This window comes from Passer domesticus, chromosome 4 (genome assembly GCF_036417665.1).
Source record: "Passer domesticus isolate bPasDom1 chromosome 4, bPasDom1.hap1, whole genome shotgun sequence".
Taxonomy (NCBI): domain Eukaryota; kingdom Metazoa; phylum Chordata; class Aves; order Passeriformes; family Passeridae; genus Passer; species Passer domesticus.
Window position 1 is genome coordinate 43,655,988 of NC_087477.1, and position 288,358 is coordinate 43,944,345.

Here is a 288,358-nt window from a genome sequence, read left to right on the forward strand (position 1 = left end):
GGAGCCTCAATTTTTCCCCCATGTCAAGGGGAAGGAATGCAAGGTTTGACAGCAAGAGAAAGAGAAGGCTGGGTGCCGGCTATAGGAATAGTATTTATAGAATCCCAGAATAGTTTGGGTTGGAAGGGCCTGTAAGAGGTCTTGTAGTTCAATCCTTCCCTGCCATGGGCAGAGATATCTTCAGCTAGATCAGGTTGCTCAGAGCCTCGCCCAGCCAATAAACAGTATTTGATCTTTGTGCTCATGATGGGGATGGGGTTGGAGCACTCAGCTGTCACCCAGTGCAGGTGCTCCTGCCAGCACAAGGAAGTGGCTGCAGCAGGTAAGGCAGCAACCGGTCTGCCCCTTTCACTGGAGTCTGCTTAAAGCAGTGATGAAATGGGAATCTGGGGCAGTGAGTTTCACCTTAGTTAAGGCTGTCTGCCGCTGATCCCTTGTGTTTGCTGGTGGAGATATGCCCTTACCCACCTGCTTGCAGTAGGGGTCAGATGAGAGCTGCTACTGTGATGCCTTGGGAATCCACAGCCAGGTGTAAGGATGAGAAGGAGGAGCAGGACTCTCCAGCATGGCCTCCCCATTTCAGCGTAGCTGTAACAGGAAAACTGCCCCCTGAAGGGCTGGTGAAGTACCGGAGCTACAGCTGGCTGTAATACCAAAGTGTGTTTTGTGGGACCACTGCCAATCGTGCTCCTTTTCCCCAGCTGCAGTTAGTGTAAAAGATGGTTTCAGGTTGCTTGCCTAGCTCTAGATTGGCATCAAATAGCTCAGCTTTGCAAACTGCATTTGCTGTTCATGATGTGTTTATTGGACCCGATTGTTATTCTGCCAGAGACTAAGGTAACCTATGGAAATATATCCTAATTTCTCCCTTCCTCACCACAGAAGCACCCTGTGAGGGTAGCTGTCATTATTTCTGACCTTAATACCATGCTAGGAAGAGGAGTAACTCCTGGAAAATGGCAGGATGTATTCGTTCTGTTTCCATTATTTTCACTCTGCTCCCTGGCCATTACAGATCATCATCAGGGACATGGGGCTGGCAGTGGCCGTCAGCAGGAGCAGGAACCACTTCATCCAAGTATCTCCCACAGCTGTGAAAGCTGCAGAAGGGCATTGTGTAGCTCTTTTTCCTTCCAGAGTGGAGTCCCTGTTCTGTGTGAATTATGAGCACAATTGTCAGTGCTCTGAGCACCGGCAAGGGAAGCTGCTGATAAATGAGGTGCAGTAGCAGCAGCTGCAAAATCGCTGTCCTGCTGGCTGGGGAAAGGCAAAGTCATCAGAGAATTAAGATGAACTGCTAAGCATATTTTGCACTCAGAAGGCAGTTCCATAGGAATTAAAAGGAAAACACTGCCATATAGAAGTTTTTCCAACTTCTGCTGGAGCTACAGCTGTTGCTCTTCAGGCCTAGTATTCCTTCATGCAATGAACTCTCCCCACACAGCTTCTTCAAATAGGATCAAAAGGGTCAGCTGGAAAAATCTATAAAGAGGTGGAACAATTCAAAGAAGAATGCAGAGGCATAGAGCAATGACTGCTTGGAAATCAAGGTCAAATCTTGCCTTAATAGCTGAGTACACCCAGGAGTTCAGATGTCTTAAATCAGCCCCTAATGATCATGGCTGGGTAGAAGACAAGAAGCCACATGTCTTTTTAAACTGCTGTCTTGTGCATGGAAATGTGGCTGTGTGCCACCAACAGAGAGTAAGAAAATGCTGTCTTCCTCTTTCAAAGCTTTTCTTTTTGCTCTCATGAGATTGAGATTTTACACTAGCCATCCTATAAAAAAGAAGTCAGTAGGGAACACTAAAGTATTAGTAACCACTTGAGCTGTGCTGTGTTGGCATATTGGAGTGCTTGACCACTGGTACTTGGTCATCCTGTCGATGTAGAAAAAAATTATATTGGCGATATCAATGTCAAATTTGTATTTCAAACTTCTACTTCAGTGTGACTTTTCTCAGTTATTTTGGTCACATTTCTACAGTTAAAGACTTGTGACTGTTGATACCTTTTGCAGTGTATTATTTCAGTTATATGTGAAGTGTAGCAAATCTTTAATTTCTGTGATTTACTTTGCAGCTAGCTTCCCTCACCCAAGGGAACTGGAAGCTACTAAAACCGTGCCTTTTAACCAGCAGAAGGAATAGAGCTGCCTTCTGCCTTTCACTTCTGCTGGCATGCAATGCTTTCTGGTGCAGTAAAAATGCAATTTAAAATTACCTGTAGACCAGCTACACAGATGAACTTTGAAACACTACAGCTTTGAAGTGAAAGCAGTTTTTACCATAGGTCTTGACACTGCCATCCTCAGAAATGGCATAAAGAACCTGGCAGAAATCTGTTTTGCTGAGCAGCTGACTTCTTTCTGGTCAACATAAAGTAGACCTAAGTAGAGCTTTAAGACTAATTCTCTGTGCATTTCTCACTTGAGGTCATGAGCAGAACGTGAACCCTCAGGCTCTGAAATCAAAAGATGGATCTTTTCTAAACCAGCCCTTCTGAGGAGCCAGCCACAGCCTCTGTGCAGGTAGGATACAGTTTTCTCCCATGAGTCGAGTTGGTGTCTGCAGGGCTGCAGCAGAGCTCTAGGCTTAGGCTTGGCCTTTCTGCCTCAGATCTAGTACCTGGCCTGCAGCATTTTCTTTTCCCCCCAAATAAATCCCCCTTTCTTGCATGGGCAGCAGTGCTCTCTTGGCACAGGGGAAGGCAGACAAGTGCAGGCCAGCGGGTGGTGACTGTCAGGGACACGTGAACAGAGATTTACTCCTTTAACTTGACAGGTCTAGGCTCTTTCACCATCTCTGTCTGCCCAGGGATTGTGAAACCTCTTAGCACACTGCAAAATGCCTCAACCATAGTAATTTCTCTTCCCCAAAGGTATAATGAGGTGAAAAGCTGGCCCCTCAGCCGGTGGTTCAGTACAGCCTCCACGTACAGAGTATGTGGCTGATTCATTTCTCTTTCACAAGACTGCCCGTGCTGTAGTACAAAACAGTGTTATTCCCAGGGGCTGGGCTCGCTGAGGTTAAATATGTGCCTTCCTTTATCAAACTGTTTTCTGCAATTTCTGCACATTTCACAAGAGAGTTGAGTTACTGGTGAGTAAAATTTACAACCAGAAACCTCAGGCCCTTTAGAAAACCAAAGAAGAGTTGGAAGGAACTACGTGTGTTTCAAAAATTAATTTTTAGGTGTTCTGACATGCAAGTGTAACCAATGATGATGACAATGACTCTTTTTTTTTAAAATAAACTCTTTGCAGCTGAAAAATGTGATCATTCCAAGAAAACAAGACAGCTTAACCTGCAGAAAAGCTTAACCTGCCGCCAGCAGTTTGGCTGTTCCATAAACTCCCTTGGCTAACAGGCTGTATTTGTGCTGTCTTACTCTGTGACAAATGTGCTTGGTGCCACAGTGATGTCACAAGCCTGAGCCAATGGTGCTTATGGCTTCCAGCTGGGCTGCTGAGTGCTAGGAATACCACAAGCCAAGCAGATCCCAGGTTTGGTGGAAGCAGCGTCCAAAACCTACCTCATTTCTAATGCCTCCTGTCCCAAATCCATTATTAGTCAGGGAAACGTTGACCTTTTCTGCTGTACCTCAAGCACAGCAGCCTTCTGGTCATTTTTCTGAGCTGACTGCTGCAGTTGGCTCACCTCAGGTAGACTTTCTTTAGGGACTCAGATATAGTTGGTGTTCACTATTGCAGTTGAAGTCTGTGTTACTGGAGAAGGTCTGATGTGACACTGGCTAGGAGCTAGGGGCCAAATTCTGGAGGAATTCTTGTTCTGATGAGAGGAGAAACCCCAGGGAGATGTTTAATCACTGTAGATTGAGTGATACTAATGGTGAAGGTTTTTATCCTTTGTGTTAACATTGACATGTTGTGCTGTGCAAAGTGCACTGATCAAGTTACTCTGTTGTCTGACTGGCCAGAATTCTCTCTTTGCTAACCCTCCTCTGTCTATGGTATTTTTTCCCTCATGTTCATTTTGGCATATCTGATATTACATGGCCATTTTTCCCAGGCAGGTACCTGGCCATGTTTGTCAAGTTTTTGGAAGGTCACAAACAGATTAGTTACCTCTTTCCATTTACCCTCTCAGAAGGGAAACTGCTGAGACAAGATCTTTCAGGAATGTAAATGACTCCCTTTGTCTATGCTACAAATGAAGAAACAGAGATAAATGTCACCCATGGGAGGCTCCTTTAGAGACTTTTCATGTCCAGCACTATCATTTTGGTTCATGTATTCCAAGCCAACGTTTTCATACCTGAATTAGGAAATTATGGATTTAACTGACTAATGCATGCATGTATTTTCAACAAATCACTTGTGTGTTAGAGGTTCATCTGCAGTGCAAGGTTTGGGGATCACTGGAGTGCTTCTTCCTGATCTGGAGACTGGACTGGAAGGCAGCAGGGGACTGACAGTAAAACCTTGTTTTTCAGGCTGCTTGATGTGAAGAGGGCAGCGTGCCCTGTGACCTGGCTGTGACAGGGTGTGCAGGGGAGCAGAGCTCAGCGTGGGTGTTTGCATGCACGAGTTTTCAAGAATTATGTCTCTTCCCTTGGGGAGAATGCTCTTTGCTCACCTTTTTCACCTCAGAGGGAATAATTACCAATGTTTGTGGGTTTTCTTTGTTTGAGGTAGGTAATATGCAAACCATGGTGGCACATCCAGGCTGCACTTTCAGAAAAATTTGCTTGAATTTAATGTTGATGAAAATCTAATGTTCCAACTTTGAGTCAATGCATCATGTGTCAGGCTTTCAGCAGCATTAAGTTGCCAATACCTATAATAAAATCCTTATCCATCTGGCTATCCTTAGCCATAAAAAACAACAGAAAAATCTCAGCTACCATCCAACTCTAAACCTGTTTTCTTACTGAACCAATCTGGTTGTATCATATGCCATTTAAAAGCTCGTATCAATAACAGAGGCATAATCACTTCTTTTGTTTGAATATTTTTCCACTTAGTGCTTTTCTCTCAAAATTTGCCTTGAGAAAGAGAGCATCTATTATGATTTTTCCCAAGTTGCATGGATAATTGATGTTTAAGATGTTCATAAGCAAAAAAAAAAGGCAGAAAAAATAAAAAGCCTGTATGTAACTGATAGGACAAAGACTTTGTATCCACATATCCACACAACATTTGTTCTGTAAGGGGACCAGAATTTCTAGGTTGACAACTCTGTTGATTGTTTGCACTCCTCTTGTACTTTGCCTAGCACTCCAATCTAATTGTCTTTTAATGCTGCTACAGTAGAGATATTTTATTACATTGAAAACAAAAATTAAAAATAAGGTTTTAAAGAAAGCAGCATTTAAAGGCAGAATATGAGGCGAATGAGAAAAAAAATTTTTCCTTGTTGGGTTTTGTAGCTGTTAGCTACACAGAAGAGACATGTTGAGGCTCAAGAGATGTCTCTTCATTGCCAAATTCTGAAACAAAGTGAGAGAAGACTGATTAGAAACCTCTTCAGTTCTCATTTCTACCTCTCCAGCTTCTGCCTTGCCGCCTTTTTCTTCATCCTCTGCTCCTGCTTTTGGTTTTGGGCTCTTCTACTCTCATCTTTTTCCATGATGGTCACCTTCTCTCACTTAGTATTGTTTTCACACCTTCTCATCCTCAGACCTGTTCTGTCTTTTGCCTGTTCAAAGGATGTGGAGCACATACAGAACTGGGGATATTCACTGAACTTAGGTGACAAATTCTTATAGATTGCTTCTGAGCATGATGAACCACGTGTCCCAAGCTGTAGGGCTTGGTCAGTTGGAAACTCTAAAAGCACAACCACCCTGTGATGGCACACTCAAGGAATTTCAGGTGTCCTTGATGGAGTTACTAGGTGTGGCAGCTGGCAAAACCCATTCCTTCTACTTGTTTTTTGTAATACAGAGAAAGAAGCATACTTTCACATGCCCCAGTTTCTGAGATAAAAATGATCCATTAAAGGTGAATATTTAAAAAATCAGACTACCCATGCATCAAATTTAATGGAGGGTTTTTTTTGAAAACATACACATTTTTTAAAAATAGTTCCTTTAAAAGTGATCATAATTACAGGTGCTTCTTAGTAGTAATATTGAAATACAGAAACCTGACTTCTTTTAAATATCATGCAGAACAAAAAAAACCCAGAAGAATTAATATCACAGGCAGTACTGTATTTCTCCCCATCTACCTGGACTGATGAGAATTCTTTTTCTTTTTTTTTTTTTTTGCTTGGACAACATTTTAAAAAGACAAAAAATTCAGCCAATACAATCAGCAAAATTCTTCCCCTTCATTAACTAAGTGCCCAAGAGACAAATGGACAAAAATGTAGGTTCCTGTATTCAAGGGGAGGTAGCAGATTAAATGATGCAATAAATTTACACCTGGGCTAAAAGCAAATTTTCTCATAGCATAGAAGTCACCCTTCAGATAGACTGGAATCTTTAAGAGTACAGGCTAAAATGATGGGGAATAGCTCTTTAGAGCCATGGGCGAGATCATGCAGAAGTGGTGTATATCTATGGTGATGTTCTTCTCTCTGTCACTGGGCTCCAGGGGCTGCAGTCATTCAGGTGGGGAGGAGCAACTCCCTGAAATGCTGGGTTGTCTTTAAGTATTTGAAGTTTAGTATGGACTAGCTGGCTTCCAACTAAATGCCATGGAATGTTGTGCACAATTAGGTAAACTGCTAAAAGTCATAATTGCAATGATCATTGTTTTTCCCAAGGAGACTCCTAACAGTACATTTCCCATATGTTATCCACTTTAGGGGACTGTATGTCTTATTTCACATGTGCCTCGTTTTAAATATTCAGTACTATGTATTTTTAATTTATAGCCAAATATTTCAGCATCTGAGAAGGTAGGTAAATACCATTTGCCTCATTTTTGTAGCCAAGGCAGCTGGGGAATGGAGAAGTCAAAGGTTTGTTATATGATATATTGGCATTTAAGCAAATGACTAGCAGTCTCCTCAAAACTGAAAGCATGACCTTTTGTGAAATGGCATTCTTTTATTGAACAAATGTGTTTTTAATGTATTCTGTTATAGCTGCTTGCTGTTGTGATTATACAAAATTGAATTGCCTTTTGCAATAGTGAAAACTACAGTGAGAACAAAGGGACTGACCTGGTTTTGACTCTTTATTCTCTTTTGCGAATCTGCAAATGCATTTGTTATAGCCTGTGCAAATCAGTTGCTGCAAACATTAAATCTCAACTTCTATGGTTTTGCTATGGGGCAGCCTCTAAGTCATGAGTTGGTTTACAGGAGAAATGAGAGAGACTTCAGCTGCAACATTCTTAATGGTTTTTGTTTGTTTTTTTTAAAGTAGAAACATTTAGTTAAGCCAAGTAAATCCCTACCATTTACTTGCAATTTTAACTCAAATGACAAACCTGCAGTTGCTGAGAACAGGTTATGTGGGTTCCTTGCGAAACCCCTTCATGAGAGAGACAACATCCTCTTTCCCTCAGCTGAGGGCTGAGAAAACAGCAGGTCAAATTTCTGCTTGTACCAAAGCCCCAATTCTTGGTAGTCCTGCAGCAAGCACAGAGTCAGCAATTGTAATTCCTGACATTTCTAACTTGGAGGAGGGGACTGAGAAGGGTAGATGAAATCTGTCTACTTTAGACAAAAATGTTCTTTGCTGAGAATGTATCTGCAGAGGGCACAGGCAAGAAGATAATTTTGGTAGTTCATTGCTTGAAACACAAATATTTTCTGTTTATGTGTTGAACAGAAAACCTTAAAGCTTGAATGAGTGTGCAGCTGAGAGCGTGGAGATAGGAAAACTTAACTTCTTTGGCCACAACACTGTGTACAGTGAGACGTGACAGCTGTGAGCTGGAACTGCCACCTTCATCTCTGAAGGTGTCCTTGTTCTGAGCCATTTTGCTGCTGCTGTCTTGAATAGATAAAGCTGAGTACACAGGCAGAGCCCAGAAGAATATCCCACTAACCTTATCACTAGCCTTGCTTATATCTGTGGAGAGAGAATTTGCTGAGAAAGTACATGGCCTCTTCATTACAAAGAACTGTGAGGTGTTAATTGAGAAATTCATTATTCCTTTTTGTCTTAAAGAAAAATGCCAAGGAAAAGATGCATTCAAATTGGAAAGGGAAAAGCTGTCATTAGGAACTTCTGGATTAAGAATTTGGGATAGGCTATTCTATTAATACATATGGAGGGAAATAGGCAGCCAGGTAGACCCAGCAGGTCTTTGACCTTGAGATCTACTTAGCACATGCTTGGGTTGGTGGTTCCTGGATCTGTTTATGAGGATGTATCTTCAGAACATGTCTGGCTTTTATAGATCCTTCCTCTTCCAGAATAACTCACACCCCATCCAGGGAGTATCTCTGTTGTATGCAACTGTAAATGACCTCTGCATAGGGAGGTAACAGGGATGCAGTTTGGCAGCTTTGTGTGTCTGATCCATGGTGATTCTGAAACTGAACTTCATTTGTTTTGTTGCCTTCTTATGTTTATGTCTAAATTAAACACTGGGGGGTGATAAGAAGGGTCGTCTAGTGGTTAAATGTATTCAAGTGTCAATATAGAACGAGGAACTTCTGTCTCCGCCACATATATGGCCAAGGACAAATATATCTGTGTCTCAGAGTTTTCCCAACCATAAGATCAGGATGAAAGCCTTCTCTGGGTTACTGAATCACTTGAATGCTTTGATTCCCAACAGAAAGAGATAGAGAAAAAATTAAAAAGTATTTCCAAATTGATTCTAAAAATAAATAGCCCCTAATTATTCTGCCACTGGGTCTTCTCCACTTTGTCAGAGCAGTTCTGGTTCTCAGTGGACAGAGGAAGCCCTGCACATCACACAAGATATACGGAGTCGAACAAGAGTCAATCTCCAGCTTTCTCTGACTACTCCAGTGAGCATTACAGTGTTAATGGTGAACAGCAGAGAAATGACATGTTTACTCATTTTGATTTCATTTGCTGTAATGGGAAATAATTCTCCTGAAGTCAATGGGATCACAGCGGTGTAAGAGCTGTATGAATTTCTCTGCCCTCAGGCTAATGACAAAAATTGTATATGGCCATACCATAGCAAACACATATAGGAAAGGCCTCAGAGCAGGGTAAAATTCTGTAAATGAAATAAAAGCAATGAATTTAGCAGATGAACATTGTAGAAGTAAGAGCCTGAGGAAGTCTTGCTGTTTGACTGGTATACAGAGCTCTCCCCAATATTTTGCCTTTCCACCCCAGCACAGAGCTTCAGCTCTTCTAGAATCAAGCTTCCCTTACCAGCCACTATCTGCTGGCCAAAAAGGTTCACAATAAAGCAAAAGTGTTCAATCCCCATAAAAGATAGATGCACAGGAGAGGTAGTTGGAAAAGGGCAGCTGTTGTCTTTCTGGCTGCTCCAAGTTCATGCTTAGTGTTGGAAAGCAGAACAAAAGGAAAAAAGATGAAGGAGGCTGAGGAATTGAGGGGACACAACCTGTTGCTGTAGCAGAGGGTAACACCTTTGTATGGCAAACTCCAAGCATGAGGTACAGCCATGGCCTGTGACATTCCCCTCCCTGCAGCCACAGCCCTGCATGGTGACATCCCACTGTGCATCCTCGCTCTGATGCTGGCCCTGGTGCCACAGAGGCTGCAGGTGGGTAGGGAACCAAAAAGGAAGGGGGAATGGGAGGTAGGAGACCAAAGAGCAGTTCAGAAACACAGGCGTTCATATTAAGTATTAAATGGGGAAAATAGTGCTGCTTTTCGGCTTCAAGAAAGTGATATTGACCATTATTCCTTAAGAAAGAACAAAGGCAATTAACCTGGCCTTGGGACAATGTCAAGGCAGGTATTCAGGGAAAGTGGGATGGGAGGGTGCAGAAGCCACAGGTCACTGGGGGAAGCCAGGACAGTGCTGGTGTCAGGCAAGTAGTGAAGGACAGGGAGGGCAGAGGAGCAGAGAGCAGTAAGGAGATCATGAAGAACTGTACGTGGCAGGTGTGGGACAAACTAGGAGATCAGGCCCAGACAGCGTGGATCCATGAAATGCAGGTCCTAACTGATCAGGCTGATCTTCTTCTGAGGCAAGGTAGCCCATCTGGCGGATAAGGGGAAGGCTGTGGATGTAGTCTACCTGAACTTTGACACAGTTTCCACAGCATTTTACTGGAGAAACTGGCTGCTCATGGCTTGGATAGGTGCGGTCTTTGTTGGGTAAGGAACGGGACGTCCATCTGGATGGTTGGGCCCAGAGAGAGGTGGTGGATGGAGTTCCATCCAGCTGGCAAAGGCTTACAGGTGGTGTTCCCTAGGGATCAGTACTGGGGCCAGCCCTGTGTAGTGTCTTCATCGATGACAAAGGATTGAGAGTACCCTCAGTCAGTTCAGAGATGACACCAAGTTGGGTAGGAGTGTTCATCTGCTAGAGGGTTGGAATGCTCTGTAAAGGGATCTGGACAGGCTGGATTGATGGGCCAAGGCCAATTTTATGAGGTTCAACAAGGTGAAGGGCTGGGTCTTGCCCTTGGGTCACAACCCTGTGCAGGGCTATGGACTGAGGGAAGAGCAGCTGGAAAGCTGCATGGCAAGAAAAGGACCTATGAGTGCTGGCTGACAGCAGCTGAACACGAGCCAGAGTGTGGCCAGGTGGCCAAGAAGGCCAATGGCATCCTGGCCTGGATCAGGAAGAGCATGGCCAGCAGGGCCAGGGCAGTGACTGTCCCTCTGTACTCAGCACTGGTGAGGCTGCACCTCAAATCCTGTGTTCAGTTGTGGGCCCCTCTGCTCCCAGGCAACAAGTGACAGGAGAAGAGGAAATGGCCTCAGCTTTACCAGGTGAGGTTTAGATTGGATATTAGGAAACATTTCTTCACAGGAAGGATTCTTAAACACTGGAACAGGCTGTCCAGGGAAATGATTGAGTCACCAAAATTGAGGTATTTAAAAGACACGTAGATGTGGTACTTGAGGACATGTTTTAATGGACAATGCTGGGTTAATGGTTGCACTTGGTGATCTTAAATGTCTTTTCCAACTTAAAAAATTCTATGATTCTTCAGTTCTGTCCCTACTTCAGAGCAATAGGATCTGCTTTGGGTCTGAAGATAGGGGAGGCTCAAAAGAGAAAGGAAGGCAGAGTTCACACCTCCCTTTCTTTGCAGCTGTTCAATCTCTTTTCATCTTACAATAGAGAATTTGGATACATTCTACATACAGCTCACCTGATTAGCTGAAAGGGATTATATTAATGCAACTTTGAGTGTAGGAAGTCTTAAATCAGATTTAATTTTAGAGAGGCATATTAATTGCAGTGCTTTTTAATTTTTTTAATGACTACAAGCAAGTCCTTGGAGAAGGTCACAGCAGTCTTACTGCAACAGATGAAACCTTTGTGAGCTTTATAAAGGAAACCTCCATTTGCGGGTTTCACACCCTTGTCGTAAAAATCCCTTTTCACTTCTTAAGTCAAGCCCAGAGATATCCACCCAGTAAACTACAGTAGGAAACAGGTTATTCCTTGGGAGGAGCGGACAGCTTGCTCCAGGGAGTTGAGGTTGGAAGTTCCTCATTGGAAAGCTACCAGGAAAAGTACCAGTGCTGGGCTGGGAGAGGGTGACTGGGATGGGGGAAGCGTTTTAAGGTATGAAGGGAATAAGTAGAGCAAGCCCAGGGAAGTGGTTGGACTTGGGGGATAGTCTTGGTGATGGATACTTAAACAGCTACATCACCAGTCCAAAATATCTCAGTTACTAAAGGCTGCCTACAACTTAGTTATTTTCTTTTTCCAACAAGGAAAATATTATGTCTTGTGGGAAGTCATGAGGATGACATACCCAAGAACATTGCGTATTTGATCACTAATCATATAAAGTAAACATCTTCTAAATATTTCCAGCAACATGTGTCCTAGTTTAACTACTGGTTTATGTTGCATTCCTTTATGGAATAATATCCCATACAGCAGAGTGAGTGTCACTGCCATCCATTACAAGAATTAAATTTGTGGGATTTTCCTGCTTATTGAAGCTGAATGCCCTTCATCCTTTAGTAAATGCTTTCTTCTCATTTTGTGCCATTGCATAATACTGATTGTCCAAAAATTTCAGTGTTTGCCTATGATCTTACATACTTAATATTTTGCTTGGATAAATAGGGAGCACAGTGAAATAGTGATTTCACTCACAGTGAGAGGGAGAACGCAGGAAAAAAAAAAAACCACAAAGCTGCATCAATTGAATAGGAATACAAACTTAATTTTCTGGGAGTGAAAAACAAAACCCAGTACCAATGTACAAAAAAACCTGACCACCCATCTTTGAGCCAGTAGGAGAGACTGGCCTCATAGTCCAAAGGAGAAAAAAAAAATCAATAAATGACTTAAAACTGCAAAGAACAAACAATAGCAAAGAAGGATGTGAACAGAACTCCCCCTATAGATGAGGCCACTGAGACAAGGCACGTTAATCCTGTACTAGGATATATAGATTATACATGCTATAATAGGAGTTACGTATTAAGCAGGTATATGTGTTGACATTTTAGAGGAAAATATTTCATTTTTACTGACAGGCACTGCCTTCTCGGTAGATTTGCCAAAAGACTAACTTTTTTACAGCAGAATTTACATTGCATCGCAATTCTGAGCAGAAGTGTGGGTATATGTCACAACTGAAATAATTCCTTTCTGTCATTGAAGAGACAACTTTTTTTTGAATAAGAAAAACAAAGAGAAACCTTTGGTGTTACTAGAGTAGTAGAATTCCAGCAGTTCTAAAACATTCTGGGTGTGAATTCTCTGTGAGGTTGAATTGCGCAGAAAATTTTTTAGAAACCATGAAATGCCGACATATACTGGTCTTTGAACTACCTCTGAAAAAGCCAAATGTTGCACTCCCAAGAAAGGGCAACCCCAAGAAATACAAGCACCTTACAACTCTGTCAGTTCTACAAAGAAAGTGAGGTGTGTCAGATCCCAGTTTTTCTATAGGGGTGTTTACCCCTCCTGTATCATGGCAGAAATGTCTCTGGTCCAAGTTTGGACCATCTCTCTCTCTAAGATGAGAGTAGCTGAAGTTGGGCAGAAGAAGAAAGGTTGTGAGGGTGAGAAAAACTCCATAATTTCATAATAAGGCAGAAGTTCCAACATAAGATGAGGCCAGTCTCTTTACTGAGTTCTTGTCAGCTCAGTCACCCCGTGGCAGAAGTTCTTCTTGTCCATGCAAGTGGTAAATCCTCCACTATTGATCTAATAATTGGAAAAGAGTTGTTTAGCATTTCAGATCATCAGTGAGCATTTTGGCTCACTCACCAAGCAAGAGAGAAACAAGGAGAGGACAGCTGTATGAGGCTATTTTCTTTATGGGGATTTTTACCCCTGGACAAGGTCGACTTGATTGCTGGTGGTCCTGTGTTGATTGTCTGTATTATCAATGCAAATCCCCTCACTTCTCATCAACATGGAAACCAGTAACCTAGCATTGCATTGCTAATATCACAATTTCTCTTTCCTGTGAAGGATGTTGGACTCAGGAGTGAGAAAAAGGGTAATGGGCAGTGGGACTGAAACAGCAAATACAACGTTTTGTTTTATTTTAAAAAAGCTGAGGTGTGGACTCTGCTAATCAGAGATAGCAAGACTCACCTAAAGATACAGAGTTAGTTTCCATAGCGATGAAACCTATGAATTCTCAAAATAGTCAAGTCTCTATTAGGCTAGAAGCAGATAAAAATAATTTGCTTACATAAGGGCATGCCAGTTCTCATGCAGCAAAGAGTTCAGTTTTAAGCACATGGAGATAATGGGTCTCCATGTGTACCTGAGTCTTTTATTTGCCTGGGAAAGAAACACTCTTGGTGTGAAAAAGAAAAGTGCCTTTATGTCCCTAGCTGACTCTTTTTCAACCTTTACCCCCTTGCCCAGGAGCTTTGCCTGTGCTTTCTGCTGGTGTGCTACCTTTAATGCAGGCTTTGGGTTTTCCTATGGGACAGATGGGTTCCATTTCATCGAGAATATGAGGCAGCACTGAGCACTGCTGCTTCCTGCAGGCTCCCCTCTATCTTGGCTGGGTGTGCTTAGGACCTTCCACCTTGTGATTTGGGTGAGATCACATACACTGCCAAAGAGGAAGGAGAGAGGAAGGAGCACGCTCTGAAAATAGGTGAGCTTAATTAGGTAGGTACTTGCAGGAAATATCCTCATCCCTTCTTCCTGTCTCTCCAGCAGGGTCTAGGTGGCGTTACAGAGACATGACCAATCATGCACCTGCATTTCCTAACCACAGACTGCAGCATTCCAGCTGGAATGACGTGCAGGGAATGCGAGGTCTGCCACCCCACCACGCAGAGCACTGGTGTGCTGCACCTACGAGGTGTGTCTGGCCACTCTGGTGCTGTCCCAGCAATGCCACACTGGTGTTAATTAGCCTAATGTAAGCTGGATGTAGTTCACTTGGAATGACATTTCAAGGGGAGGACTGCAAATTTAAAATGCTTCTATACCCTATTTTCAGTTGTTTTGCTGTAAAAAAGCATAGGAAGCCACCAGTAAACATGCTTGAGCTGAGTCCTTTTGTAACCAGTGGTACTAAATCATATGATAGCCTGTGAAGCTGATCTCTGAGGACATCATGTTCCTTTAGAAAAATCTGAAATATGTTCCATGTACTCATGAATTGCACCAAAGTATTTAACTTAAAAAAGGTTTTTCACAAATTAGCACTGTTTCTAAGACTGAAGAGAATCTGAAGAGAATCAAGACTGAAAGGTATGTCAAGGAAAGCAAAAATCCAATGATGAAAAATAATCCCCTGAATATTTCAGCCAGTTTCTAAAAAAAAAAAAAAAAAAAGTGTTAATGACTCTCAGCATATTGGGAAGACCTAATTTAATTTTCTAATAGTGCAACCTTTAGTGAGACACTCCATTAACTAATTGAATGCATTTCATTTATTTGTTTCCAACTTGGGTGACTTTGTTTTCCTATCCACCTTCCTGTGGTGAAAAGCAAATAAAATATTCCCCAACAGCAAATTGCTGTTCCTTTGTTCATCCATCAATTTAAACTAGGATTACTTTCCAAGCATTTAATAAGGTGCATGTCTTATGAGTGCTTTATAAAAATGACAGAGCTGCAACACTGCCTGGTGGTGCTGGCTGCCTTCCAGTGATGGACCAAAGACATCATGGAATCACATCCTTTATGGAAGGAATTCTTATGTTGTAACTTGTCACCAGGCTACAGGAGTCTCAGCAACAGACTACTATAATAACCAAAATAAGCAGTAAGTTGACAATGGCCTGCTGCCGCCAGCACATGAGGATGCATACCCCTGTCACAGCTTAGAGAGCAATTACAGCTTTTGGAGACCAGCTGGCCCATCTGCTCCTGGTGCTGCTGCACTACCAGCAAGGTGGTGTTCAGCTTGGAGGAGCTGCTCAGGCTTTTTCTTGGGCCTGTCTCTCCTGCCCAGCTGAGCTCCTCGTGCTATGGATCACTGGGAAGGGAAGCACAGTCCTGAGCAGCAGCTCCTGTCTGCAGCATACAGAGGTGAGTGCAAAGAGAAGGAGGCTGAGCAGAGCTGTGTGTGTCTGTCTGCATGGCCTTGCCCTCTCCTGCAGCACGTCTGAGGCAATGCAGAGATGTGGTCACATCTGCTGAGCAAGAGCTGGACCTTTCCACAGTCCTGGGAGCAGCTGGGCATGCTTGGACACCTGCTGTGGCTGTGGAGGTAATTCAGTCATCATCTGCTTCTTCCCAGGAAAGTTCTAGGAAATTTGGGCCTTTCTCATGTTCTACTGGAGGTCACTGCCTTGCACATATTAACATACTGTATTTCACAGTGGTAATTTTTTGAGGGAGGTGAGAAGATACAATGAAACTCCTTGGGCAGTCCTTCTTTATAAATGCCCCTAGTTTGTTTCACACTCTGTCTTTTACCTAGATTATGAATGCCTCAGCAGTCAAAGCTTCTGGTTTTGGTAGACCTCTTACACTCATATACCCCTGGCATGGTGTAAGTTCTTTGCACACGCGTGGTTTGGTGGAAGAGCTCTGCCATTCTCATAAGGCCTTTTCCTACTGCCACTCTCCAATTTCTGTAGTGCATTCCTAGCTGTAGATGATTATTAGTTTATAAACATGAGATTTCTTTCAAGAGGTGTTAATCAAAATAACTGGCAAAATTAATTCTCATTGAAAAAGGAAATGGAGTTGGGTAAAAGAGTGCTCTCTCATCAAAAGGGATTAAATATTCTCTAGAGAGCTCTTCTAGCTTCTTAAAATGTATTGTAGTTTAACTCTGGAATACTTCTATGGATTTATGACAAAATATCAGCTCAATACTTTATTCTCAGCAGTTTTCTGCAGCAGTGGGTGCCAGCAGTAGGATTTCATTTGATCTGTTGAACTTCAAAGTCAAGTATGCCAATAATTTTCTTATTCCTGGGATTGTCAGAGTAGCTCTTTGTAGGGCACTAATCAGAGCAAATGTTAAAAAATTAATGAGTAGTTACCATGGACTTTGGTACCAATGTGTTGCTTCATCTTCAGCAGCCTGTCAAAGCAGTATGCTGTGCCAAAGAGAAACAGAAATGTGGTACAAGGTTAACCTTAAAACATCCATGACACCCTCAGATAGCACTGGGAAAGAAGACTGGGTCCATTTCTACCTGGGAGATTCAGACAGAGACGTGACTATGAGACCAGAGAATGTGGAAAATGACAATCATTAGTTGCTTCTACATTGTGCAAGTGCTGCAGAGGCAGTAAGCTTGGCAGTGGATTACTCCTTTAAAATTTCCCAAAAAAAGTATCTACAGAGGTAATAAAGTGTCAGTTGGAGAAATGCCTTCCTGCAGAGTTTTTAAGCAGAGGAAGAGTAGCTGAAAAAGTAAGGGGTTATTTGAAATGCATCTGAAGGTCACAAATGGAAAACAGAAAAGGGATAAGATCCAAAGTCCATGACAGACTGTACCTCTGAGGTCATGGGACACAAATACAGCCAGGATAGCAAATATCACTGTAAATAAGTCAAGGTTCAATTTTCAGTAATAAGCTGTATTAAACTTAACTTGCTTGAGTGAGATAACCACATGTATTACATTTATCTTGGGGAGAGAAGCAGAAGTGCAATGTATGTGTTTGTCAGCAACACTTCAAGTAGTCTTTATTTGAATTCCTGTCATGCTTATCTGCAGGCAGGACTTGGACCATATGCTGGTAAAAGAATTGCTACAAATAGCTGAATCAGGGGCTCAACAGAACAGGGTGACTTAATTGTTCTCCCTGAGTTCTCTGCTTTTCATCTTACTTGCTCAGTGTAATTGTTCAGGTCCTGTGCAATCAAACAGTACATCAGACATAGATTAAGCAGTGACAATTGCTCAGGCAATTTCCTTTTCCTTCTCCCTCAGAACTCAAGTTGCTTCTGATTTGCCCAAGCTGTACATAAAGCAGTATCTGGACAAACCCATCTCCTCCAGTTTGTCTGTCTATTCACAGCTGTCCTTCCCTTCATCCCCACTACTCCTCCTCCTCTACATTTTCCTTAGGATGGTAGTAAAACAGTTGTATGTGTCTGGTGGCCTATTTCAACTGCTGAAGAATTTAGATGTGCACTTATAAAAATAAGCATCCCTGTTCCCAGTTAAAATCTAAAACAGGATCCATTTATGGATCACTGCAGGTCTAGCAAGTCTGAGCATCAGGGGTGCTTCTGCTGCAAGGGAAAATTGGATTTCTCCCCTGCAGGTGCCATAGCCCAGTTAAAAACATTGTGAGGAGACAGCTGGGTAGACATTGGTGCTTGGATTCAGGCACACAGATGGAGATGCTCATTGAAATGGAGAAGGACTTGCCAGCACTTCTGTGGCTGTCACAGCAACCCACAGCTTAGAAGGGGACCCAGCTCCTTTTTCATGTGCTGGGCACTGAAGGCTGGGTCCCCCGCAGCTTCCCCCTGAGCTGGCTCAGCTGACAAAGCTGGGGACAGCAGGGCAGCCTGCACTGGGATGCTCATCACAGCTATCAGTAGGGCTTATGGTTTTTGTGGTGGGTGGTTTTTTCTGGGCTTTTTTTTTTTTTTTTTTTTCACCCTGATAAAGCATTTTGAAAGATAAGGGGAGCTTCTGGCAGGATATAGGTCTGCTTCTCAGAGATATCAGAGGAAATAAACCGAGTTTTTTTGTGTTCTCTTTCTCTGCCAGACGTGAACAATTCACTGTACAACTCTAGTAAAAGAAACAACAGCAAATTACTCTTAAAATTTTGATTGGGTTTCATTCCACTGTGCCATTTGCACTAAAGGGAGATGATTTCTGATTGAGGGAGAGGGGTGGTTTAAGGTCACTTCTGCCTATGCAGCTCAAAATACAGCTCCAGTGATCTTACCTACCCCCTCTGGGCCAGCTGTGTGGGTTCAGGCTCAAGTTCACAGAGTCAAGTGCCTCAAATCAGTTGAATTCATATTGCCTTCAGGGTCAAAAGCTCAAGTCCCTGACACCATCTACCTCGCACTTGCCTTTCCTCGTCTGGACAGGCAGCCTGACTGTTTCTAGAAAATACCATCAACACCAAGGGCTGGGGGCTTTGGGCTGAGCGTGAGGTCAAAGCTGACATGACAGAGCAATTAGCTAATCAGCTTCTGGAATCAGTGGCTATTAAACATCTGCAGCCCAGACAGCATGGTGAGTGGCACGGAGCAGTGTTGAGGCTGAGGGTCTGTTAGCTGAGCCAGCAGCTCCTTCCTCCAAAGGCAGACAGTATTTGGGAAGAGCAGATTATTATCTGCCTTCAATTCCTCTGCCCTCCATGGCCATCAGGTGTGGCAGGGCAGGCAGGTTGTCCTCTGGGTTGGATTTGGACCATGGGTCACAGTGCAGAGCTTTCTGTGTCAGGACAGTGCTTATCTCTGTGAATGCATTTAGATTGTTATAATTTGAAAAAAGCTTATTCAAGGTGGCATTTTAAGGAGTTTTGGTTTTATGGCCCTAGCTGTCATAGAAACAAGCTCATTCAAGAAAGAATAAACTAGAGTAAAAGCCAGAAAAAGAGACAAAAGACCTGTTTTAATCAGTAACTTAAGGAACTCTGCTCCTTGGGTCCAGTGTTGGGTTTGTGTTGAGCCAGGCTGGGAAAGACAACTGCAATTGCACAGAGCAGATTAACTCCACATGCTTTGCTGACCAATCTCACTGTGCAACCTGTTCAGGCTTAGCTATGCTCAGTCTGGACACCAAACTTTGTGTTGAAATCTGTTATTGTTTTAAAATTAAAATGAAGTGTGACTTCTGCTACCATCTATTGTTTTCTTTGCTCTCAGAAAGCACTTGTGCAGCCCCACAAATGGATGGCACTTCACTGAGCAGGGAAATTGCTTCCCTGCAGCAATTGCTCAGTGTGGGGGTGGTGGAGAGTGAGGGCAAGGGCTTCTTGTGGTGAGATTGCAAGGCATGAAAGCTTTGGAGGTGGGAGTTCATAGCCCTTTTGCACTGCATTGATTTCCACTCTGGCTATTTCGGAATCGGGCTGGGTGATTCTGTTTTGTATTTTTTTTTAATTTACTGGAAAACAGCTCATGCTATTTATGAATTTGAGTAGAATTTTTCAGAACTTTTAAATGGGAAAAAAAGAAATGTGTTGTAAAAACAGTTTTAAAATGTATTTTTCTTTTTTTTTTTTTCCTGTTTTGAAGGAAACATGAGTGGTTTTGGTTTTCCAGTCCTAGAAAAATATTTTTGGTTTAGTTTATGCAAAATATTTTCTCTCCTGTGTTTTCAAATTGACTGGCCAAATACAAATAACAGGTTCTTTCATCCTTGTTTGTGCAGACAAAGAGACTGTCCTGTCTCTCTGTGTTTTAACAAAGGAATTTTCTTTGCATTTATTCAAACTGATTCTTGTCTGTCTTCTATCAGAAGAGCTACTGTATTCTTTGTTGTGTAAATTTCACCACACTACAAAATAATATTTATGTCTCTACAAAGACATTATTTAAAGCATCATCTAGAGAAATGATACTCAAGAAACCAAAAGCATTTGTCTACAGAGAGAGTGCATTTGTTTGGTGTAATCAAGGAGACAAATAAGGGTTGCAAAGTGTCGTCTCTATGGTGACAACATTAAGGCCCTTGTTCAGCATGCAGTCTGCTTTCACTTTCAAAAATTTGGGGGTGTTAACACTGGCAGAAGCCCTGTGAGCCAAGAATTACCACTTTGCACAATATGTTTGAAAGCATTATTCTAATAAGTGGGTGTCTGTGTGCCTTAAACACAACTTGGTTAGAATATCTCAACAGTGTTGTAAATATAAGCACTGTGTTTTAGCTTAAAATTCATTAAAGATCATATGATAAATCATGAGCTAGAAATTTAATTTTCCTAATAAGTTGTTCTAAAAGCTAAAAACTTCACTAAGCAGCTTAAATTGTTTTTATTTTAATCTCTGTTGAGAGCAATAGCTGCAGATCAAAAATGAGTAGTGAAATTTGTTGAAGCTTAGATATTTAAGAGAGAGACCTGGACTCTATGTCTGCTATTGATTTTACATGAAGAAAATGGTTCAGATCCATTTTAGTACTGGAAAAAGCCCACTTGGAAGTACAAAGTAGGCCATAAAATCTATAGACTGTAAAAAAGAAAGACCATTGAATACTGAGGGTTCATTTATGAGCAGATAGCTGATAATGGAAAAATCCCTGTATTAGTATGCTAAATTGAACTTCTGTTGCTGCACAGGGGGCAGGGGACAAGGCAGGAGGGCTTCTGGTCACCTATGCAGAGCTCAGCTTTTGCTGGCCTCTCTCGTGCCCAGAGCTGCAGCATGTCAGGCTGTGGTAGCACGTTTTATGCAGCAGCTTCTCCTGTAATTGAGAGACACCTTACATCCCCCTCCTCTGCTACTGAAATCCAGGCTGCGTGCTGGCACACGGCAGTGCCCCGGGATGTACCTACTCACATTGGACAGGTCTTTCCCAAAAGACTGCTGCCTCCCAAGTAAGTACACACAGCTCTGCACAAGGGTACAAATTGCCCCTTAGCACTCTGTATTGCTGCTGTTTTGGTAGGAACAAAAAGGATTTGGGCACATGCTGTTAAATTCCAAGAAGCAATATCACAAATGGAGTGTATAGGTATAGCACACACACCTCCTCATGGAGGTTATTCACACATGCAAGACATACATGTGAACCCTTCTTTGTGTCTTCCTGACTTGGTTTCACACCAGATTTGTTTCAGCAGGAGATGTTTTTTGAGTAATGGCAGGAGATGTTAGTCAATACAGCATGGGCAGTGTGCATCTTCCCTGCACAGACTTTGCAGGGACATTGTCAATGAAGATCCAGAGTTGACCTACAAAGGTGGTGTACAGCAGGAATGCAAAATGAATATACTGAGGGATCAAAGGGGGCTTCAGAGGGTCTGAATGCTGCTGACTTTTGTCTCCCTGCATCACTTTAAGTCACAAAGGTTCAGCCCCTAGAAATTAATTATTTACCAATTTTGTGCCAGATATCAGTTCCTTTCAGAGAGGTCTGATGCAGTAAGGTTTCTTATTTTCAAAGGGTAGTTAGCTCAGTCAATTAGCTCCATCAGCTGATTCTACTTCTACCTGCAGCTCTTTCCTATCCTGTTACCCAACATATTCCTTTGCTTCGGAGTAGTTGTGAGTAGGAGGAAAGCAAACATGGAGAGTTTCTTGTCTTTCTCTTTTCTGTGTCCAGTGGAAGGATCAAATAGGAAAATCTACCCCCCTGTCTTGCTTTTCTTCCCCTTGGGAAAGGTAGGGGGAGGAGATAATCTCTTGTGTGTTTGAAAAGAGAACACCAGATGCCCATGAGGACCAAAAAGGACAACTGTTTAGAGCTGATCACCCTGTGGCTGTGGTCTTTTCTATTGGAGGAGACTCCTGATCAGCTACAAATTCAAATTATCCCTACAATTTTCCTTCAGAGGTCTTCAGGAAGCATGAAAAACCTCTTAAACTCAAAAAGCTGAGTTTTGTATGAGCAGATATAAATCAAGGCAAATTTTATAACTGCAGAAAACTGAGGATGAAGCCAGACTCTGAAAGGTTTGTGCACACACTTAACGCTGCTTACTTGGTCCATGGGGCATGGGTCCTCACTTCCAAATTAACTCCAGCTCTTCCAAACTTCCTGGGTTATAGCAAATGTTGTGCAATGTCCTTTAGCTCCCCAAAATTATTTTGATTTCCTTTACTTCAGGAACCTGTGCATCTGCTGTTCCATTCATTTTTCTAATCCAAATTATACCATAGTTTTCCAGCTCATGAGATTTCTTATTTCTTCTTGCTTTTCCTAGCAGTCTTGCTTTGTCCTTGGGAAGCCTCCTCCCTGCCAAGCAGGGTCATTTGCTCCCAAGAGAGACCAATTTCCCTTCCCCTCACTGTGTCCACTTAATGAATTATGTCTGTTTTCAACATGGTGTATAACAGGCAAAACCCATGAATAACTTATGTACCTCCTCTATTTCTGGTGCTTTAAGAAGGGTATGCTTGGAAGGATGTAGAGTGTTCAATGTAGACATGCTGCAGCATGTTGTAAGAGCACCTTAACTACTGAAAAAGCTTGTTTAAGAAAAAGAAATTGTAGCATATTTTAGCCCTAAATAAATCAAAATTCTAGCCTATTCTGGACTTGTAAAACTACTATGCTGTAATGATAACAATGTTAAATATAGCCATATCATCACATGTGAATTTGCATGCATATGTCTAAGAAAAAATGTGGTGTATGTCATATCCATGTATATACATTTAAATTATTTCAGAAATCAAGCCATAGGACTGTTTATTATAACCTATTGCAAATATGAATTCATATGTAAGTAGATGCATAAAGAGGTTCAAACTAAAGAGTAGGACAAGTGGAATGGGGAAAAATTCAGGGTGTCTGAAGCCTGTTATCTGCTTCTGCACCCCATGTTCTGCATGAGGCTGACTAACGTGCAGGTTTGCATAATTACCAGGGTCTGTAAGCATCTGTGAGCACACAAACCCTGTGGGATTCTCATCACACAGAGGCTGCAAACCTGATGCTTTGTGTGTCTCTGCAGTGTTTGGGAATCATCCAGGCGGGATCACTTCATGGCTCATATCACATTAGACCTTGCTTCCTCAAACAGCTCCTGCTGCACCTCTGTCTGCTCTAGTTGAGTGGCAAAATGCAGCTCACAGCCACTCAGCCCCTTGAAAGCAGACCTTGCATGATGCCATGTAGCTTGCTTCAGTTTCTAATCTGTCCTCTGTATTCTCTCTTGTTCCTTCCTTAGTCCGTGATTAATCCTGGCCATAGGGATGATTCAGAATGAAACTGCAAAGCAGAGCAAAACCTTTTTGCTGCCTTCTGAAACTCAGAATAAGGTAAATGAGAATAAGGTTATTATATTACCTGAGTATAACTGAGGTAATTTCATAGACAAAGTCTTTCTCACCTTCATCTATGCCCCACTCTACAAATGTTTGCTGGTGAAGTTGCTGAGTTTCCTCACACACCACCCAATTTTGCCAGGGTAGTGACGTTTGTGAGGTGACACATATGAATGATGGGGGCTGGGCACCACAAACAGTTGGCATTGCTGGTGCTGCCTATCATTGGAGGTGTCTTTCATGTGGAGGGAGTATGTTCAGGCTTCCTTGTTCTGTAGTCATGTATAGTATCTGGGCCTAAAGACAGAGAACTCAGAGAAACTCACTTTTTATTTTTGCTATTAGCCTGTTTTAGCAACAATGCTTTGTTTTCATTTATCTTACTTATAAAGAAACAATTTTATATAGCTGTTCCACTTTGCAAGGACATTGTACTTGTTATACCTTTTGTTAGAGTGCATCTCCAGCAGTGGGGGTCACATAATCCTTTTTCCTGCTCTAAAATTCTGGCCATTGAAAAAGCAGTGTGCCATGAATAAAAGTTAGTCTCCTGGTAAAAAGCAACTTTTTGTAATTTTTGATTGGGTGCCTACCTGCTAAAATGATGCTTTCAGTTTTATTTATATAAGCATGTTCAGGAAATGAATATATATTGGCCAAAGTTATGAATTTAAAGTAGTTTTGATTTACTAAATTAGATTCCATTATTTTATTCTAATCCACAATTAAAGTGGCTTGAATTCAATTTATCTCAATGTCAATTTAAAATATAGAATACAGAGTCACTTTGAATAACAAAACCCTGCAAGACTTTTCATGTCATCCATAGATGCAGCTACAAGGAATTTTAGTGCAGAGTTATGAAGAGGTCTGGATTTCTGGAATGAGATGCTGCTCGGGCTGATCAGGTGCACAGCCAGAAGGCACAGTGTAGGAAAAGCAAAATGAACCTGTACTCTCCATTGCTGGTGGGACATCTGGCTGGAAAACCTCACAAATCCCACCCAGCCTGAGCACCTGAGTTTTCTTTGGTAGCATGAGAGGAGGCTGGAGGGTAAGGCTCAGAGCTTCACTCCTGCTCAGGTTCACCAGCAGCCTCTGCAGCTCTGCTTCATGGTCAGTGGAGCACAGGCAATGGTATCTTTGCAAGAAGCTCTGTGCTCAAAAGGGTCTGGATGGACTAAATATAAATAAATAAAGGTCTTTTTTTTTAGCAACACAGAGACCTTAACCTGCGGGCTGCTGATTATGAGCTGTATCTCTGCCCTGCGCTGACAGGACAAGAGTCTTATGGGAACTCATAAATCACCAAAGTCTCTGTAGCATCAATTTACAGCCTGAGATTAGTATTGATATTTTTACTGCCAAAACTATGGGCTGTTAGAGCTTGACAGCACACAAAGGCAGATTTTTGCCTTAATGGTTATTACAAAGCACTTGGATAATAGCTTCAAAAGAGATATCCCAAATTTAGTGTGACCAAGCTGTTGAGATCGTGATTCTCTGAGAGGCACAGTCTCGTTACCATTCCCATCATCACTTCTATAACTGGGAATTTATAATGATTCAGCCTTTGAATATAATTTAGCCAGACAAACACCACACATTTCCAGCTGAGAAGGAAATATTTGTGACAAAAATGTAAAGTTCTAGAAATATTGCATCGTTATAGCAGAGCACAGGTCTTTCTTTGGACAGCAACCAGATTTCCTTATGCACTGCCCTAAAGCTTTGTCACACAGAGAGAATGTAAAGCATACTGTGGATTCAGGCCTCTGAAAAAGCCACAAGCCACATTTTTAGCTAAAAGGAAAAACATTAGAAGTGTGCTGAAAAAGTCTCCTACTGGAGCAGCAGCTGATGATGCCAGATGACATCATTGCTGCTATAGATTTAAACAAATTCCCTGCTGGTTTACTGATATTTATACTATTGCTTTAGGTAGCAGAACTATATTGATCCAGAGGCTGGGAAAAAAATAAAATCATCCCCCAAATGATCATAGTTATCACAAAATAAAAACAAAAGTGCAAAACAGGAGGGTGAGATTTCATATGGAGCTGCTCTTGAATATGGATGAAGCAAAACAGTAACAGATAGGAACTTTTTTGTTGAAGCATTTTAGAACCAGAATAGTTTATAAGTTTCTCAGTTAATCATATTGGATAATACTTGACTCCTACTCCTAGGCAAGGGCTTAATTTCCAAGCCATGTGTTTTCTCATGATGTAAATTAACTGAAAATATATCGCTGTGTGCAGAGGCAATTAAGACAAAGATCACTCCAATACAGTTCAGAGTCAGACCAGCCTCTCAGTAAAGGTCAAAAATTTTGCTTTGACTGTGTTACATTAACAGGGAAGGAACACCTTTTAAAACTGGATTCAGTCCTCTTCAGCATGGGGCTAAAATTTAAGTAGGGGTAGTCCATGCAATGCTTCCTTTAACATCATATCCATATTTCCAGCATCTTGTAATCAGCAGATGAGCTCTGAGGAAGAGGTACTACCTGAGTGCACTTCTCTGAATTAATAGCTGATGCACAGCGTGTTTCCATGGCCTCTTCATTAAAGGGTCTTGCTAATGTACAGCATTTTTCAGTGTTATTTAGAGATTGTGGGGAAATCTTCCTAAAATTGTTTCACTTATTTAGTTTACAGCACAGCCTTAAAACAGTCACATTAGCACAAGTGCAGAGGCAGTGAACTGTGCCATAGGTGCAGTAATAGAAAGCAGGAACCTCTAAAACCTACTTTGCTGCCAGAGAAAATACAGCTTGGATTTGTGTCCTGATTTTTCCATCAGGTTTATTATTTTCCAGCTCTGTAGTGTGAGCTGTCCTGTAACTGTACATTCACCTTTTCAGAGAAGAATCCACGCTAATTACATGCTATTTTTCTGTCTAGGCTTCAGAAGAAACAATGTATTTCAATAACTGGTAGAAATGGAATTGTAATTTAATAGAAAGCCAGGTAATCCCTCAGTGCTTCCCACTGTGTGATTAACATTCCGTAAGGAATTCCCTCATGTTTGTCATACAGAAAGCAAAGTTTAGACTTTTGTTCTTCCTTACAAAAGGAAGGGAAAGGGTGAACAAAGGAAATCAATTATAAATGTTCCATTAATAAGGATGAAGATGGAATATATCTGTCACTGGGAAAAACCCTGGCTTGATTCCCAAGGGACTGACTGCCTCTCAACAGTTTTGGCTTAGCAAAGGCGTTTGAGCAGGCTATTCTTGGTCAGATAAAGAGAGGCAGAGCTGGCAGCTCACGCACTGTGCAGACTTGAAATCTCTGCAGTGTGCTCCCTAGCTGGGTCCAGATGCACTGATTCTCCAAGCACAGTGAAGGACATATTTGTTTGATTAAGATTTTGGAGAAAGCTGTGGGTAAATTCCCAGAATGATGAATGGAAGAGATGATATCAAGAATGACAATTATTTCAATGACACTGAGACTGGTTTTCCTTTTGTTTCACTGTTACTCCTGAAATATTAATTATAAACTAGGACATTAAATTGTATTTATACTAATGTAAATAAATAAACATATGAATCTGAGCAGTCTTATTCTCCAGTAAGCACATATGCTAGGAGGGCAGATTTAAAAGCATGGAACCAAATCATTGCTAAATACAGAGCCACTGCTTAAATTTACAACACCCTTTAGGGAATCTCCTACTCCCTGAACAACAACAAAAATAGTTCATTTTACTGGCCAAACAGTAACTTCCAGATGGCATGAATGTGACCAGCTGAAGCTGGTGGTAGGGATTGCTGCTCGTGGTGAATATAGTTGTGCATATTTTGTGTAAAGTTTCAGAGAATAAAGGCCAAAGTTGGCCTTGTCACCCTGAGATGAACATCTTTAACCTAAGTTAAACCATATAAAAATATAGCAAATACTGTGGGTTGTGCTTGGTATTTCTCTGATTAGCTCTTTTCAAATTAATTCCATGTGTGGATTTTTCTTTTTCTGTAGTTCCTGGTTCCAGTTTAACTGAAACATCCCAATTGCTTTCCAGGATAAAATGGCCACAGCTGGTGTTATCTAGCAATAGCTATTTCATGATGGCTTAATGAAAAGCATAAGCAGGCCCTAGACATGTGTTTACAACAGAACCTATTAATTTCCACACAAGCTGAAGGTACTCTGTGATTTTGCAGGAAGAGTGAGCTGCTCAGAAAACAGAGCCCCAGGACTTGTGATTCTAAATCACTGATGAGGTTTTATATTATGTTTTAAAATTGCTAAGTCAAGCCAGACAAAGTGCTAAATATTAGTTTTTGAAAAAAAAAAGAAATAATGAAAAGCTGTTCTTTGACAGACTATAGTTTCATTGCTCCAGATACAAATATGTCTCTCCACTATCAGGGACAGCATAGCATCGACAATTCCTGCATCTCTCTGCTGTTTTTCTCCTTTGTTTGTTGCCTATCTTTAGAGAAAAAGATATCTAGGGTATCTGAGCCTCCCGAATACCCCCCTGCAGTCACAGTGTTCAGCTGCTTGGTGTAGGAATCCACCCTCTGAGAGCCACCCTGAGGCCATCATCCAAAAGGAGGCCCCAGTGCTGGATGGGATGCCATGTGCCATGTCCTGCAGCAGTGCCAGTTCCAGCCCCTCCACCTGCCCTCCTGGGGTGCCAAGGGCACTCAAACAGCTGCTTCTCAACCACCTGGTAAAATGGTTTTGGGGTTTTTTTTCCTGGTTTATTTTTAACACAGATCAGTTCACTGATCTCATTTTCCATGTGGCCTCAGGGGGTGCCTTGGGAAGAAGCAGTTGTGCCAAAACAAACAGTGTGAGATGAGAACGAGTGGCTGAAGGTCAGGAGTGCTGAGCTGGCATTGTCCCGAGGAGCACTGCAGCCAGAGCACTGCTCCCACCTGGCATGCAGGGAGCTGGATGCCTTTGGCTCCCGGGGGCCCTGTGTGCAAACCAGGGGCTGCAGCACTCAGCAGGTGAAGGCTGCTGCAGAAGGATGATTTTATCTTACAATATAACTCTTCTGGAGGCTCTGACATCACAAATAATGCATCAGTTGTGGCACTTGGGTAGAACAGGGTAGCTCAGACTGTCATGGCTCTCCTTTAGCACTTTCCTTTTTTACATTTATGTTATGAAGACAGAAATAATGGGGCCCTTAAAACACAAGAAGTGTTATTTTAGTACCCCAGTTAGATATCTTCAAAAGGTAACTGACTGCACTGTGTCACCTGCACTGTACTTCAAGCACTATTTAACTCTGCTTTTTTTAGCTTATCAATATTTTCCAAAATTCCATTAAGAGTCTGAGGCTGGAAATGTGCACAAGAAATAAAAACAAGCTCTACCTTCCTGCCAGCTGCTAACAGTCTTTCAAGCAGTTAATCAGAATGCTGTATGAGAATAACAGAAATGATATAGTGAATAAGTCCAGCTTGGTCAGGTTTATTACTTAGTTTACCATCTTTGCTTCCTTGAGAAGATGGTTTTTGAGGCTGTATGAGAAGGTCAAGCCCCTTTTGACCTCAGGGTTGTGAGCTGGATCAGGAGATCAGTAGAAATTCTAGGACACAGCTGTAGAGGTATGTGAGTGCATTATTTTTTTAAAAATTGGATCATGGCAAGGGAGTACTATATTTTGTTGAAATCAGAACCAAGAAGCTTACAGATACTATGGCGTAAATAAATCCCATTTTATTTTCAAGGAATTATTTAAGGGATTTTAAAAAATAATCTTCTTATCTTTAAACCACTGGAAATGGAACAGTAAGCATAAACCTATCTGGAATATTAGGAACTCTGAGCATAGATATTTGGTTCTTTATCTAAAGAGTCCTATGCTGCATATGAATAATATGCTAATTATGAACCACTTGCTAACTTGTAAATCTGCAATAACACACTTGCTTTGCTACATGCAACAGAACTCTATAAATAATCAGGTGAATTTTACTTTTCCTTTTACAAGGTATCAGTGTCACTAATAGCAAGCTGTGCATTCTTGATTAGCGATTATGTTGCTGAGATTAAGTTACTTCTGGTGCTTTAAAAATAACTTTGACTGTTCCTCGTCTCAGAATTGCCTGGCACAAACCTTTCACAGGAGTGATGCCCGTGTCACACAATACTGTAGTGACATTACTGGATTAAAGACAGTCAGCAAGAAGAGTCCAAAGCACTTCCCAAGATAAGTTTCTCAGGAAAAGTGCTTTCTACAGAAAGCCTATGCCCCTAAGAGAGTGTAATCCACCATCTACTGAGAATAACAGCAGCCTTACCATGATATTAGATAGAAAGCAGGGTAGAAAAGCTCTTTGGCAGAAAAACCTCTTAGGATAGCATGGTAGCACAGTAGTTGGATTGAAATAAGGTTATCCAACTTGACATTTTTTTCTGAAACATGCTCAGTATTTTTAATGGTATTAACAATGCTGCAGAAGAGTTGAGTAGGTAAACTGACAAGCTGTTTTCGTCTCTGGGTGCTATTTATACAACTTACTCTGCAATTTCACCACTGTGTGCTCCTTCTGACAAGGAGTGGGGACAGTATCATATTGGCTTTTAGTGAACAGACAGTTCAGCATAACCTCCAGATATTATAGCACTGAATATATTGGTGCTGCACCTATACCTTAAATATGTTGTGCAATTCTGATTCCCCACTCTTCTCAATCTCATGAAATAATCTGCTAAAAAGAGAAAAGATACAGAAAGGGGTTGATGTGGATGTATTTATCTACCTGTGCCATTCTGTTAATCTTACAAACTGAAAACTAATGGTAATCTAGAATCAAAGTCAGTGTATTTGACTTCATTTCTCCTCAGGATGTTGACAGAAATGTCCTGGTCTCTCTCAGAAATGACTGAAAAGGGTCTGATAGAGAACTCTTAAATAATGACCTTTCTGAAGATGAATAAGGAGCAGTAGCAACACTTCATAAGCCAAAACTTAGAATTAAATTCCTAGAAACATATTTAAATATCAAAGGGAATTCTTTTTTTCACACAGCTCATAGCTAAATCGAGTCACCTTTTTGGCTCAAGGGAAATGTAAGGTAAAAACCTGTGATTGAGACTTAAGAGCAATTCTGGCAAGGATATTAGATGATATGAATTCTTAATCTGACCCCAAACTACTGATTTTATGTTCCTGTGACTTGTACCTCAATAGTAGAAGCTTCTGCTGTGTATAGTTTGAAGAGCACATACTCATATGTTCCGTGCTATTGGAGCACATATACCATATTGCAACTCAATTTATACTATCCAGATATTGGTTGCAGTATTTTGGTATTTAAGAAAGTAATAGAATATTGACACACAATTTGTGCAATTCTTTTTTAATTATTACAAGATATAAGTACACTGAAATGCATGAGTCTCTAAATAAAATCATTATTAAGCATGAGTCTATACACAAACCATTACTATAATGTAAAAGCAGTTTCCAAAACACATACAAATTCTTTTAATGAAGATACATATTTCTGTTAGCCCATCAATTATATTCTGGGTTCTGCTCGTTTACACTTGTACATTTGAAATTCAAATGGAGCTGTAGTAGGATAACACCTCTGAAGCTGCTTTTAACTAGAAACCCTGAGAAATCCTTGCTGATGCCCAGCAGGAGGTTTTCATTCAGCCCCTGGAGCAGAACCTCATTTTCTCCTTGAACACTGCCAGGGCTTTTTCTTGAATATGGAGGTGCAGGGCATGCTTCTCAGTAATGAATGAGAACTGCTGGGCAAGGCATAAAAGCTTCCACATTGAAAAAACATCCAGTTCACGTTATTGTCCCTAGGTGTGCATGCCTTTATGTGCCTAGCACACAATAAATAATCCCTTGTGGTTGAAAAGTACCCAGATACTTGATAGGAAAAATGCGAACATCAAAAATATGTTTTTTTCTTTTTAGGCATCAGACTGTCATGAAACAAAGACTATGCTGCCATTTAACATACATTTCATGTCACAGCTTAATCTTCCTTTACTGTGCTGCCTGTGCTTTAATCACCACCCTGTCCTGTTTACCCCACTGCACAGACACTGGCAGTGCAGGTACACAGTCATGCTTCTCCTGCCCTGTGTCCCTGGCAGCTGCAGTCCTGCTCCAGGCTGAAGCAGCATCCCTGCTGTGCAAGGGGCTCCAGATCCCAGCACCATCCCCTACTCCCTGTGTGTCTCCCTGTGATGCTCAGTGGTGGCAGAGTGGCCGGTGTGGCATCTCCTTGGGTCCAGCCCCTGCTGCACGGTGCCAGTGGGGTGTGTGTCCATCACCACAGAGGCTGCTTGCTCTTCCCCTGGTGCACTGTGACATGTCAGTCCCTTGCCTGTTTCCCTGGTGCTGGCCTAGCCTGGTCCCCACACTGTGGCAGGGTGGCAGTCCTGGGGAAGCAACCCCTGCAGGTGCCCTTGGGGAGCTGGCTCCAGGTGAGGCCCACATCTGTTTGCCTGCATTTAATAAGTGTGCTGGAGACTGCCCACTGACAACTGAATTATTTGTCTGCAGGAAACTGGAGTTGTAGAGACTGGGTTCCTGGGTTTCAGCTGCTGTTTGCTGTGTCAGGGGGTCTGTGTCCAAAAAGGTGGATCAGGGGCAGCACCTGTGGTTCTTCAGGGTCTTCCAGTGCATGAAATTGATCTGAGTGAGGACACTCAGGTCTTTTTCTAGAGTTGCTTTTTCTATGATTCACCCAGTAATTTTGTTGAGATTTGTGTTTTTTGGTGCTGGCAAAAGGTATGGAACAAAGGAGCCCCAAACAAAGTCTGGCATGCCTGTCAGAGATGCCTTGATTTCTGCCAATCCTCCAGCTGCTGGTTCCATCTGTTGTCTCCTGATTTTTTTTCACTTGTAACCACCTTAGGGCACAAGCCGCTTCTGTGTGTGTGAATCTAAAGGGACTGGTATGACACAATATAAGCCCTCAATGCTTCAGCAATACTACATATAACATGAAAATGCTCAGCAAGAGATTTCCAGTATATTTCCAACCACATCTGAAATAAACTTCTAATTAATGAATAATCAAGAATATCAGTGTTCCTTACACTCTAGTTAAGCATATGTGGCAGCTCTGACTTTTGTAGTGAAGCGTCTTTATTGTCACTTTAATAGTTTTCTTTCCCCCAAAGATCCCTACAGGGCACTTCCAGAGCATTTGACTGGCAGTGCCTGCCTATGCATGCCCACTGGCACATGCTGATCTTCTGAGTAAGAGCTGAGCTGGTGGGCACTGGCTTTGAATCACCAAGGGTTACTTGTTCATCAACATTTTGCTGCTGTCCTCTCTTGACCCTTCAACTGCTCCTCCCAGTGTGACTTGCCTCAGTCTCTCTTCCTCTTCCCAAGTGGGAAGTCTCTCTTCCTCTTCCTCTCAAATGGGAGTCTGGTCTCCCATTTTCACTCCTCCTCCCTTTACTTTCCCACAAGCCACATTTTTTCGTGCTCTGTCATGCAGGGCTGGGAGCACACTCAGCCTCTGCCAGGCACATCCAGAGCCTGGTCACAGCCTCCTGTTGTCACCTGCAATGCTGGGCTGGGTGCCTTGCAGACAGCACACACAGCTAGGCTCGAAGGCTGGCTTCATCCTCAAGCCCCTGTGTTCATGAAAAAGTGTAGCCATTGAAAATAGCAGTGCACTTGAAGAGGTGTTTTACTTACACAAGTGATGCCATGCTGGTTAGGTGTGCTTATGTTGCTGCGGGTTTGCACACAAGAAGGGAGGTAACCTTTATTTTTGTTTTTTAATTTTTTACTTTTTATTTTTGTTGTCTGTATTTATGCTACACAGACTTCTTCCACAACTGATGGTGGTCCACAGTTGTCAAAGAACACCCTTCTACTTCCCATGCTTGTAATTTGTGTAGAAAAAGCCTAATAAATCACAGAAAGAGAGAAGATGAGAAAATACAGCTGCTATGTCATTGCACTGCAGATTAAATCACATGATTTCAAAAATTTCAGCAGCAGCAAGAACAGCAAAGTCAGTAAAACACGTTACAGAAGTACATGCAGTTTTGAGGCAGCCACATGGTGGACATGAGGGCTTCCTCAGGCCTGACAAATAATCTGTGTGGTTGGAGAGGTCTGTTTCAGAGATGGAGGGAGATATGAGGCAGCACATAGTCTGCTTTTTCTATCTGTGTAGGCTTTGTTGCTCATTTTGTTTTAAAAGAGCTTCAAAATGAACAACATATATCCCCTACCTATGTGAACAATTTTGTTTCAGTCCACAGTATGCCATCTCAATTTCAGCTGCAAAGACTTTGGCTCCAGATGCCAGGCCCTGTACTAGAGCAGCTGAGATGTGGACATGTGCTCCTCTGCCATCCCTGCTGTGGAGAGGGGGAGCTCAGGAAATCAAATGTTGGGATTAGTAACACAATACACCACAGTAGGGAAATTCACCAGGGCTTGCCTGTTGGATCATGAACACTTCTGAGAGCATATTTAAAGTCTTTTGCTTTGGTGTGGGGTTTGGGGTTTTTTTAAATTGGTTTGGTTCCTTGGATTTTTTATTTCTTTTTTCAGTGGACTGAGCTCCTCTATGGATTTCACTCCAGGGAGCCATGGAAGAGCTGGTCTGTTTTCCATGGGCTCATGGAGCAACCTGCAGGAAGACATAACAAAGACTAACAGAACTCTGAAGCAGATGACCTGCAGTCACATTAATTATTGATCATGTTAGCAGTTGATGAGTTGTGCTAAATTGATCTGTGGCAAGATAATGTGAATTAAAAGCTGCTTAAATATTTAGTTTTGGGTTCTTTCTAAATGGCAGGAATTTGAATTAAAGGCTACACAGGAGTCATGATTGGAATCAACTTTTCAGTAAAGACAAGCTGTCAGAATAAAAGGTACTATCTAAATATAAAGGTGATTTATTAGAGGAGGAATCTCTTTCAGGTAAACATTTTAATGGAGGACTAGAAATCTTTCCACACAAAATTCTCTAAAGGTAGGATGATAGATTAAGATTTTCTTGTTATTAGTTTAATTCCCCCATATTTTACTTTAATTAAATGCTGCTACATCTGAGGTAGTGCACAAAGCATTGCAGGGAAAAAGAGAGACTAAAAGCCTGTAGGAAGTGAAGGAGGACTATTGGCTGAAACTCCATATGTTTGTTGCAGCACTGCAATGCTGTACAGCTGGAGCACAGCTTGAGTGAAATGAATCTGTAGATGACTGGTGAGAGGAAGTAAGGGGGCTAATTCTGACATTGGATACATATATGTGTGTGTATATATATATATCAGGCAAAAGAATTTGCTGATGCCTCTGCACAGGGGCTTGTAACAGAAGGGAGCCAGTGCCCTGAGCTATAGTGCCTTTGCCAGTGAGATAAGTCCCACTGAAGAAAAATCACTCCTTCTGAAGAAGAGCTGCTCAGATCCCCTCAGCATGCTCGGATCCTACTGTATTGCTTCGCTAACTATTTTGAAAGACTTTATGATGTCATTAATAGAGTTTTGAAGGCTGACATGCATTCTTGGTTGGTTTGAGTGCTGCAGTTCCAAATAAATCCTTCCCTGGCTTCTCCCAGCCTCTCTCCAAAGGAACATCCTTAATGTAAAGCAGTCTTGGTCCTTAAGTGGAAATGTGTTTTATCTCACCAGTTTAGTGCAAACAGGCTTGAGTTATCTTTAGCGAGAAGAGAAGGCTCCTGCCTACTGTAGTTTCTTCCTTACAGTTTGTCTCACTTCATTCCTTCATGTACCAGAGAGCACTTTGGTATTCAGGGGTATTTGTCTTGTTTTTTCTCACCCTTCACAAAAGCTGTCCTCTGCTTAACATGCACATTTTTCCCTTCGGAGCCATTTTCCTCTGTAGGCTCTCTGAGCTGGCCAGCTGCCAAACAGTAGGGTGAGCTGCATGAAAAAGCCTTGATCATTGACAGGCTGTCTTACAATTTCTTTCTTGTATTCAAGATGCAGATGGATGTTATTAGAAAGGTTTTTACTTCGAATGTGCACGGCTTGTCCACATGGCTGAGATTAGTGCTCAATACTCATATAAAGCTTTTCATCCTCAAAAGGACTTTACAAGCTCCAGCCCTCAAAACACCCCTACAAGGTAGGTGCCCGAGTTTTGTTATGTGTGTTACAACAAGGAGGGACACATGTTAGTAACTTGTTCAAAGATGTAGAGCACAGTGAGCATTATAAAGGAAGGAATTATTTACACTTTCCTAATGTTCTTCTGTGATGTGTTCTATGAAAATAATAAGTTAAAAGACTTCACCATGGCAACATGCCTTTCCCCATGAAAGAAGTGATTATGACATCAAAAATTAAAATGTATCTCAGGTTATAGTACTACTAGATAAAAATGCAGCATTTCTAAAATTTATGAGGCCAAATATACTACTGCACTAAGTTTCAATTAATACAGCAGAACTGGAGCCTGCAGGGATCGTCAAAGAGACTCGAATTTGATAGAAGATTTGGAGCACTTGCCTCAAACCATACTTCAAAACAGAGGGAAATGATTATACGAAGAATGATGAAAAATGCCTTCTCAGTTGAAAGGACAGTGCAGGATTATTTTTTTCCTCTGCTTTGACTGCATGATTATAATTAAAACAGCTCCAGTAATCTGAACACCCCCAGTATGAACTCCCTTCCACTGAAAATTCTTGTAACATTGTACCTCATCTTAGTGAGGAGGATGAAGTAAACTGTAGCAGTAAAAGTTATCTTTATAATTATGTATTTGCACTGAGCTTCTACTGGCATGACTGAGCTACATGCTCTACCTTGCACAGACAAGCCAGTGGAAGTTTCCAGTGTTGACCAGCACATGTAACCTGGCCAGGGCCCTCTGGGATGTGGTTGCTAAACTAGGTCTGCAAGACCTTGAAGGCTGTCTGATAATCATCATTTAAGGTCTTTGTAACCTCACTGGGCCTTAAGGCCTGCGTAGGTAGCTGGAAAAATTGGCTTGGAAAACAGCAGCCAACTTGGCCCCATGAGGAATATTTGATAAGGCTGTGCGATGGTGAGGCTCTTCTGAATAAACCAGCCAGGGCTAGCTGGGGAACTCTGCAGGCACAAGGGTTTGTACCACAGACATGCTCCCACTTTATGCTTTCTGGGTAAACAGACTGCAAATAGCATGTCTAGCCCAAGCCCTGAGGAGGGTAAAGCTTGGTAGGCTAAAGCAAATGTATCTTTTAATTCTGTTCCGTCTTCCTTATTTTTTGATGCAGCTTTTCGTTCTTTCAGATTATTGGGGTTTTTTTCACAGAGTGAATACTTGCACAGTTATGTCAATAGAATGAAGGACTCTGCAGCTTCTCAGGAAGATCTTGAGTGTAATTGAACTCTCTGGTGTGTCATGTAGGACTGGATGGTTGGTGCTGAATACAGTGGGGTGAAGGATTGGATTTTTTAACCCCAAAAAGTTTCTTTTTTTTTTTTTTTCCCCAGAATACTTTGATGTTCCATCTTATCTCCCTCTTGTTTCCCTGAGAAAGATATCTGGACCCACAAAGTACTCTGGAGAAAAGGGAAAAGCAAGTAATTTTCTGGTTTTATGACTACTCTACAGTGTTTCAGGTAAATTCAGGGAAATTATGGGCACATAAATTAGTGAGATTTTTCTTAAGGGAAATTACAAGTGGAACAAGTTATCACATTTTTATGGCTCCTACATCCTTAGCCTTTAATGCCAGCTACCTGATTTCACTTTATAATTGTGCAAGTGAGTGCATCTAGGCCAATTAACTATTTTCAGTTGCTTTTAAAAGAGATGCAAATGCCTGCTAGAAGATGGAGATACCATATGATTTAACCTTAATAATTTGGGTTAAGGTTAAGAGATGCTTTCTCACGGCCATGACTTACCTGTATAGTTTTGGAGAAAATACATACATGTGCTCATACTGTGAGTTATTTTAGGGAATAGCTCAAAGCTATACATTGCTTTGGATAGCTTCAGCACTTTTATTTCACTTTAAAGTTTACTGAAATAAAGATTTGCAAGCACTGCAGAATGGGTTCAGGCCACTGTAGTCCAATTTTTCTCAAATACCATAACACCTTCATCCACCTACAAATTCCTTTCTTATTTTCCACAAGATTAGCCTTGGAACCTTCAGGTTTGAGGCTCCCACAAAGTGAAGTACAACTTAATTCCCACATGCACAGATCTTTTAAGATCTAACCACAGTAGGAAAATACTTCACCTAACTTCAGTATGAACTGAATAGCTGTAGCATTATTGATTTTTTTTTTTTTGGGGGGGGGGGTTGGGGTTGGGGTTTTTTTGGTTTTTTTGTTTTGTTTTTTTTTTTGCTTGAAAGGCCCCTCTTTGCACTTTGAAGGTCTGCTATATGTGGTTTTAATCCATTGTATTTATTATTGTATTATTGACCAGCAGTATCAACCCACTAACTGCATCAGAGATTTACATATAAAGTGAGAAGGACCCTCACTGGGAGTGTATTAGTGATGAGTGTGGGTTAAGGATTACAGGTATTTCAAACAAAACTTCAGAAAGTCTATTTGAAAATAAACAAAGTATCCTTGTAAATACTTGACTTCTGCAGCATTGAGAATATTTTTGTATCACAAGGGACCAAGACAGATTAATTAAAATTTTCCTCTGTGCTTCAACTCCTCTGCTCCATAGCAAGAGGAATCTAAGCTCATACCTGAATGCAGTAGTAATGCAAAGGCTCGAGGCAACATTGTTAGCTACTCACATCAACGGAATGAAGTTATACAGCTCACTTCCACCTGAGAGAAGAACTATTGTAACAGTTCGTGCATCGCTAACGAGACACAGATGTCGCCATTGGGCAAACAGGGGCAAGATTGTTTTGTGGTTCGTCATGCAGCTCTTCCTGGCACAGCCCAGTGCACCTTAGAGAGGTGGCTCTCTCCGGGGGCTTCAAGCAGTGCATTTTTCTTTTAGCTGGAGACCATCCTCTGCTGCAGCACTGTGAGAACTCCCTAAAAGCCCAGCAGGGATCAGAGGCAGGGAGAGGGTGCTTAGCTGTTTTAAACAAGCAGAATTTTGTTGGTCTCATTGAAAGACAGGGGCTTTAATCAGATGAGGACCTGGGCTGTAAAACAAAGACACACCAAGGCAGGAGAATGATCTGGAACTCTTCTCAGGAACTCTTCTCCCACCAAAGAATCTGCTTCCTCATGTGCATGCTGCTTGCACACAAACAAGAGCATGTGGATGCCGATCTCCACCCTCCAGTTTATTTGCAGGAAGGTACTTGTGAAGTATTTCAAGACTTCCTTATCCCAAAGACTAAATACACAGGGCTGTCTCCATTCCAGCTAGCTTGAGCTGAAGGAAGAGAGGTAAAATTTAAATATGGATAGCAGGAGTGTGGTTACAGTGGCAGTGCACAGGGCTCTTGTCATGCCAGTCAGGTGCCAGCACATGTCAGTAGTCTTGTAAGTGGCTAAAAAAAAAAAAAAAAAAAAAAACAAAAAAAATCCCAACAACAAAAAATTCTTGGCAAATAGCTTCCTCCAACAAATTCTTTGAGAGTTTCTTTATTTTCCAAAAGTTACATCTTCCCAGAGAGTCATCTATTTGCCACAAAGCGTTAATCTCAACTACCTCTTTCTGTCCAATTACTTCCCACATGTCAGTTTCTCTTCCTGACCTAGAAAACTTATTTACAAGATATACTTGGCTGGCTACAGATCTTCATCTGCAACTTCCCTCTGCTACTTGCTCTGCTAAGCACAGCAACAAAGAGGCTTTATCTTCTTATTTTAATTTTTTTCTAGGAAGGAAAAGTGAAACAGACAGTGTGTTCCCATGCTCTTCCACCAGTGGCACAAGAAGGCAATGGTGCATGTTCACAGCACAAATCAGTTGTTGCAGGAGCAGGAAGATAGTGTTTATCACAGCTAGCTGCTGAATGTTTAAGGAGTATTATGAGTATCTGTTACATAAATGAAACAAATAACAAAATTAACATAAAAACCCTGAGGGAAAGTGATAAGTTGTTGCTGTCTGTCTTAGATCCAAGAAACACAGGGAATACATTGTGTAAACTTCTACCTCAGAGCTAGTGACTGCTTAAGAGTGCAGTACTGCTTATTTTTGTCTGGTCCTTCACGTCTCTGTTTTTGTGTTACTGGAGGATTTCTTGCTCCAACTGAATTTTAGCCTTGAATTTATCATTATGCATTTCTACAGAAGCTGAAAGTTACAGTGGAAATAGGGATCTCTTTGTATTAAATTTATTACAAAAGGAAAGGAATACAAAGTCTTAATTTTCACTGCTGACATTAACAAAGACTGTAGAATCTACGAAACACATTTGGTCATAATAGCATTTTGAACCTGAAGTGTGTAATTTTTTTATGATCTGTCTATTAAGAATATTCTTTGAGTACAGGTTCAGTGAGGAGCTCTGCACACAGAAGGTCAGGCATATTGTCATTAAATTGTCCAGAATGATCAAAACAATTTCACGATAAGCTTAGATCACCTTGGTAGCTTAACTCAGTGTCCGTTTACCTGGAATATGTTTTCTTTGGACAGACTAGAATTGGATTTTAAAACTCTTTTATTTCAGTTACTGGATAGTTTCTTCCTGGAAGAATAGATGGAACACAAATCGATGGAGTATGGTATCACTAATTTGTAAGTAACAAAAATACCAACTTTTATAGAATCCACTGAACTTAAAGCTGATTCTATCTATTTAAATTGGTACCTAGTACTTGTCACATTATGATATAGGTGTGAATATGCTTTGCCAGGATATGTATGCACAGCAGAGAAACATTCACTTAAGTACACACCCACACATCCCCATATGCTTTGAACAGATCTAAATGGTGACTGAAGGATGAAGAAGGCTGAGCCACATAAACATTATCCACAATGACTATTAATTTCAAGGCAAAGCAATAATTTATAAAGGCTGTTAGGAAGCAATGTAAATGCAAATGCTCTTCTAATAAGTGCCGGGACTATTATGTTGGAACGTGTTTGTGATTCACCACAGTGTGTTCAGCAGGGAGGAGCGTGGATGATTTCTGTGGAAGATGCTGACAGGAGTAAAGAGGTGAAAACTGACAGGAATGTGGCGTTTGGGGACTCAGTCCAAGGAGTAGCTCTAGCATGGGCTGGCTTAGCAGTGCAGTGCAGCAAGCAGTGCTTGGTGCTGGAGCGAGGACAGGCAATAGCTGGAATAATTAATCAATAATTCATTATGGAAAAATGCTACCAGCTGTAAAATCAATTTGTAGAATAATGCCCTCCAGTAATGCCAGAAGTTATAAATATATTCATATTTTTTGAAATAGATAGTACAAGCTGAAGACAAATGCTTTAATAATATATAATATATAATATATAATATATAATATATAATATATAATATATAATATATAATATATAATATATAATATATAATATATATGACTTTTGAAAAATGAAAAAGTTTCTGATGGCAGCCAGTGAAAATTAGGTAATTAGTAAACAATCCTAGTACTGAAAATAGCATGCTTAGAGCAAAAGGTCTTAATAACAATGTTAACAATATTTTTTTCTCATATAAATATTTTATATCCTGGTGCAGGAATAAAGTTCCTATCTCCTATGCTTTTCATTTTCCTAGCAAAGCTTTACATATTTTATTGATCATTCTGCATGATTTATTAGGTAACTTTATTGTCGAGTGTTTTATGAAAAGCAGTATTGTTGGATAATAATGATCATCTGGCTATCTATCATTAATATGTATGAATTAAATGATTTTAAAGACTTGGCCAGCTTTGAATAAATAGTAATCCCATCTATATTTGACTTTTAGACAATTTCTATTTATGATATTTTGGCCCAATCATGTAATATTTGGGTTGTAGAAACTTCAAAAGATTGTTTTAAATAATGCAATTGTAGTTATTTCAGAAAGAGTAAGCTTGTATTTTCTTTTAGGAAATATATTGGCTTAAGTGTAAAACATTGAAATGTAAGTTTGGGTTTTAATTTGTTCAGTAATTTAAATTTCAAAGGCAATGAGTAAGAATGAAATATTTTTTTCCTTCTTTGGGATGTCATTTACTGAAATATATAATCAGAAGTATATGTGACACCAAATATATAGATCATGAACCTGTTATGATATACATTAACAGCTGTAATTATATACTAATACAGTATATCTTGCCTATATTAGTTCATGGATGACTATTTGGAAAGGAGCAGATTGTGGTTTTTAACCCATACATTATTCAGAAAGTGTCATCTATCTAAAACAACACTTGCTTTAGTCTCTCTGATACCTTTGTCACTGTGTAGCAGGTGCAATTTGAGACCCACACCAAGCACCTCTCCACGCTGGCAGCCTGTTCCAGAGCACACCAGGGCCAAAGCACTGACTTATTGCTGTGTGCTTCATACCATCCCACTGAACCAGCCTCTTCCACCACACATCCTGATAATGGCAAAAGATACAATTTCACTGTTTCTCTCTGTGGTTCATTTTCTGTTTTAAAAAAACCCTCAAAATGCTGCTGCTACTGTTACAAGAAACAGCATGTTGCTGTGCTTCTTTATATCTCAGAATACCGAAGAAGTTTAGTTGCTAGTTTTTTGTTTCTTTTCACAGAAGGAGAAGCTGGGGCGGATGTTGACCTGAGATCTGGAGCACACCTTCCCAGTGGGGGTGCCAGGATAGAAGACCTCCCATCACCACTTTTGCTCCTGAGGGATGAGGGGCAGACCTGTACCATGGTCACAAGCACAGAGGAAGTTTGTGTAGATGTTCCAGAGCTTCAGAAACACACCTGACCTTCAAGAGTTGCTGCTGATTTGTTCAGTGCTCACACAGTGTGTAGCACAGGCCTCCTGCTATGCCTCCTGGGTGCTGCTGCAGTACAGCCACCTTTCCTTTTGTTTGGGCACCTTTATCAGTACAGCTGAAGGGAACGCTCTGTGGACTGTGAATTCCTGTCCAAGATCATGTAAATACTTGGACAGTACATGCTGTTTCTCTAGTATTAATCTAACTAGCTAAAGCTGGTTTGCATACATCTGCAGCTACAGCAGAAGTTTAATGATAAATATTCCCAAATGTAGCTATGCAAATAGTGGCAAATTCTGAATAAATATGTGAAATGCATTATAGTAGTCAAAAATTCTTCAATTTTTCCATCAAGAAAAAAACAAAGGATGATTTTTCCTTTAGGGCACAGGCCAGATTCTCTTTTGTAATGTTTAGAATTTCATACATCTTATGAGTATAAAAGGGTCATAAAACCAGGGGTAAACATTCAAGGATTATTTTACTATGGTCTGTGTTAGCCTTCTTTCTATCAGAGATGCAGAGTGGTTGTTCCATATTGTGTCCATACATAAGTGATTACTGGATGACAAATATCCACAATAACAGAGGATATTATGTAAAAAATTAACAGACAAAAACACCCACACAAACAAACAAGCAAACTCACATGCCCTTCATCATAGTGCAAAAGGTACTAAAAACTGGAATTGCAAGTGGTAGTAGTCCCAGCCATGTATAAATCCCAAAAGGTGAGAGTCATTCTTGGAAGTGGTGCCACCCCTTAAGAGAGAGCATAGAGGCTAATCTTATTTGAAGGGAAAGATCATTTCCTCTTGGTCGTGGCCTTACTCATACCTAAAATAATTAATGCTTGACTTAAAATCCTACAAAGTTGCCTTCTGCCCAGACCAAAGGGGATGGCTACTGTTCTCATGGTCAGCTCTGGAGGGGTTCAGCAGGCCAGCACCTCTGTTCCCCTCTAACTGTCTACCTCCATGAATGGTTATGGAAGTATCTTTTTATGGTTGCCAAGAAGGTGCCAGGAAAGATCTGGGAAGGAGAGGGGCAATTCTGAGGGCTGGTGTTTAACTGCATGAATCTGCTGCAGCTGCCATTTCCATCTCCAGGAGCTAGATGGAAACAACTACCTACCCAAGAAATGGGAGAAAGGAGCATCCCTGGGCTTACAACCATACAGACTGTATATAACTTACTAAACTCCCACAAAGTGGCAATGCTTTATTTCTTACCAGGACAGATTGGTGCATCCCAAGCAAACCAAGCATTTAACTGTGGGTGACTAACTACAGGTGTAATGAATTGAAAGCCATGTGGCTAAGCCAAGTGCAAGCTTTTTGAAGTGTATCTTCTTAAAAATGGGGTTTAGCAAATGAACAAAATGCTCCCACAACTGCTGAATTTGTTTTCTTAGCATTTTAGCAACTGTTTGACCTGACCATTTCAAATTACCACTGAAAGAAATGGATATATTCAGGAGGGGAGATACCCTGTATTTCTAAGGCAAAATACTTCTATAAAATAACAGCTATCCAAAAAGATATTATGCTGAGCTGTCATATTTTGTCTAGCAGCCTTTTCATACTGTTGAAATATCAACATTATATGTACTGCTTGTGTATAGTTAACTCTTGGTTTCCTGGTGTAAGATGGGTAGGAAACCTTTGTAATGTATTAACAAGACCAGAAAAACACCCCCCTCAAAAAAAAACCCAATCCATTGTAAATTAGGGTAAGACTAGGTAATACCTGAAGAGTATTATCTAGCCTGAAGAGTTGCCAATTAACAAAATGAATGGCATATCCTGGTACATATGTGTATTTTAAATCATACTGATTTTTGTTGAAGCTGAAAAACAAGAAGACAGTGAAACTAAGAGAAAATGTAAGTTGCAAAAATATTTGACACTGTAAATTACGTTTTGTTGAATATTTGTAGTGAAAAATGGGGGTTTCTAGAGATAATTGCATGTTTTCTCAAGTAATAACAGTCCTTACTCCAAATCTTGATGATTATTTACTGATTTATTATTATTATTTTTTCTATTCATAAATAACTAGACTGATTTCAGCAAGAGAAAAAGCCCAGCATAAAGGACATCCTAGTATCCACCATGGAGGATATGAATAATCAGAAGTATTTGCATTATACAAATATGTTGCTTACAGACACAAAAAAAGGTGTTAACACAACACATCCTTAAATATTGTTGAGATGTTGTTGAGTATTTTTGTACACAATTCTCTATGTACAATTCTTTCATTCATTCTCATTTATGACAATTCACGTAGTGTGTGATGGGCCTTCGACACAGATCTATAACCACTGAGATTTGTGACACTGATCAGAATACAATGAGAGCCCTGAAATCCCATTCTCTGAAGTGAAACATCCCTATGAATCACAGGTATTGTGTTACCAGACAGCGCAGCAAAAAATTAACCAGAGCAAAACACTCGACTTGGTGCTGTTACAGCTAATAGGTCTGAAATGAAAGATAATTGCATATTAAAATAGAGTGGGTAGCTCTGTTTTGATGTAGAGATATAAAGATGTCAGGCAAGCTAGGCTGCAGCAGCAGGGAATGGGTGCCCTGAAGTGATTGAGGAGTGAAGCCCAAGAGAGCATTCCTCACATTCCTGTGGCACTCCTCCTATACATATGCCCCCAAAAAAAGGGAATTCCAGCACTCCGGATTGGTAAAGTGAGCTTCAGAAAAGCTGGCACTTTTCTATAGCTGCAGGCTTGGTTAATTTGAAGGAATTATTATCATCTCTGGATGATGAACACGAGGCATATTTAAACTGTTATTTTTTAGGGTAAAGGACATGACAATTCCAATCTGTTACAAAAAAAAAAAAAAAAAAAAAAAAAAAAATTAAAAATCGCTCCTAAGGACTTGTAGCAAGCACCAATAAGCAAGATGTAGAGAATGTGGAGCACTCCCTAGTATTTTCCCATGATCTGCCCAGAATAATTGGTATTACTGCAAAAAATATTTTGCTGACACATATGAGTGGGATTAGCCCAAAGAGCTATCTTTGTTAATGAGCCATATCTAGAAATTGAGTAGGTTTAGTAGATTGCTGTCTGAAGACACAGCATTTTTGAGAGCCACTTATGTCTAAAAGTGTAACATGTTTTCTCCTGGGACTAGCAGTGTATGTTTTGTAAGGAAAAGATGGTTATCCCTGGGAAATTTCACAAATAAAAAAATCAAATAAAGATGACACTACCTTACTTGGAATTGAAATGTGACTGCTAGTGACTGGGAATTAAACAGATTTATTAGTGTTGGCATTATTTACATTGCGTGATCCGTATCAGCGAAGGGTACACATCACTTGTGAAAGCAAATACATTAATAGTATTACCCCGCCGCTAATGGCACGCTAATAATACTTCCATGCTCCGCGTTTGTCAGGCTGCTGCTGAGACGTGCTCGGTGTCGTGGTAAACAAAGAAAATCAGCCATGTTGCCAGACCCTTTATTCTTTAAAAAACTTAAGTTCACGTGAGAAGAATCGGCGGCTAGATAACCCCCAGCACAGTGATAAATTAGCGATTTCACACCCCTCCCTTCCTCGTTTTTACCCCATATAGCAAAGACAGAGGGGACAGCCGGTTGATACGGATTACTTTGGAGAAGCGTGACAACAGGTGGCCTCCCCGAAGTCACTAGATTCGGCAGATCAAGTCTTTATTTTATTTATTTATTTTGGCGTCCAGCTTGCCCATCACCAGTATCCGTGCACGGGGAGCACCGCCGAAGCTGGGATGATGCGCGTCCCTCGGGACCATGGCGGCGGCGGCTCAGACGCCTTTTTGGTGGTTAAACCCCGCAAGGACGTGTTCCCAGGGGGAGGATGGTGAGGCACCGTAGCCGAGGGGACCCCGCCGGCCGCGACCCCCGGCGACCCGCCCTCCCTCCTCCTGCGTCCCGCCTCGGCCCGCCCCCCGCCGCTCCGCCTCCCCGAGCCGGCAACTTCCCCGCCGCCGAGGCGGGCGCCGAGCCCCCCATCAGCCCGGATGGGAGGAGGAGGAAGAGGAGGGAGGAGGCGACGACGGCGGTGCCCGAGGGGATGCGGCGGAGCGGGCCGGCGGGAGGCGTAGAGCCGGCTCGAGAGGGAGCGCCGAGCCCTTGTCGCCGCCGCTGCCCCCGGCGGGGCTCGGCCGCCGCCTGCAGCTCCGGGCGGCGGCGCTGCTGAGCCCGCGCTGCTGCGCGCCGCCGCCTCCCGCTCCTCGCCCAGCGCTCCGGCCGCGCAGCGCCAGGCCGCGGCCGCCCTCCCCCAGCGCCGCCCGGGCGGCGGCGGGAGGCAGCAGGGGCGCGATGGCGTCCTACGTGGATAACAGCTTCCGCCAGGCGGTGATGAAGAACCCGGCGGAGCGGAGCCCCCAGGTAAGCGCCCCTTGCCCGCGGCTCCCGCAGGCGGCGGCGGGGCCGCCCCGCTGCCCCCGCCCGCCCCGCGCAGCCCGGCCGGGGCAGCCCGCGGCTCCGCGGCCCCGCTCCGGGACAGCCCGGCAGGGCTGATCCCCTCCCGGCCCCCGCCAAACTCCCCGCCGCTGAATTCCCGGTCGGCAGCTCCCGGGAAGGGAAGGCGCGCATTAAGGCGACAACTTTCCTCCTACTCCCTAATTTTGGGGGAAGGAGAGGGAGAAACGCCAGCTGGGTTTGTTTTGAAGGTTGCTTCCGGTAAAAAGAAAATGAACTTAGAGTATAATTTTTGGGTGGTGTGCTTTTTCTTTTTTCCCTTCTTTTCTTTTTCCTTTCATCCCTCCCCCTCTGCGTGTGTGTTTTGTTATTGCCCGGGAGTACGGGTGGCTCAGGATTTGAATTCAATCCCTACTTTTGCATAGCTGGCTGGAGCTGGCAGCGCTGTTTCATAATGTAGGGGCTGAGGTCAGTGGTATTCTTGGCAAGTCCTTGCTCTCCAAAGTAGGGTGAAATCCTTCCACAATGGCACCAGGCAGGAATTTTTTAGATACCTGCGCCGTGCTCCTGGAGCCCTCTTTATCAGAGGAGTGTGTGAGTCGAAGCTGTTTGTGAGCGTAGTTGCGCTTAGAGAGGCTGAGAAAGGTTAAGCTGGGGACTGGAGTGCATACAGAAACATTTTGACTTAACATGACCTGAAAAACAACTAAACTGAATGAGTTCCTTCTGCTCCCGAACGGTTGCTGCAGTGGCTGCTGCTGCCAACTGTCTAAAGACTAATAAGCTTTACACTGATCCCCACATCAAGCCGCGGTTCAATAGCTAATGATACAAGGAGTTACTTTGCTTGGAGTTGTAATGCCATCTGTCCTATTTTCTAAAGGCTTGCCCTGCTCTCTGAGCAGTCCCTGTATTCGGGTTTTGGGGAAGAGATGCTGTTGCTGATTGTTTTGGCAGGCGTCTGACTGGCTGGTGATGATTTTAAATTGGGGCAAAGAGGAAACCTTGACTTTTGCTCAGCACCCATAAGTCATTCCTCCTACTATAGATACGTCATTGTGGTAATGTTATTTTTATCCCCGTACTCATGGAATATATGTGAGAAAATAAAACTTCTCATGGAAAAACATACTGCCTGCATAGGCATCGTATGTGGCATGCCTTTTTGGCAACTCTGTTTTTTTTTCTTTTATATAAAAAAGGGAGCTGCTTCTGGAACATGTTTTTGTGGTGCTAAACTTGTTTCTCTGTCCTTGTGTGACCTTTTCCAAGTGTCTGTTTGCCTTCAGTGCTGGACCCAGCCCTTCAGCGTGTTGTTAAAGCTGAAGGAGGCTGAGTGCTCTCTCCTGGAGAAGACACTCTCTGCAAACTTGCAGCGAGGTCACTTGAATTGGTGGAGGTGCAGATTCCATCTGGGGGGAGCCTACCAGCAGTGTCCGGCCTCAGGAATGGTTGTGGAAGCAGGGTGGGGTGTTCAGGAGGAGAGATGCAGGCAGATGCTCAGAAACCACTAGGTCAGGCTGTGGGGCCACCAGGCTGGGCTTGGGGGATGATGCTTTCCCCATGGTATGATCTGTGCCATATGAACTCTTAAACTTTCTCGTGTCCTTGCTAGTTGGCCTTGCTGTCTAGAAGGGATAATGAGGAAACACAAAAAGGCAGAAAGTAAGAAATGACGCAGTGAAGAATGCAGCCCGAATGCAGGGACAAAGCCCAGTGAAGGACAGAGCAGAGAGCTAAATTGGGAACACCAGGGCTGCGTTAGTGCTGTAGAACTTCCCGAATCAGCACGCTGGCAGCCTGCTGTGGCAATCACCACAGGAAAAGAAACCCACCCTTAAATCCATGAAACTGACACTGGCCCAAAATAATCCACAAACAAGACCAAGTATGTGGGAAATCTCATGTGTTGTTAGCACTGGGAACACTTGAAACTGATGGTGCCCTCCTGTTGCTGCTGGGGAGGCTGGGCTTGCAGCAGAAAACTTGGTTGGTGTTTTGTAAATGGCCCGTGTTGAATTGTGTGTGTTTTCTACTGTTGGTTCTCTGTTCAGGAAGTTTGATTTTATTTTACAACAGTATTGGAATTGGAAAGAAATATGCACACATCTTTCATCATTACGTAAAAAGGAAAAAAAAACATATAGAAAGGTACAAAGACCTTGTTCTTCCTTCTTCCCTTAAAGTAACTTATTGTCTCTTTACTTGTGTTTTCCTGTCCTTGCTCTCCTATCTCTAAAAGATAGCTACTCAATTTTGGCTTTTGGGAAGTCAAGAGAGGGTTGAAAAGAGAAAATATATTTATCATTTTCATGTCAGTGCAGGAAATAACAAGAGAAGTATGTTAGTAGCATATTTGCTTCTTTCTTATGTTAACAAACTCCTTGGGGCTCAGCTGCTTCCAAATCATGAAGAGGTAAATATCTGTTTGGCATTGCTATTCACCCTGGACTGTCAGGGTGCAAATTTGGCACCATGCCTTCACTGCAGGCTCAGAGGACAGGAGTGACAGAATGATAGCCAGTATGTACAACTTTGAGAAGTAGGTCTAATAAACATTGCTGGGGAAAGCAAACTTAACTTGGCATGAACTTTTGTAGTGCAGAGATCTCTTGGTAATATTGGATTGAACTGATTTTTATTTTCTTTGAGGTAAACAGTGAATTCTGCAATTCTGCAATTTTAAATTCATTACTTTATATCTCTTTGGTATATCCTCCTTTACAGAGTGTTCCTGACTTTTGTGAATCTCAACTCAATATTCTGTTGGCTAAAGAAAATGAGAAATAAGAAAAAAGGATATACATGTGGCCTCTACTTTAACATGCCTGTTGTGTAACTCTTCTCTTTAATTGATGTATTAAACTATTAATTTTCTCTTTGAAGACGTGAACTAGGAAGTTAATTTGACTACTTTGGGGAATCTAACTTTTAAATGTTCATAAATTACAAATGGTTTTATGCCCTTAAGCTGTGAGTAATAGCGATCTAGTTTTTTTCTCTCCTAACGTCCTCTTGCATGGACTGTTTTTAGTCCATGGACTGCTTTAAGTCTTTAGAAAACAAATTCTTTTGGCATCATAGGCCATTTTAGAAAGCATGCAGTTTTATACTGGTGTAGCTTGGTTGAAAGAATAGGGCTGCTTTTGTTTTCAAACAAGAGAAGCTGAACCCTAATCTTTCTTTATCCTAACAACTCATTTGCATGGCTTGGTATGTGAATAGCTGGTTGCTTCAGAAACTCTGCATACTGTTCACTGTTTTCATGCCATGCGGTGACGTCTGCAGGAAGAAATTTTTTGAATGTGTGCCTTATATATGTTAGATGGCTAAGATTTGCTTCTGGAAACTGCAGGTGTGGTGCATGAGGGCAGTTCAGCACAGGAGCAGTGAAGAGCAGAGATGTAACAGCCCCGCACCCTATCTCTGGGGCGGAGGGGAGAACTGTACAGTAGCCCTTAGTTTGATACTAATGCGTCATTTAATGTCAGAAGACATCTAAACAGGATGCTGTTGTAAAGCAGATACTCCCTTCTTGAACACTTGGGAGGAAAAGTGGTTTAATTATAGGATGTACCTATGCTTTTTCCAAATAAACTTTCAGCTTGTTCCCTAGTTTTGTTATTTTTATACTTGTAACCAGTGATAGCATGATTGTGTGCAATCTTCAGATAAGCCAGAAATGAACATTTCCTTCTTGCTACAGTGATCTCTTAAAAAATAAATACAAGGCTGTGTATTTTAATGGGATCAGAGGAACTAAGCGTTATATATGTGAGTCTAGCAAAGGAATATTTTGTCTTTAAATTCAGGCTGATCATGTCTGTATATCAAAACACTAGAAGATGAAAATGATCTTTTCAAAAAAGCTTATTTGGGATTTCTTTCCTTTGAAAAACAAAAATATTTTGGAGCTTGAATTGTGCTTTCAGATTTTCTTCACTGTCAACATGCTAATGTGTTGCCATCTTTTTGAGGTGAGCATTTACAGAGGAGGATAACCCCTGTTATCAGCCTGCTAACAGCAGTATAATGTTGAGAACTGATTCTGTTGCTAACCTCTCCTGCTGGTTCTTGGTAGCCCTGAGAAGTGAAGGACTGTGACAGCTGATGCCTGGTATTTGGCTGTATTGCACTGATGTAGTAGTGTTTCCATAATGCATCTCAGGGCTTTGTTACGTGGTAATTCAGGAGCAGCCTTACTTTGCAAGGCTGGACATTGTTTCTTTCTGGGTAGTCCATTTGGCCAACAAAATTAAATTCCTAACTGTGCTTCCCATGGTGGTGGTCAGGCTTTCTGCTGACTGCAGTGACTAGTTCTGAGGTGGGGTCATGAGCCTGTTATGTTTTGTGTTAACATTGGGACCAAGGCAGCTTAATAAAGAAAGGTTTTTGCTGGTTCTTGATCTGGGCTCCTTTCTTGCTCAGCAGTGAGCTTCAAGTAGAATTGCCATCATAAAGTCAGCTGTAAGGGTAGTTGGTCTGAACTAAAATAAAACAACAAACCTCTAGATGCTGTAGGGTTTTGGAAACTTGTTCAAAATAGTTAACATACCCTGAATGTGTCTGAAAAACTGTAGGTTAAGTGATGTCTTGTGGTGGTTCTTGGGTTGTAAGTAGGGGAGGTGAATACAGATGAAACAAGTTCCTATAGGCTTGTGTATGTAGAGACCTTTAACCACAGGGATTTTTCCTGCTGTGTTTCAGCACTTAACTGGCAGCATAAAAACCAAAGGAACTATTGGGAAAAAGTGAGACCTTTACCTGACAAAGCAAACAATGTATTTGTTTAATAGAAATAAACTATTTTGGAAGTAAGTGTCCATTTTTTTTCTCTTAATGTTTTTCTCAAGCTAGCATTACTATGCAGCATTATTTCATGCCCAACAAACTTGTATGAATATATCTTTTTATAGCTGATAAGTAAAGCTGAAAATCCTTGCATAGCTGAGATTTTCTTGTGAACTCTTTAATCTCAGTCTGTTGAAACAGCCCTGGAATGTTTGATTCTGAATTTGCAGTGTCAATTTTCATGTCATTTTCAAAGCTAAGACTGCAATGGGCTGTTTAGTATCCTGTTTGTTTTGAAAGAGTATGCTTATTTCCCAGTCTTTCTAATGGCGGGGTGTGTGTGTGTATTTTCCCATAGCCATTCATATCTTCATGGCCAAGAGCTTTGAGAATGGCAAGAGTATTGACTTTTTAATTTCTTTTGCAGTAGTTCTCCCCTGTCATAGGGCTAGCACTTTGTCCAGTAATAGATTTCCGTATCTTTTAATGATATGAGTTTTGCCAACGTTTGCAAAGACCTCGGTATGATCAGGAAGCCTTCAGCTATAGCATAGAAATAGCTGAGTGGAAGCTTTATCCTAAACACTTGTGTGCTTTCTCATTGCATCAGAAGGGTGCAGCTCAGTGAGCTGCATGTGTCCGAGCCGGTTTGGAACTGGGAAAGTGAGGGTTTAACTGCAGCACCGATAAGCTCTGTGTAATTTCCTACTTGATTAATTATCTCTTTGGTAGAGTTTGCTTTTGATTTCTGCCCTGCAGTGGCTGAAGAAGTGTTTGCCCTGGGTTTGGGCTGAGTATCTTCCTGTGAGCATGTATTTTTCAGCCTTTGTGGACACAGTCTCTTTCCTGCGCTTAAAAACTGGGAGCCTTTCTGTGACATTGCCTAGGAAATGTACTGAAATGAGCAGTGCTGGGCCAAAAGCCCAGGGATCTTCTGCTCAGCACAAGCTTGTTTTGTCCACTTGCTTCCTGAGGTGCTGTTCAGACATCTGTACCCTCTGTGATGCTACCCATCCTCACCCCACCCCACTGGTGCGTGGGGTGTAGCCAGTGGTGCTGCAGGAAAAGCTTTGGTGGAGGAGGATTATTGTAAAGCAAGACTGCTTGCTGTGGATAGGCTTGCTCTTCTGCCAAAACTAGTAACAAGCAAAATCATCTGCTGTGCTCCTGAGACCAAAAGGACTGAAAGCTCTTTCATGTCTTGGGTGTAAAAGTGTAGGTCAGCAAAAGTAAAGGACATGCAAGCATTTTCCCAAGATTGTGTTTTTCTTTAGTAGGAGGTTGGAGTCTCCTGAGGGTTATCTGTTTATTCATGGAGAACCCTTGGTACCTTAGGGAAGGAAAAAAAAAAATAGATTATTTAAGTGTAACCTCTAAAGATGATTAATTTATTTTACACTTATTAAAATATCCCTTAGCTAAGGTGTTTTTGATAAGTTCTTGTTTCTTGACATCCATTGTTTTAAAAAGCCTGTATGTGCAAAAGTTTTTAAAAGTCTATGCTTATGCAAATTACTGAGTAGTAACTACTAGCAGTAGCTATTCCTTCTGTTGAACTACTGATCTGATTTTAATATTTTTTTTCTCTAAATCAGAATGTTGCTACTTAATCCGTTAGCATGTTTCAAGAAGGACTATATGTACACTGAACAGTCATTGTAAGAACTTTGACTTCCTCATTGAGGGTTTTTTGTATCCTCATGAGAAAATATATTTTGGCTTGTGTTTTGGGAACTTTCCCACAGTAGGAGATCTAATTTTTGCGAGGTATTGTTTGGGAATTCAAAAGGAGCACTGGCAGAAAGATAGCTCTACAAAGATGCTTTGTGAAGGGCAGCTGAGCCTGCGCGCCTTGTTTGCTGCAGCCAGTGTTGCAGATTTAATTTGCTGGGTTTATTTTGCGTGAAAGGGTGTATTTGAATAAGTTTCAAAATGGAAGTAGTGCTCTGCTTCCCTTTTTCTGAAGTTGGTGAGTTGACCACTTGTCTTGAAAAGGAAGAGAGAGGAGCCCTACTGCAGTGCTTTTCTCACAGCTTTGTTTGCAGTTAAAATTAGCTATTTGTTCGCTCTGGGTATCTCTGTTACGCCCATAGAGCTATAGATGTGTTTCTTTGTGTGTGTCTGTCTTGTCTGACCTGAGTAAGGGTGATTAAATATTTGATTTAGAGCAGTTCTAAGGAATTCTAGTCAACAGTAAAGGTCAGCATGTATATGATTACCTGAGCAAAACACTGAAGGAATAAAAAACATTAAAATATTTAAATGCTTTTAGAGGGGGGTAAAAAAGGTCATGAGTTTGCTTTTCATCACTGTTAAAAATTAAAGGAATTTTCTGATATTAATATTTCTGTGGACAGCATGATTTTCCCATTTTTCTCTTATTTGTGTGTATTCGGATAAACATGAACAACACAATGAAACAGCATCTGGTTTCAGTGTAAATTACCTGGGAATGGGCATTAAGTTTCATGGAAGACACATTTGTGGAACATGGTGTTGCTGACTGTCTTTACCGGGCTGTTTGTTTCTGTTTGCTTGCTTTTTGTATGTCTTAAAGTTAAAATAAACTTTACTTAATAAAAATATTTATTATGTAGTAGTTTTGGGTTTCTAAAAGGGAGGGTGGTTCCTGTTACCCGTGGATTGTTTGCTTAGTAGTTTGTTGTTTTGTTTTTTAGTTTATGTTTGCAGTTCTGTATTGTTAGGGATACTGGTCTCCCATCTTTATTTTTTTTTTTACTGTAGTTGGGAAAAAAATATTGATATAGCCTTTTCTATCTGAAATTAGTCATTCACACTTTTTGCCCTGTTATGCAAAAAATAACTCAAACTTAGAAGGGTGAGAAAGAGTGTTACACAAATGTGGTTTGGTAAATAGTTGATGGGAAAACAGGACTGTACCACCAATATCTGCTTGAGGTTTGACTTGCCGAAACCAAAGGCTGACTCTTTTGTAGTACATTATAATTCTTTAGCAGCAAAGATAGTTGTAGTGGGTTGACGCTGGCTGGATGCCAGGCACCCACCAAAGCTGCTCACTCACTTTGTTTTCTATGCTGATGTTCTCTGCTGCCTCATTGCTGCCCTTCCAACTGTTTGTGAGGCTGCAAAAAACACAGGGTAAGTGATACAATCTTGTTAGCTGAACGGAAGAAAAGGACCTTACTTTTGAGAGATTGTGTAGTAGGGTTTTTGCATTCTAAAGTTTAAGTAACTCGGTCTGGTTTAGATTGTGGCTTCAAATGTTTGTGTTGGTGCAGCTGAAGGTGTGAAGACCTATGATACAAGAGACTGAAAAGAAATGCTTATGGTTGTGTGTAGGAACCTCTGAAATACTTTAATCTCTCCCAGAGAGTATATGGTGCTCCATTTTCAAACTCTGTCTAGAAGTATAAAAAAAGTAAACTGGATGTAATGTTATGACATTATTTATTCTTGATGAATTTCCTAAAATGAGATTTTTTTTTTTAACTTAAGTGGCATGTTAAAAGGGGCACCTTTGCATTCACTGAATTGGGTGGGGGAGATGCTAAGGCCCAGGCTTTGGGTTTTTTTTTGTGTTGTTATACTGAATATTGTCAATATTTACATTGGTTTGTTGTATAGTAGCTGAAAATTGGATGTTGGTGGGCTCTCTTCCTGGGGGCAAAACAAAGAAGTGATACTTAATTTTATTGGCATGCAAGTTAAAAGGCATATATGTTTTTCCATTTGGTGTATGAAATCTATTGGGGCGTACTTAAAATATGTACCCTCCATTGTTTTTGTTTTGACTTTGAGGTAAGTGCTTCATCTTGTCAGGAAACCATTCCCTTGCCCGCCCAGAACATTTCCTCAAAATACATGACCTTGCAGAAATCAGTTACACTGCATTATGTGAGTAGCCAGCACTCATTTGAATGGTTCTGCAGAGTTTTGCTGTCTGTCAGAAGACATGTCAGAATAGACAGCATGCATGGTAGTAAATATTTAGATACATTTTGAACTGAGAGAGAGGCTTGTCTGTGCAGTATTACAGACTTCTTTTGTCCCTTGCCAGTGGTGCTGTGGGTGTTCAAAGTGAATTCCCTCACCAGTCTGTAGGACAGGCAGGCGCTGCCAGAACACAGCATCCCATTGCTGACTCCAGCTTGGGTGCAGTAGCTCAGGCAGTTTTTGAAGGTGTCATAGCTACAGTAACAAAAAAGATGGACTTTGGTTTAAATAGTTGCATCAATATTTCAAAGTTGTGGCGTTTTATTGTGTTCATGTATCATGGTGCTTTATGTTGAAGTAGCTTTGAACTTTAGCTATCAACTGCAAAATGAAGATGTTGTTCTTTTATCTGGATCTCAACCCGTGGTCTTTACGTTTTGTGCCTTCAATTCCCCTTTCCATCCTGCCGCAGGGGAAGGGAAGGGGAGAGTGAGTAAGCACCACGTGCTTTGGAATGTTTCCCTAAGAACACTAAATTGGGGGATGCTATTCCTAAACCACAGTACCACAGTGGGAGTTCTCCCTGTGGAATTCTTCTTCAATTCAGTAGGAGCTGCAGTCTCCAAAAAGAGTCAAAAACTGGAAGGAAGAAGCAGGTGCTGGATGCTGCTGAAGCAGAATGTGTGCAAAGGTGTGTAACATGCTTGGGCTTTTATCCCAGTTGCTAAATTGATAACAAGATGCTGAAAGCTGAAGTGATGTAGTTGATCATGACACATTTGTTGATTTCCTGTTGAGGGTGGAATAACCGGCAGTTTTGCCAGTGAAGGCAGTATGTGGCCCATCAATTGAAATTATCTTAAAAAAAACAATAAATGGGTGTGTAGTTCATAGATGATAGTCTATCTGAGTATGAAACAAGAAGATAAGATTGTGTGCTGGTTCATGATGTTCAGGTGGTGTCTCCCTCTAAACTTGATTAGTGAAATAACTAAGTAGCTTGAATGTGTTTGCTGATGAGGAGCTGGTGAGCAGATGATAAACACTGCCAACGAGGCAATTTTCACTCTGAGTTACAGGAAAGTAGTTGTGAGGGTCTCAGTCTGAGGTGCATTTCATGTTCTCCATTGATTCTGTGGTACACATGGCTGCATAGTGCATCAGATTTGTTGGGGGTCTTCAATGGATGTGTTAAAAATTTGTACACAAAGCACAAAGGTCAGACCTCTGTGTGAATGGCCTGCATTGGTCTGATCTAAAGACTGAAGTGTTTCACGTGTGCCGTGGATATGGAAACACAAGGGGCTCCGCCAGCTACATGCTGACCAGGAGCTGGCGCTTGCTGGAACGAGGGTAATTGAGTTTCAGTCCTTGCCATGGCTTCTCCCTCACTGCTGAAAGCTGCTAATTAGCGCCAATGCCTTGTTTTAATTCAAGATGACTTCGCTGGAAGATGCCAACTCCTTGGTCGTAGGCCACTGAGCAACTATCAGATGGCAGCACAATTCCAGCTCAGCTGTTAAAAATGGCTTGAGGTAACAGCGCCAAGGGAAGGGTGAGAGTTGTTTTAGCTCTGTTGTAGGTGTTTGCCAAGGTGGAAGAGAGGAGGATATTCCATATCTGCTGTATTTTAGACAGCCATTTATTTTAATGCTCTTAGCTTGTATTTTACCAGACTGAGTATTGATAGATAGCTGGTTTCCTCTAGTCCTAAATCCTCTTTAAGAGTCTTGTTCAACTCTTTATTTTAAGATTACTTTTAGGGGAATATCACCTCCAGAGTTGAAAAACTTCTAGACTACAGGATATTGCTGGAAAATGTGATTGATGCAGTGCGTGGCACAAAGAGGTAGAAATGCTCTGTTAGCTTTAAAAAGCAGTTCTAAGAATCCAAAAGGAAGAAAATTGAGTTTTGGGATTGGATACCTCATTTTGAAGTATGTTTCTGAATGCCCAGGCAAATTTTCTTCTCCCTTCTTGTAGTCACTCTTTGCATCTAGCTTTGTGCTATGGTTTAACCTCTGTCTTATTAATTTGGTGTCCTGTAGTTTCTCCCTTTCTAAACCCCTATTGTAGTGCTTTTGAATTTTGTGCCTTAGTCATTACTTCAGGTATTTTTCTTGCTAGGTGAGCACTTAGAACAGGGTGATTTGGCTAATAATTTATTTCACATTTATTTATTTCTGAGTGGGAAAGAAACTCTCCTTTATTTATAAATTGCAATACAGTGTACCTTATACAGGTTATTTTTCACTTCTGAAACAAAATACACAAATACTTTGAGTCTGTCATCATCAGAATTGTCATATGTCAGATCTATACCTTTACCAGGTTTGATAAGCCAACATTGTTGTTTGAGGTCTAATGTTCTTATGTGAATGAATATTTTATGTGAATTTAAAAGTGAAGAGAAAATAATGGCACTTTCTTACAATCCATCTTGGCTTTGATAGTAAACGAACATTTAGCCATGACGAAAGTAACGTGGTTTATAGTGACACAACCTACATAAATCCAGTTGGATTTGCTGTTGACGTTGGCCCACGTTCCAGCAGGCGAGTTACCTTACATTTCTTTTGAACAAAGGAGGTCTGTCTGAAACAGGTGCTCTAATGGTTACCCTGGCCTTCATAAATAGCTTCTAGGTGAAGTATTACTTCTGTCAACCATGAGTAACTTCATGAGGCACCTTGGTTTACTGCATGAGGTTTCCATTTTATATTAAAAAAAAAAAAAAACACAGCCACAACTTCATCGTGTTTGGTGCCTCATAAGTCGCTGTTTATTTTTAGAGCACGCTTATCACAATTTGTCAGCCAAATATTGGCCTGTCCCCTCTGTTATTAGATAGCTGCTGAAATGCCATTCTCAAGATAACTTTACCCTGGAACAACCAAGGTAGGTAATCTTAGTTTCTAAAAGAAATAATCTAAAACTTGCCAACTCTGCAGAACGCATAAAATGTAGAGGACTGGCTTATTAAGTTTTGCAACCATATCATAATGTGTTAAATTTAATGTGACAAAATGGTTTTTGAAAGTCTGTGGTAAGTTGCCTGAGTGTGTTGAAAAGTCTGAATGTTACTTATGAACGCTAGTGAAAAATATTTCTAAATTGGTTGTAAAATGAGCCAGGAGATAATGAAGAAATAGCTGGGCCAGTCTCCAGGCTGGTAAGACATGTCTACTTGCACAGTGTGCATTGCTCTAGGAAAAATGTGTCAGTTTCTTTTAAGCACAAAGGAAAGTTCTGCTTTAAACAAGTGACATTTGATATCTTACTTGATTTCTTTTCCTGTTTCATCTATTTATAGATGTCTTCAGTTTGGGATTTATCTGAAAGCTAAGGTCAGGAAGTGCCTTCCTCCAAAAATGCTACTTGTTGTGGTTTTCTGGCATGTCCTGTCCCCTCTCCTTCCCAAAAGGAACTGAAAAAAAGTATTTTTCCACAATGAAACACAGATCTTCAGCTCTGCAGTATCATGCTGTGACTCTGGCATATGCTGGTTCACCTTCAAAACCGAAACTTTTAAAAATCATCTCTTGGTGTCCACAAGACTTATGTGACTGATTAAAACACAGAAGACAGTAACCACTTCAGTTTCAGTTATTTCTAATTTTAATAGAGCCTCCTATGTGGGGGCAAAGGAACATAGGCTGTATCCTGTTTGGTAGGACTCATTTCCCATTTAGATTTTCAGATGACCTTAATGACTTTGTTTTACATAGGGATACATTTATACATTCATGCTTCTACCAACCATGGAAGGTCTTGGAGGATCTAAATAAGAAAGGTTTCTCCCACCTTGGAGGTCATGAAAATAACAGGTGAATGATCATTAAACATGTACTTTTTTGTGAGTTCTGGTATATGAAAGAGGTTCTCCCCACTTTACAAACAAAGGGCTTAACCACTTAAACTAGTCCTCTGAGAGAGTACAGCAGTCCTGAGGACAGCAAAGGTGTGGGAGTGCAATGAAGGCTCTGAACTAAACTGTTTTTTTCATAGTCAGGGCTCAGTGTAAGGTTTTAAATTCAGGACTGATTTCTTACAAACAGCTTTATTTAGTCATTCAAGTTTGCACTATTGTTTATGCAGCAGTACAACTGAATTTGTATGCTTGTGGTATGACCACTTAGCAAGCATGCACTGTAAAGTACATTGGAGGAATAAATAAGAAATTGAAAATTAAGTTATGTTTGAAGACTTGATTAAATTCTAACTAAACAAGGGTCATGCACCCAAGTCTTCTTGTGATGTTCCTCTTTTAAAATTTATTTAAACCTATGTTACTTATTGAAATCTCTGATGGCAAGTAACTGCTTTTTGGAATGTGGGTTTGACAGTATGTTATATAGTCAATAATGACTATTTTGTCATCTGACTTTGGTTTTATATTGTTTCGTACTTCCATATGCAGTAAACTATATTTAGAATTAGGACTGTCAGTAGTAGCTGAACGTTTTGTTTAACTTCATATTTGTCTGTCTGGCTTTTGTATAACTTTTCATAATGGGCCTGATTAGTGTTTAGTACTTTGCATTTGCTTTAGGAGCCTTTGCAATGCATTGTGGTGAGCAGGTTTCAGGAAAACCAGCCGTGAGTTTAATTGTCATTGTTAAACTGTCTCATCCCCAGTATGCAGTGCCCCTTGAAAGAGGCTTAAGAAGCCAGCTCTGTATGTCTGAAAGCTTTCCTAGGTGTTGAAATTCAAAGTACTGAACAGAATGTTCTAAATTTATTTGAAAAAGTACTGTGGCATTTCTTAGGAAACAATCACAAAGAAAATATTTTTCTGTATTGATACCGTTTTTAACTTTTCTGGTGCCCTGATAACTGGGATATCAGTGTGGTGGGGTTTTTTTTGTTTTTTTTTTTCCCCTCTGTATTTAACTAACAGAAGGGATAAAATCCCAAGTGTCATATGAACTTCCAGTAATCAGAGGTTTTGTAAACTAGTGGACCTGTTCCTTTTTTTTGTCCAAAATATGCTATAGACTGCAGACAGAGAGGGACTTTTTGTTTTTACAACTTTTCTTTTGCTTTTAAGTAGTTGCCATAAAAATTAGTCTGCTTTCATGTTTTTCTTGTATTCCTAATGCTGTTTAAAATAACAGGGGCCTACAGTTATGACAAAAACCCCATTTTACATCTGCCTAACTTCTGTCTTGTCTTCCAGCTGTGAATTGTTGAGGGATGGCAGGAATCTTTTCAGGTACTTTGCTGTCTGATACAAGTTGGTCTTGAAACTACTGGAACTTAGTTGCATGCTAAAATGAGTGTTTTTGTGTTCAATTCAATGAGTGGATTTTATGTCTTTAAAGTAAGGCAAGAGGTGATGTGTTGTGTGCAGCAGATGATCCTTTTTGCAGCTGCTACTCCGTGTCTTAGTTTAGTATCTGCTGTCTAAAACATCAGAATGGACATTTTTCTTTCAAGATGGATGTGTGGGTTTGTATTTTTTTCCCCCAGAAGAAAATGACAAAATAGTGTCTGTAAGGAGTGAAAAATGACAGAGTGGTGTTGGTAGATGATGTATGACTGCCTCCAGTGACAGACCATCAGATGTGGTGGTCTGCAGGCAGCACCACGGTGCTCAGGAGCAGCTCCTTGGCGTTGAGTCATTTCAGCAAATTCCAGCTCTAAGGATAGCATGGCCCTGCAATGCCTGCATTGCAGCTCCTCTGGAAGGATAACCTGCTCAGAGTGCACTTACAAAACTTGGAGATGCTGCAATCATGAGTCATTTAGAAAATTTTAGTTAGGAGCCTGCTGTTCAGGGACAAACACTCACATGCAGTAGCTTTTCAAACACATTCCAACTTAATTAATTTATAAATTCTTTACTTTGACAATATTAAAAGGGAATTATTCCTGGGGGATTAATTTACCATTTTAATTAATCTTCTCAGGAAAAGATCATCTTCTGTGAATATCTTGCTAAACGTTTTCCCTGTAATTAAAGAGCTCAAAACTAACCAACCAACAAACAAACAAAAAAGGGAAAAGAAGAAAAACCACAAAAGGGATCTCTGTGTGTAAATAGGTGATATGTGGGACCACCTGCTAACCAGAAAATTGTCTTTTGATCTGAGACTGATAAAGAAAATAGTGAGAATCTTCCAGGTAGGTGTGAGATAGCGACCTGATAAGAAGCCAGATACAGTAAAAATGTTGCACTGGTTAATAGAGCATCCCTCACACAGTGGGTCATCTTTTGTGTGTTCCAGCTTGCATATTATACCACCATCACCCAATTCTGTTTCTTTGATGAACAGAAGGCTTTTTTCCTTTCTCCAGCTGAGAATCTCCCAGCTATTATCAACTACAATTTTAAATCTTTTTTCCCCTCGTTTACTCTTCTCATTCTACTGTTTTATTCTCTCTGCTTTTCTCACTCTCTTCATAGTTGCAGGCATTCTGTGTGTATAACTTTATTTCTGATTGGTTTGTGCTGCTAAGACTCAGTTTCTAAAATTGCAACATTATTCACTTTGGTAATGAACAATGCAAGAAAAATGCTTTAAGGGGTAAAAGGAATTCAGCCTGTCATAAGCACTAAAGCGTACTTGCTGCTTATGGACAAATTCCTCCTTCAGCCTAAAAGCTATACGGGATTTATAAATCCCATGTAGTGTCAAAATCTGAAGGGTGGTTTAGCAATTGCCCTGACATCTCTTAGTATGGTGAAATTAAAAAAAAAAACCCAGAACCCCTTCTTATTTTTTCTTAGCTTGTTACTTTTGAGATTGCTGTTTAATCAATAGTTCATAGTTTACATTTGCTTTTTATTAAAAAATAAAGTTCCCTGTAACAACATGATTCTGAAATTACATACTTTAGAAATGGTTTCTTATTGTGTTTATGTTAAAAAAATACTCTATTCAAACATCTGTTTGCACTTGCATAAAACAAAGAAAATGACCTTTCTGTCCTGTGGGGTGTGTGCGGTTTCTTTGGTTTTGTTTTATTTTGCGTTATGAATAAATGTGTGAGGGCAACTGGAACTAACACAGCTACACTGAAATGGTACTGCTTGGCAGCATGGAATGTTTGAAACAGCAGGAATATGCTCTATATGTTCAGGGTTTTTTGTTATTCTATCCTCACCATGCTGTCTTCGGTTAGTGTGAGTTATAGTAACAATTCATATGGTTCTTAACATTTCATAGTCATGCTCAGTTTGAAAAAATAGAGGATGTCTTTAAGAAAGGGAACAAAACTTCCCCACTTTGTGTAGGAGGACTGTAAAATACCTTCAATGACTGTAAGAATGAGGATGTATTTTCCAAATCGTTATTTCATATTTGGAATTGTGGGTAGCAGTTTGTCAGTCTTTCCCCATGTCTGTTAAAGATGTAAAATCAGCTGGCATGTAAATTATTCAAATGCCATATTCTAGCTTTAAAAGTACAGGTGGCATCCCCAGTCAAGTATTATTCATTTCTAGTGGAACCCTGGAGGTATTTAGTTGGATTTCCAAATAGTTTTGAGAAATAAAGCTTCATCTCTTGAATTTTCTGTGAGCTGCTGTTTGTTTGACAAAGTAGAGGTAGGAAAGATTGTGGAATTGGATACTAAGAAATGCTTTAATAGTCAGTGTAAACTTAGAGTGGAAGATAAAGATATATTTTTTCATGTGTAAACAAATATTTGTATGCCATGCTGCTTTGCTGTCTACTGCCACTAGAGCTGGGATGTCAAGCCAAGGACTTTTCCAGATAATTTGACTTCTTATAAATAAACTCTGGCATGGGTTTTTGTGTCCAGCTCCCTTGAGCATCTCTGGAAATTACAATACTTTCAATGACAGCAACATAGAGAAAAAAAATCTTTTGGTGTTTCTGCACTATGACTTGACTGTAATTGCTACCCTGTGGACAGCTGAAAGATGTTGCTTGTTTCAGAAGGCAGATTTTAAGGATTTTTGGTGGTAGACTGCTGTTTGGTGGGACCTTATGGCCCTTTAAATTAGCTCAGTCATTTAAAAATTAATTTTAAAATACCACAATAGCTTTATCTAACCCTGTCTGTCTGCCACCCCTGTGCACTTATTTTGAGGAGAAACACACCCAGGAGAAAATTATCACGTGTATCTTCCAGGTCCTGCAGTTTGACTTGGTAGGTGAAGGTGTAAGAATCACAGTCTTGGGTAGCTAATTCAGTTACAACCTATGTTTATGTCAGGTCTTGGTTCTCCATGGTTAGTCTGTGAAAATAAACAAAATTGGGAGAATGATATAAAAACTTTCACCAGTGAATCCTGATAGTGACAAAAAGTGATTATTAGTGAAACTATTTTTGCAATCAGAGAGACTTGAGCAGACTTTTGTTAGGGAACCTCTTACAGTTTCAGGTAACTCTGACCCTTTTTTCTAGCTAGAGAGAGGGAAAGTGTTTTGTCATAGTTATGCTGGTTGAGTCGAGGTGTGCATGTAGATGTGGTTGGAGGTTTTTCTCTTGCCTAGATGAAGTGCTGTGCATCAACCTGAGCATCACTGTGCTGCTGTCTGTGGAAGGCTTTTATTGAAACAACCATCTGGAATTCTTTCCCCCTTCCCTCAGAATGAACAGAATCCTGTAACTCTGTAGAATGCATTCTGCATGCAATTAGTGTTGTTCCGTGTTAATGTGACCTTTTCTTCCTAAAGGAATATTCTCCATTATCCAAACCCAAGAAAGGTAATTTGGTATCAATATTTTGTCCTGTTTCCCTTAAGAGGAATTTAGTGTGGCTTATTTAGGGGGAAAAGGTGTTTGTATGCAAAATCAATGTAAATTCCAGCTTGTAAATATATGTTGGATTATATCATATGCCCAAATGCTAATATTTAACAATAATGTGGGAAATAATTACTGTCTTGGACAACTTGGAAATATTAGCTGCAGGCATTTTAAAATGTTAATAACCTTCAGTCCACTAGTCCAGACAGTTTCTGAATGCTGAGGAAGTTGTTAAATAATGAAGTGTGGTGATGTTCGCCAGAAGCAGCCTAACAGCCAACAGAGTAGGTACTACTGTGTGTGACATTTTCACATGCAGTAGATGAGTATTAACCACTTTACCAGAACAATGTCTTTTTAAGAGGTTGGTGGCTTTTAAAGGCTAAGCCCCAGATGAGAAGTACAGGAAAAGGAATGAAGTGGAAGAGGGCAGGAGGTCAGAGTACGTGGTGCAGGTTTCCAGGTAGCTTCTTTTCTTGCCTCTGTTAACTGTGGCCTCCAGCACTTGGCACTTGATCTGTGGTTCTTTAGAAAGACATATTGTTTCATTTACTGTAGTGGCAGAAGAAACTAACTTACAGAGGGAGGTTATGTAGGGAGAAAGAAGTAGACTTCAATTTATAGCGATTAATCCCATGTTTTTGCTTAAATACAATTGAGATAAGTTTTAAGGTAACCTTATTAATTTTTATTTACAGAGGGAAGTATGTAAATATCATTTATTGCAAAAAATTGTGTGAAGAGCTTTTTCAGTATGACCAGATTTTTGGCTTATTTGTACTTCTTTTCTTCTCTCCACTATTTGTTGTTTTCATTCAGATTCAGGTAGAAATATGCTTTAAATGTAATTGGACTTGAGCATCTCCATGATTTAAATTAACTGTACTGGCAAAGCTGTTAATGCACTGATTTAATAGGCTCTAATGTCATATTTAAACTGCCTACATTAGATTGTGGGAGTTTCTCATGTCTGGACTGAGATGCTCAGAAGGAAGAGGAATGTCAGTGATGCTCTCCTGTACAATGGCACCAGTCTAGCTTATGCTCTGATCAGTTTTCCCACGAGCAAAAATTCTTCTGATGGTGTCATATCACCAAATACTCATTTTGTTCTGAGAAGAGACATAACTGTACTGGCAAAGCAGCTTTTGCAAATGCCTCCACTTGTGTCAGTTAGGTTTGTCTGCTTTGCAGGCTGTTGCTTTTATAGACCTGCCTGGAGAGAGAGTGTAGGTGTGATAATAACAGCTTTCATTTTAATAAAATGTAGTGAAGTGTTTGTAGTCTCCTTGCTCTCTTTCTGTATGAGTATTACTTCACCAATTTATTAAGTGACTGTTAAGCTAATTAACGACTAATTAAATGACTGTTAGCTAATTAAGCTAATTTTTGGATGTCTATGTCAATAGGTATGTCTCATCCCACTGTGCTGCTATTCATGTGGGAAACAGTCCTATAACTTTCCAATAGATTACAAAAACGTGGTGCAACTTGCTACAAAAACATGTTTGGAGGACGAAAAGGTTGCAGGAAGAATGCTAAGGTGGTAAATATTGCTGTATGAAACATTAGGCAGGCTGACTTCAAAGTAAACCTTGGAATAATGACTGAATTTCAGGGGGATGAGCAGGAACGTGGATTCACAGGGCCTTTTGTGGTATTATTTCTGATTTTACTAGTATGGCATGTCTTTCAAAAGTAAGTGCTGTTGTTGTAAGGGGATTGTATGGTTTGAGGAGGAGGATAAAATTTTCCTACGGGAAGACCAGACATACTTTTAGTGAATTAATAAGAAAACCAACCTTTCTATACATTTATGCTTGGCTACCAAACAATGCTTGTAGAGAGAAAATGAAGAGCTAGTTAATGTTTTTTGTCCCACTTTCATTGAAAAATGTAGGGCCTGCAAATACAGGTTTAAAGTGTTTAAATACTTAAATTTCTTTGTTGCTTAAGAGCTGGTTATGCCAATTTGAAATTGAAATTAACATTGCTAATGTCAATTAAAACAAGCAAGAGCTTCCAATTTCAATTAAATGTCCTTACATGGAATAATTACATTTTTAATTCTTTACTTAAAACCAGGCAAACCAAAAGAAAACAGAAGGAAATTATTGATGCTGGCATTGGATACACTGCTAGCACTGCTTCAAAACATGAGCATTAAAAATTAATACATTCAATAAAACTTGAAAGTATGAAGAAAATAAATAAGACTTCAAGATGCCCGTTATCTCCAATTTGTTCTTTTACAGGAAAGTTTATAGGCTCTCCTATTTCTGTTCAGGAACATATTCTAAAACTTGACAAAGATTCATCCTTTGATTACTATTGGAAATGAAATGTATTTACTCCTTGGTATCTTAAGACAGTCAAGCATTTATTTGACTTTAAATGATCTTGAAGTGTTAGGAGTAGCATCTGTATTTGTGTTTGGGATGCTCTTGTTCTCTACATGGCTGTATTGCATGCAAGGGATTGAAACAAAAATCATGGCATAATGTTCTGGAATACATAAATCTCTTAAGTAAAATTTTTCCTAATTCTTGGTTCCAGACTATACTCGAGAGAGAAGTTTTATTTTGGTAATCTGAAAACAGATCTTTTTCCATCATGGCTAAACAGTAATTTTAGACACAACGCTACTTGTGTAAACTGTGGAGGCAAAAAATAGACTTCCAGTAGTCATAAGAGTTTGTTTTTCATGGCTGTGTTGTTCCTCATAGGAAGGTTTGCAATTTGTTTAATTACAGCTTGCTCTGTAGACAGTGGAAAAAGTTACAACTTTTTAACCTGATGGTTGTTTTTATATACTTTTGGAAGCTGACATGCCATATTTGACAGGAAAAATGTTTGTTTCTTTTCTACACCTGCAGTTAAGAAGCAACTTCTTCAAGCAGTCACTATCTAGATTTGCCACATTTAAAAGTGAATCATTTTAGCACTTTTGACAGCATGCATTTAACAGCACGTGTTGAGCGTAGCAAAGCGGGAGCAGCAAGTAGATGGAGCGGTTCATCAGCAGCTGCCAAAACTGTACATTGGATTTAAGCCATAGCTATTAATCATTTTTTCTGTGAAAAGGAAAAAAATGCATCAAAAGCCTTTAGGGCGTTGGGAGGGGAAATTCCTTCCCTCTGCTAAGCAGAGAAATATACTTTATTTAGTCATACAGCAGCTTCTTAAGTTGTCTGAACTAGTGGAGTTTGCTTATGAGATGTTTCACTTTTATGAGTTTCATTTGTTGTGAATATACTAGCAAAAGCTTTTTCTAAAAATGCAGCTGAGGCCATCAGAATTAATTGATTGTCTTTTAAACACAGCTGCAAAAATTTTATCTATTAAATGCTCTTTCTGTGTTTCCACAGAAGAGAAAGGGAGGACATGAACCAAAATTGCTTCTGTTGCTTCTTTGAGGTGTTGCAAGTTCACTTTCTCTCTGTTGTTGCCTGATTTTATTTATTTATTTATTTATTTATTTTTTGTTTGGAAGCTCCAAAAAAACCATGTAATGGTTTGGTTTGGAGGGGATCTTTAGAGGTGATCTAGTCCAGCTGGGAAAAGAGCAAGGCCATCTTCAGCTAGGTCAGGTTGGCCAACCTGACCTGGAATGTGTCCAGGGAAGGGGCATCTACCACTCCTTTGGACAACCTGTGCCAGTCATTCACTGGCTTCATCATTAAAAAAAAAAAAAATAAAAATTCTTCCTTATATCTACAACATAACTCTAAAGTGTTTCTAAATCACAGTTTTTAGTATTTCTAGGGTTTTTTGTATTTCTAAAGTTTTACAACACTTAAAACTACTCAGACAACATCCTTTGCTTGTGTGCTATCGCTGTCAGAGCATGAGATGTGCTGGGTTGAAAATAGAACTCTAGAAATGGGCGTGTTGGTGGAACCTGAAGAAAATGTTTTTCTTCAGATTTATATAAGCTACCCAGACCGCCTGACTTGCTCAGATTTAAAGGGATGTCTTGCAAAACCCCTGCAGTGAGTCATGAACATTTTTATCTCAGGAAAATTTGAATTTCCATTTCAGGAAGTGGAATATAAATAACCTTCAGTAAGAAGACCAGAAATTCTTTGGATAATATAGCATTTTAACAGTGGATAATAAATAGCTGGTATTTTCAAGGCTGAGAATTAGTCAGGTGCAAGTCAATGATATTTATAAAATTTTCAAAATATATATTTTTTAATATGTTAAATGTTTTTCTAGATCTTGGATACTAAAATAGTTGCTAAGCCTAGAGTTGGATATGGCTACAGATATGGCTATAGAGTCTCTGTTTTTATTTCTTTCTTTAAAATTTTGAATTAGGGCTTTGGAACAGGGGTTTGAGTTATTAAAAAAACATAATAAATGTCTTGTTATGTACCAGTATTTCTTATTTACACTTGCATTGGTAAAAGCTGGACTTTCAGTCAGCACAGACAGAAAAGAAAAGGTACATTTGGATCCTGTAACGAACAGCTGCCTCCCAGTAGTCAAAAATGTCACTTCTGTTGCATCATGATTTGCAGAAATGTCTATGCAGATCATGACTCCAGAAAAATTCCTCTGTGCTGCATAGCTGTTAAATAACTTCCATGAACTTAAATATTTACTTGAGTGCTGCGAGGGGTGGTATTATTTCACGTGAGACAGTCACCTGAAAATTTTTCTAACAATTTTGCAGCTAGAACACAAAATAGGCAGCAGGGAAATGAGAAGAAAGATGCCATTCATTCAGTAAGATGTAGTTTTGTTAGGCATTCACAGAGGAAAAACTTGTTGGTATGCTCAGGCTGAGAGAGGTGGGTGTGGACCAGGTAAGAAGTTAGAAAATGGAATCTTGGAGCTGTTGGTAAAGACAAACCATCTCCTCAAAGATGAGGCATCTATTGGTGAACGATGCTACTGCTTGCTTTTGAAATGAGTAGGAGTGCTGCAACCCAAACTTATTTGGCACTGCTGGCTTTGAAGGCCGCCCCAGCCTTCCTCTATGGATTCCTTGTTTTGCTCTAATAGTGACTGGGAAGGAATCTTGATGAAGCAGAATCTTCAATTAGTACTGAAGTGTGCAAGGAGGAATGTTGCTGGTATCTCTTTTGGTCCCAACCCTCCTCATGTTTTTCACGTTCTCTTCAGCAATTAAGCTGTCAGGGATGGGAGCTGATTGACAGCTATGCTTTGCATATTGGACAAGTGAATGACAGAAGAAAAGCGGTCTTTGTGGCTTCGGGAGAGGCCTGGTTAGTGCTGGGTGGAATATATGCAATTTTATGCTGTCATTTAAAATGCAGGATTTAATTGCAAGAAGTAATGCCAGCTCACTCGTGTAGCAAATAGGAAGGAAGTAAACACTGTAAAATAAGTATGCAAATATATTCTTGTGCTCTGGGCTTATTAACTTGTTATAATATCTTTATGGTACTGCCTAGTAATGGCGAAGTTATCAATCCTAGCAATCTCTTTGAGATGGATTTTTTTGTGATACTTCCATTGTCTCAACTCTTAAGGAAGCTAGACAGTGGTATTGTAGGAGAAAAATTAGTAGATGTTTAATATTAGAGTGTAATTAAGTAACAAGTTAACAAGTCTCAGTGGCAGACAAAGAACTCTTAACCTGTGAGAGTTGAAGACTTGGCTCTGCCCTTGTTGATATTGACCTGATAAAAAAGGCCTTTCTTATGGCACCTTCCATGTGCTTAACTGTTCAGGAGCCTTAGCTGAAATTTTTATTGTGCTGAAATATTTTGTTGTATGAGTTTCTTACTTCTGTCATTTTCCGAGGTGCAGCACCTTCTAAGCAGAACCATCCTGGTAAATAGAACCCTTGAAATGCTAGTGTCTTTCTCCATTGGAAAGGTTATGCTGCATACTGCGAGTGTATTTTTGATGTTACAACCTTGATGCTCCTTATATGCATGTTCAGAAATACTTTAAATACACTGAAGTGCATCAATTCCCTTGCAAGTTCTCTGTAGACAAGTTTCAGGTTGACTTAAAACCTTTACTGGCTAATTAATTTGAAAAAATAGACAATAATTTTTGCTAAGTACTTGTAGTAAGGCTTCTTGAGCTGTGTGGTGTGATTATGCCGCTGTATGCTGTTAGGAAAAAGGGTGTGTACAGTTTTTGTTGGATAATTAAATGAGGCATAAAAAGATAGCTCTCTTTGGTTCTGACCTTGTGAATGCATTTAGCTTGCAGTTCTGTTATTTCAGTTGGGATGTTGTAATGCTTGAACTCATATACCTTTCTATATACCTTTCTCAGATGCTTTCCAACACTATAGTGGTTCTTGAATAGATAATAGATATAGATAATATATAAATCCTATATGTATTTGTTGGCATCTCCCATCTGACACTTAACCTCTAGCTTCTCTCTTCCCAAAACCTGTCCCTTAAGGAGTATTTTTTCCCCTCTACTTCCGTAGTCCATTGTGGATACTGTGGGCAATGACCTGCAAGGGTTTATCTTAGGTGTGTCAAGTCTGTAGCTTGATTTCATGGCCTTATTTTATACAAAATGTTATAAAAATAAATACATGATTTTTACTGAGAGAGAAAGTGAGATATTTTATCCCAAATAAAATAATGTATGTAATGCAGGCTGTCCAAGGGAGCTTAAGAGTTCATTAAAGGTCATTAGTCAGATATCTTCTTGGCTTTCGTTGTCATGAAAATATTTCCATGTTGCTGTGGCATGTCTAAAAATAATGACTACATCCCCATATTTTTGTGCAGTTCCAAATAAAAATGCATCCTGTTGATTATATAAAAAATATCCAATGGATATCTACTTTAAAAAAAGTTTTGTTTTCTTGAAGATTTAAGGGAGGTTTGCCAAGCAGGAAGAGAGATGTTTGCAGATGGGAACTCTTCCATTTTTTTAGTGTTGAAGACCTATCTTTCAAGAAGAATGAGTCTTTTATTCGGTTTTTTAAGCCTCAGAATGCTATACAATCTAAATGCCAGATGGAGAATAATTTAATGGAAGACATTTTCTTATAGTGTTTTCTCTCTGAAAACAAATGAAAATGATGCATGGGTGTCCTATCATGGATCATATCAACCCATGTGTTGGGTTTCTGTGGGAGAAATCCAATAGCTGAGGACTTTGTGTGCTCAGACAAAATGCAGCTCATTGCAGGAGTATGGATATTCTAGAAACTATAACTTACTTTAGAGTATGTTTATGTTCTGTCTTGTGGCTTCATCTTTGCTCAAATTGTGTAATTTTTTCAAACAACAACAACATCGCTTTTCCCCAAAAAATATACAATCCAAATAATTACCAAAGAAGATTACTAAATTAATTACCAAAGAGGATTACCAAATAGCCATCATGATTGAGGAAGGCTGGGGTGATACGAGTGCTGGCAAAAGATGTAAATCTGAAACTGGAAACCTGACTGTAGCATTTGGATGGGCACAGGTTTGTTATGAGATATTAGGATGCCCCTGGAATCTCAGAGTGTTGGAAAATTGTTGGTTTGTGTTGTAGTGTAGTAAGGAAGGTGAAACAAACACTTGTAACAATACATTTCAGTGTATCAAATGTATCTTTTACACTGTGCGAGTTTCTGGCAGGGCTGTTGGAAGAGCATGGATGAAAGAAAATTAATTTCTACATAGTAAACAAAAAATGACCACGAATTCCCATTTTCCTTGAATGACTTTCTGCCAGAGATAGTTCTGCTGGTCTGTAACCCTTCCTGAAGGCAGCCTACAAGGGCTTGTCCAGCTCCTACTCAGTCTCACTTCGAATTGTTTTGCTTCTCACCTTCTCGTTGTAACTTTTTACGTGCTTTTGCCCTCTAACTTTTAAGGCTTTTTTAACCTAGCTGATGGTCCTGGTAAGGTGTCCCTAAACCTCCTCAGTTTCTGAGTTTGAAATTAAAGGAGGTAGAGTGAGGATTGACTTTACAGGATGCTTATCTGTTGTATTTGCATAATTTAATAGAGGGAAGGAAAGATGGTTGTGATGACTTGTGGGTTTTCTGGCCGGGAATTTGGAAAACCCTTGAGAGGGGAAGGGTGGATGAAGAAGATCTTATAGAATTAATAAAAAAGGGGAAGGGAGACGAATGGAATCAGAATGTTCAGAGACTGTATTTCTAATGAGATTACTGCGCAGAGAGAGTTTGCTGCAGAGGACATGATAAAGCAGGTGACTCACCAGCTGCTTGGTGGCACGAGGTGGCCAGGCTGTGCTGTAGAGGCAGCCGGTGTGCATGTGCTTGTGGAGGATGTGCCAGCTGATGCTGTGGGCAAGCTTTTTTGGCGCTTGGTTTCTCTGATTCAGTTTTACAGCACAGCTGCTGTGTGGGACCAGCTCCTGCGTGCAACTGTTGCTATATTTATGAAGTGCAAGTGCATGGGATTCATCTTTGGCTGTGGCAAGGAAGGTTACAGATAATAAATGGTAATTGGTAGTGAGAGAGGTGTCACTTCCCAAATCAGCTTAAGCTATGCTTTCCTTAAAAGCAATTGTAGTCTTTTGTTTGCTACAGCAAATGAAAACTTTTACACAACAGAAAAAGATGGTGTACAGAAATTGTCCTAACACCGAATCAGTATGTACAACTATGATCTCGTTCAGTTCCCTAAATAGATTCTGTCCCTACATCTAAAGCAGCAGCTGGTGGAGCTGGGGAGTTGATACCACCAAACAGTAGCCTTCCAGAAAGTGCAACAGTGCAGGTTTCTCCCTTCCTGCACCTCTTAGAGCTTTTGCCTGTAGCAGGAGTTATTTTTAAATGAACTGAACAAAAATGTTTTGGATTTTTCCAATACTAGTGAAACCTGGGGAAAAAGAGGGGTAATATTTTTCTTTTAGAAGTACGAATTCCAGGTGATGGGACTCATCACTCAGTAGCTATGCAAAGCATAAGCATTATGTTCTTAATGTCAATATTTTTGGAGCTGGGCTCACTGTTCTTGCTGTTTAATGCTGAAAAATGAGTTTAATACAGGAATATCTGTTTGGGTGCTTCTGGGAGAACAGCAAAAGAATGTATATCACAAACAAACTACTTCAGCAGAATCAACAGCTGGTTTTGAGCTTCATTTGACAGATATGGATAGCTCTGTCAGGCTTTGGTTTTGGTTTTTTGTTTCTCAAGCTGGTAATATCTCTGTATTTGTCAGGATCAGATCTGGACATAGTGAATGAGTCTGAATTATATTCCTTCTACATTTCTCACTTTGGATCTATGGACTGTGCTTATAACAAATCTGGACTTTTATTAGCAGCTTGGTATTTAAAATATAACTTTATCTATACTAGCTGTTCCAAGTTTGTAATTGTGTGCCTAGTCTCATTTGTGGGCACTGAACTTGGAGTTTGCAGAGCCGTCTCTCCTTCTTCTTTCAAAGGAACCTATTTATAGCTCAACACAGCAAACATCTTAGCAATGTTTTTCAAACTGTATAACTGCTGTGAAGCATGAGAACTAGAGAGCTGAGGAAATAAAGTTGTTATTTTCCTAACTGTAATTGATTTTCCCCTTCACTCATTTCTTATGAATAAGAGGACCAAATTGAAACCTTAATTAACAGCAAATATATTCAATAGAAAAAAAAATTAAAGGATAAATTGGGGAAGTAGTTCTTTCATCTTCAAAGAAAATATTGAGGATTTTCCTGTCTTGCTGACTGTGATGGGCTTATTGAGTGTTGAATGGTGCTGGAGTTACTTGTGTGGCAACCCTGCTTCTCTGTGATCTTCGGTGTTTATCAAAAGGGATACAAGTATATTAAGTTGGTTTTGGTTTTGTTGTGGTTGAACAAATGTTTCTAAGTAATAAACTCAGGTTTATGAAACAAATTGATATTTCTTTGACTTGTTCAGAAAGTTATGTGGACAGCTTATTTTTTTTCTCAGTAGTGGAGGCCTGTATAGATACTTCTCCTGATCCATTTCTCTCTCATCTTTTTAACATAGCTTAATGCTTCATACACTGACGATGCCCAGCCAGGAAAAATGAGCTTAACACAACTGCGACCATTCTAAATTCTTCTGAGTCACTTTGAGTAGCCCAGAGCTGGTGGGAGGAGGAGGGAAAGTGGGAGAAACAATACTTTGTACCACCCAAATTGAGCAATAATTTATTGCTGCATGGGGTTTCTGAGAAATCCAAAATTGTTGGTCTCCAAAAGATGAAGCTTTAATTATACCCTCTGAAACATTGCTTGCCCTTATTTATTTTCTCAAAATTCTGGTCAAGGTTTTTGTCCAGTTTTATTCCAACTTTTGAACTCCTTTCACAATGCAAGTGGCCTTTTGTATTAAATGTCTTACAGAATTGGTGTCAGTTCAGAGTTGCAGAAGGAGAATAATATGCTTGGCACACAAAATGAATCTTGACAGAGGCAGCTGATGAACAGTGGGGGGGAAAAAGGGCATTTTAAACTTAAAATTAAGCTCATCAGAAGAATCTTGTAATAGAAATTATTAAGTGGAATTGGAAAAACCCCACTTCCATTAGGTTCAACGTTGATTGCTTCACTACATGCAGTGAAGTTTTTGCTTCTGTTTCAACTGTTTTAATTCAGTAGTCACTGCAGTCTGTGCAACTCTGTTCTTGGTGACAACATGAGGTAGGCATGTTTATTATGGTGGGGTGTTTTGAAAGCTTTAATGACAAGAAGAGTTCATTCACCTATTTGTAACTCATGGCATTTGGGGTGTGGGTGAAGGCTGAAAAAGGACTCTGTCTCAGAGGTATGCAAGAACTACAATTTCTGTTTCACCTCATGGAAGAAAATGATCTATGGTTAATCATGTTGCCTTCCTCCTCCTCGTTATGGTGCCAAAAGGTAGGAAAGATAATAGGGGAGGATGTGTGCCAGAGCTGAGATGGCAAAGATAGATCCAAGGGAACTCAACTTACAGGTTTGAGAATCCTGAAACCAATTACCATGCCTGGGCTGGTACTAAAGAATGAGGAACTGGGGGTGACTCTCTCCTTAGTACTATAGACTTCATAATTGTCAAATTGACACCTGAGTGCAATCCCAAGTGTCTGTTACTCGCTCATCTACATGCCCTGTTTCTTAAGCTGAAAACAAGCACTTAGCTTGGGACACACACGGGGCAGGGACTGGAGAGGGCGAGTGATACCACTGAGCAGCAGGCAGCATTGCCCTCGGTGAGTTATACAAACTTCCTACCTACTCTGTTAAACTGTGTTACTATTCCAAACAGCAAAGTATGCAGTATAAACCTTTACCTATTAAACTCCCCTGAGCAAGGCAGGGCACCATTCTGCCTGCTAATAGTACTAATAGCAGGAAATGAATGACTTAATTTCCCTCTATTCTGCTGACAAATTGCTCTTCTAAAGTGGGCAGGGAAGTTGAGTTGGAATGAAAAAACCCTTGCTAGTATTTCAGTCATAGTGGGTTTTGTGATTTTTCTTTTATTTTTTCTTTTCCCTTTTTGCTTTTTAAACAAATCTTCCCAATACTACGAATAGTTGAATACACTGTGCTTACTGCTCTTTGACTTGGTAGAATTCTTGTGCTTGGTCACATGCTCTCTTTGTTCCTTTTTATTTTATGGCAGGGATAACCATAATCTTAAAAGCCAGCCATTCTAATTATTGAGGTAATAAATAGTTAAAGTAGCTGTAGCCCAATGATGCAAGCCATTGTACCATCCCCTACAGGTGTTTTCTCATGAAGAGCAGATGGCTGATACCTTCCTGACTCCTCAAGGACAACAAATTAGGAGAAGGCAGATATATTTACTGCTTCTAGAAAACAAATTTAACTCCATGCAATTTCATTCTTTTAAAGGTTTCTCCTTGTTTCTGCCCTTGACAGAAAGGTTTATGTAACCTTTATTAAAAGCACAACAAAGAAAATATACAGAATTTTACTCTTGTTCAAGTTACAAGCATTTAGGAATTATGTGGGTGAGCATGTATAAATTATAATGGTTTGTATAGAATATAGAAATACAAATATAGAATTTGTAGTATAAGTATTACCAAATCTGAGCAATCAAAAAATCACATGGTGGGCCTAATAAACTGGTTTATTAATAAAATGAGAAGAGAGGGTTTTTTTTGTTTTTCTACATGATACACTTGAACCTTTTTTAGGACTGAAATAGAAGAGGCCACTGGGTGACTGAATCCATCTTTTGCTGTGTCAGGCTGCTGTGCAGCAGAGTATTTCCTAAACTGTTTGTATTCCTTTCCAAATTCCCATTGCAGTGGTGCTTGTGTTACTAGGTCAGCTTTGTCTTTTAATAGCCTTGTGTATATTCTAGTTAGCTTTATTTCTAGAGAGCTGCAATTGCCTGTGACCTCTTCTGTGTTTTACCATAGCCGGCGTTTTGGGAGTACTCTCTTGCAGAACAGACTCTTTTCTGCAGCTCTCCTGGTTGTGAATTAATCTGAAGGAAATGGCTAGATTGGATCTTGAGAGCAATTTGTAGAAAGGCTCAAGTGGTTTTGCTGTTATCATAGTGTTTACTTCTCTCATGACTACATTATGGGCTCTCAAAACTGTCATGTTATCAAATAGCAAGCAAGTATTATTTTATTAGTTCATGCCTTATCATGCATGACTTTTTAAAAATGCTTTCATTTTTAACTGGAGGCATAATTTGGAAAAAAGTTTAGTAATGAAATATTACAGTGATACCTTTCTGTACTTCTTTGCTGTAATCCCTTTCAACTAAATATTTTGATTTTATGTTTCTTTGTAACTTGTTATGTTCTCCATATTTACAAGTGTTCTGTGTGGCACGAGAGTGGTAGTGGTGTTCTGTGCGGTGTTTGTCAGAACCATCTGTCTTTCTGGATCCTGTCTAAGAAAGCAACAAGAACCCTAACCAAATACAACTAAAAATGTGGGTTTGGGTATATTGTGGTTTTGGGTATATTATAGCTATGTGTTGTAATGACTTTTATTTTCTCTTGACCTCTACATTTAGTCAAAACCCCAATATCCTTGTATATGATAATAATAGTTGACAAGACTGTTTCCTTATGTGCCGTATTTCAGTGAAGCTACTGCAGGGGCTCTGTGCCCTGTGTTTATGTGCCCATCACTTGACAGACCCACTGGAAGCCCAAGCATGAGTAAACTTGGGCTTGATCAGCCCATCAGATTTAGAACATCAGCCTTTGTCCTTTGTGTCTTTTGCATCTGGTTGTTTACACTTCTGTATCCATGGGTGTTTTTTGTGGGTGTTTTTTTTTTGGTTTTTTTTTCCCCTCTCGGTGGCGGTTGCCTTACCTCTCATATCATCCAGTGTTGCGTTTTGCTCATGGCTAGTAGTAAAGATATAAATAAGATGATATCTCATATCCCATTAAACATTTTGGGACAGCCCTATTGCACCCTCAGCAAATTTTGTAGATGACACTGAGCTGAGTGGTGCAGTTGACACACCTGAAGGATGGGATGCCATCCAGAGCGACCTGGATCAGCTCAAGAAGTGGGCCCATGGGAACACTGCGAGCTTTAACATGACCAAGGTGTTGCACCTGAGTTGCGGAAATCCCCAATATCTACCGAGGCTGGGGATGAACAGGTCGGGAGCAGCCCTTCCCAGAAGGACTTGGGGGTGCTGGTGGGTGAGAGGCTGGACATGACCCAGCCATGTGCACTTGCAACCCAGAAAGCCAAACATGTCCTGGGCTGCATCCAAAGCAGCGTGGGCAGCAGGGGAGGGAGGGGATTCTGCCCTTCTGCTCTGCTCTGGTGAGACCCGACCCAGAACCCTGCATCCAGCTCTGGGGTCCCCAGCACGGGAAGGACATGGAACTGTTGGAGCAAGTCCAGACTGACCAAGTTCATTAGAGGGATGGTGCACCTCTTCTGTGAGGAAGGACTGAGAAAATTGAGACTGTTCAGGTTGGAAAAGAGAACTTCAGGGTACCCTAATTGTTGTCTTGCAGAACTTGAAGGGAGCCTACCTAAAAACATGGAGAGAGTACTTGCAAGAGCATGTAGTGACAAGACAAGGGGGAATGACTTCAAACTGAGAATAGGTTTAGATATTAGGAAAAAATACTGTGAGGGTGGTGAGGCACTGAAACAGGTTGCCAGAGAAGTTATGGGTGCCCCATCCCTGGAAGGGTTGGAACTAGATGTTAAGATCCCTTTCATCTGCAAACCATTCTGTGATTCTTTACTGTCTACTAAGGTGCTTGAAGAAGCTTTGGATGTTTAGTTTGCTTTGCAATTTTGAGCTCCATTTGATTTATGATGATACTACTTTCTGTCACATCCAGGTGACAAACTGTTGTGGAGCTGCTTATGCAAAGAAAGAGAGGAGATGAGTTCTTGGGATTGTGGGAAGGTAGTAAAGATACATCTTTCAAAAATACCTGTCAAGATTTGTCGTCAGTCTTTTAAGACAGTGGTGTAGCAAAATGTGTTCTGAAACTGCCTTGGCAATGTCTGAGCACTGAAACACCTGCAAATGGATGTAAACATGTGCTGGCTGAAAGTAAAAAGATTTTGCCAAAATAAGGATATGAAAGCCATGTGTCTCATTTAGTATACTCCTTCCTTTCTTCTGAGGGATAAATAAATGATCAAATTGGATCTGTGTTTGTAAATCAAATTTTTGAGCAGGCTGCCTTGATTCTATCAGTGTTTTTTTCAAAACTATTGTTATCTGGGACATACAGGGAAGCTGTCGTATAGCAAATCCTGTAGGCTAAGTATAGGTGGTGCCAGATAAGAGAAGTGTAGACTTGTTCACACAAGTATTCAATTTTGTGTAAAATGACTCAGTAACTTTTTTCCCAGTTTATCTGGTAATTGTGAAAAGAACAACAATATAAGAGTGGCTTGATAAAATTATGATTATTCTTAAAGAAATTGAAGGATGTTCAAGCACTTAATAGTGAAGATAATGAACCTAATTTCATTTAGTGGAATGAATGTAGTGTCTCTGTAATTCTTGGGATTCTAGGTTGAGTGCAAAATGTTGAATTTGTTGAGCAAGAAGATTTCCTTTTTATGGAGGATATTAAACACCTCTGTCAAACCATTTCTCAGTGTGCTCCTGCAAAGTAACAGTAAGCCTTAAATCCCAACATTTTGCACTTTTAAGTCTGTGTTCTGGAAGATGAGTGGGAAAATTTAACTTGGAAGGTCTACAAAAGTCCCTTCAGGACATAGTGCCTATTCAGCTAAAAAAAATAAAAAAAATTAAGAATTCATAGACAAGAAAAGAAAGATGCATTTTTTTTTTATTCTCATTCTGGTATAGTAAGTTTTCATTTTCATCTTAGGGGACAATAACTATTCAGTGTACAGCATGATAACTGTACACAAAATACAGAAATTGCAAATGCTTATTCATTGACCACAAATCCAGTGAAAGGTTGTAGGGCTAGTAATCATCTGTACAGTCTCTGTACCATTTCAGCATTCAAATACAAGTACATGTCATCCCAAATACAAGTACAAAGTAAATTTGACCTTAAATGTTTGTGCTATTTGTGAGACAATGAAGTAGTATGGGACTTTTTCTAAAGCAGAATCAATCAAAATATATAAATGCAAAAGGCTATGTAAACATTTGTGTAGCAAGTCCATGGGGGGTGGGAGCTGTGCAGAGGAGAGGAGGAGGAAGGCACGCTCCTTTAATTTGCTGGTACTGTGATACCTTTGGGAAATAAAGAAGTAGGGAGAACAGTATAGTTCATGATCTTTCATAATCCTGCCTTTCCTGTGGAGGAAGTGCTCAGAGGGGTTGTACTGCTGTAGCTGTTCTTCCATGGAGTTTGTTTTGCTGGGAAGAAGGTGATATTTCCTTGTGCAGTAAGGAAGGTGCTTCCTTTTACCCTCATGCCTTTGTGTTTGTGCTGCAGCTGACTTGCTCCAATTATGCTCTCTATTTTAAGTGGCTATTACAGCGCCGCTTTCTTTTGGCAGTAGCTCATACATAACAAAGCAACCTCAGTACATACGATATATGGCTTTCCCTATTTTATGCTTATAGTGGTTGGAGTAGGAAAAAAAAAAACAAAACTGGAGGAGGAGGAGTGGCTTTGTACTGGAACACAAGAAATACCTACGTTAAAATCTGCCCAGAAGTCACCTGGCAGCCATAGATTTGGACAGCCTGAAATAGTTCTTTCTAATGAGAATGTTGCATGGCCTTGTTTCAGGGAGCAGTCTTACAAAAAGACTTTTAGATACTCAGTTCAGTCATGTTGTGTATGGTACTTAATTCAGATTATGAATTTGGTGCTGCAATACTTTTTCTGGTATTCAGTTAAAGTAAACCCACCATTCTATTGCTGTGCTTTGGGCATATGCTAAAGCAATACTTTTTTTCCCTTTGGTGTAATATGACTTCTGTCAACTTGGTCTGAAACCGGAAATATACCTCTTCATTATTTTATGGTGGACGATGCTTGATGAGTGTTGTAGTGTTCTTTGTTTACCATAGCATCTTTTTTAAATGGTGAAATGTGTGTGATGGGCAGTTGGGAAAGCAAGAAAACAACATTGTTTAAAAATGCACTTTTGAAACCTTGTCCAGGGCTTTTTTTTTTTCCAAAAATATTCTTATTTTCCAAAAATAAGAATACTTCTTTTCAGGAAAAAGATTAGTGGCAAGTAAGTATTATGTTAAGATAACTTTCTGCTGTAAAGACTCTTAATACCTTGTTGTAAAAGTTAATGTTTGACGACAAGCTGTCTAGCTGATGAGCTTGTATAGCTACTGTATACTGTTGATGTATCTGCAAGCTATGAAAGTCATTGAAATCCTTTAATTGATACTCCTATGTTATTTTTTTCAATAAGAATTGGAAATATATACTCCTTTCAGAAAAATGATATGAGAACTTAAATAATTCTGAGTTGTGTCATGTGCATGCAGTTTGCCCTTAAAAGCCAGTGAGTGACTTAGCCTGTTTTCAAATGGTATTTTTTATGGTAGTTCCAGATGTTTGTAGATTGTGTGATACAGCACTAAAAGGATTTTTCAAAGGGTTTTAGCCATGACTAAAAGGGCAGTAGATCATCAGTAATCTGTGGCTGTGTGAATTCGTTCAGATTCAGTTTTGAGTCTAGCCTTGTTCCTCTGTTTGAACTTTTGTCGGAGGCGTGAGTATGTGTGCAGGCAGCACAACTTGCTGCTAGCAGCTTTTAATGCTTTTCTTTAATAAAAAAAAGCGAGTCAGTTATCTGAAGAATGGTGGTAAAGCACTTGGTGAATACCGATGTCACTTTGTTACTGTTGATGGAAGTCACATTTTTCTGCTAAACACAGTCACTAATTAATGCTGGAGGCTTCTGGAACTATTGAATGTAAAAATAGGGGCTTCCTGCTAGCAAGCACAAAAGAGAAATTTTCTTCCAACATAAGGCATGTAAACTTTTGAGATTAAAAAGCAAAACAGAATTGTGCTCAGAGCTGTTTTTCCTATATTTATAAGGAATTCACTAAATTGTGACCACATTCTGGGTCTGTTGGATTGTGCTTTTTACTCAGTCAGACTTGCTTACAGTTTTCATTCTGACTGCAATGCTTTTTTCTGCCTCAAGTGCTTCTGAAAATTCTTCTCCCTAACCCTATTTTTAGTTAATTTTTTTTTCTTGCTGCCCCCACTGTATTTCTGAGGGCTTGCCTGCCTTTCAAATCCATGAAGAAAACCCAAAACTTAATTCAAATTTTCCACAGTGGTATGAAGCTTAGTACAGAAAAACCACCAAAGGTTGTATATGGCTTGTGAAAAATATCTGTTTATGTGTCTTGCTTATATCTATATAGGAAGATACATCATGTATTTCTTAAATTGAGGCTGTGTGGGAAGGTGCAGTATTTTTCAACTCAGGTGTCCCTGAATTTGGAGCCAGATTGGAATTTGCCTGTGTGTGTTCTAGATGCATTTTGCAAGATGGAAACATTTTTGTCTGAGGGGTGAGGTTTCTCTGTAGGTTTGGGGTGCACCCCTACTGTAGTAGCCTGGCTGGTAGGAGCTGTTGGGAAGAGGGAGCTAGAAGACACCTTGGCAAGGTGTATGAGCTTTTTAAGGAGTCTTGCTGTTCTTCCAAAGCTGAACTGTCTTCTGTCACCAACAGCTTCAGGGTAGAGCAGCCAAATCCCAATGGTGAGCACTATAGCCAGTGCAGTACTGTTACCTTAATACACTTTTCTCAGGAAAAACTTAAATTATACTTTTGTAAACTAAAGGTACTGATGAAATGTCTGAGTATTTCTAATGCAATTTAATTTATGATAGTGCTAATTTGGATTAGGGGGTGGTACAGCTTAATGTAATTGGTGTCATCGCAAGGAAAAAGTACATCAGAGAGGAAACCTTTGCCAATGGATCCGTGAAGTTCTATTATCTGATCAGGGTAGGAAGTGTTTCTTTCATTTTTTCCTTTCTTACTTTGTGAATCTTCTACTACTCATGACCCTGAGATCCATCCTTCTCTTCTTGAGGTGGTTTCACAAACTGGTATTGAAAGCATTTGGATTTTCTTGTGCTTCCCTACTCTTGCCTCCACTGTTCTTTTCATCACTCAGGAGTGAGCTTAAAGTCCTGGGTGCCTGTGGATTGGATTGAGGTGCGATGTATGTTAAACCCATCCTAAACTCATGTTCCTAATAAAATGTTCCTAAACTGCCATCTCAGTTCATGAGTTATACAAGCTTTTATTCTATGCTTCTTCTGTGTCCTCCTTGAAAATCTGAGTTATGATTTAAATACAAGTCAGTATGTACAGATGGGCCATTAACTACAAAAATCTGAATGAAAGCTCAGATTTATGTTTTCCCGCAGGTATTTTTAAACTGTCAGTGGATGTACAGTATGTGACAGTTCCGTAATCTCATAAATTATTATTAAAATACAAAGCTAGTTCCACTGTTCAGTGTTTTCTGTTGTTACAGCTCAGGTTTGTCTTACGTCAAGAACCTGGAAGAGGTGAGACTTGTATAAACTATTGAATTTCTCTTCTGTTCACCTTTTTTTTTTTTTTTTTTTTGTGATAGTGGTCCTGTCAATTCAAGGAAAGGAAAAAATACACCTTGACCCTTACTTCTAATCTTCTCATGTAACCAATGGACTGCTGAAACAATAGCAGTCACATCTGATACAACAACATCTTATTTATAGGTGGAAGCAGCTGCATCCTCTGTCTTTGCATGCGAGAAGACCTATTGTTTTCAAGTCTCCTGGTTAATGAGATTGTGGGAAAATGAAGGCCTACCGTAAAAGCACTATTAAAGATAATTATTTAACACCAGAAGAAATGGAAGGTGTGGCTGGTGCAACTGGCTCTTGAGCTATGTGTAAATGAAGAAGTTTTCAGTGCTTACAGTCATAGGATAGCCTTGAGTTTGCTCATGGATTCTTCTATTGTATTTAGCATTTGGCTCATTAAAAATACCAATTTCCACAGGCCTGCAGTTTCTGATGACTGAGGCCTGAGAATTGAATAAGTTCAGTTTGGGGGGAAAATTCCCTGTCCTGTTACATTTCTTTGCCACCACTGAACCCGTTCCTCCTTCCCCACTCCCCCGGGTGGGTTGTGTGCCAGGGCTGCCATCAGCAGGTGCCTCTGTCCAATCCTCACGGGGTCATTGGGGCAGGCACTTGGCAAGATGACACTGGGGAGTTGGTGGCACTGTCTGCTGGTAGTTTTCAGCTAGGAAATGCTCCTCTGGGACCAGCTGGCTGACCTCTCAATCTGTAGCACGGAATTTGGGGGCTGTAATAGGTTCTTAAACTTTCTGTTGTCATCCTCATTTTCCCCTTTGTTGGATGGCCTAGATGCAAAGAATGATTTCTGTCTTCATGGGAGAACTCTCCCAGGCTGAGGAAAGTGTCTGAACTTCATTACAGGTCCCTGGAAGTCTAGATGAGCAGCCAGATCATCTTTTCTTGTCCCATTTCAGTCAGGTGTTGAGTGGTGTCAGCACAGCCTGTGAAGCACAGAATGCAGCTCAGTGCAGTGTGTTCCCCTCGTGTAGCACAAGCTCTTAGGAGCTGTGAGGTGTTTCTCATCTAGTTCATGCTGTGCAAATTAAAAAAATATAAATTGTTAAATGTACCTATAGGAGTGAGCATTTATTTCTTAAGTGCAAACTCAAGTGACAACAGTGCTAGGTTGGTTTAAGGTCATTTTTATGAAATAGTCTTTTTTTAAGAGCACATACCTTTGAAATCTGTGCAAGTGGAAGTCTTTCTGACTAAATAATTAAGTGTGGAAAGTTCAAACAACATACAGGAACTCTGGTGTCTTCTGTAGCATACATGCAGCTTACATCCAGTTTGTCTTTTGAAAGCCATCTGTCCCTGTGTAAGTGATAAAATTTGCTGAATTCTTTGGTAAGATGACTGAATGTTTTTAAACAATCTACACAACAAAGACTCCAATAGCCCTTGAAATTTCTAGTTTGAAATGTCTTGTTCCAGGTTCTGGGTTATTGAATTTCACTTTACCACCTTTCATTGAACTGGGATTTGGAAGACTGATATGTGATGCTTGCTTGCAGGCAATCATCCAGTCTGGGTAGCTCAGAGCCTTCTCTTGGTTCAGCTAACTTGATCAACCTTTTTTTAAAATTCAATTTTATATTAATTTTATTTTTATATATTTATATATATTTTTAAGCTTAGTAAGTTTGTTCTTGTTCTGACACTGGTTGTTTTTCTTTCCTTATAAAGCAGTTATAAACATTTTTGGAAGGGAATCCCATGTCTGAATTGTGGAATATATTGAATAGACAAGTAAAAAAAAAAATTACTGGTTGGTTATGCTGTTTAGTACTGATGGTTATGCTGTTCCAACACAGAGGATTTTTTTTATGGGGAGGGGGGTGGGAGTTAGGTAAGGCCTTTTTAAATTTTTTTTTTTTTTTGCCTTTGGCATCCATTCTTCTACTTTAAAAGTAATTAAAAACAAAGGACTTATTTCACTGGTCAGCTTGTTACTTGGCCTACATTGTAATGTGTTTAAAGTAATTTTAGCTCTTGATTTTATTAATCTAGAGAGTTTTGCTTGTCAAGTTAGACGTTTTAAATGGGAGTCATCGAGGTAATATCTTTTTCTTCTGGAAGGTATTTTTAGTTTTATAAGAAGTCATTATTAGGGAGATGTTTTGCAGTGTTTAGGTCTCTTGACCCTTATCTTGTTGAAAATCTAGTTTCAGTAATCTTAGTATTAGACTGCTTTATTGCACAGATTCTTTGGTAAATAGATTAATCTCTGAGTCTTGTGACTATTAATCTTACTCTGCTGCTTAGGTTTGTTGAGGGATTTCCAGTAATTAGGACATCTTTGTGCTTGGTCTCAAAACAGTTACTGTTTTTTTCTGGTGTTGTAATGGTGAAGTAGGAAACAACCAGACGTATTATTTGGGTACTTTTCATGTTGCATAAAAAGCTTATAAATATCTAAGTGTTTTTTTCAACATAGTAACCTGAGGCAGAACCTTCTAAAACCATATTAACTGTGGGGTTTGGTGTTGAAATGTTCATGTAGGAGATATTAAAAGAAAAAAAATACACACTTCTTTTAAAAAGTGCAGGCACTGCACTGCATCTTTAGACACTTCACTGCGGTTGCTTGTAAACTGTGAGCTACAGCAAGGCTAAATCAAGAACTTTAATAATGTCAAAATGTATTTCTACAGTAACGTGATTCTTGTTGAATGTTGCCTAGGAATTCAGACAATCACATGGTCTCTCCTTGCTGAGAGCTTATACTTACCAAAAGGGCTTTTTTGATTTGCCTCTTCATGCCCTGTATTAATGGAGAAAAGTTCTGGAGAAAAGTGTTGACACCAGGGGAGGTAGAATACTTCTTGTTTGGAAATCTTGTGTATGTTTTGTTGCAAGGCTATTGCTTCCAATTATTGAATTTTCATTATTTTACAATTGCTTCAGACTACTTTAGGGTGCTTTTTAGTATCAACTGAATAGAAGAAAAGTTTTGTGTGCTGCTGCTTGGTCGGGATTATCGTGTTCATTGTGTAATGCTCCACCCGTAACCCTTTTTCCATATGTGTTGCCTGTTGTTGTTTTCAATAAAGCATGCACTCACCAACAAAGCACTTTCTGGGAGTGTAGTTGGACATACATGGGCCATTTCAGTGTTGTGAGGGAATTCTGAGACTTTCTTCTGCTGGCTTGAGGTCAGAAATAAAACTTATTCTTGGTAATAGTCTTATTAGGGATTCAAACAGCAGGCTGTTCAAATGAATGAAATACTGTTAACCAGAAGGGCAATGAGAGCATTTTTTTTTCTTTTAATTTACTTAAGAGAATGAGATTACAGCCAGAAAATTGTCTTGTCAGACAGCCAGATATTGACTTCCTGGTCTTCCATTGCCAACTGCTCCAGCTTCTCCCTGCCTGAGCCCTCTGCCAGCTCACCATGAGAGCTTGGGCTAGTCCTTTCCTTGTTTGTTGGGCAAAATGTTACCTATCAGAGATCTAAGCATTGCTTTTTTAATAAGCTCTGAGAATTCTGATAAGCTGTGTTTACATCAAAACTAGCAAAGCTCCCTTTTTCTTGAGGTCACATTTTATTTGTAACATACAAACGTATATTCATAAATTGAAAGCAAGTAGGATGCTCTGATTTGCTATCATAGAACTCACTTTTAGTTATTGGACCAAGGAAAACTCTGTATTAAATCTTAACTTTAATTTAGACAGCCTGGAAAAGATGATCTTTTGTTTCAGGTCATTTGTGTTGGTACAAAGTGTTTTACAGGTTTGGGTTTTATTAATATTTAAAGAGTTAGTCTGTGAGTTTAAGAATCTGTGTAAATATTTGTGTTTTCAAGTGTTTGATGTTCTCAACTTGTGCCTTCCTTGTGATTCTCTTCTTCTAAGGCTGTTCTTCCAGTTTATTTGAATTTCTGCATTATTTCTCTCTGTTGTAAATCTTCGATGCTCTCAGAAAAGTTTGAAACTAGCTAGTGGACTCATAAGTGACAAAAATTGAGATATATACAGGATGTGTACAAAAACCTTTTGTCAATCAAAAGAATAAATATGTTGTAATAAAAGATTCACATAATTCACTTCTTTGATATGTATCTTTGAAAGACTGGTTTGTTAGGAACTTCAGCTCTTACTATCGAATTTCTGTGAATTATATTCTGATTGTTTCGGATCAGGTTTGCAAGTTTCATCAGTTCCTGTAAGGCTGTTAGCATAGTACTCAATTTTTTTTTTTCTTGACAGCATCTAATATTAAGCTTAAGCTCAGGTCTTCTTTGCTGGTAAGCCTTTATAATTCCAGTCAAATTTCTTCTGCAAAAGGTTTTCTTTCTTTTTCCAAGACTTTGTAGGTATAAGTGAATGAAGAAGATAATTATAAAAAACTTTTGAAAAGTTTCTGAAATCAGATGTGCTGCAACTCCATTAGTTTATTACTGTGACTTGTGCTTATTTCTTTAGTTATGTCTCTGGATCAGTTTTGAATGCAGTATTTGCTTCTCTTCCCCTGTCCCTTGGGAATTCTAAATTACAGCACAACTAAGACCAGTTGGCCTTAGATGAATTCCTAGTTACCAGGTGAGACCATACCAATGCCACAAGGTGATCAGCTATTGCCAAAGCTTCAAAAGGAGAAATGCCCAAGCATCCGTTGTACAACCCTGCTTCTGAGAAAGTCCTTTATTCCACTGTTTAAAACATCAAAATGATGTAGTTAATTCCCCAAACGCTTAATATCCTTGAAGTAACTCCAGAAAACTAATTCCAGAAAGCACAGAATGAGTGAAGCTGTAAGCTTTCTTACAGTGTCATTGTCCTGTCACCTCCCTGTACCCTCACAGTTGCGACCATTCCCCCAGATGCCAAAGGAGCACCCTGCCCGACACCTCCAGCAGCCCCATGATACAGTAAAGGATATCATGTTGAGCCTGAGCTGATTGGAATTATCAGCTGGTTCCCTAAAGGGCACACGGGCTTTTCATATACTTCTGTGGCTAACTGTGCTCCCTGTGTGTGACTGTAACCTTAACCTAGTAAATAGCTAACCTCAAATAGCCACCCTCTTACTTCTTACTCAGCTGGTACCTTCTGTAAGCTCACAGTGCAAGTTAATAATTTCAGAGAGTATGTGTTCTTGCATTAAATCTTGAGCTTAGAGTCTTGTCATGTGCCATGTGAAAGAAAATCAAAATATCCTTGGAAGGAAACTGCTCTGCAATTTAAGGTTAGAAATCTATGACTTCTTCATATATTAAAGTGAAAATGTACTATTTCAATAACTAACCCACTCCCCAAAAAAACCCAAATCAGAAACCAAGGCATTTGCTGTTCCTGACTTGTAAGTTAAGTCTTAAAAAACAAAACAAGAAAAAAAGAAGCAGAAAGAGAAGTGCAAGTCAATGGTAAAAAAAAGTGCAGACCTTGACCCCTGGGTTAGACAACTGTGCAGAGCAGCTATATCATGACTGTAACTCTGGGGAATCTCCTCTGGCAAAACTTGCTGTTGAAACTGGAGGAACAACTGTGTCTGTCTGTCAGTGTGGTCTTTCATCTGTACAGTACCCACCCGAGCAGAGCTGGCAGAAGACAGCACTTAGTACATGTGCTGTATCAGTACATAACTTGCAATCTTCAGGCAGTCTCAGGGAGGTTGCAAAAAGGTCTTCCCAGTCCTTCAGGGCAGAATTTTAATTTAGCAGGGCATTTGTGAGTGCAGGTTCCCCCAAACTGCATGCAGGGCAGGTTTTGTGCCAGCACATGCACTAAGGATAAGTGAGCAAATAGTATTTGGCCAAAGTGGAGTCAAACTGCAGATAGCTTAAATTTGTTACTCGTGACAGAGATCCACAGCCGAATCTTGCCTTATTTTCAGTCCATTCAGCTGTGGGATGATAAATGTAAAGCATAAGCACTGCAGTCTTGGTGCACTCAAAGTACAGAAGGGAAGGAATCACAGAATATTTTGAGTTGGAAGAGACTCACAAGCATCATCGAGTCCAACTCTTAAGTGAATGGCCCATATGGGGATCAAACTCATAACCTTGGCATTATTAGCACCATGCTCTAACCAGCTGAGCTAACTGAAGCTGCAGGGTCCCCAGTTTGAGAACAGTATTTACAAAATTTACAAGAAAATGATTGCATTGCTGGTTGTTTTCATGGACACATCCAGCTTATGTGCTTGTTCTAGGAGCTCCTGGCGGCTCTTCATACCTGCACAAGTGCCAAAAAGCTTTAGCTAAAAGTACAGCTGGAAACTCTGTAGAACTTTTACCAGATTTTGCAGGATTTGGCTTGCCATTAAATGTGTGGGGTCTTGGAGCTGCTGCTGGATTCATTCAGACTTTTTCTAGCATCTGAGACTGCCAAGAGAGGTGACAAGTTCTTTCCTCCCCTGGTAGATTCTTTAGGGTTGTTTTGCCTCTAGCAGCTGCTTTGAGACCTCTAATTCATTTCTGTGCTGACCATCAACTAGCTCTGTGTCTGCCTGTTAGGGCTAAATGCTGGTATTACTGAAACTACAGAAGGGAACACACTAGAAATATAAGAAATTAATTTCTTTGAATTAAGGATGAGGAAAAAGCAAATGGTAGATGTATTTGCCAGTCTACAGCAATTGATAGTTTCACAAAGGAGCCAAAAACCTCATGTCTTTCTGAAAAAAATCAAACTTTTGAAACGGGTTAAGAATGCTGGTGAGGGAGGTAAGGCAGAGGGTCTAATGTGACAAGGTAAAACCTTATTTTGTCACAAAGTCTCAGTTGTAGTGCATGGGTCTGGTACGTAGAAACAATGACTTTATAGTCTGAAAACACTTGTTTGTGTTGTGGATGAAAAGTTTGCAGTCTGACTTCTGTTTCTTAAAGTAGATAATTTGTCTGACTGCTGACCATTTGAAGATTAAATTGATAAAATCTGACAGACAAGCCACTCCTTGATGTGTGACACTAGAAATAATAATCACGATCTGTGTTAACTGAGAATGTTGTCTTCAAAGGAAAAAGTCTTAACACTTACAGGCTTCCCTGTCAGTTTACAGGTGCTGTTATGAGTTTTCAAACAGAGGTCAGGTCCTGCAGCATGCTTCAGTTGAGAGGCAGCAGGCGCACTGAGAAAAACTTGTGGTGATTTAGGGATGGTGTAATTATCGAGCTTTATTTTTGGACTTGGGGGTAGTGAACAGGATGCAGAAAGCACCTTGGATTTCCACAGAGCTAGTTTTGATCCAGTTCTGTTGCTTCTGAGCTGACTCCCTGTGGATCTGCCTTCTGCATCTCACTCTCCGGGGTTTCTGTGGCATATTTCTCCAGAAGGGAAGTGCTGTTTAAATGTAGTGGAGTCTGTTGTGGGTATTGCCTGACTCCTGACTTAATGAGCCCTTCCAAGTGGGGCTGGGAGAGAGAGCAGAAACAGTAATTAGCTCTACTGGTACCATCAGACAGCCATGGAGGCCAAAGCTAATAATAAACCTGCCTGGATCTCAGTTCTTCATGCTGAACGCCACAGGTGTGGTGTCCTTGTGCCTCGCCCTCCCACCCCTCTGCAGCCATTTACCTCAGTCACCGTGGCCAGCCTTTGGAGGAGTCCTCTGCTGTTAGTCACTGTCACTAATCATCCCTCTTGCATCCCTCTAGCCCAAAGCTCAGAGTCACTGGTGAGCGTGGTGCATCCATATATCCCAGGAGATGCTCCTGGAGTAAGGCTCCTGGCTACCACCTGGCTCCTGGAGGAGATGGCAGTTTCTCTGCACGGGTCTCCCTTTTTTTTTCTTTTTTTTGTCATCCAACATCTCCATAGGCCGTTGTATCTTTAGGGAAGGTTCACTGCTGTTTGAAATCTCGTTTGTCACTCCTATGGTCTTGTAGCAAACTCGGGAAAAAAACGTGGAAAGGTGTTTGTTTCTTCCATGTTTCAGGACATTCTAGGGCTGTGCAAGCAGCTAGTTAACTTTGGTCATATTTATTAGTACAGTCTTAGGAATGCTTAGATAGTGATGTGGTTCTCAAACCTGCTGGGAGTTGGGTTCCTAATTGGAAGGGCTTCTTGCCTTTGAATGCGGTGTTCCGATGGCCGAGATTGCACCTATTGTCCATCTGAGTGCTTTTGGGAGGGGTGTGATATTTCACTGCCAAGCCTTACCTGAGCTCTCTTTGGAGTTGTTTTTAATGGTAAGAGTGAGTCGTTAGACTCAGGAGATAAGCAGTAATCTCTTCTGAGGAATGTGCATACCTTTAATGTCTGATTTTGGAGACAGCACATGATTTTAAGCTGCTGTGAAGGTATGCACTTGGTTTAAGAGCAAATGTCCTTTGCTCAGGAGTTGATAAGCAGTATCTTGTTAAGATGTGGTAAATGGATGGCTGTCATGTGCTCAGTCTAAATTAGTTTGTAAATCAGCTGATAAGTTTTATATATCAGGAACTGGTTTAAAAGTTTATAAGAAATGATGCTCAATAACTAGGCCAAAATACTCTTATGGTTATGAAACCAAGGGGGTGTGTTTTATTATACAAGAGGAATTCCGTGTTATATCTCTAACACGTGTTTAACTTGCTCCGAGCAAAGCATGTGACATATGGTCCTACTCTGGAAAGACTTTGGAAAAACCTCTTTCCCTTTAATATGGGTTGGATTAAGATTCTGAGAGGCTGCCTGCTGTTGTTCCTGTGGACAGGGTTTTCATGTGTCCATGTGTTTGGTTTCCCAATCCCGCAACACTTGCTGTTGGTCCTTTGGAGGCTGCACCACCTGCTGACTTGTAAATGTCCGTCTTTGTTGGGGCTTCTGGGGAGAGAAACGAGTGTAGCATATGGAGGGGCGTTTTTGAACTTCGGTAGAAAAAATAAAAATCATCTGTGACGTGACAGCCGCATGTAGAAATTAAACTCTAGTGCAGTAGATGATTTGTAAGCCAGCCTAGAGCACTCACTGCTATTGTGATGCCTTGTGTTCTTAACTGGGAAGTCCCTGGTCACAAAAAAAAATATCTGGCAATATCTCTGTCTCTTTATGGTTATTGGTAGAGTTATTGAAAAACAGAACCAGCCAAGTCAGGGAACAGAGTATGTGGCAGATCAGCTTAAATGCACAGCTTCCAGCCTTTTCAGAATCTCCTCTGTGTGAGAGTGAAAATCATGTCTGTGTGACCAGCTCTGTAATCTGTGCTGCAAATGCAGTGTTTAAGGCATGGAGCTGGCTGTTTGACAAAGGGTATAGGTATAGGTGTTAAGTTTTGGTGTTGAGCTGCGTGATGCATGGAAGTGGATTTGGATCTGATGGATGCCTTCAGTAGGTGTGATGAGCTGAAAAGGATTGCAAAGAGCTGAGAGAGAGCTATCTAGAACTGCTAATGGGGGATGTTTGAGAAGGGTGGTTCCAGGTTCTCTCCTATGGTTTAACGTACAGCCAAACCAGCCGAATGATTTGTTCCCTCCAGAAGGGATTTTTTTCGGGGCTGGCAGAGTGAAGTTTCTCACTGTGATTTCTTTCGTATTCTTTAAACTCCCGTGCGCTTCCCGATGGTTTTCCCTTGTGGCTGCTGTGCCAGGTAAGACTGAACCAAGGCACTCAAGTCCTTCCTTCCCTCTAAGGGCAGTGATGAGTTACTCAAGCTGCAGCTGCTCTGTCACTTCACCTTAACAGGCAGAGCAGAAAGGCTGAGCCCAGCTCATCCGCCTGCTTTGCCACCCAGCCAGGGTGGCCCCAGTGCCCTGGCACTGGTGCAGTGTCCTGTGGGTGCCTGCATGGCTTCTCTTTGTTGGACGTGGACCATTAAAGGGTCACGGCATGAGCCCGAGACAGAGGAGGCAGCTGTGCCAAGCGGGGTTTGCTCACTGAGGTGTCAGATGCTCTCCCAGTGCCCGAGAGAGCATCTTCATCTCATCCTGCCAGGGCTGAAATTACTCCTCTGTGTAAAGGAGGCAAACAAACAGCTAAAGTGCTTTCCACAGAATAAACATCGAGCCTGAATTTATGAAAGTCCAACCCATTCAGCAGTGGAAGGGCACTAGCTTGTGTTTTCCACCTGGTTACATGGTACTTGGGGCTGCCTTTACGTTGCATTTCCCTTGCTGGAGCCTGAGAGGGGCTGTGCTCCAGCACCACCACCATGATCCTAGAGAAGCCTGACCTCTGTGCATGTTTGCTCATTTGAAGTTCAGATTTCTTAGGTGATTGGTGCTCTGCTCTAAGAGTGAAAACGTGTGCTGAAGTCAGATCAGAGCAGTGTCCCCAGTAAGCCCATCTGAAATATGGAAATAGATTCAACCCCGAGTAATAAAAAACAAACCTGAAACTTACTTTCCTTTCAGAATTCTACCATTATAGGAAGAATTAAAAAAACCCTGAAAAATGCCAAAAGAAAATAATTTGGAGTTGTTAAATGCAATCTCTGTTTCAGAAAATACCTGAGCTAAGAAATAAATTCAGGCTTGATGTATATTCTGTGAAAAGTACTTTAGAGTTTCAGTTAGTTATCTAGTTATTTTAGTTAGTTATGTTTGCCTCCTTTACATAGAGGAGTAATGCCAGCTCTGGAAGGATGTGACCACCAGTAGCTTTTGAGATTAATTTTTGGGTGAAGAATGATTTGACATGCAAATATGTTCTTCAATATGATTATTTGCGTGATAGCCTGGGAATAGTTTTCATGTGACCTACTGTTGATGCTTCAAGTAAGATTTATATCTCTTGGAAGCAATGCTGTGAAATATGTTGCAAATGTATCTGCTAACAAAGAAAAAGAACATGACTCTTGGCTATCTTGTGTGTGTAACTTCTGGGAAAATTTTATCTGCCTAAATGAATTTTAATGCTTTCTTTAAAAGCATGAATGTAAGGATGTATATTGGGATATACACTTTCAAAATTGTGGTGTAATATTTTCTCCCTCTTCCTTACGATTTTATTGTATCTGCTTTTTTTAAAAAAAAATCATAAATATGAAGAAACAGAGCAACATTATTTCCTATTAAAAAAAACCCCAAACTCTCAAAAGCAAAAAAAAAAATAGTGCAATTTTCCTTCAGCAAATACTTGCTGTTGCCTTTGTGGTTGGAAAGGGGAACTTTATTTTTGTTTTGTTTGTTTTGTGTTTTTGCTTTGGTTGGTTGTAAGCCAGCAATATAAAATGATTGTAAGTCAGCCACAGAAAACAAGTCACTGTATTTTCTGTTGATTATAGTACTACAGAGATATTTTCGTAGTAAGTTCTGGCAGAGCACAGCCCTCAACGCGTGCGGGTTCCTTTTGTTTCTGGATGTGGGTTGTCATGGCAATAAGCAGGGAGCTGTAGCCTGGAGCTCTTTCTTTCTTAAGCCCAGCTCAGTGGTGGTGGTTTGTGACAAGTAACCTCTGGAGGAGTGCTCAGGGTCTCCCCTGGCATCTTGGGCTTCTAGAAAACTCCACTTTACAAAGTGGAGGTGGCCCTGATGCTCTGCGTAGTTCTGAAAGGAGTGCATTGCTGGCTGGGTTGGGATTGAATTGTGCCTGGGAACTGATTTTTCTTGAGGAAGGTGGAGCTTGTGTTTCTGGGTAGTTTTGGTGTTTCTTTGGTTTTTGGTTGGTAAGGGAGAAAATGCACCAACCAGAGGGTGGAGTGTGAAGACATTCAGCACTCGGGACAGTGCTGAAACCCCCATTTCATTGCTGGGCTGCTCCTTCCCAACAGCACATGAAGGTTTGTTCCAAGATCTTGTTTTAAAAACAAGGTGCAATGCAGTTATGTCTGAGAAGTTGGATGAACGTGTGCAGCTGGGGCTGTTACAGCTTCAGATGCAGCCAGATGATCACAGGATTGTGCAGAGGTGGCTTACTGGGTTACCCCTTCATCAGCTCAGGCACATTTCTGCCTTATCCTGGTGCTAAAATTTACAGTTTGTTCACAAGGGAAAGCTTAAAGTATTCACAGGAGCAATTACGACATATCGGGCACCTCTTCTATGTCACTGTGACATTTTTGCTCATGATTTGGAATACCTGCCTGCCCTATTCAACACCTGGTTCACCATGTGTTCATCCACCACAAATACCAGTATGCTACAAAGTGTACATTGTTGGGATTTATGATCACGACACTTATAATGATGCATTTGAAGAAGGAATACTGCGTAGCTGTGGCTATGATGTTGAAGTACCAGGACCTAGGCTTTACAGAAACTTAATTTTTTTCATAAAATAGGTTGCCCTTGCTCACTATAAGGGAGTTTGTGTCATGACTTCATCCTTTATGGTAAGTTGTTTGCCTTAGATATTCCTAGGTTGTGTGAACTATATCCTGATTCCATGGATATTAACTTGCCCGCTTTGAAACCTGTAGATTAATTAACCACTCTTAAAAAGCCCCCCAAACCCACCACTAAAAGTATTTGAGAACTGTCATATTTTGGGTTCCTGATTTTTTTTTAATATTTTTTTTAATTGGAAGCTGCCAATCATTATACTACTGTATATTTGAATAAACTTATATAAAATTGGTCTCTGCTACAAGTAGTTGTTTAAAAATACGTACCACCATGTTTGGTAGCTGATCTGTTTGTTAGTGCAAGATTGATTTTTGTTAATAGGATACTGGGTGTTATTTCATATAGCTAATGAAAAATATGGGATAAAAAACCCTATCTCAAAACAATTTGAAACTCTCCTTAGCATTAAAAATCCCCTCTGCAACAAAAGATGTGAATATTTGTGCAGTGAATATGAAAGTGCATTTAGCAGCCTTAATACAAACCTCCAGCTACTGGTAATAAATATATATTTTTAATCATGAATAACTGAAGTACCTTTTATAATTACGGACTGTGCTGTCAGTAGGAATGATCATTTGTGGTGTAACTGCTTTTCTTGCATTTGGACATGAGATCAACCTTTGGATTTCTGAAAAAAAGCCCTACAGAACTTGGGCTTTTGTGTTAAGCATTTAATTGTCTGACTTCTGAGAGTCCGGAAGGCAGAAAAGAAATGCACTGCACTACCCTGTAATTTCCTACCCTCATTAGTTTGCTCATGGACTTCTATGGCATGGCAGGCTTTAATTTCCCATTTACCCTTTCCGTGTTCATCCCCCCATCTTATAGGATGATTATAATAACGAATGTCCTAATTTTTTTTTCTTTGCTTTATTGTGGTGAAAGCTTTATGACCAGCAGGATATGTTGAATCAATTGGACTACTCTTGAGACAGTGTTAAAATTCTGTTAGTGTGGGTGGGTCGTTGAACCTTCCAACTCATTTTCTTCTTTCAATTAGAAGAACAAATTCTAAAATGCAAAAATGAGTGTGTAATGAAATTGTCTTTTGAGAGAAACTCTTAGAAAGAAAATAATTCACAAAAGAAATAAAGTATCTTTGAAAGACAGGAAAGCTGATTTCAGTACCCTGCTGAAGCATCATATTTCTCTGCAGTTGTTTTACTGTGATCCTATGGTGTTTTCCCAGCATCTGACACTGAAGCAGTAATTCAGTTAAGCCTTTGGAAAAGTGTGGTGTTGTTCTGTACTGGAACTACTCCCAGGAAAATGGGATTTCTCCTTTTTCTTAATGGGGTTTTGGAGTTGCTCCTGATTAGCTTCATGCATGGGTGCTTCAGTTCCAGATTAAAATTGCCTGTTCCTCCTGTTTCTATTCCAGTTTAAAAATTCCACCCAGAATAAATATCCCCACCCTCCCCATGGTGGAGTTAAAAATAACAATTTTTGTGTGTCAACAGCTCCTTACAAGATCAATACAATATCTCTTTTCCACTGCCTAGAGGAGGTGAAGGCTTTGGGTTGGCTGGATGGCCTGTAAGCTCCCTTCTGGTGAGGGCTGTGGAGTGATGTTTTGTCAGGAATTAACCAGGATATAATGCACAGTAGCTGAGATAAATGCATACAGGTTAAGATGGTAAGATTTTCCAGAACTTTGAGGTAAATTTACAAAACGTATGTTCTCCTTTAAAACATGGCCCATGGAATCTCATTCATGTATGAATGAAATTAGGGCCGTTAAACATATGTAATTTCACTTAAATATTTAATTTCGTCTCATATAGCTGCCAATTCAGCATCAATAAATTATTTCCAATAACTTAGGCTTTAGTTTATTTTAAGCCACAGATCGTTATGTACAATAGTAAGATTGGCTTGCAGAGAAATGTTGTAGCTTACATAAAGTTAAAAAGAAAAATTTATCTAAAATTGGTAGTATAATAGGTTGGATACTGGCAGGCTTCCCGTGTGGCAGTGCCCCATCTGAGTTTGAAGGTCCTGATGTAAGAAAAAGAATGTTAAAAATTTGCAGACAAATACTTCTTTTTAATCTCTTTATGGCTCAGTGATAAGTGTGTACATACCTGGGCATGCTCCTGCACAGCAGTTATGAGTGTGTTCAGTTTTTTTTCCACTGCTGGCACACTGGAGGTGAAGATGAAATATTCATCTTCATGTGTGCATGGCAGTGATTTTGGTGTCAGCAATACTGGATTTTTCTGTCACCCTGGGAGTCAGTGTTTGTGGTTTGCTCCTGTGTTTTGCAGGTCAGTATTTGCAAGATGTGAGCTCACCCTTAGATGAGTGTCTGGTCCCCCTCAGGTTTTGCCTGCAGAGGGAGGTTTGGCTGGGGTAGCTCAAGTGTTCCCCCAATCCCTGCCCTGCCTGCCCACCTGGCTGTTTCTGGAGGCAGTGACTTGTGTCATCTCCTGAGCTGCTCTGGGTGAGAGCCTGGCATTTCAGTGTGAGCCAGATGTGAGCAAACCTACGTGGGAGTGGCCACAGCTCTTCTGTGCGCATGGAAGATTTTGTGTAGGCCAGATGGGAATGATGTTGTTGTGGTCCAGTCTCTTTCTTTTGGTGATGCTGGCACTGCTTTGGTCTCAGTGAGCCAGAGCAGGCAGTCAGAGGGGCCAATGCTAAATCAAGCAGTAGAGGGGGAAAAAAAAAAAGGAATGTAAGTGCTTGGTATAGCTACTATTAGTGGCTGAGAGTCATATGATTTCAGGTGCTGGGTGTGTGGAGAAAAGGGAAAAAGGGAGGGTCCTACAACTACAACAAAAGAGAAGCAGGATTCAACAACCTGGGTTTGGACTGTGGCTTCGTTGCTCAATAAGAAGAAAAAACTTGGCACTGCTGCTCTTGTTAGTACATCACAATTTGGGAAGGTCCCAGTCTGAGCTAAAATAACTGTTCAGTCAGCCATATAGAAATGCCTCTCCTCCTGCCAGCAGTTTCATGGTCTGTTGAAACCCATCAAAGACTTAGAGGTCCCACCTCCTCCGGGCTGCAGGAGGGTTGCCTCCATGGCCTTGACACTGGAGCTTATGAGTCGCATGCTGCCAAGAGAGCAGCTCAAAGTTGGGTCCCTGTGAGCAGGTGCTCACCCTGGGGCCAGGGAGGTGGCAGGAATCAGCATGGAGGCACCAGGTGGGACCTCCTGTCTTCACAGCAGTGAAACCTGGGCTTGGGGTGAGGTCTGGAGGGGCCAAATGTGATGGGGAGTGAGTGCACCCCCTCCCTTTGGAGCCTGCTTCTCCTGGTGGTTGGCTGAGTGTGAACTAAAGACAGGTTATTTTTAACAGATCACCCTTTCAAGATACATTGTTCTCTCAGCATGCAGATCTTTTTGAGCCTCAGGTGAATATTAGGTGCTTTGAAAAGTTGCTTTTTTTTCTGTCCTTCAAGACCATGAATCAAGAAGTTAGCTTGTTTTCTATTTTTCCTTTTGGTTTGAAAGAAACCAAACTATTTTAAGATGAAAGCTGCTCTCTGCTTGTTTGCCACATCACAGAAATGAGTGAATTCTTACTTGGAGAGCAATGAATTTCTCAGGATTTTGCTTAACTGTGGCAAGGATGAGTAGTTGACTTTGGCCTGTAGTTTCACACCTTAATGCAAACCAGGACTGAAAGCAGTGTAAGCTTGCAATTTTAGAGAGGTTTAAATTTTTCAGTCCAAAATAGCAAATTTTCACATCTTTATCAAATTAATAAAGGAAAAAAATGTCTTCATTAAGCTATTATGCATTTGGGGCCAACATTCTGGTTTGAGTTTCTCTGGTTTGTGTAACTGGCAAATATGTTTGAAGCACAAATCAAATGGATAGAAAGTCTGGGCATAAACATAGACAGATTTTTATTAGAATGGAGAGCAAAGGTAAGGTTGCAGACCAATATGTTTCTGCAGATCTAATTGAAGTTGAGCTGTGTTAAAACTTGAGTGTCTCTGTTTTGTTTCAAAGTACAGTCAGAACTTTAAAGTGATCCATCTGATACCACAGAAACAAGTAAATTAAGAAATAACACTGAATTAAACAAATTTTGTGATGCTTCCCACACAGCAACCCAAGCATATGACTTTGGCTGCAGTACAGATTTAAGTGTAGAGTAGATTTCAGTCTTTTAGCTTTCATTTAAATAAAAACATGCTTTAAAAGCTGCACTCATTTGTGCTTTAGATTTACTTTTTGGATTTGGAGATGTTGTTGCCACAACCTTTGTGTAGCAAGATCAGCTGAGGCTTTGCATGGCTTTTGCCTGTTTTTTTATTTTTTTATTTTTTTATTTTTTAATTCTGCTGGCTAGCTAAAACTAGGAAGCAGAAAGCTGGTAGTTCCTCTGCGCTTTTGGTAAGTAGTCCTTCCTGTAGCAGATTTTTTAACCAGTTGTAGTGGTGATGATTAGCTTTGCTTCTCTCGGCGTGTTCAAACTCTAACCAAGTGCTATTGGAAACAACGAAGGGAGAAACTGGAGAGAATGACGTTCTCTGAATCGGTTTCGGTGGCTCGCTCTGCCCTCCGGTGGTTGTTTGGGAACACGCCTTGTGAGAGCAGCATCTGTGCTGTTGTCTCCTGCAAATCCCGGGCATCAGCTGGAGGCGGCTTTCAGGGACGCTGCGAACTGGCAGGGATGTTTGTGTAAGTCACAGCGGGCTTGCACTGAGCTGCTGCTTTAAGGGTTTTGCTTAACTCCGTGGCATAAATCATGTAGGCATGTCGTGTCCTTTAAGGATAAAGTTCTTTTCACGAGAAATTCAGTTTAGATTTTGTCAAATGTCTTGAATATCAAAATCAAAGACTTTCATAGCTTACACGCCTAAGTTTGTGTGTATGTGTGTTATTTTTGTGAAATGGTTTCACTTCAAGCACTTGGAATCTGCTTAGGATATTGTGATACTTGGCACAGATGTTTCCAAAGGACTCTTGCATTCTGTCAATTCACTTTGAATTAAGAGGTTGAAACAGCTATTTGTGATTGATAATGAGTATTTTTGCCAAGTAAGCACAGTTTTTCCTGAGATAAATGGAAAACTGATGTGGCCTAACAACAATAATTTGACATTCTGATTTTATTTCATTTAAATTGCCTTCCCCCTCTTTAATGCTGCAGGCTGACTGGAAGTGTTGCAGAGCCTACTGACCACGTATGAAGATATATTTTCTTTTTTGGCTCTACTGTAGTTTTTTGTACTTTGCAGTATTGTGGAGAAGTTGATTGAAAGGAGTGCGGCTGGATTTTTGTTACTTCAATTTCAATGCCAAACTTTTGATGCTAGAGGGAGCTGTTTCCTGCCAGACACCTCTGGAAAGATAGCGCTTAAAGAATAGGCAGCAGCTCGCTTTGGCACTTGTCAGAAATATCCAGTGCATGGCAGATGAGATGTTAGAATGTTTTCTTGCTGCCCTTTTTTAAATTTTTTTTTTTTCCCAAACTGAAAAATGCTCCTCACCTTAGTTGTCTCAGTGTTTAGCCAGCAACTATGATGGAAGCACAAGTAAAACCTTCATTAATTGTGTTTTTTTCCCCACCTCTCCCTTTTATTAGTATTCTTTAGGTTTTTTTAAAAAAATCTCTTTCATCCTTTTTATTTATTTATTTTTTTAGTCAAGGACCTGCATGATCTGCAGTTCCTCATCTGGGGACCTATGGGATGTTGTATTTGCAAATATTTGACAAGTGTGCTTGTATTTTGAAAGGGAATTACTTGCTTTAAAAAAAAAAAAAAGGTTCACTAAACATACCTTATTGCTTGTGAAATTGGTCAGAATTTAAGGCTGGGCTGGATGAGGCTTTGAACCACCTTATCTAGTGAAAGGAGACCCTGCGCGTGGCAGGGGTGTTGGAATTATGATCTTTAACTTCCCTTTTGACCCAAACTGTTCTATGGCTCTATGACTCCCTTCCCTGATTTAGTTCATTCCCCCTGCACTGAGTCACTTCAGCTGCATTCCTCTCGAACACAACCTGTGTTCATCACTCCTTTGTAACGTCTCTAGGGTTGGTCACTACAGGTTTGTGTCACCCATCAGTCGTGAAAGCCACATGCCCGTGGGCCCACTCCTGGGTCTGTAAGCTAGCATCCTTAATGGTTCTCTCTTCTTCTGTGAGTACTTTACAGCAGATAGTCTCTACCACTCCAGAGAAAGATGGTGGCAGAAAGGGACTCTGCTTTTTTCTCAGCTTGTTGTTAGAGAGCCTTGCTGGAAATGAGTTAGAGCAGCACTTTCTGGCCAGGCTCCTTTCCATGTAAGATGCTGCTAGGAGCATCTGATCCTCAGTGGTCCTCTCCAAGTTCCCATGGCAGCTGCTGGCTTGTGCTGTGGAGGGTCTGGATGAGCAGCAGTGGTGCCATGGGGACTGACTGGCTGGCATCTCAGCCTGCCGCCAGCACAGGGCTCCTGGGAACTCCTGCTCACCTCCAGCCTGGCTGGCCAGGGAGCAGGACACTGACTACAGCACACACGTCTTTTCACACACTTCTACTTGTAGGGAAAAAAAGCAAAAAGGCGAGCACTGCTGTGTTTTCAGAGCCTAGTATGTACAGAGCCCTCCATCCCAATTACTTTTGTCTTTGATGTGCCCTCTGCTGTTCGCAGGACCAAAGCCTCTAGAGGGCAAGGGAACAGAAGGGCCAAAATTGAAGTGAAATTGCAGCACTTTGTTTCTTCTGCTTTTTCAAATGGAACATTTGCCTTTTCCACTGTGAGAAAAAGACATTCTTTCTGTTACAGAATGAGAGACATCTATCTAGCCTGAGCCACTGAATGTTACTCCTGGTATCTTTTCTGATGTACCATGGTTTTAACAAGTACAGCATGTTTCTACACTTAATGTATTTAACGGGATTTTCTTTTTCTTTCTTAAATTCAAGTTCTGTCTGTGACGTCAATTCTTTGTCTTTGCCCAAAGAACATTCTGTCATTGTGTCTGAAAAAGTATCTCTGTACTTTTTAGGCAATTTTAAGTTCACAGATATTTCGCAGTGATCAAATCTTCCATAAGTTTCTAGCTTTGATATATTCCATTACTTGAAAAACATCATCTCACAGAAGAGAGAGTTGTGTTAGTTTATTCTACACTTTGCCTCAGTTAGTGGTTGAGGACTGTTGCTCTGATTTTTAATGAATTATGGATCATACTTTGTCTCTCAACTAGCAAGTTTTAAAATAAGAAAAAGGGTGATGAAACAGCATGAAATCCATGAGCCAAAGTTAAATCACTCTAAACAGAGATTGTTGGCTTCACTGAAACTTTTGCTTAAATGCAGTAGCTATTTTAAGTATAACTTGAGCAAAGCATCTAGCCTGGCATTAGTGTTTCCACAGTTGCATTTTAGGATGTTTTAGTCTTGGGTGTTGTTTGCATATCTTTATTAATGTTTTGTTAACTGGATATTGGAGGTCCACAATGGTTGAATATAAAACTTCATCATATTATAATTAGGATCATGTTTGGTTTTTCTCATTATCTCATGTCAATAATTTTCTGTTCATTCCAGCTTTTTTTTTCTCATTTTAGATTGTAGATTATCTTCTGTTTGAAGAGGATACAATTTTAGAAATATCTCTGTACAATGGAGTATTTTGTTAGACTCTGTTGTACTTTTTTCTTTCCCCTTGAACATGAAAAAAACTGATTTCTTATGACCTTGCTTTACAAAGTAACAAAGTTTTGGGAATCTTGGCTTTAGAAAGCAGGACTGTGATGGTTGCAAAATAGTTCACTGTAATTCTGGACTGGGCTTGTTTCTTGGACATAGAGTAATGACAGCAAAAAGCAGAAAGATTTCTGTATTTCATGTGGACATGCTATCATTCTTCCTCCTGTGAGGTTCCAGATTATAATCAAAGGTGTTCTTGCAGTTTGCCTTTAATCTCCTGGAAGTGTCCCTACTACCCCTGTTAAAAGAGCTTTGGATGTTTTTAAAACCATTATTTTAACAGATTGTATCAAACTGAGAATACTAAAAATGTTTTCCTTATTTTTGTAGGACTTGGAGATTGTGTATTCATATTTACATGGAATGGAAGCATTGTCTAATCTGAGAGAGCATCAGCTAAGGTATGATATTGTATCATTTAAAACCATATATGTTAATGCACTAACAAGGCAAAGGAACAGTAATTTTGGTAACCATATACTCTCTTGTGTACCCTACCTCAAACTGCCTATCACTGCATTCTTTTCTTCCCTTCTTTATTTTTCTAATGCTTCCTCCTTGTATGTCTGCACAGCATATCTCTATTTGTTCCATCCTATTTCTATCTGTTATGGATGCATTTGTTTTCTTTTCAAACTTTTGGACTAGAAATAAATGCTTTACATAAAGAGTACAAGCCCATATATTGATGAAATCGTTTATGTAATATAGTAGTAATGAGAGCAGAGTCTGTTTGTCAGCTTCTGTTTCAGTTTGTGCTTGCTTTTGTGTGGAAATTTTAGACTCATTATGTACAATGCATGCAAATAATACTTAGTAAAGATATTTCATAAATGTCATCCACACTTTTTATTAAAATGCTTCATGAAGCAAATTAATTCAAGTCAAATCTTTCCCAAGAGCTTCCTATTTTTTTTGTAAATACTTGAGTTTGTTTGATTTTTAAGTAATTGTTGCAGTTGTCCTCTCACAAGCATCTTACAGCAGAGGTTTCTAAAGGCATTTGGGAATCAGTGTAAGGCTAGCAGCTACAGAAGGAGGCCAGCACATCTCCTGTATGCCCTGTGGGGAGAGAGGGTGAATTACTGCTGTTTTATATCCTGAGCTTTGCCAACATTTGCCACATCTGAAGATGCTGAAGCAACTTTGAGTTGATTAATGCTGGTTTAGGTTCTAATTTCTGGCCTCTTCATCATTCTGTGGGAGTCCACATTCCCAAGCCAATATTCTGTAATTTGGAGAGAATAAAGGGTGAGGTTTTCTTTCTTTCATAGTGCTCAAGACACATTTTGCAATGTGAATGTTAACTTCAAAGAAGTCTCTGTAATTACTTTTGCTTTGGAAGGAGGTCATGGTTACATTCAGTTGAAGTATTTTGTGTTCTGTTGTTATATGCAATACTTTTAGCACGTGAAGTTTTGCATAGCTGGAGTTAAACTGATGTTAACTTGTTTACAAAGATCAAAGTGTGCACATATGGTTGTGTGGTATGTTGATGTGTGCTTCTTGGCTTCCTGTGCAGCATGAGGTTCTTGTTGAGGAATGTGTGGAACTCGCTCTCCCAGCATAGCGAATTCCTCAAAGAGAGCTTCTGTTTACAGTACCATACATGGAAAAGGCCGGGCTCCCAGCAGATGTTGGGCTGAAAGCTTTTATAGTATCCTTTAGGATACAACTCTTCTTGTGGCAGTGGAATGCCACAAAAACCTCTGAGATTCATTAAAACTGAATGTATTCAATGTAGCCGCTAGTAGTGAATAACTTACCATATGGCTTGCTGGTGATCTCATCTGTAATTTATTACATTTGTTGAGGAAGTGGATAAAGATCGCGTTTGAGTGATTGAATAAAAACTGGACACCAGTATTGATCAGAACTAATTCAATTTTTCAAAGAGGAAGCAATCTAGTTTGTACAACTTGGTGACTAATTTCTAACTGTTCCACTGTAACACAAAAATTGAAACGCTTGGCTACCTTCTGTAAGAGGCATTTTCTCCCCTTTTGCTGTCCTAATAATGGGACCAAAATGCTGTAAAACTTAGTGCCAGTGGTGAACTTGCGTGACTTTATCAAGAATGTGCTTCCTTCTATCCCAATTCAGAGGGGAACAAAACTTGCTTGTTAAACTGATTCTGTTTCCTGTGACTCCTGCTCTTACGTGGCACATTGCCCAGCATCCTTCCAGACCAGTAGGGCACAGACTATCCTTGAGCAGTATTTAAATTTTTAAATCTGACTCCTAGCAATGACTTCTCTTTTGCTATCCTCTCACCAGTAGCTTCGTGTCTGTGCTACCCTTCCCTCTCAAAACAGGATCAGAGAGGGAAGATAAAAACCCAGGAGGTAGAAGCAGACAGTAGCTTTCCAGTCTGTGAAAGATTTTGACAAGACCCAATTTTATGATGGAGAGAATTGTCTGAAAAAAGATGGTTCTGTGGTTCAAAGTTTTTTGTTGTGCCAGGATGGAAAAAGATTGAAATTGATATGTAATACATAATGCTTAATTTCATACAATAGAGACATTTTTTCAGTGGGAAAAGTTCTCAAAGATGGTCCAAAGTGTAAATCTAAAATACCAGGGTGTGGGACAGGCTGTGATAGTAAAACTTTATTCTTAATTTTTATATCTATCTGCAAACATAATTAAGATCTCAATTTTCTATTATGAATTTATGAATAGTCATGATACCACTATAAGCCTGCCACTTCTGAACAGAAGAAGCATTATTTTAGTGGGCTGAAGTAATAAGGAAAATCTTGTGAGAGATGAATACTAAGGTGGCTTTTGTAGCAGTCTGTTGACTATTGAAATGAATTATCTAGGAAATGGCAATTGATTGTTATGTCAAAACCCAGTCCAACTCTTACAGGTCTCAAATAAACTTTTTTGAAACTTTTTGCCTAAGTAGCAATTCTTGAGTGCTTTTTCCTGCTTATGATATTATTGCTGGCAGCTGGTCATTGATACACCGAGATTCTGATGATGGATTACGTGAGAAAAGAGAATTTATTTCCAGAATTTAAATATAGTTCCTTATTTGAATTTTCTCATGAGCCTCTTAGGTAAATCTCTGTCTGGCTGTCAAATAGCCTTGGGGTTTGCAGTCTGCTTCAGAGCTATGGAAAGGCCAGGGGAGGCAGTGGGATTTGTTTTGTCCCCACACCCCCCCAGTAATTCACAGGGCTGTTTCCTTAAGGCAGTAGACAGAAATGGCATTGTGATTTTTCTACATCAAGTTAACATTGCATTTCCTAGTCAGTGGTAAGTTCTATTATAGTTGCTCTCTATTATGCCACGTTTGTCAGGCAGACAGTGAATACGAAAGCACTTTAATCCTCCCCTCTAGACAGAGGATTTTCCTGCAGGAAATTCTCTCCACTTTGAGCCCTCTGGGATTTTAGCATTAAAATCTCATGGTAATTTTCAAGTTGCTGAATTTTAGCAAAATGAGAAGCATTGATTTACAAGGCAGCACAATTTCTTGTTTTACCTATTGGGCCCAACTTGAAAAGGAGAGCAGTTGTTATATTGTACCTCTGATTAAAGTTGCACCATTTCTAAAATTCAGAATTGTTTTTATAAAGCTAATTTCTTTTATCACATCATTATGGAAAATGAGATCAATATAATTTTTCCTTATTTTTATAGAATTTTTTATGGGAACAGCTACATCTAGTGTCCCAAATCAAATCTAATCTTGGATGAACAAATAACTTAAATGCTTAGATTTTACAATTTGTTATCTTGAATTATGAATCATCTTGGATTTAAATTAATGGTTGTTTTCTGTAAGTGCTGGAGTTACCTGTAGAAGTGCTGAGTAACTTTAGAAAGTGAAGTTGTTGTGACACTGATAGGAATCATAACTAAAATTGACTTCTTCTCTTTCAGACTGATGTGTGAAACTGTTAGATATGAAAGGCATGAAGCAAATGAAGTTCTGTACTAGTAAGTATTTCTGCTTCCTCTTGTATGATGTTGAAAGAATTAATTCATATTAAAGTGAGTTTTGAGGACTGTTTAATGCCAAAATTCCTTGCCTAGCGTGCACAGTCTGTAAATGATCCACTTCATTTTCATCATCAACCACCAGAGAAATTTGCGGGTGCCAGGGGGAGAGCTAACAGTGACTCTTGCTTGATGATGCATGTTGTATTAAATTTATATAAAATTAATATATGGATGTGGGATTGTCATTTAGTCTTACTTCAGTTTTGTGAAAGTAGTAGTGATCAGCTTTTCATGCCAGTGGTGCCAAATTGACAAATCTAATGTGGTTTATAATTAGCAGGGATGTGCTCTAGTGTCAACTCAGATTTACAGTAGAGAGCTCAGAACTGTAATTGCTTCATTTACGGAACCAATTTATTGAAACAAATTGTTTATCAGATTCTTACTAGCTGCCCCTAACCCAGACTAAATGCATATTTTTCTAAGTTGTCTGGCATTATTTGAACAGTTAAATATACAAAGAATACATTTCTATGACTTGTACTTGTGGAATTTCTCCTAGAGGGAGCATCAGGAGGAACATGAGATTGAGTAAACTCAAAGGCTGGACCTTGACGGTTCAGCAAAGTTAAATTAAGGTCTAATGAAACCCAGTAATGTTATGTATGGGAAATACACAAGGTCAAAATCTATAGGTGGATAGATAAAATCTATAGGTGGATAGATAATTTTAATTAGACCAATACAATCTTTTTTTCATTTTACACTAATTTGCAAGGGACCATTGTGCTGGTGATTTGTCCTTTTCCAGGCAGTTGGTTCATGTCTCCTATGTAACAGAGTTTTTGTTTAGACCCAGTATTTTGGTCATTCTAAGCACTGACTTAAATTTTAACTATATGCTGAATTAATCCATACTGCTAGCTAACCATATACTCAATGCAGGCAGAAATTACAGGAAATGTGTGCCTGAGAAAATAAAATTCACAAACAGGAGATTGTGAAATCTGGGTTAACTGGAAGTGCATTTTGCGGTTCTTTTGCACTGATTTCCTTTGTCACTCCTTTCATGTGACTTCATCTTCACTTTGGTTGTTTGCCTGTCATTCCTATTTAGTTGCTTCTTGACATTTTTTCCCCATGATTTATTCAAAAGATTTAATGGGCAGTTTGGCAGTTTCTGGATATAGATGCTAATGCAAAATGTGCTTGCTTTAGCATTTCACATCTCTGATGTAATGTTTAATGGTTTAAACATGAAAGTTAACAATTAATATTTTGTATTTTAAAAAATATTCCATATTTTGAAACTAAAAATATATGTTCTGTTACTCTGAACTGTAGCTTGACATTTTTTTAATGAATATTTTGAGATCTACTTAGCAAGAAAATCCCATGAAGCCTGTAGTCTAATTTCAGTGTTCTATTTTTAGGGCAATGAACTTGGAGGGATCCTTATTTTTGTTTCACAAATTCAGCCTATGTATTGAAGATGTACTCTCCTAAAAAACAGAATTTCAGTTTTGCTATTAACATGTTTGGAAAAATTCTTTTGAGTACTGCAGGAGAGGAGAAAAGTGATAGCTGGGCTAGGATTGATCCACTCAGTTGTGAGCTGGAGGAAATCAGCTTGGAACATGCAACCTGGTTACTTTTTAATGAACTTACCAGAGTTATCACTTGATGCTCTCATTTTCATCATGAAGACTAAGATATTAAAAGAGCATTAGATTTTAACATTTCAGATTGTTTTTTAACTTACAACTTCTTCCCCCTGCCCCCGATGGTATATTTGCATTGAAATCTGAAATTGGGTGCTATATCTATTAAAATAGCTGCAACTGTTGGAGCTGTTAATTGACCTGTGTGTTTGACCTCCCTGAGGCAAAACTTAATATCTCAGGGCAGAAAAGCTAAATCTTTATCCCTAAATGCTAATGGGCAGACTAATGCAGTTGCTCTGTTTATTTCATAAAAAAATTTTCATTGTGAAAACTGTGTGTCTGTCTGCTTTGTCAGTGGTATCTATAAAAAAGTAAATTTCTGTTGCGTGTATGCAATGCTGAAAATAATTATGTGCATTCCTTACAAGCACAGCAGTTATTTTATCCTACATTAAAAACCCAAAAAATAAGTTGTTAATTTTCATAGTAACTCTATAGATTTTTTTTCTATGACCAAAGGGATAAAAAGGAGCACGTTGCTTAAAATTGGCTCATCTCATCTGCATTTACTTTACTATCAGTGGGTGTACAGGGTAGTGACAAATTTTCAAAGCCTACGGCCATCTCACTGTTTAAATGGAAACTGGGTTATCAGAAGTGGCAGTTCAGCTTCAGTTATTCTTCATTTGCCATTCATTCTACTCCTTTCATTTGGTGGGAAGTTAATGACAAAAGGGCTTAAAACCTGCTAAGCAAAACTGCAGAACTGAGGCTTACTTGACATGCATATTTGTTTTGTTTTGTTTTTTTTTTTTTTTTTTTTTTTTTTTTTTTTTTTTTTTTTTTAATCTTGCTACCTTTGTTCAAATCTACTTAGAGATCTCATTAAAAATATATTTATTTTGGTCACTTAATATATGTTTCATCAGTAGTCCAAAGGAAAATCTTCTGTTTTCATATCTGCATGATAGTAATTCTTGATGTCTCCAACAGTGAGCTTCCAATTAACATTTTCTTTAGAAAAAGTTCTAGCAGACTTGTAGAGGGTGTTTATCCCTCTCTAACGTTCAACAAAAATCTTCAGATCAAAACTGAATTTTGTGCTATGATGGCAGAGGATTCTATGGCAATAAGTGCTTTGGATGTAAGCAAACGAGTACATGTCTAATGAAACAAGCACCTCTTTTCCCCCTTCATCAGTCATGTAGAGGGCTTTGTGCGTTTTTCAGCCATGCTGTTTGATATTTCTGTGTGTATGCATCAGTGGTGTTTGGTTTACTCTTTCTGTAAGGAAATCTTGTATATTTCTAAGCTTCCCTTATTTTCTTTACTAAGAATATTGGTTTGGCAGAAAATATGGTAAGGTTTGCTGACCTGCAGTCTAAAGTAGTTCAGTAATAAAACCTGATGTTTCTGAACTGCCAGGCTGTAGCACAACACAGTTTTGTGATTACATTTCCTGTAGTTTGAGCAATTTAAGCTGGCACTAACTTAGTTACTGCTTGTATTGTTTTTAAAAATTTAAAGGAAACCCCAGTCCAGGTTATTGTGAAGTGTGGTTTTTTTTTTAGAGATCCTTCAAATGAAGTCCTGTTAGGATATATTCTCCTACCTCCCACATGTCCCTGCTGAGAAGATTTAATTTTTGATTAAAGTTCTTAACAGTCAACTACTTAGTAACCGGTGGTGATTCTTAAAAAAGGACAAGTGTTTAAAAAAGAGTATCTATCTCTTGGACATCTTGAACTGAATTTTAGTGTTAATGTCTCTGGCTGGAAAAAGCTCTTGTCTAATGCCAAAATGTTTGTGTGCTACTACGTAATTCAGTTTGCAACCTTTAATAAAATTCAGCGTGGAGAAAGACAAGTTGTATATATAAACTGGAGGTTGGAGGGAAAAAATGTTGCATGTAAAACGCAGTTATTACTACAGAGAATGTTCAGCTGAAATGAGAAATAGCAAGCTGATTAGTTTCTAAGTTACTGACAGTGGTAGGCAGGTGTGAGAGAAAAAACTGTACAGTTATGTTGTGTCTTGATTTTTTTCCTCATTCTCAATTTGTCATGCAGTCTGGAATGAAAAACATCTACTTGTATTAAGACTGTAGCACTTGTATGGTGGTGGAATGGGGAGGGAAAAGGGGATGAGAAGTGGAGAAGGCAGTAAAAAAGATAAAGATATGTAATTTCAGCTGATTATTTTTGAAATTTCCATGATTAGAACTAAATTCTCAAGTCTATTAGCAGTAATATCACCATCCAGCCTTAGCCAAGTTTTCTGAATTATATCACCATGGCAAATCACAAGAACCAAACACACCGGTGTTGGGCTAGTCACGCAGCCTTCTCCAGAACTGGCTTGGCCCAGTCATCAAATCCTGACACAAAGGAAGTCTGGAAAGGGAATAAAGGAGCACAACTTGGTAGCTACTCAAACATTGATTGTTTTCTTAGATGAAAATGTTAGCGTTTTCCATGAGGTAGAGCAGAATGTCTCAAAAATGCTGCAGGACAGTAGTTTTGTGCAAGGACAGGTGAGAAATAGATCTGTGAGTAGTCTTTTTAAGAGTGGGAATCCAAGAGTCACACTTTTAAGTCTTACAATAACAGTGACATTTATCAAATTCACTGTTCTTTCATGGTAACATATTGCCCTGAAGACCCTCAGGAGGACAGAAGCAGCACATGCAAACCAAAAAATATTTATGCCAAAGTTGCTGTACGTTTCTGCATAGCCTGACTTGAAGTGTGACAAAAATGAGCTAAAACTCTTCTTTAGCTATTCACACACACACACACTCAAAGAATATATTCTGAGTTGGGTCTCACAAGGATTGTCATATCCATCTCTTAAGTGAATGGCCCATACAGGGATCAAAACCACAACCTTAGCATCATTAGCACTCTGCTCTAGTGCCTTGATTTGAAAAGACAGGTGTCTGCTAAGGAAGGCAGGAGCCTCCCCTGAAATGGAAACTGTAAACCAACTCCCTCTGAATTGTTACAAATTTGAAATTAAGTGGGTTCCCAGGCAAAGATATGGGAGCAGGAATAACAGTTCTTTATTAGGGAAGAAAATAAAAATAAGATGAACAAGGCAGTAATACAAAACATCACTGACAGAGTTGGAATACGACCTGACACCCTGTTGGTCAGGGTGCTGGTAGTGTCCAATTGGAAATGTGGGTGCACTCCTCCTGCAGTGGCAGGTGTGGTTCTGTTGAAGCAGTGATCCTTTAGAAGGGTTTTATCTTCTTCTGAAGATCCAGTGGAAAAGGCAGCTGCTCCTCTGGAAATCCAGTGGAAAAGGCTGTCCTGGTGTCCCAGAATCTCAGATTATATCCAGTTAGGAATTCTTGGCTCTGCCCCCTGGGTGGAGCATCTCACAATGGGATGCTGTAATTTTTATCAGTCATGCAGCAACACTCAATGTCCCATTAACAAAAGGTATCTGCTGGAGGGAGGGTTGGTTTGTGGAAGAGGTAAAGAAAATGCCCAATTAACAGAAGAGAACTGCCACACCTCTAACAGATGGCAAATAGAATACACACATTACCTTGCAATCTTGGACATCCAGCCAACTTAACTAATCTCTGGGTATCGTGATTTTTAAACATAACAGCACTGCTGACATCACCTTACTGAAATGGTGTTAAGATGGAGTGCTTTTATAGATTCAATGTATGTGGTCTACAGCTGTATATGTTTGTATCTTACAGATAACTTAAGTTCTAAAAGACTACAGAAAGGAATAGCTAGAGAATCTCGCAAGTAAGAACGGATAAGAGGAACTGGTCTCAAGCTGTGCTGGGGAGGCTTAGATTGGATATCAGAAAAGATTTCTTTACAGACATGGTTGTCAAGCATTGGCACTGTCTGCCCAGGGAAGTGGTTGAGTTACCATCCCTGGGGGTACTTAAATGACATAGCCATGGTGCTTTGGGACACGGTTTTAGTGGTGAGCGCAGCAGTGGTGGGTTGATGGTTGGGCTTCATGATTGTAAAGATCTTTTTCAACCTAAATGATTCTATCTCTGGGTCAGTATCAGAATTTTCAGGTAGATCTCTGCAGGCTATACATGTATTCATTCATGCTTCTTCTACATCCGTAGGTTTCTGTGGAAGTTCTGCAGCAGTACATTTAATAATGCAAAGAAGTTCTGCAGCAGGGCTGGCCTCTTCTGTTTTGTCCTGAAAATATTCCTAAAGGTGTATTGTGCCTTCTGATATTTGGGCAGTTGCCAAGAAATCATTGGGATACTGCCAGTTCTGCACTGCAGTAAATCGGGAACCTGATTCATATGTTGTGTTGTGGATACATTTTCTGTGGGGAATTTTTTAGGCAATGTCTATCATTAAAATAAACACATTCAAGGACTTGGCAGTTGTCTCTGTATAAACAGACACTGAATCAAGGCTTCTTAATAGTGTCAGTGATCAATGTTACAGTTTGTTGGCTTTGCACAGCCAGTTCCAAATTTGTGTTATTGCTTGACCTGATTTTGAGACTTCCTTGAATGATGGCTGAAGTAACGTTTGCACCTTCTTTACTGTAAATGCTTCACTGAAAGCTATCATATTTTTGTTGTAATTCTGAGAACTTTGAGGCACTCAAAGCTTTGGTTTTGGAGACACATAGCAAATTGTAAGATATAAGGACAGATTTGTCTGTCTTGCCTTCAAAGTGTTTTGGGTGCAAGATCATTTTATTGTGCTGCTTCTGTAATTGGTTTCTGGTGATTTAGGAGACTGTAAGTTTTGTTCTGAACTTTTATTCTGATATGAAGGGGTAATTCACTGTACAAGTTTAATATCAAGACTTCAATGACAATAGGTCAATTAGCTTGTGTGCATATATTTGTATAATTTATTTATTGATTGCATATTTAAGTCACTGTTTTAGACTGACAGACATTACTGGCACTCTGTAGTAATCTCGAATTTGACCAAAATTCTTGTTTTATTTCCCTGATTTTATTTCAGAAGTAAAAAAAAAAAAAAAAAGAAAGAAAAGAAAAAAGAAAGTATAAATAGCTTAACTGCTCTAAAGGAAAACATACTTCTGATTTTTTTTCCCTTAATACTGAGGAATTGTTTCCTGTAGTTCATTCTTCTGCATTTCCCATTGTTGCTACCAGGAGTCAAGACGCCGTTTTCATCTTGTGTCCATCTGTAAAATATAATCTTGGACATAAGTTGAAATATGCACACTGTTTAGTGAAAATCAGAAGCTCAAAATTATGAGTTATCAGTTTTGTTACTGAATGTATTTTAACTCTGTCTTAAATTTATTCTTATTTCTAATCTTCACTCTAGGTATAACTATATAGGATTTTTCTTCTTATGTGAAGAAGAAAATTGTGTGTGGCTGATGCATCAAGTACCAATGTCTTTTACTTTTGTGTTTGGAATATACCTCTTAATGAGATCAAGAGCATCTGAAATGCTCTGGCAGATGTCAGGTAACTGCTTAACTGGCTTAATGAGGAGGATTAGAGGCAGTGCTGACAGTGTTAGTAAGCAGTTTTCTGGTTACTCTGTGTTTGAACATTGCAGTGCTAGTGGGCAGGATCTTCATGCAATGAGGTGTCTACCTGAGAGAATTCTTCAACTTAGACATGTTTGACATCCCAAGGTATCTCAAGGCTAATGTCTAATTCTGGCAATGGTTATTCAGTTAAAACAATAAACTACCTATAGCATAGAGAGGATAACAAAAATGTGCAAAGAGAAACAGACAGATTAATCTGCTGGAACAAGATCCTATGGAGCATGAGCTTACAGAGCAATGTTCTTTGGGATTTCTCCTTGTGTAGTGCTTAAATGTCTTAAAGAGCTCCCAGTTGTGACATGTCAGATTTCCATTATTTCTGCATCTCTCAAGTGGAGACCTGGGAACATGAGCAATGTCTTTGGAATTACTCTGCTTACTTTCTGGAGTTTATTCTACTTTGAACAGCACTGAGTATGATTACATGAAAATGTAATAGTAGGTGCACCTCAGTTTGTAAGTTATCAAAACAATTACAAGTGTTATGGCTTGTAGGATGATGGTATTATATCTAGTTTAAATCTAAGTCTTGAATGAATCCGTTAGTGGTTGGAATTTTAAAGAATTATTGTCTCCATAAATCAAACTAGGTTTTTCACAACCAAGAAATTGTTCTTGCTGAATTCATGACCTTTTTATGGCATAGCTTGAAAATAGCTCTGAATGGAAGGAAATTCTGGATGTTGAGGATGACTTAAGTTGGGAGTCTGTCCAGGATCTGGAGTTGCTGGAAGTCCAGTGGTGGAGGGACAATGACTCCTCTGTTGCGTGGGTTTCAGGATAGACACAAGAGTAAAAGGAATATTAAACAGTAATTATATGGAAGTAATTTCCATGCTTGTTTCCACTGAGACCTGCATGCTACTTAGCTTTTTACATATGCTGTTTTAAAGGAGTTGGCTGAGAAGCCAATGACCAGAAGGTAGGCAGAAGAGGATTTTTGTTTAGCATGTACTTTTAAGTCCAGGTACTGAATTTTGCGCTGAAGCAATGTCTTATTTGGCAGAATTAAAGCATGTTTGACAGCAGGTGTCACAAAGACCTGAAAATTCCTGCCACTGTACATACTTGTGATGTTTATTATCTCAGTTGAACATGAGTGAGTAAGCATGTGCTTACAGGTTTTAGTAGTACTGTGTCTCATGTTGATGGAGAATGAGAATTAAATGGATTGCTGTTTTTAACATCTAGCTATTTCTAAAGAAGTGTTAAAGAAAAGTGATGTATCAGGAACTGTTAGTGTAGAGGAAGACACTACAGATGGTATAGATATTTGAGATATATTCCTTCTTTCAACAGGCTGATTTAAATATTTATTGTAGTTAAATATTTTGGAGGGTTTTCAGCACCTTAAATGATCAGGAAATCTGAAAGCTAAAATTGGAACAACTGTGCTACTGTGGACAGATGCATTACAGAATTGATATGTGTGGTGGACGTGTTTTCTTGTGAAGAATTTCTTTGATATGCCATTAATATATAATTCAGATAATATAGTTACAAATGTGTAGTTGCAAGCATGCAAGTGCTACTGATTGCTTTACATAGAAATAAAATAAGGCTTTATGTTTAAGTAGTGTATATGTAGCTACTTGCTGGTCTGGTAATAAGAAGCTGCCCCTTCTTGGGGCATAAATAGATCATAGCATGAATATAAGTGCTGGAGACTGTGGTAAAGCCTGCAAACTTCTTGGATTTTGTCAGTCTGGAGATTTATAAGCACTTTTTGATTTTTGAACTTTGAGTGCCTCTGAGGTCTCAGAGAAAACAGTCATATGCTAGAAAATGTGAAAGCCTCAGTCTGAAAATCCTGTCTAAACTCATCAGTTCTGACAACCCAATGATGTCATAGGCCATTGCATAATGACACAATTGAAGTTTCCAGACAGAACAGTTAGTGTTAGCTATGAAGGTTCTTTGCATAGTTCTATCTTCAGTTTTTTGTGTGATTTTCAAAGCAGAAAGGTGTCCTCTCTGGCTGCAGGTTGTAGTTGTGTTAAAGGACTACGTCAAGGAAGCTGGACAGGGACACACAATGGCAAGGTATTGCAATCCAATTTATGACTTTCCGTTTCTAGCTCCTGAATTCCTGTAAGTGAAGTTCTCTGGCATTCTGGGAAATTAGATATAGATTTCCCAGGAAATCCTCTGCTCTAGAAAGTGCTGTAATACAAAAGTCAGGATTTCAAGCACATTTATTTAAATTTTGTTCAGCTAAAGTACAGATGATAAATAAAACCTGCACATTGGTGGCTATTTTGTTATTGGCTTTCAGTTTTGCACCACTGCAATGTTGCTGCTAGAACCTGAATATTCTGAAAATTTATCAGTAGGTAGCTCTATCATAGTAGTTAAAAAAGAAGAACATTAAATCTTGGTGCTGGAGTCCTTTTGTTGATGTTTCTGCAGAACACAAATCTTATTTTCAGGACAGAAAAAGTGTGTATTGATTTTGTTGTTCTTACTGCCCCTAATGAGTGACTTTGGGGTTGACTTCATTCTGACTCTCTGCAGGATAAATTGCTTGTGTCATCTAACTTTCTTGGCAATAAATCTTCTTTTCTGTAACTAGGGAAAGTGGATATCTTTGCTGCTTTTGGTAGGCTGTATAACTTTTAACAGTCATACATTTCATCCAGATAAATACCCAGAACAGGAGCTGAGCTGAAGAAAGATCCCAAAACAAACAACAACTTTCCCTCAGTCTTAAGTATTTGAAGCAATATATTCTGTCACTTAAAGTCTAACATGTAAAGTCTTGCCTGAAAAGGGCTTTGTATGCCTGCTTGGAAATGTACATGTGTTAATAGTTCCTATTTTCCATTATTTCCACTCCCACTGTGCATATGGCCCTGCAAGAGTGGAGGGAGGGTGCAGAAAGGAATTCAAAACTAGAAGGGACCTGCTGTTTGCCTGGGTTAGGTGAGCTTTGCCTTCAGCCTGATGTGGATCACGGAATCGTTAAGGTTGGAAAAGACCTCTAAGACCACTGAGCCCAACCATTAACCCAGTACTGTGAGTTCTGCCACTAAACCCTCTCCCCAAGCAGATCAACACATTTTGAAAATACTTCCAGGGATGGTGACTCAAGCATTTTCCTGGGCAGCTTGTTCCAGTGTTTGACCACCCTTTCAATATCCAATCTAAACCTCTTCTGGGGCAACTTGAGGCTAGCTCTTGTCCTACTGTTTGTTGCTTGGGAGAAGGGCCAACCCCCATCTGGCCACAGCCTCCCTTCAGGCAGTTGTAGAGTGATAAGGTCTCCCCTGAGCCTCCTTTTTTCCAGGCTAAACACTCCCAGCTCTCTCAGCTGCTCCTCACCCTTCACCAGCTCCATTGCTTTATGGAGCTTCCAGTCTCCTCATGTGTGGCAGCTGCTGCTTCAGTGGTTGTGGTGATGCTGGACAGCAGTGGCATCCTTGCTAAACTAGTAATAGGAAAGATCTTACCTCAGCACATGTCTTTCCTTTTCACATCAGCTTGACTGACAGGTGCTGTGGACCTTCCCCTTGACTCTCCTATGCTGAAAAAACCCCTGTGTCTTTTGACGGATGCCTTTGTGGAAAGGTCATCAGCATCAATCCTGCTTCAGCTAATTCCTGATGAAGTGCTTATGTGAACTTAATGCCCTCCTGCAAACCCAGTTAGGGAAGTGTCCTGTCTGTAATAAAGCCTTTTAAGAACAATTTACTCTATTGTCTCTTCGGCAGAAGAAATATCTTTAGGACAAATAAAGTTTCTAGATTCTTCTGTGGGCTGCCAGGGGTAGGCACTATTCTAGCAGTGAAAGAAAACTTTACAATTAGGCTTATTCTCTAGAATTCAGTTTTAATGTTTAAAACAAAATGTAAAATGTTAATGCAAAGAAAACCTTTTGAATATGAGTCTTCTCTATTGGGTAAAATGTTATTTACATGAGTCCTCAGGTGGCCTGAAGAAGTACTTTGTAGTTCAGCATCTGCTTCTTCTATAGTTTCTTCTGTCTTTCATGACAGGCACAAAAGTCCTGAAGAATGCAAATGCATTGTTGATGAACAAATGTCAAGCATAGTACAGAAAACATGGAAGCTTGATTGAAAGCCACATGATGTTTGAATAGGATTGTGGAAGGCCCAGAATCCTTAAAATGAAAGAATTGCACGTGCTTCTTGTGACAGTACTGTCTAGCAAAAGCTGGCTGCCAAATGGCTTTGTGGAGGCTTAATTCTAATCAACTGGGAGTATAACAAGTGTTAAAAGTGCAGGAGTTAAATATATTTTCATATGAAAGGAATAGATCAGTGTTTCATTTGCCTTTTTTTTTTCTGAGAGAAGCATGTGGGTTCTGGAGAAAGAAATGTTTTTGCTATACATGTGGGATTTTTTCAGATGTTTTGCTCAAGACTATATTAAACCACTACTAGTTGTAAAAATGAAGAGAATTAATACCCTCTCTGTATTCTTTGCTCTTGAAGACTTAGAAATATTTATAATGTTTTGGCTGACAGTGAACATTTTTGAAGAATACAGTGTGTTTCAGGGAAGATACCTTGAATGCAGGCACCTTCTGTAGTAATATTCCACTACTGTGACACAGCGATCTTGAAGGGGTTTTTTATTTAGATAATTTAAGTGTTGAATTCAGTAGATATGCATGATTCAAATAGCTTAGAGCTTCAAAATTCTCAGTGTAACTGTAAAAATAAAACCAGTTATTAAGTACACATAAAGCAAAGGGAAAACAAATTCAATTACATGGTATTCCTCAAGTTTGATTTATTTTTTTAATCAGTTCTTTTAGCTGTCAAATGAGCAGATGCTTAATTTGATTATATACAAAGTGGTTATGTGTATACGATATTCATGACAGATAAGTGAGAAGGACCAACAACTTTTGAAGAGCCAACTTGCAGAGAAGGAGAATAAACCTCTGAATTGGCAAAAAGAAGAGATAAAACTGAGTTGGACGATTAACTGAGTGAAGAGTCATGCTATGTGTGATTAAATAAGAAATCAAACCACTGCAGTTGAATGCATAATCATTCTAGGTGTTAAATGATTCAAAGGTAGATTCAAAAGTAGCCTTAAGCATTTGCATATTGAATGTACTGGCACTTGTGAAAGCCAGTAGCTGCTTTTCTCTTTCAAGTTAAAAGATCTCCAATGAGAAAAGATAACTGGAGCTCCTTATAAATAGGTGGTTTGAAAGAGGATTTCAAAAATTAAGTAGGTCTTAAAATGAGGAAAATAAAATCTTGGATGTTAGTGGATTTGCAAAAGTTAAAATACTGCCTATTGGCTTAATTTTTTTTTTTGCTTCAATTATTTTATCATTGGAAATGCCTTTCTTGAAGCATGGGAAGATCTAGATTACTTTTGCTTTAGAATTGTAAAATCTGTGACCCCAGGTTTTGTTCTGTCAGACTACACTTTAATACTTGGTCAAACTGCCAGATTTTAGGAAAAGGAAAGAAAAAAACCCACCCCCAAGACCACAAAACTTATTATGTGATAATATAATGTGCTGTAATCCACATAGAAAAATTATTACTCACATTTTAGCACAGTATTTCCCAGGTATTTGGGAAATTCCTTTGTCTCTATGCATTGCTGAAAATGTCTATTTCAAGAATTTCTAACTGTGATAATTAGTCCAGATTATTTGTATGTAGAATGACAGGTATTAAAGAACAGAATAAAAAGCCTAACAGACTTGCAGTTCAGCAGCAGTGCTGTTGTATGCCTGTCAGCATAGGATTCATGGGAAAAGAAGGAATGTCTGAAGATGTGTAACTTAACTCAGGTGCATGTTCATGTTTTTAGGAATGATATTTTTGTTGGAAGTGCTGGGGTTTTTTTTTGTGTTTAACTGCTTTAACCAGGTTCACTTATGCACAGTGTTCATTTTTCTAAACCAACAAGTTTGAAGGTGATACAGGCCCATGTGAGAAGCAAGCAAGGCACATTTCAGAATAGGCAGCTTAGAACACTACAGCTATGTCAGTCAAAATGCTGTTGTTTTAGCTGTGGGACTGTTATTGCTTTGCTCTCTATGGTCTATCAGTATAAAGAAGTATTCCTGAAACCTTGATTTTGAAGATGTTGTCACTTGTTTGGTATATGTGGCTGACCAGCATCACTTCACTGGTCGGGACATTGGCTGCTAGAAAAGAAATACAATCTCCATCTTCTTGTTCAGTTCCTCTGTTCTTGGCCACAGATTGTGTCCCCTCAGTTTCCTCTGATAATTTTCTGTGTTCTTGTCCTTTCTCTCATGCTTATATTATACAGTGGAAAATGAAAATGGAATGTGGTTTTAGATTGGACGGTTTGCTCTCAGCTCTTTTAGGCTTGCACATTTGTTTTGAGGACCTCTGTGTATGTACTTCTTAAATTGAAGTTCTTCAAATGGAAAATATACTGCTAACATGTACATTGCCTACTAAGATTTAAGATTAGATTTTAATACTATGCTGTCATCATTATTAAAAGATGTGGGCTGTTCTTACTTGAAGTAGACCTAGTTGTTGCTAAAGACTTGAGACATATAATTTAAAAAATGAAGGTGCTACAAATTCATTAAGTAATCTGCATCTCTTAGTGTCATTAGGGATATGGTTTTCCATAAGAATGCACATGCAGTTCATAATGATGAACTCCATTAGTCATGAATTCAATTAGTCAGTTTCTCTGGAAGAAGCAGGAGTGGTAGAAACTGAAGTACAGTGGAGAGATTCTCAGCACTGACTGTCAACATGGAATGAGACTTCTACTGCAGCTATTTCTAGTAGCCTTAACCTATTTTATTTTTCTGTCAAAACATTATTTGAACTCACCGAAAAAAGAGTCTAAGCATATGAAAAGAATTTTGTATTATTCAAGGAGCAGCATCTGAATCTACAGTAGAATGAGCTGTGCATGGATGACAAATTCTTCCTCATCCAGTTTCTCTACAGGTTGAAGAGAGGGAAAGAGAAACTTTTTGCCCCTTCTCTTGGGAATTTATTCTGGTGCCAGGAAGAGATGTGGAAGGGGCAGTGCTTAGCAGCAGCAGATGATGATGGCTGGCAAATCTGATGTAGGTTTACCATCTGCAAATGTCTCTTACCTTGTAGGATGGCAATACGGAAAGGAAAATTTCTGTCTTGAAGAAAGGCTTGAGAAGAAGATGGCTAGTATTGGGAAAGAATGCCTTTATTTATAGAGGGAAAGATGCTACAGCTCTCTTCAGCAAGAACTGAAGAACTGTCATTCTTCTTCAATGCATTTGATAGAATACAATACAATGTATTTACTGTAGCTTGGCTTCCTTTAATCACTTAGGTGTATTAAATTTTAATTGGGCTTTTGCCAAATGAATAGACAGATGCTTTTAATAAAGTGAAGTAAATGAAATTGAGCATTCTAATAATGTATATGTTTGCAGGTGTAAATTAAAATAGTTTCATGGAATTATTTTTTAAATAATTGAATTGTGTCTTCCATAGTTTGGAGCATTTTTGCCTCTTTGATGTTCTTTGTAGTGCAAATTTGGTACTGCTGTGAGTAATTTAAATCAAGTATTTTAAACTGTGTTATCTTTTTTTTATTATTATTATTCCAGCCCTGATGATATTGGTACCTGTTGGTATATCCTGCTGTCTGGTTCAGTCTTCATTAAAGAATCCATGTTTCTTCCAAGGAGCAGGTATGTCAGCTATGAATGTACTGCATTCTATCTTTTAAACATAAATCATGAGATGTAGAGAAAATTTCTAGAATTAAAAGGCAATGTTTATATTTAATGAATCACAGAAGAACAAATCTAAACACATCTCCTGCCTTTCGTAGCTCTGGTAACTGTTTCATGCCCATAGCTAGAACTGAAAGTCCATCTTTGTGGACAGTGTTTAACTGTCCAAAGTGTCATGCAGATGTTGTTGATTTAAAAAATAAAACCACTAAAAACCTGACAAATGGAGTGAAGTGTCGAGTAGTTTCTTCTAATGAGTAATCATACTTCAAATTATAGAATTTGGATGTAGATGTTTTCCTTTACTTACTGTGCACAAGTCTTTGGTGTATGTTTTAGTATATTCTTAGATCATGTTACTGCAGGTTTTGCTGCTTCTGTATAATGTCATGCAAATAGATTTTCAGTGAAGAGCAGATTCTTAGATGGAAAAAAAAAAGTTTGGGTGTGAGGTATTCAACATTTATATTGCTCCAGAAAAAAAAAATTACTTATTTTGAGCTGTGGTAAAAAATGCAAGTGATTGCGAGGATTTTAGACTCAAGTCTAAAGCTTGATCATTTTAATGGAAACAGTGCAGAATTATTTTAAAATGCTGGTTATATGCATGTTCATTCAGACTACCATAAAAGGCTGCTTTGAAGCATATTGTATGTAATAAAATTTGTAAAAGGCATAATGAAAGAATGACCCATCTCTGTATAGTATCATGATAAGGAAAGAACTGGAAATTTTTTTACAATTTTAAAAGGTGGGAAACCACTTCATGGCTAGTGTTGGTTGGCATATGAGCCATTAGATCTTCAAATCTGCCTTCCAGCGGGAGAGCAGTGCAAGTCTTGGGACTTCCATTAGATGATGGTGGCATGTTCTTGGTGAAACCAAGTGTCTTGTGTCTGTCAGGCACTGCTGATAAAAAGGTATATTAGGTGTGCCATCGAGTAGTTAATGCTGAAGGTGCAAAACTGATTATTGGAAAAAGTAGCACAACAAGGGATTATAGGAACCCTTCTGGCAGAGTGGAAATTGTCCCATATGTCATCCATGAGCAGGCAGTGCTAGGACATAAGCTGTCAGAAAATGCTACCTTTAGATACCAGGAGAAGAGATATATATTATCTGAATTAATGAAGGGTGGCTGTGTATAGTCCATGGCAAGAATCTTCTGTTCCTCTTAAATACAACAATGCTTGTGCCTCACTCACTTGGGCACTTGAAGAGAGGTGAGATTTAGTAAGATAAACAGTGAGCTTGAGACTCTTCCTGGTAGAATGAACAGAAAATTACAGATCCTGTGGCAGTAAGCATTAAGTGCTGTTCATATGGAGAAATGTGTAAAATGACATCTGGGACAGTGTCTAATACCGTAGTGAAATACAGGCATGGAATTTGTGATAAAAATATGTTTTACAGTTGTGGATGAAGTCAAGTAGCTGTCAAAGCTAGTGTGTTGGGAAGCAAAGGCAAGAGAGACAATTTGTTAATTGAAAAAGATAAGTCCATGAAAGCAAAATTAGGAAACTTTAATTATATGAGATAGAAAGTATTTTGGGAGAGTAAAACCAAAGTGTTTCTAGTGAGGGGCTTTGTGCTGAGAAGCTGCAGTCATTGAATGGTATGTGAGTGCCTTATTAAAATTTACGACAAGGTTAATCGGCTAATTTTCTTTCTAAATGAGTAAGTTGCAATTGGTCTTTGGGCTCATCCATGAATAAGAAACTTGTTAAAAGTGAGAGGGCATTCAGGTAAAATTTCTGATCTGGAATATTGGTGGCTAATAAATGATTTATTGATAGATTTATTTAGTGAAAAAATGGCTTGAGAAGAAAATTAAGTTTTCCAGCTTTCTTACCCTGCCAGTGAACTGCTGGGAGAGAAATAGCAAACTGCTCAATTATACAAGCCAGGCAGAAGAGAGTAATTGGCAGAAATGCTAAAGTAAGATATTAGGGTGCTCAGAAAAAAGGGAGTGAGACCTACTGAAAAAGGCCGCTGTCCAGAAAGAACTGATAAGGTGGTGTTCTGGAATCTAAACAGTAGTGTCAAAAGTGGACAGAAGATGGTTACTGGATAGGTGTTTGCTGAAAATGACTGTTTGCATATATAGGGAGTAAAAACTTCAGGGGCCTTTTTAAGCATTGCGTAATTTTTGCATCTTGATGTCCTATTACTGCTGAAATGAACTGGCTATGGTTTAGCAAAAGGAGCACATCCTCATGCATCACTGACATCAAGTGATAGGAAGAGAACCTAAACTTTGCAAAGTAAGATCATCTAATTTTGATTTTGTTTGTCATTTGAGTAAACTAAATTTGCAATAGTAAATTAATATTTACACTATTTTAATGTGAGCTTTTTTCAGGGTAATTCATTTTATCTTTGCCCATCTAAAAAGCCACTTGGATATTATTTTGCAACATGTGTAGCTTGTGATTAAGAGAGCAGGATGGAGCCAAGAAGTCTGTGTAGGAGCAATCAAATATGTAGAAAGCTAGAAGTATGTTCCTTTCTCCAAATCCAGTTGACTCAGAAAATTCTCATTTCCCTAACTTTCTTTTCCCAGAGGCAAATGTAATTCACCCGTAAGCATCTTACAGTTCAAAACTCCTCATTTTCCCCCCTAGTTTAAAACTATTCTCTCTTTTTTTGTCAGCCTGCCCCATGTACCTGCAGTAAATCCCTTTGGACAGGTTCTCTGGGCTGCTGATCCTTGCTCAGACTGAGGGCTTCTCCATGCCTGTTCTCCTGACCTCCTCAGGCTCACCTTCACTGAATAATGGCTGGGCAGTTGCTGACCAAATTTAAAATAAGACACATGTTGTCATCCCAACAATTCCACCTCCACCCCAACCCTTGAATTTCAAGAGCATTTGGGTTTTTTTTGGATTTCACTCCTTCAAAATGAATGTCTTTGCATGCCAGAGCAAAAGTAGTATCTCAGAGTAATTTAGACAGACATAGAGGACAAATCTGCCTACAACTTTGCAGATTTGTAAATCTCAGTCCTATGCAGAATTCGATGTTACTCTTAACTTTGTGGCAGTTGGCATGTGAGTCTGTAAAGAACAGGAGAGAGGGCTGTCACTAGATTTGTGCTGACACTTGCAAGTACCTTAGTGCATTTGACTGCCTATGCTCAGCATATTATTTGCATTTGGGTCCTCTATTAGCTGATTTGCTTGCATTAGTTTCAGATACAGCACCGTAAGACTGGTTGGCAAGTAACAGTGGAAGTGCTCTTTTGTTGTATATGTCATGTCAGGTAAACTTACTGTATTTCTTTCTTTCAAATTGTTCTGTCCATGGCTTTCATTTCTGTTGTTAAGATACCATTTAAAATTCTTTCATTAGAGAGACTAGGTTTGGCAGATAGTTAAAATATAGTTGGAGAAGAGGAATGTTTTAAAAAATACCCCCTTCCCTCCGACACTGATAATGTCTAAAAGGACAAAAAATGACCACCCCCTGCTTTTGCATTGTTGTGGCTTAGGAGCAGCACACCCTAATTTAGTGCTCCTGCTCAGTAAGAGTCTCCCAAACCAGACACCTCTCAATCCCCTCCCCTCTTTGTTGGGAGACACAAAGGCAGAAATCATGAGCTGGGATAAGAACAATTTACTGGAAGCAGCAATGAGATAAAAAAATGGACAGTAACAGCAGCAATACTACTAAAACTCATGTAAATAAAAAATAGTACAGCAGTCCAAAATGAACAAGCTTTGTAGTGTATGAGATATGGGCAAATAAGCTCCCTGTTGAAATAGTTTGAAATGAGTGTTAAAGCTGCCACAAAGTTTTATAATGCACTGGATGACTTGTAAAATTACTTGCAACTAGCTACTGGGCTAGTCTTATTTTTTTTTAATTTGAAATTAAAGTTGTTCAAGATGGAATACTGGAGTACATGAAGTCCTAAATTGAGTGTTTAGCTTTGGAAATTTTAACATATAAACCGTGTCTGTTTTTTATTTTTTTTTTTAAAATAGCATGAGTTTAATGTTATTTCCCTGTTGTAGTACAGTTTAGCTTGTATTTGTTCAGATTCTAAGCCTTCAGCTAGCAAATAGTGTTCATAAGATAAGGCTAGATTTTATTGTCTTTAATTTATTATTTTGGGAAAATACACAGTCCATAATTTTAAAGAATTTTTTGTGCTCTGAACAATTAAAGCTGCCATTTATTTGGTGACATGAGGAAAAGTTTTATCTTGTTTTCCAGTTTCATTTCTGTGAACTTACAATGGTGAAATTTGACAGTTTAATATGAGGAAGGTCATCCCTCTTCCCTTCTACTCCTTTCCCCCCATTTTTCCTATTAATATCTGCAAACTTCATTTACTTTAAATATCAGACATATATTATGTTAAACTAAACATTCCTTAATTCTTTCCTTTGACCTTGACCATCAAACTAGCACAAATTAACACTCAGTCCCCTCATCGTTTCCCTGGAGCATCTGTACCCTGAAGCAGTTCACATGCTAGAATGAGGTTTATGTATGAACTCCAGAAAATAAATGAGCAGAAAATGCAATTCCCTGAGGGCTGTCCTGGCTCTCCTGTGTTTTCACATGGCCACTGACAGCAACTATGTGACTGTCCCTCAAAATGTCTTTTGGAATGGCGTCCAGCTTGGCCTGCTGCATGCTCACACCACGTTTGGTTATTTGCTTGGAGTTCCTGTGTGGTTCTTATACCAGAATTTTGCTTCTAGTGAGGACTCCACTGGGTTCTTTTGTGTTCCTTAAATGGGAGCTACAGTACCAAAAAGTCTCCTGGATCTCCCACAGCTCACCTTGTGCCTGCTCTTGGTCTCACGACCAGAGGATGCAGCTGTCTCTCAGCAGTAACAAAATACAGAATTGCTGGGCAGTTTTTCTCAGTCTGTTGGCTCTGGTACTTGGGGATTTCTGCTTTTCTCCTAGAATGCTTCCCCGCCCGTCTGGGTAGCGTGTGCTGTGCTGCTCGGGCATCCTGCTGCGCTGATTTGCCACCCACAAACCAGGCTTTAGTTTGCACTGCTTGCTCATCTGCTGTTTCCTTCCTGCAGCCTCTTTTCCTTCCCTGCTGCTACATCCAACCAGTTGTCCCCTCACTGCCCCATATGGCAATGGAGAGCTGCTTTCCCTTTGGCAAGTTCACAGATTTTACATACAGGAGCAATTATTTAAGCTTTTTCCTCTAATTAAAAGATTTAAGTTTTGAAAGTGAAAGAACATCTATTTTTCACGATTTTCAAAATTAAAAGGGATGTATGTGTTTAAATATTGATGGTTTAGCCCTCTGGTCTTTCCCATACTAAAACAACTTAAAAAATGGAGTGGAATATTTAATCATGGAGAGTCATTCAACATTATGGACTTCTTTTGAATGCGTGTAAAGCAATAGTAAAACTCAGTTTATACAGAATGTTTTGTCCTCATCCAAGTGTATCCTCATTAACTTATGAAAGTAGTCTTTCAGGATAAAATTTGTTAGGGATTTTGGCAGACTTCTTTAATTTTCACTGGTAATGAATGTGAGTGTAATGGTGCTGGAGCAAAGGCCTTGGCTATCTACAGGCACTTTTGAGCTTTATGTATCTGAAACATACTTCCTAATTTTTGTGATGTCTGCATCATGCTGTTTTGTGTGGTTTACATATATTTAACTGATGGTGTATTTATAGTCTGAATACAGAATTGCCTTTGATTGATCTTTTGAGTCAGTAAAATTATGTTGATAGCTTTAATCACAATGATCAAATCCTTCTCTCAGTATGACTCATATATTTGCAACTTAGAGTTTATTAATAATGGCTATTAGTGGCTCACACCTATGAGATAACAGAATGAAACTGGGATTTTAACTGAGTGATCAGTATACACAAATATTTAAACCATTATAAAATCCCCTAAAAATGAATATTTTTCCCCTGACAGGAAACAGAATTTTAGAACAATAGACTTGTAAGAGGCTCAGAGTTGTATTTTTCAAAAATGCTAGTTTAGTTGTTTAAGCTGCATCGATAGCTGATCAAGAGCTGTGTGGAGCTTATTTAGCTTTTTCCAGGTTCTGAGTTGCTTATGGCTAAGGATTTGCAGCAGCATTGTGATGGAAACATCAAGACCATACATTGGGCATTCATAGAGAAAAATGACTTCCCAGGGTATAGTTTAAGAGAACATCTGTTTAAGTCTGTTTAAGAAATTGCTTGGAAGTGCAAGCTTTGGGTTTAGTTTGCCCTTGGAACTCTGTCTTGAATAGAAAACTCCACTGCTTTTGCTGCTGTGAGCCTGTGATTTTCCTGTGACCTGGTTGTTGTGTTGGTGTGTCTTTATCAAGCTGCTAGTGTGTCTGGAGCAGTGCTCGTGATTATCTCTATGGGCTGCTGGGAAGGCACAGAGTGTGGTGGTGTTGTGGGCTGACCCCCCTGCTGCCTTGTTCTCTGTCTGCTTTGAATGCCTTGGTTCAGCATTTCAGTCCCAGCAATTGAAACTGAGGCATGAAGGAGTGTGATCTTAGGGTTTAATCTAGGAAAGACTGAGATCATGAGCTGAAGGAGGAATTTGGAAGTAGTAGTGATGTCAGCCCATTTATGACTGTGTGGCTGTCATGAATTACTCACAATGAATTTTAAATAGACATTGAGAAATAAACACTAATTGCTTTGTACTGTCTGCATTTACCCAAAAGACTGTGTTTGTCCTTTTGGATGGAGATGTTTACTGTTACCTGTAAGCAGAAAATTAGGCTTATGTGTGACTGTGATTGCTTACTGAGACTCAAACTCATAGAGAAAATAAAATCTTGCTTACAAGAGGTGGCATTTTAATGGGAGTGCCTGATCTGGCCATCTACCTTGAATTTGCTCATCTCCTGTTGGTATAGTGGTCAGTGTTACCAGTGAAATCCAGAACTTGCATATGTGGGCCATTGCAGGCTTCCTTATGAGGCTCTGGAGGAGCTGGAGGTGCCGTGGGGCTGTGGCTGAGCCTGGCTCCCTGAGGGCTGGCTGGCAGGGAGGGTTTCAGGTGAGTCTGACTTCATCACTTCAGACACAGTCAGCTTGGGATGTAGCTCAATTAGCTGAGCCATAAATTGATGGGCCTTGTGATGTCACAGACTATTTCAGCAAAATTTGTGATTCAGAGCACAGGATACATGTCACCCAGAAGTGTCTTTAGAGTTTGAAAAAAATGGTGTACATGTTACTTTGAATGTGAATACTTAAAACTATTTTTACAGCTAATTTATCCTTTATCCCATCCATCTTCTCTTCTGCTGAGTAATTGAAGAATTTATTGAGGTCTGAAAATGATGTGACAGTATCTGAGGTGTTGGGAAATAGAAGAGGAGACAGTTCCTAAATGATGAGATTGGCTGGTGTCTGGTGTTGTTCCTGTCATATTTCAGTGCTACTGGAATTTTGTTTTTGCAGCGCTGATAAAATGTTAAGGGACTTAATCTATTACACTGGCATCTTTTGAAAACAAAAATAGAAATTCAGCCTTGTGTGTCTGATGCTACCAGGCTTTCTTCCAAGTTTGTAATGACAAGATAACAATGAAGCTGAAAGTGTCAAATGACCTGAATATGTTTTCACTGAGCCTGAGTTGTTTTGATTCCTGTTAAGGAGAGGGAGGCTTTCAGTGATGGAAGTGCTCATGGTAAGAGAAAAGTAAACTTCAAGATCGCTTCCAAATGCAAACCTTGTACCAGTTTCTAGATGTATAAACTTAGAGCTGCAGACTTCTGCTTCTTTCAGTGTGGAAAACCTGATGATGGGCTTGAGAAGGTCTGGATCACCTGTTGGTGCTCAGGGGCATGGAATGTTCACAACAATTTCATATGGTTTCCATGGGGGAATGCAGAGCTTGCAGATTCAAGAGATCCTTGGGTTTGATGTTTCATTGTTTCATACTTGGTATTTGTAAGCTGAGCTGAGATGACAATTCCTGCCACTTTTAAATGCCACTGTCAGTGCATTTAAAATAAGTAAAGAAGTTAGGCTTTTCTTACATTGTGCTTTATTTATTTCAGTGGTGTTTATCTTCCCCATTGAAACTGCAGCTCTGTGAAAATACTTTAAAAGTAAAGGTATCTATTGTAATGAAAAAACTTTTGATACAGAGCATAGAAACAAAGTACTCAACATTATAAATCCAGACCACTGCTTTTATGGAGAGTTTTGCCTGGGAACCAATTTAGGTTATTTTTTGCATGTGCTTTACAGATTAAATATAATGAAAATTTTTCAGTGGCATATTGCCAATGCCAATGAAAACCAAAATATGAGGTAACACAGGCAGTAGATTTTATCTGTGTAAGCATGAATGTATCTTAATAGCTCAAAGTAACTGAAAAGGACCATAAGGAAAAATAAAAATAAGCAGAAGAGTTTAACAACCTAGATTCATAAGGCATAATTTTGAGCAGAAAGACAGGAGAGGAAAAGAGAGAATCCTTTAAGGCAGCTCATAGAGGCAGTGTAATATTTGATGACTCTGACTGATACCAACTCTCAGATCCCATTTCTTTAAATCTTGAAAAGTTTGGGTTAAAATTTTGACTCATTTTTGAAAAAAATATGCTGGAATAGTGGTGGGGTTTTTTTTTGGATTTTTTTCTTATCTTCCCCCACCTGCCCATCTGGGCGCAAAAAAGATTAATTCTACTGAAAACACTCACTTTTTTCCTAATGACATTGTAGTTTTGTTCAAAAATTTTGGTGCTGTTTAGTTCATTGCCTGGTTTCTAAAATCTGCTGCTGCAAAAGCTGGCTGTGAAACAGTATGGTTTCATTGCTGACTCTACTTTTTAGCTTATTTTGTGTCTCATTGGCTAGAGGCACCTTTCTAATCCCAGCATTAGGGTCTCTAATGGAGCATGGCACAATTTGAAGTAATTGAGAGCAATATCTAAGCAATCTTGTAAACATTGTTCATCTTTGCTTTTACTGCTCTTTTGTACATTATAATTATGTCATATATTTTATTTCAACAGTACTCACACTTAAAAATTTTCTTTCTAAAATTTCAGTTTTGATTTTAATATTAAAAAGCTGATTTCTGAAATTGTAATAGATCGCTTGCTTACAAATGGGGATGTGGGAAAAAATTGAGAACTCTTTTTGAGAAATTTTGTAGGATAAAATTCTCTGTGTAATAAAGTGAACGGTTATTTAAAAGTTAAATGTGAGACCCATTACAGGTATCCTGCTTGCATTGTTAATTATAGGTATCCCTCTGAAGAAAGGGGTTGCCTTTTCACAATGGATATTCCAGCTGGTGAGATGTCCTATTATGTAATCTCTTCCTTCTGATTTAAGATTTCCTCTGATTCAATTTAATAGTACTTAAGGTTTTGAGTTGTAGTACAAACCTGCAAAATATCAAAGCCCCCTTCAGTTACTTGGGAAAATTGCATTATAGGATTCTTGCTGAGGTCAAAAGGAGGACACTATTTGCTTTATGCGCACTCAGGATCTCTGGACAAGTTTTATAAGCGTAATGAACTGAAGTAATCTGGTCATTGCTTACCTCAAAATAACAACAAAAGGAACTGTGTGCAAAAATAGCATAAAGAATACCAAAAGGAGAAGTTATAGCCAAGTGGAGAGAGGGGACAGAGGACACTGCCTTTTCTTTGCCTCATGTGAACCTCTCAGGATCTAAGCTTTCATAAACTTAATTTTGCTGAACAATAATCTTGATAAGCTGAAGTAATGATGTTTACTTATGTATTTAGAAGACTGTAAAATCACTGAAAGGAATTAGAATGATTGTCTTGATTCTTAGCCTGATTCTACTACTGTAATTCTTTCACAAATGGTCTTTTAAACAAAATGTTGCTCTATATTGCAGAAGATTTGAAAATGTCTGAGAGTTTTCTTTCAGTTGATACAAAATTTTCCAAATGTTTTTGAAAAACAAATCTAGGGATACAAGATGTGGTATAGCATTTTAAGTGAGGAATAATTTCTTTTTCAAATTATAATATAAATAGCTAAAACAAAATTGTCACTACTACTCCACTGGTTTACTTGGTTTATTAATTCACAGATATACAAATGAATATGTTGCTCTGTACACTAATTTATGGAAATTTGTTATTGAAGGAATGTGTTCAGCTTTCCATGTGAATGAATTAGTTGTACCGAGTGAGTTAAGTGTGTGTGTGGAAACTGTCAATGTATATGGTCTTGTTTTACTTCTAAAAAACCTAGATGATGTGTCAAGTTATTTTAGTAATTTAAAAAAAACCTGAAAATTTGTAGTACCTTAATTATGAAAGTCTCTAGGGGGACTTAAAAATGTGTATTATGTATTTTTCAATATAAAAAGTCTTCATTTAGAAACTAGCATCTAAAGTCTTTGTATGACATTGGAAAAATACTCCTCTGTTTTAATGAATTTCATGAATGTTAATAAGCCAAGCTGTGTTTAGACAAGGTCTTGCCTCTTAAGTAATGTTTTCCAACAACTTCTCATTCTTTGAGACCATTATGTAGATCTTGTGATGTCACAGCAATCTCCATGGCAACACAGACGTCATTAACATGAAGCATAAGCAAAGCTGTCTTTATTCAAACCACTTATTCATTTATTTATTTATTTGAAAGAATAAGAGAAAAAGTAGGTTAGGGAAAAAACCTTTCATCTCTGAATGTTTTCTGACATAAAGTAATACGAGAACTTCTAATTTAAAACTAAAATAAGGGTAATTTTTCCCAAAGAGGGATCTATTCCCAGGTGTGCTGATGCGGTACCTGCCTCTGAGCTTTCTGTTCTATATGATAGGTTGCAAAGCTGAACTGCTGCAACAAGCTAAATTTGTTGTTGCCTCTACTAGTAGGTTCCAGTTTTGTTGGTTTATATAATTGCATGTTTAGTCTGTGAACATAGATCTTGAATTCAACAGAAAAATGCCATCAAAATGTTTCTTTAGTGTGCTGTATATATAAAAGGGTTGTAAAGGAACACTAAGTGGCATTCTCATCTGAAAAGTATTCAGGATCACCTGCTGCTATAGAGACCCTGAGCATCAACCCTTTCTACAGTAAATTTGCAAAACAGTTAGTTTGTTATTCTTAAAAGCACTTTTTCAGATGGGATTTTAAACCATTTTTCAGCTTAATGTTTTAGTTTTGATGTTACATTATGAAAAGTGAAAAGCAACAAATGTGAAACTTTATACAGTTACTTAATATTTCTGCCTAAACTAGTAAAACTTGCTACCATATTCACTCTTGTAACCACGTAAAATTTTAAAATTAACCTCACTGTTCAAAACAGTAATCTGCTATAAAAGGAAAACTGTGTGAAGATCATAAATCACATGTTTCAGGGTTGACTGAGAGGACTTTCTATGGAAACAAACCTCTAGAATCTAGCTAATTTCAAATTATTCACTGTGTGTTTTCAGGAACTTCTTTTGAAGTGTTTTCAGTAGTCAGCTGTAAATTAGCAGATTAATGCAACCTCTGATCTGGGTTGCATTTGCATAAGAATTAAATCCCTATGAGCATTACATAGATAAAGCACTATAGTCTGTCATCTGTAAGGATGCTAACTAAAAGTGTTCAAAATACTGAAGAGGTTCACTAAAGTTTCCAGCTGGAGTTTAACTTCTACACATTTTTAGCAGGAGTTATTTAAAGCGTTATTTCACTATAAATGTGCTTATTCTGTAGTTTTACTATGGTGTGGTGAGAGAATGCTTTAATCAAGCATTCTCTCTGTCTGTTTGCTGGGTTCTTTGCATCCTCCTGCTGCAGCAGCAGGGTTATTATCCTTGGCACCATGATTCTTCTTCCCTCACAGGCAGCGGGTGGTTTGGGTCCCTAGTCAAGCAAGGAGCTGCAGTGATGTCTCAGGCTTTTTTCTCCAGTGAAACACTCCTCCCAGGTATTATTAAGTGGCGTGTACTTAGCTGTGATATCTCAAGTGAGTCCCTTCCCTGACACATGAGCTGTTGTATCTGAGACTGTAAACATCTAAGCTATCATATGACATTGGATAAGCCTAATCATCCTTATCCATGGTATGCAGTGAGCTCATGTCTCCAGGATTTGCAAGTAGTGACAGTTCTGCAAATGCCTCTTCAACTCGCCAGCATCTCAATTTTCCTTTCAACTGAAAAGCATTTCTACAAAGCAGCTACTTGTTTTGCTGAAAAAAAGAGCTATAAATAGAATAACATTGTAGGAGTTAATGTGTTAAAAGAAAAAAAACCCTAATCTAGTTATTATTTTGATATGCAGGTGACCACTACATTTTTATTGAAAAGAATAGTTATTACAAGTCAAAAGCAGCTTGGGCTTCCCTTGCATCTTTACTTGCTTTTTCTAAAAGACAGGCACTAATTCAAATGAGAATCAAAGAAGTCAGCCTGTGTTATCAGATAGTTTGATGTTCTGTGTAATGATGTCCTGTCTTTCATCTGACAAACTCTTTCTTTCATAGTTTGCAGCGTGTAGCTCTGAGTGTGGGGAAACCTGCTGCTGCCTTCCCTCCCTGCTTGCCTCATCCCCAGCGGAGTGCTGTTCACGTTAGAGTGGCTCTGCATGCATGACAGGCTATGGCTTTTTTTCTGAGGGGTCAGAAAATGGCCATGCCAAATTTAGTTTTCATCAGAGCACTTATGCCTTCCCCTGGGAATGGCTTGTGCATGTACACGAGCTTCTTAATTGTAACTTTTCTTTTCCTTGGCAAGGATGAGTTGGGTGCAGGTCTGGGTTTCAGAGCACACGGATGTGAAATCCAGCTAAACCTAGCTTGGCTAGAATAAACCATGTAGAGGGACTGATGCTTTTCATTCTGATCTGCACACACCAAAATGAAATATGATGGTTCTTAATGGAAAATGGAAAAGATGCGTGAGGAGACACTTGACTGAATCCCTTATCATCTCTCTAAATGACAGATAAAAAATAGTCCCTCTTTTGTTTCCCTTCTAGAAGTCTACTTACTACTGCTCTATATTTCATCAAGGAATTCAGCGTGACTGGTTGGCTTTACAACTAAATCTAACTTACTAACATTTGGATGTTGTTGCTAGCTGAATGTTGATTATTACATCAAGATTCGGTTTTGGGATTTTTTGGAGACCAGACATTCTGCTCATGTTTGTTTCTGTATTGTCAGATAATAATTGATGCAGCGATTGAAAACAGATCCTGCCATGACCTCCTCAGTCGTGGCACTGCTGTGAGGAAGTGGAGTGTGCAGGTGGGACATGCAGCCCATGATCCGTCCAATGGGATGGGGACTCCTCTCTGCTGTGATTTTGAGAACTGGAGAATGGAAAGATTGGAAATGAAGGGGATAGCACTCGAATGTAAATGGTGATGGTAATAATAGCATTTTCAGGGTGAGAGCTATCTAAGAGCAAATGAAGACACTCTGGCTTACATAACTTCAAATTCTAAATATGCTTCATGCAATACCTCTGTATTTCATTTTGGTAGTTTTCTATGATTCTCCTAAATGTAGGTGTCAATTGAAGCAATGTAATTTTCACAAAAAGTGCTTTGAAGTATTGGGTTTATGTAACTTAAAATCCATTTTTATCATGAATATGTTAAAAGCTTGAGAAACTGAACTGAACCATGCATAGCCTTGTGCTTATGGGTTTATTCATATACAATCTTGCACAGATAAAGATTGGTTGCAGTGAAGGTGGGAGAAGGATAATGTTTACTTTAATCTCCATGTTTATTTAGATGTTCTGCATTGGCAAATACTGCACATCAGTGCTCTTAATAAACCCATTGTACCTCCCATTTGAAAACTTCAGAACAAAGAAAGTATTTGAATATCTTGATTTCTAAAATATTTCAATATTCATGCATTGCTTTTCTACTTTGATTATATTGTAATTTTTTATTTAAAAAAAAAAGGCAAAATCTCTATGGAACTAATTTCCTTGCTTACATATACCTTATAAGATTCTAAGAACTTGAGAAACAAGAAAATTTATTACTTGTATTTTTCATTTTATTACAACTTGTCTAAATTGAAAATTCTTTTTGATTCAGAGCAAGTGTCAATTACAAAGATTTTTATTCTCAACCAGCATCGTTGTTCAAAATATTGCAATTACATATACATAAACCTATAACAGTATTATTATTATTTGCAGAAGAATGTGCACCACAGAGATGACCATACTTTGTGGAGCTATCTTTGTGAGACTTAGAAATAGTTTTACTAAAGCCTTAAGCTAATGTAATGTAGGGAATATCAAAAGAAATAAAAGTCAAAATTACATTGTAGCGGAAACCCTAAATTTTTGTCCGTCCTTTTTGCAAAATTGTCATTAGTGAAATTGAATTTTCTGTGTGAGTGATCTCTGATTCTTAAGAGAAGAAAAGAACAGGGCTTAACACTGAAAACCCTTTTCTTGGTGCTGTGAGGTTTCCTTCAGATTCTGCATCACTTTTGATGAATGCATTTACATTCCATTGCTGAGAAATAACTTTCCATTTGGGAGCTGGGTTGACGTGAAAACAGGAATGTGGAGGCCCAGGGTGAGGGGACAGGGCTGAATGCTGATAGAGAAACATTCCCTCTTCAGTAGCTGCTGCCTCTCCTGCGAGCTTTGAAAAGAGCATCTGTGTGAGCGTGTGTGAGGATGTCTGGGGACCTGGGGAAATGGATGGGTTGTGTCTGGAGAAAACTGCCTTGTCCTCCAATGTCATGATGATAAGAGAAAGAACAGAACAAGTCACCTCAATACCTGCAAGTTTTTGGCTGTCTGTGTGTAAGTGCTTATAAAAATGCATGTGTTGCTTGTGGCTTTAGATGTTTCATTTAATTGAAGTACTTTGTTGTTTTGTTTTATTACTAAGTCTAATCAATTTGAAGGGAAATAAATGCAGACAATGGTCCTAAATTATTCTGTTGTTTTTTGTTAGCCATAGGCACATTTAAACTACTGTAGTTTCATAATAGTGAAGAATTTTTTTTTAATGAAGACTGAGAATGTAAACTTGGGAAACATCAAAATCCTTAATTTTCATTTAAAACTTGTCTTCTGGTAACAAGCATGAAACCTGAAAACCGGCACCTCTGTTCTTTAGCCAGCTATGTATGTTTTCAGTATAACAAGTTGTAAGCTGAGAAATGTGTGTAGTAAGATACATTTATGGATAGGGGAACTGTCATCTCTGATCAGTGTAAATTCAATTTAAGAATGCATTACAATGTGAATGAAATTGTAAACTACTTACATGGGTTAAAATACCTGCTTGTAGTACATAGTGAGAAAAAAGTGGTGTTTTTAATACTAATGACTTTTTTTAAAAATAATGCTTTTGAATAGTCAAGTGGGAAATTCGACTTTTGTCAATTGTTTAAAGGAATAGTATAGTTAGGGAGAAATTGCTTGGTGAAAATAACTGGCTGTCCACTATAAAGTGGATTCCTGTAAATAATATTTTATTTATATTTATGTAGTTGTTTGGGTTGGGGCTTTTTGTTTGTTTTGTTTTCTTCTGTTCTTTTTTTTTTTTATTTTTTAGGGGAGGTGGTAGTTGGTGTTGTTGTGTTGTTATTTTTAAAAAATTAAATTAGGTTTATATTCACATCATGCCTTCAGTATCCCTATGTGAGTACAAGTACTGTGATAGAAAAGGACTCCGGAAGTGAAATTATCTCTAGGACAGGTACTGAGGAGAGCATCTGTGAGGCTTAATACTTGGGGAATGTCAAGTCAGAGCTTGACATTGTGTGGTAGTAGGGAAGAAAAGTGTTGGAAAAGTTGCTGCAAAGCAAGGTTCTCTGGGGAATTTAGGTGAGGCAGCAATAGCCTGATCAGGCAGCCCTTCTGGCTTTCTAAATTACTGTTGTAACCTCTGTATTCCATATTGACAGCTACAATTGCAAGGATACCTTTAAACTGCCTTATCTTCCTTTGGTGAAATTCTCTTATGCACATCACCAATTTAGAGAAAAAAGTTGCCAACCTGTGATTCTTTCAGATGTACCATTGCCTTAATAGTTGCAAAAAACCCTGTATTTAGGAGTTGAAATTAATAAGGCTTAATAAGGCAATTTTGATTTAAATGGAATGGTATGATACAACCACATGTGAAGTATATATAATGTAAAATTCTATACTGCATTTTAAAAACAAAAATGGGGTTTAAGCTTAAGCTCTCTATATGCACAGGCTTATCTCACCCTACAGTAAGGGAAGAAATAAATTTGTCAAATCCCTGATCTATTGAAACATGCTAATAAAGGCTCTCTACATTGTGCTTTAGCTAGACAGGTTGACTATTTTGTGAGAAATCTAAGTAGTCAAACTCACTTTCTATGGAAATTCTGGCATCAGAATTTCGTAAAGAATATTTTTTAGTCAATGTTCCTGAACTAGAGCTGATATTAAGAAGATAATCAATCAGCCCTTGCACTGAAGCTTTATTTGCTTGGTGCTGTTTCTGTGTGATACCTAACATCCCACAAGCCAGTTTACATGTCTGCTTGTGGTCCCTTATGTGAAGTTCGTCTGCTGGTATTTCAGAGTGGCTTGGGTGGGAAAGGACCTAAAAGATCAGATAATTCTCAATCCTCTGCCATGGGCAGAGATACCTTTCACTGGACCAGGTCGCTCAAGAGCTCCATCCAGCCTGGTCTTGAACAATTCGAGGGATGGGGCATCTGCATCTTCTCTGGGCAACCTGTTCCAGTGCCTCACATTCTTATAATAAAGATTTTTACACAAGGTTTTACATTTTGGACTTTATCAGCTCAGTAAACAGACTGTATCATGTGCTGGGTATTTGCTGATTCTTGTTGCATGCTAATGTTTCAAATATTTTCAATTCATATTCATATTTTCAATTAAATTGTGTTTGTTTGATGGCTTCCTCTACTGAGTGGCAAGTTACTGCAGATAGGCATTTTGGAGAAGACTGCCACTGAACTACTTTTTTGTTCATCTTTTATTTTTGCTCCTGTGGGAAACTCTGGTAAATTAATTTGGGTACAACTTACTGACTTTGATGTCAGTCTTGTGAATTGAAACAGTGGGATTAACAGTACCCTAAGATGCCAGTTATTTGTCAGAGCTGCACATCAAACAAAAAACCTGTGTTCAAGTGTGGTTCTGCAAGAGATGGTATGCGCTGTTGTGATGGGTGTTCTACCACAGTCAGAGAGAGACAATTCTGAACTGCCCAAATGTAGTGGACAGTAACAAGAGAGTTCCCTAATTTTCACTGATAATGTGAATTCCTCGCTAGTGATGAATTTTCACCAGTGTTTGTAAGTCAGGAGGTTTAGCTGGAGTGGCCATCTGAGAACTGCAATGCTTGAAAGGTCATTTAACTTCCTTGTGCCTTGATTTACTTGTCTTCTTTCTCACAGCACTTCACAAAGTTTAGAGAGTTTGTTTACAGCGTGAAGTGCCTTGTGATCTTTGGTCAAAGATAATATATACATGTGATGCACTGTCTGCTCTGATAAATTTCGTGCTATCATAGGAGTCTGAATAGTCCAGGAATGGTGTAGTTATTTGCTGTGAAAACCAGTGTGTTATTGGGGGCAGAAATCTAGGATTTTCTTTATAGTAACTGAATTCACGCCTTCTATCTTAGTATGTTGACTACTTTTTCTCTGGTGCTAAAAGGTGAAATCAAAATAAGTTTTCAAAACCAGAAAAGCACATCCAAACCACAGCTTTTTGTTTGTATTCTGTTTGCTAATGCTTGAAACTTTGGCATGTCAGCAGTGATTAGCAACAGACAGAAGTTTAAAGTTGATACTTACAGACAGCAATAGAGGAGGAAAAAAGGTGGAGTTGAAAAGTGTATATACATTTTTTTTGTTGAAATGAGTGCTTGCTCCAAGGCTACAAAAATGGGTTGGCAAAAATACAGCAATATGTGTTTTCTCATATACATGGGAATATGAGAAGTGGGAAGAGAATATTTCTCTGTACTTCCAACTAGAATATCAAATAAGTTGACTTATTAATCACCATCTTTTGCATTTTCATTTTTCAACCAATGAGTTGATTTACTTTCTCCTTTCTTTACTCCTCCTTTCTGTTCCTAAGGAAAAACTGGTATGAATCAGACTATTGACCAAGAAAATAAGTTTTGACACTTGTAAAACAGTTTAATGAATCAATATATTGGCTTCATTTTCTGGTGTCTTTAAGAGTAGTTGAAATTTTATAAAATTCAAGATGGTATTGTAGAGTAAAGAACCCTGTGTTTTGTTGCTGGACTGTAGGATGAAGCATGTGTTTGCCTCCAGGAAAATAAGCATTTTTTTCAGAGACTTCTTTATTGAATATTTCTTTTCAAGAGGCCTAGTATTCTGGAAAATTTTTTCTATTGTAAAAGTCCCATGTACCATTAAATGCGATTATTATTTTGATGAATAAGCACAGCTGGCATTTCTTTTCAATATCTGACTGCCTTCTTTTTGAGCCTATAAATGTGCTGTTGTCAAGAGATTAGCCTTTGGGGTAGCAGTTAAATTGTTCATTTCTACTGATGGCCAGGCAGGACAGGAGCATAGATATGAACTGGCTAGGTAAGACTGTTCCAAATGATGTGTGAACTGCAGTTGGTGAGTTAGGAAATAAAGCTTAAAACAATTATCTTTCACAAACACTGTAGCTTTAGTGTGTTGCCACGTGCCAGCACTGGTTAAATTCAGATGTTGCAGTTTTGTTGAGTTTGGTTTCTTTTTCAAGGTGTTGCCCTGGGAGCTTCAGATGGGAAGATTTCGTTTCCCAAGTGTATTGCACAATGCCGAGTGGAAGAAAGGGAAAGGCCAAATAGTTATATTGGCTCTCAGCTATTTTAGGGTGGATTGGTTACAGCAAACTTAGAGGAGTCCTGAAGTTGCAGGCATTTTGGTGTCTGTTCTGCCCTCCAGTCTACGATGGGAAAGATCTGGCATTGACCTGGCATTCATACCCAGAGGAAGAATCACACACCTGTGACACAAACTTTAGCTGGCTGCCTTCCTTCTGCTCTGATGGTGTATGATCAAGGATCTAACTGTAGAGGTCCTGGATTTCTCTGAATCATGTACCAGTTCTCTGCTCTCCACCTTTACATCTGCACTTTGATGATTCTAAGCCTGCAGGTGCACAAATGCATCTAATATGGGCACTCCAAAAACCAAAACAAAAAACCTTTCAGTTTTTTCTTACAAGGATCATAATAGTATAATGTTTAATTATTCTACTATGATGAGAATGCCTCGTGAAAGGGCAGAACAACCTTTTGTCCTCATCTATTTAATTTGGGAATACACTTATCTTCCTTATTAATTCACTTTAAGTAGAAAAGAGCTCTAACTGAAGTTGATCAGCCTTTTAATTCTTTCCTTCGTATGCCAGTTACCTTTTGTTAAAGAAATGCAGATAGCTTAGGTAACTTAATACTGTAATGCCAGAAGATACTAGATCAAACTCTCTAATGCAGTTCAGCCTCAACTGTGCCTCTTCAGTAGACAGCGCTTGATTGACACTTGTTTTGGTGTTAATAGACTTATTTAGCAAAATACTCTTAGGGAACGATGTGAATACACAATAGCTCAGTGTCCTTGGGTCACAGTCAATTGTCGAAGGATACATTCATGAAACTTGTATCATGCACAGGTATGTATGATTTCTCTCTGCTTTACAATAGCTGGCTAAGATGTAAATATGCTTATGAATTCTGTTATAGCTCTTATTTCTAACTGAAGTATTTTTGGTTTTCAGTTTTGGCAAGCGTTCTGCCGGCAGCTTCCGACGTGGATGTGAATGCATTGTTTTAGAGCCATCTGAAATGATTGTGGTAAGAATATTTTCAGTCAGTTGCTTTAAAATTTTACAGACCAGCTTTGATAACACTTCAGCCTCCAATAAGACTTAAGATTTTCTGGTTTCCACATAATCTTTTAATAAATATAAGATGTCATACCTATAATTTTTATTGTTCTTACATTTACTTCTTTAGATTTCGTGTAAAACTAAAGTTTTCTTGTGCTGGCAGAATAGTTTGTGGATGTTGTTTTTTTTTAAACAGCTTTATTATTATTATTGGTAAACATAGATGCTTTAAAGTATTAAGCTCAGGTTAGTTTAAGTAATTAATGTTTGAGTTAAATTTAATCTCAACCGTCTCAGGTTTTTAAGAATAAATTTGAATGTTTTAAAATTCTGTCAACCTTCCTGGGTGAAGGTGAGGGTATTTTGTTAACAGCATCTACTGTAGTCCAGTGGCAGAACATTGTCTCTGAGGTTTCACAGGCTTAAAAGTTTTAGTTGACACCTCAGGGCACATCATCTGAACAAATGCAGAATTGGTGGGCTAGTTTTTTTCCCTCTGTCACAGAGGTACAGATCAGTTTATAATACAGACATGACAATTATCTAAGCCATATAGATAGCTTAAATGTAGACTGTGATACTGACCATTTTTTTCCTTTAAAAGTAACAATTTCTGTAAAACTTGTGGGAGCTTGGGAAAATGTGGTATTACTTTAGGATTGTGCTTGTTTATTACCAGTTTGTGTAACTCACATCTGACCATTTGGGAAGCAGTTTGTTGTCCCAGATTTGTTTTCTAGTTGTAGCTGTGTGAATGTCTGCATGTTTCACATGCATTTCTTTTTAAGTTATGAGGAAGAGTGTTATAAAGATAGGTATTGGGAAAGGAGATGACTACACAACGAGAAATTTTTTGGCTGATGGATAATGTTAGGTCAGAGGCAAGTGCTTGCCAGAAAATGTAACCTCTACAGTTCTGGAGAGATGAAATTGAACATTTCACTCAGACTCTCAAAGGAATAATTGGACTTTGAATAGAAAGAATCCTGTCCCCAGAGTTTGGGCACACAAGAGGTGTAGCAGGGTGTGAGTGTGAAGGTGTCAGACGTGAAACAGATCCTCCCTGCAGAGGGGGTAAACACTTCTTGCTGTTCTGGTGAGCTAGGGGCTGTGCTCATCCATTTGAGTTAGTGCACTGAAAGCTGTACTTTGTCACTTGGGCTGACTGATGTGTGACACTTCTGACATGGATAAGCTGCAAATTCATAGAAGTATTTTGTCTAACATTTCCTTGTTGAAAAATGTGCAGGAACCTTGTGAGGTGCCTCATCTCTCATTCTGAGGGATGGAATTGAATAACAGGAATTAACTGAATCCCCCTATATAGACAATGCTGGAAGCTGTGATTCTTTTATTCATTTCCTTGTTAGTCTCAAATAACTCGAGTAAGGTTTCTATTAGTTAGGGTAAACACAGAAGAGATGTTGATTTTCAGCCAAATTACTGCAAAAAGATCATTCTCTTCTGGGAAAACCAGAATTATTAGTTCAAATATTTTCATGGCAGCAGACTGTTGTGTAGTAAAGTAGTCTTCAAACTCTGTAGATGGGGAAACTGAGAAGACTAATTTTATACTGGGGTATACCTAATAGGTATTTTTTATTTTCCCTGTTGTTGTTTTGAAGTTTTTTTTTTTTTTAAATGCACAAATCCAGTCTGTTAGAAATCCTCTTATGCCTTCAAAATATTTGAAATAATAAAAAAAATAAATAAATAAAATAAAACCAATCCTGCCTGAAAAATGAAGCTTTTACCATGATGCTGAATAGATGTCAATAGGGAAACAGGCAAGTGTTCTTTTGTACCGGTTTTCTTTCTGGAATGTATTGATTGGTGAAATATTTGTATTTGTGCACGTGTAAGAAAGGGGTGAGGAAATGAGAATTTTTCTTCTGTCATTTTTGAAAAGTGATCGTATTCTGTGATCCTTTTCATACTGAAGTTGTTCTATTTCTTTTTTAGTAGTGATTTCACACTTAGTGCTGGAAACGCAGCAAACTCAAATCTGGCTGCTGCTTTTTGAAAATAGGATTTCTTCTGTTTCAACCAAGAGGAAACATTTTTCTGTCTTGTGGGGAAAGACACACTCACTTGCATCTGTTGTAGGTTGATTACATGGAAGAAAATGAGGAATATTTCCAGCGTCAAGCATCTCACAGGCAATCTCGAAGAAGGTTTAGGAAAATCAACCAGAAAGGGGAGCGACAAACAATTATTGATACCGTTGACCCTTATCCTGTGGGGAAGCCGCCTCTACCTAGAGGCTACCATACGGTAAGCTGTCTGTATTTATGGTTCACAAAAAGACATAAACAGGAAAACTACTAAAAATAACACGGGGAGAATGGCTAAACTTGCTGGTATCTTTCAAGTGTGCTTCTGTGGGGAGGTTTCCCTTCAAAATCACTGTGAATGTGGCTCCATCAGTACGTGAACATGTGTGCAGCTTGCATCTTAGTTCAGAGTTGAAAGTACGTTTCTTATGACTGTGAATGTCGTGTATTATTTTTTAATGTTCCAATCATTATGGGAAATTGTTAAGGAAATTCTGTTCTCATTTCCTTTTCTATTAAGTTACAATAGAATTAGTTCAGTGTACTGTGTTAAAAGGTCAGTTAGTGAAGCACTCATTCACATATGTGGTAACAGGTGTTGCCTGAAAAGAACTGTGCTGCGTTGCAGTACACCAAATTGGGTTAAATCTGTCGTTTCTTTTTGGAATCGAGACCTGAAATGTAAAATTGAAATTAACTTCTGATGATATTTGCCCTTTATACCTGGATTTTAGTGAGCTATATTGTTGGCCCATCAAGGAGGAAATAATTTAGTCATTTTACTTAATTGCTTTAGGGGATGAGGGAGGGAATCTACATATGTTTCTAGACATTCTCTTGAGATGAAAATAAACTAATAGTTAAAATTTTTTCTATGAAATATTTTATATGGCTTTTAAAGTGAGAAAAGCTCTATTAGATTAAGATGTTGGTTTTGTGTGAGCAAAATATGGGAAAAGCTGTTTATCTTTGCCTCTCATTGATTTGTTTAAGCCCTAAATCTGGTACAACCATAAAGGCATGGGCATAAATGACTTTGTGCATATTTAATCTTATTGAGTTCCATGGGCTGAATTTTCTACAATGTAAGCCATATACATATAAATTTGCAGGATGAGAGTTCTGGTGATTTTAAAATGCCGTAATTGGTACAATGCAGTTATTAGCTCTTTCAATTTTTCTTTCCTTACCCTTTATTCCTTGACTTGTTTGCCAGTTCACTGTATATTCGATGTGTGTCTATAAGTGTGTAGATGTTTGATTGCATCTGTTAATTATACAGGCTTTTCCTCATGACTCGAATAATTACATTTTATGCCAACAATTTGGTTTTGTTTATACAACAGCTTTTAATGGTTTAATTTTCAGTGCAGTTTTAATTGCCTCTAGATTTTAAGGTGAATTGAACCAGTTGACTTAGTTTGAAAATAAAACATTTTACTGGCCTGTATTTGGGGAAAAAAAATAAAAAGAGGTATCATACTTTGTAGGAATTACAGAAAGAATTACTTTTGTTCTTATTATTTAGATGAGTGTGTTGTGCTTAGCAAACAGTGGTAGTGTGATTTGTGCCTAACACTGTAAGGGCAATATTTAGATTACACAGTGCCGTTTGCATTCATAGATCCTTGCCTGTTGTATAAATTTCACTTCAGTTGTGCCTGATGAGTTTTTGTAAGCTTAACTGGTACTAAAAGCAAAAGTCCATCCTGTGCTATTCTGTTGTACAAGTTCATAATGGTTTTGTGTATGTGCTGGGAAATCCATTGCAAGTGAGATTTCACATTAAGATGGAAGAGATTGCCAAATAAACTGTAAAATTTACAATAATTACAGTAAAATGTTGCTTTTCCAAGTGTAATGTAATGCTTATGTCTGGCTTTATTATTTTTATCAAGGCAAAGAGAGTCAAGCTCAAATGAATTTTAAAATGTATGAACTGCATTTTAGTGACTCTTCATGCTGGTCCATTTCCTCCTATTTTTACAGTATTTGGTGATCTTGTAGACATTATTCCCTCATTCGCTTCCACTAGCAATGTTACTTCTGTTGCTTTAACCATTCATGTTACAGGCTGCATTGTCTTTTTGCCCTTCCTACTTTATGTCCTTTGACCTCATTTTATTGGTCTTAATTTCTTGAAAAATTGACTGAAAAAAAGCAGGATTTTTTTTTGGGAACACATAGGAATTTAAGACATATTATAGCACATATCTTGTGGACTTCTTGTGTATCATTCTTTGGTCAGCATCTGTTAGGGTGTCATCTTTGTCTCTACTTCTTAATTTTTTTTTTTTAAAGATGGAAGCATTAAATTAAATTGACAAAGGATTAATATGATATAATTTTTTTCCAGTTTGCTCTTCCCTGTGCATGTGTACTATATGAGACTCAAAGTAATAAAGCTGCTTTCATAGTATCCTCAAAATCCTCACAATGTGTAATTTTCTTTATCCTAAATCCATAGAGTTAGCATGTAGAATTATTATTTTGGTTGTTAATAAATAATTATGCTTTATTTGCAGTAGGCTCTGAATGCTTTTCTTCAGAAGGTTCAAACAGTATTTTCTGAAGAAAGTTTTCTGTAGCATAAAAGCATAGAGCAAAATGCAGAGATGAAATGCAGATGCATGGTGTGCTTTTCAAGAATTAAAAATGAAATGCAGTGCTCTCAGTTGCAGCATGGCTTTCTGCAGTAGAGCCAACTTATACGGGATGGTGGACCCTCATTAACATGATTTTAACATTATCTTCATAGTGGTGGAATGTACTATGGCATGTCTGATAATGTTCATCTTTTCCTTTCCTCCTATATGGCATTCATTTCATTTTGGCTCACAGGAATGCACTAAACCTCAGGTATTGTAACTTACTGTGTATGGTCCACTAACAATTTACTTGTGGGTTTGCAGTGTGATGCCATAATACTGATGCGACATTATGACTAAAATTGCCTTCTAGCCTTTGCTTTGATAGTTCAGCAATCTCACTGTGATGTAGAAATACCTGTGTGGTGGTGAAATTTACTGACAACACGATGTCTCTTGCCCAGCTTGATTGACCTTCCTTGCTTTGGCATCCTGTGATGTTTAGGAAATTAGAACTATAAACAAATGGTGTATATGAAATATTTAGTGTTTGGCAGATGCTTTACTCAAGTGTCTCCTTCATGACTCAGAGGACTTAATCTTTGATTTTGACTTAAAAAATTGCCCCCTGTCACTGTTTAGTACCTGTATGTCAGTAAAAGGGGGAAGTGGAGTGTGACAGGATGAGCAGTAAAGAAACTAAAAAAGGCTTTGCCATGGTGTTTCTTGCTTGTCTTCCATTATGATGGTTTCTACTGACTCATTCAGTATAAAGAGGCTGGATTTTCTTGGCAAAATATGTCTGAATGGCCATTATCTGAAACACAGCTTGGCCAAACTACAGAGAAGAAAGTGTCCAGATAAGTCAAGTATTTTGCAATGATACCAAACCAAGCAAAATATGGAAGTTTTTCTTGGTATCAGACCTCAAATGCACTCAAAGTGATCTGAAGGTCTGAGTGGCATCTTTTAAACTTAAGTGGCATTTGCAGTTGCACTTGCCAATACCAAAATCAATACTGAGCATCCATCAGATACATTGTTTGATAAGAATGTGTATTATCAAATTGTTAAATGTCCCCACTTTTATGCTTGAGAAATATCTTGTGATAGAGCTGAAAAACAAATTGAAACTACTTAAGTTTTTTTAGGTTAAAAAGTTCTCCCTTTCTTCAAACATTGCTTTGGTCAATTTTCCTGTTATTTTTTTATCAGGAAATGTGTTCCTTTTAAAAGTTCCCCCTGTGCCACATTGTTAAATTAATTTATCTAAAACACTTAGAGAGTTCAAATTTCAATATATTTTCAGTATCATAGACAAGTGATTTCTGGGCTTAAATGCTCTTTTCCTTCAAAATGTATAGTGCACTTCTTTTAGGAATCCAGTTCCTTCAGATCAGTGCTCCCCAGTTTTTCAGTGGCATGATCCTAAGTAACCTATGGTCACTAAAACAGTATGTTTAAGAGTGATAATGTACTTCTCAAATTATGGTAGGGATTTGAAAGAGTCTGTAGTATTTTATAACGTACCCTAATATTTGAAAGATCATTTGAAGTGAAATCTAATGTTGAGTATTGGTACTTAGGCTTGTTACTTTTAGAACAAGTGTTGGTGGTTTCTAGGGTAAGGAAAATAGAAACTTTGTTGCATATGGTAATGAAATGAATGTGTTTTACCACACAGATAAAATTACATCCTTTTTTTACCACCCTTATAGTGTGTTAAAATTGATCAGTTCTTTTTTGGGAAAGAAAGAAACAAACCAAGGCTGATAAGTTTGAGCTGCTCTCAACTGAATCTAGCAAATGTTTGCTTGAGCTTCTCATGTGTCAGAAACATCTTTAAGTAAATTAGTGTTAATGCCCCTATACTTAATAGCAGAAATAGGATTTTAACTTCTGAATGTAAATTTCATTCTGTGTGTATATGTACTTAAGGCTACATCATATTTTTGGTGTAAAGACTTTGTTTAGAATGATTTGACTGAAACAACTGTGAACCCATTCTCTGAGAACCTGTATGGCTTTACTTCTGGTTTAGATTGTTGTTTGTTGTTTTGTTTTTTAAAAGAATACTTTAAAAGTGAATAGTCACCTATGGAATGATTTTAATAAGGGATAGACTATCTTGTAATATCTTACTGCCAGTAAACTTTGTGGCTGCTTCAATGCATCTGTGAAGAACTAGTCATGCTCGGCCTGAATGCTGCTGAGCTGGCTATTCTGTATGTAATGTACGGAATATTTGGCATAAATTGACACAAGCTCATAAAGGAAAATTCACTTTGTCCAAAATAAGGTGCTGTTCTTTAGTGGCATAGAGATTACAAGCAGTGTAATTTGTAACTCCCTGGTTTGTGATAGTCTGTGTCTCTCTAGACTTGGTTTGTAAACTGAGATGTGAGCTTTTACTAGTCTGTAGTGTAGTCTTTACTTTGCCAAAGGCAAAGTATCAAATCTGACTGGGGTGTATTTAAAGAGATGCAGGTAGGCCTGTGAGAATAGTGCTGAAGCACCTGCTGATAGCCTTGAACAGAAAGATGGTGTGTGGTGTTTTACTCTGTGTGAAACTCTCTAGATTTGAATTAGTTGACAGGCTTATGAAATTTGCTGCTAGTGCATTGTGAGCCAGCTGCTGAAATCACTGCAAAAGGGCTCTCTGCCTTTGGTAGCCTTCCTTATCCCATTCAGCTTGAGATTCACGTGGGGTGACAATCCCTTTATCCGGTGTTGGAAAGAAATGAGCGGTGGGCACAGAGCCATCGATAACCCCAGCTTCCACCCCAGTTACAGGCATGTAACAATTTTATCCTCACACACTGCTGTGGAGCACTGTCAGATGTGTTTAGGGAAGACAAATATTCCTTCTGGATTTTATTTGAAGGAGTTGACTGAAAATGTGAATGCGAGGGGGGCTGGAAATTGTACCATGTCTAATGTTGCTGAGTCAAATCGGATCTGCAGCCATGACTCCCTGAAAAAATAAGTGTGAGAGTTTTTGCTAGCTTTTTTTGGTGTGTGTGCTATTTTTAGAAAAGGATAAGTGCCTACTCACTTAGTAGCAAATTGTAGAAAACTTGCTTCCTCCCCCTATCTTCTTTTAAAACTAATAGTGCAAAGCATTGGCAAAGTAGCCTTTTTTTCCTCTGAAAAGGTTTGGATTCCCATTTCTGCCAAGAATCTAAAATTGAAAATTTATGTTCAGATTGTTCTGTTTTATAAAACAAATTTACCTTTACCTTTCTTCTGTCTGCAAAATGACATAATAAAACTGTTGTATATTGTATTGCTACATTTAGGATGGATTTTAAAAAAAGCCTTTTTTTTTCCTGCCTGAATTTGATGCAAAACTCTGGTTATTTTCCTTTATTCGGCTTGTGGCTACTGAAGTGATTTGGAAGCTTATAAAATGGCAAACAGTGTTTTCTGATTGTTAATATAGATGACAATTCCAAGAAGTTGATTCAATTTTTAGCACTTTGTTACAGAAGTCCAGTATAATTTGGGATGATGTTTAATGTTAAAAACCAGCAAAATACCATTGCTTCTCTGCATGTTTGCTTATGTTGTAAAATACAAGTTGCTGCATGTCCTTCCATGGACCACACTCCATATGATCATGATCATTAAATATTTCACATGTGCTTGCTTTTCAACAGCGTGGACTTTGCAGTATTGTGATGTAGCTTGATAAACTGCGTTCATGTTAATGCATTGTATTTTAAACAGTAAATTGATGCCAGTTTCATAGCATACTTAGTTGTCTTGTGGAATTTCACTTGTTTTAAATTAGTTTGAATCAGTAGAAACAGTTGCTAGACACCCAGTCTACAATAAATCTGTTTAAAGGAACACTGTCAAATCATTCAAGCCTGTAAATAGCTGCAGATTTTAATGCTCCTCATGATTTTAATAAATACATAGAACTTCCATTCTAATACAAGATCACTTAATAAAACAAAATACAAACAGCAGACTCAGTCATGAGTGTTCACATGAACAAGAAGAAAAGCTTGCTTTCAGGAAGAAAGAACCACATCTAAGAAAATTATTTGCTGGGACAGTGGGCAAGAAAGTGTGATAGACACAATGAAAGGCTTGACTTTGTGAAAAGGTGTAAAGGATGTGTAGAGGTTGGAGGGAAAAACAATTTTTTAAACATCCTTGGCCTTAGAAGTGTTGCAAGTGTATTTACAAAGGAAAACAGTGCCCAGAGAAACAGGTGGGAACAAATACACTTGGTTGTCAGAAATGTTTGGAGCGCAGGATGTTCAAGGGTTTTGGCTTTAAAGACTCATATGAGTTATGGAACCTGGACTTATTTAAATAGATTCAATTTTGGAACTTGCTGGTAACTGATTTTCCCCAGATAGAGGAAAAATGTGAAGAGGAAGGAAGCTGAGAAGGTTCTTCTCTGTGGCATAGGCAAAATGAAAGTAGAAGGTTGCTTTATTTATTTTGAAATAAAAGTTGAACTGAACTCACTCTGTTCCTAGTTATGACACAAATTAATTTAAGTAATGTCAGCAGAAAAACATAATTATGTACACGCCTAAATTTGCAGAGTATTGCTGATGAGAAGTGGCATGGTATGCAAAGTTTTAAACTTGTTAGCATAAATAATGCATGCTTGTTTGCCCAAACAAATTGGTCTCTATTAATAACAAAAGAGTATAAAATAATTTAACATTTCTAGTGTTCATGTTGAAAACAAAATCCACTGTATTGATTGTTCTATTAATAAAAGAAAGGTGTTAGTTCTGAACACTGCCAAGTGCAAGTGTCCTTTTACCGGGAAGGATATTTGTTAAGTTGATTTTCTTCATTTGTAAAATCCAGTGTGTAATTTCAAAAGCAACTGCTTTTATTATTCCATGATGATGATGATGTGCTCATGATTGCAATTGAGCTTGGTGTGCACATCATAATGGGGAGTAATACAAAACAGTAAATAGCTAGTCATAGTCCGTATATTTGAACACATCCAGTAACATTAATTTCTGGAGAGTGTGACTGTGTTATACATGTTAGATGCATTGTGAAGTGAGACACTACAAATATTGTGGGATAATTTTACCTGAAATGCAAAATGCTTGAAATGATTTGGGCAGCTCATGGTAACCATTTTTGTAATGGAAGTTGGATGTTTCTTCATGGGAGCATCCACTGGTAATGTTGCAATGGCAATAAGTAACTCCCATCCCTGTGTTCTGTGTGTTGTAGCAAAACACCACCTCTTAGCCTCACAGCTTCCTTTCCTTATCTGTGTTGTAAGGATTGTTACTGTTTCAAGTTATGTATTAAGTTTTGTGTTGTTATTATTAATATATGAGCAATGCTATAATTTTATTTTGTGTAGCATCCAAAGCAAAGTGAAATTGTTAGTTCATCATCCTTTTAGTAATTACTACTGGCAGGCTAATGCAAAATTAATGACATGCAGTGTGTTATTTACTCAACTTGCAGTTTCTGTCAGGGGTTATCTATTTTTATAAATTACATCATCCTTACTGCAGAATTCTTATATCCATTGGGATTTACTGTTCTTCCATTCCCTTTGGAAGGGCTCACATTGATGTCCTAACTGGATTTGTAATTGTGATTAGAAGTGGAAGCTTAGAGAAACATTGAAGCCATGCAGTACTTTCTGCATCTGAAGTGTCAGTAATATTTCTGAGGGTTTTTTCCCCACATATTAATGACACTGGGTCCTGTTTACAGCTTGTAGAGTTGAAAATAACCACACATATGTAAAACTTTGGTTAATAACAGCCTAGATTTTCCAGAGTAGCATGATTTCATTGCTGATACTGACTTGTGATGTGCTCTTTAATTCTGTATAAAAGAATTTTTTTTCTGGGATGTAGGGTGTAAAACTAAATGTGAGCTATGTCCTCAAAGCATAACGTTGTTCATGCAGCAGAAAATGGATTTTTCATAACTTCTTTCTAAATGTATCATTGCACAATGTAACTAAATACAAATGTTGCATTTCAACCAATTGGACTTGATGATCCTTGTGAGTTCCTTCCAACTCAGCAGATTCTGTGATTAAAATTGAGGAAAATTAAAAAAGAAAATATATACATATGTAAAAGGATATCCTCATTAAAATGGGGTGGTTCAGTTAGAAACACTGTTTGTATATAAAGTACATGTGGGGAAATGAGATCTGTCATATTTTATTTGTAGAATGCCAATATAGATCCTTTCAATGCTGGCATTTCTGTTCAGACCAGTATCATGAGTGATAATAGTAGTGCAGTTATTTGCCCACTAAAGGATGGAACGAAGTTGTCACTTCATTTTTTCCCCAAGCATCTGAGCCACTGTTATGTGACCTGAGCTTGACATAGTGACTTAAAGATAAAATTATTAGTATTATTAGGTGTTTCTGAGTGCTTTTAATAAAGCCTTGTATTTCACTTGGCTAGTTTCAAATTATCATTTTGCTGAATGAATTTCAAAGCTCTAAAAAATTAACAAATTTAATAGTTAAAATATCCAAAGCAGCTAAGAAAGTATAGAATTGAAACATGGGGAAAATGTAATGGTCCAAGTTCCAAAAGGCAAATGGCATTCTGGTCTGGATCAGCAGGGATTGTCACCTTGTACTTAGAACTGGTGAGGCCATTCCTGGAATTCTCTGTTCAGTTTTGGGTCTCTCACCACAAAAAGGACATTGAGGTGCTGGAGCATGTCTAATGTGTGATGGGTAAACAATTTTCAACTTTATTGGGTAGATGTGTATATTACAGGGCCCAGGCTAGATCCTGCTGAGTGTAAATGCCATTATCCGTGCTTGCATCCTTCACTGAGTAACAGTTCATTTCAGGAGAGCTAACAAGTCCTAAGTAAAGCAAGGTAGTTACCTTGAATTTACCACAACGTTTGTGTGTGAATTCTTACCTTGTCCTTCACCACCCTATTGTGTAGACATACTTGTTATGCACTTTTAAAATTCCTTGTATTTGCACTTTTCTGACGGAAAGATTTTTAAAAGGTTTTTTTTTTTTTTTAACTTAAAAAACCTCCTTTTTTTAGTGTAAGGTCTAGTGAAAGTGTTAGTATTCTGTTGTATGTGTAATGGGTATTGGGAGCTGGGCTTTAGGTTTGAGTGGTTAGGCTTAATTATATTTGAATTTTCAGACAGTAAAGTTTTAACATGCAGCTGGAACAGCTGGCAAGTGTTATGTGTATTGTTGATGTGCTTGGCAGAAAACCTACACATATTGTCTTCTCACACTTTTTATTATTTTATACACACGTAGATATATAAACATTATATATATGTCCTACAATATAAAATATTTTAATTTCCCTTCCTTTTACTTCTAAATTATGTATTACTCTTGAACACTAATTTGGTGAATGTAAAGGCCTGCAGCTAACTGGTTTTAAAGTTTTAAAATGATCTGTGGTGCACAAAAGACCACTTCAAAAGGAAGAATTCTGACATCAGTCTTGGAATATGAAACAGTGTAGAACCAAATTACAAGGGAAATTCAGTCTGGTAGGTGTAGTTCTACCTATTTTTATTTAACACTTCAGTATCTAGGTAGCTGATCTTGTAATTGCAAGGGAAAAAATGTAGTGTTACATTTGCAAAATGGGACATCCATCAAGTGATGGTAGTTGGCTTCCTGATTTATTTGATTAAAGAAGAGGAAAGGGAAAGGGCATTCCTTAGACTTTTATATTAAGTTTTCTTTATTTGAAGGATATGATATCGTGGTTTGACTTCTTTCCTATATAAAACCAATTTGGCTCATTTTGCTTGATAATTATTTTTAAAGTAAAGGACATGTGAAATTGCATGGGGTTTGTTACTGATAAGAGATCTGTATAAATTATTTCTGTACAGTTGCTAGAGGCAGGGCACAAAGCTCTCAAGATCTATTGGTGCATGGTGTGTTACACAAGAGAGGATATGCAAGAGCACAAGGAGAGAGAGTTTTCCCAAAAGAAAATGATCTTACACTAGTAAACTCTTCAGTGTTTATTTTAATTGGGAACCCCTGTAGTAGGCTCTTCAGAGAGTCCCCTGGCATGAGACTATGACTGGAGACAAAAACGAGTTATTTCCTTCCAACAGACAGCTGAAGTGAGTGAAAATTCTCTCTAACAGCAGCCAGCTCTTTCAAAGTTAAACTTCCTCAAAACACCAGAGAAAAGTAGTAAGCTACTCTGGGAGATGTCCAAGTTCACATTAAAAAAGATGAACAGGCAGTCGGGTGGTTTTCTGCTGGTCCTGTCTACATCTGCGCCTTGAACAGAATTTCATATTCTCCCTTAAAACTTCTAATTAAGACACTGTTAGAATCAGACACACACAGAATCACAAGGTTGGAAGAGACCTTCAAGATTATCGAGTCCAACCCATGCATTAACACCTTAATTAAACCATGGCACTGAGTGCCACATCCAGTTTTTTTTTAAACACATCCAGGTATGGCAACTCCACCACCTCCCCAGGCAGACAATTCCAGTACTTTTTCACTCTTTCTGTAAAAAAATTTTTCCTAATGTCCAACTTATATTTCCCTTGGTCTAGCTTGAGACTGTGTCCTCTTGTTCTGTCAGCTGCTGCCTGGAAAAAGAGACCAACCCTCGCTTGTCTGCACCCACCTTTCTGGGAGTTGTAGAGTGATAAGGTCACCCCTCAGTCTCCTTTTGTCCAGGGTAAACAAGCCCAGCTCCCACAAGTTGTTCCTCATAGGGCTTGTGTTCCAAGCCCCTCACCAGCCTTGTTGCCCTAAGAAAAGCATATTGTGTTAGCTTAGAACAAAACTACTGCCCCTTCACTACTGCTGAAGTTATCCAACGAATAAATAAACAACAAAAACCAACAGAAAACCAGCTGGCGTTTATAGGAGACTGAAAATTCTGGGGTTTGTTTGTTTTTAATCCATTAATATTTCATACTGAGATATTAATAATTATTCCCCTGCCTTGGTTGGTCTCAGATACATTTAGTTCTGTGCCACAACAATCATCCTTGAAATGCAAATATGTCAGAATATTTAGAATATTGCAAATATTTCAGAACAGGTTTCAATGAGACTACTAATGACCTTAACAATATAGAATGTGGACAGTTCATTTGCCTCAGAAAAATATCTGAATTTTATTTTTACATTTTAACAGTGAAGCGGTAGGATACACATGAAAGAGTTATGCAGTCATCCACCTTCTTTGAAGTTTTCCTACATTGTTCTACAACAAAGAATGTGAAATTTTAGGGTTGCCTCTCATAAGTGAATGATTTGTGTCCCTGGATTCCTGCTGTGAAATTGGTATGGAAACGATGATATGTGGGAGTTTTTGTGGATATTTTGTTAGTTTGTTTTTCCTCCAAGACAGTGGGCTGATTTGTATCTCCTAGTGAACCTTATCCCCAGCAGGTATGGATGTCAAAGTGCTGTTTAGATCTGGTAAAGACAACTTGCTGCTCCTGTATGCTTGACATCATGATTCTTGACCTTAAAACAGCAAAAACCTGTTTTGCTTCCATGCTTTTCTCCCCAGTTTAAGAACAGAAAGCACATTCTGACCTTTGCTGATAAAATTAATATGCCATTGTTAAATCTAGTCATTACACCAACCTGAGAAAATTTTGTAAATGTTGGGAAAAACTTCCATTTTTCCTGACATAATGCATTTTTTCCACTACTGAAGTACTGAAACAGTTAAAGAAATGAAACTAATCTGTGACCATTCTTCCAACCAAAGTAATTAATATTGCAAAGCTTATGCGTAATTTTTAACTTTTAATAATGATAATGTATAGCTTTAAAGCCATGCATTCAACTTTAGGCTTGTATAAGAATGAGCTCTTTGTTTTGTGTAAAAATCACAGGTAAATCAGTTAAACATCACATAAAGTGACTTAAGAAACATACATATATGTGTATGTAATATATGATTTTGACAGATATTATGGAAGTAAGACTTCTTGTCACATTTTGCATGAGTGACCATCCATAGGTTTTCCTCATATCTGTTCTAACATAGTTGGCAAACATAAGAGGATTTGATGGCAAGTTCAGATGAATACTAAATGATGAAAGATTTAGATGAATTTTAGATGAATACTATAACTTGCTCCCATTTTAAGATGGACAGCATGCAAATAAAAACTTTGCTGTGCACAGAAGGTGACAAATGGGTCTGCTGTCAAACGGAAGATTGGCAGTCTGTGGAACATCCAGCCAGCTGCCTGACTGCTCTGGGCTTGTCATTATTTTAAAGATCTGGATTATAGATTCATCTGCAGCAGCAGTTCAACAGAAGGGCATTTGTTCAAATAGTCTGTAACATTAATAAATGTGTTATCAAAACAGCACACACCAGTCCATAGTAAGTCTTGCTTTGGTGTCATCAGCTGTGCAGGGGCATCCTTACAGTGATGGCAGTGCCACGGCCTTAGGAACTAAAAAAAATAACGTGGTGAATACTGTTAATTTATCTGTGTGTTTTGGCCAAAGTGGTATTTTAGTACCTTGGAGAACATGTTTGGTAATTTTCTTGTATTCAACAGTTTTATTTAAAGTTTTCAAAGTTCTTGAGAAAATACTAATAGGGATAGGTATGCCTAGACTGTCCCATATCTGCTTTATGCTGATAAATAGGAGCTCGCTTGCATGAAATCGGGTCATACGGCCAGAGATTTAAATTGTTGGCAATAAATTTGTCTGAATATTTTAGAATAAGACTTATGTATTGTATGGGATGTTTAAGTGTGTCGTAGCATTTTGAGTGAATTATTGTTCTGAGTTTTTAGTGGTTTCAGTTGGTGTTTTTAAATCTGATGGGAGCAACAGTTTGTTATGTAGTAATTTCTCTGGTAAGGTTAGTGGGAAGCCGAGAACACCAGCATTATAAAATTCAGAAGCATGCTCCTGGGAGCTTTAGCAGTTTTGTGTCCAATATCCCTGAGCTTAAATTTAAGTTTTAAACTTCTTTCCAAGTGAGGAGGATAAGAGACAAAGAAGATAGGTCTGCCTTATTTTCCTTAAAATTATGTACTCCATTCTTGCACTCCTCAATTTAGCTGTCTGTTATTCCACCTACACAGCTGTGTAATATCTGTGTAATTGTCCCTTCACTGTGAATGTTTTTTCTAGCTTCTGGAGTCATGCAGTGGCAGTAAATTCGGTGACCTTAGAGTGTTCTGTTTGTTTTTGACTAGGTACTTGAACATGAAGGAAATGATACTTTACATTGTGTTTAAAGGGAAGGGGAAAATGTGCTGATAATTTCTGATTTTGAGGTACTTCAGAAAAAGAATGGTCTCTGTGTATGTAATCTGTATAAAAATTTAAGTACTTTTGTAAATAGTTGTGATTTTAGGTAAATGCTTGAAATTGAGGAATTGAGGTAATCTGTTGTTGCAGCATTTGTCATTAACCTAACAAGGTTTAGTACTCCAGGCATTGTTGGCACTGCTTAGGAGAATGATATCCATGTGAGATGATGTTCTAGAATGTAAAATAGTTGAGAGAGATTACAGTCAGATGATGCATGCTGCTGAGATCTCTACCAATTTCTACCTAGAACTCAGTTTTGCTTGTGAATCCCTAATCCTATGGGATAGTCCTGGGATGTTGTCCATACATTTGTAGTTGCTTTTGTAATGGATTTTTAACATTCTTTTCTGTGGCTCATAAAGGGACTCTAGATTTTAATAGCCTAAAACCATTTGCAGAACTGTCTTGCCTTCCCACCCCTCCCCACCCCCTCTCCCCAAATTTTTAAGTCTAAGCAAGGAGTTCTTACATGGGTTTTGAAAAACCCATGAACAGAAAGTTCCAGGTTGGTTTTCTGTGATGTATTTACACTTGTTTATGATAGAAACTTTCCACAATACATTGTTCTTGTGTTTTACACTGATTTAAATTCCAATAATTTTTCACTGTACCCTATAACAATTCACTGGACTTCTACTTTAATTTTTTTTTGAAAATAAATTATATGAGAGTATTTTCTGAACTGAAAAGGGACAGTACGTGCAGTCACAACATACCTGGAAATGGTTGCAGTTGAGGAGGAAGGAGTAGGGAAATGGAATTGACCATTTATTCTTCAAACTGTTTTGACTCACGAATTGTCTGTGAGTAGTGTTGTCTTCACCTAATTTCATAAATGTCACTTTTCACATTTTGAGGCTTATTTTTCTGTTTTGGAAACCACAACAATTTTGTCAGTCTGATGCATGTAAACATCAATTAAACTTCATTAGGTTAATAAAAATTTTTGCATTCATGGACAGAGTACTGGCTTAATTTACTAACAGATGAATAGAGGTATATAGTGGTGAACAGCATAAGTAGTAAGAAAGTGTTTTATGGTAATGTTATATGCAAGTTTTGTGTTTCACTATTGTTTTGATGGGTTCAATCATGTTTCCATGTTACTTGTGAATGCTTGTGGCACAGAAACCTGTGCTGGATTTTAGCTGGAAATATCCACTGGTGCAGAGAGGATGCATGTTGATAGTTGTGTGTGTGACAGAGTTCAGAAAGTGGTGTACTGCCTTCCTGTGCTGGGGAGATGTTTCTGTTTTGGCAGAACTTAATTTTTTTTTTCTTGACATGAGCATAAAATACTCAAATTCTGCTCATGGTGTTAACCACAAGGCCACCCAATCAGACTGGAGAGGGTTTTAATTGCTTTGTCAACAAGTGGTATTTTTAAATTTTGTACTAGAAAGGGTTTTCCTAAGCTTCCTAGAATTCATAAGTTCTGCTACTTCTAATCAACACTTCATCAGAAAATTGATTGTGCTCAGCATTAAACTGTTTTACAAGGCTTAAGCATAATTTAATGCTTTAAAATAATCTGTTGCACTGGCACATGACAAAGACTTACAAAATTCTAAACTAATTGTTGTAATTGAGCAATTTAAAGAATAACTTATCTTTTAGCTTATATTGAAGACCAAGGACATAAGTGTCATGAAACTCCCATAAATGTAAATACATATGAAACTGTGTCCATCAAAAAATTGTGCAAAAAATAGACTGGATTATTTCAGGATCTTCTCTGCCATTACTATAATTCATTTCCACTAATTTTTATAGCCTCATTTGCTAGCAATCATTGCCAGGAGTGAAGGAAATCAATGTGTAACAAACTAAGCTCGTTATCAGTGTACCTGTTAATTTGAGGGAAGGCAGCTGCAGATTGTATGACATAGCATTCCTAGTATCCAATTTTTTTTCCTGTGTCTTTTGCCTCTGAAACAACTGTTAAGTCTTCTCTGCAGCATGATTGTACCAATACAGCGTGAGAAAGGGTGTAGTGTAAATGGGAGTGACTGGGGACGTTTCTGAGTTTAAGACACAATTATGTTCTGAGAGGAGAATTATAAATGCCATATTTATGTCAGTCTTTTCCACAGCTCATATACCTGTGTGTTTTTAGTAGAATTTGTGTATTCAGGGCACAAGGAGAAGCAGCAGCTCCGTTCAGAAAGGTTTGCAATGGTGTTAAAGGTGTCTGGACATGTACCTCCCACACCCTGCGGGTGGGTGTCTCTGGCCTGTGAAAGGGCGAAGCTGCTGAAAATCTGAGCGAGCTCATCGAGTGCACTGTTTGTAAATACGTGATAAAAATGTTTACAGCTCTGCAGCAGATCTCTTTGGGGTGGGGGGGAGGGGGGGGAGGAAGGGAGGTGATGTCTCTGCTTTAGCATTATCTTCTTGAAAAGTCATGTTCACTTGAGGATTTGGCGAGGTGAACGTGGGTCCTCATTCCCACCCTGACTTCAGTGATATTCTTAGGAGCCAGCAGCGAACGGATCCCTTCCCTCTGGGGATGCCTTGATCTTCCGAGGCTGATGCCAGACACAGGCAGGAGCTTGCTGTTTTATCTGCATTGTCCATCTCTACCTTAATGAGTGAAACAGTTAAGTATCAGAGGGGGCGAGCCTCTAGGAATGTGTCTTCCATTTGACTCGAATATTTCGGTGGATAAAGGGAGAGGGAGGGAGAGGAGAGAGAGGGTGAGACAGAGAAATCCACTTACATCACTCGAACTGCATTGAGTGTGTGCCTGTGTGCAGGTTAAGAGACAGACTTCAGTGTCTTTGCTTTCTGCAGGAAGCAGCAATGCCGTTTGTATCCTAAGAGGAATTTTTTATTTAGAAAAGGAAGCATTCTTTCTACCCAGGAAATGGCTTTCCTTGTGCGTTGCTATGCCAACTGCCTGCAGCCATGGTCTTCCAAAGTAAGCACAATAACGTAATTATATTGGCGTATTGCATTCAGACTCATGATTCTCTGGGTTTTTGTGTGTGTAACTGTTGTATTTTTGTTGCTGACTCTTTGGGCGGTAGAAGTGCTTGTCTCGATTGTGAGGAACAGGCATCATAAAATTAAATGCCCATCAATGTCATGCTGCTGAGATTAATTGTGCAAACTTGGTTAGCTGAGTGGAACAGAGATCACTGGTCACTACTCTGTCAGCATCATTAGCAGCCAGGGGAGGAGGTCCCTATTCGTGTGCGCTGCCCTGATTTTGGGGGAGTGCAGGGTAGTGGTGGCGGGAGGGGGAGGCTGCATTTGTGAGTGTGTGATTGCAAATGAAACAGGAGTATTAACAATGCTTGGCTGAGTGCTGGAGGCTGGTTCCTGCACCCTGACCAATATAATACTGTATTAAGCCTTTTTGAGGGAGTCTCTGTGCAGTCAGCCATTTTAGCTTTTTTTGTCCTTTTTATTTTTTTTTCCCCCTCCCTCCCTTTCCCATTCCTCAGGCTCAGGGAATGGTTTTGTTCCCTTGAATGGATGCTGGATATGTAGGGTTTCATCAGGCTCTGTACGTCCTGACACGCTTCGACTTTCAGTGTTGCAAAAATGGAGACGAACGCCGTCATTCGGATTGCTGCTCTGCACTACAAGTGCGAGGGGGGTTTTGAGCTTACCAGTAGTGACACTTTTAGCTCCAGCTTGGTTTCACCCCCTCCGCCTCTTTTTAATTTAATGCTGTAGAGGGTGACTTGCCATCCATAAGAAATTGGTACATGATGTGTAAATTCAGTTCATCTTATGTTTCTTCATTATGAAACCACTTGCAATCCCAGCTAACCATGGAGTTATGGGCCAGCAGGAGAAGCACTCAGTAAGTATTGCAAATTCTGTTTGTTCTATCAATAACCTGTCACGGGCAAACTGCATGGAGATTGAAGCTGCTTGTCGTCCTGCTCACTGCCTTTCCTGCTTGTGGATTTAATAGCGGCTTTGGAGGGAAAGCTGTACCTGAGGTGGCATTAATGTTGGTGGCTGTATTTGAAATTGTTTTTAGCTTAAAAAAGGCAACTCTGTAGGTTCTTTTTGGATGTTAAAAATTTACTGAAAAAATGCTGATATGCTTGGTTGGGCAGGAAGCTTTGAGCATTCACTTAAAATCATTATGCATTTGTTAAAACTTTAAAGCAATATGTAAGCTGTATAACAAGTGATATAATTGTAGGTGATGATAAGAATAGCTTTATTCTGTCTAGTGTGTGGTACTAGTGTAGTTTTGCCTTGTAGCATGGCGTTGAACATCTGTGATACACTTATGCTGAAATGCAGGAACTGTTAGTAAAACATGGAATGAACAAAAGGCATAAGTACTGATGCTTTCTAATTGATCCCATGAGTCAGCTACACCTTTGTCATGCTTTAATCCCATAGGCTGCCTGTGTTTATTGTTTGGGAAAAATGCATTCATAAGCAGAAGAGCAAACATTATTTAACAAGGCCTCAGGTGTCAGGAATTAGAAATTTAGGTTTTGCATGACAAAAAGGTTCTGTAAGTTCTATAAAAATGTACAGAACCTTATTGCTCAGTTAAAATGTTTAAACCTTTGTGCTGGATTTTATATGATTCAATATAGTTTTCAATCTTAACATTTGTTTCTTGAGAAGATATTTATGAATATGTGTTCTGTGACTACCGTGTGTTAGAATGTACATGGCAATGTGAACAGTATGTTCACCAGATACAGTTAAAGAATCGTAAATAGTGGGAAGAAGTGGTAGCATGAACTTTTTGAAGGAAGAACATTTTTTTTTGCAAGAATTCAGTGTTGATTGTGTAGAAATACAGAAAGTAACTTAGAAATGTTTTAGAATGTGTCCAGTGAATTTTTCTTACACCTGTAGCAATGTAACACAGTTTCTTATTGTAGACTGTTTTGTTCCTTTCTCTTGTTAATTACATTCTAAGAGTTCATGTAACCAAACCATTTGGTGTTCATGAAATATTTAGAACTTAATCTAAAAAAAAAAACCCCAAACAAAACCCACCTTCTTTCCCTCCTGAAACTCAGCACTGAAGAAACTGAAATAGAATAGGATAGTTTGAATTTGCAAATAGGAATAAAATAAAAAAGCTGAATATGTATTGCATATGTTTTCCTGCTCTTTCTCCTCTCCAAAGAATGTCAATGAAAAGTTCTAGATTTACTCTGGTAGCACAAAAAGTTTAACTGATATTAAATAAGTGCTTATAGATAAAGGAAAAAAAAATAAACTAGCTTTTTAGAACTTCACATTACAAACTCTGTCCTATTCTAGTTGTATAACTTTGAGGTATTTAAATCACAGAGATTAATTTCACTCTCCAAAATGGAGACTGGACTACAATGTAGGAATAGTAAAAGGAAAAAGGTCAAGGCATTGCCTTAGAAATGTGCCCATATATGCAAGAGAAAGAAATCATACTGCCTGACATGCAGCTGCAGATTTAGCATGAAAAAAAGACATAGTTTAAAGACTATATAGAACTTTAAGGACACAAACTAGGGCAGCAAAAACTGCTGCTTTAACAACGAAACTTTTCATGCCTGTTCACCAGGTAGACATTATTTTCCTTGGAAGGTAAAACTGAAAGATGTAAATTTTTCGTAGAAAGGAAGGGAGGCATGGAGTTCCAAGGCATAAGACTTTATCTTACTTTGCCTAAGAGGAAAAACTTCTTGAATTAATAATTTCTGGTAATGAGTTATTTTCATGTTACGATGTTCCCAGAATTCTAAATATTTTATTGATATCTGACTTGAACTTATTTCAAGGAGGGAGGCTTAATTGCTTCTGTGACATCACCACCCAGAGTCTCACAGCTTGAATTGCTGGAACTGAATGCAAAATTCAGTTCCAATCTGGAACTGACTGCAAAAATCTCCTGTGCAAGGTTTCACAAGTTTCTGTGAATTAATTTTACTTAATGCTGTTAAATCATAATTTCACACTAGTTGAGTTAGGGAATGAGGGATATGGTTTAAATCTATTGTTCTCTGGAAGTGGTATGCAAACTGGCCATTGTGTTAATCATGGTGAAAATGGAGAGGAAAAGTTAAAAATGCTCCTGTGTTTCCTAGATTTTTTTAATATAAGAAATAAAATCAGGAGCATCAATCAAGTCTTACATGCCTCATATTTCATAAATTGGAGGAATTTGAAGCAGTGGTACAAGCACATATCTGAAAGTGATGTTCCTTGATACACAACTACTGTCATCTGTTTAACAGGGAGTAAAATTATGCTCTGGGTGAAAGATGGCAGAGAAATGAAGGGAGGGTTGTTGCAAAAATACTTCTGCTTAGTTCTTGTATTTAATGTACTTTGTGTAATTAAAGGAATTTTAGAATAGTTTGGGTTGGAAGAGTCCTTAAAGACCATCTTCTTCCAACCCCTCTGCCATGGACAGTACACCTTCCACTAGACCCGCTTGCTCAAAGCCCCATCCAGCCTGGCCTTGAACACTTCCAGGGATGGGGCATCTTCAGTACACTCATTATATTTGGCAGTGTCCTTGCTGTTTACGGGAGTCCTCTTAACCAGCTTTGTAGGGCTTTCATTATAATTTTCTTAATCTTAAATTTTAGGAAGATGAATGGTGTTGCAAAAAATATTGTTTTGTGGATGTTCAAACAATCTCTTGAAAAGCTACATGCATTGCATCGTCCACCTGGTTTATTAGGTGGAAAAAAATCACAAGAAGGTCTAGTGCATGAAGGTTCCCACTGTAGGCTTGGGCTTTGTCAGGTGTTAGCTTTTGATCTCATTTCTCTTTTTCCTTTGTATCTTTTGTTTGTAGGAACTTTATTCAAGGTCAATTGAAAAAACAAAATTAAAAAATTGACAGGTATAATGACTTGTAAAAATGGGACTTGAGATGCATAGTTCTTATATGACTGTGTAATGATTAACAACTCATGAATTGCACAATACATTGGAGTGACTTATGGACAACCTGTAAGAAAGTATATTTTTACTTCAGGTGTAATTAAAATAAAGTCTGATAAAAAAGGACAAGTTTTGCTGCCGGCACAGTGACACTTCTTTAGTGATCATGGGTGCTGCAGTCTTTGTGCTCAACCTGTCTTGAATTACTAAAAATTATTGGAAGCAGTAAGTCAAATTTTTGGGTTGTTCTTACCATATTTTAATTCAGAAAGATTTGTGGCCATGTGCTAGGGGTCTCTTCCCTCCCAGGAAAGAGAAGGAAATGAGTGATATTTTGAGGAAAAATCTTGAATGGGGATTGTTCAAATATGGTTATTTTAGTTTGATGTGTAGTAAAGGTGCCTGTTGGCAGGTTTTCCTAAAAAATCTAGAACTATACCAGAAATCATTTTCTGTTACTGGAAGAGATCATCAGTATTTTTCCTTGACTCATATAATAAATGTAGTGTGATATAGTTATTTGTCCTTTGAGTGAGCATCACACAGAACTACTAATTTGTGGAAAAGAGGTGTGGTGTTGTGATCAGATGGCTACAGTTGCTAAGCTTTTGCTTGTTTCTTTATATGTCTCTGGAAAAAAAAATAGATGTATGAAAAAGCTGTGTCTAGGAAGTAGTGACCTGTTAGCTGCTGCAGCTGCTGATGTTTATGATTTTATTCATCTTGAAGAATTACATTGCTCTGGGATTTGATACAGATTATCATCTTTTGTTGTTAGGCACCTTTATTTTCAGCACTTACTGAAACCAGATTTCTGGTTTGGCTTCTTCTGATTATTCCTTTCCTTTTAATTTGTGTATTTTTTTAAAAAAAATCCTCTCTGGAGGCCAGTAAAGGGGTTGTGGATTCTTCATGTGATTAGAAATAGTGTTTTACCTCTTCGTAAGTGCATTATGATAGAGTCTTTAATTGCATGACCATGTATCTTCTGCAAGATTTATCTCAAGGTGGATAGCTTTGTAATGAGCAGCTGTTTGGTGTTTTGGGCTAGCTTCATTGCTCAAAAGGCCAGGTTGTGTTTATGGTGTACTATTCAAGTCTTACTTAGAAGAGAAAAACATAAATATTATTCTCTTCTGTGGCTTTTCAAGATGCTCATAACTACAGCGTTCAGGCAAATAATTAAGGTATTGTGGGGGCGGCATTATCTTCATTTTTCACTAAGGTCGGCTGAAGCAAATCTTTGGCAAAACGTAAGGGCAGCATTTTGAGAGCTTAAGATGGTCATTCCACGGCACAGGAAGGTCTAAATAAGCATTCAAAGGATGGATTTTGATGGTTGAGTTTTCTATATTGGCCCAGTGTAGGCACTCACAGCCTAATGATCATACGAAAGGTTGATTTTAAGTGACTTGCCTGGCATCCTTCCAGAGATCTGTGGTAGACTCTGGCTAAATTCCTGTTCTGCAGGACAGCATTTAACTGCAGATTTCCCCAAAAGCTTATAAATGGCAAAATTTGGGTCATTTCAGAGGAATGACTGTGAATGCATTTAGTGACCTGTAGAGATGGCAATGAGAGCATCCTTGGCACATAGAAGATGTCCTGCTATCTTTCTGTTATGGTTTCAATGCCTGGGGATTTCACAGCATATTTCAAAGTGAGAGGAGAAGAGTCAAAAAAACCCAACAAACGCTCAAAACCATACCCAAAAGGCTTCCATCTACATGTAATGAAGTAGCTAAATTTTTTTCAGGTTGATATGGGTAGTTGGTGTTGAAGATTGCACAGTAGGGCAATTTTTAGCAAGTTTATGAAGTAAGAGAGTTTCAGGCCTCACAACGTATTCAGTATTATGGCTCTGGTTTATATTCTAAAGTGGCCAAATGTAGTGGTGCTGTTGCAGTGTTTGCAGAGTGATGTTTTTGATGCTGTATACTGGAATGTGGCATTTATAGTCACAATGCAGATGTGAACTTGAAAAGGAAAGTCAGCTTCTTCCAAAATGCTATTTTGAGACTGAGAGACTAAAGCTATTTATTATTACTGAGTTGTTGGCACTCCTGCCTCATCATCAGATGTGCTGAAAATCTAGCTGAAGTTGAGAGCTGCTGGTACCCAACAATTATAGAAAAACAAAAGCTATCCAAGCAACCAAAAATCCCAAACATCAAAAGAAGTAAAAAATCCTAAATCCCTTAACATAGTGTTGACTTACTTCTGATTCTATGAGTTAATAAAGGCATAGGAAGTAGAGAAACTCTAAACAGCAGAGATAATGTGTTGTGTTAAGTAGCCTAAATTAAAAATAAGTTAAATATGGAATGGACAATATGCACAATGAGTAGCATGAAGTTCATTGTAACTAGAAGCAAGCACTAAGAAAACGGAGGAATTCCTGTTCCTCAGTATCTCAAGTTCATTATTCCACCTGCAAAATAATTGCAGTCCCTTGCTGAATACTGGCTCAAGGGTTTTAATCAGTGGTACTTACTGCTGGTACTTTATTTCCAAGTGATGTAAACTCAACAGTTTATCGAACAAAACAGCAAAAATATTCCAGTGAGAGGAAATAAGTTAGATTTTTTTTGAAATTTAATTTTTAATTGTCTAAGGCAGGGGATCTCAGTGATATGTAAAGAAACATGTAGCTTATAAGAGGATTAGAAAATGCTGTGAGTTGGGCTGCTTTTTTCTGCAGTCATGATTGCTGCTGGTACTACTCCAGCAGCAAAACTGAGGGGAGATGTCTCATGTTTTGTATTTCACTGCTAACATGACCTGAAGCTTATCTGCAAAATACTTCTGTACTTGATAACTTTACAGGTTGTCTGCAAAATCAATGAAATATCAAGAGATAGCAGGAATGATTTAAGAGTATGAGCATTAGGAACTATAATTTCTAAATTCTAAACTAGAATTGCATAAACGTTTAGGCTATGTTCAGACCATCAGCACCCTGGGATCATGATGTTGGTGCTGGAAACTCTGAAGTATAATTTTTTTAAGATTATTTGAAGTTTGTTTTTCTTCAATTGTCTTGCATATTTTTTATTCCTTGCTGGATTCTAGGCTTTAAATTGCTACAAATTAGCCCTTAACAACATCCTTGATGTTTGAAAAACTGAGCTAATTTTACTAATCCCTCATTGAATACACAGTGGTGTGATTTTTGCTTGACTGAAATAAAGACAAGATTTTTAGGATTTTAGGGCTATTTTATTAAAATCTGATTTTTATTTTTGATACTTTAATTGCAACAGCAGATATATGACCAGATAACTAATTCTTTAATGTACTACTACTTTTGGATTCTTGGTAGCTTTTTCTAAAATTTGAAATTAATAGAAGTAATACTACTAGAAAGAGGAAAAAAAACCAAAACACTTCACAGGATATTTTAATATTTTAGGACTTCTGCAAGTGAGTGTAATACTGAACCAGTGTTTCCAGTGTTTGAGAAATATAGTTAATATTAAGGATTTGAGAAACATGAAATATGAATGTCTTGAGATTTACCCTTGACTAAAGAATCTTGCACCCACCACACTTCATTGCCAATATTGTATTTAAGAATGTGGTAGCTGTAGAGCAAGAGAAGTGTGGCATGACTCCAGCAGTTCTGCAGAGTTTTTAGGATTCTAACTTCTGCATGCTTAATCCATCAGTCTGTTACAGAAATGTCACTGGCACTTGCATAGTATCCCAGAATTGGGTAGTTGGTGGTTATTCCAATTTTGTCAGCTTGCCAGTAGTCTCTTTGCTGTTCATTTAGAGATGGTGATGATTCAGCTGAGAACCAGGAGAAGAATAAACTGTGCTGAAGGGGTCTCTGCTCAGTGGGTTACTTGTGAAAGCTGATCCTGTGCCCAGAAGCTGAAATTTATTGGAATGTTTATCATTCCTTCCAATTCCCCTGCTTTGTATGAGAATACTAGAAGGACAGATGAAGGACAAGAGATTGCATTGCTATTATGTGGGTGATGTTGAAGGTAAATAGCTTTACATTATAATAGTACCTGACACAAGCAGTGCTGCTGCTTGGTCCCTAATAAGTCCGAGGTGTAGGAATGGAGATCAGCTATTGCCTAGATTTATTTGATTTTGTCACTTGGGAAAGATGAGGGTTCACAACATTTGGTGAAATAACTGGAATATAGGAAGTTCTGTGGGTATATTTTTTGTAATTTACTCTTGTGGTGCTGGACTTGGTTACTAGACTGCAAGATTCTATTAATTCCATTAGTAAGAATGTTGGTCCTGTGGGCAAAAGGCTATATTTGTCTTTTTGGGTTGCTCTCACTGCAAATATGAAGCCTGCTGCCATGAACCAGTTGGTTCATGGTGTTCAGCTAACCTGGCATTCTATACTTGGCCTAAACCTTAAGCTGCTCAAAAAGCTAAAAATAAGGCCCTAGGTCCTTTTGCAATCACTGGTCTCCATTGCAGATGTTGGAACACAAAATCCTGGCATGTTTAGTTCCCTTTTCATGAAAAGTGAAATAGGATTTTCCTAAATGAGAAGTGGCTTGCTAAATCTCTCAGCTTGGATTGAGTAGTTTTCTAGCATTTCCCAAGTCCTGAGTTATAGGCAGTCAAGTTGATGTCTCCAGTAATATGAAATTCCTTCCAAACCCTGTCCAGAACACCTTAAAAAGGCATAAAGTAATTTGATCTGCTACAATTTCAATAATTCCTGTCCTTCGTGGTGTATGGAGTGTGACTACCTTTCCTTTAATTCAGATGGGTTTTCTGATTTTTCCTTACAGGTCTTCTAAATTTGTTTAGTGACTTTTGTAAGCAGCAGAAAGCTCTGAATCATTTGACAAAATGTCAAAAAGATTTTGCTTTGAATGTGAAAACAGTTGTGACTCTCTACACTCAAATGTATGCATACGTCCATGGCACTTCCAGCTCTTAGATGCAGAGGGAGATAACAATTCTCCTTTGGACTGGGAGTATGCAAACTGGTTTAACACCAGCCTTCTCTTTCAGTTCCAGCTTCTCAACATGGATCAAGAGCCAGCTGCTTTCCAAAATACAGGAAAAGCAGGCTTGTGAGTTAGAATGTGGAGAAGAGCAGAGTATTACATTATATGTGCATTTAGGATCTGTTAATAAGCTAACAAACACCATAAAATGTAGCTCCATGTAGTCCTTGTAGCTTTCTACCTATAGATTCTTTATTTCAACTGTCCCCGGCTTGGCTGGTGACCATATTTGCATTTGGTGGCAGTAATGCATCCTCTTGCTAACTGCAGTTACCTGATCTTCAGAGACATTGGGCAGCCAGGAGCCATGCTGCAAACCCAGACAACAACCGATGGTCAAATTCCTCAGCCTGGGATTTCTTTCCCTCAGTCTATAAATGCTGCCTCATTTTATCTGGCTGCAGCCTGTCACTGGCTTGCAGCATAGGTGCTGTGTGCTGGGTTGTTTGAACAAACACGCCAGGTAGGATTCATTAGTTTATAGCTTGACTCCAAACTGTGACCTTGCAAGTCGAAAGAATTGGTTTAAAGAAGAAAGCTTATCCCCCTCTGTAGAATGATTTCACAGAAATGACGTTGTCCTATTTTGTGGGTCTCCCTTTGTGTGTGTAGTCATGTTGGCTTGTTTTATTGTTAAAAATAGGCTCGTACTGTTCTGTGCTGCTGTTCTTCCTGCAGAGCCAGAAGAATGGGAGCTGGGCTGTGCTCCTAGGCCTCCATCCATGGCATTGTTTCCTAAATGCCTATCTGCTGCTGTGTGCCTGCCAGCTTGCCAAATGCTGTAGGGCTTGCATGAATGTCAGGAAGGTCTAATGCAGGATGATTTGAAAGAGCATGGGGAAGCCTGGAAAAGAGAACATGGATACACAACAGGGCCATACATTTGCTACTGGTAGTGGGATTGATGGCTTGAAAATGGGGTGATGAAGGACATTGTACCTGAATGTGTCTGGTCATGGTTGGGAAAAAAAAAAATTTCTAGATTTTGTGAAATTGAAACTGAATTTTGGGAATTACTTCTTAGCTATATCCTAGGTTTGCTGAACCATCAGATCTGTTGTCATTTTAGTCCAAGTATGTTCTTTGTGCTCTTCATTTGTTCAGGAGTTTTTTGGTGGGTTTTTTGTTTCTTTGTTGGTTTGATTGTTTTTTGTTGTTTATTTGTTGGTGTGGTTTTTTTGTTTGGTTTTGGGTTGCTTTTGTTTCACTGCTTTTGGGGGTTTTTTTCACATGTAAGGTTTTGGTTTTTTACCCTAAGGAGCTAAATAAAGGCTCTTCAAAACAAGCACTCTTTCCCTGTGCTGTTTCACCAGTCAAGGTACAGCTTGACCTCTAAATCTTAATATATTTCTGATAACAAACTAGGAAGAAGAGGGACTTGTATTCTCCAACTTTTTGGCAGGCAGTAGCTCTTTTCTCTACTAGGTTGCTCAGGAAAGAGTCAGGTGTTAGACTTGGATGTGTCTCATTCACCTTTTCAGTCTTGACCTGCTGAATGTCCTGCTTGACCAGTGGGTTTTCAGCTAGGTTTTTTGACCTTTGAATAAGTAGCTGACTATAGAGGGATTTTTTTTTTCTTTTGAAATACACATAAATAATGTAGAATATTCTTTTTTTTTCTGTTGTCCTCACTTTTAAGGAACCAGGAGGAAAAGGAAAATGCATGAATTTATGTATTTTGGTGCCTTAGTTAAATATACTACTTAAATAATTAACTCTGTGTCTGGAAATGGTTGTTCACTGGATTTTTTTTTAAAGCAGCAGAGAAGACTCATATTTTATTTTAAAACTGAAGTTGTTTCCAGCTGTAAGAGCAGACTGAAAACCAAACTAAAATGAGAACAGTGTTAGTTTCTTTTAATAACTGTGGAAGCCTGTATTTAGGTGTACCTCTCCTTGCCTATTGGTGTGTGACTTCTGCAAATATTTTCTATGTTCTGACTCTGGGAATTCCTGTCCTATTCAGTCTTGCTCATTTGCAAATCAGTAGGTTCTCAAAAGTTCACAATATTGTTGCTGTTGGAGTTTTTTTGGTTGATTGGTTGTTGTTTTTTTTTTTTTTTGGTATTGTTTGTTGGTTGCTGTTGTGTGGTTTTTTGGTTGTTTTTTTTTTTGGTGGTTGTTGTTGTTGTTTTAGTTTTGTCCTTGGGATGGTGTTTTTTGTGTCTTGTGAGAAGATTAGAGACTTCTTGCATTTCAGGGCAAAGGATTTTTAGAAATTTCCACTTAGCAGATATTTTCAAGGTCCCTGAAAAATACAGCTGCTTTTCCTAAATAAATGATTACTCAAGTGGAGTTTCCCAAACAGTGGCGTGCATGTCAGCAGTAGGATATAGAAAATCTAGTTATCTACTTATTTCCTGTTGAAGGAAGAGGTTGTTTAGGCAGCTAAATGTCACTCCTACACCTGCAACTTCCATTAGTATTGTACATTAGTATTCCTTCTGTGATGATGGTACCCAGGGAAAACTAAACTTAGGAATTCCTGAGTTAGAGTAGCATGATTATTTTTAGAGTTGTTTTTTTTTTTTAAGTGGAGGTTCAGTGTTCCAGCTGGGATTTTATTCAGTTAAGCATCCAGAGATAACATGTTTAGTGTAGTAATGACTAAAATGTCTACCACTTTTAGGAAAGTAACTTTCTAAGTCTCAAACAGCTACTACCATTTTAGTGCTGTTGTAAATGAGCACTTGGTTTGGCTCTCAAATTACCTGGTCATGGCAAGGTAGTGCAGTGGTTCAGGTAAATGCACACACCTTGGCCATGTAAATGTGCACACTACTCCAGTGTTTAACTTCTGGTGGATGGGAGAAAAAATATGAACGTCCCTGGATTGTGTTTGTAGAATGGGCTGCAGTTATTTCAACTGGTCTAGGTATTTCAACCTGGTTTCTGTACTGCTTATTTTTCTGCAGCTTGGCAATCTGTGATGCAAAAATCTGTTCCTGAATAAACGCCACTGAAACATTTCATGGTGTCGGTAGAATATGTTAGTTTTAACATGGTTGTAGTTTTAGGATGCAGGACCATAAGGGATGATTTAAACTCTGCGTGCACACCTGCGCAGACACAAATAGATGAATTTCTGGAAGTCACACATGAATGTCAGCATTTTAAGAGAATAACATACTGCTTCAATTGACAACGTCTGCTTACTCTAAAGCTGCCTTGTTTATAACGGGGTCCACATGGGACCTTGTTGTTTTGCTTATCTTATAATGTAGTTGTGGATGTTTGTGAAAATTAGACAATTTAAAAAAAGCCAAGGTGGGAGGCTAATGAAATTTAGTGTTAGATATTACAGTTTTGAGTAAATGTCACTTGGACAACAAAGAAAACTCTGCAGGTTATTTCAAAATTTATTGGAGATATTATTACTCTAAGAGATGCTTCTGTGCTGATATATGTAAATAATTTTAAATGGCTTTGCACAGTGGCTGCTGCACTGTGCTCCAGAATTTAGGGAGCAATGTAGCACTTCCTAAAGACTCCTTGATGAAAAGAAGAAAAATGATTCTTTAGTCTTTCCTATGATCACAATGAGCACACACCTGTAAGTTTTTTGCCCAAAGTAGTTGATAGTTGAGTTGTTCATAGAAGTTGGAATCTTGCTCTCTGTGACAGAATGCAAACTATGGAGGTATTAGGAATGCATGATGGCACATGCAGTTTTAAAAACTTGTGTCAGAGTAAAATATTTTCATTAATTTTCTTTGACTACCATCTGGGGAAAAGTGTAAAGTAAAGTAGCAAGCAAAGCTTGGAGTGTTACAGCAACATTCACTGCTGTTGTGTTGCCATGGCATGAGAACATTTGCACTTGCAAAACTCATAAAATAAGTAATAAAGCTGTTAGACTAGTAGTCATGTTAATATAGCATTAAAAATATAGTTGTGGTAAAATCATAGTATTTGAAGATTTTGCAACATCAGTCATGTATGCTTGTCATTAAAAGGGGAAAAAAAGGGAAATGCTTGTCATTAAAAAACATTTTATCTTGTTACTGTAATGTTTCTTCATTAGCCAGAAAATTAGGAAGACTACCTATACTATCTGTAATGCAAATATAAAACCATTTTACTTTTTGCATTGGTCTGAGAAGTATTATCTACAGACTTCTAAGATTTTTTAAAGCAATCTTTCTTTTGAAATTCACCTTTGAAAATAACATCATCCCCATTTTCAATCAAAATTAATTGCTTTGTAGTTGTCCAACTTAAAATATTTGTAACATTGTTTTAAATGCTCAATATTGTGCAATTAGCAAGCTAAGACTAGTGATTATGGCAATATACATTTTTCTTTATATTAAAAAATACTACAATCAGAATATTTGGAAAAACAAGCTCCAGCAAGGACTTTGACTTAAAGTCCTTTAGCAAGGACTTTGTGTCATTTGTAATACTGCAATTCTTCATGTTCTTTTTTTTGTTTGAGGTGAAGCAGGAGTGTGTAACTTCATTGTCAGTCAAGGAAAATAGTGGAAACTTCCACTCACTTTTCTCCTGAACTATTCCTTGATGCTCTAAAGCAAAGATAATCCTTTACTTAAAACTCCAAGGGTGGCATTGACATGGCTACAACTGTCAGACTTCAAACAATATTTCCATTTAATTGCTTGTGAATAGTCATGTCTCTGTTTAAATTTTCATCAAATTTCATTCAATTAATATGGTATTTTATGGAGACAGGGCTCAGTTTTTGCATCTATGCACAGAAGCTCCCTAAATATTTGTATCTTTAAAAAACTGTTCTTTGGAAATTACACAGTACTTAGGTGTTTACTAAGAAGCTACCAATAAGAACATCTAAAATGTTTTTGTGTTAGTCATGCTGGATTTTGTCTTTTTTCTTCCTCTGTTAGTTAGTCTGCTTCTGAACACTAAGTACATCAAACAACGGGCTCACTTCAGATTTTTCTGCTTGGATGAGTGACATGGATCTGGAAAGAATTTTCTGGGTCACTGCCATTACACACTTGTGCAGCACACTCATAACTTTGCCTTGCTTCAGTTTGAAAGCCTTCTCTACCACAGCTCCTGTGGAGTCTGGCTTGGAGAATCTCTGTGGTTCATTAGATAGCAGCCTTCTTTCAGCTTCCTGCTCATTAGGCTTTACACCTGCATTGCCTTTTACTGAAAATATTTCTCTTTCCTCCTTTCTATTTCTGCATAGTGATTCTCTCGGTGTGGGCTGAAAAGCTGTGCTCTTCCTGCAATTTGTCAAGTATTAGTTTTTCTTCTCATAATTCTGATAGTTTTCTTCTGACTCTATGTATGTGTATGGCTTTAAGCCATCTTTATTTAAAACACACAGCTGGGAATGTGTGCAAAATTTCCAGATAAGGTCTCTGCTGGGGTCGTGGAGAAGAGCCCAGAACTGTATTTCTGGAGGATGCATGCTGTGATCATATTGGGTTCTCCTTCTGCTGCATCACCTGAACAATTCAGTGACCTTCTGATCAGCTGATACATGGAAACTTTTTCAGAGTAATTTCTGACAGGGATTTTCCCAGGCTGTTGGTTTTTTGTTTTAAAATGCGTGATTTCACATCCCTTTCTGCTGCTCATCTCTTGTTATCAAGTGTCTTTTTGCACAACGATGCCAACAGTTTTTTTCTCCACTTGGAAAGTGGGGAATTTTAAGATGTTTCGTATATCCATCTTTCATATCTCATCTTTAAGAAAATAACTGAAGTAGCTCTTAATTTACTTTACTCTAGAATCAGTTAACATATCTTCTACTCTTGTAAGTTAGCTCAGTGCAGTAAAATTCAGTGATGTGGTTCAATATTGAAGTGCAGTAGTTCAGATTGAATGGCTTCAATTCAAAACTGAGCTATCACTTCATGAATGTTTAAAAAACTTTGCTAAGCTTTGTTAGGGTTAGGCTAGAATGCTGTAATTGTGAAGTATTCTATGATCAGGTATAAAAAACTCCACCACCGATGTATGGTGTGGTGTAAGAACAGCCTATTGATGGGGAGGCTTCAACACTTGGAACTGTAGGCATTTCATAGGTCTTTGCTTTAACCATTTAGGACGTGCCCAGGATATATGTTTCCACCTTTGGGCTAAACTCTTTACTTTTCTGTAGTGGTTTTCAATTCTGAGCAGTGCTTTAAAGCTGAAAATAAAATCTGGGTTCGGGTGCCATCATTTTTACACCTGCTTTTTTTTTACCCCTGTAATTGCTTTTTAGCATCTTCCATGCCCACTTGTGAGACTGCTCTGTAAGTAATCCAAAATGAGTCTGTATATGAGATATACACGAGCATTCTATTATTTATTTAAAATATTTTGCAGGATTAAAGCATCTTCCTTGGAAATGTTTGAATTAACATTTCCTGTAAACATATGTGCCCACATAAAGTGTTCTTGAACTTTTTTTGCTTTTATTTCCCTAGGCTTGAATCTTTTGTCTGGTTTCCTGTGGAAACAAAGTTTGTGACCAGGTTCTCTGTTCCTTCCTCTCCCACAGTTAGTTGTAATAGGCCAAAGAGTTCAAAATTTAACTTTACAAGCCTCCAAAAGCCCTGAAAGTGGGCCATTTAGTTTCCAACCCAGCAGTAGTTCTCAGTGTATTAAGCACCCAAACAGCCACAAAAGGAAGTATTTAGAAATACTTACTGTGGGAAAAACATCAACTGGAACATGCATTTTCTTAGTATGAAAATCAGTTATTCCCAAGAGAGATCTCTGCAAAGCCAAGCTTTATTATTTTCTCGTCCATGTACATTAAATAATGGGGAGCCTTTACAGAAGTTCAGTGATTGAACTCAGTTTTCCACTCTCTTTCCCTAGAGATATTTCAGAAGTCAATTGAAATGCCTCAGAACAGTCTTTCCTTCAACTTAAAAAGCAGCCATCAGTGAGTGCCTGTCCCTGCTTGTTGGTTTTCATTATGTAGATTTCCACACGATGAATTCCCTTCCCAATTTTATTCAGTGTTACTGGGAAGCTGTTAGTTTGTGGGAGGCTGTGGCTGTGCAGGCTCTGTCAAGACTCTTAAATGCACGTTCTTGGTGGGACAGCAGGGTGCTACCAAGAGTGATAGGCTGTGCCCCTATGGAATAGGGACTCTTATAATATAGGGACATTTGTGGACATAATACACTGAAACAGAGATTCTACTACTCATAGTAGTTGAAAGTGACTAAGAATAGAATTGGACCTAAATCTGATCACTTCATGAAATAAAGCAATCAAAGTAATGTAAAATACCTGACACTTAACAAAAAAAAAAAAATCAAAACCCAAACCAAAAACCAACCAACCAAAAAACAAAAACCAACCAAACAAACAAAAAAAAAACAAAAAAGCCCCCCAAAAAAACCCAACAAGCCTAAAAACCAATAAAAAGAAAAAGGGAGATTTTGAAATTTTAAAATCCTACTTAACTCCCTTGTGAAAGGTTTCACTTCCATTGCACTGTATGGAACAAAAACTGTGAGACCACATAGAAACATGTGGTTAAGGATCTCAAAGAGCTCTTGGTACTTAAATGTATATGCACAGTAAAAACATTTGTAGAACAGACTTTTTAGTTTGATGTCTGTGGCAGAACAGCTATAACTTTAAAACCATGTTTTAAAAGTACTGAATTATCCTTTGTTGACCAGTGAAGAAGCTACCCTTTAGCCAGATATTTTTTGAGACAGGCTTCCGAGTAAATGCTAAATAAAAGGATTTTGATCTTGCGTGTTTATACTGTTCATTGTAAATATGTTATAAATGTTTGAGTTCAGATTTTCAGAAATCTGAGGAAAACTTTGGAAAATTGTTTAACATTTAGTTTAGTTTAGCATGTTTCAGTTCAAATCCATCCTGCTGGTTTCTGTTTTGTATTTGGGATTCACTGGTACTGTAAACACCTGTATAAAACAGTTTTTCTTTCTCCCCCCCACCCCCCAACTTAATTTGAGCTGTTGCCAGTAAGTTGACATTTGTGTTTCCTGAAGGAATAGTGTTTATGCCAGGTTTTCTGGACAAGGCACTTTTGAATATGAAATGCTGCATTGTGTCTTTGATTTGAATACTTCCAAAAGGAAGAACAAATGCTAACACATTCAGACATACAGCAGAGAAGGTAGTTAAATTAAATAAGAATGGATGTGTTTCTGTGATTTCTTACTTTTCCTTTAAAAAGAGTTGCTTCTGAGAGGTTTTTCTTCTTTCCCCAGATACCCATTTAAATTTTACCACCCCTGTCTCTCTGCAGAAGTCAATAATCCTTCAAGCAAAGGATTCAATGCATGAAGTGCTCATAGGATTAGCTGCTGAGAGCTATGAGATGTGCAGTAAGTGGCAGTCAGTGTGTGTTTTGGAAGGGAAGCAGAATGAAGCTCCTGTGCATTCACTGTCTCTCACCCTCTCCCTGAGACCAGCAGCTCCCATTGCAATAGCTTGAAGCTCTGAATAGTTTTTTTGGGAGGCTAGCTACAACAAAATATCAGTGGAGGAAAGAATTAAGAACTTGGGAAAGGTCCTTATAATACTTTTTCCTTCTTTTTGTTTTTGGTTTGGTTTGTTTTTTTGTTAAAGGTGTTCTGCTGTGGGCTTTGTATACAAACAACTGCTTAACAGCAATAGTACCTACAAGCAGTATTTTCAGAACACAGGTTGTGTCCTGTGATGGATTCAAGATGAAGAACAGTCTTAAGATTAGGTCTCTATGAAGTTTCACACAAGGATGTTTATTTGAGGAAACTCTGGACTTTGAAAATACATGAGGTTTTGTTGTGTAAAGTGAATGATTGTACAGAAGACATACATAAAAACCTCCTGACTTGAATTAAGTCTTGCAGAAGTTTTCATAGAAAATATATAGAAGCTTCTTAATCCTGTCCACCCCTAGGTGCAAGGAGATCCTGCTTCCCTGGGAACTGCATTCTAATTTTAATTGTCTATAGTTTACGCTTTTAGTTTAAATTTAACTCTGCATGGACATGTCAGCCTGCATCAGGTCTGTAGACAGAACCGATAGAAATTACCTTATTATTCTGTAATTACTTACATTTACTGCTGTGTTTAAAATCACTCAACCATAAAAATGTTTTCCTTGATGTCTCTCTTGGTTAGTGAAAGAATTATGTTGAAATAGCACATTGATGAATGCTCAGCATTAGTACAAATATTTCTTCCTTATCTTATTAAATGCCATAAATGTGGGCATAGCTTTAAAGTACAAAACATAACAGATGTACAAACACTGAGTTCCAATATTTTATACCAACATTTTTCATATTAAGTGTTAATAATTTTATAGGATACTGAAGAATGCTGCCTTTGTGATCTACACTTTCGTAGTGCAAAAAAAATTTCAGGATTTCTATCTTGGGTGGGGAAAAAATAATGAGGAAGACTAAGGCACAGTATTGCTTTTATTTGCCTGCTGTTGTTTTCTCTTCCTGAAAAAAATCCAGAATCCCAAAATCAGTTCACTGTAGTTTACTTACTTAGGTTTGTGGGACTGTGTCATCTATAAAAGGAATAAAAAACTTTTTAAAAAATTTATTTATTATCGTGGCTTTTATTGTATAGTAGCTTTTATTATTTTGTTAGTAAAGAGCTGCGATAGAATAAGTGCTCAGGTGCAGGTGTTTGGAGGTTGAAGAATCAGTGCTTTTTTGTGTTTCTTTAATTTCAGAAAGTGGAAATAGAGGCTATAAAAGTGATACTTTGTGTTGTTTTATGTCTGCTTGCTCAGCCTGTCTCAGTGGCACTTACGTACATATAAAATCATTCATTGGGAATTGCATAACTATGTTACACCTTTGCTCTCTTTAATCCCTTCTCTTTTGCAAATGTACTTCAGTTCACTTTGCAGGCTTTATAAATTTTTCATAAAGTGCTGAGCAGCCTTCAGTAGAAGACTTTGTTTGTATGCTTTGTTTGCCTTAAAATGAGTGGCATATTGAAGCTTTCTAGCTAGATTTTGTCTGGTAATTTAAAATGCTGTTCTTGTGTTTGTCTTTCATGTTGTTGCATTTATACTTGTTTTCACATATAACTGCATTTAAAAAATAAAATTACAAATGAAAAAAACCAAAACAAAAACTCAAAAAAATTATTTAAAGAAAGAGTTTTGGTGTAATTTCACTTATTTTTTGGCTATTCTCATTAACTTTAATGCTGTATCCAAGGATTTTCATTTCTTGTCCAGTAAATATTTTCAAAATTTATTAAATCTTTTTAAAAATACTGTATTTGTAGATAAGTCCAGCAATTCCTTGAGTAGAAGATGCCTTTTGTTATAATGAAAGGCATGCTGTAGGGTAGGAAAAAATAATGATGTTCTTAAAATAGGAGGAACATATTCAGAGCAAAGTAATTGTTAGTTTTGCATGCATAACACGGTGACTCACTTTGAGGGTGGAAGTAATAAAATTATGCTTTTAAGATGGGAAGATGTGATAGGATTTATGTATTGTACAGTTCTAAGTGGATATATCATCTTTTCCCTTAAGACAGTTTCACATAATTGTTTGAGTTTTCTTTGGTTTAGGTTTTTCAAGAAGTAAAAATTGGGGGTTCCCAGATGTATTGTTTTAACTCTGGTTTCTATCCATGTGTGCAATCTGTATAAACGTGTGTACTTATTTAGATACACTTATATATTAAGAACTACATTATAAATAAAAAATACTGTTTTCACCTCTGTCAAATTAAGACTAGGGCTTAGATCATAACTATTTTATCAGGTTATGTTTTCTACTAGAAACTTTTGTCCCTGTTACACGTGATTAGAGCTATGCATATATCACCTTAATGTTTGGCACTTACAAAGGTTGTGCTTAAGACTAGATTATCAGGACAGTTTCTGACCTTTTTAATGATTATAAATTATTTAAACTAGTGTACATATACTGTATTTTGAAACTATATTTACTTAAGAACAAATCATGCATTATTTTTTTATATTACCCTGCTACGTTTTTGCTCTGTGTACCAGTTCCTTCTGATGGTGTGACTAGAACTGTTCAGTAATGAAGTTAAGAAATATTGTAGGTGTTGGCTTCAGCAAAGCTGTATTTAAGTGTGGTGCTTGTTATGTAAAATATACCAGCTGCTTTTGATCCTTTTTACTTTGAGTGACTTCTTAAAACTAGCGATCATTTAATGAAAATGTAAAACAAGATAAAAGTGAGAATTCAGTTCTGACACCATTTGTGGTGGTGTCAGTCTGTGACAGGTGATGTTTCTGAGGCAGGGGTAGGTCCTTAGGCATTCTCATCCTGCTTGTGGTCTGGTGTTTTTAGCATGTGGTAGATCTAGCCATGTAAATGTAACAAGAAAACTTTTATTTTTACTATTATACTAAACAGTAAAGTCAGTACTAAACTGACTTTAGAATGGAACAATAGCTTAATACAAGCACAGAGTGCTTAATAATTTAATAATAAAGTGATACTCAGTAGCACAGCAAACATACCTGTTGTCATGAAGACACTCTTCTCTGCCTGGAGATGGTTCCTAGGAAATTTTTTCACTGAATTATAATAGCATGGTTTCATGATGTTCTGTCCCACTGCAAGTAAGAAATTTGATGTAAATATCCTGGTTTGGGGTAGACAGCTTTTTGCTGGTTGTTGAATGTTGCATTTTGTCCTTGTTATGCTTACCTGAAAAACATTCGCAAAACATTGTGCTCCAAGAGTAAAGGGTTTGGCTGGTATTGGGTTTGTGTGGCTGGATTTTGATGGTGGGGGGCCACAGGGTTGGCTCCTGTGAGAAGCTGCCAGAAGCTCCCCCCACGTCTGATGGAGCCAAACCCAGCTGGTGCCAAGACAGACCTGCCAGTGGCCAAGACTGAATTAATCAGTGATAGTGGTGGCACCTCTGGGATAACATAGTTAAGAAAGGTGGGGGAAACAAAAAACCATGCAATTGCAACCACAGAAGAGAGGAGTGGGAATGTGACAGGAACAGCCCTGCAGACACTAAGGGCAGAGCAGGAGGGGCAGGAGGTGCTCTGGGTGCCCCAGCAGAGATTTACCCAGCCTGTGGTGCAGATTATGGTGAGGCAGCTGTACCTCTGCAGCCTGTGTTGATCTAAAGGAAAATAGAATTCCACCTGCAACCTTGGGAGGACACCCATACCAGAGCACGTGGATGCTTGTGGAAAGCCCTCACTGGAGCAGGCTCCTGGTGGAATTTTTGACCCTGTGGAGAGAGGAGCCCACACTGGAGCAGGTTTACTGGCAGAATTTGTGACCCCGGAGGGGTCACAGAGCAATTTGTGAAGAACTGCATCCCATGGGAAGGGCTCACTTTGGCGGTGATAATGGAGAACTGCCTCCTTTGGAAGTGTAGAAGAGTGTGAGAGTCCTCTACCTGAGGAGGGAAGAGTAGTAGAAACAATGTGAGATGAACTGACCACAACCCCCATTCCTTGCCCCTCCACAGTACTGCAAGGCAAGAGGTAGAGGATTTGTGAGTGAAGTTGAGCCTAGGAAGAAAGGAAGGGTGGGAGGAAGTTATTAAGATTTGGGTTTATTTCTCATTATCCTATTGGTAACAAATTCAGTTCATTTGTCCCCAAATTGAATCTGTTTTGCCCATGACAGTGAGTGATCTCTGTCCTCGACCTAGAGCCTTTCATTGTATTTGCTCTCCCCTGTCCAGCTGAGGAAAGTGACAGAGTTGCTTTGGTGGGCATCTGCTGTCAAGCCCACCACACTTCCATATAAGTCTTAAGCAGATGTGGGTTTTCATTGCTATCCGTACTTTACCTCTTTCTCCGTTGTGCACAATGCAAATATGAAGTATTTTAAACAGCAGTACGTGACTAAAATAGAAATGCATGTATTTCTCACACACATTTTTCATTGAGTTTATGGTTTAAATGTTTCAGCTTATATAATTTTTGTATTTTATTTTTTTCTTCATGAAGTCTCTCACCTTAACTTTGGGGGGTAGGGCAGTTGAAGTGGATGCTGCTTTCGGGCATGTAGCACAGAGATGTAGTGTTCTGCAAAGATATGAGCATGTGCTTTCTGCTTGTAAATAGTCCTATTTGATTAGGATCAAAGTGACTAGTTAGGTTGCCTAAAGAAAAATGCCTGCTTCTGATTTTCTGTCACCACTTGGCAAGTCCAGCTCATGCAGCATGGCTTTGACTTGAGGAGTTACTCTGAAACCAGTAATCACCAAGCATTCAGCTGATTGTCTACAGCCAAAGAGATTCAGAAGGCTTGCTTTTATTTGCAGTGCATTCCATCAGTAATTGTGGAATTCTCTGCCTCTTCCTTTTGCCTTATGTACAGTAGTGACACATAAATCCTTGCTATTAATTTAAAACACTGAGTGCAATAATTATATTAAACATAGCTCAATTTAACTTTTTAACATACTAACTGGATTTGCTTTGATGAAAGGTTCTTTAAAATTTTTAATACATTGATAAAAAATAAATGCTGTTATTAATGACACGGAGATATTTGCAGGGCGCTATAAAATCGAGCATGTTTGGCTGGGTGCCACACTGTGTTCATATACAGTTTCCTATGGAGTTAATATTTATTTAGGATTGCAATAGTTAGTGCTTTATAAAAGATAAAACCCTCAAAATATATCTGTGTAAGTTATCATGAAATGTGTGAATCTTAGACAATTTGTGCTTTTATCTTAAGATAATGTGTGGTTTTTCTACTTCGAAATAAACGTGGGTTGCTTCAATTACGAGAGACTGTACTTTGAGAAGTAGTCAGCAACACATTGCAAAAACTGTGGCAGTTCATTTCCCTTGCATTCTACCTATGGAATATGTACTTATTTGCAGAATGGCTCAGAAAGGATAAAAAAAATAAATTGTATAGTGACCTGAATATCAGTATATATGGTTCCATTATGTGATAATTCAAACTTCCAGATCGAAAAGTAAAGCAGCAAAGACAACAGATGCTATAATGCAGTCCCTAATGCTGTATTTTCTCCTTCTGATACTTCATTAACACTAGTGAGCATAACTAGATTTTTCTGGAGGCAGCATTCATGGCTGTGTGTATTAGAGTATTGCTTTTTTTAATTGCCTTTTCTTTGTTGATGAAGATCAAATCTAGCTCTGGGCTTACTGTAGCTTTTTAGGATTATTAGTATTTGGTTGCTGGTTTTAGCTGCTCTTTCCAGTAAGATACTAGGAAAGATTTATTTAAAATGCAGTCATTTTTGCTGTCACGGATGCAGTCATTCTGTGATAATGAAGAAATCCTTTTCAGATGTATTAGAATAGGAAAAACCAGTCAGTCGAAATGAGACTGTTTGCAGTTGTCTGTAATTTCACAGAAAATCCTAAAGCAAAGGTTCTTTCAGGGCATGTTCCAGAAACAGAACTAAACAAGGCAAACAGCACTAAAATCATTCTGTATCTTTAACTGTATAGAGCTAATAGTTTTTTCTAGCATGTTCTCTTGTGACTTTTTTCCCCTAATCTTTTATACTGATTGGCTTATTCTCTCTTAATGCTGAATGAGGTCTTACTTCCATTTCCATCCAGGGAGAACAAGCACCAAGGTAGCATTCATAATTGACATGGATGGACACACTGGATGTGACATTTTTCATACAAACACAACTCCTTAGAGATGGGAGTATCTGCCTTGTCTGAGTTGAAACAAAATTCATGAACAAAGATTTTTGGTTTTAATTATTGAAGAATTTATTGCACACCAAAATTGATACATTAACATACTTTTATTAACTAGCTGTGGGGTGCAGGCTTCTTAGGGAGGAGACTAATTTGTCCCTGGAATAGCATTTAAATATTTCTTCAGACAGCAAATATTTTACTTTGTCAAAGTTAGCTTTCTGCAGTCTGGAAATGTTCACAGTTCTTAAAGATTTTCATGGGAGCTGTGGGCATAAAGCAATAGTAGAAATATATATCACAAATCTTGGTGAATGATTGTTAAATGATCAAATATACTGTCTCAATTCATTCTTCAGCACTGCATGTGAGCAAACTAATTTCAAGATTATAGCTCTTTGTAATTGTGTCAGTCTTACCACATTTCCTATTTGCTGTCATATTATTTGGCTCAAAGTATAATGGATAGCTCAGTGACTCGGATTTTCCTTGTACTAATGTACTTTGTCAACTCGAGAAACAAGAGTTTACCAAATCCAGAGCAGTGCTGGTTGATTTTTAAAAGAATTTATGTGACTTTATTCCCTTGTAAATTCCTGTTCTGCAGGAAAGCATTGATTTTGGAAGTAGCACAATATTCATATTCATTTTAATTCTGTCCAAACCCCGCAGCAAGCTACTGAAGGGTTTTGGCATATTGCTTCACTAATGTTTGTCCACAGATACATGTTTTTCTTGACTCTCTTATATTTGCAACAATTTGGTGGTATTTTGCTGACCTCTGCATGAGTTAAAGCTGCATAACTCAAAATTTTTATGCTGCATTCTCAAGCCCCAGTGGTTTTCTTAAGTAATTGGTACTGTCAGAGAGTAGAGTGTGACATATGTGATTTGAATTAATTTTGCTGTGTATCTCCCTCAAATTGTAATGATGCTTTTTCTGCTCCACCTATAGCTTCCTGCAGATTTCACAAAGCTGCACCTTACTGACAGTCTCCACCCACAGGTGACCCACGTTTCATCTAGTCACTCAGGATGTAGCATCACTAGTGATTCAGGAAGCAGCAGCCTTTCTGATATCTACCAGGTAAGACTGGAAGGGATGCTGATGGGAGGTGCAGTTGTCAGCAGTTTTGCATTTAATAGCTGAATGCCCTTGCTGTTGTCTCGTCAGTTTTTATCTGAAGAAGTGCTCAACAGAGTTCAAAAAACTACTTTTTGTTGGAATTGTAATGATTTCAGTCCTCAGATATGTTGGGCTCAGAATGTAGAGCGTACTCAGTGGTGGGAAGAAACAAATATGGAGTGAGCATCCTGTGCTTGAGGGGCGTATTTCTATTTCCCCACCCTGTAGAAATGTGATGCCAACCTCATAGCAGTGCTTCCTCTCCTGGTCATCCTCATCAAGATGGGGAGGTGATGGTGATGCTTTTTAAAGTTATACTTCTGAGGAGGTGGCTTCTTGTAAAGCTCTGTGCTGGTCGTTGGGCACAGCTTGAGTTTAGAGAAACTCTGAAACTGATTCAATTTAAATATAAATTGGAAAAAAGTAGAAAGTGAAATAAAATGAGGAATTATGCATTTTTCACTTGATTTGTATGGTTCTTGCAATGTCGGAGGAGGAGGTGTCCTGACAGGGAAGTGTAGCAATTTATTACTCTGAAAGGAAGGAATCAAATCCAATTAAAATATATTTCTATCAAAATAATCATGAAGTAGAGAGACCACTTCAACATGAAGTACTGTTAACTACGAGAGGAATAATGGTTTTTTTGAGATGCTTCTGAAATTGCAAATGTAGTCATTTAAACAACAGGAAAAGCATATCTATAAATACATAAAAGTTCAGCTGTGGTCATAGTTGAAGAACATAGTCTCTTTCAGGTGAGTAAGTTTATAGGCTTCTTTCTGTGAAAGAAGATAGACTATAAAAAGATCACAGTTCAATATAGACAGTAATTACAATAATGCAAAAGTTTATTTTTGCAAAACTATCAAATTAGCTGAACACTTGAGGCATAGCATATGTCAGTCAGGTAGGTTTGTCAGAATTTATTCTGAAGTCAGGATTACTTTGAGACATGATTCAGGTTTATATTGTGAGAGTGAAGAAGATGGAAAATCAGTTTTGTTCTTCTCGTGTTTTATAGATTTTCATTCCTTTCATTCCAAAGATTTCCACTCTAACAGCGAAATAACAACTGCCTCTAGAGACACATCTGTAGGTGGCAGGTAGTTACAGTCATACAGTTATTCTTGAGATAAGTTGGAAGTAAATTTTTTGCAGACTTTTAGCAAGATATTAATAACTGTGAAAAAAGATAATTGAATTTCTGTGCAATTAAAAAAAAACCCAACCAAACAGCATAAAAGAACTAAAGAAACCTCAGAATAATACTTTTCTATGTAGTTGCCAGCCTGGTCTATGACTCCTACTGGTTTCATTTTCAGTGTTGGAATCAGCATAATGGTTGGTGTCTGGAGAGAGTTAACGGTATACTGAAGTATTTATACACACAAAATTTACTCTTTAAGTATTCTTTTAAACTGAATTTACAGACATAATGCATAACCCATTCTTAAAAAATATTATCTAGTTTCTTAAATTAATCTGCAATTAATACCACATTTAAAGGTGACTTGGCACAGATGTTTCAAGAACTGTCTAATTGCACAATGTCAAAGTATGACTAATAACCTATGTCCATATCTACATTCAGAAATATGACCATGTACTGTAGAATGCAACCTCATCTTTTTGTCTTAATACATATATTTGAAGGAATGTTTATTAATGAAATGGTAAATTCAGGTGTGGAAACTAATAAGATTCTTAAATTCTTGAATTTAATTTAATGGTACCAAGTATTGTTTGCCTTTATTTCTCAGATTCTGGTAAATCATTAATTTCTGGCCTCAGTTTCAGTCATAAAGGAATGTAATGTAGCAGTGTTAGGCTAGGTTAAACTACTGCCAAAAAAACTCCCAAACCAAACCAAAATAAAATGGCTGTAATTTGACTCCTCTAGGGCCAAGGTAAGGATTAAAGAGAAATATTTTTTTCAAACTAAGAGTGTGAATCAGTCATTCTCTCTCAATTGTTTGACTTGTAATTTTCTCACAAGTGAGTCTCCCAAGTTCAAAAACAGTAGACCATATCCAAGTCATCATGTTATTTTTTTTGCTTCAGTTTGATAAGTCATTGGTAAAGCTCATGATCATTGTTCCTTTGATTCTTATTTTCTGTATATAATGGCATTTTTCTGTTCAGTGGAGTGGACTTCTGTTCATTATGGCTAAGTAGAAAGCAATGATTTAGAAAGATCATAATCTTGTATTGCAGTTGATAGAAAAAAAATGTTTTAAAAATTATACTGTTATTTAGATCATTGCTGTTGAAATACTAGGTAATATGTCATGTTTTGCATCCCATAAGTATTAGTTGTGTAGCCTTAAGAGCAGCTGCTTCCAGTGAAAATATGTTCATGGCCTTTTAAGATTTTTTTAAATAAATCATGAAGCTGAATCTTCAGATGCTTTCAGCATTGAACTGAGAATACTTCCTTTTAAATATTAATGTGGTATCTAAATTTGTTTGTCAAACGTTGCACATGAAAGAACTTCTTTTAGGATAAGAAATACTTACCAAAATAAAATCAACCTTTGTGTTTACCCCACCCAAGTTTCAAAAACATATCAGGTGCCAGTTAGTAAGGTCCTTAAATACTGTTATTTTTATTTTAGGAAATAAGTTCAAGTGACAAACTCTGTAGGGTGACTTGAGAGGAAGGGAATGCTGAATGTCAGTAGATCGTGTGTTGTCTTGTATTTGCCAATAACAATTCCTTGCTTCTGTCTTTTTTTGACTGGCAAAGCAAATAATTCACTGCTGCATCTCATGTGTGGCTGCTTGCTCTTGATTCCTAGGCTTAGTTAATGATTCCCAAATGAACACATATGCCTGTTTTCCTATATGCTCCTAGATGCTTCCTATACCTGCTAAATATATTACCAGATGATTGGAGAGTGAGGAGATCTAAGCTCATGAACGTGTATTATTCCCCCTCCCTGTTTTGGGAAGCATTGTTGTGTTGGCTCAGCTCTTTGCCAGCCTTTCTTTGCCTTATCCTGTCTCAGACTGGTGGCTTCCTGCCATGCTTGCGTGCCCTCAGTGCCTGCCCAGATACCACTGTCGGTACAGGAAACCAGGAACATCCTTTCTGAGACCCTCCCAGGATGTGTCTATTGCTTGGAAATTTTCAAGATGTCTGCTTTGTTTTCTCATGATTCTGATATGGCAGCTCCTAGAAGAAAGGTCCACCCTTCAGCAGCTCCTCTCCTGAGTGAGACCAGTCTTTTGTCTCTCAAACCAGAGTCCACGCAGCCCGCCCTTTAGTCACTGTATGCAAAATAAAGACATTTTGCCTTAAGATAATGCCAGTCTTTTTACTCTATCAGCTGCTGAAGTGCAGGACTCTGGCTGATGCCAGAGTGGCTGGAACAGCTCAGGTAAATTGTCCTGTGGACTGCCACCCTTGCTTTTTCAGCGAAGCCCTATGCAGCTCCTTATCACTCCTGTAAATTCAGGGGCTCCTAGTCTGCTCTGTGACTTCCAGAGTCCGTGTTCTGTATGCCTGTGGTCCTGGCAGATGTTGCTCCGTTCTGAGGAGAAGGCAATCATTGGCAATAAGGGGGGATGCTGTTCCTGGTGGGTTGTCTGCATTGCTATGCATTTCCATCTTCAGAGAGGAAAACTGCTCAGGCTGACTTCTGTGACACATTTGGGCTGCTGTGTTGTAGATTTTGGGGTAGATAATGAAAGAATAAATATGGAGCACTGTGAAAATCTTGGACTGAAGGAGTTTTAAGGTATTGCATGGACATTTGCACTCGTGTCAATATAGTATGAAAAAATAATGTTACGACGTTAGTTTGTGTATGATTTCTGTACATGTAATAATTGTAGTTGATTGTAGTACATGTGATGACTATTTAATAAACATATACATATTATAGTTGCATGGATTGAATTTCACCTTAATTTATTGATATTGTAAACTTTTGCTCAGTCATCTGAAAGCTAATTTAAAATAAAGCCTCAGACATTATTTCTGTCTCTGTGGAGACACTGAATCCAATGTGTCTATATGACATGAGGGAATATTTCAAGCTAATGTGACTTCTGCAAGCCATTTAATGAGTCAGGTAGAGACACTGTTCTTTGTATCCCTATCAGCTTAAAAATTAGAAAGTAAAAGTGTGTCATTTTGGTAATAGACACTCTTATTTTCATTTTTAAGTTAATTTTTTAGCCCTTAAATGACAGTGGTTGAAAATTAATGTGAATATGGTGTTTTTGAGCTGAGCATGGCTTCTTTCTTTGTTAGCTTTGTGGAATTGCACCAGGCAATGAATATTTCTGTTTATGCAAGGAGTTTCTTCTGTTAATGCTTTTTGTTGTTGCTGTTGTTTTGTTATTTCCTTTTGTCCCTGTTTTTTTTTCTCTTGCATGTCTGGAGATTTTGGATTGTTGATTTTAGGTGGTAACAATAGTTAGAAGGGGAATTTAATGTTCACAATGATAGAATGTTTCCTTATAAAAGTAATTAAAATAAGATTTCTAGAAAAGTAAAGGTTAAAATAGTCTGTTTAAAATACTAAGAAATATGTAGTTAGTGTGGTTACTTTTACAGGTTTTTTAGTTTTTTCTCTTTATGTTACCATCAATTGGAAGTTTTTCTCAAACCAGTATAGAAAGAAAACCATGAAGGCCACTTAAAACAGAGCCAGTCGTATAAGCAGCTCTCGAAGTGTGTGACGAAGCAGTTGTTTCGCTGGAGTGAGGGTTACATGGTTGCATAAAGGTAGAGATCGTCCTTAACTGCTTCTAATCTGTTTTCTTAAGAAACTCAAAAATTCAGTGGAGGAGGAGGAAGGCAGGCAGTAAATGAAGTCACTTCTTCAGCTGCTTGTGTAGTCCATCACCTCTCTCATTATCTCATTGTAATGGTTCATCTAAAAAATCAAAGACCAGATTAGGGATTAACTGGTTTCCAGAAGGGTCCACCATTCCCCAGTCTGACCTAGGGAGAATGAATGCTATTCTTTTCTTAATCCTCCCCCTTTTCCTCGTGTCAGTCAAGGAACTAAAGGCTAACCAAGAACTTAGACAAGGCTTCTTTAAGTTTACATCTTTACCCTGGTTATTTGACAGTATTTGCTTAATTAACTGTTATCACTCAAATCTGGAAGCATGTTTGGATTTCAAGATCCTCTGCAGTTGAAAAATTAGATTTTATTGGTGCAGTGTTAACCTTTATAGCCACTGCTTCAAATTGGTTAGATTCTCCTTAGGTGTCAAATATGAAATACTACTGCAACTCAGGCTTGAAAACGTCTGTCTTAGTCTCTTAACTGTCATGTTGGTGATGTGACAAATAAAATATTAGGATGTCACTGTTATGAGATTGCTTTGAAGCTTGAAAAATTTTCTCCACAGAAAATGGAAAGATGACATGAGAAGTTTGCTATCGCAGTTGATATTCAGACTGTGGAGAGACAATATTTTGTACTTCAGACTGCAACCAACATTTTTCTTGCATACAATCTTTTCAGATTTATTGAAGTGAAACTAATTTCTCTTATTGCCCAAGAAGCAAAATACAACATGCACCCAAGAGTGGCATTTCTGAGGTGTATTTCATCCTTGATTACATGCCCTGAGAAGATGTTAGCCTCATGATTGACTGTAGTACAAATTCTATTGGATATTCATCTTGTATTTGGGTTTTTGGTGGTGGTGGTTAGTAAGGAATCCCCTATGCCCAAAGGAGCTCATGGGGGTTTCCCCTTTAATCTTAGACAGATGCAAGGCTATTGCTTAGTAACCAAGGGTTCCTGTGCAGACAGGCTTGGTTTTTCTCACACAGAAGGGGGTACAAAAGCGCTCAGAGCAGTTGGGTCATGAGGTTTAATGTTTCAGCAAGAGGACCCTGAATACTTGACATCATACATGCTGCTACTAAACCTAAAAAACTATTTGTGATGAATAAACACAAGGAGCCCTCAAGGTTTTGTTAGTTTTCTGGTTTGGTTTGTTTTTTGGTTGTTGTTTGTTTGTTTGTGGGTTTGGGGTGGGGGAGTTGTTTGGTTTAGTTTTTGTTTTGTCATGCAGAAAGGCTACATTTGTCTTCTTTGCTATCTTTTGCATGATCATAGAAATTTCAGAAAGCTGTTTGAAAACATGCATTTTTTTCTTCTAAAGGTATTTTTAAAGGTGTCCTAAATTAACAAACTTTCTTATTACTTTGTGGATTGTTGCATTCAATGCTGAGCTTCTTTCTTGCAATGGTTTGGGTTTTTTGATGGGAAATTAGAAGTAGTTGCTTTCCAGGCACCAAGAACTTCAGTTATCAAAAAAAAAAAAAAAAAAAAGGCAAAGAAACAGCGCGTGTAAATAGTGATCATCTTTGGCAAATCTTTTAGCCTTTAGTAGTATTTGTAAAGTGTTTTCTGAGTCCAAAGTTACAATTAATTCAGTGTGATTATTTGTTTTAAATAGCATCAACTCTTCTTGATAATAGAGCTTCAAGACTTTTCCAGTTTTGTTTAATTGCTTTAAGACAGCAGAATAACTTATCTTTGATTAATCAGATGTTTTGCAATAGGTGGAAGTTTCTTGTCTATGTTAGCATTGTGTGACTAAATTGAATTCTGCATTAATTTTGCTAACGTGCTTTTGAGAGAGTTTAATCTGGACAGGTAGGAGGGGCACTTGTTAGTGATGGGAAGGTTGGAAAATTGACTGTGAATCAGTCCCACTGTCACTGGAATTGTCACTGCTGGAGACTTCAGATACTGACAGATTGGTGTCATAAGCTGTGTGTCTACTGACTCATCACCACTAATTTTTCCACCAGTCACTTTTGATGAAGGCTATTTTGAAAGAGTAGTTACAGCAGCTGTTTCAAATGTGTCACAGGGAATGTGCATGTTAAACACAGTAAGACTGCTCATAAAAATACTGCTATCTGTGCAATGTTTTGGGATTTGTTTCTATGCCAGTAACATCTTTCCTTATCCTGGTTAAAAAATGAGCAGCATTTTTTCTTGCCAAATCAAAACTAAAAAAATCTACTAAAATCCAAAATGAACAACAACAACTAAAAAAAAAATCCCAACCCAAAACCATAAAGTGAGAATAATTCAAATTTTACATAGATGCTGTTATCATGCTTTTTTATATTAACAAGGCCCAGCTACAAGGCTGTGTTGTGCTGTAGGACAGAAGCATTTAAGACTCTCACTGATCCATCTCCAGCCATATGCTGCTGTTCATGAGGTGGCTGTGTATAGTGGCATTAAAGTAACAGATGTCAGCCACAGATAGGGAGGCAGGAATAGGGGAGATGATTCTACAAAATTACCAATGCAATTTCCCTTACCTTCCCTGTGCTCAGAGAGTGACCTAGTTTTGTGGGTTGTCTTTTTCACCAGTCTGAGATAGATTGATGAAACAAGCTTTAGTAGGTGTGTTTGTGCTGTGTAGTATTTTTAAAGTAGATGTGAAAGCATCGTGTGCTCCCAGAGTGTCAGAAACAAACCATCCCTTTAAGGCCTGTGAAACTGGATTTCTCAAGCTATGGCTTAAAACTTGCTCATTAGAAGCTTGCATTTCTTCAAAAATTGTCATAGCTAAGCCTTGGCAGCTGCCATGGTATTAAATCAGGTTCTGAGAAAAAGCAGCCGTATCAGCCATGACAGACAAATGTTTGTGGGATTTATTAAAGTGTTCAGTCTTCAAACTCGATCATTAAAATATATTTACCTTTAGGTGCTGTACTAATGACCTCAAGCTATATCTGGACTACATTTTCATTCATTTAAAAACAATTTAGGGGAGGTGAAGTTTGACAGATACTCTGGGTAGTCCATCTGTGGTGTTTAAGCAATGACTTTGCGTTTTTTCTGCATCTGTAAATTCTTAGGCAGTTTATCAGCAAACAAAAGCCATATTTAACCATGCTCAACTGGAATTGTACAAGAAAAATACAATTCTAGGTGACTGAGAGATAGCAAAATTCCTGTAGCATTTTGATGCTGTTCTTATTTCCCCAAACTGTCTGTTTAAAATTACATTGCTTTCCTAAGTGTCTGGAAATGTAAATTTGGGGTGAGCACAGAAATTGTCAAATGAAAACTGATTACTGAAAAAAATTATATTCACCTAATAGTCCAAGACATTGTTGCTTGAAATGTAATAGCCTTCAATCCCCCCAAGACCCACAGATTAAGTAATGTCTGTTGAATCCTTTGTTTGTGTGAATGATTGAAACAAATGTTAAAAGTCTTATTTAAACACCATGGGTTTGGATTGATAAATTGTTAATTGTTTCTAAAAGATATATAAAGAAAATAGCAATATAAAATATTGAATTAATTTGGGTCATCTGCTAGATGATAGAATTCATCTCTGTACATTTAACCAGAAAACTGCAGCAGTAAAGAACATATTTGAATGTTTTTTAATTGTTTATGCACTAATTAGGCTACAGAAAGTGAGGCTGGTGATATGGATCTCAGTGGATTACCAGAGACAGCAGTGGATTCTGAGGATGATGATGATGAAGAAGACATTGAAAGGGCATCAGATCCTTTGATGAGTAGGGATATTGTAAGAGACTGCTTGGAGAAAGACCCAATAGACAGGACAGATGATGACATTGGTAAGTATTGCAATGTAGTAAAGTATTGTCAAACATGTTCTTCTTCATCTCCAAAAACTTAATTTTTGAGCTTGCTGTTTTATTTTAATCATTAGCCTTTGTAGTTGGTAAGTTTACTGTTTTTTATTATTGTTTTTTATATAATTATATATATAATGTGAACAAGTAAGGAAAACACATATAATATGGGTGAAAGCTATTACTTGCTGGCCCTTTTGATCTCAAGCTTCAGCTTCTAATGGATATCAGAACAGGTTTATGAAGGAGATGTCATTGAAATCTGGAAAACAGACAGAACCTTGGCAAAGGTGATATTAATGTCAGCACTGCTTCTCACAGTATATTTTTAATTGTCAGTTGTGATATTGTGACTTGACATTTGCTGCAAACATTGCAGCCTTTAAAACCATAACATAAATGTGCATCTAATCAAACTAATTTGCTATGTTAACATACAAGTAAACACATTGAAAGCAAAGCAGAACTAGAATCCAAATTTTAATCTAATCTGTTTCACTGGGGGAGATATTTTTCTTTTATTGAAGTATGACTAAATGATGATTAAGGTTGATTATCAGATGATTAAGGGACTAGAGCATCTCTTATACACGGAAGGTCTAAGAGAGCTTGGGGCTGTTCAGCCTGATGGAGGCTCAGGTGATCTCATTAATGTATAGAAATACCCTGAGTTGAGGGTGAAAAGATGATGGAGCCAGAGTCTTAGTAGTGCCCAGTGAGAGGACAAAGGGCACAAACTAAAACACAGGGGGCTCCATCAGAGGACTAGGAAATGCTTTTTTTTCTGCTGTGACTGAGCACTGGGACAGTGAAGATATTCAGAAGATGTTTGGATGTGTTCCTGGGAAACTGGTGGTAGGTGGCTCTGCTTGAGCAGGCAGGTTTGACCAAATGACTTCTGGAAGTCCCTTTTAACCACAATCTTTCTGTGATTCAGAGTAAATAAAAAATAAGGGGAAAGATGGGGTCCTATTGAACTCTGTCAGTAGACATTTTAGATCAATCTGGATACAAAAATGTTTTTAGGGCATAGAATCACTTTGCAGGACTGCTAAAATTAAGTTCTGTAGTCATGAACAGCATAAAAAATGAAAATACAGGAAGCTCACTGTTGAGTACTAGTGCAACTCAAGTGCTTGTAGAAGACAGAGCATCAGTAGTCACATTTAAGACAGTAATCCTGTCTGGTCTATCTGAGAGGAACTTTGTGAAACCACCAGACAATGATCAAGTACAATTTACTGTTAAGCCTAGACTAGGAGGTGTTGGCTTTACCAAACAACTTGCTCAGTTTTGTGAAATTTGTCTTGCTGTGTTTTATATTGTTCTAGTCACAATGAAATTATTGCCCTGACTGGAGTATTAAAAATATCATTGGTTGTATTCAGAGCTCTTGGTTACATTACAATCCTTCCATTATGCTGAATTTTACTTTGCAGTGTTTCTATTGATGATATGACCAGCCAGTCTGTGTCTACAAAATACCCAGTAATTAAAACAGGCCACTGTACATGATTTATTAGTATACAGAAACGATTGTGCAGCAGTTTAGCTTAAGCAGCCTCAGGCATCTTGCTGAAGAACTGTCTTTACTGTGCTTTGTTGTTTTGACATGCACGACTGAGTGGGCTTTTTCTCCTTCAGAACAACTACTGGAATTCATGCATCAATTGCCTGCTTTTGCCAACATGACAATGTCAGTGAGGAGAGAACTCTGTGCTGTAATGGTGTTTGCAGTTGTGGAGAGAGCAGGAACTATTGTACTAAACGATGGGGAAGAGGTCAGTAGAAGTTGCTTTTGACTCTCCTATTATACCAAACATCCCAGATTCCACACAGTTAAGGTCCTCTTTGTTACTTAAAAAAAAAAAAAGAGAGAGAGAAAAAAAAAAACCAACATTCAGGTAAATCAGGACTCTTTTTGTTCTGGGTTTTCTGAAAGCTTTTGTTTAAGCACTCACAAATTTCTTAAGCAGTAAAACCAGAAAATATTCTCTGTACTGTACAAAATGCTTCCTGCCTATTTGAACTCATCTGGGGACTTTATTTCAGTATTCAAGTGCTGTTTTAAAACTTCCTCTATTTTTTTTTTTCCACAGTCTTAAATTACCTCTTAATACTAAAGATGAACTTAAGATCCCAGTTTTCTTGAGCTGGAAATAGCTGTACTTTTAAGGAAAATGAGCTTGTAAAAATTTTAATAGGTACTAGAAAATAACTTTAGCTTTAGAACAATTGTGAGAGTTGTATTTATATAGTATGATATTAAAATGTTAAGTGATTTGGTCTTCATGTATTCTGCAATATTTGATTTCTAGCTGGATTCCTGGTCAGTCATTTTGAACGGCTCTGTGGAGGTGACATACCCTGATGGAAGAACAGAGATATTGTGCATGGGAAACAGTTTTGGTGTTTCTCCCACCATGGAAAAGGAGTATATGAAAGGAGTGATGAGAACCAAAGTGGATGACTGCCAGGTAGTGTGTCTGTGGTACATGCAAATTCACACCCACATAGGTGTAATGCAACTCAATAATGAGACCCAGTTTTATTTTAAACTGAATATATGTAAAATATCTGGTGGGTAACCCTGGACAATAGTTGGGCAATATGGCTCCTCCATACCCAGAGTCTGGGAAATGGAGTTATCTTTAACTGGGTAAAGCATCATTTTGCTTGAAGATGTTTCTCTACATGCTTTTTTCAGAAGGTGAGGGCCACGAGCCATACATCCATTGCTTCCAATGTTCCTTAGTAGGATCTCAAGGTCCATCAGCCATAACAGGCTCCTTCCCTTCTGCAGCTAACAGCCATTCTTCCTTACTCAACTCAGCTATTGAATATCAGAGTAATACAAACTTTATCTCGTGTGGAGATAAAGTGGTTTGAGTGAAAGATCTAATTTTGGCTAATCTGACCTTTCAAGGGAAAAGCTTTGATGTTTGCTGTAATACAAGCAGTCAGATGTAAAGAATGCTTTTCATGGCATAAAACTACTGGCTGAATCTGATTATGTGGTTGCTATTTGCTTATTCCCATCCAGAAAATTATAGCAGAGCTATGGGTGAATTAAGCATTTTGCTTGATCCTGATGGCTAATTAGCTTCCAGTAGATCACCTTTGAAAGGAGTGAAAATATGTGTTGATAGAGTCACCTGGTTTAGCTTGCCCATCTAACTCCCAAAATACGCATAAATGCTTTCTTGTTAGGGTAATGTTTTCAACAAATACAAACTGTGGGACTTCTGTTTCAGCTACTACAAGCTGCTGGAAAAATGAAATTGTGTGTAAATGAATTTAAAGAGAAAATACTGTCTCTAATTCTTGGGTCCTTGTCCTAAGTATGTATGTGAGGATTTAACAACTTTTCAACCATAAGAAGCACTGTTCCTCTCAGTTAAATACCCCAAATTCATATAATAAGGCAGTTTAATCTTCCTCCCCAAAAGAGACAAGTGCATAATAATTTGTGTACAATGTAGTCTTTTTCCAATTTGTTATGGTTGGTCTTAATTATATTTGCATGATGTAGGTATTAGGAACATTCTAAAGATATTTATTCTTGGCTGAACTGATGATTGTAGAAAATAATTTTGCTGCTGTATGCTTTAAGCCAAGAAGTAATTTCTTTCTTCGTGCCTGCACTAATTAATTGAATAAATGTTATTTTTCTTACTAATTGACTTCAATAAAATAGCTATTAAAAAAGAAGATTATTTACCAAAACAAGAGGCACAAAAATTAAAAGCTGGGTTTTCACTTAACTCTTCTAAACATCGCAAAAGAGATGGGCTTCATCTCCAGCAGTGGGGAGGTCAAAGCAGCTGAATGAAAATGGCTGGGAATACTAAATCATATTGCTCTGATGGATCTTGGTCTCCTCTAACTGCAGGATTGTAGTGGCAGCACTGTGCCTGTCTGTTCATCTGCTTGGTACAGCTGAACTGTTGGAAAGACAAAAACTGTTGGAAAGGCTCGCTGCAGGTTGAGGAGCTGCTTTATCTTGTCTGTTGATTGAGTACTTGCACCTTAAGTCTAAATGCTCTTCTGAAGATGTAACCTTTTAACATTGGTGCGCGATGTTTCTTTCCAGTTTGTTTGCATAGCCCAGCAAGACTATTGCCGCATCCTCAACCAAGTGGAAAAGAACATGCAGAAGGTAGAAGAGGAAGGGGAGATTGTGATGGTGAAGGAGCACAGGGAGCTTGACCGCACTGGAACGAGAAAAGGCCACATAGTCATCAAGGTAAAAGAAAAAGAGAGTCTCTTGAAAAAGTCCGTGTTCTGTAAACCTCTTAACTTGGCAAGTTAGGTCCAGGATCAGTTGCGATATATATTGTAGAAGTAAATATTTGAAAATGGACTGTTAATATTTCTAGATTTTTAAAAATAATTATGGATGTTGATAGGTGATTTCTGAAGAGATTAATTACATAATTTAAATTTTTTTGCATTTCTTAGCACAGTGGTCAGGCTGTTATGTTTGCTTAGCACATTACTTAGTGGATGGCAGTATTTCTAGCGTGATGAGTCTTCAGTATGTTACAAGAAAACAAATTTGCATGTGTTGAAAATGTGTTGATAACTATGATTTTTAAAATTTTTTGCTTTCAATAGGGAACAGCTGAAAGGTTAACAATGCATTTGGTGGAAGAGCACTCTGTGGTAGACCCAACATTTATAGAAGACTTCCTGTTGACGTATAGGACCTTTCTTTCCAGCCCAATGGAAGTGGGCAAGAAGTTGTTGGAGTGGTTCAATGACCCCAGCCTCAGGGATAAGGTGAAAATCTCCTGAATCATGTATTGTTACCATTTGCATTAAAATATAAGCAATAAGAATAAAATATGCTTTAGAGAGAATGACTAAATTGAATAAGATTAATTAGATATTAATTACTATAATTAATAGTAATACAAATAACTGGTGACATATTTTAATGGCTGAATATATGGTAAAAATTAAGAACATTTTTTTCCTCATTTTATTTAAATATTACTGTTTTCATGCAGTGTAAATTTCCCATACTTTACCTTGCTGTGTTTTTACAACTTAGTTGCTTGCAGGTATACAGGAAGCTTTTTTTCTAATTGTGAGTATTTTTATTTAATGTAATTCAGTAGAATTTTATTTATTATCGCAGTCCCTGCATGTCTCCAAGTTTGAGCATATAATAAGTTTTGTGTTTTCTGTACATATTGCTAGTTAATTCAGTGTGGCAAACGTGATTTTTTAAAAAGGGAGAATAGAACATTCATGCATTGTTAAGAATCTGTTGTGCTTTATGTAGCATTAAAAAAAAGTCACCAAGCCCAACCCAAACACAAGAAAGCAATCAGATATCTTCTCTAAATAGAATTTCCATGATGGAAGAATAAGGTACATACAGTTTTGGCACACTGGCCATTGAGGCTTTGTCATCCTTCAAACTGTATTTCCTTATTTCCTCTTGTATGCAACTCCTTCTTATGTTAAACAATTCTAAAAATTTCCAGATATTTGTAAATTTGAAACCATGGGAATTATATTAGTACAGTGAAAGGGAAATTTTATTTAAATCTGGGTATTTCTTCCAGAAATGTTAGTATAGCTGAGCCTTGAAGGAAGGGTCTTATATGTAACAGAGGGTAGGCTTTGCAGCTAATACTGTTCAGAGCTATGATACTGGAGTTCACCTTTAAAGTTATGTTGCTCGTCCTACAATGGCCAATCTCCTCATGAGATTGAGGCACAGTTGTTTATATCAGTCTGAACACAGAACAGCTCTTTGTTCTGCTGCCTCAATAACCAGCCTTTTCTGACCTCCAGCAGCACTGACAGCAAGGCAAGAGGCAGAGAACAGCTTGGGACAAGTGGAGATAAGCAAGTAGGGAATAAGGAATCTGGAAGATTTTGGCTGTTTTGTACTGGGTGCTGATAGGCAGTAAGGGGAGTGAAAGGAGTGGGTAAAACTTCCTGGGGATGATCACTACTCAGAAGCATTCAGAGTGGGACGCTGGACATCCAGCCTTAGCAATGACTTTGCCCTGCACCCAGTTACTTGATTTTACATCTTTAATCCTCTTTTAATGCTGTTCCTGATTTTTGACACGAGTAATGGCATTCCTCTGGAAGTCAGCATTCAACTCCTCCCAGCTCAGTGTCCTCTGGGTGTAGATGAGTTAAGTCCCAACTTTAAAAGCAGCATTGACAGTGAAGCTGTCACTGCAGTCGTTTAAAATGCATTGCGTGGTACAGCTTGCAACTTCCCAGACAATTTTAATAATCTGCAATTACCCTAAATTTAACCAGACATCATCTGGATCTTCCAGTGTCATCCACAGTAATGAAAAATATCAAAACTGTTTAACAGGAATGAAGTTCATCTTCAATTTCAAAGGTGCAGAAATCTCAAGTATTTTCCTGTGGCTGTGAGTTGCAGCACGTAGAGCTGGCTGGTTGCCTTCAGTTAGGATCTGAACTTGAGGAATTCTGAAGTGCTTGGTTAGTTTGGTCATTAATTTCAGCAGTTCTTCTGAATTAATTTCCTTTCTGGGGTAAAAGGAAAACTACTTAGAAATTTTTTAGAGTGGCAGGGATTGGTTTTGCATGCCTGGTGTCAGACCTTTAGCATGTGGAGCTGCAGATGTTTGGATTTTGTGCAGACACGAAGAATGGGTGGGGGTTAGCACTAATTAAAATTAGTATGAGACTTTTAAATTGTATGAGACTTTGTTTTTAAGCGTTTGGTTTTGAAATGTTTAGAGATTTATCCCTACTGATTTGCTTTCCCAGCATAAAAGAAGAAATGCAGCTGTATTTTTAGAGGTAGCATTGAGTGGCACAACTGTTTTGGATTCAGCAACTTTTTAAAAATAGCAAGAATCAATACTAATTCAAGACACCAAAACACTTTTGTATTGTCAGGACAACTGCTGCTGATATTCCAGGTCAAATCACATACTAAAAGAGAGAACATTATAGTAAAAGCATATAGTTTTAAAAAATGCAGCCCTTATTTTGTGGCTTTACCTTCATTAGTATTAATTAATGGTATTTCTTCAGATTTTTTCTTAAGAAACTTTGAAATACCAGCTAAGATTCTTCTCAGCTCTATCATCATAATTGCTTGGGGGGAGTAGGCGGTGGAGGGAAAAAAGGAGGAGTAAATGGAAAGATTGGCTCTAAGGAAAGGAATTGCTGGTTTTGCTGTTAAAACCTCTTTCCTACTTCTTGCAATATCTTGTTTTTCCTGCCTCTCTAAACATACAGGAGATCTTTTACAGAGATAAATGCCCAATAAAGTTAATGGTGGCACATCTAAAGACAGGAGATTCAAGAGCCAATATTAGGCTGTATTGTAAGCTTTGTGATCCTGTGCTTGGAGAGCTAAGCAGATTTGGAAATGTACATGAACAGGAAATTGTTATAAGTCAGAAATGGATCTACCTTGTTGTCTTCTACCTGTGTGCCTTCTACTATTCCTTACTTAATAAAATTTGATACAGCCAGTGTTTTCTGACTTGCAGCATTCATTATGAAATGCAGCATACAATTGCTTATACAAGTGAAAGCAATTTTGATACTTATTTTTTTCTCATGATATATAATTGCATATTAGTGAAGTTTGATTTGGATGTATGTGTGTGTATATATATAAAATATATATGTATATGTATTATTTAAGTTTCCAGTGAAAATTTACAGGGCCTTTAATGACCATATTTTTAAAGAACTTGGCATTAGTGTTGTTCTGAGTATTCCAGCAATACATTTATAATATTGATGAATTTTCAGGTTACACGGGTAGTATTGTTGTGGGTGAACAATCACTTCAATGATTTTGAAGGAGATCCTGCTATGACTCGATTTCTGGAAGAATTTGAGAACAATTTGGAGAGGGAGGTAAGAGTGAGGTTTTTTTTCTGACTACATGGGATAACAGAGAATAGCCAGGCTGTCGTTGTATATAACTTACTATGCTTTTCTCTTGTAGAAAATGGGTGGACATTTGAGGCTGTTAAATATTGCTTGTGCTGCTAAAGCTAAACGAAGATTGATAACATTAACAAAGCCATCTCGAGAAGCCCCTTTGCCTTTTATCTTGCTGGGAGGGTCAGAAAAGGGGTTTGGAATCTTTGTTGACAGTGTAGATTTTGGTAGCAAGGCTACAGAAGCAGGCTTGAAACGTGGAGACCAGGTATGTAATTTTAAAATGTTTCCCTCCATTACATTCCCACCCCCCCCCCCCCCGTTTTTTTTTTTGTTTCCTTTCTCTTCACTGCATGAAAATTTTTCAAACTTGTTTGAATTTTAGATATTGGAAGTGAATGGTCAAAACTTTGAAAACATTCAGTTGACAAAAGCCATGGAAATCCTTAGAAATAACACTCATCTGTCTATCACTGTGAAAACCAATTTATTTGGTAAGTTTGTCTGCATTGTTCATTCTAGTTTTGATAGAGATCTAAATTATTTTTTTAATAGTTTAAAATACTTTTGTTTGAAACTCTTTTGTCCTGGAAAGAATAGAAAAAGGAAACACAAAGGTCATAAAATACCTTGGTTCATAATTGCAAAGAAAAATTTATGAGTAAGGATTTACATGAAGTGACTTCCCTCTCACAAGTATATGTTTCTGGATTAAGAGGAACTATTGTGACCATGTAGCTCAAACTTTAAAAACCTACTTGTATATATAATGTTTAGTTCTTTCTCAGGAAAGAAGCTCTTCAGGCATTTCAGCTGATCAGTGGTCTTATTCTGTCTGCTGAATTTACTTGTAGTTTTTCAGCCCACTCTAACTGTAACAAGCTCGAGGCTATTACAACCTTTCCTGCCAGCTAGATGAAAAGATTCTTGCTACCCTCTGTATTTCTTTTCTACATATTTCCCTCTAACAAGTACTAAAGTAAACATGGAAGAGTCTTCAAGCAGCTCAGGACCTTAATTAGCATCATGAGTAATGAATAGATTGGGGCTTTGGTTTGATTTTTTTACCACTGGGTACTTAGATTATTTATACAATTTAGTGATGTGTTCTTTGAGTATCTCTTTCAGGATCAGGTTCTTCATCACAAGTAAGTAGGGCAGAATATTACCACAGCACATCACTGCACTAACTGAAGATTTAGTTTGCCTACGTTACCTCCAGAAGTCATTGGTCAAAAAGTCTTCAAAGTCATTGGTCAAATCTGTTTCCTTGGGACATTTTTTTTCTGCTTTGCAGTAAAGATTCTAATATTTCAGTTGTTTCTAATAATTAGAGACATTTCTTAATATATCTGGACATGCTTTTTTAGCTGGATATTCTTGTTTCTCTGTGTGTAAGTTCTGTAACTATCCTCACACGGGGTGTTTGAATCTCATGTGTTGCTTTACTCTGTTAAAGATTAAACCTGATTTCTTCCTTTCTTCAGAAGTGTTTTTCTAATTTATTCTATCTTGTGGCTCCAGAGGAAATACTAAAATCAGATTATGGTGCCATGCCAGAACAGTTACTTTCTGTGTTTTGCATGCAGAATTTCTTCTCCAAAAATCCCAAAATGAGAGTTTCCTTTTTTCAACAGCATCTTCTTATCTGTACCCAGTTTCTCTCTCCAGCCTCTAAGTCCTATTCAGCATTACAGTTTGGGTTTGGCTGGGTTTACTCTCCTCCACTTTTGTGTCTTACTTCAAGCTTTTGAAGTCTCTTGGTAATATGTTGTACCTCTAGATATGAGAGAATATTAAAGACAAAATTAATAAATAACAGTCAAACACAGCCCCTAATACTCATCCTTAGTTGTCCTTGTTTCTATGTTTTTCTACAGTTCCATAGTTTTAATTATCACTTTTCATTTATTATTATAAATCATCAGAGGATTTTTCCATTTTTGTATGGAAAGTTCCTCTAACACTCAGAATACATGACTTGCTCTCCAGTTCAGTTTTGTTTGATTTATTTAAATATATCAGCCTTTTTTTTTGAGGCTCAAAGTTGCAGTAGGACAACTAATTCACAAATTTATCAGATATTTCTTCCTCAGAGCTGACTCTTTGCTAGGGAGCTGAGGGAGAATGAGGGGTTTTTTGGTATTTCTGGCAGATGGATACAACAGCCCTGTAAGGTGTCTCAGTAGTCTCCTGCTTTATTTTCCTTATGACTTTGTTGCTGTTTCCCTTCTGATTTTTTTGATGCTGTTGCTAATAATTTCTTGTCCATCTGAAAGCTTTTGATGCTGCCTTTCTGTTTAAAACTTCCTTCTCATTTTTATTTTTCTATCTCACTTTTGTCTAATATGCCCTTCTGCTATTCTGCAGAAGTCTTTGTCCTTAGACTAAAAAGTCAAATTCCTTCTGTTGATGCCATCCGTGTAACCATGTGGGCACCTGTGTATTTCCCTTCTAGGCTGGGCCAATTAACTGGTTTTCTGATTCATACTATAGAAAATGAATGTAATTTTTAAAAGCAAAAATGTTTTTTAAATCTTATACCTAAATTAATTTAATGCTGGAATTGACAGAATATTATAGTCTTTTCTTTTAAATTATTAATATTGAACTGGTCTGGTGCACAGAGCTTTCTTTTACATTTTTATCCTTTTTCTTACCTCCCTTTTTCTGTCTTATGCAGTTTTTAAAGAACTCTTAACAAGGTTGTCGGAGGAAAAAAGAAATGGTGCTCCCCACCTGCCTAAGATTGGTGATATTAAAAAGGCGAGTCGTTACTCCATCCCTGACCTTGCTGTTGATGTGGAGCAGGTGATAGGATTAGAAAAAGTAAATAAGAAAAGTAAAGCCAACACAGTTGGGGGAAGAAATAAGTTAAAGAAGATACTTGACAAGACTCGAATCAGCATTCTGCCTCAGAAACCATACAAGTGAGTTTATTTCCTCCTAAATATTTCCTCTGCATTAATTTATAAGAATTCCTAATGAACTTATAATTTGTGATTATACTTTTTTATTTATTAATACAAATCCTATATCTGTCTGAAAAAAATACCAGAAAAAACCATTCTGAATATTTGAACAAGCATAGACTGCTAATATTGCAGCTTCTGACATCAGTTTAGATGTATTTTTTTTTCTTATAAAGTAATGACACGAATACTTCTTTATGTCATTTCCCTTTTTCTTTTAAGAGGACTGTTAACTGAAATTATTTAGGAATAATTCTTCAAGCAGGTTACTTGCAAATGGTTGGTATGGGCTATGATTTCAATGTCTCCACATTCCAGTGGTCTATAACAATTTTTATGTCCTGCTGTAAGGATAGTGAGGCTAAAATTTTACCTTGGGTTCTTTGATAGAATTGTATTTGGGTTTGTTTTTTTTTTTTAAATGAAAGCTAAATATGCTACCTTGAGAGCTTTTATTCGACGAACACATTTTAGGAATAGAGTTCTGAAAATTGCTGGCAAAAGTAGAAGAGTGAATTTTATATGAGATTATGGGAATCTGCTTCTTGACCAAGGCAAATGATATTGATGGGGGGGAAATGAATTGTAGAGAGTAGTTGTGTGATCTGTCTTTTCTCTTGCATTTTTCTTTCCTGTGTCCCACTAAGGAAGAATCTGTTCCATATAAATTTTGTTAAAATACACTTGTGCTGAAAATGCAGGGCTTTTTTTTTCCTGCTGTCACTTAAAAAAAAGTTTGCTTAACTGATGTTAGATATTGCCTACTAAATGAAAACTATTCTGAAAATTATATATAGAATTTTAGCAATAGAATTATTAAATTAATATAAACTATTATACACAAATAATGGATGTTTCTTGAATTGATGGCAGTACCTTTCAGTAGAGGAGAATCTGTAAATCCTCTTTTTGTGTTGTTTGTCTTCAGCATGTTTTCCTTTATTTAACTGGTCTTGCATGTTTGTTTTTCTGATGAGCTGTGCATACTTAGGTCTGTTTTAGGCACTATGGTTCATAGTACTTGCATAAAATTTTCATGTTGATTTTTCTTTTTTTTATCCTTTATTTTCTTTCATATTTACACTTTTTCTGTGCAGGGACCTCTTTGGGTAAGATTCAGAAAAACTTGACCCATTTTATTTTCTTTTTGATAGCGCTGCTTAATGTGTTATATATAGCAGTTTGTCTGCAAAGCCTGTTGACATTCACTTGTTTTTGTCTGCACAGTTTCTGTATAGAGATCTGTGGCTATAGAGTTTAGTGTTTGTGCTTTTCTTCCCCCTATTGTGTAACAGCATCAATCTCATTCTTCCTTTTAATTACTGGTGTTGCATATATTAAGGGACTCCACCTAGTTTCACGTTTTTTGCATATAAGAAAATCAAGAGGGGTGAGAAAGCTGATTTACTCTTTAGTTAAAGTAGGCATTTAAAAACTTCATGACTCAGCTGGTTTAAGAAGTGAAACTGTCCACTTTTTTGAGTATGAAGACTGCAGAAGGCTCCAGTGCCTTGAGGATGTACCCAGACAAAACCAATCTTTAAACTAGAATGAGGTCGCTCTTAGAGGGAGCTTGTCTGCTTCATGAGACATTAAATCAGTATCAAAGATGAATCCATTTGAGCAGGAGGTAATGCCTTCCTTCAGTCTTGCTCTAGTTCAATAAGGTTAAATAACTTCCCAAATGGAGCAAACAGCACCTTTTCTTCTGCACCTACAGGGAAATCTTCTCCTCACTGTCTGTGAGACATCTCTTGGGTTCCAGGTACAATCTCCACTGGAGCTCTTTGTTTACTTTTCTGACACAGAGTGATTTTGTGGTCTGTAGGCTCAGTTGGTCCAAAAGAAGATTAAACGCAATCCCCACCTCCCTCTCTAGTAAAGTTCTGCCTGGTCCATAGTGCAGCATCCCAGATAAAGCAGCAGCCCCTGTCTCTCTCCTCTCTGCAGCCCTTCAGTGGGGTGCACAGGATTTTGTGTTCTGAGGGAAGAAGCATTCAGATACTTCTGTCATTTCATTATCCCTTCTTTCCTGTTTGTCATTCAGCAGGAAAGTTATTTCTTAGTTAATGGTTAATGTGCTGTCTCCCTGCATGGCAGATGCATACAGAAAGCAATAGAAATTCTGTTTCCTTAAAACCATAACCTTCTTTCATTGGCATAATGAAATATTTTACCTAACAGTAGCTCATCATGGGACCTGGATTTTTTTTAGTGTTGCTCTTTTTATCTGATATTTCTAGAGTTCATTACTTGTTTGCATAAATTTGCACAGAACTCAGATTCTAATTTAAGTTTAAAAGTAGAGTTGACTGAGTGTAAAGTAAGTGATTTCCAACTATGTGAAGACTTAAACTCCCGCACAATTTAAGACAGTTTTTTTGCTTTTAAACCTAACATTTCAGAGTTGATCCACTTTACTGAAGCTGCCTCAGTCATGACACACAGGATAGGTGTGAGATTATATAAAACTGGAAAACTGCAGAAGGAATGCATAATGCAAGTGAAACTATTAATATAAGATTCACACTGTCTTAATTTGATTTGAATTTAGAGAAAATTCTGCTGTTGGCAGTATTTATGGTATATAGTAGTTTAGAGCCACCAGAAAACATTTTGAGGTACTAGGGCTGCAGGGTTTTTTGCTTACTTTCTTTTTTTTTTAAATGTGGAGTGGTTCCTGCTTGAAGGACCTGATATTGATTGCTGGCAATTCTTTTGGTTGCAGTGAAAGACTTATTTGCTTGTGGCTTAGCATGAAGGTGCTGTGTGCTGAGTAGGTCATCACTGCTTGTCTCAGTATTTTGTGCTTGATGTGGAAGTACAAAAGTACAAATGTTCAGATTCACCTTAACTTCTGATTCAAGAGAGAATCCTGTATCTGTTTCCAGTGGACTTGAGTGTTTCTGTCACTCTCATGGCTTGAGGTTTACAGTTCATAAGTGTGCTGATAATAGAGAGTTTTCTTGTTCTTAGAAGCAAAACACTGAGAACACCCAAACACACCACAGGCAGATACCATACATTGCCTTCTCAAAAGCAGTTATGTCTGTGTCATTAAAAAATGTGTCTTTAGTGCTCAGATACTATTCTAGCTTTCCAGACTACTGTTCAATTCATAGCACTTAAAGAAGTGGTACAAGAGTGCATGGTGTAGAGTTATTCATCAGTAAGCACAAAAGGATATTGGTACTGTAACAGCTATCAGGGTAATTATCTTGCCTTTATTACTTCTGTTTAGGAGCACTAGACAAAGGCTTAAGTGCCCAACATTAGGGTACAAGTGGTCATTTGTGTTGCACCATTTAATTTACTAGACTGACTTAGTTGTAACGTTTGCAATGAAGTCTAAAATCTGGTTTATGCTTTATTTAAATGTGTAGATACAGATTTAGACATGCTTGGCTTTTAGAAAGGCCTTGCCTATACTTGCTACATTTTTAATGCTTTTCACTTTCTATAATGACTGTAATTCAACATTTTATACCCTCTGAGTGTTTTATTAAGGGTTTTGATATGTATATTTAGAGAAAAGTTCAATGGCTGTCTCCAGCTCTATATCTTGTGGCTGGTGTTCTGCTTCACATTATTCTGAACTCAAAAGCAATAAGCAAATCAGTGCCTACTATAACATGATGATAGCTCTGTCTCTGATCCATCTAGCACTACTGATCTCCTGTGGGACCCTGCCTTACACAATTTAATGGATAAAACACTTCGCCTTTATCATAGAATACTTTATTTACAGCTGCCAGGTACTTTGGAGAGAATACTTATAGCACCCAAGTGTGGCTGTTTAGTTTAGCCTTACCTGGTATCACTTCAGTCACACTGAGTGAAGAGACACTCAGAGAACTGATACAGGGTGGGGAAAACCAGATGATCTCAAATGATCCTCTCTCATCCGTCTGTTGAAAGATTTTATATAGTATGGTTACAATACCTCACAAATATAGTTGCAGATCCTGTCTGTGATGGGATAAAAAATCTGAAGTCCAGGTCTGAAAACAGCACTGAGGGGACAGCAGTATTACTCAAAGTTTGGCTGATGGGCTGGTGCAAGAATGATGAGGTGTGTACCACCTTTTGAACGAACATATTAGCCAGAATCATTAAACAATGAGCCTAGCAACTCCTCGGAGCTTAATGGTGAGGATCTTCTGTCAGTGTGAGCAGGCAAACAGAGTCACTCTGAGTGGACAGTTCACAAAGCAAGTCCTGTTGTCTGGAGAACTTGGACTTCTAAATAGCAATTGCTATATCAACAATTGAAAGTATGAAAACGTAGCAATAGAAACATCACTGAATCCCTCTAGTATAGCCAGTCTCTGAATGTCTGTAAGTCCTGATTTTATTTCTTTCTGGATGCAGTGACATTGGAATAGGCCAGTCTCAGGATGACAGCATTGTGGGACTGAGGCAAACAAAGCACATTCCTCCTGCTTTACCTGTCAGTGGAACGCTGTCATCCAGTAATCCTGACCTGCTGCAGTCTCATCACCGCATCTTAGACTTTAATACTACTCCAGGTAAGGATCCTTTTTTTATTGTAGTTCTTGACCTTTTAATTTCCTCTCATAGTTCAGGGTTTTTTTTGTGTGGATTTGTAGAGTCTGAAAAGGTTTGTGAGTTTTTATTAACTGTTTTCTGTCATACACAAATTCATGCATGAGGATTTATTACATTTGCTACAATATATTTTACCCACATATAATAGATGTTTGTTTTTCATGCTGTATACAGAGTGCTTCTTACTGATTGAATGTTCTTGGTCAATAAAAACCTGTTTTGCTTGGTATTTTATAATTTGCCTCGATGGATCATTGTTTTCAAGACTGCATTTTCAAATGGCATAGCAGATCATTTGCTCATAGTAAAGGGAAAGGATATTGGGCTGGGACACAAGACATGTATTTCAGTATTTTTCTGAAGAGACTTATATAATTTGTACTACATTTGTAAAGGACAGGATTTTAAAGTTTCTTGTTAGTCCCCTGCCCTACAGCTGTATGCCAAATTCTTTGAATATAAAATCCCTTTCTGAAATAGATAAAAAACGAACACATTTAGAGAGGATCAAAGCACAGGGGTGAATGAGGGAGAAACGGGGGGAGAAATTTGAGAGCCTTATCTTATAAAAATGATTTAGCTGGAGCTCCTGGTAGGGTTGGGATTTGGGCTCTTATCTGGCTGCAGGAAGATTCTTAGTGGAAAACCTTTCCTGAGTTAAGTATCCAAGTCTTTGCTATTAAAATATAGCTTCTGGAGCAGGATCTAGTGGTGGTAGCTCAGCAGACACATGGTTATTTTAGCCTAATCTTTAGAGAATTACTCAAAAGTAGAACTGAAAATTCAGTGCCCTCCTAAGACTGACGGATTTCAAATATTACCTGAAGGATTAGCTAAAGTGATGCTGCTTAAATATCAGCCTACACACTGGCCAAGTTGATGCAATCGTTGTGCTTGAAACTGTGATATTGAACATTATTTCGTCCAGGTGTTTTAGGGCTAGAGGAGATTGCAAGGAGGTGGTTTGTGATTTTTGCCCCAGTGCTTAAGATTGATCCTGAGAGACTTGGAAAGTGAATAGTTTTTTGTGTTTTCTCCAATGACTAGTGTCCAACACCTTGAAGCTATTCTTTATCAGTAAGAGCATAGCTTTTCATCAGGACTTTTTCTATAAATGGGTTAAAATTCCTTTCTCTAGCTTGATGCTTAACCTAGACCAGACAGCTCTAGATAATTAAAGTGCCCCTAATGCTAAGTGCAGCAAGTGGCCAACTTCCAGAGCTGTGGGCATTGCTGACTCAAGCAGCTGGAACAAACTTCCATGAGAAGGAAAGCCAGTACAGGATTAAAGACCTTTCAATTACAGATGGAGTTCAGAGACGCTTAATAAATGAATAAGGTTCAACTGTTTGCATTTTGCATTGAGGAAAGGAGATCAATATGATGTAATGCCATCGCTACAATGTTTTAACAGTTTTTCTGTGTCTTTGTAGAAAATGCATTTCTTCCTCATTAAAAAACCCCAAAACATTGTTTTCATTTTGTTTGCTTGTTTTTGGAGTTTTTTGCTTAAAATTTGCCTGAATGTCCACACATTGAATATTTTTAAAGTAATTCTAAGGCAATTTTTTTTCCTGAGTGGAAAGGAAGGAAAAGGGGGCTTGAAATGAAAAGCATATACCTTAAGGACTTTAGAGAGTGTTGCATTGTATATAGAAGAGTTTAATTATATCTCTATATAGTTCAAGACTTGAAAAAAAGCCTGCAGTTTTAATTCCTTTTACTACCTTGGTCTAAATTAAAGATGGAAATGGAGGCAGCTTGCAAGAAATTGAATGCACTGGAGGAGAAAGAAATGGGTAGCTGTCCTTTGAGGCTTTGAGAAGTATCCCTCAGGATAAAAAATAAAACAACTTGCTCCTTTTAGAAGAGTAGTCTTTGAGGAGAAAGTGTGAACAGCTTGAAATCTGCAAGGAGTCATTTTAGTTTCCCTTCTGATTGGATCAGGCTGTCTGAAATATACTTTTAAAGATTTATTTTTAAATGTTCAATAGCACTTTGATTTCTCTTTTCTTGTGCTGCCTTTGCTATTTGATTGGAAGTCAAAATAATAGAGTAATGATGAACTGCCAGTCCCTGGTATTTTTTCTTTCCCCTCACAATCTTTCTAAGGGAATAGATTCCTATCATACAGCATTGCATTCTTCAGCCTGCCACTCCAGTTTCCCTTTTTGAAAACCAGTGAAGGGGGGTGATTAAGATTCTCTTCAAGTGTTTTATTTAAAAATTAGTGGGCTGGATTACTTGCTACCATTGCCATAGCTGCAATCATTTCACTTGCTGGCAGACGTTGTGTGTTCTGTGTAGAGCTTTTCCTCACAGCTCTGATAAGTAGGCAGCCTGAGAAATTGGGTGCTAAAATGCATTGCAAAGATGGGACTCCCCTATTTGCTGTCCTCTGTGTTTCTTCATATTGACTTCACTGACCCAGCAGAGCAGGTTATTTTCTTGTTGCGCAAAATGCTTTATTTCTAGGGACTGCTAAACAATTTCTCACCTTGGTATTGTTTACAGTAGCTTCTCAACTTCACAGCATTTCTTTGGCAAATATGTCTGTAACAGCAAGAGGCAGCAAGATCTAGAGAAGGGTCTGATTTTTAACAACATCTCCAAAAGCCTGTGTCTTTGGCATCTGCCTTCCTCCAGATGTCAAAAAATGTAGAAAATATTTCAGAAAATATTTTGCTCTGTATCCTTCTTCAGCTAATTACTGAAGGAAGATGGGTCAGTGTAGAGTTGGTGATAAAAGGTAAAATTGGCTTGCTTGTTGTGAAGTATTTGTGCATTTGACTCAAATGCTTTGGAAGGGCTAAAAGATGGCCTGTAATGATATCTTTTATGTGTAACTGATAATGTAATCAGACAGTGTTAGTGTGTTCTAGTATTAGTGCTTCTCAAGCTGCAAAAAACTACTGTGAGCTTCAAAGTTATGGGCTTAGTTGCATGAGATTTGTAAAATCATATATTTAAGCCTAAAAAGCCTTTGTGGCATGTAAATAAACTCATATCAGAGAGATTCATCTTAATGATTTCCAAATTATTATTTTGGAAACATGCAAGAGCAGTGGGGAGGTGTTCAGTTCTGTTCTTTTGTCACAAGATTTCTGCTGCTGAATAGATCTTTCTGTAGTAACTTGAATACATGTTATGCACATTCAGGTCTTGTCAAAAAAACCCCTAGTTGTACCAAAGTGAATGTTTCCATTTGGAAGGTTTTGGTTTTTTTCCCCACTATTTTATTATGATAGTAACTTCAGAAGCCTTAATTTAGAAGGCTTTTTATTATTATATATTTTCTTGCTTGTATCTTCTTTAATCTAAAAAATTAATTATTTTTAAGAAGAAACTTACTAAAGAAAAATGAGTAGATGTCATGCCTCACAAAACTAGGAAACCTTATTTCTAACAGAGGGAAGAAATTAACTTATTTGAAATACATGTCAGTTAAAAATACCTAAGGTTAAAAAACCCAGTGATGGATATCTGTATAATTTCATTTATCTTTTTTTTTTCTAAAAATACAGTGATAACTACCAAAATTCAGTGGATCAATGGGCTCAGATTTCAATATATTCATGCTCATTAGTTTGTCTGTCCAAACTTTGAAAATATTAACATATTTTATAGCCTAACTAGCTTCTATTTCTGGATGTTAATAGAACTTGTTTTTACTGACGATATTCTTTATCAGTAAGAGCCTTTCAGGACTTTTACTGAAGTGAAAACTGGTAACACTAATAATTAAACTCAATTACTCGTTCTTATACCATTGAGTTTTTATTTTTCTTTGTTTACTAAATTGCATGACTTGCTTGTAATTTTTTTCCAGATCTACCAGACCAAGTTCTGCGGGTTTTCAAGGCAGACCAGCAAAGTCGCTACATAATGATCAGCAAGGACACAACAGCAAAGGAAGTGGTCATCCAGGCCATCAGGGAATTTGCTCTGACTGCAACCCCTGATGCCTATTCGCTGTGTGAGGTCTCTGTCACACCTGAGGGTGTCATCAAGCAGAGGAGGCTCCCTGATCAGCTATCCAAGCTTGCTGACAGGATACAGCTAAGCGGCAGGTAAGATGGAGACTGAGCTAAAGCTGATGATGCTAGTTTATGAAGGCAAAATCTTGTTAAAGGAGTGTTAATTATTTAATGTTCTGTTTCTTTGCAACACATTGCTGCTTATGCAATGTCTCATTAATACCTAGGTCTGGTGAAGTTCATTTTATTCTCAGATTCCAACTGGATCTTCAAAGATAACTCTCAGCACTAATTGGGTCTATTATATCTAGTGTCTTTTTCTGAATTTTGTTTTTACAGGTATTACCTGAAGAACAACATGGAAACAGAAACTCTCTGTTCAGATGAAGATGCCCAAGAGTTACTAAGGGAAAGCCAGATTTCCCTACTACAGCTCAGTACTGTTGAGGTGGCTACGCAACTCTCCATGAGAAACTTTGAGCTGTTCCGTAATATAGAACCCACGGAATACATAGATGACTTGTTTAAACTCAAATCAAAAACAGGTTGCACTAATCTAAAAAGGTTTGAAGAGGTGATAAATCAAGAAACCTTCTGGGTGGCTTCTGAGATTCTAAGAGAAACCAACCAGCTGAAAAGGATGAAGATCATTAAGCATTTCATTAAGATAGCGCTACACTGCAGAGAATGCAAGAACTTCAACTCGATGTTTGCCATCATTAGGTACTGCCCACTAATAATTTTACTTCTTAGTAAAAACACTTACTTATATTAGTCTAAAAAAAAAAAGTACTTAATAGAGTAAACCAGTTTATGCTGCTGACATCAACACTTGGCAGTCTGCTAAGGAGGGAATTTTCTGTAATTTGAAATGTTTGCTAAAATATTATTTGAAATGTTACTGTTATGTACTTACTGCTCAAGACAGCGCTGGCAAGGTGACATGGCACTAGAGAAACTAATGCACTTATTTAAGGACAAAGGCCAAAAGAAACAACAGGTATATAGAGGAAAACCACACAATTGTTGCAAATGAATGGGCTAATTTCCCCAAAGCAGCTCATTTTTTTCCGTACTGCCCAGTATCTTAAGTTCATTCAGCCATAATATATTGCATTTATTTTCTTTGTATCAGCAGTTTCTTTCACAGAACTTTGAAAATAATCAATAAAAGACTGTGATGCCCTAATATAGTGTGTATATAAAGATCTTGTAATAAGAACTTTAAAATGTACTGAAAATCTCAGAAAACTTTTTATCACTTTGGAATGAGAAGGAAGAGAGAAAACTCTAATGTCTATGTTTATACACTTTCTTTAAAACCCAAACAAAACCAAACAATCCCCCTACATTGTCTCTCAAGAATAAGCTCAAGTAAGTTGAGGTAAACTGACAGTGTCATCACTGTCTTTGATGCAGGCTCTTGTCATCATTTTGACATTCAGTCAACAGATTGAATGTGACACTTCTACTGTGAGTAGGAAAAAAATGAGTAGGTTTGAATACTATTCAGCAAATGAGGCAAGTTCCAAAGTCAAGGATCCATGCTGATGATCAGTCAGCATCTCTGAGACATCAAAATATTGAGATTTTGTTCAGTTATTTCAGCCAATCTCAAGGAGAAATAAAAGCAGGAAAAAAGCAGGTTTTCTCTGCTAGGAAAAACTTGAGTGAAGGGAAGACTCTAGGTATCTGACTTTCCCACCAGGTAGAAATTAACAGTAAGACAGTCAATGTCCTTACAGTGGAAAAAGGGGGTTTGCACCAGCTACAGCCTTGAGAATAACCTCAGGTATAGAGAGTGTTAAAAAATTTCATCCTGAAAGAAGAAAGTCAGATGGATTATTGCAGAAAGAAGGTGGGTCAGTGTGCTGTCACTGTGTGATGTTCAGGTGAACATCATCATGTGGGTGGAAGATATATTTTTTCTGCCAGTTTTTTAATCTGGAAGTAAGTAGTCATCCTGAGGTACTTAGATTATGATAGTCTTATCAAACTCAGACACTGTTTTTAACTAACAAATACTTAAGGTTTAAGGTTTAATTATTCATCTAGGTGCATTTTTTTTCTGTTTATGGTTGCATCATGAAGATATCTCCAGTTTTTATAGCTTTTATAAAAATGATCTTCTGTAATACATACTGGCAAAAAGTTTTTAAATTTGTTATTTTATTGACCCTGTTGTGCTAATGTATTCTAGCTATATGGTATTTCTACCATACAAAATTTAACATGGTCTTTTCTAGGATTTTTTGTTTCTTTCTCTTGTTCTTCAACTTATTTGCACTTCTTTTGTTTCAAGTGGCCTGAATTTGGCACCAGTTGCAAGGCTCCGAACGACTTGGGAAAAGCTTCCAAGCAAGTATGAAAAACTGTTTCAAGATCTACAGGACTTGTTTGATCCATCTAGGAATATGGCAAAATATCGTAACGTCCTTAACAGCCAAAACCTACAGCCCCCTATTATCCCCCTGTTTCCTGTCATCAAAAAAGACCTCACATTCCTTCATGAAGGTAAAGGCAGAAGTATATTACCTTGTACTAGCTAAGGAAAAGTAACTTTCCTGCCTAATCACTGATGTTTTTGGTTGTAGGAAATGATTCTAAAGTGGAGGGCCTGGTGAATTTTGAGAAGCTGCGGATGATTGCGAAAGAGATACGCCATGTCGGTCGCATGGCGTCCGTGAACATGGATCCTGCTCTCATGTTTAGAACAAGGTAAGTGTGTTGTACCAGCCAGAGCTTTCCCCAGCTGGCAGAAGGTTGGGTGGCAGCAAGAGGCACTTTTATGTGCCCCTTCCATTGGAGCAGTAAGAATTTTTTGTGTTAGCAATTGGCCAGCATGATGTGGTAGTCTAAAACTGGAGAAACCATTACATTTTGTGGTTCCTGATACATCCTAAAATGTTTCTTACTATTCCATAGTTGACCGTCACGTTGTAAAAATGAGATTCTGTCTGTGGGAGGGAGATAAACTGGTTTGAAAACATATCTCTTAGTCTAGTTGAAATATAGATGGGTGCCAGCCTTATAATTTTGATTTAGTAGAAGTGGTAATGTATCTGAAGCAGTGTCAGCTACTTCTGTTAGAAAACATGGAGTGAATGCTCTTTGGCTTCATGTTTGACAAGCTTATTGCACACTCTTTTTTCTTAATTTGAGCTAGAAGAGTTTGTAATATCTGATTGTATGCCCAAGTCAAGGCTCTTTTTTTAATGTTTGTGGGCTTCCAGAACTGCTTGTCCCGAGGTCTGGTCTTTTTCTTTCTGAGCTTGTGATCTTTCTCTGTCTCTTCTTAAACCCATGCTTTATTCTTCCTGGCTCTCACTTGCAGGAAGAAGAAATGGAGGAGTTTGGGGTAAGTGGTTGGAGACAACACACACAGACATTCATTCTTCCTTTACCATTTGCATTTTTTCCTACTTGCTATCTTAATTTTCTAGTGCTTTGACATTTTTTTCTTATGTAACCCTTTTTTTACTGACAATACATTTGATTTGAGATTAAAACACAGAAACTGTAAATTATTTTTAAGTGGTCATAGGTAGAAGTGGAATGTTCTTTTCCATCTCTAGTTTAAATTGCTGAAGGAAGAGACTTTTGGTCAAAATGAAATTACAAAATGACAAGGTTGCAACAGCTGAAAAGAGCTGTTAATTTCCTTATACTTATTAAACAATTATCACAATCAAATTCAAAAGTTAAAATTTACAGTAGCTGCTTGACTAACTTACTTTCATATTACAATTAGCCATCATTTTTACCTTAACAATTCAGGACCAATGCATAGAGTTCATGTAGATATACATACATTGAAATGTGCATGACATTTATTTCATCATGAATTAGCTGATAATTTTGTTTAACAAAACTCTCTTCAGTCTTGCAAGTTATGAAGAAGTTCTATTTTGTAAAACTGAGTTGTACATTTTGTATACAGTCTGATTTAAAACACAGAGTGCTTTCAAAATACCTCCTTTATATGTATTTGAATTTGAACCTCAGCTATGTTCTTCTGTCAGCACTGCCTTACTGCATGAGCTTTTCCTAATGCTCCAGTCCTCTCAGTAGATGGCTTATGTGAGAGAGCTACCTTGAATGCTTTTCTAGATGTGTGAAGTGTTATTGCCTAGTTGGAGCAAAATAGGTTAAAATATCTGTGCCATTAAAATAGTGCCTGTAACCAAGTAAAAAAGATTTCCTGGCCCTCATCTTTCTATCTGTTATAGCTGTTTGACTTACTGGAATGAGGCATGTAAGCTTTGACCGTAGACTGACATTCATGCAATCTCTTGCACGTTTCACGTTTTTTGGGTGGTACATGTTGGACTAAGTCATACCTTTGCTGTCTTTCTTTCCTCTCCTGTCCCCCTCACTCCAGGTCTCTCAGCCAGGGCAGTGCCAACGCAGCCGTGCTGGACGTTGCACAAGCAGGGGGACATAAAAAGCGGGTCCGTCGCAGCTCCTTTCTTAATGCTAAAAAGCTCTATGAAGATGCTCAGATGGCACGGAAAGTGAAGCAGTATCTCTCAAACTTGGATCTGGAAATGGATGAAGAGAGCCTGCAGACACTCTCTCTGCAGTGTGAGCCAGCCACAAACACATGTGAGCTTTGTCATTTGTTGTGGATTTCAGGAAAACTGTTCAATATAACTCTGTTTCTAGTCCAGTGAACCAATTGGGAGCAGTATCTAGACACTGAAGTAGAAAATTATTTATCTAGTCATTTTCAAGTGCTAAATGTCTATGAATCTAAGGAAATAATCTTGTGGATTAACAGGATAGAGACATATTTATACAGGTGATAAGGCTTTAAGATGATGTCACAATGAAGTGCACAATGGCTTTTTTGATTTGTCTGTACAAAGGGTATAAAGGAGTCAAAAGTTCTTCTGTATTTCTGATATACTGAGGTTATTAGTGTGAATAGTGATATGCTTATTCTGAGGGGAGTAGGGGATTTTCTTATATCCAGGTGTTTCAGAGGTACAGAGATTCAGAGAACCTGGAGGGCTGTACCTGGGGCAGCAGAGGGGAAACTTATCCTAGAAATATCCATTTCATTTGGATTTTAAGAAATGTTGTATCTTGTGCCCTTCCCTTCCTGCAGGGTAGCAAAAAAATAATAATTATATGTCAGCTCTGAATCAGTTGTAGTCCTTATGATAGCCCAGTATAACTTCTAGTCATGTTTTTTTTTGTAGCAGTGGTCATTTATCAGAGCTTTAATTTGAGAAAGAAGACATTCATTGATAATGTGCATCTTTTAAATTGATTTACATTATCCCCTCTTTTCCTCTTCATCTTTTCTGTCTAAAGATATCATGCTGTATTAATTGGACAAATACTTAAACACCTTTTAATTGTTTATCAGAGGGCTTTGCCGTGCTCAGACTAAAACACCACTGTGTCCTTGGCTAGTAGTTATTCAATGTTTTGTCCCCTTTCTTGCAAAGTGCCGAAGAACACGGGAGACAAGCGATCTGGGAAATCTGAAACGTCACCTGTGGCTCCCCGGGCAGGCATCCAGCAGAAAGTGCAGCAGCAGCATAAAGCAAACCAAGCACTGCAGGTCCCAGCCGTGTCTCTCTATCCCTCTCGCAAGAAGGTGCCAGTCAAAGACCTCCCACCATTTGGTAGGTGGAACAAGGGAGAATTTGGTTTAATTTTCTGAAGTTTGTTTGTCTACATCAGGCAGACATTTTTAATCAAATAAGGTTCAGACGTCCATTTCTGGTAGTATGATATGCAGGTTATACCTGTCCATTCAGTGTCTAGGCATTGTTCTCTTATCTAGAAATGGAAAGAAAGAAATCTAGGGAAAGAATCCTGTCAATTTACCTATTACTAGCAGCTGGGAAGAATAAAGGTTTCTCACTGTTTGCCTTGGGAACTTGCCTTAACTTTTCTAGAGGAACTGGGGACTTGGAGTTCTTGAGATGCCTTAGAAGTTTTGGTGTCACTTCACAAGTTTGATTTTTTTAGGTGAAATTGAGGCCTGCTCAAACTGGCAGTCGTGTTGGAAATGTGGGTCTGAACTTTCACATTGATAATTGTCCCTTTGGCTTCTACTCCCTTCTGCTTTTTTATTTTTGTTACACAGTTATTGCTACCTCTGTATTCTACAGAAAGGCACCAGCTTATAGAAACTTCTTCTATTTCTGATTCCCAAATCTGTGTCCCAACATGTGTACAAAACATATATGCACTATTAATGAACTCTTTAAATCACAAGTATGGTAATGCTGTTGCCATAATCCCTAGGAAGTATATGTAGCATAACCAGCCCTTCCTTTTTCATGATGGTTATTTTGCACAAGAGCTTAATTCTGATTTCACTCTTTATTGGTTTTCCTCATGCACCACTTGGGCTGCAACAAAGCATTAGAAGCAGCAAAATGAGCAAGAAACAATTCAATATTCATCTAGATCTTGTTGATTTTACCATTAAATTTTAATCTTGAAAGGACTTTGAAGCTTCATAGACTGCAAATTTTTTGCTCATAGTGGCAAAGTTTCTGAAAACTGACTAGGTTATGATGATCAGGCAGCTGTGAATTATTGATGGCAGGATTGCGATCCAACACATCAAAGATAAAAGTCCGCGAATGCTTGAAAATAACCTCTACCACAAACATTGGCAAAACTGTCAGAGAAACTCTGTCTTCACTTATAAAGTTGTCCCAGGGTGGATCTTTGAGGGGAGGGGAAGAGAAAGATGAATAAATGTGGTCTGAGAAAAGCAATTCCTGATGCCCTAGATCTTTACATCACACAACATCTTCAGGATGTTTTTACTCTGTAGTTTCCCAAAATAAGCTGGTGCACAGCTAGTTCTCAAAAATGAAAGAGAGAAAGGCAGCTGCAGGATGGCCTTATTTCATAAGCCTTATTAATTTTCTTTCCAGCTTCCTTTGACCTTCTAGGCTACTCTGAATAGAAAAGAAACAGGAGAGCAGTTTGAATTCTTACTATATAAATCTTCACTAACCAGTGAGATGGGTGTGTGTCTGTATTTAAGCTAATTTTAGTTCAAGTTTCTCAGTAGCCATTCCTATGCATATCCTCAATTATATGTTGAGGCAGTATTCTGCAACATCAAATCTTAATGTTTTCTGTGGCAAGTATTTGTCTTAAGTGGCCAGAATGAAAGACCATCTGCACTAATATGCAGAAATAAAGCACTATATTTTAAATGGGAATACATTTTAACATTTTGCTTCATTTGAGCTGGTGTCAGAAACTCAGAAATATACAGGGAAAAAATGTAACTTTTTCTTCCTGTGGAGTGTCTGCTCTATAAATGCATTGTGAAACATAAGGATGTATTTATACTGGACTTTACACCTGTCTACTTTAATTCTTACCTGAAGGCATTAACTCCCCACAAGCTTTAAAGAAAATCCTTTCATTATCAGAAGAAGGAAGTTTGGATCGACACAAGAAGCAATCTGAAGACGCTGTCTCAAGTGCATCTTCACAGCTCTCTTCTCCTCCTACTTCACCACAGAGCTCTCCAAGGAAAGGTAGTAGATGTTCAATATTTCTTGTCCTGTTTCTTGAAGCTCATGGACTTTGGAAGCTTCTGAGAGAGAATTTGGACACTCAGTTCTGCTGCTCTTATTTTTGTCACATATGGTCAGCAAGAGAGCAGAATGTAGTGCAGAGTGGGATACATGAAAGGCAGCTGTAAACCTGGTTTCAAGGGTACCTGAAAACCCCCTGGTGATCAAAAGCCAGAAAAGATAGCCTGGTGTGATACAGGATTTGATGCAGCAGGTCACTCTGACTGCAGCTGCTTCTGACAAAAAATATTCCTATGATCAGCATTTCCTGCTTTCAGTGGAAGGATGTACAGGTTGAAACTTAAAATCTTTGTACAGCATTGGCCACACTGGTCTATCAGAGAAATTATTTGCTGTGTCATGCATCTGAATGGGATGTGACCTACATATGACAGAAAGGCTTAAGGTATTTGGAATTAAAAACAGAATATTTAATATTTTAATTTATATTTTATACTTTAATAGCAGCCTGATTATTTAAACCATGTGTATGAATTTTTGAAGAATGGTATTATCCATTGGAGCTTTCTTGACCAAGATATTTTTAAAGTAATTTCAGAGTTATTTTTTAAAGTGAATTTAGGACTTTAAAGGGATTTAATAAAAACCAAAACTATTTTCTTGTTTGTTTTCGTGGTAGTTGTAGTTCTGGCTATGAATTGACAAAATACAGGAGGCATTGTCCTGTAATTTAAACATACTTCCACACTTTGGAAATATGATAGGCTAGATGTATTGCATGTAACTTCTAAGTTGTTCTCTTTCCAGGCTAGCATAAAAGTTCAGTTTAACAGTTACATAATAGAGCATTATGGTAAAATATACATTGGGACTGAAGTGATTTCTATTGAAGTGTTACTTACTAAGGTCAGATGGAGGAGGATAATATGTAGAGGATATATCATCTTGAGTCTTTGTAAAGTCCCTGTCATCATTATTTCTCCCAAATACTACATCAGCAAAGAGGGAATTTATATAAATATGGTCAGGCCTCTGCGCTTTTTGAAAAAGGAATTGGAATTCTGTACTTGACTCGTAGTGTGAACAGCACTTCATTTTTTCAAAAAGTGAATAATAAACATGTTTAAAACAACATCCTTGGTTTGATGGTTACCTGAAGCTAATGATATGTTCTTTCAGATAAAAATTACAGCATTATTTCCCAGCATTAGTTCTTAGCAATTAAATTGCGGTAGATAAGTTGAAGTAATTCTGCCACTTAGGATTAGAGTGAAAGCAAAATATGAAAACTGTGGTGACTTGTGGATGTGTTTAATGATCTTTAACTTGGCAAGAACATTCAGCTCAATTTGTTTAATACTGAAAGAAAAGCTGAATTTCCTGAATTTGCTTCTATGCTACGACTTGCAGATTTTATCTCAGTCAGGCCATGTCAGTGCTACCTACCTCCAAATTTCATTTGGAGGTAATTAGTGAGCCAAGCATCTCAAAGAAAACTTGAAAACCTGCCCCTCTCTCAGCTAAGGTATGTAATAAGTTGTCAGCCCAGACATCCGGGCTTCATGTATCTGGTCATCTCTGAAGTGTAGCTTCGCAGAATACAAAGGACAGTATGAGAGTCTCTGGGATTACTTTAAGCAGTAATCTCAACCAGAGCATCTCTTTCCTTCCAGTCTTGGAGCCAGTGTTTATTCACAGGCAGATTTTGAGACATAATATTTTATAATGTGAGGCTACAAGTATCATGATGAATTTTAAAAGAATTTAGGAGAGGAGAGCAGAGAAGAGGAAGGAGAACAGTTGGTTTGTAAATGAGTAGTACGTGTTCCTACAATCCTCTATCTCTGATTAAGATACCAAAGACAGTGTCACACAGTTCAGCTATGTATCTTTATCTTTTGCAGTGCTGTGTAAATGTAATGGTAGCTTTGTTTTATTGCCAGTTTTATTGCAGTATTGCCAGTGGCCTGACCAGAAGTGAGCAGGCATCTTGGAGAGTCTGATTAACGCTGTGTTCCCTTTGCAGGCTACACTTTGGCTCCAAGCAGCACTGTGGATAACTTCTCTGACTCTGGTCACAGTGAAATTTCTTCTAGATCTAGTATTGTCAGCAATTCCTCTTTTGACTCTATGCCAGTCCCCCTGCATGATGAGAGGAGACAGAGGCATTCTGTCAGCATCGTGGAGACAAATCTCGGTGTGGGAAGGATTGATAGAAGAATCATGATTGAACCAGATCAATACAGCTTAGGGTAAGAATTTTATTTGTGCTTACTTACATTATACTTTCATATAGTGTGTATGTGGTGTGTGTATTTGTCCATGTAACTTTCCCTGTATTGCTCAAATATTTTTTCTCCTCTGCTCTTAAAAAACTACTACTTCAGTGCTTCATTTTGTGATAATGCTCCATTCCTGCCAAGAAAAGGTTTTGTACTCCTGAGTGAGTGATGAGATCTGAGCAGCAAGACTTCATCTCAGTAAATGTTACCATCTGAGCATTTCAGTGGTGCCATAGGTTATCCACTTTGCGGCAGACTGGTACCCTAGCATGCCTTCTCCATGGGAAATTAACTGAATTAGATGAGATATTCAAACAATTATTCAGAGATAAACTGAGAACAGAAATAGCTAGCAATTTTCCAGTCTGCTTCATGGAAGAGTGCATATCTGTCTAACACCAAAATATTTTACTCCAAATATCTCTTCTAGTCAACAATAATTGGAAGCTAAAATTCACATTGCGCTGCTGGTTTTCTAGTAATTTTCTAGGTAATTAACTTCTGTAATGGTGGGGAAGCTAGTGCTGTGAGGAGTTCTCTAAATCTCTAGCAGTGAGCCTTGGTGTGAAAATAATTGGAGCTCTGGCTCCTGTTTAGTCTCCACTTACTTTTTTTTTTTTTTTTCACTGTTATTTGGATGCTTCAGTCCTCTGAATGGTTTCTGGGGTTTTAATCCTGCAGGGTCTTTGAATGGCAGACCTGTTCCAAAACTGCTGTACTTCAGCTTTGGGAAATCTCAGGCTATGCAAACTCTTTATTCAGATGTCTTAAATATTTGGAAGAAAAGGGTTCTAGTCTGCATAGGAAGGTGCCCTGGAAGAGCAAGTCCCAGGAGCCTGGATATCTGCTAAGCAAAAGTGACACTTTGTTGATTTTATCTGCTGCTATGTAAGGAATCATGTCAGGCTCACTTAATCATTGAAAGGCTACAGAAAACATACTTGCTCTATGAAATAGCATGTGTTTCCAAAAATAAGGCTAAAATACATTTCCATTTGCAGGAAATGTTAAAAAGTTAGCTCTCACAGTTTTCTAAGCAGAAAAAAAAAATCTGAGATCTAAACCTGAATATCAGCCAGCTCCTGCTAAATTCTGTTTCTAACTTTTGAAAGCTAGCTTTTTTCTACCATTTGCTCAGCATGGCTGGAAAAGCAGTAGAATAACCCTGTCTGTTTCCCTGTATGTGTGTCTGTGTGGTTTGCCTGTCTTAAAAGGCTATTGTGAAGTTAAGATTTTACTTTTTGAAATTACACTGCTGAAGTGTATGACTTCACCAAGTTATCTGTCCAGTTTTGTTTGTGTTTGGTTTTGTTTTATTGAGGATGTACTTGAAAGAAAAGTGTTATATTCTCAAAAGTGAATTTGCCATTCATGCAAACAATAAGTACTATCAAGTGCATCAAAATATTCCACCATAGAATCATGGTTTGGGTGGAAAGTGACCTTTAAAATGTCATGAAGGTTACCTAGTCCAACCCACAGCGTGTTTTGTTTTTCTTTGGTTGTTTCTTTGTGCATCCTGTTCATGATTTCCAATTCCAACACTGGATTTTTTGTCCCCTCATCAATGTGTACCCAGCTCATATGCACCGCTGTCAGAGACCAGAGGCCTGTATGCTGGAGCAACTGTACTTTCTTCTCCTAGTACAGAAGAGCTGTCACAGGATCAGGGGGACAGAGCTTCGCTCGACGCAGCTGACAGTGGCCGTGGGAGCTGGACTTCTTGTTCGAGTGGCTCTCATGATAACATCCAGACAATTCAGCACCAGAGGAGCTGGGAGACTCTGCCTTTCGGACACGCTCATTTTGATAGTTCAAGCGATGGGGCGGGACTGTGGGCCTCAGGCGGCCATATGGACCAGCTGATGTTCCCTGACCACAGCACAAAGTATGGCAGGCAGAGTCAAGGTAGGGAGGGCCTTGACCAAGCACAGTCCAGAGCAAGCTGGGCATCTTCCACAGGATACTGGGGAGAGGACTCCGAGGGTGATACAGGTACCATAAAGCGGAGGGGTGGGAAGGATGTTTCGATTGAAGCTGACACCAGTAGCATAACATCTGTACCAGCAGAGGAGACAAAGCAAGCTCCCGTCCCTGCCCACACAGCAGCAGCATCAAGTAGTACAAAGGGGCTTGTTGGTAAGTTAAGTTTTGTTTGCCGTGAAATATTTTAATTCATTTGCTTGAGTTTTCTCATATTGTTCTGCTTTTCTTTTATCTGTTTTTCTTTTCTTTTTTTTTTTTTTTTTAATTTTCAAAGCAAAACTGAACATTTTGCAGTCTTTCTTAAATTTTCCCCTTTAACTAAGCCTTTATCACTAGGGAAATTATAATTTATTGTTGATTCTCAGTTCTGGCAGTGCCTTTGTGTTTCAAGAGAGCCTGCCATACATCAAAAAACTAGCTCAGCTGCTGGGCAGTATTTTGAAAGGTTGATGTATTTAGATGTCAGTTCTGAAATTTGAATTTCTCATCACAGTAAGGCTCCATAAGGCTATATTTAGAAGTCTTAGTAAATGTGGCCTGATTTTTATAGAAGTCTTTTACTTTATACCTTTGTATGGCTTGTCTGATAATTGTGAATATTCCTTACTTCTGAAAATGGGATCCTTTTGTGCTTGAATACCAACTGAAATGTTTCTTTACTCTGCTGAAACTGAAGAGGTTTCAAAGAAGTTAGAGCTGAAATATATTTCTGTGCATTCAATAATGGAAAAATCAGATAATGTATAAATTAGTATGAAGGTGTCTTTGGCAGAGCTTAGCATTTTTATTATATTGTTCCTTTTATGCATCCTAATCTGTGGGCCATCCAGTACCTCTGAATTTTTGCCTCCTTTCGTCCTTCCATTCATCCTCACTTTGCCTTTTTCACATGAAGAACTATCTAAAAGCCATTTTTTGCTGACACATCTAAATGTCTGCCAGATTGAGGTCATGCTGAGACCAGTGTTCTAAACAGCTTTTCCATTTTCTGCCCGAGTATATTGCTTAGCAGTGGCCTTTTGCCTCAAAGCTTGGGTGCAGGTCTAAATCCCCAGGCTATCAAGAGGAAGGAGGTGTATGGATTCCTGCCAATCTCCAATTTTATTCTTTGATACCCTTGGTTTCCTCCAGAATGTGTAACAGGTGTGCTTCCAAACTTGCCTCTCAAGGCAGTGCTTGCCACTACCTTTTTAGAGATTTGAAAGAACATGAAAGACACCTGAAAATTCAAACTAACACAATTCCATGCCCTTCACTACTATCTGTCCTGAAAATGTAACTGTGTATCGTTATCTGACAGAACCCTGGTTTACACGGTTCTTTTGCACTTGATAGACATTGATTTATTGTAGTATTTCAGTATAATTTTTCTACAATAGATTTTTTCTATAGAACTTCTGATTTTCAGAAATCCTTGAAGAAAGTTTCTGAGAAACTTCTTCATGCTGCTTTGTTCAGTTAAACAGTTTGTCCAAGAAAAATACTTAGACTCTACTGGAAAATGTTTGGTTTTGTTGTAATACCAAGGATTTATTTTTAGTCTATAAAAACTTGCATCCAAGTAGCATCAGTCCATTTTAAGCTGTATTGCCCTTTCAGTCAAATCATCCTGCCTAATGCAGGGTGGTGTTGTCATCAGCACTTAGGCAAGAACATACAGTGTATGACTAGCTATGCAAAGTAAATTGTCTGTGTCAGTGGTTTTTCCTGCTGTATTTGTAAGGTTTGTCATTAAAGCAGTCATATGTTAAAGGGCTGGGCCCACAATAAGTGTTCAGTATCAAAGTTCCACCTGACTTCTCTAAGTACTTAACTCTAAAACAGAGACTCTTGCCTATTTGTTGTGTGTCTCTGCAGATGCTTAGGATTCTTAACTGATTTTTTTCCCTTAAAGTTCTCACTGAGAGGGCTTCTCAGTATGCCCTGAGTTAAGCCTTGTTCAGGTAAACGGTTACATCTCAGTGAGATCCACAGGGTAGGTGATGGTCTTTCCATCTCCTAGATAAAATCATATTCAGTCATTGTTCTTATGGGAATACTTACAATTCTGATTTTGCAGAGAATACAACCACAGGGGCTGCAGGCAGCAGTGCATGCAAATAGTATAATGATGAAGCCCACTTCTCTTCCTGACCTCTTGGAGTTGTAGCTTATGCCTTATTAAGTAGTGAGATTTGTAGGGAGAAAATAATGTATCAGATGTATTTCTTGTTTCCCCTCCAAGATGCAAAAAACAAAAGTGATGAGCTCTTGGATGCAAGTTTTTGTAGACTATAAACTTCATCTTCAGAATTAAGTTAATCATGCATGTCGAGAGATGCCAAAATTCCTGATGTTTACTACTCTGTGAAGTCCTGAGTCTTACGTGTTGCTTTGATCACTATACATTTGATTGTATACAATTCATGGAACAGCTTCAGTTGGGAAGTTTGAACAAATTCCCCATGAAATTTTGTGGGTTTTGTTAGAGTAATGCTCCACTGCTGGAAGAATAGCTATATCCTCTGTATGTTGTATATTCGGTACTTTCTTGACTGATTTATTTTTCACAAGCTCTTTGTCTAGCATGTAATAGTTAGCTTTTGTCATTCAGAGCTTCTCTTCCTGGGCTGTTGAGTTGGTTGATATTTATTTAGCTTTTAACTGTCCTCTTTCCTTTGAGCATGTTCCTCATCCTGTCTCTAATGATCATCTGTCGTTTTTCCTGCAGCAAGAAAAGAGGGTCGATATCGGGAACCGCCTCCAACTCCTCCCGGTTATGTAGGAATACCTATTGCTGAGTTTGCAGAAGGTGGCTCCCATCCAACCAGGAAGCCTCCAGACTACAACATAGCACTTCAGAGGTCTAGAATGGTGGCACGGACATGTGAGACTCATGGGACAGCAACTCCACAGCAGCAGTCGCACGGCCACTCAACTGGCAGGCCTGTGAACAAACCTCAGTGGCATAAACCAAATGAGTCAGACCCACGTCTTGCTCACTATCCATCTCAAGGGTTTTCCACAGAGGAAGATGGTAAATTTCTAGTTGTTAGATTTTGAGTGTGCTGCATGCAAAACGGGTCAGTGCTGTCACAGACACAGAGCAAATTACACAAATCTTGCCATAATTTGAACTCTTCATTTCAAAACATGCTATTTGTTAATTTTTTGGAAGGGAAAGAATTCAGCTCATCCTAAATGTAATTTAAAATTTGGAATGTAGGTCCACTTGAATCTCGAACAACCAAACAGTTGGCATAGGCAGCTTCTCTGGAGGTGCTTATGTTCACCGTGTACAGCCCTTCCTGCCAAGATTTTCCTCATTAACCATGTATTTATTGATCAAAAAAGTATCCTGGTCTACAGAATACTTGCCCATCCACCCTGCAGAGCACTGTTGCTCTGGTTTATTTGGATAGTTGCTCACATTCTACCTGAAGCTCTTTATGCTGTAAGCACCGAGTCTTCCACTCTGTTTCACATGATGAGCCCACTGCTGTCTCACTACCTTGCTGATCCTACAGATGTGTCTACATCTTTATGCTTTAGCTCAGCTGTGATGTTTTTCCATGGAGAGCGAGTGTAGCTGGATTGCAGCTTTAGGTCCTCAAAATTTAGGCAGGGTGGTGCCAATATCACTCACTTGAATGCTTTGTTTTGCTTGATAGGCTAAATGATAGACTAAAATTCCCCTTCTCCCTCTAACTACTTAGTTACTAAGGTTTTAGGTGCAGGATGAACTTTGCAGTTGAACGTCATGGGAAAAAAATTAAGTCTACCTTAACTGAATTGCCTCAAACTCTTGAGAGTTACCATGACAGAGAATTTTAATTGTTTCTACTAACAATGACTAAATTGAAGATATATTTAGGGAAAAGTCAGATGCCTTTCTGAAGCTAGTAGATATCTAGGAGTATCTGTTGTGCTCCTCGGGATGAATAACTGCATCTAGCTCAGTTAAAGCAATTGTCCTTTTTTCTTCAAGATCAAAATTGCAAAGGAATATGTCTCATGAGACCTGAAATGTACTGAAATTTAGATTGTTTTAAAGTATATATACTTATACAATGAAATGGAGAACACAGGAGCACAATACACACAGTTGTTGTATGCACAGCTTGTTTCATTCAGTAGCAGTCTTGTTCTTTATGAACTAAATTCTGTTTTCCCTTATCCTATTATGTTTGCAGAAGATGAACAAGTCTCTGCTGTCTAAGACTTGGGCTTTTCTGGATCCAGAGTGAGCCACCTTAAAGGAGAGCACAAGAAGACGTCCCTAGAATAGGAGCCTTGGAACTATGATTAAAGGATGGTGGACCTATTTGCCTCCTTCCCTGCCTTAAAGCAGCATGGGGCTTCTTCCTCTGCCCCTCCCCCTTCTGTCCCCTCTCCCCTTGCATGTGAAATACTGTGAAGAAATCGCCCTGGCACTTTTCAAACTGTGTTGCTTGAAATGCACAGTGCAGCAATCTCCAAGCTACCACTGTCGCTGTCTGCCACATCACACAGTATCATTCCAAATTCCAAGATCATCACATCAGGATGATTAACTCTGGCTGCACTTCCCAATGCCTGGAAGGGTTTTTTAAATCTTCCTTTTAGATTTTAATCACAATCCTAGCACTTAGTCTCATTGGGATAATGAGATAAGTTAGTTGTCAAATTACATTTGGCCTTTAACCTACAAAGAGAAAATTGCTTTGAGATCCTTCAAGGAGGCAGTGCTTATTTGCTTGTTTACAATGCCTTTGTTACAATTTTCTATGTTTGTGTTTGGGAGATCAAATAGTGCATCTGAATAGTAATTACAGTATTATTTCACACCTGTAAGTAGGGTTGCCAGCCTGAGCTCCTGGAAGAATATTGCTATCACATGGCTGAGCAGGGCAGAAGGGAAGGCAGAGGTTGCAGGATGCAGTCTTTCCTTGACTACCTGGCTTTGCTCCTAATGTGCCCCACCCTGGAATCTTCACAAGTTTGTAAATGTTAGTGTTAACAGCATCCTCATCTGGGTCTGGTGTAAATGCAGAAACACAGTGCTCACAACTGGTCAGTGATCAAGAGGACACGGTGTGTCTCATACCTGTGCTTTGTGGAACACAGGATGGCATGCTAAAAAAAGTGTCCCATTGTAATAAGACAGATGGCAACCCCACTGTTAAGTTATATGCTTTTTATTTTTAAACTATATGGTAGTTATATTAAAATAAGTTAACTGGATAACACTGCAGTGAAGGCAAGTTGGGATGGCACAGCTCGTGTCAGCTGTTAACACTGATCTAATAACCTCCATCTATTGACTTCGACATTAGGGGATAATTGAGCCTTTAAGTGAAAAAAGTAGAAATAACCCAGTTAGATTTGCCAGCCTTTGCAATGCAGAAATAGTCACAACTGTTAATGGCTTCATGGAACACTGCATGTGTAGAGAAGGCCAATGTGTAGCAACCACCTGCTCACAGCTGCTATTAACCCTATAATGACTGAAATTACCCTCCCCTCTATTTTTGTGTTGTTTTTGCACAGACTCCGGAGAAGTGAAGGCTGCCAATCCGAGTAGTACTCAAATGTGAGGAACTGCTGGTCTTGGATTTTTTTTTTCCATTGAACTCAGCTGATCATATTGATCAGTAGATAAACGTAAATAGCTTCAACTTTTAAAGATCAAATTGCAGTGTTTTTTCACTGTATCAAACAAATGTCAGTGCTTTATTTAATTCTCTCTCCAGTAATCATAGCTTTTGTCTATTTGCTTATATATAACATTGTCAATTATGCATTTGTAATTTTACATGTAATATGCATTATTTGCCAGTTTTATTCTCGAGGCTATGGACCTCATGTGCATATAGAAATACAAAATCCTAGCTCTATCACAAGTTGCACAAATGTTATATAAGCATTAAGTAATTGTAGACCATAGGACTGCTAATCTCAGTTCGCTCTGTGATGTCAAGTGCAGAATGTACAATTAACTGGTGATTTCCTCATACTTTTGATACTACTTGTACCTGTATGTCTTTTAGAAAGACATTGGTGGAGTCTGTATCCTTTTGTATTTTTAATACAATAATTGTACATATTGGTTATATTTTTGTTGAAAATGGTAGAAATGTACTATGTTTATGCTTCTACATCCAGTTTGTATGAAGCTGGAAAATAAATAAATATAACATTAATGAAGTCCATATTGATTCTTATGCATTTTACATGTTCCACATACTTGAACAAATTTATGAAAAAATTTTACTTTGCTGTGTATTAATATTAAAGGGACATTGCCAAGTGATGTGGGCAAACCACTGGTGTGGAGTTTTTTTGATATACAGTTGTGTTGGTGATAATTTTTTAAAACTTTGGTGTGTGTACTGCTGAATGAGAATGACTGATACTGTGAGCAGATCCCGAGCAGAAACATTTGAGATGCCAAAAAAGGTATGGACTTAGGTGTATGTAGAATGTAAAGAGTTTTAAAGGTAAGATTATGTTGATATATTCCCGAATAATGTAAAAGTAAGGAATATCTGTTTTAACATTTGGGTAGGGAGAATTATTGAGTTTTTACCGAACAAGATGTGTCAAATAATAAATATCACCCAATAGCATCCCCAGTAATAAAAATTTATGTTAATTCAATGTTAAATTTGTAGATTTTGGTTTTTTTTTTTTTTTTTTCCCAGAGGCTAGATTTGTTATTTCCAATGGCATGCAGAAGACTGGTTTAAAATGGTACTGCTAAAGCCATAAACAGCCGTATCCTGTCAAGCCTTGAAATGCCTGGCAGGTGACGTTTCCAAGTCTAAAATTAGTTCAATGCAAGAGAAGCAACAAAATGCTGTCTGGATATAAGTCTTCATAGCTCTTCTTCTAGCTCTAGAAATGATCCACACTTAGAATTATAAAGATAAAAGATAAGAAAAGAAAAAGAAAGATAAAAATCACTGAAAATATAGGACTTGTAAACATTGGTGTTTTTTATTACTGTAATCTCTAGCACTGTAATGAAAGAAATTATGGATATTTAGATTTGTGTGGTGTAGTGGAACTACTCTCTGTGAATCTTTGGCTAATACTTGTTGGGTACATTTCAACAAGCTAAAAATTAAAATTTGTTTTTACATTAGTAGAATGAGCAAGCATTTTTACATATTTTACCTGCAAGATTGTCCTCCAGTAGTACTAAAGGCACAGTGATAAGGAAATAATTCTTCTTACCATCTTGTGAGGTGTTTGCACACTTGTCAGTTTTTTCTCTTTGCTTGATATATTATTGCATTAGGCAGTGCTCCCTATCCTCCTGTTTATGCCTCCTTACTGTAATTAGTATTTTTAGAACACATTATGTAGAGACATCCTCAACATAGCATCTGATATAGATAGCTTAATTCGTTATGGACTGAGTGATAAAAAGCACATCACACAGCAATTTCAATAGAAGGAAAGGCCTTGGTGTGACATCTGAAACAGGTTTCATATTTGTAATACTTGTAATATGAATTTTGTACTTACTGAGTAGCTGCAGCAAAATGCAGACAAGTAAATACCAATTGCCAGGATTTGGTGTTGTATTCACCAAAATGGAACTGAAATCTAAGGATTTTTTTTGTGTGTTTAAAGAAATGACATTCAATTATCTGTGTTTTATGGCTTTTTTTTGTCACTGAGGCAGAGGCTACTCCTTTATGCAGTATATTGCACATTGAAGTCGGCATGAATCTGTAAAAGATGAAGTCTTGAGGGTACTGCTTTAATGGATTAATCTTGGTCACTTGGAGAAGCATGCATGTTTTACATCTGTAAATCTGTGACTCAAATATTTGGTCAAACTAAGGTGAGGAACAGGTTTTGTTTTAAAAAAGAAGCAAAACCAAAAGCCCTCTATTTTCTTCAAGACTAATAGGATATGCAATAAATTTCCAGGCTGTCTCATATGGATTGCTGCATAGTTGAAACAAAATCAACTCTAGAGAATTCAAGTAATGATTTAATTGCAAGTATTAATATTTATGTATTCCTTGCTATGGAATGAAACATTAAAAATACTTCTGTGAATAAAGCCTATGTAGCAGCAACCGCCTCTCTAACATAAATTAAATAACACAGATCCATTGAAGAAAATATGAACATTGTTAAAATTACTCTGAAAATTGACCCCCTCAGGAGACAGCAGCCATGTGAGATGATTAGTATAATTTTGGTTCCCTATTTCTAGATTGTCCTTTGAGTAAGCTTTACAGTCTTGTCTCTAAAAATTGCATGCTTTGAGAGAAGGCTGGGAGTGAAAGTAGGTTTATTGCTGATGTAAGGTAGAATCTATTACTTTCTGTTTTCCACTGAAAATGTGATAAATGAAAATTTAGAGTTTTTACTAGAATATGAAATCCTTTAAATTTCTCTCTTGCTTATATGTGGTGAGTATGTAGGAATTAGTTTAAGATATTCAACTACTAGCAACTATCAACAGCATAATCTTAAACTATTTATATTTGATTTTCTTGGGATTAAATTTATACAGTGACACTCTACACACCTACACACAGACTGCAGTCTCTGTAGAGAAATGAGTCTTGGCTCTCTGTGTCAAAACTCAAGTTTGTGTTAAGTAGAAGTGCTGTCTTCTCCTTAAGTGTAGACTCATAGCTCCCTCAGCTTTTTATTTGGTGGCTTGACGTGCTCAGTGTTCTCTTTCAGTTTGGAAAATTAATTGGGATTTTCTTTCTTTATTTGGTCAATCCTTAAAGGCCTAGTTTTGGCCTAGGTAGTCTAGTGTCTGAAAGGAGGATTATTTTCTTTGCAGCACTGTTGCCCTTACTGACAATGAAATCCTTTGTGTAGGTATATAAAAACATTATATATAAAACCCATTTTTATATATGTGTATGTATAGGAAAAAACCCATTGTATACTATTGCAGCATCCACTTTTTTAGCTAGGATATCTGCACTGGAAATGAAGCCAATGCAGCATTATTTAAAGTAATTTTTTTTCAGTAGAACTTATACTGGAGTAGTGATGTTTAAAATGCTTTCTTGGTAACTGCCAAACTGTTTTGACAGGCAGTTGTTATCTTCTGATACAGTGCCAGGAAAGTTTTGCCACTTGTGCCAGGGTCAGTAGGTGTGGCAGAGATAAATCACCTAGGTGCTGTCTTCAGTATGTTTTGAGGCTTTTCTCATAACTAGAGAAACATGAACAGTTTTTGACTAGTTTTATTGAGTTTTGTATAACAAGTAAGATGCTCTGAACTGTGGCTTTTTAAGAGAAGGTAGCCTGTGAGGCCCAGGATGGCTTTTCTGCCTTGCTGTCTTTGGTCAGAGTCCAAGTAAAACACAGGAAATTGCACTGATAAAAAGCAACCTTCCACATGGAGGCCCTACTTCCAATATCAGCACTGAACTAGATTTGTTCTGGTTTGACAGTCCTGGGAACCCTCATACTTTGATACATGTTTTGCTCTTAAGGAGAGATAGTGCTGTTCCTGTATTTCTTATTTGGGAGACCGATCCACTCCTCTGGTTGTCAAAAAATATTGAGCCTCCATATGCTGGTTTATATGTGTATGGGATTTTTGCATTAAACATTCTTCAGGCTGGGCAGCTCTCTTCCCTTCTCCTTTCTTGTATCTATACCTTACAGTGGCCATATGTTCTTCCTATCTCTCCTGCCAGAATAAGTAAAACTTAAGTGGGACAGGTAGAGTGGAAACTTCTGTATACACTTTCCATCTTGTGCAGTTTGTTTGAGGGGTTTTGTTGTGTTTATTTAGTTGTTTCTGGTTTTTTCTTTTAATGTAGATGTCTAAAAATGCTGCTTAAAATGAAGCACAATCTGCATATTGATCTGAATTTTATTCTAGTTTTGTCACTGATTATCATGTCGTCACATTCTCCTCTTAAAATATTCTGATCTGTTGTTAGTCTCTTCCAACACTGTACTCTCAGCCATTTGTTCTACGATGATTATTGTTCATTATTAAGTTAATAATCTGATCAAGAACTCCCGCAGTAGTCCCTCTCCAAACTGATACTTCCATGTCTTACAGCACATAGTTTATTCCCTCCCGTGCAGGTAGGGGAATAAAAATAAACCATTTTTTTACTCTATATTATTTTACTCTATATTGCCTCTACCTTGCATTTGTACTCCTTTCTGTATTTTCTCCAGGATCTATAAACAATCTTCTATTTTGAGATTAGGTCAGACCAATGACTTATTTGTCCCCACCACATTTCTCATACGTTTGTAATGCTTTGGTCCCCTGTTGTAGCTCCTCATGTGACAGCTTCACCAGGTCTTGTTATTCAGTTTGTGGTATCAAATCCTAGCTCTTTCAAAACTAGTAGCTATAGTATATAGCTATAGATGGATAATTCCTGGGCTGTCTTCTTTCTTGGCCATATAGTGGCACTGTGGACTCCTTTTGGTTTTGAGGTATTTATTCAGTTGAAGATCTTTGGCTTTTTGCATCAATGAAAAGGTCTAATTCAGATTGACTTCTGTTCATTTTGATTTTTCTCCATCCTCCAATACACTGATTTGTCAGTCTTTGTTTCCGTTGCTTATTTTGGTTTGTGTTAGAAGATAGGTTTTCTTGGTTACTCAAAAAATTTATTTTGGTTTTATTTCTTATCGTTGCTGATGACACATTCTGGTCAGCCTTTTTGTCTTGGGTAACCTTTGAAATAAGTGAATATTTCTCTGTAAGTAACGTCAGCGGATAACTTGGCTGAAGAGTTTTATTCAGGTTCTGGTGCTGTGCTTTGAGAAAGTGTGCCTTCTTAGCAGAGAAGAAAAAGAAAACCTGTGAAATGCAACTTTCAAGGAAACCTGGGGTCCTGTTTCCTGTAGCTCCCTGAGAGGAGGTAGTAGCACAGAGCAATGTTTACATTGAACAGCCCTGAAACTGGTAGAATTCTTTCTGTCATTATGGCTGAGCATAAGTTTCAAAAGAATGTTGAATTTTGTTTTATGCTCAATTAACGCTGGCAAAATCACCAAGCTTCCTGAGATTTTGCATGCTATGCTTTGGTCCATGTGAAGTTCATTTGGCAAGTCAGTCATTGTATTTATGAAAAGCTCATAGCAGAGACTTTACCGAAATTCATGCTCATATGACTTATGTATTTATTGCTCTTGAATATGATCCAACAAGCCATTCATGTTTTAAGTGCTTTGTTGACTGTGAAAGGGTGCACTTTGCTGCTTCTCCTCTTCCCAGCACATACGTGCTTTTCCTCTTTCTCATGCCTCCCTTGTTGTTCTTTAGATGCATAATTCTTCCTCCCTGTTAACCTCTTCCTGTTGCTTATATTAGCAGCTTTCTCACACAGCCTCTCTTTGCTCCTTTGTAGAACACAGCACCACCCATTTCCTTCCTCCCAAAGTGTGTTTTGTGTGTAGTCCTCAGAAACAATGGAAGGAGGCAGCACTTTAGTGCTCAGAAAGCTTGAAAGGAGTGTAGCCAGACAGGACAAATTCAGACTCCAGTTCTTTGTCTGCATCTATATAGCCCTTTTTTCAATTGCTGCCTGAAAGCTGGATTATTCATGTTTCTGTGTAGTGCCCATAATACACTCATAGCATAACTCTTACTTTGTTATGATCTGATGAATACAAAGTTTTTGGTTTTTTATGTGCTGAAGTCTTTGTTGGGTAGAAATAGAGTGTGGCTCAAGACCAGTGAAGGGAGCTGGGGAGGAGGGAAACTGAGGGAGCAGCTGTGGTTCTGGCCAGACTTCTCAAATGCAAACAATAATCTTACAAGGCAAGGGGTCTGTTGTATAATTGAAAGGGTCCACTTAGTCTAACTATTATTTTTTGTAAATCACATTTTTGCTGCTTTTCATGTTTAACCAGTATGCATTTTCTATTAAAACATGCTTCTTTACCAAATACTGTTGAAGACCTCTACAGGACTGAACTACCTCCATGTTGTGTGTTACAGGCTCACCAGGGCAATGGGCACAGCACCAAGCCTGCCAGAGTTCAAGAAGGGTTTGGGCAATGCTCTCAGGCACCTGGTGTGCCTCTGAGGGCTGTCCTGTGCAGGGTCAGGAGTTGAACTTGGATGATCATAGTGGTTCCATTCCAGCTCAGAATATTCCGTGATTACAACATTTGTTTGGTTGGGATGTCTCCATCCTGGCACTTGCTCTTCAAGCAGTTGGCTTTCCAGAGTGGTGTGCATAGGCATTCTCTTTTGGTGTAGCTTTGTGTTTTGCTCTTTAAATACTTTTTATGAAAACTGGCATGCCACACGTTTAATGTCTTTGAAATCTCATGGGTCTTCTGTAATTCACTGAAGTTCTTGGTTGCTTATACTGTAGAGCTACCTCAGTTAAGGAGTCCATTGGATACATCCTGTTTCCTTTCATGTGGCATTTAAGTGGGCTGTAACACTGCCATTTCAGCTAGAATGCTGCAGTTTGCAAATTCTGATAGTTTCTGAGCAGCTGGAGTAATGTTTTTAGGCCGTTAGTATCACACTTGTCCAGTAATGGATTGGACTAAGGCTTGCAGAGGTCAGTAAGTGTCCTGTAGGTGCTATTGCCAATTTTAATCACACTTTTCCAGATATTTCTGTCAGGTATTTCAAGGTTATGGTTATACGTTCCTTCATGTTATCTTTGCACTAGGGACATAAAAATGTTGTCACTTGTGGGCAAAGCTCCCTTAAGGGCCTGTTTGAATATCTGATGGAGTTACTGTGTGCAAATAATAATTTAAAAATGTCAGTCCACTTGCAGAGGGCAAGTTACTCTATTCAGTCAAGTGATACTGTATATAACTATCACTAAGAGTATGAGGTGATTAAGTGTTTGTTTGAATCACCTGAATCTGATGCAGACATTATTTTGGTGTCTTTGCAACTACCAGTCTTTGTTTTAAGTTTCTAATTTCAGCCTTTGTTTTGCAGGATTTGTTTTTAATTTGAATGCAATAAATTCTCCCTGAAGTAAGTGTGGCTGCATCTTTTTAAATCTTTGCTGATCTCTAAGCTGCTGGGATGTCACACTGCATTGCTTGCTCTTAGTACTTTTCTTGGTTTGTTTTTTATTCACCTAAGTGTTGTTTGAATTTTCAATTTAAGGTTTAGGGTCGTTGAGGTTTCTGAATTTGTGTTTTAACTGAAATCAGGAATTCAGTGATGTTTATGTAGCATCAGCAGTGTCAGCTTTTATTCCTTTCATACTTGTAAGCTTGTCCTTGGTTTCAGTGTTGTCCTGATGATTGTGTCCTCATAATTTTAATAGCTTTGGCTGAATTTTTGCTTTCAACTTCTGTATACTGCTGAAGAAATCTTTGCAGCTGAATGTATTTGCTGCCTCCTGATGTGCTGATGCTATTCCTCTTTGCATCTCCTGCTAGTCTGAGTGTCACAAACAATATCTTCTCCTTGTGTTGAAGCGCACTAATGCTGTATGCACAAGCTGCCCTTCACGCTTAAGATGGACTTTTCTTAGGCATAGTTTCATTTGCAGCAGTAGGTGTCTTTGGACAACAAGGAGACATTTTCTTTTGAGGATGCATCTCAGTATCAGACAGATGGCTATGAAAAAAAATGTTGATCCTGTCCTAGCTTGTACTGTTAGAATTCTTAATTATTCTCATGGCAGCCAGTACTGCAATGTTAACTTGCGGTTTATTTTCTTAAACCATTCTTTCATACTGTGTACTGGTTGTCCTGATAGGATGTTCCTAACAAAATAATTTTTGTGGTTGGGATATGGAGTAGCCCAGATTTGCAACTGTTTTCTGCTGCAGATACTTGATAGGCCTTCCTTAGTCCAATTGACAAAGACAAAGTAAGAAGTGCATAATTATCTAGGGTGTGTAGTTGGCATTCTCAACACTTTATACTATAAAGTGAATAAACTTGCTTATTTCTAAACAGTGAAAAACCAATAATGCTGTGGTTTTTTTAAACAAAGTTTCTAAAAGCAAAAGCTACAGTCCTTTTTATTAGGATAATCTACCTTTAATTCTCTGCTTGTTCTCCCTGATATTGTAACTATATTATCCAGTGTTTTAGTTCTAACCTGTTTGGTTATGATGTAGACCTGTATCATATGGCTCTAATGAGCCATCCCAATAGTTTATGATTTGCTACATAATTTCATCATGGCAGAAATCCCAATTCAGTTCATTCTGGTGTGCCTGGAGCTCTGAGCTGAGAGGGTCCTGCCCAAATTTATGACAGGTGCCATTTGTTGTGGGTCACGCCAAAAAGGCATTATGGTTGAAGCAGGAGCTTCCTCATATTTCTGATTCTCTGAAAGTGCACATAAGTAAAAGGCACACATAAATAAATTGGAAGAATGCAAATTGCTGACCTGCTGAAAGTCGTCATGTACCCCCTTCATCCAAGTGAGCTGCTTGACAGTAGTTCAAGCTCCTGTGGCATGCTGGGCTGAAGGCTCTCTTGTGGGCTGTCCCACTTCCCGTGCCTTGTTGGATCCCTGCCTGCTTTGTGTCCTTGTGGAGACAAGGGCATAAAGCTGACTTAGCTAGTGATCAGTGGTGTTCTTTTGATTATTCACCTAGGATAGTCAAGTAAATTGCTGTTGCTGCTGTTTGGAGTTTCAGGGTTGTAGGTTAATGTTTTATACATTATTTTACTGCTTTTCTTCTGTCTTCAGCTATATATCTTGCAGTCTTTGTCAATTTAGCCTATACCAATATTTGTTTCATATATAATCTTCCACTGCACTTTACCAGCACAATCTGTCCTTCATTTCAGTCCCTCCACACTGTTTACCTTCATTTACTATTTTCATACGTCTAATTTGTATGCTTAATTTAGACTGGAGACCCTGTGAGAAAGGCAGTATACATTTATAAAATAATATCTGTGGATAACTCTTGGCTTTTTTATTTCTCAAAGTATGCTCTGCATTACCAAGGTTACAAAAAAAAAAAAAAAAGGGGGGGGGGAAAGCCCAGTTCTCTGCAGATTTCTTAAATTATAGATGCACACTTAAATAGTTTAAAATACACTGCTTGCTCTGTGAAGGTCACCTTTTTTCTGCAATATTATTTTATAAATGAAATGTGCTGGGATTTTAGAAACATGGAATTGGCCAGATGTACTCAATCAATACCTTTCACAAAACTGCTAAAAATATGTACCTACAGAATACGGCATGTTGATGACATAGCATTTATTCTTATTAGAATAAATTGGATTTTTCAAAGATGAGAGTTCAGTTAAAGTTATTGACCTCTTCATACATACTTAAGACAGAAAAATAGTGATAAATTGACTAAGACTGATATTGGTATAATGGTCTGGAGAATTTGAGCAAATGTGATGCTTACGCATTTTCCCAGCACCAAAAAAAAGAAAACAAAAAACAAAAACAAAAAAAAAAAAAAAAAAAAAAAAAAACAATAAAAAAACCAAAACAAAACAAACAAAAAAAAAAGATGAACTTAGCACTGCCAGCTTTTTGTTAGAAAATGGTGTATTTCATTCCAAGGAGAAAAATGTACAAGGAAGAGTATTGTTCCAAACCACAGAACAGACATCATGCTAATCTGACCTTCAGTCAGTAATCTTTAGGTGTACTCACATACATTCTGGCCAAATAACAAGCATGCAGAACATGTGTAATAGACACAAATAAAGTCTTAAAAGCAGTTGGTTTTGCAAGACAGGATGAGAACAATTTTTTCCTAGCCATTAGTGCTAGAAACGGCAGTCAGGTGAGAGGAGATATTTTTAGTTTATGTGTCTCATTTCTTCTCATAAATGAGTGATAATTTAATTCAAACTAATACAAAGAACAAAATACAATTCAGAAAATAAAGCATAAAAATAATATGAGAAAATGACTACTTAAAATTATGTCATAAGTATTAAGGCCCAAAGAAAACACTTCTGGAATCTTGTTCTTTAAATCAAATGACCTGTATTCATAAAGATAACTTATGTTTTTAAGTTGACAGGATGATTCTGCCTGCTCATTATTACTTTGAGCTGCTTTTGGGTCTCCCTTTCATCTAAGATGCAGTAAGTAATAAGCCATCTACACATATTTACAGATGAGTAGGGGGCTGGGGCAAACAAGGCTTGAGGTAAACTCAGTATGTTTGGCATGTTTATGGTCTCTGGCTGCAATGTACAGTGCAGGTGTTGCCAAGGCCTATTCCCCTGGGATCCAGGTTAAAGACATCACCAGGAACCTTCTCAGCCTTGGACTGCTACCTATTATTGTTCTGTGTGGGTGGTTAGGTGGTGATGGAGCTGCAATGGGCAATCCAAGGGCAATCAAAAGAGACTTCAGGGCCTCAGCATGCTTGGTAATGGAATCTGGAGAACAGATGCTTCTTTCCTCTATCTTTCCAGTTTCAGGCCGCTACATGGGATGAAACAGATGAGACCATACCATTAAAACGTGGCTCTATGACTGGTGCTACTAACAATTTTTGGATTTTTTGATAATGGGATGGCCTACACAGCATCAGACATCCTGGTGTCAGATGGGATTCACATTTCTCAAAGGGGGAAGAGAGGTCTTTCCTCATGAAATAGTGAGGCTCAGTGACAGAGCTTTAAGCTAGACTTGAAGGGGGAGGGGGATAAGAGCAGGACTGCCTGTGACAAGCTGTGGAATGACACACCAAGGTTAGAAGGACAGGGTGCTGGTGAGAGCCCTCAGCCTGTTGCTCTGAGATCTGCTGGCTATACTGAAGCACTTGAAGCTCTACAAAAATGAGCCATGTATAGGTAGTCAGCCAGAAAACGAAGATCAAGGAAAGCATCCTCCCCATGATGAGCAAAGCTGGCAAATGGGTGACAAGAGACAAGGAGAAGGCTGATTTACTCAACAAGATCATGGAACAGGTGCTCCTACAAGCTGTGTTAAGGCACATAGAGGACAGGAAGGTGATTTGGGACAGCCACCATGGCTTCACCAAGGGCAAGTCCTGCCTGACCCACCTAGTGGCCCGATCAAATGATTCTGTTCCTCTACTCCACTCCAGAGCAGTCCTGGCTACAGTTTTGGAGCCCTCAGCACAGGAAATACATGAAAATATTGGAGCAGGTCCAGAGGAGGGCCATAATAATAATAATAATAATAAGGATGGAACACCTCTGCTATGAAGGAAGACTGAGGGAATTTGGGTTGTTAAACCTGGAGAAGAGAAGACTCCAGGGTGACCTTGCTGTGGCTTTTCAGGGCCGAAACTTTAACAGGACTTGTAGTGGTAGGGATGAAGGAGTGTGGAAGATGAGACAGCTACAGAAGCTGAACTGGGTAGTGATGCTGACCTCTTGGCCCTGGTACAGTGGGAGAGTTAAACTCAAGGCAAGAACAAAAGTGAAGACTTCATGTCTGGTCACTCTGACAAGAGAAGAGGGAACAAGGACATTGCTGGCACAAAAGAATGTAACAGACACTTGATAACCAAAAAGACTGAGTTGCTATGTTAACAGGGGCAAAGGAGTCTGAGTAGAAAATTTTGTATGGAACTTAGAGAACTATAAATATGGGTGATTAGTGTAATAAGCTCGCTTTGCTTGTATAGCATGGTCCATGTCTCTCAATCCCAGCAAAGGAGTAATGATTTTAGACTAAAAAAGGAGAGATTCAGATTAGATATAAGGAAGAAATCTCTTACAATGAGGATGGTGGAACACTGGAACGTATAAGACCTGCCCAGAGAGGTGGTAGATGCCCCATTTGTGGAAAGATTAAAGGTCAGGTTGAACAGAGCTCTGAGAAACATGATCTGGTTGAAAATATCCCTGCTCACTACAGGAAGGTTGGACTAGAAGATCTTTAAAGGTCCCTTTGAACCCAAACTGGCCTATGATAATCTACGTGTTGACAAAATATCAGATACCCAAAATATCTGCTACCTTCTTAAGACACCTAGAAAATATCTGGAGAATAATATGGATGGGCTGAGATATTGTGTTTTAAAAAGTGACAGAGAGAAATAGGGAAATCAAGGCTGTACTCCTAATATTCCTGATACCAGTTTGTGCCCAAGTATTGCAACGTGCTCCAAAAGGAGCATTACATGTGAATATTACAGATAGATGGTATAATTGCATATAGTCAGAGAAAAATCAGAAATTAAGGAAGGGAAAGGCAGGATGAAGAGGAAGGCAGCTGAAGACTGTAATTGCTGGAACTCCAGCAATGAGAAGTGGACTGCTCTGAGGGTGTGCCTGTGTGCCTGCCGCGGATGGGCAGCAATGCTTCCCATGTCTGTATTTTCTGCAAGATTTGCAACTTAAGTGCTTGGCACCTTGCATATGTGGGATGAGCTGTTCCAGGGAGAGGTAAGCTAACCTGGAAATGCTTTATGAGCATTCTGTATATATGCATTATGTATTATTCCTCTTTATGTATGAGGAAAGGCTGAGGGATGAATGTCAGCGTGTGCTGGAGACCTCCTGTGCTGGCTCTGCAGAGCTGCTTCTTCTGGGGACGCCTGAAAAGCTTATTTGGGTTTCTCCATTAGCTATAGTGCTGCATGTCTCTGCCTAAAAAATTCTGAGGTGATTACTTTTGGAGGAGGTTTTTTTTTTTTTTCCTGAAGATACTGCTGCAAAATCCTTCAATTTTGAAGTGACAGTTTTGTAAAGAAAATTAAAAAGAGAATCTTCTCTTAAGGTAGGAAGAAGACTAAAAAAAAATAGCTGAATTTTAGAAAATTGTATGGTGTCCACACATGGTAACCACTTGTGTATTAATGAGCTATGTTTACTATAGAGTAAACTTCAGATATGCTGAAATTGCAGGAACGTTTTTTTGTCTCTCTTCTCTTTTTTTGGCCTCTGATTGTGAGGCTGCCCTGAGTTCCTGGCAATGGTTAGCATGTCCAAGGAGAATGGAAGAGTTGAGAATGTGATGTTCTAACCTGTCTAATCCTACTTAAACTATTACAAATAACACAGCTTCAATGTCTTTATTATTCCCTTTTGAGTAGTATGCCTTCAAGCCCAAGTTCTAGGAGCACATGTCCTGTTTACATTTGGAGATTGTTACTCCAGAGATGTGAGGTGAGTGAATGACACCATTCTTTTCAGGACTTCCAGGAACCTCTGTGTATGTGTCCAAACTTTATTGCATCAAAAATGTACCTTTATTAAAGGAAAATATCTTCACTAGCCATTAAGTAGTATCTAGAAATGAGGTCTCTTTTCTGGAATGAAATATTTGTCTCTGTAAAATTATTTCAATTATATTAACTTTCCATTATAAGTTCATGGATGCCACTTCTGATTGTTTGAATGTTAGAAATTTTTGGTTACAGTAGGTGTCAATGTCAGGTGCTGTTACTGCACGAGTATCAAGAGACAACATAAAAATGAGACAGCAACTGCAGAGTGAGAAAAAAAATACTTGATTAACTTTTTTTTTCTTTTCAATTCTTGTTTCCTGCATGGATTTTCTGATATTTCAAGCCCAATAAGCTTTTCCATGCAATTTCCTATACATCAACAGAATACTGATTATAATCCCAGGTGTGCTGTCACATTTCAAAAGGATGAGAGTTGTACGTGAGTACAATATAGTGTAGGAAATTTTGTTTATTCAGGAATGGATATTAATATCTTAAACACATCATTAAAATAATCAAAATGTATAGATTTTCTTCAGAAATTACTAAATCCTTGGGGAGCAGTTACCTTCTGCAAAATGGGCCATTAAGAATCCTGTTTCAAGCTGCTTTCTTATAATATCAGTACTGAGAAGCAAAAATCTGGGCATTGGAGTTTTTTGGAAAAAAACATGCACCAAATGCTGTGAGCCTTGTTTAGAAAAACAACATCATGCAAGCTGACAGCAGGTGGCTCTTTTCAACTGGAACTATCAGCAACAAGTGTGTGACTGAATTTTCTTGGCGCTCAGCAGGCCATCTTGGATGGAGACTGGTGTGCAGACACTTGGCAAACAGGCCAATTATTCCCTTTGCTTCCAAGCTGATGTTCCACTTGACTACTTGGTCATTGCCCTTAGATGGAAAAAACCTAAATCTGCATATATATTTTAGTAGTGGGAGACACATAAAAACAGTGACGTATTAGGAGTTGCCAATAGTAAGACAAAAAATGTTCACTCTGTAAGGTAAAAAGAGCTATGGCTAAACACACAACTTGAAAATCTGTCAGAAAACTAGAATAGCTCTAAAGATCTCAAAATCCAGGTAAATGCTGCTTTTGAAAAGCCTAAAGAAGAAATAAACTCTGTTCATAAGAGATTGAAACAAAAATTTTTCTTGTCAAATAATGTAAACTGTTTTCATTTTTTCTTATTGCTGAATACAGATCTGCCTTTAAGCTACTTGACATTTGGAATGGTTTTCTGTGTCTCTGCTTGCCAACTCCTTGTGCATGATGTTTAGCTGTGCCTGTGTACATGTTCGTGCCTGCTAAAAGCATGTAACATTTGCAAGGCATAGCCTGTGTAAGTTTTCACAGGATCACAGAATGGCTGAGGTTGGAAGGGACTTCTGGAGGTCATCTGGTTAAACTCACCTGTTCAAGCATGATCACCATGTCCAGATGGCTTTTGAATGTCTCCAAGGAGGGAGACTACATCTCTCTCTGCAACCTCTGCTGGTGCTGCACAGTTAAAAAGTATTTCTTTGTGTTTAGAGGATCTCTTTTGTTCCAGTTTGTGCCCATTGTCTCTGGTCTTCTCATTGAAAAGAGCCTGGCTCTGTCACCTTTACACCCTCTCTCCAGATGTATGTGCACATATATGTGATCCCCCTTGAAACTTCTCTTCTCTGGGCCAAGCATAGAATAATAGAAAAAACAGCCACTCTCAACCCTTCCTAATAGGAAAAATGTCCCATTCCCTTAGTTATTGTAGTCATATATTGTATACATCACTGGAGTTTCTCTAATATGCCCATGTTTCTCTTGCACTGGGGATGCCAGAAGACCAGCCATTACCTCGCAAGTGCTGAAAAGGGGGGAAGAACCAACTCCCTCAATCTGCTGGCAACACTCCTAATGCAGTCCAGGAATCCAGTGTCTTTCTTTGCTGCAAATGCATATTGCTGGTTCATGGTCAGCTTGGTGTCCGTGGGGACCCCTAGGTAATTTTCCTCAAAGCTTCTTCCCACCTTAGTAGCCATCAACATACTTGGTGCAGAGAGTTGTTCCTCCCCAGACCCAGGACTTTGCACTTACTGAACTTCATGAGGTTTCTGGCAGCCCATTTCTCCAGATTGTCCATGTCTCTCTGGATGGCAGCACAACTCTCAATCATATTACCCAATCCTCCCAGTTCAGTGTCACCAGCAAACCTGCTGAGGGTACACGCTGCCCCATCATCCAAACCATTATTGAAAATGCTGTACAGGATTTTGACCTAAAGATATACTGCTTATTACTGCTCTTAAGCTAGATTTCCATCCCTGGGCCAGGATGTTCAGCCAGTTTTCAGTCCATCTCATTGCTTGTTCAGCTTCTCTATGAGGGTCTTATGTGAGACAATGTCAAAAATCTTATTGTTGTCCAGGTAAATAATATCTACTGCTCTCCTTTCATTTATCTGACCAGTCATTTTATTGTAGAAGTCTATCTCCTTGGTGTCAAGCATTACTTCCTCTGATTGATGTTGACAACCCCTTTAACATGCTTGTCTTTCATATGCCTGGAAATGGTTTCTGGGAATTGTTACTCCATCACATTGCCAGGGACTGAGGTGAGGCTGACTGGACTGTAATTCCTGGAGTCCTTGTTCTTGGAGACAGGAGGGATATTTACTTTTCATCAGTCCTTGAGTATTTCTCCAAATTGCCATGATCAAAGATTATCAAATTGTCCTTGTGATGAGTAGGCCTATGTGCTCTCTCAGCACTTATAGGTTGTCATGGACTTGTAGGACATCAGGACCCATAGACTTGTGTAAATCCAGGTTGCCCCAAGTATTTCTTGACTTCTTCACCTCCTATCAAGGATACAGCTTCCTTGCTACAGATTTTCCCCGTGATATCCAACAACAGGGGGTCCCAAAGGCTGGACTTGCTAGAATAGGCTGAGGTAAAGGCAGCATTTGGTACATTAGCCTTTTCCAATGTCCTCTGTCACCAGGGACTCTGCTTCATTCAGCAGTGGGCCCACATTTGCACATAAGTGCATGTGTGATAAAAATCCTAAAAATATTAATGGGCAATATTTTTGGAGAATTCACCTTTTAAATAATTTACTGTATTACCATAATGGCCTTGCTAGAAGCATTGTGTACTAGCAGAACTCTCTTCTGTTACGGTATTAACATAAGGGCCTTTTAATAAGTGAAACCATCTCTTCTGTTTCACAATCTGTTACATTATAATCATGCTTTACATACTGTTATTGCTGTTGGGGATAGATCCAGCTGGTACTTATTATCTCAACAGATTTATTGTATAATATGAAACTCCATGTACTTGTATCAGTTGACTATAACCTCTTTTAGGTATAGAAAAAATATAGTCTATTTTAGTGGGAAGATTAAAAAAAAGTTTTGAGAAAATTAGGTGAGCTTTTTAAGTTTCTTTTTTGTTTTCTTTTTTTTTTTTTTCTTCCTTATTGGTATTTCTAGGATTTATTCAGGATTTTTTTTTCCCCCCTGTGGAATAACATCAGCCAAATTTCAAGTGCCTTCAGTATATTATACGTCTCTGTGCGCACAGCTTGTGATGTATACTTGGAAGCTGAGAACGTTTGCAGCTGCAAAACTGTCACATGGAGGTTTTAAAAATGCTGTAGTTACGTTTCAAAGTAATATTTATTAGCAGATTCATTCATGAGCCTGACAAAAAGCTTCTGCCTTCAAACAATATATTTCTTAAAGTCATCATCCTCATGTTGGAGAGCCTAATAATAAGTTTTGAATCCTAAAATATGAGGGTATAAATGAATGGAAATTGAGCTATTTTAAGAAGAAATGACTTCTCAGATGACAAGTTTCACACATCCAAAACAGGATGTAAACTGGTGCATCCTTTGTGCAGAATTATTAGACATTTTAATGAAAAATATTTGAGTTTGAATTTCTTTTTATTAGCAAAATTTGCTTTTTCTGCTTTTCCTTTCTGTGTGTCCCTTCCTACCCCTCAATGTGCAGCTTCCCAGAGTTACTTAAATCAATCTAAACCCCATCTTGGGAAAGCTGTTCTCACTTTGTGTTAGCACAGACATTTGATATGCCAGATACAGAAACTGATATGTCTAGAAGCAACTTTAGGGAAAAAAAATGTAACTGGATCAGTTTCCCAGAGCTAGGGGTAACACAGCAGAAGAAAAAGCAGTATGTGGCCAGGGAGGGTGTGGTGCAGAGCAAAATGATCCCATTTTGGCAACTGCAGCCTTCACTCATGCTATCATTCCTTATCTCTCCATCTGCGGTTATCTTTGCATGGGGACTGGCTGACTCACTGATCTATGGAAATGCACAGCACAGCACTTGACTGGTCCTGCCACCTCGTGCAGCTTTCTGCCCTGTCCCCAGGCCCAGGCAGGCAGTGCAGCCAGGTGTGCAGAGGAGTGTAGGGTTCTGCCTGTGTTACAGAGTCTGCTTGCTTCCCAGTTTTGTAAAATGCTGGGTCAGATGATGCCATACTCGCACTGCAGCCAAACTGTTTGTTACAATAGCTTTTTCTGTAAATGATGTGACACTGCAAGTGGATCTTCAAAGAAGAAAGAGAGAGGGAAAAACTGGTGCTGGAGATTTACTTTCTCTATTTAGACATTAGATGTAAATGCAGGTGATATATGCTAATATTAGTCTAGCTACTTTCCTTGTATTTCATCTGTGCTCTTTCTTGTATTTTACTTAGGCTGCCTGCGTGTACATATGACAACATATTTGTACTCTCTGTATGTATCTAGCAAGTGAGCCCAGTGAATTTTTGATTCCATCTATGGTGTTTTTTTCTTGGCATAAACTGAAGTTATGTTGTTAATGCAAAGGCAAAAGGCTCATCTTGCTTTCAGCAGAGAGGAACTCCTGATTTACACCTACGTAAGAATCAAAGGGGGTGAGCAAATGGTTCATAAAAGTGACTCTCAACTCATTAAAATAAGATAAAATTCCAACATAAATTGTGTAATGAAAATAATGCTAAATTTAATAAACTCCCTTAACCCACTTCCAAAAAAACTCCCAAACCCATCACCAGAAATAAAAACAAAAAAAACCCCAAACAAACAAAAAACCCACACCCCCCCCCCGCCCCCCCAAACCAATAAAACCCCCAAACAAACAAACAAAAAGCATACAAAAATTCAGTTCCCAGTTTCAGGTAGCTGACTTCAAATTGGTTAACTTCAGTTTACTTTCTCAGAAGTTAAGAGCTAAACTCTGGTATCCAAGGAGGTAGACGAATGCAGTCAATCATAACATTTAATATCACATCACAACCCCAAGGCTTTGTCAATAAAGTGTTATCAGGAAATGCAAGGATATAAATTCTAAGGAAATGGGTATCTGTGAAGAACATGGAGACTATCTTTAGTGAAAACCCTCAAATGCGAAAGAAGACACTCCCATTCAAACTAATTCACCACTCTATGACAGACTTTGTAAATTTATTGGTACTGCAAGAAGTTAACTCAGGTGAAATTACATTTATTGTCAAACTGGGCACATTGACCTAATATGTCAATGGTATTTATCTTACAAAATAGTTTACAGAGAGCGCCCATCTGGGGTCTGAAGCTGACACATGATTTTGACCACAACATAGGTATGCTCAGGGGCAGAGTTGAGTAATGTTGTGCTGGTAGCTGGCAACTGGTTGACAGGGTCCTTCTGGTGCCTGGCTGAAAGGAAATATCTCTTGGGATAATTTTAAAAGCAATATGCTCTTCCTGAGGTCATACCTTTTTGCATGGTCGTGTGTGACGTAGAAGGTATTATTGACACCTGTGTCAGCAGGTTGAATACCATTGAAATAGTTTTTGGTGCCCACAGAGAACTCCAGCAACAACAGCCACCTGTGCACCTGCAACTCCCAGGCTGAGGATCTGTGTTTTCTTTGTCTGTGTTATTGGATCTAAAAAGATTCAGCTGAAGGATGTTGTTGCAGTCATGCAAGAGAGAGGTAGATGATTACTAGACTTAACATAGTTGCTGTTTGAACTAGGAGAGATGAAGACGCATTTAACACTTTTGAACTGGGCTTGTCTACAGTTTAAATTTATTCTCCTTCTCTAGGGCCTTTGAGCTTTCAGAAGGTAAAGTAACAATTGGGTTTTTTTTGGTCTCTGTGTATGTACATATGGGTGTATAAGTTCTGAGTTTGATCTTAACGCATCACTTTTAATGCTGCAATTCCATTAATTCTATTTTAATGCTGTAATTCCATTCAGCCCTAAGGATTTCTCTGTTTATGTATGTAAATGTGTATATATTCTAAGCAGAATGAATCTTTTTAGGTTTTTTACTGTAACGCAGATGAACCCAATACACAAGGTAAATTTTAAGATCAGTTCATATAGTGTTAACAATTCTTCTTGGAAAATCAAGCTTAGTAGTGTTTGTAGAATAAACACAGAGCTAGAATTCAGGTCTGAAAATAATTTTATTTGGAAACAGTTCTGGCTCATTGTTTTCTATTGGTTTGGATTATCGCAAGGTGGGGGAGAGTGGGAGAGGATGACATCAAATTTGAAGCACTCGTTGTAGGAATGTGATGATGATTTATAGAGCCGGTTTATTTCTGTTTCGGTTTCCCCAAGACTTTGGGAATTTTCCTCCCCGCGGCCGCTCCCGCCGCGTTGCGCTGCGTGCGGCGGTGAGCGGGCGCCTCGCAGCGGTGACTCGCGGGAACTGCAGGGCAGCTCCTCCCCAGGGGCCGGGGACACGCGGGAGGTTCGCTCGCAGAGGACGCTGCAATCCGAGGGGAGTTTAAGGATATGTATCTAAGCAGTGCGCTGTTCTGTCGATTACCACTTCTGCAATCTAAACATCGCCTCTTTCTGTAAGCCTTCAAACGTACAATCTAGTAAATTACATTAAAAGACTTACAGCTGCTCCACATAACATGGAGCATATTGTACACTGGTTAGTACCCTCCCTAACTATTTTTGTACTTAATTTAAAAAAAAAAACCACAAAAAAACCCAAACCAAAACCTTTAGTTTTGAACTATTTGTCGTTTATATTATCTAAACGTTTCATTTTGGACTATTTGTTCTTTACATTATCTAATTGGGCAATATAATATTGCAGGCTCACAGGCTTGCATCTTACACAGAAGTGCTTTCTTACACTCTGTGACCTCTGCAGTTTTAGAGAAAAATACTGACATAGATATACTCCAAATAGTGAGGCAGGGAGATTAGGTGAATAAGTGTTAACATTAATTTTTATCAAGTAATTGTCTGTGTCTGCTCTTCATTCAAGTCCCTGTTTTCTTTGATGTAAGGTTAGGGGACTTTTAGATACCTACATTCAGGATCTCTGTCTGGAAGGGCTCTCACTCTTGGAGCTAAGTTCAGTTGTCTGCATCAGTATTTATTGAAGGTGCCACAGGGAATCCCATCTGGTCTCTGAAAGGCTGTGGAGCTATGAAAGGTGTCTGGCATTGCAGTGAGCGTGTGTATACTTCTCTTGTACATGAGCTAGGGGCAACTGAACTGAGTCCTAAAATTTTATCCACTCAAAACAGCAAATACCAGTTGTTATGTGACATGAACCTGCTTCTTTCTTTTTCTAATCTTTTCTTAAAGCCTTCATACTGCCCAAGAAACATTTGCTGGTTATTTGTTATGTCTAATATTCTAAATCAAGTTTTGATTTTATAATACCAAAATACTGAATGCTACAGTAACTAAGCTTTGTTGCTATTACATTGCCACGCTACAAGTTCCATTGTTTCCACAAGCTTTACTGCTTAAATGTGTCCAAAGTGACCTAGAAACTTTTGATAACTGAGCTGTATAACTGATTTGAACAGCCCAGGCCTTGCTGGAAGGAATGACTGCAAGTATCCTGTGTTTCCGCAGACAGAGACTGAGTTGACCACCTATGTAGACTATCAATATAGGAATATATTACCCTGAATTATGCAAACATAATGTTCTGTTGGAAAATGTATTTACAAAGAATACTCTTTTCTAATTCACCTAAGCCTCCCTGTCCCAAATGAAAGCACTGTCATAGATTCAAAGCAGTGTATACAAGTGGACAGAACTTTTCCCTCAGGAACCCATGTCAGATAAAATAAATTTAAAAATAATTAAAATAGAGCCTACAAGACAGAGAAAGATGTCTTTTTCCTAAGCTAGAGCAATTTATTTTCAAGAATATATCTTCAGTTAATCACTCTCTGCTCTTTCCACAAACAAATTAGGCATTGATTTTTGGGGGAAAGATCTTGTGTATATGTTCCTCATTAAATTACTGATGTTTCAATCCTAAATGTTTTTTTTACTGGATTCAAGCAGAATTATTTGTACATGAATCCATGACAATAACACTGTATTAATAGTATCCACTGTGTTACTAGCAATGATGCCATTAGTGTAATAGGATATTGTAGTTAGGACTGAAGGCATACATCTACTATGAGTTTAGTTATCATATGAAAAATTAACATCAGAGAGATCTTACACTCCTTTAATTAATCTTGTATCAAAAAAGACTAATATTACAAGAGTCTTTGTTGTCTTGCATTGTAAATTTTCTGCTTGTGAGACAATTGGTGAAAGGAACATGACTATTCTTTTTTGTTTCTTCTTGGTTAATAGTCTTTAATTACATAAAATAACAATGTTAAAGGCACTTGTCTCTACAGTGTGGTAAAGTTTTCTGCATGTTTCAGTGTAGTATATAACACTTCCACAGACGCCTAAAATGGAGGATCACCGTGCTTCAATTCTAGAAGAACAAAAATTAAAGCTTACAAGAGTGGTTGCTGTTGGATTCTGTTATAATAGAGAAGATGAGATCAGGTGTTATAAATCTCTATTTGCTCTGAAATCTAGCTCTCAGACCTTAGAGATGCTGCAGTAGCAGTACTTGGTTGGTATGTGGGTAGGCAAGTGAATGATTCTTCACTGTACCCAAATGTTGCTGCTACTCTGTGGTCTCTGGACCTACCAGGAACACACAGAGTCATTCTCAAACTTTTTGTGCTTGCTAAATCAGGGGAGACCAACCATGTGCACTTGGGTTCTCCCACCAAATATGAAAATACGGGAATGGTAGGGACTGTTCCCTCTGTGTGTCACCAGTAAGGCTGAACTGTGGAGCAGTCTGTACTTTACAGACGTGTCCATAAGGAATTCTTTTAAGTATCCAGTAGCATCACCTCAAGCCTCTTTCATCTGCGATTCTTGTTTCACCATTAAGTTCCACAATTCCCCTCCTCTTCAGTATCCTTAGAGCTGAAGTGAAGGGTGTCTCACCACTACCAGTCATTGAGAAAGAAATTCACCAGCTAGCAACATTGGTCTCTGCCTTTACTGAGCAGAAAAAGGCTAATTTGGTGGATGACATATGGTGTCTCCTGAATTGCACAAGGGAAGATCTTCTTTCTCTTGACTCCTGAAAGTCCATAGATCAGCTAAATTAAGTGTTTCATTTAGATAACAGGAACTATTTTCTGTTCATGCTGACAATGCTGCATTCAAGTAATTTCTTTCAGATAATTAATTTTGTATTTTCGTATAGATATTTTTTCTCTTTATTTCCAATAGCTCCCTCTCCTACCTGGAAAAGTTGTTTCTCTAGTCTCACCAGAGAAAGCTGATCTCCACAGACTGAGCACTGAGTGACACTGGAACTGAAAGGAATAAACAGGCAAACTCCTAACATGGGAAAATGTGGCAACAAGAATTTCTACTTTGTTGAGATTCACTAAAATCTGGTGGAGGACCAGAACGATGAGCTGTAAATAGTTGCGGACAATGTTTTTACTGTTCCAGGACATGAAATTTAAGGGGAACATGAGCCCTAGAGAAAATAAGGTATGCAGAGAATTTTTTTCTTGCACTGAAGAGAAAAAAGACCAGAAATAAGTTACTTGTCATGATATTGTGTTTATTTCCTTGCGATAAACTCACCAGCTACTCTTACAACTAAATAAGTCATCATGCTTAGTAAATTGTTTTGCCATGCATTTCCAATTTTTCAGATGCTGCAATCTTTGACAATAGGACAGAGTTTGCTGAAAATGAATGCAGTAAATTGGTGGAAAAGTGAAAGCTTAGACATGAAGTTGCTAGAGCAAATCATCTCCAGTATGTGTCCTGGTTCCAGCTAGGGTAGAGTTAATTTCTTCTCAGTAGCTGTTACAGTGCTGTGTTTTGGATTCGTAATGAGAATGGTGTTGATAACACACTGGTGTTTTTTTTTTTTTTTTGCTAAGTTCAGTTTGTCCTAAGTCAAGGACATTTTTCCTCTGTCTCATGCTCTGAATGCAAAAAACAAACTGGAAGGGAGCTTATCTGGAACTCAAATTGACCAAAGGATATATTCCACATCATGTAATGTCATGCCTGGTATATGAACAGGAGGGAATTTTCCCCTAAAAGCGGGGACCAGGGTTTGGTTTCAGGAAGGGAGGTCTGACATCGGTCAGCAGGTGCTGAACAATTGCGTTGTGCATCAGTTGGTGTTTTTTCTCCCTTTTTATTATCATTGTTATTAATACTTACATTATTATTGTATTCTTATTTATTTTCAATTATTAATCTATTCCTATCTTAACATACAAGTTTTACTTCTATTCTCCTTCTGATTCCACTGGGATGAGGGGGGAAGAAAGGAGGAGTTGAGTGAGTGGCTGTGTGGTATTTCATCTCCAGCTGGGCTTAAAACCATGACACAGGCTATTGGGAAATGATATCAGAATAATTAAGGTCATGCTAGCTTGAAGAAACAAGAAAATCACTCCGATCCACATTTAATATTGGTAAATTGCAGAGTAATGTTAATGAAGCATAAATCATATACTAATAATTTGGTTGCTGCTTAGAAAGATGTCTGTTGGGACATGGAGGCATATGAAAACCCAGATAAGGAAATCATCCCCAAGTACCCCTACTTAACAAAGCTTGTCTTGATTTAGTGTGCAGGGAGTTCTCCCTATTTCATGAAAATAATGATGAGAATGAATCTGTGCAATGAAGCACTGTGCAATTACCAGGACAGTTGTAGAGAAGCAAATTTCTATAATTATGAAAGTTTTCATCCTGTAGAAATATGCAGTGCATTTACTGACCCTCACAGAAAGAGATTAAGAATAAAAGGTTGTGAGTCTTCTGTTTGTCTGAGAAAGGAACAGTTACTGTGGAGGCTGTCTTATCTACAGCCAGACTGGATGTGGAATAATAATACCTGCTCTAAGTAAACTGCTGTCTACCTGACACTGAAAAGATACTTGCCTGATTTCTGGAAGCGTTGTTCCCACATTACCTGCATTGCTTAGTCTGGCAGAGAGCTGTGAGGATGTTATTGCATTGCTTTTGGTGGCAGGGCTGGTTTAGGGATGCATGCACTGCTAGCTTTTGTGCAGAGTAGATACGTCTCATGTATAACTGCTGGGAAAGAAAGGCCACAAGAAATAACCTTCTGAGTCCCATGACTTTGACATCCAAAATAGCTACATGCTGTGTTGAAATAAGCAATGCTTATTGAGATAGCAGGGAGCAAAGTGGGTCAGACGTGGGCATTTTGCCTGAAAGGGCACCACCTTTCTCTGGGCAGCACTGACAGAGACGATTAGAGCCAGTTTCATTACTGAACCACAGAATGCTGCAGCCAAAGTCTCAGGGAGCTGTCCCTGCAGTGACAGCCAAGCCTGCTGTACATTTGTTGTTTGAAGTGATATGTAAAAAGCACTAATCTCTCTTGGATAATTCAAGAACTCATTTGTAAGGACTGTGGAATGAAGGATCACATTCTGCAACCTCTAGCAATGCTATGGCTATGATGTGGTTTTGGACCAGTGATGTCTGTCAGCACTGCTACCTTGTAGATTTATAGATGCATTTAGCCTTACAATTTATTGTTCTTCTAATGCTGTCTTGGAATGCATCCATCCATTTGTATATTCTTCTGTATATGGACATGCAATTATCTCAACCTTATTCATATACTTGACTCTCCCTTTCTGGGGCATATTTTTAAATGAATGTGTAGTGGTACTGAAATGTGAGAGAGCATGATAAAGATAAACCCCCAAATGTTGCCTGCAATAGGTCTGTGTCTGGTATGAAATAACTTTCTCTACAGTTGGAAGAAATGACTTTCTGTACGCACAGTTTTGGGGCAGAGCCACAGCTGTAATTTGAAGGTATTTTATTTTTAGCTGATTCTAGGTACATTTCTAGATTGTATTGGAGAAAGGTCAGTAGAGCTACTGTGCAATTTCAAAGAGAGGTTCCTTTTAAAATGCATTTTGGAGGAGACACTGAAATAAATATTTGCAATGCAGCTTGGTAATTCTAAGCACCACTGTGTTGTTCAACAAAATGTTCAGTTGTGTAAGGGTTGTGTAACAGAGAACTTGCTTGTGTGCTATTGAAGGTGGTTTGTAGAGCAAACAATAGCTAGTAGCAATGTACAGTACTGCACACTAAATCAGTGAGGGGTGCCTTTAACTTCAGGTTTGCTCAGGTTCACAAAAGAATTTGTTCACTTCAGTCTCAGCAGTTGGCTGTGAGACATTAGCCTCCTAATGCATTCTCATTTTTTTATTCTAGGACCTGTAGGTGATTTGCTGATAGAGGATATAATTGATTAAAATAACTGCCTTTTTTTCTCTTTTTAAATTTTTTTTTCCTGTCATGCATTGTAGGTGTAAATGATTGAGTTGGTGTCCTCACTGAAAAACTTTAAACAATTTCAGTCTGGTTTATGAGGAAATACAGTTGGTTCCACCTAGTACATCCTGTTTCTTTATCTAATATTTTGATATAATGGAAAAGCACACTATTACTGATGGAAATAGTTGTTTGGTACTGAAAACTTGTAGCACTTTTTAACAGTATAAAGTTAAACTCAAGTTATCTTGGGCAGTACCAAATTTGGTACTGATGTCCCCAAAAATCCTCACTTCTTAAAAAGTGATAGTGTGAAATGTGGGAAAAACCCCTAAACCTTGCAAGATATATATGTGATTTGGAAAGCAAAGCTCCGTACTTTTGGCCTAGGAAATTAATGAAGAAAATATTCCTAATCCCACCTCAAAGACATTTAAAAAATATATTTGAATGTGTCTCTGTCCTGCTTGTATGTTCATATACAAAAATGGCCACAAAGGATGGTTAAAAGAGTTTAATAATGATTTTATCTTGACATAATATTTGAAATTATTCTCTTCTCTACCTGCTGAATCCCTCCTCATTTCTTCAGCCCTCCTTCTCAACAAGTGTGTGATTTTACACCACCCCAGCTATGTCTATCTATTGGAGACTCTCAGGATGCAAACACCACAACTCCTTCCCTTGCACCCTGCAGATGGGATCGAGGGAGTGCGGCTCCACAGCCCCATCCTGACACTGGCTTGCTGTAGGGTGTGACCGTGTTGGGAGAGGCCGCGACGGCCAGACCAGACCGAACAGGGTCTGGCACTCCGAGCTGCACAATGAAGAAACCAAGAAAGCAATCCAAGGAACTTTAAATTGCTGAGATTTTTCCAGGAGAGTGGCTGCCCACAAATTACCTTACAGCGGCGCCTGTTCACTGGGTTGTGGTGGAAGAGGGAGGCTGATGCCACCATCTCACCCGTGTGAGATAGGTCCGGGGCGCTGACGCGTAGGAACAGATTCACCCGGGGCCGCATCAGTCCCCGAGGAGGGCAGAGGGGCAGCGAGGAGCTGGGTGCTGCCAAGTGCTGCGCAAACACCCGAGGGACAAGGGCGCTGCCACGGCCCGCCAGGACCTGCCCTCTGCGGGGACTGCCCGGGCCGGGCACGGGGCTTGGCCGGCGGGGCAGGCTCAGGGCCGCTGCCCCCATGCCCTTCCTCCCGGCCCTGCCTGCGCCTGCCGCCGTCCAGTGTTCCAGCAGCAGGGCAGGCTCGGCGCGCTCGCAGGGCTGCTTTAACCCCGTGTCGGCGGCGCTGCCGGGCCGCGGCTAGGTGGCGATGTGCCCCCAGGAACGGCGCCTCAGCGCTGCCTCCCCCGCCGCACTCCGAGGCCTGCGGCGTGACAGCCCCGCTGGTCGTGCGGTGCTGCTGGGCGGCTTCTGCGTCAAAGCATGCACGCAGATAGATAAAAATATATACTGTTATATACTTATGATTATTTAAACTGCTCACATTAAATGACAGGAGGTTTAGAATAGATTATTAGGAGGAAGTTCTCTGAGGTGAGGGTGGTGAAGCACTGAAACAGGTTGCCCAGATAATCTGTACATGTCCCATCCCCGGAGGTGTTCAAGGCCAGTTTGGATGGGGCTCTGAGCAGCCTGGTCTAATAAAGAGTGTCCCTGCCCATGGCAGGAGATTGGAAGCAGATGATGTCTAAGGTTTCCCTCTAGGTCCAACCCAAACCTCCCTATGGTTCTGTGAAAGCCTGTTTTGTTATATACCTAATTGATATCGTGAGGGGACAGAACCCAAACCCCTGCTCTGCCTTAAGTTAACACACAAGCTGTATTATGGGTGTGGGTGCCTCTGGAGCCAGGGTGCTGCCAAGCCCCCCCATCCAGCCCCAGCCCCTCTGTGCCACACATCAGGGTGGCTGGGAGCCAGCAGGAAGGGGCTTGTGGACTAACTTTAATTTAAAACTTAAAGCAGCTACGGGCAGGGATAGGCTACTGCTTTAGAGGCTGATGAGTATTCCTGGGTTTTGTGTGGAGTATTTTATTTTATATTTTATTTTATTTTATGAAATAATTTCATTTAATAATGAAAATGCTGCAAGATGTAAACCAAAGATCTCTCCATATCTGCCAGCAGCCTTTGCATGTTAACAAGTGTGATACCTTCTAAATGCCTTTCAGTCTGGCTCTCCTCTTTGTAAGAAAACCTTATGTTAACTTGGCTGAACTGGAATTACCCTGTGCTAACTGATGTGCTGGAGGTAGCTTTTCTTCAAGAAAGAGACAGAGTTCTGGGTTGAGAAAGCTTTGCTCTGTATAAACAAGTGGCATTTGTTATATATTGTAATATGTGTTCCAACTTTTTGTTCTGAGCAAGATATGCCAAGGATACATCCAGTATTTTTTTAATGCTAGTAATTGGGAGTGGAAAGGAAAATTCTTTTCATCTATCTGATCCTGATTGTTATTTACTCAGAAATGACAATTATTTTAAAGAGTATTAATTAGGAACCAGTCACAGAACTCTAGTTCAGTGCAGCCGGCTGGCAATGACTGATTGAAAAGCAGTAATTATTACAGGTTTGAGAAGAGAGCTGAAATGATCCATATGGTTAGTCTGATTAAATTGATCCAAAAATCACCGGAAGTAGTGCTAATTCTCTGCTTCTACTGGGTGCAGCAGTACATTAATACCTGTAGTATCAGGGGACAGGTGCTAGAGAATCAGCTTGAGGTGACAGACTTATATCATAGCCATCCTGCTGAAGCAAAGAGGCCTTGATGGTGAAAAGCTAAGAGGTTAAAACACTGACACTGAATGAAATGGACTCCCTCTGCCAATCTGTGGCTAAGTGGTTATTGGCTCATAAAGGGAGAAAAAAAAACCCTAAAAAATAATCTGAGAAGAAGAATGAGAACAAGGAGAGACCCATTCAGAGTTGAAGCTCTCTGGAAAATAATCAGGACACAGTTTAAGTAGTGTTTTGTTTTCTATCACACCTGCAAGCATTATATTACAACAAACACCAAGATTGTTTGGTATTGGTCTTATGTGTGACTAGTTTTGGAGCACTTCATGTACTCTGGCAGTGCTACCTTTACCAGGTAGCACTGTTAGTAGAACCTGCTTCTCTATGATAAAAAGAAACATGTGACAGAAATATTTAAAGGAGTTAGGAAAAATAAAAAAAAAATGTGTTTATGTGAAAATGGGCTTGTGACTTCTAAATCTGGTAATACTGAGGTTAAAAAGATTTTTTTTCCAAACAATTGGGCCACCCATAGGGAAGAGCTGTAGTAGTATTAGAGAATGCACCAGTCAAGAATCTATGAGGTTGCAGTGAAGTAGTGGTGTAGCATGTAAAGTCTATGAGTTTATACATAATCATTTTGTGGCAATGGACGTCAAAATACTTGACTGCCTACTAAAGAAGTATGTAGGTCAAACTGTGATCCCTTCTAAACTCTGCTAAATTACGGGATGGGGATATTGAAGTGTGATTTATTATCTGTGACATTGGTTCAAATAGAAATTGAGAACAAAAAATGGCTCCATAATAAAAAAAACCAAACCACAAATGTCTGGGTGAGCAAGGAATTTGCAGGTATAGATTGAGGCGAGGAAGGCAAATCAAACCAAACCTTGGTATTTTTTGGGATCTTGGTTGCTACCCTTAATGCATAAAAATGAGGCTAAAAGTACCTGCAATATAAAAGAAAGGCTATGAATGGCAGGAGTGTCTTGAGATGTGGCCATTGCATTGAGTGAGGTTGTCATTCCAGATGGTCTCATGTTCAAAAGTACCAGTTTCTGCTGCTTCCAGAAGGAAGGAAGTACAGGACATATGAGTTAGGCGGGCTGACCAAGGAATAAGCAACAGGCAGAGCAGTCTTAATTTGTGGAATTAATTACCTTGGTATCCCATGGTAACTGTGAGGCCATTATGACAGGGAGATCACAAGAATGAAATGATCCATAAAGAGACCTTAACATTCCTTTTAAGCTGACATACATATATGTATATTTCTGGCATTAAGATAAATACCTGGCCTATACTGGTAGTTATTTCTTGTTACATTTGTATGGGGAGGTAAGACAACTGTCCCCCTAGGAGTTTCTGGAACAGGCTGCTGATTATTGTGTGCCTAAGTGTGCTGAACAGAGCTGTGTTAGAAGTCTGACACCAAATGTAGCAGATCGCTCCTTAAATTAGATTTCTAAATTCTACAGTGTGCACAAGACAGACACGTGTGACTGATATAGGTATCATACCAGTCTGTCTTTTATCAGGAACACTAAATTCCAAAATAGTAATGCCTTTTTATAAAAGTTTAATGTGAATTAGGTGAGACTGACCAGTAAATGCCAATATACTTCTATTTCAAACAATTATATTAGATAGTGTATTTGAAGAAAGGCTATCTCATTCTTGTCCTCTATACTCATTGCTTTAGAGCTTAGAAAATCAACAATTGCTCTATGCTGTTAATCCCATCCATTTGTTTCTCTATATACTTTACACTATAAATATTAAAAAAGTGTAATTACCTGAAAAGTCAAAGTGAACAGATCTTGGTTGACAGGCTGTAATGACTTAAATTATCTTCTTGTCCATAGCACTATCCTTGAAATGAAAGCAGTTAAAAAAGCATAATTTTGCCTAACTACTGTACAAATATTTTAGAAAATAAGGTCTTTACCCCCAAAAATATCTGTTAAATACATAGTGACCTGGCAAAGACACTAAATCAAATGGAAAAGATAGGGAAGGCTGTTAAGAGGAAGGATTAAGTTATTCATCTATGAATGGCGTTTCCATTACTGTGAAACTACTTGGAATAAAATGGGCAAATAGCTTTGTCTGAAGAAAAAATAGCTGCAGTGTGGTGGTAGCATTTGCTGAGGTTATTATGAGATGACTTTGATTCAAAAGAAGGGTGAAGAAGAGTTGGAAAGGAATTTTAATCAGTGCTAGCAGCAAAAAAGACGGGAGAGAATGTAAGTGACTCATGTAGAGGAGCATACCCTGGGCAACAGGCACTTACATAGCCAGGCAGGCTGAGTTAATTTCCTTGAGCGTTTCTCTTCCTCTTTCCAGCCAGGCTGTGCACAGAGCAGTTAATGTTTGCCCGGTGCCATGTACAGCCTTTCCAAGCCTCCTTCTCTACTGGTCTGTGAGGCTGGCAGTGCCCTGTGCTTCCTGAACTGAGCATGGGCAAAAGAGGAAAGAGTTCAGAGACGAGGAAAGGAGGGCTGTCAGAGGCCAGACTGCTTCTTGGGATCAGATTGTATTATCACTGGTGACCTAAGCATGGAGTTTGGATTTGCATGGCATGGTTGGAAGATTATGGTGGGTGTTATGGGTAGTGAGAGAACTGAACACCAGTAAAGGGAACATGACTGGAGTTATATCAAGGATACTACAGTGGTTGGTGCTGCCTTCATTTCTTTTCCTTGAGGCACTGTAAAAGAAACTAGTTTGGGTTCAATTACCACAATGATTTCTATATAGAAATGAAGCAGGCTGTGGTTCTGGAAAAACCTGGAAGCTTCTCAGCCCAAAAAAGGTGTATCCTTCTATACTCTGCTGTTGCAAGGAAGACCAGTGTCCTGTGGAGAACAAGGGAGGGATTACTTTGAAATGCCAGATTGCTTCTCAGAAACCCTAGTGTTGATCTCATTGCTTTTACCACTATTCAGGAAAACTGCGAGGGCTTGCTTTTGGTTTACTTGGTGTTTCCTGTTGGTTTCCTGTACCTTCTTTCCCATCCTGTTCCTTTAATGGAAATGTCTTTGATTTCCATTTCCTGGCTTTTTAATCCCTCCTGTATTTTACCTTATTCAAGTGCATATAATGCCAAAAAGGTTGGGTAGAAATATATTAATTTTTTCACTGGGAAGCAAATATTGTAGGAAAGAAATCAGCACAGTTGTTTCAGGATGTCATAGAATTAGATTTGAGACAGAGGAACAGTTTCTGTCTTCCCCTTCCCCTCCTGCCACTGACATTAACAGTATTAAAGCATAGAAAATTGCTCAGTCTAATAGTGTTGCCAAAACGTAGTAGTTCAAGTAATGTTTATTACTTCTCTGTACTGTGTAAGAACACTTCAAAGCCATGATGTTCTGATACATTCAGAGACACTGCTGTCTTGAGTCAAAGGTATTTATCTTTTTTAAGAATAAATAGTGTAAATTGAGTCTGTCAAGTAAAGAAGTCAGCAGATTTTGCTGTCTCTGTGAGCAGAGCGGGAGACCCAGATCCCAACATATGACAGCGGTGGGGAAGAAGGGCCATAGATAGTTGGTTGCTTGCTGTGTGAATTGGAGAGGACAGAGAGGGATGGTGAACATCAGAGAGAATATATGATATATTCAGCCTAGAAAGAAACAGGAACAAATTAATAAACCTAGGTCGTAGTCCAGATGTGCATGCTTGCCATCATAGAGCATCCATTACTCCATTCTACAATTTAGGGACAGCTTGTGGTAAGCATTTATTTCTGCCTTGGGACTTGGATCCAGAATGCTCTGGTGGCTGACCATTATGCCTGCTATTATAAGTTGTGGAACTTTTAGAATGTTTTACCTTTAAAAAAATAAATTAATTGCTACCTTTCAATGATAATTTGCTTTATCAGCTGTGCAGCCTCTTTTACTAAGTTCAAAATAGTTTCCTAACATCTTGTGATTTTGTACATCTTTAGTAAACAGAAGCAAAATTTAAAGCAGCATGCAATAAAGTGGTAAAATGAATGCAGTAATGTATATCCTCATTAGTAGATTCTATGTGCTACCACGAACCACTGCTGTTGAACAGTACGTTTCATCTACAAATATAAACATACAGTTGTTCAAGTTGTCCAAAACTAGCCCAGTAGGGATACAAATGCACTTTCATTCCCGTGGCTCTGCTATACCAATAGTCCCTTGAAGTTCGTTTCCAGTGTAATTCAGTATAATTTCTTGCATATGCATTTCATGCATTCAAAGTGCTCTTTGCGCAGCAAATATTCTGCCAACTGTAAGACAGTCTTTACTAATGTTTATCTAAATTGTAATCCAAACACTGTAGCAGAACAGGCTCTTGTACTGCAGACCTATGAGCATGTGTTTCAGTATTGTCTTTAGCATCCACTTCAAGTATCTTAAGGTACTTCAAACAGGGAAACATATCACATTTTGACCCTATAGAGAATAAATGTAAAATATATATGATGGACAAAAACACCATGTGAATAGTCATACTGATGGGAAGCAACAGAGCACCTCTTTATTTATTACTGTGCCAATTTTATGACAGGTCTTCAAAACAGGCATCTCTGTGTAGTGTGAGGAGGGTGAAAGGTGTAATTGTAGTTTATATAGCCTCGTTCACCTTCTGATGGGACAGATAACAGTTGTGTGTTTTATATTTGTGGACTTGGTTTATGAGACCTAGTAGGTATAATTATTTTTATTAATACATTAAATTCCAAAATGTATTTTGATTTATTAAATTTATTTATATTAATTTTTATTATTTATTAAATTTTAATGATTGTAAGTGAAATTATTTCAAAGATGGCAACTTTACCATTGGCAGAAGCAGCAAACTTCTGTCATCACAGTGCTAAAAGGCAAATTGTCAAGAATTTAAGCACCTATCTGCACTGCAGGCAAAACTGTGACTGGAAGCAGAGAATGTCAAAATCACGTTCAGTTTCTCGAGGGCCATGTTGTCATTTTTCTTTTAACAGACCTTCTGTTCCCCATCTTTGTTGCTCTCCAGTGGTTCTTCCACAGTGTGCACATGTTTGATCAAGTAAGATGCTATTGTATAGTTTCCTAGCATCACAGCATTGTGAATTTCATTTCTGTTACTTATGAAAAAATTAATCACTCCAAATTTCCCTTTCAAAGTATTTATGTTGTGTTCCATCTTGTTGCTGTGCAAGTCCACCTTAACTAGCTGTTACTAGAGATGGGTTCTCATTAAAACTTGAAAATCTCTCCTTTTCCTTCCTTTATACATTGAACTGATACATCTATAAAATGTTTGCTCTCATTTTCATGAGAAATGAAATCCAGGACTCCAGTATTTTCCAGTTTTCAATATACATTACATATGCATACCTGCTGCAATGCCTTTTCAGCTTCTGTGTTCCTGCTGATCTGTAATCAGTTGGCTCTGACTTTTTTTCCTGTTTTGTGACACCATATCAGAATATTAGATTATAGTGGTGTAATGTTATATATAATAACAAGAAAACAGGTAAAACCTAGAGCTTTGCATAGCCAATATGCTTATACTTTTAAACCCAAACTTGATTTCTTTTCAGAAGGCTGCTTCAATGATTGAAACATTTTGGGCCCTTCCATAAAAAAAAATTCAAATAACTTTTTTAAAAGCAGAATTTTCAAAAGATTCACACCTTTATGAATCAGACATTGTGCACTTTAGAGCAGTATATGAATAAATTAGATTCTTGCTAGAAATTATTTAGTAAGTTGGACTGGCAAGCACTGAATCAGCATTTAAAAATCTGAAGTCAGTATCATGTTCCCTATGTCAGGCCTTGAGTTTGCTCACTTCTATCTTTTATTTATTCCAGGTTAAAGTCTCCAGAACCTCTAAAGCTCAAACATATAGAAGAATTTTATTGAGATGGGGGCTCTCAAGACTGAAACTAGAGCAGAGCCTGGATGAATCCTGCATTTGCTTTTTTGTCTTTCTCTCAGGTTTTCCTCTGGTAATAAATCAGTCTTTGAACTGTGGGAAAAGCAAAGGCATAAAACCACATATATATGTGAAAAAGAAGACAATGAGAATTTTACAGTTAGGGGTTTGTTTGAAAGCTATCATTTCCAGGTTTAGATACCCAAAAGATTCCCTTCTGCCTACTGTGTATTCAAAATAGCTGTTCTTAATCTTTGGAAGTTTTCTCCACTTAGATTTATGTTGTATGGAGTCCCTTGCACACCCTATAAATATTATCATTGTATTTTCTTTCCAATATAGGTTTTACCCATTTACAGCCATTCTGTGACAGCTGTTATAGGTTCCCACAGGTTCATTCTTAGATTTGTTTCTATTTTTGCTTTGCTGTCACTAACCATTTATACTACTTGCCTTTGACTTTTTTCAAAGAATGGAATGCGTTGATTACCTTCATATGGTCAGAAAAACCTGACGGATCATTGTAAAGAATATGCGATGTAACGCTCCCTTAAATATATATATATATGTTTATGTACATATACATATTTAAATGCATGGCTAGCTTTTAAAACTAGGCAATCTTAACCCAAGTGATACACATTTATGATAAGCAAACTTGACAAAAAAGCTAGCAAAAAGATACAGAGGAAAAGACATACCCGAAGCAAAAGCTGAACTTATTCAACATTATTGGCTAAGGGAAGAAATATTGTATTAGCCTCTGTGTAACATGAGCCTTCTGAAAAGAAACAAGGATTTCAAAAACTGCAGGGGATGGCAGAAATTTCAAGTGGCAGGCAAGAGTAAAGCAGAATACAGACATTAAGTGAAAGCAGACCTCTCTACATTTGATGTCACTCAGAAGGACCTCAACAGGTTGGAGACATGGGCAGAGAAGAACCAACTGAAACTCAACAAAAGCAAATGCAGGATCCTGCCCCTGGGAAGGAATAACCTGTCCCTGCACCAGGATAGGCTGGGGGTGACATGCTGAAAGGTCTGCAGAGAAGGGCCTGAGGGTTCTGGTGGACACCAAGCTGTCCATGAGCCAGCAGTGCCCTTGTGGCCAAGAGGCCAATGGTGTCCTGCGGTGCATTAGGAACAACATTCAGCCAGTCAAGGGAGGTGAGCCTGCCCCTCTGGTGAGGCCACATCTGGAGTGTTGTATCCAATTCTCGGCTCCTTAGGACAAAAAAGACATGGAGTGGGTCCAGCGAAGGATGACAAAGGTGATGAAGGGACTGGAGCATCTCTCTTATGAGGAAAGGCTGAGGCAGCTGGGCCTGTTCAGCCATGAAATGAGATGGGACCTCCTCAGAGCTCAGAGGATGGATCAGGCTCTTCTCAGTGGTGCTGAGCAATACGACAAGAGGCAACTGGCAGAAACTGATGGCCAGGAAATTCCACCTGAATACGAAGAAGAACTTTTTTACTGTGCAGATGACTGAGCGCTTGAACAGGTGGCCAAGAGAGCATGTGAAGTCTCCCTTACTGGAGATAGTCAAGGACCATCTGGACACAATCCTGTGCCAAGTGCTCTGGGATGACCCTGCTTGAGAAGGGAGGTTAGACCAGATGACACACTGTGGTCCCTTCCAACCTTAGCCATTCTGGGATTCAGGCTTTTACATGTTCCTTGTGTAGAAATTACATCAGTCTTAGAAAGAGATCCTGTAATGCAAAAATTATTCAGAGAATAAAGCTAGCAGTTTGGGATCAACACAGCTGTTTTTCTTGGTTCAGTGAGTGAAATCAGGGGGAAAAAAAGTAGAAAAGGTGCTGTCTCGCAACAGCTTAAAAGCAAAATATTTTCTCCCTTGATGAAAAAAGGCAAAAACCCCCAGAAAAATTCACTTTTTCTTAGAAAATTGTTCTGATTGTTCTTATTAAAGGTAACCAACTTTGAAAGGGAAAACCTACCCATTTTTTTCCCAAGGTAATCCAAATTTTTAAAAGATATTAAGTATTTCTTGACTATAGAGATATAGCAAACTTGGCTTGAATTCACAAGGACAAAAAGTTGAAACTTCTCTCAATTTTGTTACAGAAATGCAGAATTGTCAAGTTTCAATGGCTGCTTTTCAAGGCATTAAGAACATATCAGATGTCAGTTAATGAAGCTGGAAGAAATTAAAACATCTGGAAAAGACTAAATACTACCTATCTGGCCTGCCTACTGCTGCCATGGAAGATCTGCTCTTGCTTCAGTGACCTCCACTTGCATGGCTGTGCGTGCTCGTGTTGAAATACCCACTAAAATCAAGGGAGAGTCTGCAGAGGCCCGTAAGTTTGCAAGTGTAGAATTTACTGCTCCATTATTGACTAAACTATCCTTGTAAAGTATGTGTGGCTGAAAAAGAGATTGGTCTCTGAAAGCACCAATAGGTCTCAATTCATGCTTTCACTTTATTAAGTAAGCAATGTAATCCAGAATGAGAGACAGCAGAAAAAATAGTCATAATGGAAAATTAAAATGTTGCTTCCTCTTAGTGTGAAGAACTAAGAACTTTTTAGAACTTCAGGTTTACTCTTAATTTGTGATACAGCTTTTTTCTGCATTAAACAAAGGAGATGTGAAATCATTAATTGATATGGGGATAAAAATGACTGATGACCCTCAGTATGTACAATATGACTGCTTGTACAGTATGTACAAGATGAATTTTAATGCTGTTAAAGTAACACCAGAGTGTTTATTCTTCTGATGGGTGGTGGATTGATGTTTTCACTCCGCAGCAAAAAGAGTGTGACCTCATGCTTTACACTGATGGGATGGGAAGGCTATGCATCTAAGTGGGGGTCTGTACTGAATGGCTGTCTGCAGCCTTAACTGTTAATTACTTCCAATACTGGTTCAGCAATCACAGCCATGTTTTGTGTGACCTCACTGGTGTGGCATGTGGGCAATTATCTTTGGGATAATGAGTCCCTTCATCCATAGCAAAACAACAACATCTCCACTTGGCTTGCAAAAGCTCAGAGGCAGTCTGCTTCTCATCAGGGTGCTTGCCATCCCCTTTGTATCACACCTTATCTCGAGCTTAACCTTTCACATCCTACATTAATTGTTTTTAGATTAAAAATTAATGAATCAATTTTAACAGCATTGAGGGAGGTGTGGGAGGGTGTGGGATTGTGTTAATAAGCCCAAAGTATCCAATAGGTAATTTAGATCTTGAATATTCCTGAGTTCTGAAATGAAAGAGAAACAACACTCCAGATCACTAGTTACAAATGATTGTAATCCTTTTCATCTATGAAGAACTGTAATTAGTAGAAAGTATGGTCCTTCCTTCTCAACCGTGAAAATAATATCTACTAACTACTCATATAATGTACAAAAATTATAGAAACAGCCACAAAAAGACTACCATTTAAAAATATTTTTTGTATTCCATACCATGCTGTATAGAAAAGCCTTTAAAACATTTGACCCTTTGGGAGGTTTTTCTCTTATTTCAGTTCATTTTTAAAGGGTAATGTGAAGATTTGCTTCATTCCATTGAAATTATTGAACATGTGGCTAAATTTCTGCAAAGCTACTCTTTCATGTTTATTGATGAGCTGTGAAGCTTTTCCGTTGCTTAGAAGAGTACTTGCAAAGATATGTTGCGCTTTCAGAAGGTGTGGCAATCAGTGCAGGAACATGACATGAATAGCTAATGTTTTGGATTGCTTTGTTTCAACAAAGCAGAAAGAGTAAATACTTACTGAAGCTTGAATTCTGTCCCCTCCCCCTAGGTTTTGCAGACTTTATGTGCTTATACCTTTTCTCTCCCGCTTGCACATTGCAGTTAGGCTTCTGCAGACTTTGATTAAACTAAGGAGAGCTGTGGTTAAATTTTGGTCCGAGGAAAGGGTGCTGCTTCCAGCTGAGAGTAGCTAATGTGTTTCCTTGAAATGGAAGCTAGAAAGTTACCCAATGCCTAATAAAAAGAGGGAAAATCAAAATTTGTTCTGTTCTTTTTTTTTTTTTTATAATATAAGCTAATGCTAATAATTCATCATCATGTTGTTTGACCTACAGAATACATCTTTGATGGCTCTGAAAATATCTTCCTTGTTTTTGTTGGCATAGCTATCTTAAATTAGCTTTTATGTTCATTCAACTGTAACTGTCTACTCATGGTTTACTGTGTCTTTAAACTGTATCATAGCTCTTGTTTTTCTTCCCTTTGTATCAAACACGTAATCAAGTACTATTAATTGATTTACTTTGTAACCTACAGACTTTTCATTATCACACTAAGAAGGCGAGAAACTAAGAGACTAACTTGTATGGGATATTTGCTTAAGAAAGTGAGAAAGATATTTAATTGTTTTTATATATAAAATATATAAAATTCTAAGTTGGCCTGATCATCCTTCTTCATGGCTTAAATGTTACTTTGAATTTCACCTAGTCAACTTTTATGAGTGCAGTATTTGAAAAATCTGATATGGAGTTTGATTTACACAAGGCAAGGTATTTAATGTCAAAAGTTACCTCTGTTGGTAACAATTCAATCTTCTCACCTGCTTGTGTGGTGTGTTATGAAGGATGACAGCAATGTTTTGGGAAAGGCATATATCATGCTGGACACTGTACCTCATGAGCTAATACTGACCTCATCTGCTAATCTGATGGCTTTCTCTTAGATCGTGTTGCCCTTTTTTTTTGATACCTTGGTGAATGCAGCTTCTGTTACTCTGCCTAAATAGCCATTTCCCCACATTAATCATCATCTACACTGTTCCTTTATTGATCCATTCCTTGAATGTTTGCTCTTTCAAGTACTGCCACTGCTTCGACGAGAGAAAAATAAAAAACCTCTACTGTTTCTTGCAGCCACTCTTCCTTTTTGGTGCATAAGCAATTTAGTGTAGAGGCTCTTTTGCCATTAAAGTTCCTATTATGAATCTTTATGAGACATCACAAATGTGCAGAGTGCAAGTACAAGAGCACAGTTAGATCAGCAAAGGTTAATGAAGACAGTCTATTAGTATCCTGCTGTGTTTGTTGCTGAATGCATTGTAGCAATGCTTGGAGGCTTTGCTCTCAAGGGAGCCCCAGTGCAGTAAGGCAGGGAACTCACCATATGTGGACAGAGAAATGGAGAATGCTTGTAAGTTCACAGACAAGGCTGAAAAAAGAGTCATAATTAGATGCTAAATAATAATAAAAAATTAAACAGCTTGCAAGGACTATTCAAAAGGGTTGCATTCTTTCTACTTTGCTAAGGTGGATATGGGAATGGGAAAGTTGTTAAGCACATGGTACAGGCTGAAGTACTTCTCCTTTTGTGTTTATCAGGGGCTGTGAGAAAACAAATGGGAGATAGATTAAGGAGCATAGTGGAGCTTATGGATCAAGATATTCTGGTCTCAGTTGGATACAGGCCATGGGATAAGCAACTACAGATATGAGACTGGGAAAGTACAGGATATTAAGGTTTTTGAAACCGTGTAGATTTGTAAGGCTGCTAAGTAATGGAAACAATAGGCTTTAACTAGTGGGAAAATTCTTACTTAAGGATGTGACTGCTTAGAGCTGTAACTGCTTGGAGCTGCAACAGTATATGAGCTGATCTGTGATGAACAATAATTGACTTCAATTACTTCAATAGCCTGTTCTTCTATGCTCGGACTTCATATGCTCTGGCTTCAATAAATTGCTTCAACTCTGACTTTGCTTGGGCTTTGGCTTTTTTGCTTGGATTATTTTCACACCCCTTCTTTTCTTTGGAGTCCCGTCTCTCAGTCACTCGGTAATGGGCTCCTGTTTGCAGCCAGGCCAAATTGGAGAGTTGGGGTGTTGGCAAAATCATTGAAGGTCATTAAGGCCCAGGATCTAGCTGCTTTGTGTACCAGTCTACTAGGACTTGCTAGAGAATACAGCAGCTGAAGTTGCTCCAAGCATTCTGGTCATTGCAGATGAGGAAAACCTGCTTTTGATTCTAGAGGGTGTTTTGGTACTGGAGGTATTTCTGAGGCGTGAGCTAAAGAGAAGTTGCTTGCTTTATAGCAAATGATATCTGTATGCCAGGGACATGTCTGTCAAGTCTCTTTTTGGAGCTGACTGGCAACCAGTGCTATTTTAAATAAATCTTTTGCTTCTCTGAGTGTTCACAAATGCAGGGTTAGTATTAGCATTTTATAACATCACCAGCTCAGGAGCTCCAACCTCACAATTCAAACACTAAAATTATGAAGTGTAATTATTAAGTTTGTTAAATTTGCATTGTTAGTGAAACCTAAAGAGTTCTATTTTCCAGATTTCTCTGTGTTTTGATAAGAAGGGCTTGAAACTCACTGCTGAAAACCCCAAAGGAAAATCAGTTTCTTCTGTAGCTGATCCACTTCAGCTGGAGAGTAATAAAAATGCCAAATAGAGCATGACCTGTTGACTCTGAAGACACCATAACTTTCTGAAGGAGAGAGGGTTTTGAGGAAAATATTTTTTATTATGGTGTCAATATTCTGGAATCAGGTGATATCCTTCTCATGTTAGTTATCTTCTGCCAAAACATGTAAAATTGACAGTTTATGCTGCATGGATTAAACATGGGGCAGTACCAAGTGCTGTTGCAGGATGACGGACAAAAAAACGAGATGGCAGAGCTAAAAGGAGTAGTTTGGGAAATGTGTTAAATGTAGCAAGGAGTCCTGTGATTTGTACTATCTCTTCCTATGATATAGCATGACAGTGATTTTAAATGCCTGTGGCTATGCATGCTTTAATATGAGATCAATGTTATACTCCTGTTCTGTTTCCTAGTTATATCAGGATATGCTTAGAGTATGGTAGAAACAATAGAAGTCTTTCCTGTGAATGACCTTAGGCTTAGAAAGTTGTGGCACTTGGGAAGTAGCAAACACATTTATAAAGAAACTACTCAAGCCAATGGCTTGTGAGGAATGTTAACATAAGTTAATGTAATCTGGAAAGCAACAATTAGATGAAGATGGAGAAAATAAAAAATGGTGTTGCATAACTTTATTAGATATTATTTGTCCATGACTAAGTGTTTAAGCAGTATCTTGAGTTTCCTGAAAAGTTATCTTTATTTAAATTTCAAGAAAGTGAACCTTTTCTGAATGTTGTAAAATACAGTAAATAATTTTCTGTTTAAAAAGTCACATGCAACTTCATAGCATAATAAACTGGAAAGTTGGTCTCTCTTGAGGCATGTTGCAGGTATGTGTGGAATAAATGTGACGGTTTAGTTTTTCAGATTAGCTCCTTCTCTATCCACTTTGATCTTCAGTGTCAGAGAAGGTTGAATAGTTTTTCACCACTCCTTTTCCTTCAAGTGGATATCTGCAATTCTTTGGTTTTTATGACTTATCAACATGTAGAAATTTAAGAACTCAACCTTCCCTACCGTGACTACTGAGTAACTCCTGTCCAGCTGATGCACTTCAAACCACAGGAGTTTTTGACTATGTGGAGTGCTGATCCTTGCTGAACATTCTGCTATGTTAGGTCTGGTGACATTTGCAGTATAGTAAAGCTCCAGCAAAACCCACCAAGTTTTATATATAATATGCTTGTTTGTGGCGACAAGACAGGCTGGTAGCTATGTAGCTGCTGAATATTTCTTTTATGCCCTCATGTTCGCCAGTAAAGAATTTCAAATTAATACTTGAAAGACTACTATAACTTACCCATGTAATTCCTAGAAATTTAACAGGGTGTAATATAAAATAAAGCATGTATGCAAGAGCATGAGTTATGACACTTACAGGAACCATAATTTTGTATTTCCTGACTTTTGAGTGTTAAAGAGGGGATTAAATTCCTAATTGTACTAGCATTAATATAGTTTAGTGCATCAAATACCTTTCCTGGCACACATTTTTCTTCCAGACCCAACCACCAATTTCACCAGGGCTTTTTGGGGGGAAATAAAAAAATCTCTTAGTATATACTTAGGATTAATTGATTCTTGGTCTACCTGAGTTAACAAATCCAGGTGATACTATAGATAAAATGACCCTGAGTATTCTGCTTAGTTCACACAGCAGGAATAAAGGAGAAAGTAAGAGTATTAATCAATTGTGGGTGCTTGTTAAACAGTGGGGAATGCAGAAACATCTAAAAAAAGTCATGCTTGTAGGCATAAAAATTGGAGAAGAAAAAGAGTTTAAATAAAGCACTACTGCTTCTATGTTACATAGAGCTGATTTGACAGTGCTGTAATAACAATTTAGAAGTTAATGGAGACCTGAAAACAAGGAATTGTTTCAAAATTAACATGATTTACTATCTGTGAATTGATTATTGGCAATTCTGAACAGTAACTGTCAGCAGAAAACTGTGTCATTCTGAAAGGCTTTATCTGAAATATATTAAAAATTAAGATACCTCATGAGATGATGGTTGGCCTGGAATAGAATACTGCTTCTGGGAGAGTCTGGAGTTTTGACCTTGATACTGATGAACATTTTCTTGAGTTAAATTTAAAAAAAGAAAAAAAAAATGAAACCATGGTAGTGGAGAACAATATCTTGGGCCTTCTTGAAACCTTTAACTGTCTATAAATTATTGGTGTAGGTGTATAATAAGCCTGACCAGTTTCTTTTCTGAAATACTGGCAGAGATGGCTGTAGAGTTCCCCATTCAAATTATCATCCTGGAAATAAACCAAAAGATTGTAGAAGTATTCAGCCTTAATAATTCTATGGGCATTAAAATTTCTTTTTCTTTCTTCCCTGTTTTGTACAGCATCCTACCAATTACAAGGTAGAAAGACTACATTTTGTCCTGTATTTATATTTGGCCATCTTGATTACCGGTAGTCACAGTGGTTAGAGGCAAAAATTCTAGGCTGAAGTGAGAAATTATGTCCCTAATTCAGAATATTTTTTGTATGGAGAGAGAATTGTAGCTAAAGAAAGATAATGCACTACAGAGTACTCTGTGGTAGTATTTTGTATGTTGAGTACTAGGTTCAGTAATTCTGGTAACCATTTATTCTGTTAAGTCCATTTCATTTTATTGCATCTTCTTAATTTTACTGCTTCTAGCACTAGTGCTTAGTGGACTGAAGCAGAAATGACAAAATGCTTATCATTCTGGCAGCTGATAATCACATTTATTAGGAAACATGACCATACAGCTAAGACACACAATTATGCAAGAGATAATATCTTCATTCTATGGTCTTTCCTTTAATTGTGGACTTACTCTTGCTACTCCAGTTGTTAACGTTAAGCTACATTTTCCACTTCAATTTTATAAGTTTTGTTCATGTAAATTAGCATGTTTTACCTAGGTTCATTGCATTCCAAGTGTATAGATACAGTGTGTTTCATAGAATCAGAAAATGTGGTGGGTTGGGTTTGGAAGGGACCTTGAAGAGGCAGCAGGCTGAGGGAATGAAGAGGATGTGGAAGAGGAATGGTTAGAGGGTAGCACTGCATACAGATTCACACAGAACTGGGTGCCTGTTGAACAGCCTGTTATGCGGATTATATGGTGTAGGTGAAAGGTGAAGGCTTGCTGTACATATGTAGTTGCTTTGTTTATATTGGGTCATTAACTGTGGCAGCAGCTCTCTTGCTACAGAGAGCAACACATAACTTTCCCAGGCCTTTCTGGGAAAGACTGTGAGAAGGTCAGGGAAAAGAAGGAGAAACAATTCATATCTTGCTGCACCTGTTATTGTGAACATGTGGAATATGTTATGGAGATTTGTTTACCAAAGGGTGGTTTGTTAATTAGCCAATGGTGTTTGAATTGGAGGACCAATTAGGTCCAGGTGTGTCGTAACTGTCAACAAAAAGCAATGGGTTTCTTAATAATGATATAATATAATAAAGAGATTGATCAGCCTTCTGTGAATCATGGAGTCAATGCTAATTATTACCCAGCTGGGGGTCTGTTGTGGCGACAATTACTGTAGTTATTTTTGAATAAACCTGTGGTAACAGCAAAGGTAGTTTAATCAGTCACAGCTTAAATGCTTCTGTTGATAGTGGTAGGTGAGCAGGAGACTGAGTAGGGCTTGGTGATACTAGTAGGTTACTTGCTCTGTAAAGGCTTCTATATGGCTCCATGGAAGATTCATATATTAGGGCAAGTATTGCTTTCAGAAAATCAAATTTGTAATTAGATTTATGTCACCAGATGTCTTCACTGAAGGGTGTAAGCAAATATGTCTTTTTATTGAGATTTCCTGTATTTGCGATGGCGTATCTTTGTGCGTTTTTTGTTTGTTTTATCTGGGGAAACGGGTGATTTATCAATATGTGTTGATTGTGTTGATATTCCCAGTTACAGCTTATATCTCTTTATGTTAAGAAAATAGCAGAAATAACATGGATTACTGTGAATTCCAAATATGCTTTATGGGAAAAAAAGGTAATTTCTCTAATTTTAGGTTTATGGAGCTGTAAAACTATGTAGGTGCTAAGATCATCTGTGATTGTTGCTGACAAAGTTTATTATGCTCTATATTTGATGGTACAATATGCTGTTGCGTTTTCCCTTCATGCATGTGCCTCTGCCTGCATAGTATGCCAAATTATATGAATTTTGAACAATTTGAGGAACTTTGGGGATGAAGCTTGGTAGTAGTAGTTTTGAATTACATTGCATGGAGTTTTACACATAATTCTGAAGTGTGCCAAAATGTTGTTACATACTGAATTCGTGCAGGGCCTAATTGACTAGAGAGTTTAGTAGTAGGTAGTTTTGTGCTCCATCAGAAACATTACAGATACGGTGTCTCGTAATGTGTAAACTGTTCTGAGGGCTAAAGAGCAACTGTTCCTTCTGTTGGGATGACTATTTCCTGGGATAGCTGCAGTTATGAAGGGATTGATACACTGTGCTGCATCAGCGTAGATTGGTTAGCATCGGCCTTATGTCCTCTTCTACTTTGACAAGAATTGTGACATGCAGTCTTGCAGCATAGTCAAGTTGCCCAGTATCCAAGCTGCTCTGTCTCGTACTAATGGGAATTTCACTTTGATAAACTGGGGAAATACTTATGACAATGTTATCTGGTGTTTATAACATTATTATGAGTTTTTGAAATTTTCAATACCCTGGGGCAAAAAAGAAAAGGAGTCCCATGCTGTTAGTATACTCTGTGCAGTTTGGGACTTCTCACCAATGCATTTTCATTTGAACAATTTCAGGGCATGTGGTGTTACTCTTGGGGATGGTCATATGCAGGGCCAGGAGTTGGGCTTGATGATCCTTATAGGTTCATTCCAATTTGATATATTCTGTGATTTTGTGATCTTTTTTAGGGTGCACATGTTGCTAGGCAGCTGTATAGTCCATCCCTGATAGTGGATTTTTGAAGCTGTTTGCTTGCCAGCAGAAGCAGGATATGGAAGTGTATGCAGAGCCACTGTTTGAGGAAATGGCATTTCCTGTTCTCCATTGTTCCTGTGGAAGCAAAGGAGAATATATGTCAGCATGCAGGCATCCTCAGTAAGTAGACATATTCATGTTGCCTATTTCAATGCTGAAGAAGTTGAGTCAATCCAGGTAGTTGATTTGCTTACTTGCATCTTATCTGAGTTTGTGAGAAGAGCAAAGAGTGGCTGATAGAAATTTTGTAAAAAATAAGATTGATCTCCACTGCAAGGAGAAGTTCAAGGTATGAAAAGGGGCATTAATGTCCTCTATGCTTTTGCTGAGCTTTTTGCATTGGAGTAGTGATTTGACACAGCTACCTGAGGAGATTTTGATTTCAGCTAAGCATTAAAATAACATTGATCAGGGTACTGATTATGGTGACAAACACCATTCATCATTTATGAAACAAACACCATTTTGAACTAGGAATTCTTACTTTATGCTTTGCTATATGGCTGCAAATTTACATCCTTCCTGGGATTTTGTGAAGTTAAATGACATTAAAATTTGCAAAACATTATTTTATTTTTTTCTCTAGTCAAAGGTGAATGGCAAAATTTTTCTCCAGAGATTTCCTTGCCCTGAGTAGAAATTCTGTTATTCTGTAAGCAAATATTCTTCTCTACAGATGGTGAGTTTAAGGAGAGAGTCACTAAGAAGCAGATAGTACTTCCCTGAGGCAACTAGGATCTGCTTATAATTTGATCATAAGGAAGAAAGCTGAACTTGATTATAGTTCTAGAGAAATATAACCTAGTTATTCAGAAATATCTGCTTCTTGTAATAGTTTTAGGTTAATGGGCTTTTAAAGCTCTTCAAAAAAGCCTATCACAGGTCTAATATATTTTTGGTAATCAGAGGAATTTAAAGAAAAAAACAAAAGACATTTAAAAGCTGCTTTCAGTTGCACTTTAATGTAATTTTCATATAGACTTGAAATTTTTCTATTTAATATTGTTTTAAGTTAGGATCAATTTAAGAACATTATTGCAACACACATAGTAATGTATGAAAACATGAAAACTAATCTTCCCCTTTCCACCTCCAACAGTTACTAGAGACATTTCTATAAAGTTGTGGTTACCGAATGTAAGTATTTTGAGCTAGGTGAGTGCCTACAGCAGCAAAATGACTTGAGAGATAAATCTTCATTTAAATAAACTCACTGAAATAGGTGAGAAATAATAAACCAGAATTTCAACTAGAAAAGTATGTGTAGGAATTTAATATGGATATTAGAAACAGATGTCATAACATTATTGTCCATTTCTCCATAGCAAGGTTTTGCCTCTATTTCTGATATTACTTATCATTTTAGACTCAGTGTTTTGAGAACAGCTGAAGCATAAGTATCCAATTAAAATTGATTTTGTGATATAGACTACTTATTTCCTTTAAAAAATAACTACCTGGATTTTCATGCCATGTGCTTTTTAGTTTAGTCTGATTTTTCCTTCATTTTAAGCAAAGTTTTACGTCTTAATAATGATGAATGGTGGTGAATGCCAGCAATGAGATGAATGTTCTAATAACCTGAGAATGGCTTAGGTTGGAAAAGATTTTTAAGATCATGGAGTTCAACTTAGCCTACCAATGGATTTCACACAACTATGGAGTCTGGACTAGTTGATGATGAACTGAAGATTATATTTATTCTGAACTTAGAAGTAAGAAGAACACTAAATTCTTTTTGACTATTGTAGAGATGGTTTGTAACTCAAATCTAATTGCTCGCAGGCGTTTATTAATTGCTGACAATGTGAGGTAGTGGAAAAGACTTGAAAATGTGAAGGGAATTTGGCCAGTAATTCTTGCAAGGAGAAAAAGATGATTAGATTTGGAGAAATCTGAATCTTCAATTTTATCATTTTTTAAAGTATGGCTTCTTCCCTTTTCATCAATATGCAGCTATTCAGAAAATGAAAAAAAAACCCCGATAGTAAAAATACAGAGTTGTGAAATACAATTTTCTCTTAAGCCTTCCACTTTGATTAATTATCATAATGCAGCAATCTTCTGAAGGTGAGGAAAATAATATATTTTGTATTTAATTAGTACAGCTAATAATCAAGGAATGAAGTTAAAGACAGGAAAGGAAATACAACGTAAATAAATGAAATGGAAAAAAAGAAAATTCTGGCATGAAATGGCAGCAGTGGAATGGAATGAAACAAAGTGCAGAGAAATGGATGGAAACAGGGTGAAATAATACTCAGTGAAATATTGAGATTTCATTTCTTTTTATGAAATTTGTTTCATGAAGAAAAATAGAATGAGGAAGCAAGTAGAGAAGTTAAATGAAAAGACAAAAGAGGAAAGATAATGAAATAAAATTAAAAAAAGAAAATACTTAGGAGAAGTTAAATCACTGGAATGGAATTGAATGAAATGAAGTGCCACAAAACTAACCAAAATTAAATGAAATTATACTAATTGAAATTTTGAGATTTCATTTCCTTTCATGTTACAAAGAATTTTCCTCATGGCGAGTTGCCACTTTTTCATCTGTGCCACCTATGGCAATAAGGACCTCTGCCATTAGAGTTAGCATTGAGAGAGTAGAATAGCCTAGACCTCCAGGAGCAATGGAGCTGAAAAAGGCATGGAAAAGTGATCCCAGAAAGGCCCCGACATTGTTGTGCCTAAATCTAAGGTGTCCAGTGCGTGGCTAGTGCCAAGATGCAAGGTATGGAGAGAACAGTGCTGGGGGAGTGCAGCACTCCCCTTGTTACTCTTTTTGCAGCTGCAGTGTCCCTGGAGCTCTGGGCTTTGTGGTTTTCTGAACCCTAAGCATAACCCTAATCCTAGGCGGAGCAGTAAGTAGATAATTCATCCGAGGTTGGTGCCAAGCAGAAATATGAAGAGGGAGCAATGTTGGGGCAGTGCCATGTTCAGGCTGGTGTGCTTTTTGCAATTGCAGTGTCACTGGAGCACTGGGCTTTGTGGTTTTCTGAGCCCTAACCCTAATCCTAACCCTAGGTGGAGCTCTAAAACCAGCATTGGGCCCATGCTGGTGTCAAGCAGCAAGATGAGGTGTGAGCAATGTTGGGACAGTGCCGAGAAGAAATTTCTTTCATGAAACAAAATGAAATATCGAAAACATAAGAGAAAGTTTCACAATGACTCCGGAAGGGAGAGATGATAAAAGAAAATGCAATTAAGAAAAAAAGTTGAAATGGAGTGACTACAACCAAATGGATTGCAATTAAACGAGGTGCATTGAAAAGGACTGAAATGTAGCAAAATTAACTTTACTGAAATCCCCAAATCAGGGAACAAAGTCAAACAAAAAGACAGGAGAAGAAATCGATTAAATGAAATGCTTCAAGAAAATAAAAAAGTTCTGCATGAAAGGGCAAACAATAAAATGGCATGTGGTAACATGAAGTGTAGGGAAATGGAACAGACCTTGCCAAATTGATCCTCATTGAAATTGCAAGATTTCATTTCCTTTCATGAAATGAAGAACTTCCTTTCATAAAAGGAAATAAAATCTCAAAGTCAGAGAACAAAGTGAAACAAACTGACTTGGGTGGACTTCTAATGAAATGAAATGCTATGGAAATAAATAAAGGAAAAATCTGAAATTAAAAGATTGTCATAAAATGTAATGAGATTACATAAATGCTCCCCTTTGCATGCCTTTTGTAGTTGCCTTGTCCCAGGATGTCTAGGCTTTGTGGTTTTCTGAGGCCTGTGCTTGAGCACAAGCCTAGCCCTAAGCGGAGCAGTAAATGCTGCCTTTTGCTGAAGGGCCAAGCACATGAGTGGTGCCAAGGAATGTTGGGAGAGTGCTGTGTTCTCCTTGGCTTGGCTTTTGCAGGTGCAGTGTCCCTGGAGCTCTGGGCTTTGTGGTTTGCTGAAGTGAACATGTGCTATTTGGTTTTGAGTAAAATTAACTTCACAAGATAGAATGTTGCAGGGTAGGAATTTATAATAGGTGTTAAACACAGATAAACAGCAACATTTTTAGTTCAAGATCTCAATTTTTTGGGAGAGGTTTTAAACCTGGATGTAGCTCTGAAATTGAAAATTTAATTCATTTGTCTCTGTCGTTTTAAGACAGTACATCTTCACTGAAGCAGCCAGAATGTCTCCCTGAGCTTGGAAAACTTTCCTGAATGTCAATAGTACTGGGTATTTACCCCACAGGGAAGTTAATTTGAACATTTGAAAATGACCACAATCACTTTAGATATGTTAATTAGAATTTATGTTTGAAGTCTCTTAAATTTAGACATGCTGATAAAAAATCTTTTCAACTAGATTATTTTCCTGGTTAAATAATCTTTTACGATCCCTTGGTAATAAATCCATGACAGAGGAAGAATTAAACCCCTCAAAAGAATAAAAATAAATGTTGAGTACTCCCTTTACCTTAAGTGCATGTCTCTGCTTAGCAGTTTCTTTTATGTTAATGTTAAATGCACAAAGGAAATAGCAGAAAAGGCTCTTTTCCAGTGCTTAAGAAAATGCCAGTGTAGGTTCAAGGAAAGTTGATTTTGAATAGATCAGCCTTGTGTGAGGTGATTGTTTTATGCTGTTAAATACAATTTTGAGTTCTGTATATCTAACAGTTAGATGTATTTGGAATGCTGATCAAAGCTCCTTTGCCTAAATTAGAGAAATTGCATCAGTCATCATATGCAAAATTATCTTGTAATGGTGCAAGGAAAATGGAAGTATCTCAAAGTGGAAAATTCATTTAGCAGAAATAGATGGAGGTGAAAAGTAAGGTGGAGTAGTGATATCTCTCCCAGAGACGTGCTCTAGAAGAGGATTTGCTCAATATTTACATTAACTGCATGAAGATCAAAAAAACCCCAACAAAGTAAAAGATTGACTATAAAAAACACTTCTCAGAAACATTTTCTTCTGATTAAATGTGTGCAACTTGCAGGTTCTTCACACTGAGGGAGAAAAAGTAACAAAACAATTCTTTGACGTGTACAGGAATAGAAAGAAACAGTAGGTCCTGGGTCTTTGGGAAACTGCTAGATTTGCTAACATAGGGGAGGAGAATGTGCATAATTCCTAAGGGATTTTGAGGCACAGGCTTACTTCTTGATAAAGGGTGGTAATTAAAAAGAAAGGAGAACTGGAACAGTAAGGGACGGAAGATATTGAGCAAACTCTGTGGAATGTCACTTCAGCTGATGCTAAAGTAATCTCTTCATCTATGCAAAAGGCAGCAAATATTCTTAGGATCAGTGTACCATTGAAGTTGGAGTCTAGTCGGATTCAACATTGGGTTTTGAATTATCACACGATATGCAGAGGAATGAAGGTAAGGAAGGCAAGTTTTACTTGATGACTGAATAGTGTTGTTATTTGATTGTCATATTCAATGACATGAGAATTGAAAATATATTACTAAGATAGGGGTTTTTTACTTGCTTGTGGTTTTTTTTTGTTGTCTGTTTTGCGTTCATGTGGGTCCTTCTTCTCATGGACATAGATAATGTCATCTTTATGTTTGGTGTTAATTCAAATAATAGAGGGACAGAAAGTAAGGCATAACACTTACCTGGATGTTTGTAGGCTTCAGGCCATCATTTGCAGGTGTCTATAATATTAAGTGTTGTCTGTTACATGGTCTCTTTCCCTATTTCTAGCTTATAGTTCTAGTACAGCATTTGTGGAGGAGTGAGTTGCATATTCTTTCAAAAGCAAAACCAACCAAACAAAAAGTCCAGCACAGAATCAGATTAACCCCCACTGGTCTGAAAATGTAATTGGATTAGGTAAACGTTCAGTAATGGTCTTTAAATGTTTGCACACTCTCAGGAATATTTGCAAAAGTGGAAGTGAAAATTATCATCTGTGTAAGAGTTCTGTGGTCAAGGATCAGTGAAGAGTTACAGAAAATGAAGTGTTGAAATAATACTGTAATACAAGTGGAATATCCAGAAAAAATTTCTCTCTGAATGTGAATGAGGTATGTTTTAATTTAAATTTTACTTCAGCCAACTATCAATTTTGTATCAAGTTTGGCATTATAAAGAGTACAAAACCAGGGGCATCACAGCTGGAAGTAATGGGGGACACAAGAACTAATATTTCAGGGACAGGAAAACATATTGCACCGAGGGCAATATTACTCAGTGTTGGAAAGAAGTCCATACCTCCTGAATATCCCCAAAGTGTAAAAAGTTTGTAACATGGAGCTGATATCACTGTTTAAACTTACATTATTCTATGAAAATTAAGAAAAAAAATCAGAACTGTAGTATGTATTCAACTGAGACTTTTCTGATGGTGCTTTTTTTGTGAGTGTGTGGCTGCATACTTAGTGATCAAAGAAGCAGGGTACATCTTTACAGGAATAATCTGGTGCAAATGTGATATGGTTTATGCATGCATTACTTACTAGTTACTCTACTACCAATGGGATAACACGTGCATAACATTAGGACTCAGAAATGACTGTCTGGGGAACTACTTGCTCTTTCGGCCATATTAGAAGTTGGGTATCTTTTAAAGTTATTCTGAATATTGATGAGCATCTAAATGGGTACATTTTTATTTACTGGGAACAAAAGGAATGCTGAGTTGCAAATACACCTAGGCTCCAGAGACTTTCAACTGAGCTATAAAAAGAGAACTTACAAATTTGCAGTCAGAAAGAAAACACGGACTCCTCAAAGTATTAAGTTGTTTAAGAATTAGGTGTCTCCTCAGTCTTTTCATAATTTGAACTAATTGAAACATTGTCTACTGGTCAGTAATCACAGTGAAAACTAGGCCTTGTGGGTAACAATAAGAATTCTGCCAACAGCATCAGGGGAGCCAGGATTTGCATATTCATTTCTGAATATGTGTGCATTACCTTCATGAATAGCTAGAGTAAAACACTCTGTCTATAAATCTGCATTTCATATTTCTACGTACCAAATAGGTATAAAATTGTGTATACTATACTCTAGAGCCTATACCCTTGAATATGAAAAAATTGGGTTCTAAATATGTCTTTTGACAAATATACAGATTGCCTGAGAAAATTCTTAGATGCAAAAATTTACTGCTGGCTATATGCAGTATGCCTGCATATCAATTGCAATGACACAGTAAAGTTTATTATGGATTTTCAGAGGTGTATTGTGATATCAAGTTTAAAAAGTGCTTGAGGAATATAAACCACCAATCAAAATTGTAAGGAAGAAGAAGTAGTACACTGTGCCTTATGCATTAGAAGAATGATGCTAAGAGCATTACATCTGATGGAGTTATAAAGTAATTGCATTAATATATACATTTTACAATGTATATAATACAGCACAATTTTTGGGAACAAAAGCTGTCTGGAAATTTCTCAGTTTCACTTTAAGTTCATGATTTTGAAGAGGACACAGATGACTGAATTTTTTCTGGTAGCAGCAGACTCAAAAGGTCATTCATATTTTTAAATTATAGAATTTTTTGTGTGTTCCCTTTTTGTTCGCTTTCAATCTACATTTATGTAATTTAGCTTTATTGTCGTGACAGTTTGCAAAAAGTGAGTTTCAAAGTAATGTGCTTGACAATTAAAGTAAAATGGCTTTTAAATTTATATACATAAAGTGATGTCACCAGCAGTGTTTGCACATTCATCTGCTTGGGAAACAGGTCTAGTGGTGGTATTAATTTGTTCCTACTCAGACTGAATAAAGTGCACAATAATTTGTGATGTCTTTAAAATTGCATTGAGAATAAGGAATTTGTCAGAAGATGTTAACAATTGGGTTGCTGTTTTAGGTTCATTGCAAAGATACTTTCATTTGATACAAAATGATTGGAAGGCTCAAAACTTTGTCCTTTACAGTCTATTAGTCTATCTCTAATCTATTTCTCCACATTCTTTCTTTTAACATATGGGTGCATCATGTTGTATCTAGATAAATTCCTCCTGTCTTAGGAATCAAAATATTTAATGTTCCTTGGCTTGCAAATTAGCTTTGTTTGGTGTTTGTTTGTTTAAAATCTCTGTCAAACTAGGTGTCAAAATTGTGGAAGAATTGTAGCCTAGAAGATCCTAGCAGCACATACGTACCCTCAGCTTGAGCATATGGTTTAGAGCATAACTATGTAGTGCCTCTGTCACTTTAGAAGACAGTGAATCCCAGGAGAAATCCTGTTGTCCTTTGATGGGATGAGCTTCTTGATCAAAGGTTTACACACACCTAAAATGGAATTGATCTTTACACATACTTTGTCAGCAAAGACAGTGTGTGCACCCCACTTGGTATTCATTCTGGTGTCATGCTGTATTTTATCTTTTACTGATATAAGTACTTTTAAGTTCATATTTCAGGTTATTAAATGATAGAGGTCTTAGACTTCTTCAGTGTGTTTTCCTCTAATTAGAGATATTTTAGAAAAAAATAGCTCCAGTATTTCATCCAATTTTTGGTTTGCCAGTGAGAACCCTGTTTTATACTGTAGGCAGAATAATGTAGATAGATCCCAGGTTACCAGGTCAGGAGAAAATGTATGTCCTTCTTTAGCCAAGGACATGCTAAAGACATGCTGAATTTTTGCATCACTTTATAATTGAAATGGTAAAAGAGTGTTTTCTTCAATGATTTTCTTAAATGATTTTCTTCAATGGAATTTTGGTTCCCACAGTGCCTTGCAAACCATCTTGCAAAATCATGAAATGCCAAAATGATGCATTAGCATCCATAGCCTCTGTCCTTGTGCTTATTTGGGATTGATAAAACTCCTTTTTTATAGTACAGTATAGTAAAACATCAGTATTAAGCACTTCCATTCAGTCTGATAAGCAGAAGTAATTTAAATTTAATTAAGTCTAAAGTGACTTAACTAAAAACATTACAGGCAGCTGAAAAGCATGTAAACAAACTATATTTTCTTCCTTGATTTGGATAGTTGTTTTTCTCCTTCAGTAGGTTTTTGTTTTTTGGTGTGGTTTTTTTTTTCTTTTTTTTCTTTTTTTTTTTCTGTGATGTATTTAAAAGAAATATTTCTGGTACTCAAATAACAGAGCATTTCACTAGACCAACATTTCTTGCATAGGAGGAAGTGACAACCACAAGAAAACTAAGATACAGCACATTGTTTAAAGGGACATGCAAGCCTTTTCTTTCTGGGTGTTGTATATTCTTTCCCCAAGTATATATTTCTTCTACCCTTGTATGTATAATACATACGGGGGGCCAACCCTGTCCTGGGGGGCATCAGGCACAGCATCACCACCTGGGCAAGGGAGAGGATTGTCCCTCTCTGCTCTGAGTTGCGGTGGCCTCACCTTGAGTGCTGGGAGCAGTTTGGGGTGACACAATGTAAGAAAGATATTAAATTATTAAAGAGTGTTCAGTGGAGGGCAACAAAGATAGTGATGGGTCTGGAGGAGAGGCCATATGAGGAATGGCTGAGGTCACTTGGTCTATTCAACCTGGAGAAGAGGAGACTGAGGGGAGACTTCATTTTTGTCTTCAGCATTCCCATGAAGGGATGCAGAGGGGAAAGTACCAATCTTGTCGCTCTTGTGACCAGAGACAGGACTCAAGGAAATGGCATGAAGCTGTGTTGGGGGACATTTAGACTGGATATCAGGAAAATGTTTTTCACACAGAACTTGCTGGGTACTGAAACAGGCTCCCCAGGAAGTGGTCAGAACACCAAGCCTCTGAGTTAAGAAGTGTTTAGATAATGGTCTCAGGCACATGGAGTAAACCTTGGGATTTCCTGTGCAGGGCCAGGAGTTGAACTTGATGATCCTATTCAGCAATTCAGCATATTTCATGATTCTATATTTATATATACAGGTGAAAATTCACTGTATCCTCTTTGAGGGGTATCAATACTTACCAACACTATTTATTACATAGGACTTTTATTTTGTGGTGAATTACAGACATGTTCAAATATAAGGAAATTCAATAGGATATTAAAAAAAAGAAGCAAAGTTTATTATTACTTATTTCCAGATTTCTTATGTAATACCTATCTCCAAATAAATAATACTGGTTTTTGTAACACCCAAAGCCCTTTTTGTGAAGTTCAGCTCTTTTGTAAAGCTGTGAAGCAGGTTGTCCTGAGACAATGTCTCCTTGATTGTGTGTGTGTGTTTGTAGGTTGGCTTACATGACCTCCAAAGATCCCTTCCAGCTTAAATTATTGAATAACTATATGATACAGCTGAAGTGGGAAATCTGTAGCAAAGTGGTAATGCCAGATGATTTTAAATTTAGATTGCAATAATGAGTATCCACACAAATTCACCTGAATGCCAGATGTCCTACAGGGTTCCAGTGGGATAGTTTGCAAAGCAACAGTCATCACATTTGCAGTAAGAATTGCAGGAAGAATAGGTATTTACTTTGGAATCTTTCCAGTGGGAGCAAAATAAGTAAAATCTGTCTCTGGAAATGGGGAGACTGGTATAAAGCATAATTTCTATGTAACCATGTGCATGCAACCAGAGTCAGCTTGGCCAAACAAAAATGGTATTTTCAAGCTGATACCTACTTACCAGGACTGCAAGTAAATATATTAATTGTGAAATTATGTGAAGTCTGTTTGAATGCTTTTCTGATAAGCAATCCAATTTTACAAACACCTGTTACCTCTGCTGTGGATGATCCATATAAAAAGAAAAATCTTGGATGTAAAAGTGAGTCTGAAAACTCCATAAAAACCTTTGGTTTTTCTTGGAGCTTGAAGTGAGGATATAGCTTTGCTGGGTCAATGGAATCTGTTGGGGATTAAAAGGATTCTTTAAATGATTGCATGGAATCTATTACAATATAGAGGAATAGCAATATATTTTTCTGTCAGCTGTACATCTTTCTCTTATACTGTTTCCTCCTTTCAACCCCAGAATACCTCCTTACCCACATTCCATCAACCTTTTTCCTATCAGCCAGATATCAATTTCAGCTCCTATTATGGAATTGTAATCCCTTCTTTTGGTGGCAACAGTTATAGCTTTCACTGGAAATGGAAATCATCTGTCCCTTTTGATGTCCCTTTTCATCTCACTCAATGTTACGGCTCTCTGACAGAGTTTTATATAGCCAAAAGTTTACAGCAAGCTTTTTTTTTCTTCCCCCTGAGTGTTCAGCAAATTTCCTTCAGGTAAGTGCCAGATTATATTTTATAGAAGTATCTGAGAGTTTTGCATTCTTTTTCATGGGAGCAACAAACAACACCTGAGGAAATTCAAGTGTTATCCTACATTAGCTTTCCAAACATAGTAACTCCTTGCACGTTTGGTTACATACAAATCAAGAAGATTGTATGCATCGATGTTTGGCAGAGTGGTGGAAATAGTGTAGTTAAATGAAGCCAGATTTGGTCAACACTTATTTACAGCGTACCAGTTAAAGCAGAGGTGATGGCATAAAATGTAATTTTAGAATAAGAATGATTGTAGTTTTCAATTTAGTCATAGGGGAGGAGAGCAAGTGAATTATCCTTCCAAGAACTGCAAGAAACCTCATTTTCAGGCAATTCAAATATGTTGAAGTTCTTACTTGTAGCCTTAAAATTTCCTTTTTATTTTTTAATAACTTTTTTTTTTGGAAAGGGATAAGACTATATATTAATGATAGAAATACTCTACATCTGGGATGAATGAATTTGTTTTTGATGTGTATGAGTGTACTATTAGAGTGTGATAAGCTATCAGGCTATATATTAAGAAAA

General features: G+C 38.4%; 1 protein-coding gene and 2 long non-coding RNA genes across 14 annotated transcripts; all 3 read left to right on the plus strand.

Annotated features, from left to right (window-relative positions):
• Positions 1–1,608: 1,608 nt before the first annotated feature.
• LOC135299103 (uncharacterized) lies at positions 1,609–45,042 on the plus strand. Of its 5 annotated transcripts, XR_010361149.1 has the most exons (7): positions 1,609–1,704; positions 2,435–2,530; positions 23,276–23,366; positions 35,294–35,438; positions 36,794–36,922; positions 39,919–39,986; positions 41,962–45,042. It is a non-coding gene; the product is annotated as an uncharacterized LOC135299103 (long non-coding RNA). The 5 variants fall into 5 exon arrangements; XR_010361152.1 differs by lacking the exon at positions 23,276–23,366; XR_010361151.1 differs by lacking the exons at positions 1,609–1,704; positions 2,435–2,530 and adding an exon at positions 15,264–15,532.
• A 1,098-nt stretch (positions 45,043–46,140) lies between these two features.
• On the plus strand, positions 46,141–231,100 carry RAPGEF2 (Rap guanine nucleotide exchange factor 2). 8 transcript variants are annotated; one of them, XM_064417492.1, is made up of 30 exons: positions 46,147–46,556; positions 103,203–103,273; positions 106,767–106,823; positions 121,623–121,706; positions 141,463–141,538; positions 143,680–143,847; positions 146,469–146,486; positions 184,925–185,056; positions 193,517–193,694; positions 195,357–195,493; positions 196,031–196,189; positions 197,806–197,958; positions 198,330–198,494; positions 201,489–201,596; positions 201,688–201,891; positions 202,009–202,117; positions 204,307–204,553; positions 208,967–209,124; positions 212,994–213,234; positions 213,481–213,864; positions 215,444–215,655; positions 215,736–215,859; positions 216,476–216,499; positions 217,523–217,746; positions 218,598–218,777; positions 220,515–220,667; positions 222,694–222,919; positions 224,529–225,088; positions 227,646–227,951; positions 229,108–231,100. In XM_064417492.1, the coding sequence occupies exons 1-30, from the start codon at positions 46,488–46,490 to the stop codon at positions 229,131–229,133; spliced, it is 4,953 nt and encodes a 1,650-aa protein (XP_064273562.1). In that variant the 5' UTR covers positions 46,147–46,487; the 3' UTR covers positions 229,134–231,100. The 8 variants fall into 8 exon arrangements, with proteins under 8 accessions (XP_064273560.1, XP_064273562.1, XP_064273559.1 ...); XM_064417490.1 differs by lacking the exon at positions 146,469–146,486 and having other exon boundaries at positions 46,141–46,556; XM_064417489.1 differs by lacking the exons at positions 46,147–46,556; positions 146,469–146,486 and adding an exon at positions 48,916–49,005.
• An 18,761-nt stretch (positions 231,101–249,861) lies between these two features.
• LOC135299983 (uncharacterized) lies at positions 249,862–282,741 on the plus strand. Its single transcript, XR_010361833.1, has 6 exons — positions 249,862–250,112; positions 265,247–265,384; positions 267,401–267,636; positions 276,595–276,781; positions 281,898–281,996; positions 282,497–282,741. It is a non-coding gene; the product is annotated as an uncharacterized LOC135299983 (long non-coding RNA).
• Positions 282,742–288,358: the final 5,617 nt, after the last annotated feature.

Excerpts from the sequence above, each read along its gene's own strand:
- RAPGEF2 (XM_064417492.1), top strand. The coding sequence starts at position 46,488 with ATGGCGTCCTACGTGGATAACAGCTTCCGCCAGGCGGTGATGAAGAAC. Across the intron at positions 103,274-106,766 it reads CTGAGAGAGCATCAGCTAAG|ACTGATGTGTGAAACTGTTA; the intron begins GTATGATATTGT and ends CTTCTCTTTCAG. Across the intron at positions 197,959-198,329 it reads AAGGCCACATAGTCATCAAG|GGAACAGCTGAAAGGTTAAC; the intron begins GTAAAAGAAAAA and ends TGCTTTCAATAG.